The 288,358-nt window shown below is 43.6% G+C and overlaps 1 protein-coding gene across 1 annotated transcript; it reads left to right on the top strand.

The window, feature by feature from the left end:
• Nucleotides 1-143,118: 143,118 nt before the first annotated feature.
• Nucleotides 143,119-281,805, top strand: EFEMP1 (EGF containing fibulin extracellular matrix protein 1). The gene is made up of 11 exons (XM_044289232.1): nucleotides 143,119-143,309; nucleotides 172,991-173,069; nucleotides 191,619-191,667; nucleotides 194,918-195,205; nucleotides 243,412-243,534; nucleotides 249,494-249,613; nucleotides 253,993-254,112; nucleotides 266,263-266,382; nucleotides 267,716-267,842; nucleotides 274,325-274,520; nucleotides 276,972-281,805. Exons 2-11 carry the CDS (start codon nucleotides 172,992-172,994, stop codon nucleotides 277,131-277,133), a joined length of 1,383 nt encoding a protein of 460 aa, XP_044145167.1. The 5' UTR covers nucleotides 143,119-143,309; nucleotide 172,991; the 3' UTR covers nucleotides 277,134-281,805.
• Nucleotides 281,806-288,358: the final 6,553 nt, after the last annotated feature.

The raw sequence follows: 288,358 nt of genomic DNA, 5'->3' as shown, positions 1-288,358 counted from the left end.
CATTTTTTTTTTGCCCAAACATTTTTTTTTTTTAAAGACAGAACAATAAATTTAACGAAAAATTTATATATGGATGTCGTTTTTTTTTGCAAAATTTTACAACTGAAAGTGAAAAATGTCATTGTTTTGCAAAAAAATCGTTAAATTTCGATTAATAACAAAAAAAGGAAAAATGTCAGCAGCAATAAAATACCACCAAATGAAAGCTCTATTAGTGAGAAGAAAAGGAGGTAAAATTCATTTGGGTGGTAAGTTGTATGACCGAGCAATAAACGGTGAAAGTAGTGTAGTGCAGAAGTGTAAAAAGTGGCCTGGTCATTAAGGGGGTTTCAGCTAGCGGGGTTGAAGTGGTTAACCACTTCCTGATGCAGCTATTTTCCATATTTTTGTTTTCATCTTTTGATCAGGAGCTATTAATTTTAAATTTTTATGTTCACATAACCATATCTGGGCTTGTTTTTGTTTTTTTGTGGGACTTTTGGACTGTCTAATGCCATCATTCAATATTGCATACAATGTAGTGAGAAGATGGAAAAAAATTCTAAATGGTGCGGAATTGGCAAAAATTCTATTCCACCATCGTTTTATGGGTTTGATTTTTATAATGTTCCGTATATGGTAAAGCTGACATGTTAAAGGTGTTCTCCAGGCTTTTAATATTGATGACCTATCCTCTGGACCCGTGCTGATCAGCTGTATGAAGGGAAGGGGCGTGCAGTGCTGTCTCCCTTCTCTTTTACTGTTCGCTGATGCTATGCCTATGGTGAGCAGGAAGAGAGAAGGGAGGTGGCACGCACACACGCCATTCCTTCATACAGCTGATCGGTGGGGGGGCCAGGTGTTGGACTGCCACCAATCTGATATTGATGACCTATCCTTTTTAAGATCAGTAAGATTATGGCGATACCACTATGTATAGTTTTTCTTGCGTTTTAATACTGAAAAAAATATCTTTGAAAATGTTTTTTTTCTTTTCATCACCATATTCTAACCCCTATAACCTTTTTGTAGTTATGTGTACGGTACTATATGAGGGCTAATTTCTTATGGGTCAATCTGTACTTTTCAATGAGTCAATTTTGGGTTGTATAATGCCGGTTTAAAAGAGCAGACACCTGGCGGCCATTGTTAAATGTCCAGCCTCCACGTAAAATTACCTTGGCGTCCGGGAAAGGGATAATTAGCCAATTAAAGTTAGGCTACTTTCACATCCGCTTTTTTGTTGGATCCCTGACAGATCAGCAAAAATGCTTCTATTAGGATAATACAACTGGTTGCATCCATTATGAACGGATCTGGTTGTATTATCTCTAAAATAGCCAGGACAGATTCGGCACTAAAACCATTGTAATTCAATTGGTGCCGGATCCGTTTTCTTTTGTGTCCAGCTCAGCATGCCATGATACACTAAAAAACTGTGCTTGCAGCGTTTTTCTGTCTAGCATGAGAAAGCAGCCAAATGGAACAGAATGCATTCTGTCTCATTCCGCTCCGCTCCGTTCAGTTTTGTCCCCATTGACAATGAATGGGGACAAAACTGAAGCGTTTTCCTCCGGTATTGAGATCCTGGGTCGGATCTCAATACGGGAACGGAAAAACGCTGATGTGAAGAGAATATTGGTTTGTTGCCTCATTTTCAATGATAAAGAAGTGAAGTGAAAGTAACATAAAATGCCAAAAGAATGAATGTCAACAAGAGCTGGTAATGTACATTAATTATATTAGAAAAACCATGTAATTAATAAATAAACCTAAACCTAATTTTAACTATGTTAAATTTCAGTTAAAAAAAATCTGAAATTCTTAAAATGTAAACCATGTAAAACTGTGTATTCATTTCTAGCACAATAGTTTCATAAATCATTCATCTGACAAGAGCAGATATGGTTAACACTGTTATCTTTCTTGGACTAAAGCCTTGGATTTTGTTATAGAACATACAAAGTGCATGTGCTTAGTACCTAAGGGAAGTCACCATCTGCTGAAGATAAAAGAAAATGACATGTTTGGTCAATGATCTCTTCAAACCTCTATATATAAAGGTATGGAGAAATAGAAATGCCATAGAATAAAGATATTAACTTCATAATCATATTCCTATTACAATAATGTAAATAGTAAGTGTTAGCACATGCAATTTTTATGCCACTATATATTCGCTCTGGTAGACAGGATAAGCGGACGCAGTATAGAGGCATCAACCAGTTCTTAAATCAAACAGTTTAGTGTTTATTCACACTCTTGGCAAGTTTATAAACAAAAAGTCACATTCAACACAAAAAGTCACCTTTTGGTTTTGGTGTTAGTTTACACAAAGCTGGCATTTCTGCCTCAAAGAGTCCATGAACAGACTTTAGGAGGCCTGTTTCCCCTCACACTGGTCTCAGACCTCCAAGCCCAGCACAAGCCTCAGATCCCAATAGAGAGATCCTTTCTGCTGAACCCAGCTGTATTTTAAAGGCAGCTAGGTGTTGTCAAAACCCGGACGGGCACATGAGTTCAGTCCGGTGTTGGACCCCACCTGGCCGCTAATCAGTCCAGCAGCACACATTGGTAGGAAAATACCTGCTCCCCCCCCATACAACTCCCTTTACTGTGTAACTCCCCACCCGGGACAGGGCCTCCGCGTTTCCCTGCAACCGGCCTGCTCTGTGTTCTACTGAGAACTTAAAGTTCTGTAAGGATAAGAACCATCTGGTGACCCGAGCATTCCTCTCTTTGGCCTGGCTCATCCACTTGAGAGGGGAGTGGTTGGTCACCAGACTGAACTTTCTCCCCAACAGATAATAGCCGAGAGACCCAAGTGCCCATTTGATGGCCAGGCACTCTCTCTCCACTATACTGTACCTGGTCTCGGCTGGGGTGAGTTTGCTGCTCAGGAAAACATCGGGATGTTCCTCCCCATTGATTTCCTAAGAGAGTACAGCTCCGAGGCCTACTTCAGAGGCATCGATCTGTACCACAAACTCCCTCTTGAAGTCAGGCGTCACGAAAACCGGTGACCCGCACAGGACCGACTTCAACGCGGAAATAGCCTCTTCCGCCTGGTTATTCCAGCGGACCATCACGGACTTCCGTCCCTTTAAGAGCCCTGTCAATGGAGCTGCTAAAGTAGCAAAATGGGGAACGAACTTCATATAATACCCACCATTCCCAGGATTGACTTTACTTGCCTAGTGGTGACAGGTTGAGTGGTGACAGGTTGGGCCAGTTCTGTATCGTTGTTCAATTGGGGTTTGATGAGTCCGCAATTCACTGAGAATATTAAAGATACCTGCAGGGGTTTTATAAGAAATAGTATCACTGAACAAAAATCAATTCCTCTTTTAAAACATAACATTTAATTATTGTCTGTTACTAAAAATCCCACTTCAATAAATTTCGATAACGAAAAAGAATATATATGTAAATACTTATGCCTATAGTTAATTAAGGTACAATCAGATTATAGAAACCTAATCACATCAAATTATTTGCACTGCTGCTCGACAAGAGTATAATCTATATTGACAGAGATGAGTACATCAACTATAGATAGATCGCCACCATATGGTTACTCACGGTACTGTTGACCATTAGGCGTATATTTGTATCAACAGGAGTATAAATACCCTGGTATCAGGTGGTTCCTTCTTGATGATCAGTGGATGCCCAGTGCAAATCGTCTTGTCGGACTTTGTTATTCCTGATAATTTTTTATTCCATTCCAAGAAAATAGGACTAGTTTGATTTTAGTGTCCAGACTACAAGTCCACTCATAGGCATTTTGGGAGACTAAGCCTATCCAGTGGCGTTGCCAGGGGGTGCGGGGGGTGCGGGCCGCACCGGGTGACACCAGTCTGATGGGGTGTCACCCGTCCCCACTCACCCGCCCCCACCGGCCACCACACTGACTTACTGCAGTGCAATTTAAATATGATAAATCATTTAATTAATCACCTACGTAGGTCTGGCTGGCGGCTGCTACTGTCTTGCCTGGCCAGCCTACGTGTGCCGTGCGGTGCGTGCGGCGCTCAGGTTCAAGGAGGCGTGACTGAGTCCATCAGTGGGGCCGCGACGGACGGCAGCGCCTACGTAGCTGTCTGGAGGACTCTGCATGGAGGGAGGCGAGGAGGCGAAGCTGCTCTGCTGTGGCCTGTAAAGCTGCCTCTCCAGGCTGGCAGCAGAAGAACACAGAGAAGACTGAGTGAGGCACGACTCAGCCCAGAAGAGCTGCTGAGTTGATTGGAGAGGGGGGAGGGGACTGTATTGTAAAAGAGGGGAAGAGAAGAGATGGGGGACAAAATGTACAACATGTCTGTACCATGGAGCCTGGAGGGGAAGAAAAGAAATGTGCCACCCATGGGGGGGGGGGGGTGACATGATGAGGGGACCCGGGACAATGATGAATGGAGGGACAATGTTGGAGTCTGTGCCATGGGGAAGGGGGGGTGACATCATGTCACCCCCCTCCCCCCCATTTGGCATAGACTCCAAAATTGTCCCTCATCATGTCAGACCCCTGATGGTGCAGACTCCAACATTGTCCCCCATTAGGGAGCATAATGGACGGGGGTTGACAGCTGATATGAGGGGCATGATGGATGGGGGCTGACAGCTGACATGGGGGACTGACATGACGGTATGATGGCTGACATGAGGGGCATAATGGATGGGGGCTGACGGCTGATATAGGGGCTGATTTGAGGTATGATTAACATTGGAGGTCTGATTGGTGGTCTGACCTGAGGTATAATGGAAAATATTGTTTCTTATTATACTCCTCTAAAACCTATGTGCGTCTTATAGGGCGAAAAGTACAGTCCTCAAACCAGCGATTGAAGCAGAGCGAAGATACCAGGACCACACAGAGGAGAAGCCAGCTGCTGCAGACAGAACCAGGACAAGGTGAGCTGCGGGGGGGGGGGTCGCTGAGATGTAGCTTCGTTTGTGTAGCCACCTGCCCTGGTCACGTCCACGTGACAGCAGTGACTCACTCACACAGGTGGCCTGCCCAGTGTCTTCAGCTTGTCGTCCTCCTCCTCCAGTGGCCAAATCCCGCGCCTGTGCCGAGGATCTGGATGTTCGCGCCTGCGCAGGCCCATACAGTGACACTCCTGCAAGCGCCGCATCGGAGGGCTGTTGAAGCTGCCAGCCTGCCTACCTCCTGACTTTGGCAATAGCAATATTTTTACTGCACAGTACGTGTCCCCTATATTTATATGTAATAAATAAAGAGTCCCACAGTACATAATGTGGCCAAAATATACCTAATTACATAACATTCCCAATAAATAAACTTATTTTTATGTGAAAAAAGGCTATTTAGCATTTTTATTAGTGATACTCTTTGGTGCCAGGTGGTGTACCCTGGCATTTTTATTATGGTATACCACCTGGCACCAAAGTGTATCACTTTAAAAAGAAAAAAAAAATTGCCATTTTTCACATAAAAATAGGTTTATGTATTGGGAAAGTTATGTAATTAGGTATATTTTGCCCACATTAAGTACCACATTATATAACATATTTTTGGTTATCTGACTAAAAAATTATTGCTGGGGGGGGGGGGGGTGACACCATTTTCTACCGCACCGGGTGACACCAGCCCTAGCAACGCCACTGAGCCTATCCACTATGCTTACCCTGCCTACAAGCGGAGTAATCACTCCGAAAGGTGCGGCCCCACTTCTCGGTGGCTGTACCCTATTATGCTGTCCCTGCCTGCCAAATTCCCAGATGTTGGGGACTGCCAGGCGTAGATAATAATAGTTCCACAACTTGAATATAGGAAAACAAGGGAATAAGGTATCCAGGTAGGGACCTTCAAAGGTGGTGATATTGGTAATAGGCATACATTTTAAAACAAAGTTTAAATCCCTTTGGAATGAAGAGGTCCATCAGGGGATCGTAGTCATCATGCACGGTGGCGCTGATAAAGATAATCCTGCCATTAGATGAATGGCTAGCATTTTGTTAATTTGGGGTTTGATGAGTCCGCACCCAATGTCATATCCTAGGTATTTAGTCTCCTCTAACCCTATCGTACATTTTTTTGGGTTAGCGGTTAGTCCAGCCTTCCGAAAGGAGTCCACTACGGCCTGCACCTTGGGCAGGTGACTCTCCCACTCGGTACTATGAATGACAATATCGTCCAGGTAAGCTGAGGCATACCTACGATGGGGACGAAGTACAATGTCCATTAATCTTTGAAACGTGGCGGGGGCGCCATGAAGGCCAAAGGGTAACACCTTATACTGGTACAGCCCCTCAGGGGTGATGAAGGCAATTTTAAATTTGGCAGTACCGTTAAGGGCACTTACCCTTTGGTGAGGTCCAAGACTGAGAAATACCTTGCCTGTCCTAACGGCTCGATTAGCTCATCCACCCGGGGAATGGGATACGCATAAAATTTAGAAATCTCATTTAATTTACGAAAATCATTACAGAACCGTAATGTCCCGTCTGGCTTGGGTATTAGAACTATTGGGATGGCCCACTCACTTTTAGACTCCTCGATGACATCCAGCCTCAGCATTAGCTGCACTTCCTCTGAGATGGCTTTTTGCCGAGCCTCGGGCACCCAGTACAACTTTAATCGGAGTTTTGCCTGGGGCTCGTGACAATATCATGCTGGATTATGGAAGTGCATCCGTGTTCCAACTAGCGAACTCCCTGGCTTCCCCTAGACAAACCGACTGCGGTCTGTCCTCAGGGCAGGTCTCCCTATCCTTCCAGGGTTTTAGTAGATTAACATGGTAGACCTGCTCCGGCTTTTGCCGCCCTGGCTGGTGTACCTTGTAATTTACATCTCCAATTTTCTCTATTACCTCGTAGGGCCCCTGCCACCTAGCCAAGAACTTACTGTCCACTGTCGGTACCAGAACCGAGACCCGATTACCCAGGTTAAAGCTTTAGACTCGAGCCTGCCGGTTATAGATTCAACTTTGGGTTTGCTGAGCCGCCTCCATATGTTCCCGAACCAAAGGCAACATTGTCTCTATTTGTCCTTGCATCTGGGTGATGTATTCAATAGCACTTTTGGTGGATGAGGGGGTAACAACCACGTTGAATGTGATGGTTAGGGAGGTGGCGGACTTGCTGCCGGGCCCTGAATTGGCAGACTTGAATGATTCTGGTGATAATTTCGGTACAGCACAACACAGGGACCTGAGCCTGCGAGAATGTGTTAATGTGTGTTGTGCTGTACCGAAATTATCACCAGAATCATTTAAGTCTGCCAATTCAGGGCCCGGCAGCAAGTCCGCCACCTCCATAACCATCACATTCAACGTGGTTGTTACCCCCTCATCCACCAAAGTGGAAGTCATCCCTACCGCTGGCCCTTCGGCCTCGGGTTCCCAGGGTTCTGGCCTCCCACTTAAACAAGGCCAATCCCCTGGGGTTATCCCTGACTCTTGGGGACCGGTAAGTCTCATAGCTGGCCACAGTTCCTATGTTTAGTTCATAGTGTAGATTTGTGGCGACGGACACTTCATGAATACTCATGCCGGCAACCGTGGTTAAAGACACCAGAGCCGTGGGGTAGTCTTTTAAGTCAGCATGTATGCACATTACCTCGACTTTCCTGCCAGTAAACTCAGCGGGTCGCACCAGGGTACCCCTTACCAGGGTCACCAGACTCCCCGAGTCCAGCAGAGCCACCGCTGGAGTGTCTCTCACTTCTAATTGGCACAGGTGATTATTATCCCTGGTACCTGTTGCACACAGCTTCCTGGCATACAGCAACCGACGGTAGCCTTAGTTAGTGTCCATGGGCTCAACCCTATGGGGACAGTTGGCCCTTACATGACCAGGCTCCTGACACCACCAACAGATCACCGGAGCCAGGTCCGCAGTGGGTACCTCCCGGGCAGGCTTTTTTGGCTTCTGTCTCCGGGTCTGGGGTGGGGATTGTCGGGGTTTAATGCTGGTGTCATTGGAGAATGATTAATTAGAAAATCATGTAATTTCTTATCAATGATCCCTTGATCTATATAGCATTTCAACATATTCAGAGGTTTTGACTTTATTTGGAATATTATTGGTATCTGATAACTGTCATTCAATTTCCTGCATATATCTGGCTTTATCCATAATAACAATAGAGCCTCCGTTGTCGGCGGGCTTAACTATCAAGGTCTCGTTCCTCATCAAACCACTTATCACTTGTTTCTCTCAAACTGTAATGTTCTGCGTCATTCGCAATTCTCCTCTTTTTATAATATCCATTTCACGATGTACCTTTTGAGTTACCAAATGCACAAATGTCTCAACCGGATGATGAGTTTTTGGAGGGATAAAAGTACTCTTTAGCCTTAAACCCAGATTAGTCAATTTAATAATCTCACTCCCACCTCCATCATCTGTGTCAGCATCCAATACGGTCTGTACTGACTCTTTTGTAGAAAAATTAGCTTTTAGTCTCACTTTGCGGAAAAATTGCTGAAGATCCACATTCATTTGGAAAGTATCAAATTGACTAACAGGGTTGAATGAGAGACCCTTTTCAAGTATCTGTATTACCATATGATCTATAAACTTTGAAGATAAATTGATAACTAAAGAGAAATGCCTACCTGAGACACGTCAGTACAGTCTGTACGGGCTGCTGTATTTCCGGACCTCCACTCCTTTCGGCCTGACCCGGCGTTTCCTCGTGGTGGACGCCGTCCATAGTCCTACCTGGAAAAAGGATGTGTCTCCCAGGAGTCATTCATATCGCTCCCTGAACTTGAGGTGTAATAGTTTCCAGGTCTGGATCCTCCCCTGTAGCCAGGTTGTTGCCTTTGCGAGGTTTCCTGCCATCGGAATACCCTGTTTAATGCGTAACCTTCGCTATCTCTGAGGAATTTGGATCACTTTTTATCCTGCATCTCCTTGCGGTAGGTGGCAATGTGGTTCTCCACTGTCTCTTTCAACTTAGTAAACTTTTCAATGGTAAAGGAGTCTTGTAGTTGTTATTCAACGTTATCAACTTTATCTTTTATCTCGGTTATTGCTTTCTGCCATCTATCCACAGTTAACAGCAGGTCCAAACAGCATTTGTTAATGATTTTTTCAAAATCTGAACAATAAGTTTGATCATCTGAAAAGAAGGTTGTGCGCAAATGTACCCGCATGCCCCTCGGGATTCGATTCAATTTAAAATATTCAGCCAGAGTGGTGGCATGTAATTCATAGGAAGCAATTCTTCTTAAATCATGTTCCCAATTCCCAATGTCTTTTTTTGAATTCACTCGAAGGGATTACCAGAAAATCATTTGAAGATGTCACTTGGGATAAAATCCTCGTCGCATCATCCTCATTGAAGCTGAGGGTATTCGCTGTACTCGTCATTAGTAGGAGCGGTGCACGTATCAAACAGCCAAATAGTAACCAAATTCAACAGCTCACGATCCTCCTTCCACTGCACGGGAAGAGGCAGTCCCCACCACAGAGTCCAATTAGAAAATCCCAGCAGACGTACTTGAATAAGCATTGTATTCTTTATTTATTCATACAAAAATATCCAATAACAGGACGCGTTTTGGCTCATTCAGGGGCATGCGGGTACAAGTCCGCTCTCAATTCATTACCCAAACAAATGTAGTGATGTGGTGCAACCACGCTCACCATCGCCCCCGCTAACTGTCTGCTAAAAACCCTCCCCATGGGCATAATCCGGCACGCAAAATTTAGCTTTCCCAGAAGTGACTGAACCTCACGCAATTTTATCTTTTTTAACCGACTTGCCCTCGCTACTTTCCATTTTAAATCCACCAACTTATCCATAGGCAGTCTATATTTTATCCTAACCGTGTCAATCACTATTCCCAAATAACTCAATTCAGTGACCGGCCCCATTGTATTTTCCGCTGCCAATGAAACCCCAAATGCCCCAAACAACGTACCCAATCTGTGCAACAACAGTGCACACACGCTAGAATCCGCGGGCTCAATACACAGGAAATCGTCCAAGTAGTGAATGATGGATTCACAGCCTGACAAGTCCGCCACTGCCCATTCTAGAAACGAGCTAAACGCTTCAAAATACGTGCAGGACAGAGAACAGCCCATTGGCAAACACCAATGCACAAAAAATCCCCCGCCCCAAAAACACCCCAACAGATGCTAACAATCCGGATACACTGGCAATAACCAAAACGCCGCCTCTATATCAGTCTTGGCAAGCAACAAGCCTTTTCCAAACTTCTTAACCCATGCAACTGTCACGTCAAATGAGGTATAAACCCCCGAACACAAGGCCGGATCAATACCGTCATTGATCGACGATCCCCCAGGAAAAGACAGATGATGATGAAGTGTTTCTGCCACTACCTTCGGATGTTTCCTCGCCGATCTCAAATTCCTTTTTAACAACACTGCCTCCCCTGGAACGAACGGAATCTTAAAACTCCATAAAAAACCCTCCCGTAACAAAATTGCCGCCTCTTTATCCGGATATCTATCGAGCTACCGGCTCCATCCTTTCCAGACGGACCGGCATCTCCCCCTTTGCTATTGCTATCCCCCCCCAGTTTTGTCTATTTCCCCTGAAACATCGCACAGCCCCATGGGACCCTCCACATATGCTGCATTTGTGCTTAAATTTGCACTTTGCTCCGAATTTACTGCCCTCGTCTTTAAGTGAGAAACATAATCCCTTTGTGGATGCTGCCGTGACATTGTGTTGACCCCCCCCCCCTCCTGATTCCCCCTGAAAGGACTGACCCAGCCTAATAGGTGCAGTCACCTTCAACCACAAAGCTAAGTCTTTGTGATCCCACCTAATTTCTGGATGCATCGCCTTCCACTGCCTAAACTGTTCATCATAGCGCAACCATGCTTTCCCCCCGTACACCCTATACCCCTCGCCGATTGCACCCAAGTAACAAAACAGCACCGAACAGCACTCTGGCTTCTTCTCCCTTATCACGATCGCTAATATCGCGAACGCCTGCAACCAATTTGGGAAGGTTTGCGGTATTAAACGATATCTCCGCTTCTCATCATCCTCTTTCTTATTCTCTTCCCTCCGTACCCTATCCATATTAAACTTATCCAACGGGAGCAAAGAAAAAAATCTCGACATATTCCTCTTTCCAAATACGTTCCCTCACCTCCTGCTCTAAATGAGCCCCCAACAGGCCCTCAAAACATACATATACTACCCCTCTCGCTTTGTTATTTAACCGGACCGTTTCATCCTCCGCCACACCACCCGCCTGCATTTGCACCGACGCCACATTACTCCCTATTCCTAATCTGCCATCCCCTACCATGCCGGACCCGCCCGGGGCCCCCGTCACCCCCCAAGCCGGCAATGGGGACGTCCCCCCCATACCCCAACCTGTTAATAAGCCGTCTAACTTTCCCCAACAGCTGACCTAACCCCCTGCTTAAGTCTACGGGAAGCCCCCCGCCGCCTACATTACCCGCCTCTGTCACCTGGCTGGCTGGGTGCTGTGACCCCATCAGATGAAGATCCTGAGTACAGCTGTTCACTCCTCTGCGCTGACCTTCTTTCTTTAGATTAAGATGCCTCTCCATTCTGTCCCCTGGCAGGGCACATGCCAGGGACATTAGCGATGCTCCCTTCCAAGCATGAATCAGGGGGGGCGGAGCTTCCTCTCTGCTGCAGGCTTGGTGATGGGGGCCTGCTGCACGCTGCCAATGGCATCACAGCAGCCTCGTACCTCCCGACATGTTGATCGCGTAGGGGGGCACCTTCCTCTCCAGGACCTGGGAAAGTGCCCGCCATCCCTGGTCCTGCTCCCACGTCTCATCCTGGAAAAGACAGAGGTGACCGGTCCCGACTACCTGGTGGGCTCCGCCTACTCTGCGGATTTCTTCCACACCGGGGTGTGCGGGAGGAAGCTTTCCCCGCCACCCCCCGGCTTGAAGGGTCCTTGGAAGAGCTCCGTATATGGCGCTAACCCAAGGGGTGGGGGGATGACTGTGGGCTGAAGTGCATCAGTGGCCTAGCCCACCGCGGCCGAGTTGCAATAGGCTGAGGCATCAGCCGCCCCCCATAACATCTGCTGCACCTGCTCCTGTATCCAGTTGGTGCCCCGAACCTCCGCTGCCGCCCTCACCTGATGGTCTCCTAAAACTGTTCTATTGCAACGGTAAGACCTGCACTAAAGCTTAGCGTGGCTTAGCTCTTTTAGATCCACCTAAAATGGCCCCCTTCTTCTCTTTATTAGAAGAAGAAAAACCGCAGCACTCCAAATTCTCAATATATTTTGGTGTTTATTCCTCACCCAACATGCAACGTTTCGACTCCAGTGAGTCTTTGTCAAGCACAGTGCAATACAACAAATGACACAAATTTATACACATATCACCTGAAGCAGATTGGCTGGGTGGTTCACCCCTAGAGTCCCAACCCCTGCCCCCATTGCTGATTCGCTATCTTACGAAAAGGACAATAAGGGGGTAAAACACAATAAACAAATTCAATAATACTTATCAGTATAGTGATATAATCCTACACTTACATGTGACTGTAGGGGACCCTACAGAGACCTGCTTATATGTGGCTCATGGCTGCATCTTGTGTGTTGATCGGCGTTCGTGCTCCACGTGTCTCAGGATAGTTGCAATTTTCCGGCAACAGTGCCACCGATACTTCCAGTAACGGCGCTGAAAGGCTTCTGGTCACGTGGTACATGCTGTGTACCGTTGCCTAGCAATCCTATCCTTCTATGCCGGAATGTACTGGCTAACAGGAGGTGCGGCAAAAACAGGCCAGTTATCGACCTGTAGAAACTACATGCCATCAAAATGCTTGTCATATATGTCTATCATTAAGTAAGGGAGAAGCCTTTTGTTCACAAGAGATCCTATCACTGACGACTGGTCAATTGCTGCAGACAAAGAGTAAGAGTGGTATTCCATATGAAACGTTAAAAATAACGTAATTCCAAAAGAGGAAGTAGGGTTGGAGATTGCTGAGGGGTACCTATTAAGAAGTGGGATATCAAGGCCATTATGACAACCCTACCTTTCACACAGGGGAACCATATCTAAAAAACCATCACACCATGACTTCATTCCTGGATGTTAGGGCAATCAGTTCCTACATCATTCACTCAAGGGGGATGTGGGTAGGGAGAACCTTTATCCCCATCCCTGGAGAGAGGTCCATCCCCATTCTCATCCCTATTTTGGTGGATACATTTCCATAGCCTCAAAGGCTCCACCTAAAATGGCCCACTTCTTCTCTTTGCCTCAGCATTTTTCCCCTTAACCCACACCCCCACAATCAAATCAGCCAATGCCTATCCCCTAGGGTCTCCTCAAAACCACCTCCTCTATACTCCTGAAAGTACATAACACTTTAGATCCATCTGGTCACCCGATTGTGGCTTCTGTTAATTCCGTTTTGTCTCCTTTGGCGATTGTTCTTGAAAAAAATATTGGTGAGAAATACTGAGTAGTTTCTACTTGATACTACTTACTTTTTAAAGATCATACAGGAGTTGAAATTTATTCCTAAAGATTGTTGGTTGGTGACTATTGATGTAGTCAGTCTTTACATCTTGATAGAACATACTAAGGGTATAAGGGCCACATCAGTTTTGTTACAGTCAAGTCATTATTCAATAAGACAACAGGAATTTTGTTTGGATTTATTGCGATAAATTTTATATGAGAATTACTTTTTATTTGGAGACAATTTTTATTTGCAGCGACGGGGCACGGCGATGGACTCGAATGTGTCCCCTCCCTATGCAAAAGCATTTATGTAATCATTTGAGAAACAGAATGTATATCCGCCTGAGTCATTTCAAAAGTCTGCACTTACATGGAAAAGATTTATAGATGGCATATTTTGCGTGTGGGCGGTTTGTTTTCTTGATACGGTAGTGATGAAACATGAGGATGGATATCTGTATACAGATCTCTACAGGAAGACAACTGGCAGGAATAGTATTTTACATTATCAGAGTGCCCACCCACCGGCTCTGAAACAAGCTATACCAAAATCCAAGTTTATGAGGGTTAAGAAGATAGCGACAGACCCTGAGATGCAACAAAAAAGGATGGATGAAATGACATCTAGATTCCTGGATAGGGGTTACCATAGGAGGCTATTGGCGGAGGTCAGAGATGGGCCCTCAATCCACTCAAAGGAGCACGAGAGATTGTATAGCATTTATGCATAAGTACCACCCCTTTAATCATCGTTTTGATAATATCATTCGCAAACATTGGCATTTATTGAACAAATCATATCCAACAGTGGAAGAATTTAGTAATCAACCTCTTATCTGCAATAAACGTAACTCTAATCTGAAAGATCAATTAGTACGTGCAGATATAGGGAGTATGAGGGGCAATCAGATACAGAGAACCCTGACACAGCAGAAGACTGGAACTTTTCCTTGTCTTCACTGCATGCAGTGTTCAAATGTGTTAAAAGGTTTCTTCTTTTACCATCCGCACACTGAAAAAAACTTTCAAGATTAGAGGTTATTACACTTGTGACACTGCAAATGTGATATACGGTACTGTATCTTGTAAAATGCCCTTGTGGCTTGTTATACATAGGAGAGACTATGCAGACTGTCAAAGGTCGCATTTGCAAACATTTCCACGATACTTAAGAACCTTTTAATACCGATACCTTTTCATTTTCTTGACTGCACACATTCTATTTCACAGCTGAGGTATCAGGTGATCGAGCAGGTTCATTCTCTTCGAAGGGTAGGAGACATTAAAAAAATTGTTACTCAGGAGGGAGGGATTTTGGATTCATACGTTAGATACGTTACAACCTAGGGGTCTAAAAAGGGATTAAGAGATTAAGACTTTTTAAAGTTTTTGATGCTTAATATGAAATATGTTCTCTTACAGACAGCAACTCTACGTTAATGAATTGAAGTATTTTGTGTCTTCATGGAATAAGAATTTATGTGAGATGAAATATTCCTATTATGTGTTTTTTATCTAATTTCCTGTTTGCATAATTAATTAATTAATGATGTTACCTATAAAATGTTATCTAATGTCATTTATCATTATATGGTTAAGAAAGGCTGAATGAGCTGAAACGCGTCCTGTTATTGGATATTTTTGTAAGATTAAATAAAGAATACAACACTGATTCAAATTCGTCTGCTGGGATTTTCTAATTGGTCCGTCGACAATGTCTGCCTCTGCCTCCTCATCCTCTAATATGTCCTTAGCCTCCACTGCAGGGACAAGTTACAGTGCCCCTCCAGCATAACACATGGGCAGGGCACGGCGGTGTCACGCTGTTCTGCACCTCGTTTCCCTGGGCAAACGGAGTGTCACAGGGGAGGAACTGCTCCGTGTGATTCATCAAGAAATCGAATCCTGGCTTTCTCCACGACAACTGAAATTCGGAACCATGGTGACCGTAAACGGGAAGAATATAGCGTCGGTGCTGTGACAAGGAAGGCTGATCCATGCGCCCTGCATGGCACACGTGATCAAACTGGTTGTCAAATGATTCCTGAACCCATCTGCGAGATATACTAAAAATGGCCAGGAAACGTTGCATGCACTTCAGCCACTCGTACACTGCAAAGCACAGTCTACTTGAGCTGCAGCGTCAGAATGGCAACCCCCAACATAGGCTGATATGCGACGTTTCCACCCATTGGAATTCCACCCTCCATCTATTGGACAGACTATACAAACAGAGAAAGGCCATCAACGATTTATTGATGATGCAAACGGATAGGAGAACTCTCATGTGTAACTTCAATGTCAGTCAGTGGCAGCTCATGCGTGACACCTGCCGTTTGCTCAGGCCCTTTGAGGACGCCTCTTTGTTTGTCAGTCGCCAGAACTACAGGCGGAACGATGTCATTCCACTGCTTCATGTCCTGGAACAGATGCTGGTAACAATTGCTGGTCAGGGGTATGGAGATGTGGCACATGAGCACTGTGGGGGCTGAACTGAAAGAGGAGGAGGAGTGGGAGGAGGACATTGGAGCATAGGCAATGTGTAGCCAAATGGGTGGTTTTTCTACTCCGGTGACAGGAGAGGAGGAGTAGCCAGAGGAGCTCCAGGGCGATGAGGAAGACAAGACAGAGAACCCAGACACACCGTGGCAGTATGCAGTAGAGATGGAGGCAGGGAGTCCCTCCGAGTCACTTACGCAAATGGCCCGATGCATGCCCACTTGCTTGCGTAGTGACAGTCGAATTGTCACCATTCGGCAGAAGGATGACTTCTGAGTCTCCACCTTGTTGGACCCTCGCTACCAGTCCAGAATGGGGGCATTTTTTAGACCCCCCTGAGAGGGAGGACAAACTGAATTACTACAGAGACATCCTATGTAGTCAGTTGGCCGCTGCCTTTCTGCGCCATCTTCCATCCTCTCACTGGTCTGACTGGGGGGGGGCTCCATTCTGTGGTATTCTCCTGCTGCTGCTGCCATCTCCACAATATGTCATCTTGCCACTCTGTGGTATACTGCTGCTGCCAACTTCACAGTATGTCATCTTGCCACTCTGTGCTCTCCTCATGCTGCTGCTGCCATCTCCACACTATGTTGCCTTGCTACTCTGTGGTATACTCCTCCTGCTGCTGTCATCTCCACACTATGTCGCCTTGCCACTCTGTGGTATCCTCCTGATTCTGCTGCCTTATCCACTCTATGTCACCTTGCCACTCTGTGGTATCCTCCTGCTGCTGCCATCTCCACACTATGTTGCCTTGCCACTCTGTGGTATACTCCTGCTGCTGCTGTCATCTCCACAGTATGTCACCTTGCCACTCTGGGGTATCCTCCTGCTGTTCCCACCCTCCCCACTCCATGACTAGGCCACTATTTTGCCTTTCAGCCTGGCTGATATCATGATTTATTTGACCTTTCTTCTGATCAGAAGGAAAGAAAAATGAGACACACAACGGATCCTGTCTGTGTAGCAGCTTTAAGACCCAGAATTGGCTTATGATTTGGTAGCCAAAAGCAGAAGTGGGTACAAAACACAGAAGACATGCAAATATTCCACTCATGTGTCATCCCTGTTTTACATCCCCTCCTGTTTTTTTTTTTTTAGCATTAACAATACTGACGGATTACTGACCAAATGCTGACCGAGTGAAGGCGGATGCTCCACAGACAGGATCTGTTTTTTGTGGGTAATTTTTTTGACGGAACAGAGGAAGGGCAAATTAATCAGCGATGTCAACACAAACTTACTGCTGACACCCTCTCCACTCTGTCCGGGGGGCTCTACTTGTATGTGATTTTAATAGAACAGGTTCAGTAGGGGAGGTTACAGCCTGGGTAATAGGAACAATTCTATTACACCTTGCTGCACTGACTGGGGACCCAAATTGCCATTATAATTCCAGCAAACCGTTCTTGTTATTGGGGTGTTACAGCCATTAACAGGGTTTATTACAAGGAAATATTTCTACGTCTTATTTGCCCTTACATTTTTTGGCTTGTATTAGTGGGGAAAAAAGGGCTTATTAGCCGTTGTGTGCTGAAGTGCTAAAATTACAGCACTTTTTGCTGTGTATTAGTGGCAAAATAAAAATATATTTGCCATTCAGCGGTGCATATATGTTCTAAAGCCTTTTGTGGCATGTATTAGTGGCAAAAGTAAAATATATTTTCCGTTCAGCGGTTTTGTTGGATGTTATACAGCCCTTTTTGTCGTGTAATTGTGGCAAAATAAAAATATATTTACCATTCAACGGTGCGGTTATATGTTCTAAAGCCCTTTTTTCGTGTAATAGTGACAAAATAAATATATATTTGCCATTCAGCAGTGCAGTTATATGTTCTAAAGCCTTTTGTTGCGTGTATTAGTGGCAAAAGAAAAATATGTTTGCCATTCAGCGGTGCAGTTATATGTTCTAAAGCCTTCTGAGGGGTGTATAGGTGGAAAAAAAGTGCCTATTTGCCGTTCAGTGGTGCAGTTATATGTTCTAAAGCCCTTTTTTGTGTGTAATGTGTGTGGTGAAGTGAGAAAATTACAGACTCTTTTGGGGTGTTTTAATTTCCTTTTTATTTATTTATTTATTTGATCTAACAGTCTGTCAGACAGAGAAGTGCCAGACCCTGCACAGGGGAGTGACAGATGCTTAAATGTTTCTGGCACAGGCAGAGGTCGCAGCAGAGTAAGGGGTCTTGGCAGCAGGGGTCACTTTAAGAGGCCTGAGCTCCCGGTGTCATCTAGCGGTCGTGTCTTGACCAGCAACCCAGCCGTTCTGAAATGATTGACTCCTGTTTTTTTGGGCATTAGCAATACTGATGGATTACTGACCAAATGCTGACTGAGTGAAGGCGGATGCTCCACAGACAGGATCCTTTTTTGGGGGATTATTGTTCTGACGGATCAGAGGAAGGGGAAAAAATTCAGTGACGTCAACATAAACTTACTGATGACACCCTCTCCACTCTGTCGGGGGGCTCTACTTGTATAAGCATTTAATAGAACAGGTTCTGTAGACATCTATGTGCAATCAGCTGACGACGGTGTAAAAGGAGTGCGCTTCTTCTTGGCACTAACATCGACCTGTAAGGCTGAGTTCATACTTGAGTTATTTGGTCAGTTTTGGCCCTGCGACGTAAAGTGTGCAGTGATTCTAAGAGCGACGCCTGTCATCTGCATGTCATACTGACTCACAGTATTGTTTCACTACCACAGCAGACTCCCTATGCGTGTTACTGCAAGGCACAGTGTTCTACAGACAGGAAATAGACATTTTTTAACGCAATATGTCGCAAATAATTTCTGATCGAACCAAATAAAAATAAAAAATTCGCCGATCAGCCCGAATAATTTTTTTTTTAAATTTGCTCATCTCTATTTCTAGCCATGGCATTGTGCACCTGCTTATTGGGATGTGCTGACTGACCCCTTTTTTTCTAGTAGTTGTAACAAACTCTTGAATCAAGCACACTGCACACTGGTATTGACAACTTACTTTGGTAATAATACAAAATTTGCTGTAACACTGAATGGTATCTTTTAGTATTATACAATCCATTCAATTACACGGGTATAATAATTTAGTTTTTTGTAAAATGCACTGTAATAGCCAATTACAGGGTGATTTCCTCAGGTTTGTAGCAGAATGTATGCTGGCAAAAGTTTACAAGCTGTAGAAACTTTTTAACAAAAAAAAAAAAAAAAAAAAAAAAAGCTGACTGGTTGTTCTTATAAAAACAAATGAGTTTCCTGCAGGATTCTGTAATGTATAACTTGTCAGAAGGCTGTATTGAAACAACTGGAACAATGACCAGTCCCTGACTCTCTATGCTAAGCTTTTCCTGATAAAGCTCAAAAATCTACCCAAATATATTATATTCTCTCCCTATAGCACAACCTATAGTAGCTGATTTATTTCTGCAATTCTTTTTGGCAGACATTGCCTCAAGACATTGCCTCTCACAAGTCTATCTGGAATGGACTTGCTTGGCTGATCAGCCTCTGAGCCAAGCCCTCCCTCCCTGCCACTTCTCCCCAGTCTCATATGATCCTTTATCTTCTTCTTCCCTCCTGTTTTCCCCACCAATTTGCACAATAAAATGGAATTAGACGGCATTTTATGCAATTCATCCGAAACCAATAAAAAACTTCATTCTTCATTCTCTGCATTCCATAGTAGGGAACAACCATAACAGACCTTCAATTTGTAGCTGAACAAATGTATTAGTGGTGATATTATTACGGTAATTTCATAATTAGTTTCAAATCTGACCCATGCGTGGAGGGAAGGAGGAAATGAGAAAAAAAATCATTTTGGTATATTACTTACCAAATAATACTGTCAACAAAATAAATTGTACTGTGGTTATGGTTATAGTAATGAAGCTTATATAGGGCCATACTGTGCATAAATAAAAGTGCTATATGGAGTAGGTCCATAATAAACCACCAAGGAGGAAGATTTGTGAAGCTTCACAAGGCAAGGAACTGGTGTTGGTAAAGCACCTAAGTGGTGGAGACTTTAGGCTAATTTCAGAAATGAAGATCTTTGGAACCGAACCAGAGTTCGGTACAAATGAATTTATGAAGTTATTGCACAAAGTCTCACGAGACTTCGCAAAGCAATAACTTCAGCTCATCGGAGCCAATACATTCTAATACTGTACGGAGCTCCGAAGTTTTATGCAAATCGACTTTGGATGTTTCATCCGAAGTTGATTCGCTCATCCCTAGTCACAATCTACTCACAATGTAATACCCCTTTATTTATAAGTGAAAAAAATCTGGATAAGGATACACGTACATGTTGTAGACTTTAATCAACACAAGTACATGGACCTAAGAACTACTGGTAAAATTCTGCACATGTAACAGATAAAGTGAAATGTATTACAAAAGTCTAGATGGACTGGAGCTAGTCAGGCATAAAAAATGTAAAAGGTCATGTAAAATGTGACAATTCTTCAAGGGGCTATAATCAAATTCAGATATGAACGGTTAATTACACACGGACCACTTGGGGGGAGGGCAAAATCAATAATCAGATGTTGATAAAGAATTGTAGCCTCAGAGGGTAATGGGCGGGTCATTTGGAGGGTTGTTAATAACCAGCTTTCTAGTTTAGTATTCCTTCTTCATTTACAGCTTGGGTTTCTTCAGAAGGCATGTTTCGCACAGTTGATGCCTAGATTCTATATCAGACAGAGAACTTAGAGGAAACAGAAAGGGAAAGCAGGTGCGTATCAATAATTCTTCTATACGCTGAAATAATAATTGTGGTTTTGCATGCATCATGTGTTCTCCAGTAGTTATAAACTACTATTTATTAAGTGTTTGTATTTCTATGTCTAATGGACTTTAACTTTTTTTTTTTACATTTTAGATTGATGATTATTTTATTGGTTTTATTTCATCTTAATTCTTCTCAAGATCCATCAATGTTTGTAGTTTACAGTAATGTATTTTATTCTGTATATCAATCATCAATTTTATTAACCATTATTTTGAGATAAGGTTCATAATTTATATATTCCTGGTGGTTCAGGCAGTTCTAAATATTTTTGGGCATGGCATTGAGATTAAGATTATTTTTGTGGGGTTTTATAGTTTTTTGTGTCACTTAGCCTGCTGAAAACACAGTAGCCAGATGTGTATGATATCCAAAACAGAAGATGGAACATGGAATTAAAAATGTTCGCCCCAGTTGCAATTTTTCAAAAAGATAGCATGTGTGCCCTTTTCAGGGTATTTTTCACTCATAAAGGGTGGATATTTACTAATACTGTCTTAAACTTATAGAGCATGCAGCTAGACCAGGCAGGCAGACATGCCAAATTCATAACAGTGGCTCATAGTAAGGGATCATGCACACGTCCGTATGTATTTTGCGGTCCGCAAAACACAGATTCGCAAAAAAAAGGATGACATCCATGTGATGTTGGTGTTTTAACCAGGTTTTTTTGCGGATCGATTGTAACAATGCCGTGTCCACAAAACGGACAAGAATAGGATATGTTCTTTTTTTTCTGCGAAACGGACATACTGAAATGGAATGCACACGCACAGCAATTTCAGATTTTTTCAAGCCCCATTGAAATGAGGACCTATAAAAAAACTGAATAGAAACGGAAGAAAAATGCGTTCGTGTGCATGAGCCCTAAGGAAGAGATTTGCTGCATCTTACTAGATATTTTAGACACTTTTCTTCCTTTATACCATCTCTTAGATGGCTTACTTTACAGCGATATTTAGTATCGAAATTTTGATCATGTAAACCATGTATCTTTGTCTAAGTTATGCTCCCTTTCTAGAAATTCTTCAGAAAGCACTAAAATAGTCTAAAACACATGGGGGGGATCAAAACTGGCTTAGTTGTTCATAGCAACCAATCAGATTCCATCTTAAATTTTTCAGAGCTTCCTTGGAAAATGAAAGGTGGAATTTGATAGGTTGATATGAGCAACTAAGTCAGGTTTCCTTTATAGCAGTTTTGATTAATCTCCCCCATAATTTTTAAGTTTTACTCACCTCTCTGCAGCTCTGTTCTATTCAGTTTCTATGGGCAGGCAACAAGTAAGTACAACCTATCACTAACCCTACCTATGCATTGCTGAAGCTCTCATTTCCTTTCTTCTGACCCTGCATAAAAAATAAGTCCCTGACATACAGCCCCAGAAATTTCTCTCATAAATACATAGTAACATAGTATATAAGGCCGAAAAAAGACATGTGTCCATCCAGTTCGGCCTGTTATCCTGCAAGTTGATCCAGAGGAAGGCAAAAAAAATAACTTCCTGGATCAACGACCCCTCTCTACTAGTTATAACCTGTAATATTATTACACTCCAGAAATACATCCAGGCTCCTCTTGAATTATTTTATTGTACTCACCATCACCACCTCCTCAGGCAGAGAGTTCCATAGTCTCACTGCTCTTACCGTAAAGAATCCTCTTCTATGTTTGTGTACAAACCTTCTTTCCTGCAGATGCAGAGGATGTCCCCTCGTCACAGTCACAGTCCTGGGGATAAATAGATGATGGGATAGATCTCTGTACTGACCCCTGATATATTTATACATAGTAATTAGATCTCCGCTCAGTCGTCTTTTTTCTAAAATGAATAACCCTAATGTTGATAATCTTTAAGGGTACTGTAGTCCACCCATTCCAGTTATTACTTTAGTTTCCCTCTCCAGCTCTGCTATGTCTGCCTTGTTCACAGGAGCCCAGAACTGTACACAGTACTCCATGTGTGGTCTGACTAGTGATTTGTAAAGTGGTAGGACTATGTTCTCATCACGGGAATCTATGCCCCTTCTGATGCAACCCATTATCTTATTGGCCTTGTCAGCAGCTGCTTGACACTGGTTTTTGCAGCTTAGTTTATTAAAATTCCTAGATCCTTTTCCATGTCAGTGTTACCAAGTGTTTTACCATTTAGTATGTACGGGTGATTTGCATTATTCCTTCCCATGTGCATAACCTTACATTTGTCAGTGTTAAACCTATTCTGCCTCTTCTCTGCCCAAGTCTTTAATCTATACAGATCAATCTGTAGCTGTATATAGTCCTCTTAAGAGTTAATTACTTTACACAGTATAGTGTAATCTGCAAAAACTTATATTTTACTGTGCAAACCTTCTACAAGATCATTAATAAATATATTGAAGAGAATAGGGCCCAATACTGACCCCTGAGGTACTCCACTAGTGACAGTGACCCAATCTGAGTGTGTACCATTAATAACCACCCTCTGTTTTCTATCATTGAGCCAGTTACTTACCCACATACAGACGTTTTCTCCCAGTCCGAACAGTCTCATTTTATATACTAACCTTTTATGTGATACAGTGTCAAATGCTTTGGAGAAGTCCAGATATACAACATCCATTGATTCACCACTGTCAAGTCTAGAACTTACCTCCTCATAGAAACTGATTAAATTAGTTTGACATGAACGTTCCCTCATAAAGCCATGCTGATATAATATTATTTGCTTGTTTTCATTGAGATCCTCCAAGATAGCATCTCTTAGGAAACCTTTAAACAGTTTACCCACAACAGATGTTAAACTTACCGGCCTATAGTTTCCGGGCTCTGTTTTGCACGTTTTTTTTATATTGGTACCACATTTGCTATGCGCCAATCCTGTGTAACACTGTCAGTATAGAGTCTGTAAATACAGAAATAAGGGTCTGACTATGACATTACTTAATTTTCTTAGGATACAGGGGTGTATCCCATCTGGTCCTGGCGATTTGTCTATTTTAATCTTTTTAAGTCGCTGTTGTACTTGTGCCTGGGTCAGACAGCAGCATGTAATGCAACCCCCTGAACCCTCACAGTTTCTATTTCCACTGTCTACAGAGAGGCATAGCTACATATTTCTATGGATTTAAAAGTCAACTGGGTGGATTTTAAGAGACAACTGAGTGAAAGGTTTTATGAATTTTAAGAGGCAACTGAGTGAAAGGTTTTATGGATTTTAAGAGGCAACTGAGTGAAAGGTGTCTAGGCCACGTCACCTGCTTCACTATGAGATTGAGTCTCCTCCAGCCAAATGAACATTTCATAATTGTAATTGATCACGGCATATGAAGAGTTAAATGTCCGTGATCAGAGTTGTCCCAGACACTGCTGGCAGATGTCTGTTGTGTAAAACAGAAAGCACACTCTGGCTATGGAACATGCCTAAAAGGGTTTTTCCTCGATTTTACTACTGTTGACCTATCCTCAGCATAGGTCATCATTATCTGATTGGTGGGGGTCTGATACCCGGGATCCCTGCTGATCACCTGTTTGAGAAAGCTTTGGCGTTCCTATGAGCAACACGGCCTTTACACATCTATACCTAGGCCAGTGACATCACATACATCGCCTAGGCACAGCTCTGCCCCATTGAAGTGAACGGGGCTGAGCTGCGATAACAAACACAGCCACTATATAATGTATTAAGCTGTGCTTGGTGAGCTGCAAGTAGGCCGTGGCACTCACAGGAGCAATGGTGCCTTCTCAAACAGCTGATCAGTGGGGATCCGACACCCAGGACCCCCGCCGATACTGATGACCTAGCCTGAGGAGCCGTCTTGATCTCAGACAGTGGAGATGAGGCTTGGGATAGGTTTTAAATATAGGCATTTTACTCTGATAACATGTATTACAAATTTTCTCATATTTGTCTACTATTGGTTTATCCAAAGTTGTGTGAAACTATAGTGACCATCATAGCTATTGTAAGGCACATTCATACATTGAAAAGTTTAAAATTAGGCTTGTCAATAAGCATTTACTATTCCTGTTCATTCCAATGAAAGGGTTTGTGTTTTGACATAAAACTTACCAGCGTTGTGTCTATAAATGCATTCAAGGGCTTGCATATTTTGCCCAGTTAAATCCGTCTGGCTTGCGGCCGCTGTAAGCAACCCTTAAGCATTTAGTAATAGGAATTAAATTATAGGAATAGCACATAAATTAAATTATTGGGCCATTAAAATCCCTCAGGCAGCAGACTTATCAGCAAGTCTAGTCACTGACTGGTCAAAAGGTGCTGCTTTTTGGCAATGATTTGCTCTTCTTAATTGCCATAAAACTTTCATCAGGGGAATGTATCATCATCCAGTGCATATTTCACACCTTCCAAAGAAGATAGATAATAAAATGAGCAAAGTCAATCACACAAGAAAAAGAAAGATACAATAAAAGAACAATGGGATTCAATGAAATGTTTTATACAAAATCAAATGAATTAAAGTGACAGAAAAATGTATTATGACGATTTCATTAACGTGGCCATAGGCATTCAAGCTAATGTCTACGGTCTCTGCTCGACAGAGGTTCTTTTAGTTTATTAGAAATGTATTTTCCATCTGTGTCCTTCCACATTCTTTTGTGGATCGTGCGCCGACCCATTCATTTCTAGGGGGCTGCAAAAAATGCCGACAGCACTATGTTGTGTTAATGCCTTAGCCAGTGCAGAGAACCACTAAGGAAGCACTCTGTCTGACCATGAACTACGGTGCTCCTTTAAGATGCAATATTTTCAACATACAATGGTCTGTCCTGGCCTATCGTAAGTTGAAACTAGACACAACATACAATGTCTCAGACTCTGACCCAGCCAATAAACATGGCCACTGCTTATTTGGATGTCAGGTGAGGATGGCTCCATTTTATTTTTCTGGTAAACTGTGTGCTATACTGGACCCTGAAGAAGCTCCTGTCCGCTTCATAGAAAGTGATTTTCAGCTTCCAGCACCTATTCCTGACTGTTATATGTAAGGACTTGCATTATCTGTCCTTAGTTATCTGCTTATTTTTCTTAAATCTTAAATCTTCATTCTCTCTTATATTGGGATAGCATTATGGGGCTTTGGAACCAATTACCAGTTTATGGACTCAAGTTACAATGGTTTCAACGTACAATGGCTGCCCCAAAACCAATTAATATTGCAACTTAAGGGACCACTGGTACATGGTTGGCTATTCATTTGAATGGTCACCATATAGTACCATGTAATGTCCATTGCAGAGGAAGAGTATAGACACCTACAGCATCCCCGAACAACAGCTAATCACTCGGGAATGGATCTTGAGTCATCAGGTAGTTGTTAACCATGGTACTGGCTATAAAATAACATTATTATTGTTTTTATAAAAATAGTGTACTTTTTATTATGTGTGCTGAACACCCCCCGAGACACCCCCAAACCGCCCCCCCCCTCCCCCGCTGGCTGTGTCTTCTGTATATAATTGTTTTTTATCCACGACATCCATCCTCTTTGACTACAGACTGTGACTAGGCAGATTTACCACTCAGGAACCTAAAAACCTGAAAAAGTTAAGTGATAGCTTTTAAATGGCAGACATATCGGTTGCCTTTGGGATATAATTGACAGATGAAGACTAAAAGGACTTTATAGACTTGAGAGATTTCCGTGTATCTTAGGGGGAGATGGCGCTTTAATAAAAAAAAAGATCCGTGAAATAGGCTACACGTTGGCCAAGGAGCATTTCTGAGAGGTAGGTGTGTGAACATTTGTTCTCTCTAAAACATATTTTATCAGAATTACTTGCACAGAGCAGAATCTTTTCCTCTGATAAAAACATTTTGACATAAACATTAATTCTTATTAGGCTGCACTCAGGAATATTCATAAGCTTCAAGTGCTATTAACAGGATGGATCTATCAGAGAATTTAGGCTGCATAAACAAGGAACGGTAATTGTGCAGCAAAAAGTTATACTGATACATAAACTCCACATCAAAAAACAAATCTCAAAGGGACATTACCATCCCCAAAAAAATGTTATCACATATTAACAACCTAGGAATAGTCACTACTCTACGTCATTTTTTTGTTTTTGTAGATGGTTTTCTGGATATCATTTTTTTTAAGTCAGTCCGTGTATTCTACCTCCCTTCATGGCTGTTTAAATCACTTTTTCATGTTATTTTTAAAGGGGTATTCCCATCTTAGACAATGGGGGCATATCGCTAGGATATGCCCCCATTGTCTGAGAGGTGCGGGTCCCGCACCTATATTGAGAATGGTCTGTCCACCAAGCGCTAATCCCCGCCTCTCCTATAAAAATGAATGGTAGCGTGCTACGCATACGCGGCCCATGCTCCTATTAATTTCTATAGGGCAGATGGCAATAGTCGAGCCAGCGCTCCATAGAAATGAATAGAGGGTGGCTGCACATGCGCAGTGCACTCTCCTTCTCTTTCGGGGCTCCGTTCTCGATATAGGTGCGGGTCCTAGCGGTGGGACCTGCACCTATAAGACAATGGGGGCATATGCTACTGATATTCCCCCCATTGTCTGAGATGAGAAAACCCCTTTAATTTTCCATGTCACTTTTTACATTTAAACTAAAACAAAAAATCCTGCAGTTTTTGCACCGGCTGCTATGTCTAATAATTGCCGCCACCTCTTGGTCTGTACACTTTACTGCAGTTAACTCATTCTAATCCTACCTGTAATGATATCTCCTCTGTGTATAGATAACACAGGATCCGCCATTCACAGTAGGTGATTGTCAGGTCTTATCTATTCTTTACTTGCACTATGAGTTCTTCACCGGTCACACAGCTTGCCTATAAAACTCTCCCATAGAATGAGGTCTCCTCCTCACCCATGTGTCTATGGCCCATGGGGCTGCCGTAAAGCAATTTTCTTAATGCTTTCTAGTATTAAAGAGGACCTTTCACCGATCCTGACATTGTGAACTAAGTATACAGACATGGAGAGTGGCGCCCGGGGATATCACTGCACTTACTATTATCCCCGGGCGCCGCTCCGTTCTCCCGCTATGCCCTCCTGTATCTTCGGTCACTAAGTTATAGTAGGCGTCCTGAGGCATCCTCCCCTTAGGACGTGCATGTGGTGGCCCTAGGCAGAGAGCACGCGCCCTATGGCAAAGACCTGGGGGCCTTCACACTGGAGTCCAGGCTGCAGCCTGCTGGAGATACTTTGGACACCGGCAGCCACGACCATTAGGGTTGGGCAGGGAGGCTGTCTTGGTGAGTAGCAAGTCCAAAAAGAGAAGTGGGACAGTGGTGGGCATGGGACTAGTGTTCCCTCTAAGCTTTGGCAGTTGCTGAGCGGGGTCGGCTTAGAGATGGGCAATGCTTAGTCAAACTTGGGCGATAGGACAATCAAACAAGAGATCATCACCGACATATTGGCAAAACAATAAATCTAGCCTACTAAGTAAGACCAGATAAAACAGTTACTGGAGTGGATGGACAGTGTGACAGAACCGCACACAAAATGTCTCCTGCGGAGTGAAGAAAGACCTTGCTAAGTGCTAACCTGACACTGGCTAGGACGTCTAACTTATACATCTTCTTGTATATAGTGATATGGACCATGTTGGTATAACTCAAGTATCTCCTGTATATAATTATATAAGTACAGCTGGTATAAGTAATACATCTTCTTGTATATAGTGATATGGACCATATTGGTATAACTCGAGTATCTCCTGTATATAATTATATATGTACAGCTGGTATAAGTAATACATCTTCTTGTATACAGTGATATGGAACATGCTGGTATAACCTGGGCATCTCCTGTATATAATTATATATGCACAGCTGGTATAAGTAATACATCTTCTTGTATATAGTGATATGGAACATGCTGGTATAACCTGGGCATCTCCTGTATATAATTATATATGTACAGCTGGTATAAGTAATACATCTTCTTGTATACAGTGATATGGAGCATGCTGGTATAACCCAGGTCTCTCCTGTTGTATATAGTTATATATGTTACTTTTTCCCCCATTTTCCTTGGCTGAGACAAGCAACATTGCCAATGCAAAACCTGAAGGGAATGCAATGCTGTTCCAGAGAGACTCTAGACTCTCTAAGATGGCAGCGCCAACCAGCATTCCCTTGTTTTGCATTGGCTAGTCTGCTGTGATAAAACCTCCCATACAGTACATGCTGTTTTCATTGCTTTCTTAGGTAACACAGACACTGCTCCTGCTGCCCACATGAAGGACTTATCACTATCAGGCTAGGCCAGAGAGACTCATTCACTTCACTAACTCTAGCCTATAGGATTAAAAATAACTAATATTGTTTAGTGTTCTCCCCTACTACTGACATTCAACCGTCATTGATTGCTGAACTGGTCTCTCCTGGTATTTCTAGAGTGTTAACTTGTGACAAGAAGTGGAGAACAGCGGGGGACAATAGTGGCACTAGTAGACTACTAGTGCCACTATTGTCCCCCGCTGTTCTCCACTTATTGTCACAAGTTAAAACTCTAGAAATACCAGGAGAGACCAGTTCAGCAATCAATGACGGTTTCTAGGATTTTACTTATTGTAGGTAGCCCATAGGAGAAACTCAGTCTCACTCTAGCATGTGCCTCTGGCTTGGCTCTAAGATGGCGCCGCCGCCACTACCGCACCTTACTGCCTGCTGCTCAGTCCTCCTCTTCCTGCAAAAAGAAGTAGCGCGGCAATACGTGGTAGTTGGTAGGCAGCGCCCCGCTGTACGAGGAGGACGTCGGCGCCGTCACACAGATGAGTCTGACGACAAGTGCTGGCATTTTGCCAGCAGCGATAGCGAAACTTGCGGTGCGCTGTAGGCTGAGTGAGCGGGCATTATAAACTTGTGAGCGGGAGAAAATGGTTGGCACGGCAGAACATTACAAAAGCTTTATATGCAGATAGTCAAGTGCTCCAATATATTTGCGATTGCGCTAATCCGCAGTGATTATAATTTTTTTTCGCACTACGTGCAACTTTTTAGCGGGTCTGACTACAGATTACTGGTTGGTGCACTAAGTATTGTTGTGAACTTGACATTGCTTCCTTCTCATTGGCCCACAAGCAAGAAGCAGAGAGGAATCATGTGTTCAGATGTAACGATATAACGAATATAGAGCACTATATTCTAAATATTCGCAAATTCTCAAAGTGCCAATATTCACGATAAAAATTCGCAATTCGAATATTTGTGCTCAACACTATATTCCAACGCAGACTACTGTAAAACTGACATTAAATATTACTCTCATAATAAATTCCCCCCATGGTGTTTAATAGTTGAATTGACAGCATTGTATATCACCCCTTGCCCCGACTGCTGCATGCATTTTGCCTATATCCGGAAATGTAACTTTTTTTAAATTGAATTATACAAGCACTATAAAAAGACACTATAAAGGAACTATAAAAAGACACAGAATAACTTCTATCATTATGCAGAGAACAATGTTAGCAGCACTGTAAGTGTAAAGCATCCAAAACTCATAAAGACTGTAAAATATATATATTTTTAATTAAATGATCATTGGAGAGTAAATCAAACACAAATTTCATATTGTGCGTTCCTACCACTGCCGGAATATATCATGTCATGTAGGCTTGCCGTTTTCTGTTAATATCTGATTTGTAAAAGCCGCAGAAAACTGACAAGAGCTAAATCTCTGTTAAATTCAAGGACCACTGCTGTGAAAGTGAACATCTGCACATTACTTACAGCAACTGCCACGCTCTCAGCTTTTTTTTTTTTTTTATTCCATTACAAGGCAAATAGAGGCCTCCGGAGACCTCGGTGACAGCAGTGAGCAGCAGCCAATGACAGGTGGGGCGAGCAGGGAACAGGTGCTTCAGCCGGCCACTTCCAGTGGCACTCCTAGAAAGCTTTCCTAAGCTTTTGGCTGCTGTTCTGTTCATTAGGGCAACCAGAAAAAAGAATCCGTCATCCTGTAGAGAGCAAAACAACATAAGCACCGGCGAGGTTATCTGACCTGACAAAAAGTGTAAGCTAAACAGAGAATTTTATAACAAAAAAGTCAGGGACCTCAGTTTTCAGAAAATAATTTTTTTTGGCAACGTCAAGATTTTAGAACATTGGGACAGGTTTATCAAAGCAGTTTTCCACATGAACAACATATTCAGGCAGGTTTCACATCGCTGTTAGGGCTCATTCAAACAACCGTAAAATTGTGTCCACATCAATTCGACAATTTTGTGGGTCAGATGCAGACCCATTCATTTCAAAGGGGTCGCAAAAGATGCAGCACCGCGTACTGTCAGCATCCATCCCGCGGCCCTAAAAAAAGGATAGAACGTGTCCTATTCTTGTCTGTTTTTGCGAACAAGAATAGGCATTTATTTTTATAGGGCTGGTGGTTTCAGTCCGCGAAATGCGGTATCTGTGTTTTGCGGATTCACAATTTGAGGACCGCAAAATGGATACAGTCATCTGAATGAGCCCTTAGGTGCATCCAATGTAATGTCACAAACTGACTTCAAACAAGTCTACTTGACTGAAGACAACTGTAATTATACTGGTACCAATCATTTTTGCAGTCACTTTAAGAAGGTTCAACAATCTTAAAGAGGACCTGTCACCTCTCCTGATATCAACAGTGGCCAGACAAAAAGACAAGCGCTCAGATGAGGTGAGATGTGCTCACCCACTCATGCTGTGCTAACTTAGGCACAACACTAATTAAATGTGTATATACCGTATTGGTCAGTGCTGCCAATGTAGACTATAACCTGGAACATTGGGGTCAACCATTAGGTGGAGAGGAACATGAAGAAAGCAGGTTATGATGCATATTACATCCATTTGTGGTCAGACATCCCTTGGCGCAGTAACACGACCAGAAGTGAAGGATGGAAATAACTTATATAATGTAACCAGCAGGTTCCGGAGTCCCAGGATTTCTTTCTTGAGGGTATGACCACATGGTCAGGTTTCTGCATGCAGTTTTGAAGCCCTTATCACGAGTGGATCCTAAAAGGAGAGAGGGTATACAGGACAGATACTTATTTTCTTTTTCTTTTTTTTTTTGTTCACCTCTGGTTTTGGCTTCCAAAAATGTGCGCAGAAACCTGAAGGCATGGTTGTACCCCAAATCTAAAAGGTGGTATAACACAAATAAATATGCACACACAAACAATATTTTAAATACAGAATAAATACTATAAAATCGACATCAAAAGTTCTTCCCTGACCTGGACTGAACTTGTGAAGAGTTCATATAATTTTGGATATGACATGTGAATAAATATATGGTGTAGTAAAATCGAATGATATAATCAATTAATAAGATATAATGAATATAATAAATATGCACATCACTTAAAAATATTTATTCTGTATATTAAATATCAGTCGTGCGCTTGTATACATTATTCATTGGGCCAATAAGTTAAACTTTTTAAAAGACTCAGAGTATGTACCCATTTGAAAGAGGCCCCCTTGAGATGGTGCGTGCTCTTATGCATTTTGATACAAATGTATACTATTGGCCTCGTGTCCCCAGTTAGTGGATTATAGCGTTGCATGCTATTAGGGGCTCATGCACATGGCCATTGCCCAGCTGTGCCCGTATTTTTGCCCATAAACAGCGGGTCCACATTTGATGGGCACCAGCCACGTGCACTCCGCATCACAGATGCGGATACATTCCCTTGGATGGGTCCGCAATTCAGAAGATCCGGTGTGGAACGGAGGCACGGAACCCACGGAAACACTCCATAGTGCTTCCACGGGTTTTCTCTCTGTGTATAGAATATGTTCTATTTTTTTTGCAGTGTGGACGAATCACGGACCCATTCAAGTTGATCCGTCTGCAGAATCCGCATGGATGTTGCCCGTGCATTGGGGACCACAATGCCCAGAAAGGTCGACCAACGGCCGTGTGCATGAGCCCTAATTATGATTAAAAGCAACGTGAATTTGTGCTGAGGAGCGATAGATCAATGCATAGCATGTGGAGGTGCGATCCATGTTTATTCCTTTATTTTGAAGAGTACACAGTTCACCCGCCGTACACGCCGTTACAGCTGCAAGCTCTGGTGGAATGAGCATCAGCCATCTTTCCATTTATTTCATGCAACTGAGGGGATGATTTCTGAAAATGAATGCAAGGGGACGGGGGAACAGCTACCAACCAGAATCCAGCTTTTATATTGCACAGGTCCACTAGCAAATGAAAGCAGCCGTGTGATTGGTTGCTATGGGCAACTGCATTACTCTTTTCTTTTAAAAAAATATCTTAAAATTAATAAAATGATTAAGATATTCCTTCCATAATTTTAAAGAAGTTTTCTGGGGTTCTTCTCTCAAGACTGGAAGCAGCTCTGCAGTAACTAGACATGGCTACTACACGACAGACAGGGGTATGTGGTTTTGGTGTTGGTTCTAGTGCCAGCTGATCGGGGGAGGTCCTGGGAGTTGATTGAAATCTAACATTAATGACCTAGGACCCCCTTTAATGTCCATATTTTCTGTTTGTATAACCTGTTCAGTAAAAAGTCATGCCCTCTGTCTGCTAAACCACTGACCCCCTTGCAATGCAAGTTGGAAAAGGCCCTAAAACACTTGTCCAGATGTAGTGCAAAGCATGTGTGCCAATTTTTCATCTGCAAATTGCGCAAGAATTTTGCTGCATTTGGTTAGTAAATCGTCCCCGATGTTCTGGCTGGCTGCAGTCACCACTAGAGGGAGGTAAAGAGCTAGCTGCATACAATGTTTGCGGTGAGCACAACCTAGTGGTGGCTGGAGGCAGCTTTCAATACCAGAAAATTAAAGCAGATGACATAAGGAGATCTTTTGTCATCAGCTCAGTTGTACTCTGTTAAGCCGCTGACATGACACGCATTCACATCACAGTTATAAAACAATCAATATAAAACTGTATCTCTCTGATCAACTAATAAATTAGAAAGCATTGGTGTCTCTGTCTTTTTTACAGCTTGTAGTAAAGGTGTGGTTGCAAAAAGTCTAAAGCTCTGACAGATGGTACTCAGCGTTTGACTCCTGCTGTGCCCAGCAGGACCGCGGCTTAGAATGTTAGGACTGTCAAAAAGACTCTGTCTTCCAATTGAATAACAAAGTATAGCCCGGCAGTTGATTTCACAGACAAAACTTAAAAGATTCTGCCTTTCTTTCATTTCCAGATAGGTTTCATACGTGCTGCACTTATTATCACGTGCAGAGGAAATTCTAGACACATTCGTGAATAGTGACAGAAAATGGGAAAACAGCAACAAAAGGTATGGAAAGGCTTTAACTTGTAGCAACTGTTTTGTCAGGCTTGTCTAATGAAGGGATAATACCGTACATTGAGACCGTGAATACCAGCAAGTGTGCCGAAGAGAATGTGCTGACTGCAGGAATATGGACGCTTAATGGCCTTTTCTGTGTTTATAACCTGCCTTGTGTTTCCATGTGAAGATAGATAGATAGATAGATAGCTAGATAGATAGATAATAGATTAGATAGATAGATAGATAGATAGATAGATAGCTAGATAGCTAGATAGATAGATAATAGATTAGATAGATAGATAGATAGATAGATAGATAGATAGATAGATAGATAGATAGATAGATAGATAGATAGATAATAGATTAGATAGATAGATAGATAGATAGATAGATAGATAGATAGATAAGAAAAAAGGCAGCACTCCAAAATTGATGAAAAAAACTGCACGGTTTATTCACCCATCTAGTCGCTGCTAGATGGGTGAATAAACCGTCCAGTTTTTTTCATCAATTTTGGAGTGCTGCCTTTTTTCTTCTATATGTATTTGGGACCTTGGTCACAGGCCCCCAGGATGACTTGCACCCGCGTTTAATGTGTGCTGCTTTTTTTCTTTTCTTCGATAGATTAGATAGATAGATAGATAGATAGATAGATAGATAGATAGATAGATAGATAGATAGATAATAGATGAGATAGATAGATAGATAGATAGATAGATAGATAGATAGATAATAGATGAGATAAATAAATAGATAGATAGATAGATAGATAGATAGATAGATAGATAGATAGATAGATAGATATGAGATAGAGAGATAGATAGATCATAGATAAACTGATAGATTACTTTGAGATTTACCTATAACTGAATACATTTTGGCCTTTTAACATTACAGTATGTCCAATACACATAATATAACTTGTCAATTGTTTTGCATAGTTATCATTTTGTATATACATTCATGTTAGATTCTGCAAACTATTTCTTTTATTTAGATTACCTTTAAACACTGATGTTCTTTCAGATAAACCATTAAATTTTAAAAATGTATTGTTTATACAAATTATAAAAAATAGAAAGTATTCTCTAATCAGATACATTATTAATGAAAGGTGCATGAGAAAAAATCCTGTATTTATATAAAGTACTTTTTATAGCAAAATGCAAGTCATCTACAAGTGCACACAGTAGTATACTTGTTATCAAATATGTGAGTTATAAAATATATATGAAATGTGCCAGAAACTAGAAAACTTCAATTGATCTTATTAGAATTAAAATTTTACGATAGATAGATAGATAGATAATAGATAGATAGATAGATAGATAGATAATAGATAGATAGATAGATAGAGATAGATAGAGATAGATAGATAATAGATAGATAGATAGATAGATAATAGATAGATAGATAGTGATAGATAGATAGATAGATAGATAGATAGATAGATAGATAGATAGATAGATAGATACATAGATAGATAGATAGATAGATAGATAGATACATAGATAGATAGATAGATAGATAGATAGATAGTGATAGATAGATAGATAGATAGATAGATAGATAGATACATAGATAGATAGATAGATAGATAGATAGATAGATAGATAATAGATAGATAATAGATAGATAGATAGATAGATAGATAATAGATAGATACATAGATAGAGTGATTCAATCTGGATGTGATTTGTTGGAATCGGGTGTCTGATAAAATTCGGACCAAAACTGATTCTTCTCAAATTGAAAGTGGTTCAGTCTTCCTAGAAAGCTGTGAATGACATTTCGGTTCTCTCTCTCTCTCTCTCTCTCTCTCTCTCTCTCTCTCTCTTCTCTTCCTATTCTTCATCTCTCCCCACTATACATTTATATACACGTGTGATATGGTTTCGTTTTTCTGTACTATCAATAATGACCTCACCTCACCTACAGTAGAGGTTTTATAGGACAGGTCAGGTAGAAAACACCAGACCAAGATTTGGTCATTAATTAGGCCTCTTTCACACTGGCGTTGTCCGGATCCGGCGTGTACTGAAAGCATTTGAAGACGGATCCGTCTTCAAAATGCTTTCAGTGTTACTATGGCACCCAGGACGCTATTAAAGTCCTGGTTGCCATAGTAGGAGCGGGGGAGCAGTATACTTACCGTCCGTGCGGCTCCCCGGGCGCTCCAGAGTGACGTCAGAGCGCCCCATGCGCATGGATCATGTGATCCATGCGATCACGTCATCCACGTCACTCTGGAGCGCCCCGGGAGCCGCACGGATGGTAAGTATGCTGCTCCCCGCTCCCCACTACACTTTACCATGGCTGCCAGGACTTTAGCGTCCCGGCAGCCATGGTAACCATTGAGAAAAAGCTAAACGTCGCATCCGGCAATGCGCCGAAACGACGTTTAGCTTAAGGCCGGATCCGGATCAATGCCTTTCAATGGGCATTCATTCCGGATCCGGCCTTGCGGCAAGTGTTCCGGATTTTTGGCCGGAGCAAAAAGCGCAGCATGCTGCGCTATTTGCTGCGGCCAAAAAACTTTCCGTTCCGGAACGGAAGACATCCTGATGCATCCTGAAGGACGGACTGTCCATTCAGAATGCATTAGGATAATCCTGATCAGTATTCTTCCGGCATAGAGCCCCGACAACAGAACTCTATGCCGGAAGAAAAGAACGCAGGTGTGAAAGAGCCCTTAGTTAAGGCAAACTATGTATGCAGGTAACTAGATCAGAAAAGCTTTGGGAGAAATACAGACACTGGAATTTGTTTTATTTTTTTCACTTTCTATGTACATATACAAGAATTTTAAGTATTTGTCTCACTTCAGTAAGTGGCATTCATCATATAGACAAAGTTAATACAAGACACTTACTAATGTATTGTGATTGTCCATATTGCTTCCTTTGCTGTGTTGATTAATTTTTTCCGTCGCATTATACACTGCTGGTTTTCATGGGTTGGGTAATCGAGCAGCGGTGGCCGTGCTAGGAAAAAGCGCCAGTCTCTCTGGTGGCCGGAACTGTGGGAGCGTGCTTCTGAACTTATCTGCAGCAGCTCTAGTCTCAGCTGCCTCGTATCTGCTCTCCATTGGTGGCCGTAATTCCTGGTTACGAGCAGTGTATAATGTGTTTGAAAAATGAATCCAGCCAGTAAAGGAGGCAATATGGACAATCACAAAACATTAGTAAGTGCCTTGTATTAACTTTCCCTGCATGATAAATGCCATTTGTTGAAGTCAGACAACCCCTTTAAGTACATACCATACTTTTCGCCCTATAAAACACACCTGCCCATAAGAAGCAACTAGATTTTAGAGGAGGAAAATAAGAAAACAATATTTTTTCATCAGACCTTAGTTTAGAGCATGAATCAGACCCCCAGTGTTAGTCAGACCTCAGATCAGACCCTCAATGTTAATAAGACCCAATTCAGACACTCAGATCAGACCCCCAATGTTAGGACCCCCATTCAGACCTCAGATCAGACTGGAATGTTAATAAGACCCCTATTCAGACATTCAGATCAGACCCCCAATGTTAGGACCCCTATTCAGACCTCAGATCAGACTGGCATATTAATAAGACCGCTATTCAGACACTCAGATCAGACCCCCAATGTCAAAACCCCCATTCATATCTCACAATAGCAAATCAACTTACCTCTCCTGCTCCAGCCGCTGCTCCGGGGATCCAGCTACTTATCTTTTTCTTCTTCTTGCTGCGCGCTGTCCTGTGACCCGACGCCACACAGTGTGAGGTCACACCAAGCGCCAACATACTCTGTGAGCGGCTGAGGAACAGGAAGTGGTGAGTAGAGAGCCTGGGGAGTGCTGCATTAACTGCTTCCCAGTCCTCCAATACTAATGCGTGCTTCCATAACGAAAGCGCTCAATAGTATTCGCCCCATAAGACGCACTGACAAAGTGTGTCTTATAGGGCGAATAATATGGTATATATTTTGGCAGCCTCCCTCGTGAACGTGAATGTATATGGCTCTCTATACAGAGCCATAAAACAGCACCCATAGACTACTAGAAGATCATACTGTACCACTGTATGACTTAGATTTCACACACACACACACAAAGTTTTCTTGTAAGATTCTATACAAATCCGTCAGAAGAAAGTGGTTCCACACCCAGTAAGATGCTGTGTTATGGCGATATCCTCCTACAGGGATTGCTTTTAGAGCAATATTCATTCTCCAGAAATAATTTGTCCTAAATAGAGTTGAGCGAACACCTGGATGTTCGGGTTCGAGAAGTTCGGCCGAACATCCCGGAAATGTTCGGGTTCGGGATCCGAACCCGATCCGAACTTCGTCCCGAACCCGAACCCCATTGAAGTCAATGGGGACCCGAACTTTTCGGCACTAAAAAGGCTGTAAAACAGCCCAGGAAAGAGCTAGAGGGCTGCAAAAGGCAGCAACATGTAGGTAAATCCCCTGCAAACAAATGTGGATAGGGAAATGAATTAAAATAAAAATTAAATAAATAAAAATTAACCAAAATCAATTGGAGAGAGGTTCCATAGCAGAGAATCTGGCTTCCCGTCACCCACCACTGGAACAGTCCATTCTCAGATATTTAGGCCCCGGCACCCAGGCAGAGGAGAGAGGTCCCGTAACAGAGAATCTGTCTTTATGTCAGCAGAGAATTAGTCTGCATGTCATAGCAGAGAATGAGGCTTCACGTCAGCCACCACTGCAACAGTCCATTGGCATATATTTAGGCCCAGCACACACACAGGCAGAGGAGAGAGGTCCCGTAACAGAGAATCTGGCTTCATGTCAGCAGAGAATCAGTCTGCATGTCATAGCAGAGAATCAGGCTTCACGTCAGCCACCACTGCAACAGTCCATTGTCATAAATTTAGGCCCAGCACCCAGGCAGAGGAGAGAGGTCCCGTAACAGAGAATCTGGCTTCATGTCAGCAGAGAATCAGTCTTCATATCATAGCAGAGAATCAGGCTTCACGTCACCCACCACTGTAAGAGTCAATTTTCATAAATTTAGGCCCAGAACCCAGGCAGAGGAGAAAGGTCCCGTAACAGACAATCTGGCTTCATGTCAGCAGAGAATCAGTCTTCATATCATAGCAGAGAATCAGGCTTCACGTCACCCACCACTGTAAGAGTCAATTTTCATAAATTTAGGCCCAGAACCCAGGCAGAGGAGAAAGGTCCCGTAACAGACAATCTGGCTTCATGTCAGCAGAGAATCAGTCTTCATATCATAGCAGAGAATCAGGCTTCACGTCACCCACCACTGTAAGAGTCAATTTTCATAAATTTAGGCCCAGAACCCAGGCAGAGGAGAAAGGTCCCGTAACAGACAATCTGGCTTCATGTCAGCAGAGAATCAGTCTTCATATCATAGCAGAGAATCAGGCTTCACGTCACCCACCACTGTAAGAGTCAATTTTCATAAATTTAGGCCCAGAACCCAGGCAGAGGAGAAAGGTCCCGTAACAGACAATCTGGCTTCATGTCAGCAGAGAATCAGTCTTCATATCATAGCAGAGAATCAGGCTTCACGTCACCCACCACTGTAAGAGTCAATTTTCATAAATTTAGGCCCAGAACCCAGGTAGAGGAGAAAGGTCCCGTAACAGACAATCTGGCTTCATGACAGCAGAGAATCAGTCTGCATGTCATAGCAGAGAATCAGGCTTCACGTCAGCCACCACTGCAACAGTCCATTGTCATAAATTTAGGCCCAGCACCCAGGCAGAGGAGAGAGGTCCCGTAACAGAGGATCTGGCTTCATGTCAGCAGAGAATCAGTCTGCATGTCATAGCAGAGAATGAGGCTTCACGTCAGCCACCACTGCAACAGTCCATTGGCATATATTTAGGCCCAGCACACACACAGGCAGAGGAGAGAGGTCCCGTAACAGACAATCTGGCTTCATGTCAGCAGAGAATTAGTCTGCATGTCATAGCAGAGAATGAGGCTTCACGTCACCCACCACTGCAACAGTCCATTGGCATATATTCAGGCCCAGCACCCAGGCAGAGGAGAGAGGTCCCGTAACAGAGGATCTGGCTTCATGTCAGCAGAGAATCAGTCTGCATGTCATAGCAGAGAATCAGGCTTCACGTCAGCCACCACTGCAACAGTCCATTGTCATAAATTTAGGCCCAGCACCCAGGCAGAGGAGAGAGGTCCCGTAACAGAGGATCTGGCTTCATGTCAGCAGAGAATCAGTCTGCATGTCATAGCAGAGAATCAGGCTTCACGTCAGCCACCACTGCAACAGTCCATTGTCATAAATTTAGGCCCAGCACCCAGGCAGAGGAGAGAGGTCCCGTAACAGACAATCTGGCTTCATGTCAGCAGAGAATTAGTCTGCATGTCATAGCAGAGAATCAGGCTTCATGTCAGCCACCACTGCAACAGTCCATTGGCATATATTTAGGCCTAGCACACAGGCAGAGGAGAGGTTCATTCAACTTTGGGTAGCATCGCAATATAATGGTAAAATGAAAATAAAAATAGGATTGAATGAGGAAGTGCCCTGGAGTCCAATAATATATGGTTATGGGGAGGTAGTTAATGTCTAATCTGGACAAGGGACGGACAGGTCCTGTGGGATCCATGCCTGTTTCATTTTTATGAACGTCAGCTTGTCCACATTGGCTGTAGACAGGCGGCTGCGTTTGTCTGTAATGACGCCCCCTGCCGTGCTGAATACACGTTCAGACAAAACGCTGGCTGCCGGGCAGGCCAGCACCTCCAAGGCATAAAAGGCTAGCTCTGGCCACGTGGACAATTTAGAGACCCAGAAGTTGAATGGGGCCGAACCATCAGTCAGTACGTGGAGGGGTGTGCACACGTACTGTTCCACCATGTTAGTGAAATGTTGCCTCCTGCTAACACGTTGCGTATCAGGTGGTGGTGCAGTTAGCTGTGGCGTGTTGACAAAAGTTTTCCACATCTCTGCCATGCTAACCCTGCCCTCAGAGGAGCTGGCCGTGACACAGCTGCCTTGGCGACCTCTTGCTCCTCCTCTGCCTTGGCCTTGGGCTTCCACTTGTTCCCCTGTGACATTTGGGAATGCTCTCAGTAGCGCGTCTACCAACGTGCGCTTGTACTCGCGCATCTTCCTATCACGCTCCAGTGCAGGAAGTAAGGTGGGCACATTGTCTTTGTAGCGTGGATCCAGCAGGGTGGCAACCCAGTAGTCCGCACAGGTTAAAATGTGGGCAACTCTGCTGTCGTTGCGCAGGCACTGCAGCATGTAGTCGCTCATGTGTGCCAGGCTGCCCAGGGGTAAGGACAAGCTGTCCTCTGTGGGAGGCGTATCGTCATCGTCCTGCCTTTCCCCCCAGCCACGCACCAGTGATGGACCCGAGCTGCGTTGGGTGCCACCCCGCTGTGACCATGCTTCATCCTCATCCTCCTCCACCTCCTCCTCATCCTCGTCCTCCTCGTCCTCCAGTAGTGGGCCCTGGCTGGCCACATTTGTACCTGGCCTCTGCTGTTGCAAAAAACCTCCCTCTGAGTCACTTCGAAGAGACTGGCCTGAAAGTGCTAAAAATGACCCCTCTTCCTCATCCTCCTCCTCCTCCTCCTGGGCCACCTCCTGTTCCATCATCGCCCTAAGTGTTTTCTCAAGGAGACATAGAAGTGGTATTGTAACGCTGATAACGGTGTCATCGCCACTGGCCATGTTGGTGGAGTACTCGAAACAGCGCAACAGGGCACACAGGTCTCGCATGGAGGCCCAGTCATTGGTGGTGAAGTGGTGCTGTTCTGTAGTGCGACTGACCCGTGCGTGCTGCAGCTGAAACTCCACTATGGCCTGCTGCTGCTCGCACAGTCTGTCCAGCATGTGCAAGGTGGAGTTCCACCTGGTGGGCACGTCGCATATGAGGCGGTGAGCGGGAAGGCCGAAGTTACGCTGTAGCGCAGACAGGCGAGCAGCGGCAGGATGTGAACGCCGGAAGCGCGAACAGACGGCCCGCACTTTATGCAGCAGCTCTGACATGTCGGGGTAGTTGTGAATGAACTTCTGCACCACCAAATTCAGCACATGCGCCAAGCAAGGGATGTGCGTCAAATTGGCTAGTCCCAGAGCTGCAACGAGATTTCGCCCATTATCACACACCACCAGGCCGGGCTTGAGGCTCACCGGCAGCAACCACTCGTCGGTCTGTTGTTCAATACCCCGCCACAACTCCTGTGCGGTGTGGGGCCTGTCCCCCAAACATATGAGTTTCAGAATGGCCTGCTGACGTTTACCCCGGGCTGTGCTGAAGTTGGTGGTGAAGGTGTGTGGCTGACTGGATGAGCAGGTGGAAGAAGAGGAGGAGGAAGCCGAGAAGGAGGAGGTGGCAACAGGAGGCAAAGAATGTTGCCCTGCGATCCTTGGCGGCGGCAGGACGTGCGCCAAACAGCTCTCCGCCTGGGGCCCAGCTGCCACTACATTTACCCAGTGTGCAGTTAGGGAGATATAGCGTCCCTGGCCGTGCTTACTGGTCCACGTATCTGTGGTTAGGTGGACCTTGCTACAGATGGCGTTGCGCAGTGCACACTTGATTTTATCGGATACTTGGTTGTGCAGGGAAGGCACGGCTCTCTTGGAGAAGTAGTGCCGGCTGGGAACAACATACTGTGGGACAGCAAGCGACATGAGCTGTTTGAAGCTGTCTGTGTCCACCAGCCTAAATGACAGCATTTCATAGGCCAGTAGTTTAGAAATGCTGGCATTCAGGGCCAGGGATCGAGGGTGGCTAGGTGGGAATTTACGCTTTCTATCAAATGTTTGTGAGATGGAGAGCTGAACGCTGGCGTGTGACATGGTTGAGACGCTTGGTGACGGAGGTGGTGGTGGTGGTGTTGGTGGTACATCCCCTGTTTGCTGGGCGGCAGGTGCCAACGTTCCTCCAGAGGCGGAGGAAGAGGCCGAGGCGGCAGCAGCAGAATAGGCCGAGGCGGCAGCAGCAGAAGAGGTAGCAGGGGGAGCCTGAGTGACTTCCTTGGTTTTAAGGTGTTTACTCCACTGCAGTTCATGCTTTGCATGCAGGTGCCTGGTCATGCAGGTTGTGCTCAGGTTCAGAACGTTAATGCCTCGCTTCAGGCTCTGATGGCACAGCGTGCAAACCACTCGGGTCTTGTCGTCAGCACATTGTTTGAAGAAGTGCCATGCCAGGGAACTCCTTGAAGCTGCCTTTGGGGTGCTCGGTCCCAGATGGCGGCGGTCAGTAGCAGGCGGAGTCTCTTGGCGGCGGGTGTTCTGCTTTTGCCCACTGCTCCCTCTTTTGCTACGCTGTTGGCTCGGTCTCACCACTGCCTCTTCCTCCGAACTGTGAAAGTCAGTGGCACGACCTTCATTCCATGTGGGGTCTAGGACCTCATCGTCCCCTGCATCGTCTTCCACCCAGTCTTGATCCCTGACCTCCTGTTCAGTCTGCACACTGCAGAAAGACGCAGCAGTTGGCACCTGTGTTTCGTCATCATCAGAGACATGCTGAGGTGGTATTCCCATGTCCTCATCATCAGGAAACATAAGTGGTTGTGCGTCAGTGCATTCTATGTCTTTCACCGCTGGGGAAGGGCTAGGTGGATGCCCTTGGGAAACCCTGCCAGCGGAGTCTTCAAACAGCATAAGAGACTGCTGCATAACTTGAGGCTGAGACAGTTTCCCTGGTATGCATGGGGGTGATGTGACAGACTGATGGGGTTGGTTTTCAGGCGCCATCTGTGCGCTTTCTGCAGAAGACTGGGTGGGAGATAATGTGAACGTGCTGGATCCACTGTCGGCCACCCAATTGACTAATGCCTGTACCTGCTCAGGCCTTACCATCCTTAGAACGGCATTGGGCCCCACCATATATCGCTGTAAATTCTGGCGGCTACTGGGACCTGAGGTAGTTGGTACACTAGGACGTGTGGATGTGGCAGAACGGCCACGTCCTCTCCCAGCACCAGAGGGTCCACTAACACCACCACGACCATGTCCACGTCCGCGTCCCTTACTAGATGTTTTTCTCATTGTTATGGTTCACCACAACAACAAATATATTATTTGGCCCAATGTATTGTATTCAAATTCAGCGGGATATAAATTTGAGGCCTAGTATTTAGGCGCTGGGTGACCGGTATGGATTTAGTGACAGAATTAGACTTGGAAATGCACAGAAGCGTGTGTGTGAAGTTATTCTGAATGACCCAATGTGCACCTTGAATATTATATACCCTTTTTGGGATAGATTTCAAATAGCTCTGATATAGCAGGAACCACTAAATTATGAAATTGCTAAATTGGGAATTGTACTTCAACCCAGAACAAAAAATGTGCTTTGACGGGCACTAAATAACTTTCCCAGCTACAACAGGACAGCGGTAACGAGAGATTTAGAGGGATTTAAATTTGAGGCCTAGTATTTAGGCGCTGGGTGACAGGTATGGGTTTAGTGACAGAATTAGACTTGGAAATACACAGTAGCGGGTGTGTGTGAAGTTATTCTGAATGACCCAATGTGCACCTTCAATATTATATACCCTTTTTGGGATAGATTTCAAATAGCTCTGATATAGCAGGAACCACTAAATTATGAAATTGCTAAATTGGGAATTGTACTTCAACCCAGAACAAAAAATGTGCTTTGACGGACACTAAATAACTTTCCCAGCTACAACAGGACAGCGGTAACGAAAGATTTAGAGGGATTTAAATTTGAGGCCTAGTATTTAGGCGCTGGGTGACAGGTATGGGTTTAGTGACAGAATTAGACTTGGAAATGCACAGAAGCGTGTGTGTGAAGTTATTCTGAATGACCCTATGTGCACCTTCAATATTATATACCCTTTTAGGGATAGATTTCAAATAGCTCTGATATAGCAGAAACCACTAAATTATGAAATTGCTAAATTGGGAATTGTACTTCAACCCAGAACAAAAAATGTGCTTTGACGGACACTAAATATCTTGCCCAGCAACAACAGTACAGCGGTGGGTAACGAGAGATTTAGAGGGATTTAAATTTGAGGCCTAGTATTTAGGCGCTGGGTCACCGGTATGGATTTAGTGACAGAATTAGACTTGGAAATGCACAGAAGCGTGTGTGTGAAGTTATTCTGAATGACCCTATGTGCACCTTCAATATTATATACCCTTTTAGGGATAGATTTCAAATAGCTCTGATATAGCAGAAACCACTAAATTATGAAATTGCTAAATTGGGAATTGTACTTCAACCCAGAACAAAAAATGTGCTTTGACGGACACTAAATATCTTGCCCAGCAACAACAGTACAGCGGTGGGTAACGAGAGATTTAGAGGGATTTAAATTTGAGGCCTAGTATTTAGGCGCTGGGTCACCGGTATGGATTTAGTGACAGAATTAGACTTGGAAATGCACAGAAGCGTGTGTGTGAAGTTATTCTGAATGACCCTATGTGCACCTTCAATATTATATACCCTTTTAGGGATAGATTTCAAATAGCTCTGATATAGCAGAAACCACTAAATTATGAAATTGCTAAATTGGGAATTGTACTTCAACCCAGAACAAAAAATGTGCTTTGACGGACACTAAATATCTTGCCCAGCAACAACAGTACAGCGGTGGGTAACGAGAGATTTAGAGGGATTTAAATTTGAGGCCTAGTATTTAGGCGCTGGGTCACCGGTATGGATTTAGTGACAGAATTAGACTTGGAAATGCACAGAAGCGTGTGTGTGAAGTTATTCTGAATGACCCTATGTGCACCTTCAATATTATATACCCTTTTAGGGATAGATTTCAAATAGCTCTGATATAGCAGAAACCACTAAATTATGAAATTGCTAAATTGGGAATTGTACTTCAACCCAGAACAAAAAATGTGCTTTGACGGACACTAAATATCTTGCCCAGCAACAACAGTACAGCGGTGGGTAACGAGAGATTTAGAGGGATTTAAATTTGAGGCCTAGTATTTAGGCGCTGGGTCACCGGTATGGATTTAGTGACAGAATTAGACTTGGAAATGCACAGAAGCGTGTGTGTGAAGTTATTCTGAATGACCCTATGTGCACCTTCAATATTATATACCCTTTTAGGGATAGATTTCAAATAGCTCTGATATAGCAGAAACCACTAAATTATGAAATTGCTAAATTGGGAATTGTACTTCAACCCAGAACAAAAAATGTGCTTTGACGGACACTAAATAACTTTCCCAGCTACAACAGGACAGCGGTAACGAGAGATTTAGAGGGATTTAAATTTGAGGCCTAGTATTTAGGCGCTGGGTGACAGGTATGGGTTTAGTGACAGAATTAGACTTGGAAATGCACAGAAGCGTGTGTGTGAAGTTATTCTGAATGACCCTATGTGCACCTTCAATATTATATACCCTTTTAGGGATAGATTTCAAATAGCTCTGATATAGCAGAAACCACTAAATTATGAAATTGCTAAATTGGGAATTGTACTTCAACCCAGAACAAAAAATGTGCTTTGACGGACACTAAATATCTTGCCCAGCAACAACAGTACAGCGGTGGGTAACGAGAGATTTAGAGGGATTTAAATTTGAGGCCTAGTATTTAGGCGCTGGGTCACCGGTATGGATTTAGTGACAGAATTAGACTTGGAAATGCACAGAAGCGTGTGTGTGAAGTTATTCTGAATGACCCTATGTGCACCTTCAATATTATATACCCTTTTAGGGATAGATTTCAAATAGCTCTGATATAGCAGAAACCACTAAATTATGAAATTGCTAAATTGGGAATTGTACTTCAACCCAGAACAAAAAATGTGCTTTGACGGACACTAAATATCTTGCCCAGCAACAACAGTACAGCGGTGGGTAACGAGAGATTTAGAGGGATTTAAATTTGAGGCCTAGTATTTAGGCGCTGGGTCACCGGTATGGATTTAGTGACAGAATTAGACTTGGAAATGCACAGAAGCGTGTGTGTGAAGTTATTCTGAATGACCCTATGTGCACCTTCAATATTATATACCCTTTTAGGGATAGATTTCAAATAGCTCTGATATAGCAGAAACCACTAAATTATGAAATTGCTAAATTGGGAATTGTACTTCAACCCAGAACAAAAAATGTGCTTTGACGGACACTAAATATCTTGCCCAGCAACAACAGTACAGCGGTGGGTAACGAGAGATTTAGAGGGATTTAAATTTGAGGCCTAGTATTTAGGCGCTGGGTCACCGGTATGGATTTAGTGACAGAATTAGACTTGGAAATGCACAGAAGCGTGTGTGTGAAGTTATTCTGAATGACCCTATGTGCACCTTCAATATTATATACCCTTTTAGGGATAGATTTCAAATAGCTCTGATATAGCAGAAACCACTAAATTATGAAATTGCTAAATTGGGAATTGTACTTCAACCCAGAACAAAAAATGTGCTTTGACGGACACTAAATATCTTGCCCAGCAACAACAGTACAGCGGTGGGTAACGAGAGATTTAGAGGGATTTAAATTTGAGGCCTAGTATTTAGGCGCTGGGTCACCGGTATGGATTTAGTGACAGAATTAGACTTGGAAATGCACAGAAGCGTGTGTGTGAAGTTATTCTGAATGACCCTATGTGCACCTTCAATATTATATACCCTTTTAGGGATAGATTTCAAATAGCTCTGATATAGCAGAAACCACTAAATTATGAAATTGCTAAATTGGGAATTGTACTTCAACCCAGAACAAAAAATGTGCTTTGACGGACACTAAATATCTTGCCCAGCAACAACAGTACAGCGGTGGGTAACGAGAGATTTAGAGGGATTTAAATTTGAGGCCTAGTATTTAGGCGCTGGGTCACCGGTATGGATTTAGTGACAGAATTAGACTTGGAAATGCACAGAAGCGTGTGTGTGAAGTTATTCTGAATGACCCTATGTGCACCTTCAATATTATATACCCTTTTAGGGATAGATTTCAAATAGCTCTGATATAGCAGAAACCACTAAATTATGAAATTGCTAAATTGGGAATTGTACTTCAACCCAGAACAAAAAATGTGCTTTGACGGACACTAAATATCTTGCCCAGCAACAACAGTACAGCGGTAACGAGAGATTTAGAGGGATTTAAATTTGAGGCCTAGTATTTAGGCGCTGGGTGACAGGTATGGGTTTAGTGACAGAATTAGACTTGGAAATACACAGTAGCGGGTGTGTGTGAAGTTATTCTGAATGACCCAATGTGCACCTTCAATATTATATACCCTTTTAGGGATAGATTCCAAATAGCTCTGATATAGCAGGAACCACTAAATTATGAAATTGCTAAATTGGGAATTGTACTTCAACCCAGAACAAAAAATGTGCTTTGACGGACACTAAATATCTTGCCCAGCAACAACAGTACAGCGGTAACGAGAGATTTAGAGGGATTTAAATTTGAGGCCTAGTATTTAGGCGCTGGGTGACAGGTATGGGTTTAGTGACAGAATTAGACTTGGAAATACACAGTAGCGGGTGTGTGTGAAGTTATTCTGAATGACCCAATGTGCACCTTCAATATTATATACCCTTTTTGGGATAGATTTCAAATAGCTCTGATATAGCAGGAACCACTAAATTATGAAATTGCTAAATTGGGAATTGTATTTCAACCCAGAACAAGAAATGTGCTTGAACGGACACTAAATAACTCGCCCAGCTACAGCACTAGGGACAGATTTAGCTGGATATAAATTTGAGGCCTAGTATTTAGGCGCTGGGTGACCGGTATGGATTTAGTGACAGAATTAGACTGGGATATGGCCAAAAAATAAACAGACTATTGCTGGTTAAATGCACTTGGTGTGACAGCTTCACCCTGATGTAGGCTTTAGCCAAAAAACAACCACACCATTGAGGGTTAAATGCACTTGGTGACAGGCGCAGCTTGCCCCTGATTTTGTATATGGCCAAAAAATGAACAGACTATTGCTGGTTAAATGCACTTGGTGTGACAGCTTCACCCTGATGTAGGCTTTAGCCAAAAAACAACCACACCATTGAGGGTTAAATGCACTTGGTGACAGGCGCAGCTTGCCCCTGATTTTGTATATGGCCAAAAAATGAACAGACTATTGCTGGTTAAATGCACTTGGTGTGACAGCTTCACCCTGATGTAGGCTTTAGCCAAAAAACAACCACACCATTGAGGGTTAAATGCACTTGGTGACAGGCGCAGCTTGCCCCTGATTTTGTATATGGCCAAAAAATGAACAGACTATTGCTGGTTAAATGCACTTGGTGTGACAGCTTCACCCTGATGTAGGCTTTAGCCAAAAAACAACCACACCATTGAGGGTTAAATGCACTTGGTGACAGGCGCAGCTTGCCCCTGATTTTGTATATGGCCAAAAAATGAACAGACTATTGCTGGTTAAATGCACTTGGTGTGACAGCTTCACCCTGATGTAGGCTTTAGCCAAAAAACAACCACACCATTGAGGGTTAAATGCACTTGGTCGCAGCTTGTGCTGGCGCACCACAAGACACAAAATGGCCGCCGATCACCCCAGAAAAATGAGACTGACAAACGGTCTGTGCAGCCTAAAAACAGTGAGCAATTGAGGATCAGCAGCTCAATGATCCACAGCTGCAGATCGATCAGTTAATCAAGTCCTTTGGAGGAGTTAATCTGCCTAATCTCGCCCTACTGTCGCAGCCGCAACCTCTCCCTACGCTAATCAGAGCAGAGTGACGGGCGGCGCTATGTGACTCCAGCTTAAATAGAGGCTGGGTCACATGGTGCTCTGGCCAATCACAGCCATGCCAATAGTAGGCATGGCTGTGATGGCCTCTTGGGGCAAGTAGTATGACGCTTGTTGATTGGCTGCTTTGCAGCCTTTCAAAAAGCGCCAAGAAAGCGTCACAAAAGCGCCAAGAAAGCGACGAACACCGAACCCGAACCCGGACTTTTACGAAAATGTCCGGGTTCGGGTCCGTGTCACGGACACCCCAAAATTCGGTACGAACCCGAACTATACAGTTCGAGTTCGCTCATCCCTAGTCCTAAACTAAGACTTAAAAATGCATTCACCAGTTGAGTTGGCGAATTTAAATTGGAAGAAATGTTATTAACATAAAGCTCTATTATTAGGAGGCATCAATTGTTAGATCCAATTAACTGGACAGCAATCCTATTCCTCTGTACTAAAGCCAAGTGGTAGAGACAACCTGGATGTGGCCAGTTGGACTGGAGTAAGCTTCTGTAGAGTGAGTATCAGTGAGTCATGGACGTGTGCTGTTCATGTACTCAATGGACAACACCCGTATTCATCAATGGCAGACACAGACAGGAAAGGATAGAACAGTATGGGGGCCCCTTGATGTCCAGTAGCTTATCACAGAACGTCCCCTTATGTTTGTCTAACAATTGACTAGTAAGCCTGTCCATCCCTGGTATCCATTGATTTTGGTGTGTCGAGTCAAACATTCTTGTTTTCCCCTGACTGTGGGTCAGTGGAAAAACAGTGGTAGCATGCAAAACTTTAGTCTGTGTTTAGGACCAAACACGCCAATTTAAAGGGAACCTGTCACCTCCAAATACCATCCCAAGCCGCCAGCAGTACCTGACAGTAGACAGCAGCGTGTTTCCGATGATAACTTTCTTCCTGAAGGCCGATGCGGCTAAAGCTCAGAAAACGTTATTTTATCTCCTGCCCGGTGCACTTCTCTAGTCATGCTTGAAGTCCAGGGGGCAGCGGCCTCCTTGCTTCAAGTCAAGATAACCACGCCCCCTTCCCTGCCCCTTCGCTGTGACTGACAGCGCTTATGCAGAGAGTTCAGCAAAGTAAGCCGAACTGCCGGCTGTCAGTCACAGCGAAGGGGCAGGGAAGGGGGCGTGGTTATCTTGACTTGAAGCAAGGAGGCCGCTGCCCCTTTGACTTCAAGCATGACTAGAGAAGCGCACCGGCAGGGGATAAAGGTACGTTTTCTGAGCTTTACCAGCACCAGCAATGATTCCTGGAAACACGCTGCTGGCTACTGCCAGGTACTACTGGCGGCTTGGGATCATTTTTGGAGGTGACAGGTTCCCTTTAAGTATGTAGATCCATGAAAACAACAGAACAGAACATAGATGTCATCTGTCAGTGGTTTAAATTGACCATTGGTAGGAGATGTTCTGGAAATCCTGAGAAGTTTTATCATTGTAAGGTATAAAGTATATTTTCTTTAATTCATGGCAAGTGCAGAACTTATTCCTGATTAAGGGTTCGGCTACACAGCGATCTTGGTCGAGCGACAGCTGACCCCCACTGATCTGATATTAATTATCTATCCTGAGGATACATCAACATCCTAGACTCAGAAAACCCCTTTAATCTCTGTGGACACGCGTCTGTGAAACTCCTTGTCATGTTTAAAGGGATCTGTCTGGGTTAATATTCAGATAAAGAATACAACTATATTTATTATATTTCTTACAATATAGCCATTGCATTCAGACAACTTCTAGTTTTCATTAGCCAGTGAATTATTTTTCACTTTGAAACAGGAGAGGGAGCTATCATTGCAAAAAAATGCATTTTAGTTTGTTGAATTCTAATATGTGAGATCAGGGGAAATACTAAGTTTTCTGCTGAGTTCTGGAAAATAGGATAAATATCACCAGCAAATTACACAGTCCACAATTTAAATAATTAGGAAGAAAACTATAGGCTGGATTACTGCAAGCAGCAATTTTTATACCAATTATGCTAGAATACAATTTCTACAGACAATGGATTTTCTGCAATGTATATGGCTATAGGCTGCACAAAGGAAGTTATGCTCTGGCTCACTGGTATTCACTCTTGAACCCCCAATACAGTTATCTGGTCTTTAATGCAGTAAACGTACCAGTTCGCTACCTCTTGGTGTAGTTTCTTTGTGGTTGGCTACTGACCTAGGGGGTAAAAGACACCAGTGCTGGACACTGAGCGAAAAGGCAAACCTACAGTCATTAACAGGCTGAGTTCAGGGTAGGGAGAGTTTGTGCAAATCTGTGAAACAATCTAAAGTTCAGAGCTGGTGGAACAGGGTCAGAATCCGGGAATCAGGCAGGAGTCGGTACACAGGCAGACAAACGGATTAAAGCTCCTTTGCATGATCTAGCAAGCTGGAAATACCTATTGCTTAGGTACCTCTCCAAAGGGAGAGGTACCTTAAATGCCTATAGAACTCCTGCCTTTAGCTGGAGCAGATTGTGTACAGGTGTGCTGGCCTTTTAAGGGCTGTGGAGCGCACATGCTCTGTGAGACATGGGCAGAGTCCTAGCAGCCAAGCTGCAGCCAGCAGCATGAGAGGCAGGAGTCTGGCAGCCAGCCGTGCTGCTGGAGGGCAGAGGAGGGCCAACGGGCTTGGCCGCCAGGCAGAAGCTTGGTGAGTGATGTGGTGCCGGTGGTCACCCTAGCCAAATTGGTTACTGAAACTTTTGCACATTATAGGGATAGCCCAATCACCAATACTGACTACTACTAGTGCAGATGACTGTAATGATGCCTTTCACTTGGCTATCTGTTGCTTCATTCTGGAGAAAAGGTACTTTTAATCCATATGCAGATGAGCAGTTAAGTGCATAGAGGGTGGATCCAAGTTATGCTATTACCCCTTGCTTCTCCTGCTTCTTCTGCTTGACACTCCTTCTCTTTATTTAACAGGGCCAGGTTCCTACATATTCACCTTGCCTTACCTGATCAATCAATAGAGGGGCTGGCAGAGAAAGCCGGAGGAGCAAGAGTGCACATGCCCGCCCTCGGTGCACTTAACTGCTTATTTGCATGTGGATTAAATGTACTCTTTTCCAGAATAGAGCTAGGGATCGCTAAGTGAAAGGTATCATTAAATTCAGCTGAGCTAACCCTACAAGACATATCAAAACTAGTGTAAAGGTAAACTGGCGCCTTTCATTTTTTAAAGGAGCGCTAAAAAATTAAAGGTGGAATCTGATAGGTTGCTTTTTTCCTTTAGACCAGTTTTAATAATTCTCCCCCATTGTTCCGGGTTTGAGGGGCAAATGTTAATTCCTGGTGACAGATACCTGCCAACAGTATCTTACGAGGGTGTTGACTGGTTGATTTGCTGGGTTCCCCCGATATTTAGCTGGTATCAGAGAAACGGTGTCCCAATTCTATTGCTTTGCTCACTTTAATGCTTAGGATAGTGAAAATTCCCCGATCAGTAAGATAATAACGAGAGCCTACTCAATGGGCTGTTTGGCGGTCTGTTTTACTAGAATGTTCTTGTTTGATGAAGAAAATGGTTTCAGCATTGCATACAGCCATCCTACAGAAATTTGTGGCAAATGAATAGTAGTTAAAGTTTTTTTACCATACTAAAGTAAAAAAATCAAATCAGACATCATATAGTACATGGCAATCTCTAACAAAGCTAGGATCATTCATTGTTCTGCCAGATTTATATCAAGCTGACAGCTCAAGGTGAGTGTCTTCTCTGCTGCAGCTAAGGGGGCGTGTCTATGCTCTCCCTATCACAACTAAGTAGGCAGTTGAAGGATGAAACTGAGCGTGTGCGACCATCTCAGTGATCCAAACAGAGATAAAAACAAACAGCAGGTGGCGCTATACAGATACATTTTTATTAATAGCTCAGTGGCTATGCAATTTTTTTTACTTACATGCAATTAAATAAGTATTCAGATCCAGGTGCTATTTTGAAAACTGTATATAATTTTTTTGTGGGAAATTCCTTTAATACCAAAAAATATATTAAGTCGTAATAGATAATTACAATAAATCTGTTCCACCTAAAATTAACAGATGATGACATTGGTGGAGGTCCATGAGTTTGAACTACTATTCATTCTCAAAACAAAGAGTCATTGATATACTTAATATAATGGTGTAGATATTTTTAATCTTTCTCTTCATTTTTTTTAGCCTATTATCAAATCAGTATTCATGCATTGCTTATTACACTGTGTGTCTATGAGATAGTGTTTGGCATATGGCAGCTGGTTTATATTGTCCATTAACCAGCGTGGGCAGGGTTAATAATTGTTCTCAATTATATCCTAATATTTTCCCTGATGCACGTCCAGCAAGCGCCGATGACATTATAAAACCACACTGTCCATTTACGAGAAGACATTTCAGATGGGGTCAGAAGCATAATAATGGATGTTATTTATGATCGGAAGGCAATGTGCTTCTTGGGAATCATCAGTCAAATTTTGATTTAAGAGGAATAATTCACTAAAATGTGTCAATGGGAGTTTCTGTAGTTTCAAGCCAAATCAACACAAATACATTGCTGAATGACAAACCACTAGAAATAATGTGGGTGTTCTTATACAAGCCATATGTGAAGGACAGCTGGTTTGATGTCATAGGCATGGCCTGCTGTTCCTTCAGTTCTATTTGTTTTTTGGGTTATTTGTATGTGAACCATAGTGAACAATACTGGTTACATGGTGCCAAAATGTGCTCATGAGTAAATAGGTTTAAAACAGGATAAAGGATATGGAAAGGATATATACATGATAGAGAAGTGCCCCTCCATCAGTCAGAACAGAAAACCAAATTATAAGGCTTCCATACTTCCAGACTGGAGCTATCTATGCATTACGTAGAGGGGTATTCGCATCTGGGATATTGATTGCATATATATTGCTAGGATATGCCATCAATTTCAGATAGGTGCGGGGCCCACCTCTGGTCCCACCCACTCTTATCTCCAGAATAAGGCCTCCCAAAGTAAAGGGAGAGCAGCTTCGAATGTGCGGCTACCCTCTGTTCACTTTTATGGGAGTTCTGAAAATAGTCAGAGTGCTCATTCAGCTATTTCTGGCAGTTTTATATAGGTGAATTAAGAGGTTACGATGCGAAGTCCCATAGCAGTGAATGGAGAGCACCCTGTGCATGCTTCTTCACTTCAGTGGCTTCAGTCCGAAAATAGGAGTGGGTCCCAGAGACAGCACCCACACCTATCTAATATTGATTTTGTATTCTAGTGATATGCCACCAGTGTCTCAGATAGAGGGGAGTATAAGGGGAAAAAAAGGAATTGGTAGATAGGGTACTTTACAAAGCTTTGGTGCAGCCTCATCTAGAATATGCAGTTCAGTTCTGGGCACCAGTCCTTAGAAAGGATGCCCTGGAGCTGGAAAAACGTCAAAGAAGTGTGACTAACCTGATAAGGGGCATGGAGGGTCTTAGTTAGGGGTGAATACACCATATGTGCAACCTATGCGGCTGCAGGAGGTAGGGGGCCCACTGTCACCTTAAAAGTTGCTATCTGCTGCCTGTTAGACTGTAAGTAATGGACTGAGCTAAGGAATGTCATTCCCACGCATCTGTGGACGGCTAGAGAGGAGCCCCTTTGCTGGTCTTGCACAGGGGGCCTCTCCTGCCTGTGTCCCTCCTTGGTCTAAGTTATGAGGAAACAAAAGAACCAGATTTTTTGAGTCTTAAGAACATTATTAACCTATATCAATATATAACTGGCCCACCCAAAAATATGGTATTCCATGTAAAATCCCTTCCCATCCCTTGGTTGAATGTGATGGACATTTTTTTAACTGTACTAACCGCTATGTAACTTCACACATAAAATGCTATATTGGTTCCAAATAACACAATGCACAATGAGATGTGACAACACAAGCCAAAGTGCATATACTGTATATTAATATACCAGTCATAGTTCCTGCCCTGTATAATATTATAATATAGTAAATATAGTGTGCACATAATGCCAGCTACATACTGTGATAACATAGCTTCTAGTACATGTAGCAAACCCAACAGGAAAACGTCCTGTGTTTAGTCGCTGACCACCGCTCTATGTAAGAGTGTGAAAAATAAGACTTTCTTTACACTCCCTGTGGTACAGTTCCACATTAGGAAATCATCCGGTGGCATGCCTTCTTGAAAGAAAACAGACCATGCTATGATAATCCTCTCCTGTATTGCAATCAGCAGAAATCCTGATCTGTAACTTTTTTTAATTTAATATTGGAACAAAAGTTCAGTTAGCTACAGATATATTCATTGTATCAGTTCTAAGAAGTCCTTATCCACATTTCCAGGCTAATTGACATCCCTAATCCTTGGCCTTTAGAGTTCGTCACAATCTGTTTTTTGCTGAGCTTATTCGAGTAAAAAATTTCTGTGTAGCTTCATAAATGACCTAGTGTCAATTCATTGCAAAGTTCAGCAATGTATCCTAACTCTCTTACACTATGCTATATTTAAAGGAGAACTCCGAGAGCAGTATATGGTTATACTGGACAGTAAGTTTGCCAAACACATTTATTCATTGCCTTGTTAGTGCACAAGTCCAATGCATGCACCTCCGCTGCTTCAAAGTCCCTATAACTGTATCCCATGGTCGCACTGGCCTCATAGGAGCTCATTGCAGGCTACATTCACATCTTCGTTATTGAACTCCAGTACTCTGTTCCAGCAGAGGAAAAGACAACCGGAGTTACCGTATCTGCCATAGTCAGACACGGCCGCGCACCAATGGATCTTCAATGCCTATAATGGGAACCAACAGGGATCTGGCAGCTTTCTGGGATAAATGCCAGCCTTTGGCTGGACAAAAAGTAGTTTTCATCCTTCCAAAAGTTGGCATTTATGCCAGAAAACTGCTGGTTCCACATTGGATCACTGGGGGATCTGTCGGTGTGCGGCCCGGCTGTGTCTGACTATGGCGGATATGGTAACTTCTGGAACAGATTACTGGAGTTCAATAATGGAGATGTCATCATAGCCTTAAACTGAAGTCCCTACTGCCAGAAGACCAACAGTCTTGTAGAAACCAGATAGAAGGAATCCGCTCAAGACTTTATGCTAATCAAACTGTGAATATTTATGTAATTATTATTTCATAAAATTTAGTAACAATGTGTTGAACAAATTTAGTAATGATATTTTGAACAGAGTCCTTCTTCAGGCTTGTGTGGAAGAGTAGACATGCTTGAGTATCCTAAGTAAGCTTTTAACATATGCAACACCTGCCTGAAGAAGGACTATGTCCAGAACATTGCTACTGACCTTTGTGAAACCCTACTTACGCAATCATTTTTGACCATTTTATTTGTATAAAGTCTTGGGATTCTACAATCGTTGATCGTTGGTCTTGGTGTTCCCTCATATAGCAGTTCTATCATTTCATAGGGGCATAGAACTGAAATCATTATCCTCATCGAGGTTTAGATCGATATGGTTTGGATACACACAGTGAAGCAAATTCCTCAATGCAGTTAGGTCAGTTTCTGAGTGCCCTAGTGATGAGCGGCATAGGCAGTAATCGTTTTCACGATATTTCGTGAATTTTTCGCATAATATTCGCAATTCATTCTAGTATTCATGATCTCGTCATTATTTTCATGATTGCGCAAATCGGCACTAATGATGCGCATATATTTTGCGCAATACATGCAAGTTCACATTTTATCAGGTCTGAGTAGATATTACTGATTGGTGCACTAGGTATTGTTGAGACATCACAGCACTAGGTCTGTAGCATGTATGTATGGACAGCAGCGAAACAGTAATTCCTATCACACTACCTAACACCCTGCACTGGAACCTACCAGCTACACTACGGTATATCACTATCTAACCTACACTAACTATCTCCCACTAACTATCTGTAATATATATATGAGATAACTATCTACTGTAATTGGATAAGGTATAGGATCCAGATGAAAGCACAGAGCACAGCAATGACACTGCTGTCTCTCTCACAACTGCAAAAAAAACTGCAGAAAATGGCTGCTGGGGAGGTTCTTATATAGTAAGGGGTAGGCAACTTTCCCATTGGTTGCTAGGGATGTTGCTAAACTCTGACAAAGATATTGCAGCCTTCTTATTGGCCCACAAGCAAGAAGGGAGGTTACTGATTTTAAAAAATGTAGAATATTCGCGATTACGAATTCTCAAAGTGCTGATATTCGGGATAGAATATTCACGATCAACACTACTTACAGTATAAAGTTCTTTTCCTATGTCAGAAAATAGTGTGAAATGCTTGCAAATCCGTTACCAAGTATTTCAGACACTTTTCCGTAAAGAGAATTTGCAGTGAGCTGCTCCAGCCTTATCTCACCATCGGCACCGGGTATTTACACAAAAACTGCGCATTCTGCTCTGTAATTTGATACTTTAAAGCTGATTTGTCTCCATAATATTCTGCCGTATTAAGAGCGGAATTATATTGCAATGACAGTTTTTTGGGCCTTTTTTTAATTATAATTGCCAATAAAAACGATAAAACCACTGTATTAATAAAAAATGACCCTGCTTCTTCTAGCCCCTATCTGACTACATACACAGTAGTGGCCAGTTCAAGTGAGGAAGGCAAAAGGAGAAAGAGAGGTAATCTATTGAATACGGAAGACCCATAACTGAGAGTCTTCTGTATTCTATCCTAACGTCCACAAAGCAAATGGCACAGTGGGTCATCCAGGATTTTACAAGTGATGGCCTATCCTCGGTCCAACACCCCAAACACAGGGGCGAACTGGCCATAGATCCTACAGGGAAATTTCCGGGTGGGCTGATGCCCAGAGGGTCACCCAAGCCCTCCTGTTGGCCGCCAGCCAGGTACATAAAGATCTTATTCTCTCAACCTATCTGCTAGGACAGTAGTTTGTTCTGCACTATGGTATTTCTGGTCCCACCTCCTGTTAATTTGGACCCGCCTACAACATGGGACCACTTTTTTTTTTCCAAGGCCACTTTAAGTTCGCAGTCTGCCCCTGCCCAAACCCCTGCTGATCAGTTCTTCTGCAGTAGCTCTGTCGCCATAAGTCGGCCCTGGAACTACACAGATCTGTGTAGTTGACGGACTGGTTGCTGCATTGCTGCCCCTATTCATTACAATGGGAGCAGCGCTGCAGTAGCCACCTCCGTCCACTACATAAACCACAGGGCAACATTCTTCCCTATGCAAATTAAACTTAAAAACTTAAATATTATATTTTATTATGTGTTTTTTCTCGGATTTACCTTCAAATGCTATTGCCTATACACTACTACAACTGCATAAATTAAAATAATTGTAAATAAAAAAGAATGACTACCCATTCCCTCTAGTTTTCAGCGACCCCTAGAAGAGGCACAATACCCCTATGAATGCTTGGCTTGCACTTTGTTTCTGTTGTTTTTTTCTTCTCTGTAAATAGTTGCGAAATATATCTCCTTTTTCGGTCCCCCAAAGTGTTTGCTGACCCAGAGTACAGTTATGAGCAGAGCACGCCCTCGATGACTAACTCCGAAAATCTGACTTGCACAAAGGATGCTGGCAGGGGGTGGATCAAGATGTTACGTTCTGCACTCGCTGAAATTGAGAAAGCGTGTTGGCTCACGGTCAATGCTTTATAAAGACAAAAGAACACAATTTTAAACCGGCCCTAATGAAGAGGCAAATAAACACTATAAACAGCTTCATAGATGACTACAGGCAAATATGTTGCTGGAAATTCAGAATGCCATTTATATTTTCAGTGTATCCAGCTTAAAAAGCTTTCGGCTTTTTGGATGATGTAGTAGTGTAAAAATTAAATCTAGTATTTTATGCTTCCTTTAGATTGTTAGGATAATGCTGGCAAACAAGCTCAGATTAAAACCCTACTATATAGTTTTTCCCTTCAGCTTAAGCCCCCATGCATAAGCCCCCATGGCCAAAGTCACCTAGATTCCGCTGACAGTGTAATGTGTAAAGGGAGAGATCCCAGTCCTTAGGATAGGTCATCAATATTCGATTGGCAGGGGTCCCCCACTGATCAGCTGATTGAGGAGGTTGTGGTGCACCCGTGCAGGGCCGGTGCAAGGATTTTTGACACACATTTCTCCCCCTCCTTTTTACATTTTTCCCCCTCTGTCACATCACCCCCATGTCACATTTCTCCCCCATGTCACATTTCTCCCCCTCATTGTCACATTTCACCCCCTCAATGTCAAATTTCTCCCCCTCCAAACCATGTCACATCACCCCCTTCGTGTCACATCATGATCACATCATTACCCCCTATTGTGTCACATTTAAGTCTCCCCCATGGCACATCATTCCCCCCCCCCCCCCCCCCCGGCCGGACCTAGCTTCATCCCCATGTCACAGACTACAGACATTGTTCCCCCTCCCATCATGTCACAGTTACCATCCCCCCTCTCCATTTATGTTGGTTGTGTAATATTTTTTTTAGAACACATTTATGCTGTGCACTCTGGCGCTAGTGCGCTCATCACCTACCCACCTGTCCTGCTGCTACGGCAATCTTGCTGTGTGTGAGTCAGACTCACAGACACAGTCAGCTCCAGTCCATGCTGCCGCCCGCCACTCGCCAGTCACACCACCCTGGCCTGACCCCGTGACCGTGTTGCCGTGCTGCTGGGCCCATGCCGCTCTTAAGTGAGGACCGGGACCGCACGGCGCACGCAGGCTGGGGCAGGCGGCCAGTGGCGCAACTCAGAAGTAAGTGATAAAAAAAAAGAAAGGAGGTTCATTTTTCCACCCACCCCCAGGGTGAGCCCTAAGGCAGCCGCTTGGTCTGCCTTATGGTAGCGCCAGCCCTGCACCCGTGAGTGCTGAGTGTCACGAACCAGCGGGTGTGAACCCACTGTGTCACGTGTCCTATCTCCTCTAAGGGCGTTGTCTAAGTGAACCCTTCATTCTTCACATTACCTCTGATGGTGGGGATAGACTTTCCCGAGGGGAACACCAGGTCACTACCTCTTGAGGAGGATTGGCACACAAGGCAGCTGGTCCAGATGGACCAAGAGGTACCTGAGCAAGGTACCAGAGGTACAGGAGTTGTCAGCAGGCCGAGTCGTAGCCAGGAGCAACAGTACAGGTCATGGGGATAGGTCATCAATATCAAACTCTTGGAAAACACCCTTAACATAGATTGGCTCTCGCTCTGGTGGACCATACCAACCCATCAAAGTATTTCATTTAATGCAATATTTCCCCTGAGGTAGTGGAAATGTATGGTCAGCCAGAGCTAATATCCCTAGTGGTTCTGAAAGCTGACCCCCGGCAATCACATGAACGCTGAGCCAAATTAATCTAAAAAGGGTTGCCTTTATTTGTACACCATTCTCTCTATGATGTACTTGAAGTAATTTCTATATCTCTTAAAGAGGACCTGTCACCTCTGTTTTGTCTTTCTGTTTTAGTAACTACTTGCATTCCCCGTGTAATAACAATTCTAGAGTATCTTTTCATATAACTCCACGGTGTGCCATTCCTCTATTATTCCTGCCAGAGGTTTGGTACAGCGGGGTGTTACCAGTTGGGGGAGGGGGGTGTCCTCCTGATTGGAAAGTGTCAGACTGTGCATGGACACACCCCCAACTGGTAACACCCAGTTGGACTTTTTTTAATGAACAAAAATGAACAAAAAAAGAAAAGTCAGTAGAGGTCCTTGACCTGTAACTGATAAAAAAAAAAAAAACACATTAAAATAGAATGCAAAAAAATAATACAAAGATGCCCAGACTAAATATTATGTGGTTAACCCTTAATTTACCATTTAATAAAAAATAGGGAGAAAAATAAATAAATAAATCTCACATTATTATTCAAGACATTCCAAAATTATTCGTAGAGATTTTTGTCTTGTTCCTTAAGAACTAGCAAGTTACAAACCCGAACGTGAACCATAGAAGTCCATCTGCATTTCTGTCATTCTGTTTTCCAACTCCCCAAGAACATGCAGAAGTTAAAACCTCTGACCTCTCCTCTGAAGCACCATGACTCACACCTGCGGAGGCGGAGGGGGTAGCATTGTTGGAATAATGAAGCGTGTTCTGCTTAACTGTTGCTACAGAAACTGTAGCCAAGCAATGGGTGGTCTTCGCCCTGGCCGGGGAGCACAAAAGACACGTGCCAGATGTTATTTAACAGCCATTGTGGACAGCCACTCAAGGAAAAGTGACAGTTCACTTTGTCGCAATACGAATACAATGCCATGTCCCTAATGGCATCGGCAACTCAGATTAGAAGAGGATAGTAATTGTATTGCATGTGGTGGGAACAGAACAACAGCCTATGGTCATAAGTAGAGATTAGAGAAGTTCTCAAAACTGTTATTCTGCTGCTTTGCCGAATTTCACAAATAAATTCGCTTCATGACGAATTATTTCCTCACAAAGTGTATTTCTTTTTAAATAACGGGCACAATGACGGCGATGGTGCTGCCCCCCCCCCCTGTCATTGAACCACTTAGATGCTGCGTTCATTGCTGATCTCAGCATCTGAGATGACCATTGAGAGCTGTCAGGGGTTAACCTGTTAAAAAAAAAATATATGAAAATATTCACCTCACTCACGAATCACGCTGGCTGGCATGATGACGTCATACCTCACCGTGCACAAGATTTCATGCGGGATCTTCAACCAAGATGGCCGCGGCAGACTCTTCACGAGCAAATGGATGAGGTGAGTATGATTTCCCCCCCCCACCATTTTAGGGAAAATTGAATCGTTACCACAAAGCACAAGTAAATTCGGCTTCGCGGCGAATAAGATTTTCTCAGAAGTTCAGATCGAAGTCGATTCTCTCCACATTAGTCATAAGGTTAGAACTGGGCTGCGAGTGATGATCTAGAGAACCCTGCAGCTGTATGACTGATCCTTAAAGAATATGCTTTTAGGTGCCTATAGGTCCGTGAAACAGACGCCATTTACACTAGCCCTAAGGAACATACAACTGAGGGGACAAATATTAACTAAATCTGAATGTTTGTATTGTGTGTGATATTCATTTGCATTCAGAAACAGCATTTATAGTTTACATTTAGATATACACCACTTAAAAAGTTGGGCAAATTGTACAGATCGTGAGCTAAAGGGGTATTCCGGCTCCATCAAGTTATCCCCTATCCACAGGATAGGGCATAACCATTAGATCGGTGGGGGTCCTACTGCTAGGACCCCACTAATCATGAGGATGGGGACCACGCGCCCCTGAAAGCCTCCTGAAATGATCAAGTGGCCGGTCAGGATTGTATGCAGACGCTACATTCATTTCTATGGGAATTCCGGAGATAGCCGAGCGCTGTACTCAGCTATCTCCGTAGCTCCCATTGAAATGAATGGAGCGGCCACATGCAAGTGCAACCAGCCGTTCTGTCCTTGTCAGAGGGGCTGCAGGAGGTACGGGGCCCCTGTTCTTGTGATCTGTGGAGGTCTCAGTGGAAGGGATTTGCTCATCCCTAGTTTATTTTGGATATAAAAGGACAACAAGTTATAGATAGGTCTCATTTGCACACCAGTATATAAAATTTGAGTTATTTTCTGTTTCTGCTATTAGATCTTAGCAGAGGTAAGATAGAAAAACGTTCTCTGATTAGCCTGTTAAAGGGGTATTCCTATCTCAAACATTGATGGCATATTGCTAGGATATGCCATAAAAGTCAGTTAGGTGTGGGAACCAATCCTAGATCCAGAATGCCCCCCAAAGTGAAAGGAGAGCAGATGTGCATGTACGGTCACCCTCCATTCACTGCTATGGGAGCCCCCAAAATAGCAAAGCAATGGCTGAGCTACTTCCAGTAGTAGATCCGGAAGTAAATGGAGAGGTGGCGGTGCATGTACGGTGCACTCTCCATTCACCACTTTGGGATCTCTCATAGAAGTGAATGGAGAGCATGCATGGAGCATGTGCTCTCCTTCCCTTCGGTGGCTCTAGAGAAGAGACCCGCACCTATCCAAAATTGATGGCATATCGAAGCAGTATGGCATCAATTTGTGAGATGGGAATGCCCCTTTAACTTGGCCATACACATTAGATGTCACCCAAACCTGCCTATTTTGGTGGGATCAACCAGCCATCTGTTGTACATGGAGACTTCCCAACTCTCCCCGACAGAAGATGTCAGGGAAGAGAAAGGTTGCACATGTTGGATTTCAACCTGCCCAATCCTTTTGTTCTCAATGAGATAAGCTGCTGCCCGGGTGGTCTGGCAGTTGCTTTCACCCATTCACAACACATGGGCTGCTGGCTGATGCATGTTAATGGCTGATCGGGAAACACAGCTGTTGGCCAACATATCTGGAGTGTATGGGCGGCATTAATCAGTTAGCGGAATATAGGCCATTGTATCGTCTATAGTATAGCAGCATGGGCTGTCATACGCGGTAATTGGTTTTATTGACTTTGTTGCTCGAGTGCTGGATAAATACGTCTCATAAAGAGATCTATATATCATGAAATAATATAGAAAAGCATGGAGTGCAACTGTAATAAATGGAACCTTTCTACACGTTAACCTCCAGTTTAAATGGATACTTTTCAATATTTTACGTTAACGATCGACAACAAGCACACGTGTTATCACTCACCAGCTCATTAGCCATATTGATTGCATGTGAAAGCTATAAACTGCGCTAGGTTTTATCTGCTGTTTATAACAAATTTTACTATTAAGCTAAATATGCTTGTGTGGCCTCGGTTTTGATTGCAGTTAAGGCCACGATTATCCATATTTTTTTGACTCTGGGCACTTTGCCCAGCAGAAGAACCTAATAATATGAAATAAGAAAAAGTAGCAAATTCAATTTGGCATAAAGCCCAAGTCATTATCATACCAGAGAACAACTGTCTGTGCCGGAGCAGGGTAGGATTAAATCACATATATGTTCTACACCTCATATAGATATTAAACACTCCACCGAGTATTTATGTTGTCATTAGGTATACTGCATGTTATAGTATGTGGCATATGTATATTGTACACAAAGATAACAAAGATGCATTGATTAATTTTATGCCATTTCTAATTTCTTTTGTATTTTCTCCGGCCAAAAAACGTTCTGTTCCGGAACTGAAGACATCCTGATGCATCCTGAACGGATTTATCTCCATTCAGAATGCATTAGGATAAAACTGATCAGGATTCTTCCGGCATAGAGCCCCGACGACGGAACTCTATGCCGGAAGAAAAGAACGCAAGTGTGAAAGAGCCCTAAGTCACCCTCGATGACTATAATAAACAACCATTAGATTGCTTCTACAATACATTGCATAAATTGCTTATGCATTTTTTTAAATTATATTTAGATATTTAAAAGATCCCAAAAAGGTTCAGTGTGATGAATATGTAAAAATGAAGACTCTTAAAAGACTAGATTGATTTATTCGAATGCAACGGAACATTTTTCTACAGATTATAATCTACTGATCCATGGCGAAAACCAATCTTCTGTTTAAGACCCAGAAAGTACTAACTGTAGATTAAAAGATGCCAGGTATGTATCTGAAATCCGACCGTAAAATTCAGCATTTAGGGCCCATTCACACGTCCGCACAATGGGTCCGCATCCGTCACGCCACTTTGCAGAACGGGAGCGGACCCGTTTAATTTCAATGGGGCGGCAAAAGATGCGGACAGCACACCGTGTGTCCGCATCCGTACTTCCGTTCCGTGGCCCCACAAAAAAATTGAATATGTCCTTTTTTAGTCCGTATTAACTGACAAGAAAAGGCGTTTCTTTTATAGTGCCGGCCATGTGAGGTCCGCAAAATGCGGAACGGATGTGGCCGGTGTCAATGTTTTGCGGACCCGCAATTTGCGGACCACAAAACAGTTGCGGACGTGTGAATGGACCCTTAGGGCTCTTTTACACGAGCAGATCCCGTGAGTGGAATCCGCTGCGTTAAAGACAGCCAAGCCCTGTTCCGGACAGCATAGACACGGAGCAGTAACATTATTGATAATACTCTGTGCCGCTCTGTGATCTTTTTACTAAGAAATCACAGTGAGATAAAGTTGTCACCGTGATTTTGTAGTAAAAAGGTCACAGAGCGGCACAGAGTATTATCAATAATGTTATTGCTCCGTGTCTCTGCTGTCCGGAACAGGGCTTGGCTGTCTTTCACGCAAGCAGATTACACGCACGGGATCCGCTCGTGTGAAAGAGCCCTTAGTCTGCCTTTCATTAAGGCCTCATGCACACGACCGTAGGTTATGGTCCGCATCCGAGCCACAGTTTTTGCGGCTCGGATGCGCACCCATTCACTTCAATGGGGCCACAAAAGATACGGACAGCACATGGGCAGCTTCCGTTTTTTGCGGATCCGCGGTCTGCGGACCGCAAAAAACGGCACGGTCGTGTACATGAGGCCTAAAGATCGTATATGGTACAAACCTTAACCAATTTCAGCTTTTCCATTGTCAGAACCTGCATACAGAAAAGAGAAGAGCTGTGGAAGTAACATTTCGTATACAAGTACGGATCTACCTATGGAGTATATTCTACAGGTGGGTGTATATGCTGATGTGTTCATACATTTACATTACATTTTTACTATGGCAAAAAGAACACTTTTAGGGCAAAAAAACAGCTGATTTTTTAAACCGACTGCACATGGATGATATCAAACTGCCATCCATTTTTATCATGCACCCACTCACTTAAATGGGCAGGCCTTGCTCAAAAATTGGTTCCAGATCTCTGCACATACCGACAATGAATTGGTCAACTGACTAAAATGGGTCAGCGTTTAGTCCATGTGCTGTCTGTTCTACACTTGGACAGTACATAGATGAGAGCAGTGGTCATTTGAATGAGCCCTTAGACTCTGTGTTTGAGTCTTCCATTGGAGGTCCACATCAACCATGGGCCAAATGTTAAAAATAAAAAAGTATACCTCGTGGCATACATTTGACCTACCGTAAAAATTGCACTTTCTTGTACAGTAGAGGAGAAGGTATACTGATGTATACCAGCCTGACCGAGGTCAAAATGGTAAATGTACAGTAGCCCTATGTACATGTTTGATGTATATGCTGGAAGCTACTCCAAACATAGGCTCATATGATCATGAAGCAGGGCTCATTTACCAAACTTGTACACCAGAATTCTTGCACAAACAGCAGGTTTTTTTTTTAAAAGCTGCTCCCTCCCGACACATATACAATAATTTACACCAAAAAACCATAAACTAAAACCGAAACCTACACCAGCTCCTAGCTGACATAGATTTCTGGAGCACAGACAGCAACGATGCAAAAATTTATTTTGCGCTTCTAATTAAATTGGTCGCGTCTCACTCCTGTGACCTTTGTACTAAGACTGTCGTATAGTAGAAGATGAGCCCCAGTGTGTAGAGAGCCTGAGGCCTGTTTCACATTTGCGGCAGCAGTTTCCAGCAGAGAACAACCTGTTGGAGTACTCTGCATGTTACCAGAATGCCCACCAGTCCCATTGACTTTAAGGGGGAGCGGCAGAGATCCGGACGGTATTTGTCAGGCCGAAACCCAGCATATTTGCCAGCTAGCAGCCAGATCTCCAGCGGGCCCCTCTATAGTCAATGCGACAGGTGGGCATTTCAATAACGTCCAGCAATGACGAATCGAGAGACCTCCGTCAGGTTGTTCTGTCCCACAAAAGTAAAACAGGCATTAATTGGGTTTTCTGTTCTGAAGATAGGGCATATGGTTGTTATATGATAGCCTGCTCGGGATCTCCCTCTGGTCACTTAGAAAGACCACTACTCCACCATATCTTTTATAGTCACCCTTTCATTTCAACAGCAGCACCATATAATCCTGCAATTCACCCGGAGAACAGCTGATTGCGAGTTTTGCAAGAGACAACTCCTTTAAAAGTTGTAAAATCAAGTAGTAAATTTTGCACAGTTTGGACATGCCCACTTGGTTTCGAACTAGGGGCTGAAAATCCATTCTGACCTTGTCTACTAAACACAGGTGAGACCCAGCAGCAGGATGAGGTTTTGGGGTGTTGGGTTTGTCAGTTTCAAGTATGCCAACCCTTTTTTTCCTTTTTGTCCCTGGTCTAATTTCCTTCCCTTATATTTCAGTCTAGTTTGAGTTTTGTGTTTATTACTGGCACAGAAACAAGACGGTTATTAAATCCTTGGCATTTCTTACATACTTGTTCATCACAGCAAATACTTTGCTTATCTTCTCCCAAGCACAATTAAGCTTGGTATGTGATGGGAATATCTGCAGTCCGTTTAACTGGTACACCAGCAGAGTGGAGTGAAATACTTCCATACCGTATAGCCTAACACCTCAAAGATCTGGTATAAGGCATACATAGCATATTGCAGACTGCTTGACTTGGCTTCTAGCTTAATCTGACGTGTGGATATCTGCCCATAAGGAATGATGCCAAAAATGTGGCATCTCCCTACATTCCTAAGCCTTAATCCATTTTCATTTCAGAGAATCGTCAAACCAGATACATGTAAAGGGTTGAATAACAGCTATGCTCTCTGCATCTTCTTAAATGTTTAATAGGTATTTTTGTGCACATTTTTCCATCTTATGACATGTCAGAGTCTTGTAAAAGGTACTAACTATTTTTTAAGTTCTCATGCCTGGCTCTGAGATTTGGTATTCTCCAGACTATTAACAAAGCGGGTGCATGATTATAAAATTCCCACTGGTTCTTCTTTCTTTTTTAGAAACATGTGGACAAAGGTAAGTCTGTCATCATATGGTCCTTCTAAAATGCGGAATGTCTTCCTAGCGCTGTCAGTTTAGTAAAACAGCTTATCTCTTTTCCTAAGTCCTGGAGAGGGCTTGCAGGTGACCCTTGTTTGTCTTTTGAACTTAAGGGTCTATTTTCTTTTTTTTTTTAGGTTTATTTCTTGTACTTTATTTAAAAGGGTTATCCAGGTATACATTTTCCCTTGCTTCTCCTGCCAAGCCCTGTAACTTACTAATGCACTTGGGCTACTTTTCTGTCTCGCTCCAGAGAACGGGAGCGTGGTCCCGGGACTGTGCCCTCTGTGGAGACTGTATTTCCTCAATATCATGAGCAGGACTCCCATGATGCCCTCCATCAGAGTCCCCAAGCAGATGTTCGTGATATCAGATCCATATGATCTTGATCTACAAGCAGGGTAGAAATCCACTGCTAGTTATATCGAGGCTGTGTGGGAGGAAAGAGGAGAAGGCAACAAAGGGATGATGAGAGCTGTAATGGGTCTATGACCAGGCCTCCCATGATGCCCTCCATCAGAGTCCCCAAGCAGATGTTCATGATGTCAGATCCATATGATCTTGATCTACAAGCAGGGTAGGAATCCACTACTAGTTATATCGAGGCTATGTGGGAGGAAAGAGGAGGAGGCAACAAAGGGATGATGAGAGCTGTAGTGGGTCTATGGCTAGGCCTCCCATGATGCCCTCCAACAGAGTCCCCAAGCAGATGTTCGTGATGTCAGATCCATATGATCTTGATCTACAAGCAGGGTAGGAATTCACTGCTAGTTATATCGAGGCTGTGTGGGAGGAAAGAGGATGAGGCAACAAAGGGATGATGAGAGCTGTAGTGGGTCTATTTTTAAGCCCAAGGAAGGGTGTAGTAGGCAATTATGTATTTGCCTAATGAGAAGTGTTGTGACTGCCGCTCCTATACACCCACAACCTGGAAGTTCAAGTTGTAAACAACAAAGCGCAGTGGGAACATAGAGATTGAAGAGAAGCCTCAAGAAAAGTTGACAGGTATACTATTATGCTTTGTAGGAGACTAGAGGAGGTTTACACAATTCAATTTTTTTTTTAAGGTTAAAAACTACACTCCCTTAATGGAGTTTTCCCTCAAAATATGTATTAAATGTCTGATCACTGTAGACCCCACCATTGGAACTGATCACTAGAACAGGGGTACTAAACACCCAGTTTCTCCTCGCTGCATCAGCACAGTGAGGAGCAATTTGAGTGAACTGGTGGTTGTGGCTGGTGGAGCACTGATGGTACGGTCTCCATCAGTCCAATAGACTACGAATGGAGTGGCACTGCACATGCTTAACCACCACTCCATTCAAACTACACCTCACTTTGGCCATGAAGTGAAGTTGAATGGTAGGCTTTTGACCTCTATTCTAGTGATCAGTGAGGGTCCCAATGATCGGTCATTATTCACATATTCCAATAATAGGTGATACATGTTCATTTTGGGGAAAACCTCTTTTTCCACTGCACATTAATGGTCTATACCACATTTTTGCTGACCTTCAGTAATCTATTATGTAGACAGTGCAGTGTATTTTTCAAGCGATATTAGTAAGGCAGAAAACAGCAGGAGCCCAATGTCAACTGATGCCCCAGTCATATTTGCTAGAATTTCAATGTTTGCATTTATCAATGTTCAGCATGCTCTTCACAGAGATCAACAAAGCCTAAGAATATGGATAGCTTATATAGAACTGTATAAAAGATCCACATTTACATACAGGACAGGATACATACACATTCATATGAATGGCCTTAGGCTGGTGAGTTCAGTCATAATTTGTTCTTCTAGCGCCATTGCATTGTGCTTTAATTTGCTTTCTTTATCACAGTATTTTGAGCTTGTTGCAGCAAGCCTTAAAAATGTCATAATTTTCTAAAGAATTTTAAGTATGACCTTGACAATTTAATCCTTAACAAAAGTCCTTGAAGATAATTCATAAAAAAAAAGTCATATATTCTTTGAGTGCTGTTAAAAAAAAGTTACTTCTTCTGCACTGAAAAGTACATTTTTTTAGTACGCTATGTCTACAGATCTAGGGCTTGTTACATATAAAGTAAAATGTATCTAAAGGGGATTTCCAGTTCTTTATAATTGATGGCCTATCCTTAGAGGACACTATCAATATTACAATAATGGAGGTCCACCTGTCAGCGCATCGTCCCCCCCCCCTCCAGCCACTACAAAAACGACAGAGTCAGACCTGTACCTGGTAACCAGTGAAGGCTAGACAAAGAACCGGGCTGGAGAATGGAGTGAGTATAAGATGATTTTTCTGATTTTAAGCAACTGTAGGTCTTTTTTGAGATTTGAATTACCTTGGACAACCCTTTTAAGGCTCATGCACATGGTAGAGCCAGTGGAGACTGTACACAATTAAAAAGGCTGTACTGTAGAATTGAGCTACAAGGCCTCTATTTTCTGTCATATACACTCCTAGAACCACAACTAGGAGAGAATACCTCTGTACATACAGAGTCCAATGGAGCATGCCACCATTTTTCATATGGTATCTATCAGAAAACACTTCCACTTCCTCTGTTTAAAATCTGAGTCAAATCGAGGTATAGGTCCTATGTGCCTATAGGGCATCCATATTGAACTAAAATGAATATGTGCATGAGTATTAATTTGTATGAACCACCCAGTTATTTGCAGACAGGGACGGCCTTATGTAAGATGCCACCCTGTGCATGATGTTCTCTAATCCCCACCAGCCTGTTATAACATAGAAAAATTAAAAATTAAAAATTTCAACTGAAGATTACAAACAACAAAAGCAAATACAAATGATTATTGCAATTAAAAAGTGCTAAAAAGAAAAATTGCATTTAGCAAATAGAATATATTATGTTTGATCTTTCTATTATATATGATTTTCAGAATATAGCCCTTCTTGTTATAATCCAGATTGGACAGCTCTGCTTCATGTTCAAGGTTCCATAGACCTCCTTAAAGGTCTACTTTCTAGGCACTTGAACCCACCTGGACGGCTCCAAGGTAAAACTTTATTATTTAAAATGGGAGAGCGCAGTGAAGCATCAGAGTGGATATGGGTGCTGAGTTGACATGCACCATCTACTCTCTGGAGTTTCATGAAAGCTGCAGAGCAGGGCATTTAGATGGATGGGTTTTAGTGCACCTCCCCTGTAGTCTGCTGTCAGGATCTCTCTGGTGCATTGTGCTTGCATTGCAGTGAGAGAGACGCATGCTGTGGGGTCACTCAGGAAACATACCTCAAAAGGCTATCCTTCTCTGGAATTATTGATGTAGTTGAATATAATTTTAGTGTTTAGTCTTTATTCACACTATATTCTTGGTTAAATTATTAATTATAATGGTTAAAACAAGACATCTGTCCATCAGTTGGGAGGGGTGTAAATTAAGTGAAGAGGGGTGGGAAAAAATAACTCTACCCATTTTCATAAGCAGCAATGATGTTTAAACCACCCACTGTTCCTACCATGACCCACTCCTGAGGTAGAATTCTCCATAGATTTGCAGTTCTTAAGGTGAAATCGTCTTGCCAACAAACTTTTTCTTCTCCAGCCAGAGGCAGTGTCTTTGGATGGGGATTTTACATAGAACAGCTTTTCACTCTATTTTTTAGCTATTTATATAAATTAATCATGTCCTTTCTTAGATGCTTGTTCTCAAAAGTAAATACATTGTTTTAATATTTGCTTATAAATAACTTCATCCATGCCTCTTATCAGTTGTGTTGCTCTTCTTTGTATTTTTTTTCCAGTTCCAGAGCATCCTTTCTATGGACTGATGCCCAGAACTGAACTGCACTTTCTAGGCCGCACCAAAGCTTTGTAAAGTGGTAATATTACATCCCTGTCCCCCAAGTCCATGCCTCGTTTAATACATAACCATATCCTTCTGACCTTTGAAGAAGCTAATTGACATTGTACGCTGTTATTGTATGATCTACAAGTACACCCAAATCCTTTTCTACAAGTGACTCTCCCAGTGTTATTCCCTCTAGGACATTAGAAAACAGTGATATTCTCTATATCATTAATGAATAAGTAAATAATAGAGGACCCAGCCTGAAGCTTGGGGTACACCACTTATATCCGGGGACCATTTGGAATAGAACTCATTGATCACAACTCTCTGGACATGGTCCTTCAGCCATTTTTTCATCCAATTACAAACTTAACTATAGACCTTATTTTACCTATTAAATGCCTATGTGGGATAGTATCAATCCAACACTATATCCACAGCTGCCCCTCTGTCTAGGCTTCTACTCACCTCCTCATAAAAACAAATCAGGTTGGTTATCACTAATGATATTATAAACAGTGACATAGTCCTGTATACAGAGAACAGAACACCAATAGAAGTATATGCGGTTCAATAATAAATAACAAGCTAATCACACATCCATAATGGTTATAGTATTACCGTACATTTTTATTAAACATATATTGCAGACATGATTGGCATACACAAATAAATTAAAAAGGTTAAAAACACCAACACAGTGGTGGTGGTGACCACACAGCAGGATAAATACCATAAAGTGCAAAAAGTATTTTTAGGTAGGTACAGATTCAAGAGTACAAAAATAAGCATTATACACACAGCCTAATGGTATGTCTATAAATAGTACAGATCAAATACCATGCAAAAAATAAGCGATGCAGTATAATACAAAGTATATAGGCAGATAGCTATATAGTACCTACCAAATAATTGTGTCCAGCCTCAGGTCAGACCACCACCACTCGTGTGCCAGTCCCTAGAAAATCTCTAAAAATTATGAAGAGGGGCACAGCAATAACTGAGCTGACGTCTTTAAGAACTCTTGGGTGTAAGCCATCTGGACCTGGAGCTTTGTTCACATTTGCATTATTTAGCTCAGTTTGGACGATATCTGTATTGAGTCAATTTGGATGTATTAACAGCGCTGGTAAGTTCTTGTGTTGAAGCTGTAAATGCACATTATTTTTCACATTAGCGGCCTACAATTATATATTTTTTCCTGACATTTTCCTAAATGAAACACATAAATAACAAAGTCTTAAAAGGTTTGCATATCATCGCCAGGTGTTCTCATGTATGGAATGGAGCCATCCCCAGTAAAGGAGGAATTTAGAAGAAGAACGCTTCTGACAAGAACACACTTGCAGGGATAACCTAAGTGGCTGTGAATTGGCTTAATCTCAGCTGGCAACTGTGAGCAGTTAATAAATTATCTCACAGTGGTCTCTGGGATTATTCTAAACACTGCATTTCCCGGGCGTTTATGGATCAATAGGTCTGAAGCGTCACTTCAATCAAAGGTTGCGGAGCCGTAAAAGGCTAAATGGTATGCAGATTAATGACTGCCTGTAGTAATTGGTCAGGTTTATTCATCTGCTGGCTTGTTTAGAAATGTTAACAGATTCGTGCTTGTTTTATGCTCGTGTTTTCGTGTAAGATATGCAGCTTTATGTAATGATATTTCTTCCTACAAAAAATTGAGCATGATGTGGTTGAAAACAACAAGACTATAACCTTCAAAAAAGTACAAATCTTCACTGTCCGTGATCTTAAGAGGATTGCTCAAGGTAATATTCAGGCATGTCCTCGTGTGATGGCGGAGAGGAAAGTCCTAGGGCCAGGGCCAGCACCAATCCCGGAGAAAAAATATCCCAAACATCCTGTAAGATTAGCACATTTTTTTCATGCACATGTGACATAAAACAAATGTTCTATTGGATGTGGTATTACAGAAACAATTTCTTCTGGAAGCATTACATCAATGTGAAAGTATCTTTGACATGCGGCATCACACAGAACACCTTATGGCAGCACATGGAGATGTCGGTGAACCTGTCTTCCAGCATTCATCCCAAGAGCTTTCAATTCTCTGTTCCACTTTCTAGTTCCCCTATACTCCCCCATAGTGTGTGTGTGCGCGCTAGAGAAGAACAACACCTTACAGGACTTGAATGATCCCCACTCCCCCCCCCCCCCGATTTGTCTAAGAACCCCAAGGCAGATGCTGTAGTTAATAGTCAAGACTATTTCTACAAGTAAGGCCATTATCAGGATAGTACAGGGGATAGGCAAAAAAAAAGTGGCTTAACCAATCTGGGCTGCTTCCTGCCTAGTACCCACCAGTTGCTTAATGGCAGCTCTGAAGTTTCACCTATAAAACACAAGGGCTTTGCTTTAAAGGACATCTGTTAGCAGATTTGTACCTATGAAACTGACTTACCTGTTGCATGTGTGCTTGACAGATGAGGGCATCTGTGTTGGTCCCATGTTTGCATGTGTCCGCATTGCTGAGAAAAATGAAGTTTTGATATATGCAAATGAGTCTCTAGAAGCAACGGGGGCGTTGACGTTACACCTAGAGACTCTGCCCTCTCTGCAACTGCCGCACCCTCTGCACTTTGATTGACAGGGCCAGACAGTATAAACATGATCACACCTGTATGGTCCTGTCAATGAAAGTGCAGAGAGAGCTGAGCCTTTAGGTGTAATGGCAATGCCCCTGTTGCTCCTATTGGTTCATTTGCATATAATAAAACATGCAATGCAGGCACATATGAACATGAGGGGCCAACACAAATGCCTTCAGCTGCCATGTAACAGGTGAACATGTAACAGGTCAAGCAGTTTCATAGGTACAAATCTGCTTCCAGATGCCATATAAAAAGGCTCTACTATTCAAATTTGGTTCTCAAAAATGGTGCTTTACAATACTGGTAAAGTGTCAAGTACCTTTCCCCATGGAACTACTAAATATATAGTATGGGCCTGAGAGAAATATGGGTGTCCCACCATATTTAAACAATGGGGTGTAAGATGCAGGCTGATGGACATAATAGGGAGCTCACTGGGCCCTGACTATTTGTATGTATAAGGCTCATATAGAGGCCCCATTTTGAAAAGGTAATATAGACCCATAGACACTCAGGCATAGATTTCCTAATATGTCTGTGCCTAATCTGTCTAAAAAAGTGGTGCAAATTGGCATAATTTGGGGCAACTAGGGTTTCTCCAAATTTTTAACTTGCTAGAAAGGACGAGCATAGCAAGAAAGGTATGGCTTTGTGGAAAAAGCCTAAAATACGTGTGGCGTAAGATACCGTCTGAAAGTAAGCCGACCCTGATGAGAAGAGTCTTGAATAATAAGTAATGTAAAACCTATACCATCACATTACTATTACATTATATTGGCAATGTATGTTTGTCACCATTTTACTATGTAAAAAAATGAAAAATCCCTTTTTTCTTATTTTGATGTTGTAGATACTGCATCAGGAACTGATTGGATGATTATCAATTACCATCAGTTCCTAATGCATTGCCTTCAGTATCTAATCATACAACACGCTGTCCATTATTCTGTTTTATGAATTTTGAGAACATATGAACATGTATTTTTGTGAGAATTAATAAAAATTTAATTGTTATAGACTGCATAATACTCAGAATAAAATACTACATGAATGAAAATTAGAAAGCAAATCATGTGTAATCTTCTATAGGAGAATTCAATGGATTGTAATGATTGTGATAAGAGGAAATTTCAATATAAAATACATGTTCTTTGTATGAACAGACGTGGTTTTCCAGGTTTGGACACCTAAATACTTAAATGATTCTCCCATAAAAAAATATTCTACAGTTTTCAAACCAACACCTGGACCTAAATATTTTTACAATTGCATGTAATGAAAAAAATCAATACAGCCCCTAATTCAATAAAATACACATTCAATGAAATCTATCTGTATAGCACCACCTACTGTTTGCTTTTTTCTGATTTCTCTGTCCACCTCACTGAGGTGGACATACCTGCTCAGTTCCATGGTTCAACTACCACCAGCTACAGCAGAACGGTCATGCCACTGAGAAAGAGCATGCTCTAGCAGAGGATTTGGAGGTATGAATGTGGAGATCTCTGGGTCCATGTGAGGTACAAGGCTGGTTCTAGCTTTGTTAGAAAGAGATTGTCATATACTATATGATATCTGATTTTCATTTCTATATTAATCATGGGATAACCCCTTTAACAGAAAACACACAGAAAAATGCTTAAAATGTGTAAAAGTGCACCCACAGTTATAACTGCAAATTGCTAGGAGTGACAGACTGTGATAAGCTAGCAAATGTATTTAAGAAAAATCTAAATACAGAACAACATTACATAGTGGAGGAGACTGAGTTTTGTTAGAATTCTGGCTTACATACCTAACAACACATTTATTTTCGGGTTTTAGACACTTTTTCTACTGTGCCAAACAATGGCATCTGCTTATCAGGGAGTGAGTGTTGCCTAGCAGGAAGGAGGTGAGGCTTACTATGCGACACCATGCACTAAAACTGCAGGGGCAAAATTTTGGGGCAAATAAAAAGGGCCATCTGATTTATCACCCAGTATCAGCCACTATGATAAATCTGGCACATTTTTAGACTTAGTCAAGTTTACATTGTCCAAATCTTAGAGAGTATTAACAAATCTGTCCCAGCATGAATTTTGTGTGAAATATAATATCAGTAAAGATGAGCGAATCGAAGTTGACAAAGTGGAATTCGATTAGAATTTCAGGAAAAATTTGATTCGCACCAAATCCGAATTTCCTCACGCTTCGTGGTAACGAATCAAATTTTTTCCTAAAATGGCTGCTGCACGAGTTAGGACATGGAGCAAGGAACTCTGGGAACGAGGAATCACCCACAATGCCATACATGCAGGCAATCAGCAGCCAGCCAGTGGGAGCTGGAGTTGCGTGCGGTCAGGCTCCTGACCCAGAGACCGTTGAGAAGGACATCAGTGACATGCAGACAGTACTCGATGATGATGATGTAGCTGATCACACTTGGGAGCCGGGTGAATTAGGGGCTTCATCATCATCGGGAGAAGAGGGTGGCAGCTTTCACATCAGGCAGCGGCGGAGCCAGCAAGTCGCTAGCGTGGCCGGGAGTCAACACTCAGCAGGATGGCAGCAGTGGGAGGTCGGGAGCCAAACGTGCCCGGGTAGACCACCCGCTTCGTAGGAACCTATCTGCCCAAAAATTAGTGGTGCAGGTTTCACGGAAGCAGCGGCGGTAGTAGTCACTCAGTGCGGAGTGTTGGGGGTAAAATCACCTACTCAGCGGTGTGGCAGTGTTTTTTAAGCCACCAGAGGAGGTGAACATTGCCATTTGTAGAATCTGTGGGCAGAAGGTGAAGCGTGGCCAGAGTGCAAATGTTGGCACCACGGCCCTGCATCAACATATGCAGCGTCACCATAAAGTGGCCTGGGAAAACCGTGGCTCCAATGTGGTGGTCCAGCCTTCTGCAGCAACAGCTACATCAGCCCAAGGCCGTCTTTAATATTGATTGGACCCTGGGCAAAAATTTACTTGGGCCCCCTTCCCACACCTTAGCAGGCAATCACGGCCTCCACCACAACACACACACATCTGGTAGAGTACAGTGAATGACTGTAAATACTTCCAGTTCTGAAGACTCCAGCGGCTCAGGATCAGTGTTCTGGGCAGCTGGGCTCAGGCTGGAAGTGGGCACCGCTCTGCAGGAAGGAGACCAGGGCTTGGCTCACCCTAGTGTTACAGTGCACCCCAGCACCCCACAGTATGCAGTATAGCACCCTATAGTATACAGCACCACACAGTATGCAGTATAGCACCCTCACACTATACAGTACCCCACAGTATATAGTAGAGCAGTATAGCAGCCCACAGTATACAGCACCCCACAGTATACAACATCTCACAGTATACAACACCTCACTGTATACAGCACCCCAAACTATACACGATACAGCCCCCCACACTATACAGTACAGCAGTATAGCACTCCACACTATACCGCACCCACAGTATATAGACCCCCACAGTATACAGTACAGTAGTATAGCACTCCACAATATACAGCCCCCACACTATACAGGCCCCCACACTATACAGGCCCCCCTACACTATACAGGCCCCCCCTACAGTATACAGCCCCCCAACACTATATAGGCCCCCCCCACAGTATACAGGCCCCCACAGTATGCAGCCCCCCACACAGTATACAGGCCCCCACACAGTATACAGGCCCCCACACAGTATACAGCCCCCCACAGTATACAGGCCCCCACACAGTATACAGCTCCCCACACAGTATACAGCCCCCCACACAGTATACAGCCCACCACACAGTATACAGCCCACCACACAGTATAAGGCCCCCCACAGTATACAGGCCCCCACACAGTATACAGCCCACCACACGGTATACAGCCCACCACACAGTATAAGGCCCCCCCACAGTATACAGGCCCCCACACAGTATACAGCCCACCACACAGTATACAGCCCCCACAGTATACAGGCCCCCCACAGTATACAGCCCCACACAGTATACAGCCCACCACACAGTATACAGTCTCTCACAATATACAGCCCCCCACAGTATACAGGCCTTCACACAATATACAGCACCCCACTATACAGTAGTTTACAGTATATTAACATAACAGCCCCTGTCACCTTTTTCTGATGTAATCTTCACACAATAAAGCTCCACAGTTAACTTCTGCAGCACTCCTGCTAGGACCTGTGATGACCTCATAGCCATGTGACCAGTAATTGCTAGGTTACTGGTCACATGGTGATGATGTCATCTAAGGTCCTAGATCACAACTTTAACACAGACAGCTTTACACCCGGGGCAGTAGCTAGCAGGGCTCAAGAGGCAGCTGCCTTGGGCCCCCCAGGAGCAACTGGGCCCGGGGAAGCAGCCCCTTTTGCCCCTTGGTAAAGACGGCCCTGCATCAGCCAGTGACAAAGTTAAGTAAAAGTTAAGTCTTAAACAATCCAGATCACTATTCAATACCTTTCCCTTCACAAAGCACAAGCAATGTGCAGCAAAATGGGTGGTTTTTCTACACAGGTGACAGGAGAGGAGGAGCAGCCAGAGGAGCTACAGGGTGATGAGGCAGAGGACCCAGACACACCGTGGCAGTATGCAGTGCAGGTGGAGGCAGGGAGTCCCTCCGAGTCACTTGCGCAAATGGCCCGCTGCATGCTCACTTGCTTAGACAGTGGCAGCCGAATTGTCACCATTTGGCAGAGGGATGATTTCTGGTTCTCCACCTTGTTGCACCCTCGCTACCGGTCCAAAATGGGGGCCTTTTTTACACCCACTGAGATGGAGGACAAACTGAACTACTATAGAGACATCCTATGTAGTCAATTAACCTATCAGCGCCATCATTCTTCCTTTCGGAGGTCTGACCGGTTGGGCCCTTGGCACCGACATTCCACTGCCATGGCTGCTGGGGAGGGGGTAGGGTGGCAGGAGCAGTACCAGCTCCATCAGCAGCAGCCTGAGTCTAGAGTCGCTGATGAGCAGCTTTCTTCACCTGCATAGTGAAGAAACTACTCACCAGCAGCTAGACATAGAGCAGGTGGTGGCATACTTGGACAGTACCCTGTCACCCCACATTGAAGATCCGCTGGACTACTGGGCAGCCAAACTGGATTTGTGGCCACAACTGGCAGAGTTTGCCCTGGAAAAGCTATCCTGCCCGGACAGTAGTGTGGCATCAGAGCCGGTGTTTAGTGCGGCAGGGGCCATAGTTACCCCAAGAAGAACTTATCTGTCCACCCAAAATGTGGAGAGACTAACCTTTGTCAAGATGAATCAGGCGTGGATCAGCCAGGATTTTCACCCACCAATGCCTGATGCATCAGACTAAATCATCCATGGTGCCACACCAACACTTTGACAAAAGATACCGGTTTCTTGGCTACCTGCCTCAGCTAGTATTCTGATGCTGCCACCCACCTGATGCCACACATCTGATGCCAAATGCTCGATTGCCACCCACCTCCACATTATGTCACCTTGCCACTCTGTTGGCTCCTGATGCTGCTGCCATCTCCACACTGTGTCACCTTGCCACTCTGTGGTCTCCTCATGCTGCTGCTACCTCCACACTATGTCACCTTGCCACTCTGTGGCCTCCTCATGTTACTGCCATCTCCACACTGTGTCACCTTGCCACTCTGTGGTCTCCTCATGCTGTTGCTGCCACCTCCACACTATGTCACCTTGCCACTCTGTGGTTTTCTGATGCTGCCGCCACCTCCACACTATGTCACCTTGCTACTCGGTGGTCTCCTCATGCTGCTGCCACCTCCACACTTTGTCACCTTGCTACTATGTGGTCTCCTCATGCTGCTGCCACCTTAACACTATGTCACCTTTTCACTCTGTGGCCTCCTGATGCTGCTGCTACCTCCACACTCTGTCATCTTGCCACTCTGTGGCCTCCTGATGCTGCGGCCACCTTCACACTATGTCACCTTGCCACTCTGTAGCCTCCTGATGCTGCCGCCAACCTCCACACTGTCATTTTGCCACTCTTTGGCCTCCTCACGCTGCTTGCACCTCACCACTGTCATAGGGCCACTGTGGACCTCTCATGCTGTCCCCACCCTCCCTGTGGTTTTCTGATGCTGCCGCCACCTCCACACTATGTCATATTGCCACTCTGCGGGCTCCTGATGCTGCTGCCACCTCCACACTATGTCACCTTGTCACTATGTAGTCTACTTTTGCTGCTTTCACCTCTACACTATGTCACCTTGCCACTCTGTGGCCTTCTCATGCTGCTGCCATCTCCACACTGTGTCACCTTGCCACTCTATGGCTTCCTCATGCTGCTTCCACCTCCAAACTTTGTCACTGGGTCACTCTGTGGTCTCCTCATGCTGCTGCCACCTCCACACTATGTCATCTTGACACTCTGTGGTCTCCTCATGCTGCTGCCTCCTCCACACTATGTCACCTTGCAACTCTGTGGGCTCCTGATGCTGCTGCCACCTCCACATTGTCATTTTGCCACTCTGTGACCTCTTCATGCTGCTTGCACCTCACCACTATGTCATAGGGCCGCTGTGGACTTCTCATGCTGTTCCCACCCTCCCTACTTCATGACTGGGCCACTATTTCGGCCTGGCTGACATCATCATTTATTTGACCCTTTTTCTGATCTGTCAGAAGGAAGGAAAAATGAGACTCACAACTGATCCTGTCTGTGTGGCAGCTGTAAGGCCTGCATGGTCTTATCAGAATTGGCTTGTGATTTTTGGAGGGTTATTGTTCTGATGGATCAGAAGAATGGCAAAATAATCAGTGTCATCAACACAAACTTACTGCTGACACCCTCTCCACTCTGTCGGGGGGCTCTACATGTATAAGCGTTGATTTAAACAGGTTCTGTAGACATCTATGTGGAATCAGCTGACAACAGGTGTGCAAAAGGTGCGCGCTTTTTTTTGGCGCTAACATCGACCTGTAAGGCTGAGTTCATACTTGGTTAGTTTTGGCCATGTGACTGCCCAAATAAGTGAAGTGTGCAGTGATTCTAAGAGAAACGCCTGTCATCTGCATGTCATACTGACTCACAGTATTATTTACTACACTACCAGAGCAGACTCCCTATGCGTGTTACTGCAAGGCACAGTGTTCTACACTAGAGTTGAGCGAACACCTAGATGTTCGGGTTCGGGGTGTTTGGCCATTTTTTTTTTTAAAGTTCGGGTTCAGGACCCGAACTTGATCCGAACTTTTACCCGAACCCAAGCCCCATTGAAGTCAATGGGGACCTGAACTTCACTTTATTATTTTCCGTTATAACATGGGTATAACGGAAAATAATAGTATTAGCTTTTTCAGATCTGAGTTTTCCCGATCATAAAAACTCAGATCCAACAGTATATTCTAATACAGAGGCATTCCCATGGTGATGGGGACGCTTTAAGTTAGAATATACTAAGAACTGTGTACATAGCTGCCCCCTGCTGCCTGGCAGCACCCGATCTCTTACAGGGGGCTGTGATCTGCACAATTAACCCCTCAGGTGTCGCACCTGAGGGGATAATTGTTTGGATCTCAGCCCCCTGTAAGAGATCGGGTGCTGCCAGGCAGCAGGGGCTAGACTCCCCTTCCTCCCCAATATAAAAATCATTGGTGGCAAGTGCAGCCCCCCCCACCCCCCTATTAAAATCATTGGTGGTTAGTGCGGCCCCACCCCTAATTAAAATCATTGGTGGCAGTGGCCACAGGTTTACAGGAGCGGGGTTGTTAACCAATAATTTTAATTAGGGAGGGGGGGCCGCACTGGCCACCAATGATTTTAATACTGGGAAGGGAGGGGGACGCACTGGCCACCAATGATTTTTATACTGAGGAGGGAGGGGGGACTGGCCCCTGCTGCCTGGCAGCACCTGATCTCTTACAGGGGTCTGTGATCCGCACAATTAACCCCTCAGGTGTTAGAATATACTGTCGGATCTGAGTTTTCACGATCTAACTCAAATCCGATGGTATATTCTAACATAGAGGTGTTCCCATGGTGAGGGGACGCTTCAAGTTTAAATATACAATCAGATTGGAGAAAACTCCGATCCGATGGTATATTAATATTACCCGAACACCGAACCCGAACTTTTACTGAAATGTTCGGGTTCGGGTGCCGAACACCCTATTCTACACCACTATAAAGGCTCTCTACAGCCAGGAAATAACAGTTTTTTAACGAAATTTGCCGCAAATAAATTCGGATTGAGCCAAATTTGTTTAAAAAATTTGTCGATCCCGCCAAATTGAATTTAAAAAAAATTCGCTCATGTCTAGTCACTAGGAATATCACTATTAAGTAGGTACAATGGCCCAGATTTAATTATGTATCCACCAAATTTATATTTGAAAAAAGAAGCTCAAAATCTCACAAATTGGCACAATTTGGCACATCCAGGGTTTCTACACTTTTCCGACGGGCTTAACAAGGGGCTTAGTGGAAAGTGGAAAAAGCTTCACAGGAAAGGGGTGGAGTCTATTATGCAAAATTTTTCACCAGAATTTCAGCTAATTTCTGGCTTCAAAATCAAAAAGTCTGAAAGTAGGCCAACCAATAGCTAGTATAGAGTGAGAGAAAAGTGTCTATGTCTATCCATGCATCACATTTATCATCCAGCCTTAGCCCCTGTGCTTAATCTGGTGCAGGTCTAGATAACCTGTCTAAGTTTACCCTATCTTTAGGGTTAGTAAATCTGCGCCAATGCCTTGTACGGCTAGCTGAGCTGAATGTAATGAAACCGTTCACATAGCATTGCTTCATTGTGGGAAAAAGAACAGTTCACTGCATCCTTGCTCCTCCTTCTCCCTCTGCCAGCCCCTCCCCTTTCTTCTTATTGATTCACAGGATCAGGAGAGAAGACTATGAAAGAACCTGGCCTGTTAATCAGGTAGGAGAGGGAGGATCTGGCTAGGGAAGGCAGAGAAACAAGGATGCACAAAGTGGTTTGGGGCACCCTTGGTACACCTACATTCTCATTTGCATATGGATTTAAAGCAGATTTTTCTCCAACATATAGAAAAAGATCACTAAGTAAAAAGTATAATTACATTCAGCTAAGCTAGCTCTACAATGCATTGTGCCTGGTTTAACAGTGAATTTCATGATGATAGGCATTCTTTCGTCTTAGTCTAGCAGGAGGGAGAGCACAGTTTAATGCTTACATTCTTAGTGAATGCTTTATACACAGCATTTTGTCCAAGGGCCAGGAAATATTTAGTTTGTCCTTTTAAACTTCCTTGTCATATTTTCCACACTCTATTATCTCTTTATCCTTCCTAATGTTCATTAGCCTTCTTGGTATGCCTTGACCTTCTTAAATCATTGTGTCTATGTCATTTACAAGCTCCTTGTGATTAATAACACTTCAGTGGGTAATTGTAAGGGCTGGTTTGGATAATCTCTTGCCTTCATGTTCCCCATCTTCTAGTTATCAACATTTTTATTGTGATACGTCAGAATAAAAAAAAACTTGCACAGTTTATGTTAATAACCAAACAGAGTAATTAGTTCTATGGTCATAATAGAAACGGATAGTACAGCACTAAAAAAATAGCATAGAAATGCCACAAATGATTAACCAACACCAATCAACCAATAATTATTTTTTGTTTAAGGGTAAGTTCTTTGTGCACTTAAGGGGCACAGTCATGGGGTCAAAGGTGGCCCCAGTTTATGCCAACTTTTTATGGTGGAGTTTGAACATGACTATGTATACTTGTCCAGCCTTTTCCAATTTGTAACAGACTGGATTGGATACATTGATGATATTTTTTTATTTGGGTAGGGTCTAAGACACAACTACTTGAGTTCCTGGAGTTTATGTGTGTTTGAAGACCTACATACAAACTTGTATATTCACATGAGTCATTGACGTTTATAAGAGAAGGATGGGCATTTATATACTGACCTCCATTTTAAATCAACTGAGAGAAACAACATTCTACATTCTGATAGTGGATACCTCCATTATATGATCAATTCCCTTCCCTTCAGTCTATTATTTAGGGTGAATGCATAGTACAGGATGATGCATTGATAGATAAGAGGTTAGGTGAAATGTGCAATTAATTTTTTGCACAAGACTAGAAATTGGTGTTTGGTAATGAATAAAGGGTTAAGACAACAGATAGATGGGATTTACTTATGGTGAAGGATAAAAAGGGGCGGGAGTCAGCATATTCTCATATGGGTAATGAGGATTTTGAGACAGGATTGGTCGATTCTCCATCAATCTTTTTCTGTTATCAGCGAATTTAGTGTACCACCTTTATTGTCCTATAGGAGGATGTGAAATCTTAAGGATTGGTCCATGTCAATGTCTTACTGGAAAAAAAAACTGCAAATATATCACCCAAGGGAAGCTTCCCATGTCTGAAATGTAATAAGTGTAAGAGCATGTTAAAAGGTATTGTTTTTTTCACATCCAAGGAAAACTATTTGTGAATCAGATTATATAATTCGCATCCTACAGTGTCCATCTGGATTAGTATACTATGCAAGATTAGACTATACAAGAACATAGGGAACGGTTGAACCAACACAAACAGAGGGGGAACAAGAAATGACTGGTCCCACAGAAAATTTTTCAGTGGGATCCCCCACCAGCAAGTTCTTTGCACCTTCCTACTCCCGTGCCACTCCCACTCCTGTGGATAGTCCAGATTGCTCTCTTAGACCAGGCCCGGCAGCCCCTCCGTCTGTTTCCTACAAGTATATACTGTTACTGTATATAATGTCATTGTACAATACTGTTGAGTGGGCCCTGATAATAAAATATTTTAGTCCTCATCCTGGGTGGGCCCTTTCTGAGGTCAGTCCCCAAAGCAGTCACTTTCCCTGCTACCCATATAGCTGCGCTGTGGCGCTGAACTCAAGTACTCTATATGGCTAAACATGAACACAATGTATTGCAGTTAAAATTCTGAATCATTGATGGAGTCTGAAAATCAAGTAGAGGTGGGAAGCTCAGCAGTTCGAATTACGATGGATCTATGAGTTGGAGACATTTGATTGAATGTGTTATGTATAATATGTGTAATGAGAATATTTGATTCTTTGTCTGTATTGAATGCTATTGGGCTGTACTGATGTCATTACATGTATATACAGGTCCTTCTAAAAAAATTAGCATATTGTGATAAAGTTCATTATTTTCTGTAATGTACTGATAAACATTAGACTTTCATATATTTTAGATTCATTACACACAACTGAAGTAGTTCAAGCCTTTTATTGTTTTAATATTGATAATTTTGGCATACAGCTCATGAAAACCCAAATTTCCTATCTCAAAAAATTAGCATATTTCATCCGACCAATAAAAGAAAAGTGTTTTTAATACAAAAAAAGTCAACCTTCAAATAATTATGTTCAGTTATGCACTCAATACTTGGTCGGGAATCCTTTTGCAGAAATGACTGCTTCAATGCGGCGTGGCATGGAGGCAATCAGCCTGTGGCACTGCTGAGGTGTTATGGAGGCCCAGGATGCTTCGATAGCGGCCTTAAGCTCATCCAGAGTGTTGGGTCTTGCGTCTCTCAACTTTCTCTTCCCAATATCCCACAGATTCTCTATGGGGTTCAGGTCAGGAGAGTTGGCAGGCCAATTGAGCACAGTAATACCATGGTCAGTAAACCATTTACCAGTGGTTTTGGCACTGTGAGCAGGTGCCAGGTCGTGCTGAAAAATGAAATCTTCATCTCCATAAAGCTTTTCAGCAGATGGAAGCATGAAATGCTCCAAAATCTCCTGATAGCTAGCTGCATTGACCCTGCACTTGATAAAACACAGTGGACCAACACCAGCAGCTGACATGGCACCCCAGACCATCACTGACTGTGGGTACTTGACACTGGACTTCAGGCATTTTGGCATTTCCCTCTCCCCAGTCTTCCTCCAGACTCTGGCACCTTGATTTCCGAATGACATGCAAAATTTGCTTTCATCCGAAAAAAGTACTTTGGACCACTGAGCAACAGTCCAGTGCTGCTTCTCTGTAGCCCAGGTCAGGCGCTTCTGCCGCTGTTTCTGGGGAATGCGGCACCTGTAGCCCATTTCCTGCACACGCCTGTACACGGTGGCTCTGGATGTTTCTACTCCAGACTCAGTCCACTGCTTCCGCAGGTCCCCCAAGGTCTGGAATCGGTCCTTCTCCACAATCTTCCTCAGGGTCCGGTCACCTCTTCTCGTTGTGCAGCGTTTTCTGCCACACTTTTTCCTTCCCACAGACTTCCCACTGAGGTGCCTTGATACAGCACTCTGGGAACAGCCTATTCGTTCAGAAATTTCTTTCTGTGTCTTACCCTCTTGCTTGAGGGTGTCAATGATGGCCTTCTGGACAGCAGTCAGGTCGGCAGTCTTACCCATGATTGCAGTTTTGAGTAATGAACCAGGCTGGGAGTTTTTAAAAGCCTCAGGAATCTTTTGCAGGTGTTTAGAGTTAATTAGTTGATTCAGATGATTAGGTTAATAGCTCGTTTAGAGAACCTTTTCATGATATGCTAATTTTTTGAGATAGGAATTTGGGGTTTTCATGAGCTATATGCCAAAATCATCAATATTAAAACAATAAAAGGCTTGAACTACTTCAGTTGGTGTGTAATGAATCTAAAATATATGAAAGTCTAATGTTTATCAGTACATTACAGAAAATAATGAACTTTATCACAATATGCTAATTTTTTGAGAAGGACCTGTATATAAATATATATATATATATATATATATATATATATATATATACATACAGTACAGACCAAAAGTTTGGACACACCTTCTCATTCAAAGAGTTTTCTTTATTTTCATGACTATAAAAATTGTAGATTCACACTGAAGGCATCAAAACTATGAATTAACACTTGTGGAATTATATACATAACAAAAAAGTGTGAAAAAAACAACTGAAAATATGTCATATTCTAGGTTCTTCAAAGTAGCCACCTTTTGCTTTGATTACTGCTTTGCACACTCTTGGCATTCTCTTGATGAGCTTCAAGAGGTAGTCACCTGAAATGGTTTTCACTTCACAGGTGTGCCCTGTCAGGTTTAATAAGTGGGATTTCTTGCCTTATAAATGGGGTTGGGACCATCAGTTGCGTTGTGGAGAAGTCAGGTGGATACACAGCTGATAGTCCTACTGAATAGACTGTTAGAATTTGTATTATGGCAAGAAAAAAGCAGCTAAGTAAAGAAAAACGAGTGGCCATTATTACTTTAAGAAATGAAGGTCAGTCAGTCCGAAAAATTGGGAAAACGTTGAAAGTGTCCCCAAGTGCAGTCACAAAAACCATCAAGCGCTACAAAGAAACTGGCTCACATGCGGACCACCCCAGGAAAGGAAGACCAAGAGTAACCTCTGCTGCGGAGGATAAGTTCATCCGAGTCACCAGCCTCAGAAATCGCAGGTTAACAGCAGCTCAGATTAGAGACCAGGTCAATGCCACACAGATTTCTAGCAGCAGACACATCTCTAGAACAACTGTTAAGAGGAGACTGTGTGAATCAGGCCTTCATGGTAGAAAATCTGCTAGGAAACCACTGCTAAGGACAGGCAACAAGCAGAAGAGACTTGTTTGGGCTAAAGAACACAAGGACTGGACATTAGACCAGTGGAAATCTGTGCTTTGGTCTGATGAGTCCAAATTTGAGATCTTTGGTTCCAACTACCGCGTCTTTGTGCGACGCAGAAAAGGTGAACAGATGGACTCTACATGCCTGGTTTCCAACCTGAAGCATGGAGGAGGAGGTGTGATGGTGTGGGGGTGCTTTGCTGGTGACACTGTTGGGGATTTATTCAAAATTGAAGGCATACTGAACCAGCATGGCTACCACAGCATCTTGCAGCGGCATGCTATTCCATCCGGATTGCGTTTAGTTGGACCATAATTTATTTTTCAACAGGAAAATTACCCCAAACACACCTCCAGGCTGTGTAAGGGCTATTTGACCATGAAGGAGAGTGATGGCGTGCTGTGCCAGATGACCTGGCCTCCACAGTCACCGGACCTGAACCCAATCGAGATGGTTTGGGGTGAGCTGGACCGCAGAGTGAAGGCAAAAGGGCCAACAAGTGCTAAGCATCTCTGGGAACTCCTTCAAGACTGTTGGAAGACCATTTCAGGTGACTACCTCTTGAAGCTCATCAGGAGAATGCCAAGAGTATGCAAAGCAGTAATCAAAGCAAAAGGTGGCTACTTTGAGGAACCTAGAATATGACATATTTTCAGTTGTTTCACACTTTTTTGTTATGTATATAATTCCACATGTGTTAATTCATAGTTTTGATGCCTTCAGTGTAAATCTACAATTTTCATAGTCATGAAAATAAAGAAAACTCAAATGAGAAGGTGTGTCCAAACTTTTGGTCTGTACTTGATTCCTGGTTAGAAATTGCTGAAAACAAGAACTATATATTATTTCCATATATTGAACTAGCTACTGCACTTTAAAGGACTGTTGTCCATATGTCAGAGGGGACCCGCTTCTATAAACTGGAATGGAAAGTCACTCTATACAAGCAACTCCCATTCTGGCATGCTTGAGCTGTCTTTGTATTACCATCTAATATTGCATAAGTCATGGCTGGCTGATGTTTGTCTGGGTGTCAGGGATAACATTTTGAAAGGGGTTGAGTCTGATGAGATAAACCTTTTGGTGGAAACACAAATGGTAATTAGCAATGCAATAAATAGTTCAAAAACATGTTTTAAAGCAGTTTTTTTTTTTACACAACTAGATAATATAATAATTTGTAACACATTAGACATCTGAGAAAGTAGTTAAGCTAGTTAATGCTAGTTAAAAGTGAAATTAGTCCTTAAACTGAAAGGTTATAAAAGCAGCTTATAATCATATGCTTATAAGGTAAAAAATAACTGTAAGGGTTTTAGTGTAGAAGAGTACAGCTTGGCTCGATTCCCAGTCTGTTATCAGCAGGCATGCATAACAGAGCATACTAGTAGAATGATATAAATCTTCAAAAAATCCAAATATAACATCTCTTTTTTGCTACATATAATGGTCTTTTCTTTCTCTGTTTGCTATTGGTGAAAATAAGAGTTGAGCGAATTTCTCAAACCTTCAATTTGGCTGCTTCACCAAATTTCACAAAGAAATTGCTTTGTGGCGAATTACTTCGTCACAAAGCAAATTTGTTTGTGAGTAGCAGGTGCAATAACGGGGAACCCCTCAGATGCCCTGTTCATCGCTGATTGCAGCATCTGATATGACCGTTGATGGCTTTCAGTCATAGTAACATATCAAAGGTGGCCAAAATGCTGAAGAAGTATTCTGCAGAAGACATGATGCAGGTATTGGCTATCACACTCGCTTCCCAGACCATACCCCACCCCCACAATGTCCCAAAACAACGACATGAACACCAGGTTGGATTTGAATCGGCCACAGCAGCCATTTTATAATTTCATATTTAAATGTCCCAATAAACAACTGTACAACCAAAACCATATGCAATGGCATATAACACCCCCCCCCCCCCAACATATGTATAACATATATTAACAACTAAGGAGGTCCTCGAAGCCCCAACTGTTTTGTTAAACCCTCCTCCACGGCGGTACTCCATCTTGCCCCCAGCCGATAAGAGTCAGCTCAGAGGCACCACTGATGGACCTACTCCTGCCCCTAAAATACAACCATGGGAGTCCAGCCCCAACCATGGAGCCATCCCAACCTCCAGAACCTGTTATTCCACCAACTCCGAGGACCTTCCGCCGCCTAGAACGCATAGGCTTGAACAATACGCCTGTGCGTCCCTCCAAATACCAAAAGCCGTCTCAATGCCCCCTTGCAGGCTGAGACGCCAGATATTGATTCCAATCGCATTGAGGTGCACCCCATCACTACACCAAATAGCCCCTGAACCTTGTTGGAAATCTGTTTCTCTTACTGCAACAGCCCCATTTTGTGACATAAACCTTCCCAACCCCCAATTCAACTTTATCCGAGCTTTGTTTAAACTGTCTGCTGACCGTGCCCCCCGCCACACATGCCTGTAGACCACATCGGACCAAATGGTTACTGCTCCAGGGCATAAAGCCCCGATCCACAACAAATCGAATTTTAAATCTCTAATCTACTCGCGAAAAGGTCGTGCCCCCAAATAGTTTCCACCTACATGTAAAACCAGCACATCGGGGGTCTATCCAAACGCATGAACCTGTGTATCTCCGGCAAAACACCACTCCACACCATACCTCTCTTTCCTAGCCAACGGATCACTGCAACGTCCCTTGAAAAATCAAGCTGTTGCCTGTCCTGCCTCACCGCCGCTTACAAAGCACCCAAAAAAATGTACAAATGGCCCATTATCTAGAATAAAGCCTGCCGCAGATCTGCAAAAAGAAGGAAAAGAAATTAAGGGCACCCCCAATTAGCCTAATTTAGAAAGATAACTGCCCATTAATGTTAACAAAAACACAACATGACCTCCTCCCGCTTAAAGGCGAGCTGGGCGTACATAAGACCTAAAACGGAGTGATTCCAACCGATCAATCTGCTTAGCAACCTCATCCCCTGCGCTGCGCCTTGCGGCCTCAGTGGCCACCCCTATGCAGAAGGAATGACCAGTATAAACTGCCTCATCCAAACCCAGGGGAGCCAAACACCAACGGAAAACTGCAAGAAACTGGAAACGAGACAGGAAAAAAACATCATCATGAATCAAAAGAGGAGCAACCCTCCCCTTCCAAGCCACCCAGTATCCCACCAAACATCGCACTGGGCACATTGCGCAACTTGGAACTACATAAAGAACCACTCTATAACCCCTCCCACTCACGTCTGTCTTTGACCGCCTAATTCTAAACTCCACCTTATCGGGATAGAGGTCGACATCCTCCTGCAATAAATCCCCTGCTCTTCGAACACTACCACTAACTAATTCCCCCAAACGCAAGGCCCCGAAAAAGGCCAACGAAAAGGCCAGCTTAAACAAATAACACTTAAACGCAGACCTGCACACAGACTCCACCTGCCTGCCTAAATCCAACAGCAGGACGACAGATACCGGATGGCTCTCATCCTCAGCTCCCCTTTGGTGTCTCTAACCCTTCAAAGCTTCACCCACTAAAAAACAATTAGTAACGTCAGGCAGACCACGTAAGCGAAACCCAAAAGCTAACCCTGCCACCACTCTGTTCAATTTTCTACCGACCAGCCCTTACAATGCCCAAGAAAAAGCAGCATAGGGGTCTCCAAATCACCACCCACGCCGTCGACATCAACCCCTAACGTGCTACACCAATTTTTCAAACCAATCCAAGCACTAGCATATGCGTCCCACATTTTTGGGGCCAACGACGACCAGTTCAGCCCTGCTACTATTCCTCCAACAAATCCCATAGAAAAGTTGGATAAGCCATGGGGACCTCCTCAGCCACCGGTGCCAGCATTCAAAATTCGCTCCCACTGGAAACAAGAAAGCGCGTCGGCTATACAATTTTGAACCCCTGGAACATGAACTGCTACCACCCACGCATTAAGCGTCAAACACTCTAAGACCAACCATTATAATAACTGCACAACTTGTGGTGATGAAGCCGACAATGTATTGATCACCTGAACCACACCCAGATTATCGCAGTGAAAGTGTACTTTCCGGTTCCGAAATCTCAACCCCAACAGAAAAACTGACACTAGGATCGAAAAAAAGCTCGAGCAAAGCTAGATTGCGTGTCCAATCCCGTGCCAACCACCCCTCCAGCCATTCCTGTGCCCCCGACCACTGCCCCCCGCTATAGACCCTAAGCCTCGTCCCACCTGCCGCATTTGAGAATAGTTAGAAATCAAGACAATTAACCGCCTCACTTAAAAAACAGCGACCGCTCAAATCAAGTCACCCCGCAATAAGTGATGGACAAACAATGGCCGGGACGATTTGCGAACGCGCGTTCGCGATCAAATGTTCGCATCGCGCCCATTAACTTTAATAGCAGGCGAACCTGAAAAACCTTCAAGTCATATTTGCAGCCACCAAGTACAAACTATGAGTGCACAAATAGTCCTACAACAGTAACAGTGACATACCAGAGGGGGTTATTGGCAAAAATTCAGGGGCCACTTTTATACGACTTTTATACGTCTTAAAGGGAAACTCTCAAAAATGTGCCCTGCTGGAGCCTAGAAAAATGTTATTTCCTATCGGTTTGATGTATATAAATGTGCAGAACTCGTTTTTGTATCCTGCAGAGTTCATTAAAAACTGCATACGCTAACGTTAATGTTTTTTCTACCATGGAACTGTATGGTGAACGGACGCCAATGTACAGCATCAGTCTGAGGCATCTGTTAACGCATACATTTTTGGTATGCATTAAATGGATGGCAAAAATGTGATGTGAACTCAGCCCTAGTGTAAGCACCAGTACACAGTGGAGCAGCGTGGCGGAGAGGGGAGGCCTCTATGTACTGACAGAGCGCTACCTGGTCCTAGTGGTCAGGGATGAGGACTGTTTTTCCCAAGGACTATTTTCTACTGGGAAATACAGGGCACAGTATATAAAACTATATCTATAGAATCTATATAATATAAAGATATTATCCCTACCCCTGAATAATAATACAATTAGGTGGTCATCTATTATATAGAAATACGTCTATATTAGGCGTATTTCTGACACAGATTGTGGTGCAAAGGTTCTTAGCAGTGCAATCTGCATATTTTTCCCGCCCATGCCAGGTCAAAAAAAGGATGGCGTGGGCAGGGAAAGGGATACAGTTATGGACATCCAGTTATTGGATACCACCGCCATACATTGACCGGAAAACACCTCTGTACAGTGACCGGATAACACCGCCATACCGTGACTGGATAAAAGGGTATAAGAGGGCACAGTACAGGAAATGACTAGGGGCACTGCACAGGGTGTGTTAAGAGGGCACAATGCAGGGTATAAGGGGAACAGTATGAGGTGAGGGGCACAGTGTGGGGTGGGGGGCACAGTCACATGACCTTGTGACATTAGAAGGTCCTTATGGTGAATGCGGTTTATATGTGTCACCGCCAGTTCTGTGAGAAGGTCTGGCAGACGTTCTTCTCTACCTCTTGTATGATGTTTTTTGTTTTGGTTTCACTTTCTCTTATCCTTTCCTACTGCCAGGTGTCACTTATTTTGACTAATCGTCTTCCTTTATATTCCCTCCCATACTGCCTCACTTTGCGGTTTATACTACTTCCTGGATGAAGTGTTCATTGCTTGAGGCTGCTTCTGCTGTTTGTTCAGATAAGTCTTTTACTTTATTGTGTTTCCTTGCTGGATTGATTCTAGGTGACCCTGACTCCGTCCGTATTAAGTGCAGGGAGCCAGTGGTCATGTCCCCTCACTATTATAGGGTTTTCAGGTGTCACACAGTCTTAGGTACGTGGGCATGCAATCGTCTACCATACAGACCCCTGCATGTGCATAGCAGTCAGGGAGAGCTCTGAGGGTTTTATAGGGCTCACCTATAAGCTCCTTAGTTTGGGATCAAACCAGTCGCTCATTTATTTATATGTTCCAGCTATCTGCTAACTTCATCTGTGACAATATGCCACCATAGTGAGAGGCAGAGGAGTGAGACAGTGGTGTGATTATGTGGCTAGAGATATAATTTTTTTTTTTACTGTCGGCCAGTACAGGCCCCAAAAATTAGCCAATAGGCATTCATCTGACAGCAAAGAACTTTGAATTCTATGGCTGAAGGTACATTAGGCGGTCACAGGATAAATATGTAACTGTTGGCAAGTATAGGCCCAAAAAATTAGGCATTCACCTGACATAAAAGGCCATTTATTCCGCTTTATATACATAAGGCAAGGACCATTCTTTGTTCTGGGTGGTGGCGGATATGTGTGGACTGGCATGAGGAAATTCAATTACATGTGGTCATCACAGGTGTTGATTTCCTCCGAGATCCATGCCTCGTTCATTTTAAAGAATGTGAGGTAGTCCACACTGTCGTGAGCTAGGCGAGTGCGCTTATCGGTGACGATTTCCCCTGTTGCGCTGAGCGTCCTTTCAGACAGGACACTGGACGAGGGGCAAGCCAAGAGTTCCATTGAAAATTGTGCCAGCTTTGGCCACAGGTCAAACCAGCACACAAAGTAGTCAAGGGGTTCCTTGCTTCTCAGAGCGCCCACATCGGCCATTAATCTGATGTAGTCATAAACCTGTCGGTCTAGGTGTTCCCTGAGGCTGGATCCGGAGGACGGCTGTCGATGTGTTGGATGCAAGAATGATCTCATATCCAAAGTGACCAACACATCTTTAAACCGCCCTCTTTTTGCAGGTGCGGTAGGATTGGTACCCGCACCTGTTTCGCTGTGGGTGGAAATTCCATCTGCCAGTGCGTGCAACAGCAGAATGCTGCATGTCTCGCTGCAAGGCCTGGAAATGCTGCATTCTGACAGCCCTCAGTGATGCTGGTAACATGTCCGCCATTTTGTGTTTGTACCGGGGGTCTAAGTACGTTGCCACCCAGTACAGGTCCTTGACCTTTATGCCTTCTATACGGGGGTCCCTCTTCAAACACTGAAGAATGAAGGCCCCATTTGCACTAAATTGAAAGTGGTGGAGTGCCCTAGCTCCTGCTCATCGCCCAGGAGAATTTCGTCCTCGGTCTCCTCCCCCCAGCCACGGACAACACCAGGGATCCCCAAAAAGTTTGAAAGCCTGCTCTTCTTGCTCCTCCTCCCCCTCGCCACCATCCTCCTCTGACTCCTCTTCAGACTCCTGCTGACTTGTCTCAGATGGAGTAGCCCCCCTGGGAATTCATTCAGCATTGCAGCTTCCTCATCTTTCAGCTACTGCTCCTCGACGGCTTGATCAATGACACGATGAAATGCACACTACAGAAAGAAGGCTTAAGATGGCGCCCTGGCTGTGACTGACCAGTTTAGCTCCCAGAACCTGTACTGCCGCAGAGTTCGTACAAGTAGTAGTTAATGGCAAGCCTCTGAAGGAGCCTATTAAGCATATACAAGGTGGAAGTTCCAGCGCTTCGGGCAGTCATGAATAAGATGTCTGACAGGCAAGTGGTGTTGCCGCAGCAAGGCGAGCCATGGCAGTGTAAGATCTTCTAAAATGGGTAGAGATTTTCCTGGCCTGCCGCAAGACGTCCTGGACCCCAGGGTATTTGGAAACAAATCGCTGCACGACTAAGTTCATGACGTGTGCCATGCATGGCACATGTGTCATTTCGCCCTGTTTTAGCACGCTCAGCAGATTGTCACCGTTGTCGCACACCACTTTACCAACTGTTGAGCAGGGTTAGCCACTGATCGGCCTGTGACCGCAGAGCTGAAAGCAGTGCAGGACCGGTGTGGCTCTTGGCTTCCAGGCACAACAGCCGCAGCACAGCATGGGGACGTCTCACCTGGCACGTCAAATACATTCTGGGGAGCTTGGGGGGTGCAGCGGAAGAGGCGGTAACAGTGGAAAAGGAGTAGTCAGCTGAGGAGGAGACGGAGGATGGAGTAGGAGGAGGAGGAGGAGGAGAAGAAGAGGCAGGCCTGCATGCAATCCATGGTGGAGAGGGGAGGCCGCCAAGGGTGCCACGGGTTACATGCTTGACGGCGATCAGAAGGTTCACCCAGTGGGCAGTAAAAGGTATGTACCTTCCGTGCCCGTGTTTGCTAGACCACGTATCTTTGGTCAGATGTATCTTGGCACCAACACTGTGTGCCAGACATATATTAAGTTGCTGCTGAACGTGGCCATATAGTTCAGGGATGCCGTTCTGGGGGAAATATTTCCTTCCGGTGACCATTCATTGCGGTGTGCCAATGACCACAAATTTTCTAAAGGCCTCTCAGTCCACCAATTTATATGGCAGTAGTTGGCAGGCTAAAAGTTCCGACAAGCCAGCAGTCAGCCGTTGAGCAAGAGGATTATCCGGCGTCATCATTTTTTTTTTATGCTCGAACATTTGGGCCACGGAATCCTGCCTTGTGCCAGATGAACGCGACCACGGTGGAAGGTGGAGTGGAGGACAAATGGAAGGAGAGAGGAGAAGGAGAAGGACAAATGGAAGGAGAGAGGAGAAGGAGAAGAGGCAGGGTGTGGAGCGTCGGAAGTGTGGCTTTGTGGGTTCTGACAGCGTTGCTCCCACTGGGCTCGATGATGGGAGGCCAGGTGCCTTCTTAAGGCGGTCGTCCCTAGGTGACTGTTGGACTTACCGCGACTTATACGTTGACAGCACAGGCTGCAAATGGCAACACTATTATCAGCAGCTGACACGTTAAAAAAAGCCCACACTGCGGAGCCATTGGCCGGTGTCCTGGGAGCGCAAGATGTGACCTTGCATTTTCAGTTTGCTTTTTGCCTCCTGTGCACTGCGAGTTCTGCCTGCTTCTCCTCCTTCACCTTATCTGCTGCTCCGTCTCTTCCTCTGAACTCTCTTGTGGGCACCCACGTGACGTCCATCGACATGTCATCATCGTCACCTTCACCATCACTGACATTAGAAATCTTGGAGTAGACAGCAACAGCGGGGTGGCACATCGGTAAGGTTTGGGAATGGATGGGAAAATAATTCTCGAGTGGAGGGGCCATGGAGGGGCCATGGTGGTGGTGGTGGTGGTGTCTTTGGGGGTGCACACAGCAGAGAGTGAGGAGGGTGCAGATACAGAGGTTGAAGAGGGTGCAGAAGTGAGCCACTTAACCAACTCTGGTGCACCCTTTGAAGTTATTGCACACGCTTTCTCCAACTTCCCACTTAGGCTCCGGCCTGGTGCACCTGCCCAACCCCTACCATCCTCATGGAACGGTCTGCCTCTTCCTCTGCCTGTCATTTTCCTAAGTCCGTAGAGAAGAGCAGTATTTGAGGAAGAAGGAATATCTCAGCCCTCAATCAGTATTTCACGGAAACAGGTATATAGCACCACTCAATCAGTATTTAGCGGAAACAGGTATATGGCACCACTCAATCAGTATTTGTCGAGAACAGGTATATAGCACCCCTCAATCAGTATTTGGCAGAAACAGGTATATAGCACCCCTCAATCAGTATTTGACAGAAACAGGTATATGGCACCCCTCAATCAGTATTTTGTGGAAGCAAGTGTATTGCAGCCCTCAATCAGTATTTGGTGGAAGAAGGTATATAGTACCCCTCAATCAGTATTTGGCAAAAACAGGTATATAGCACCCCTCAATCAGTATTTGGCGGAAACAGGTATATGGCACCCCTCAATCAGTATTTTGTGGAAGCAGGTGTATCGCAGCCCTCAATCAGTATTTGGTAGAAGAAGGTATATAGCACTCCTCAATCAGTATTTTGCAGAAACAGATATATAGCACCCCTCAATCAGTATTTGGCGGAAACAGGTATAAAGCACCTCTCAATCAGGATTTTGTGGAAGAAGGTATATCACAGCCCTCAAGCAGATTTTTTGGGGGCAACAGGTATATTACACCCGTTGCAATTAGTTATTTGAATAGCGTTTGTCCCTCTTTCTAGCTGCAGTATCTCAGCAGAACGGCACAACTGCTGTACGATACAAATACACTATAATATAATTTCTATGTTAGAAAGTATATTATAAGTATATCACACCCCTCTATATCACACCTATCGATAGCACACCTATACCAGTCCTTAAAAGGACTTTTGTGGCCCTATTAGCTAGCGTTTGGTGTCCCTAACTGTCCCTGCTCCAAAATGCAACCTCTCCCTACACTGGCAAAACACATAATGTAAAATGGCTGCCAGATTGGGTTCTGTTATGGGGTTCGGGGTGTGTCCATGTGCTGAAACATCTCAATGGGCTGTCCTGTCCCACCTGATACATGTGTCATGGTTCACAGTTTGGCGCTATGCAAAAAAATATGGCGCCTGCAAGTAACACCATATGTTTGTATTTTTGGCGAAGCGACCGCCTGGCGAACCGCAAGGCCATCTCTACCCGCAATTCCTTTCCCAAACGAATATAGTGATTAGGCGCCAACACTTTTGCAGTCACCATAGACAAACGCCGTGAGAAAACCCTGCCCATCTGCATTATCCGACAAGCAAAGTTTACCTAAAAGCGACTTCAAATCGCGTAATTGTATCTTGTTCTAATGTAGCGCCCCCTGCACCATATTCTTTAAATCCTCAATTTTATCTGATGGCAATCAACATTCCATCCTTTCGGTATCAATAATGATACCCCGAAAGCATAGCTCCGTCGCTGGGCCCACCGTTTTCTCTGGTGCCAACGGTACTCCAAAAACCGTAAACACAGTTTTTAGCGTATTTAACAATAAAGAGCAAACTGTCGAGTCTGGCAAACCTATGCCAAAGAACTAAAAGTTTCAAAATGCGCACAGGACAGCGAGCACCCCATAGGGAGACATCGATCCACGAAAAAAATTCCCCTCCCAAAAACATCCCAACCAATATAAACTGTCAGGGTGTACTGGCAGTAACCGAAAAGCCACTTCAATATCTGTTTTCGCTAACAATGTCCCTTTCCCAAATTTCCTAACCCACCCGACTGCCGCATCAAGAGATGTATACACCACCGAACACAGTTTAAAATCTATCCTATCATTGACCGACGAACCCTTAGGATACGACAAATAATGAATGAGCCGAAATGTATTCGTCTCCTTCTTGGGCACCTCCCGAAGCGGGGACAAACGCAAATCCCACACCGGAGGTTCCGAAAACCGCCTGGCCGTCCACCCCAGCCACACTTCCCGAAAACACCTTTTCCGTGATTACCTCCCTGTGCTCATTCGCCGAACGCAAATTCTTTTTTACTAAAGCCACCTCCCCTGGAACAAAGGGGATATAAAACCTGAACTGGAACCCATCCCTTAACAAACACACCACCTCCACATCAGGATACCTACTGAGGTACAACTGTGAGGTAGAAGCCAATTTTCCCCACTTTAAGGGAATAATAAATCCCTTCCCGACTCCAATCAGGCAATCAGAATAACTCCCTGGATCAACGACCCCTCTCTAGTAGCTATAGCCTGTAATATTATTACGCTCCAGAAATACATCCAGGCCCCTCTTGAATTCCTTTATTGTACTCAGTCACCATCACCACCTCCTCAGGCAGAGAGTTCCATAGTCTCACTGCTCTTACCGTAAAGAATCCTCTTATATGTTTGTGTACAAACCTTCTTTCCTCCAGCCGCAGAGGATGTCCCCTCGTCACAGTCCTGGGGATAAATAGATGATGGGATAGATCTCTGTACTGACCCCTGATATATTTATACATATTCATTAGATTTTCCCTCAGTTGTCTTTTTTCTAAAGTGAATAACCCTAATTTTGATAATCTTTCAGGGTACTGTAGTTTTACCCTCTCCAGCTCTGCTATGTCTGCCTTGTTTACAGGAGCCCAGAACTGTACACAGTACTCCATGTGTGGTCTGACTAGCGATTTGTAAAGTGGTAGGACTATGTTCTTATCACGGGCATCTATGCCCCTTTTGATGCAACCCATTATCTTATTGACCTTGGCAGCAGCTGCCTGACACTGGTTTTTGCAGCTTAGTCTGCTGTTTATAAAAATTCCTAGATCCTTTTCCATGTCAGTGTTACCGAGTGTTTTACCATTTAGTATGTACGGGTGACTTGCATTATTCCTTCCCATGTGCATAACTTTACATTTGTCAGTGTTAAACCTCATCTGCCACTTATCTGCCCAAGCCTCCAATCTATCCAGATCCCTCTGTAGTACTATACTATCCTCTTCAGTGTTAATTACTTTACACAGTTTAGTGTCATCTGCAAAAATTGATACTTTACTATGCAAGCCTTCTACAAGATCATTAATAAATATATTGAAGAGAATAGGGCTCAATGCGGACCCCAGAGGTATCCCACTAGTGACAGTGACCCAATCTGAGTGTGTACCGTTAATAACCACCCTCTGTTTTCTATCACTGAGCCAGTTACTTACCCACATACAGACGTCTTCTCCCAGTCCGAGCATTCTCATTTTATATACTAACCTTTTATGTGGTACAGTGTCAAATGCTTTGGAGAAGTCCAGATATAGGACATCCATCGATTCGCCGCTGTTAAGTCTAGAACTCACCTCCTCATAGAAACTGATTAAATTAGTTTGGCATGACCGATCCCTCATGAAGCCTTGCTGATATGGCGTTATTTGCTTTTTTCCGTTGACATGCTCTAAGATAGCAATCTCTTAGAAAACCTTCAAATAATTTACCCACAACAGATGTTAAACTTACTGGCCTATAGTTTCCAGGCTCTGTTTTTGAACCCTTTTTAAATATTGGCACCACATTTGCCATGCGCCAATCCTGTGGAACACTCCCTGTCAGTATAGAGTCCGCAAATGTCAGAAATAAGGGTCTGGCTATGACATTACTTAATTCCCTTAGGATACGGGGGTGTATGCCATCCGGTCCTGGCGATTTGTCTATTTTAATCTTTTTAAGTCGCTGATGTACTTCTTCCTGGGTCAGACAGGACACTTTTAATGGGAAATTTATTTTTACATTCTGCATGTCATCTGACAATTTATTTTCCTCAGTGATACATTGGAGAAAAAAATATTTAACAGCTTTGCTTTCTCCTCATCGCTCTCTGCAACCCCCCCCTTATTACTCTTTAAAGGGCCAACATCTTCAGATTTATACTTTTTAACATTTATATCATTGAAGAACATTTTAGTGTTAGTTTTACTCTCTTTGGCATTAATCTCTCGGTCTCTAGTTTGGCCGCTTTTATTTGTTTTTTACATGTTCTATTTTTTTCCTTATAGTTTTTCAGTGCTTCCGTGCTACCCTCCTGTTTTAGTGATTTATATGCTTTCTTTTTGTCATTTATTGCTTTCTTTACAGTTCTATTTATCCACATTGGTTTCCTTTTGTTCCTTAACCTTTTATTCCCATACGGTATGTACCTCTCACAATGAGATTTTAGGATGCTTTTAAAGATATCCCATTTTGTGGCTTTATATTTATTTTTGAGGACTTTGTCCCAGTTAGTTAGGCCTATGGCCTCTTTTAGTCGGCTAAATTTAGCATTTTTAAAGTTTGTCTGTCGCATTCACTTCTAAAATGGCCCCTTCTTCATCCCCTGCCATCCTATGTAAAACCTCCCTTTTCCCCGCCTCTATCTTTGAACCCATCTATTCCCCTTTAACCGACGCCTCCCCTTGTAATGTTAGCCTCCCCCCAGGTTGCACCCTCTTGTTCTGGCCACACTTGATCACAAGCAGGTGTGAATGAGGCAAAGCCAGCATTGAGACTGTGAGTAACTACCTAGATAATAGATATTAGTAATAAGGGTGTAACACCTTGAGGACTAGCTAGGGCTCCAATGTCACAAAGGAATTGAGGTTGGAGCTGATGGGTAGCAAAAGGTCACCTAGCCAAGGCCTGTATAGGACACACCAAAAAGCCAAGGACAGAAAGCCTGCAGACACTGTATGCAATACTGTGTGTAGTGAACAAGGGCATGCTGTGACTGAAAAAAATATGCAGAGCACAGTGGTTGTGAGAAAGAAAATACCTAAACCTGGAACCAAATGTTGGAAATTGTGCAGATTGTATAGTACTGCATCATGTGGAGGGAAATTCATAGTGATAACTGCAGATATAACCTACATTCTGCTATTCTGAGGAGACAAAATCCAGATTTTCAATGTCCAGGTAGTTGGTTGCAAAGGATGCCAATGGTCGAGTGAGTTGTTACCACTAGGGATGAGCGAACTCGAACTGTATAGTTCGGGTTCGTACCGAATTTTGGGGTGTCCGTGACACGGACCCGAACCCGGACATTTTCGTAAAAGTCCGGGTTCGGGTTCGGTGTTCGTCGCTTTCTTCGCGCTTTTGTGACGCTTTCTTGGCGCTTTTTGAAAGGCTGCAAAGCAGCCAATCAACAAGCGTCATACTACTTGCCCCAAGAGGCCATCACAGCCATGCCTACTATTGGCATGGCTGTGATTGGCCAGAGCACCATGTGACCCAGCCTCTATTTAAGCTGGAGTCACATAGCGCCGCCCGTCACTCTGCTCTGATTAGCGTAGGGAGAGGTTGCGGCTGCGACAGTAGGGCGAGATTAGGCAGATTAACTCCTCCAAAGGACTTGATTAACTGATCGATCTGCAGCTGTGGATCATTGAGCTGCTGATCCTCAATTGCTCACTGTTTTTAGGCTGCCCAGACCGTTTGTCAGTCACATTTTTCTGGGGTGATCGGCGGCCATTTTGTGTCTTGTGGTGCGCCAGCACAAGCTGCGACCAAGTGCATTTAACCCTCAATGGTGTGGTTGTTTTTTGGCTAAAGCCTACATCAGGGTGAAGCTGTCACACCAAGTGCATTTAACCAGCAATAGTCTGTTCATTTTTTGGCCATATACAAAATCAGGGGCAAGCTGCGCCTGTCACCAAGTGCATTTAACCCTCAATGGTGTGGTTGTTTTTTGGCTAAAGCCTACATCAGGGTGAAGCTGTCACACCAAGTGCATTTAACCAGCAATAGTCTGTTCATTTTTTGGCCATATACTAAATCAGGGGCAAGCTGCGCCTGTCACCAAGTGCATTTAACCCTCAATGGTGTGGTTGTTTTTTGGCTAAAGCCTACATCAGGGTGAAGCTGTCACACCAAGTGCATTTAACCAGCAATAGTCTGTTTATTTTTTGGCCATATCCCAGTCTAATTCTGTCACTAAATCCATACCGGTCACCCAGCGCCTAAATACTAGGCCTCAAATTTATATCCCGCTAAATCTGTCCTTAGTGCTGTAGCTGGGCGAGTTATTTAGTGTCCGTTCAAGCACATTTCTTGTTCTGGGTTGAAATACAATTCCCAATTTAGCAATTTCATAATTTAGTGGTTTCTGCTATATCAGAGCTATTTGAAATCTATCCCTAAAAGGGTATATAATATTCAAGGTGCACATTGGGTCATTCAGAATAACTTCACACACACCCGCTACTGTGTATTTCCAAGTCTAATTCTGGCACTAAACCCATACCTGTCACCCAGCGCCTAAATACTAGGCCTCAAATTTATATCCCGCTAAATCTGTCCTTAGTGCTGTAGCTGGGCGAGTTATTTAGTGTCCGTTCAAGCACATTTCTTGTTCTGGGTTGAAATACAATTCCCAATTTAGCAATTTCATAATTTAGTGGTTTCTGCTATATCAGAGCTATTTGAAATCTATCCCTAAAAGGGTATATAATATTCAAGGTGCACATAGGGTCATTCAGAATAACTTCACACACCCGCTACTGTGCATTTCCAAATCTAATTCTGTCACTAAACCCATACCTGTCACCCAGCGCCTAAATACTAGGCCTCAAATTTATATCCCGCTAAATCTGTCCCTAGTGCTGTAGCTGGGCGAGTTATTTAGTGTCCGTTCAAGCACATTTCTTGTTCTGGGTTGAAATACAATTCCCAATTTAGCAATTTCATAATTTAGTGGTTTCTGCTATATCAGAGCTATTTGAAATCTATCCCTAAAAGGGTATATAATATTCAAGGTGCACATAGGGTCATTCAGAATAACTTCACACACCCGCTACTGTGCATTTCCAAATCTAATTCTGTCACTAAACCCATACCTGTCACCCAGCGCCTAAATACTAGGCCTCAAATTTATATCCCGCTAAATCTCTCGTTACCGCTGTCCTGTTGTGGCTGGGAAAGTTATTTAGTGTCCGTCAAAGCACATTTTTTGTTCTGGGTTGAAATACAATTCCCAATTTAGCAATTTCATAATTTAGTCGTTTCTGCTATATCAGAGCTATTTGAAATCTATCCCTAAAAGGGTAGATCATATTGAAGGTGCACATAGGGTCATTCAGAATAACTTCACACACACGCTTCTGTGCATTTCCAAGTCTAATTCTGTCACTAAATCCATACCGGTCACCCAGCGCCTAAATACTAGGCCTCAAATTTATATCCCGCTGAATTTGAATACAATACATTGGGCCAAATAATATATTTGTTGTTGTGGTGAACCATAACAATGAGAAAAACATCTAGTAAGGGACGCGGACGTGGACATGGTCGTGGTGGTGTTAGTGGACCCTCTGGTGCTGGGAGAGGACGTGGCCGTTCTGCCACATCCACACGTCCTAGTGTACCAACTACCTCAGGTCCCAGTAGCCGCCAGAATTTACAGCGATATATGGTGGGGCCCAATGCCGTTCTAAGGATGGTAAGGCCTGAGCAGGTACAGGCATTAGTCAATTGGGTGGCCGACAGTGGATCCAGCACGTTCACATTATCTCCCACCCAGTCTTCTGCAGAAAGCGCACAGATGGCGCCTGAAAACCAACCCCATCAGTCTGTCACATCACCCCCATGCATACCAGGGAAACTGTCTCAGCCTCAAGTTATGCAGCAGTCTCTTATGCTGTTTGAAGACTCCGCTGGCAGGGTTTCCCAAGGGCATCCACCTAGCCCTTCCCCAGCGGTGAAAGACATAGAATGCACTGACGCACAACCACTTATGTTTCCTGATGATGAGGACATGGGAATACCACCTCAGCATGTCTCTGATGATGACGAAACACAGGTGCCAACTGCTGCGTCTTTCTGCAGTGTGCAGACTGAACAGGAGGTCAGGGATCAAGACTGGGTGGAAGACGATGCAGGGGACGATGAGGTCCTAGACCCCACATGGAATGAAGGTCGTGCCACTGACTTTCACAGTTCGGAGGAAGAGGCAGTGGTGAGACCGAGCCAACAGCGTAGCAAAAGAGGGAGCAGTGGGCAAAAGCAGAACACCCGCCGCCAAGAGACTCCGCCTGCTACTGACCGCCGCCATCTGGGACCGAGCACCCCAAAGGCAGCTTCAAGGAGTTCCCTGGCATGGCACTTCTTCAAACAATGTGCTGACGACAAGACCCGAGTGGTTTGCACGCTGTGCCATCAGAGCCTGAAGCGAGGCATTAACGTTCTGAACCTGAGCACAACCTGCATGACCAGGCACCTGCATGCAAAGCATGAACTGCAGTGGAGTAAACACCTTAAAACCAAGGAAGTCACTCAGGCTCCCCCTGCTACCTCTTCTGCTGCTGCCGCCTCGGCCTATTCTGCTGCTGCCGCCTCGGCCTCTTCCTCCGCCTCTGGAGGAACGTTGGCACCTGCCGCCCAGCAAACAGGGGATGTACCACCAACACCACCACCACCACCTCCGTCACCAAGCGTCTCAACCATGTCACACGCCAGCGTTCAGCTCTCCATCTCACAAACATTTGATAGAAAGCGTAAATTCCCACCTAGCCACCCTCGATCCCTGGCCCTGAATGCCAGCATTTCTAAACTACTGGCCTATGAAATGCTGTCATTTAGGCTGGTGGACACAGACAGCTTCAAACAGCTCATGTCGCTTGCTGTCCCACAGTATGTTGTTCCCAGCCGGCACTACTTCTCCAAGAGAGCCGTGCCTTCCCTGCACAACCAAGTATCCGATAAAATCAAGTGTGCACTGCGCAACGCCATCTGTGGCAAGGTCCACCTAACCACAGATACGTGGACCAGTAAGCACGGCCAGGGACGCTATATCTCCCTAACTGCACACTGGGTAAATGTAGTGGCAGCTGGGCCCCAGGCGGAGAGCTGTTTGGCGCACGTCCTTCCGCCGCCAAGGATCGCAGGGCAACATTCTTTGCCTCCTGTTGCCACCTCCTCCTTCTCGGCTTCCTCCTCCTCTTCTTCCACCTGCTCATCCAGTCAGCCACACACCTTCACCACCAACTTCAGCACAGCCCGGGGTAAACGTCAGCAGGCCATTCTGAAACTCATATGTTTGGGGGACAGGCCCCACACCGCACAGGAGTTGTGGCGGGGTATAGAACAACAGACCGACGAGTGGTTGCTGCCGGTGAGCCTCAAGCCCGGCCTGGTGGTGTGTGATAATGGGCGAAATCTCGTTGCAGCTCTGGGACTAGCCAATTTGACGCACATCCCTTGCTTGGCGCATGTGCTGAATTTGGTGGTGCAGAAGTTCATTCACAACTACCCCGACATGTCAGAGCTGCTGCATAAAGTGCGGGCCGTCTGTTCGCGCTTCCGGCGTTCACATCCTGCTGCTGCTCGCCTGTCTGCGCTACAGCGTAACTTCGGCCTTCCCGCTCACCGCCTCATATGCGACGTGCCCACCAGGTGGAACTCCACCTTGCACATGCTGGACAGACTGTGCGAGCAGCAGCAGGCCATAGTGGAGTTTCAGCTGCAGCACGCACGGGTCAGTCGCACTACAGAACAGCACCACTTCACCACCAATGACTGGGCCTCCATGCGAGACCTGTGTGCCCTGTTGCGCTGTTTCGAGTACTCCACCAACATGGCCAGTGGCGATGACACCGTTATCAGCGTTACAATACCACTTCTATGTCTCCTTGAGAAAACACTTAGGGCGATGATGGAAGAGGAGGTGGCCCAGGAGGAGGAGGAGGAGGAGGAAGAGGGGTCATTTTTAGCACTTTCAGGCCAGTCTCTTCGAAGTGACTCAGAGGGAGGTTTTTGGCAACAGCAGAGGCCAGGTACAAATGTGGCCAGCCAGGGCCCACTACTGGAGGACGAGGAGGACGAGGATGAGGAGGAGGTGGAGGAGGATGAGGATGAAGCATGGTCACAGCGGGGTGGCACCCAACGCAGCTCGGGTCCATCACTGGTGCGTGGCTGGGGGGAAAGGCAGGACGATGACGATACGCCTCCCACAGAGGACAGCTTGTCCTTACCCCTGGGCAGCCTGGCACACATGAGCGACTACATGCTGCAGTGCCTGCGCAACGACAGCAGAGTTGCCCACATTTTAACCTGTGCGGACTACTGGGTTGCCACCCTGCTGGATCCACGCTACAAAGACAATGTGCCCACCTTACTTCCTGCACTGGAGCGTGATAGGAAGATGCGCGAGTACAAGCGCACGTTGGTAGACGCGCTACTGAGAGCATTCCCAAATGTCACAGGGGAACAAGTGGAAGCCCAAGGCCAAGGCAGAGGAGGAGCAAGAGGTCGCCAAGGCAGCTGTGTCACGGCCAGCTCCTCTGAGGGCAGGGTTAGCATGGCAGAGATGTGGAAAACTTTTGTCAACACGCCACAGCTAACTGCACCACCACCTGATACGCAACGTGTTAGCAGGAGGCAACATTTCACTAACATGGTGGAACAGTACGTGTGCACACCCCTCCACGTACTGACTGATGGTTCGGCCCCATTCAACTTCTGGGTCTCTAAATTGTCCACGTGGCCAGAGCTAGCCTTTTATGCCTTGGAGGTGCTGGCCTGCCCGGCAGCCAGCGTTTTGTCTGAACGTGTATTCAGCACGGCAGGGGGCGTCATTACAGACAAACGCAGCCGCCTGTCTACAGCCAATGTGGACAAGCTGACGTTCATAAAAATGAACCAGGCATGGATCCCACAGGACCTGTCCGTCCCTTGTCCAGATTAGACATTAACTACCTCCCCATAACCATATATTATTGGACTCCAGGGCACTTCCTCATTCAATCCTATTTTTATTTTCATTTTACCATTATATTGCGAGGCTACCCAAAGTTGAATGAACCTCTCCTCTGCCTGTGTGCTAGGCCTAAATATATGCCAATGGACTGTTGCAGTGGTGGCTGACGTGAAGCCTCATTCTCTGCTATGACATGCAGACTGATTCTCTGCTGACATGAAGACAGATTCTCTGTTACGGGACCTCCCTCCTCTGCCTGGGTGCTGGGCCTAAATATATGCCAATGGACTGTTGCAGTGGTGGCTGACGTGAAGCCTGATTCTCTGCTATGACATGCAGACTAATTCTCTGCTGACATGAAGCCAGATTGTCTGTTACGGGACCTCTCTCCTCTGCCTGGGTGCTGGGCCTAAATTATGACAATGGACTGTTGCAGTGGTGGCTGACGTGAAGCCTGATTCTCTGCTATGACATGCAGACTGATTCTCTGCTGACATGAAGCCAGATTGTCTGTTACGGGACCTCTCTGCTCTGCCTGTGTGCTAGGCCTAAATATATGCCAATGGACTGTTGCAGTGGTGGCTGACGTGAAGCCTCATTCTCTGCTATGACATGCAGACTGATTCTCTGCTGACATGAAGCCAGATTGTCTGTTACGGGACCTCTCTGCTCTGCCTGTGTGCTAGGCCTAAATATATGCCAATGGACTGTTGCAGTGGTGGGTGACGTGAAGCCTCATTCTCTGCTATGACATGCAGACTGATTCTCTGCTGACATGAAGACAGATTCTCTGTTACGGGACCTCTCTCCTCTGCCTGGTGTGCTGGGCCTAAATATATGCCAATGGACTGTTGCAGTGGTGGCTGACGTGAAGCCTCATTCTCTGCTATGACATGCAGACTAATTCTCTGCTGACATGAAGCCAGATTGTCTGTTACGGGACCTCTCTCCTCTGCCTGGGTGCTGGGCCTAAATATATGCCAAGGGACTGTTGCAGGGGTGGCTGACGTGAAGCCTGCATTCTCTGCTATGACATGCAGACTGATTCTCTGCTGACATGAAGCCAGATTGTCTGTTACGGGACCTCTCTGCTCTGCCTGTGTGCTAGGCCTAAATATATGCCAATGGACTGTTGCAGTGGTGGCTGACGTGAAGCCTCATTCTCTGCTATGACATGCAGACTGATTCTCTGCTGACATGAAGCCAGATTGTCTGTTACGGGACCTCTCTGCCTCTGCCTGTGTGCTAGGCCTAAATATATGCCAATGGACTGTTGCAGTGGTGGGTGACGTGAAGCCTCATTCTCTGCTATGACATGCAGACTGATTCTCTGCTGACATGAAGCCAGATTCTCTGTTACGGGACCTCTCTCCTCTGCCTGTGTGTGTGCTGGGCCTAAATATATGCCAATGGACTGTTGCAGTGGTGGCTGACGTGAAGCCTGATTCTCTGCTATGACATGCAGACTGATTCTCTGCTGACATGAAGCCAGATTGTCTGTTACGGGACCTCTCTCCTCTGCCTGTGTGTGTGCTGGGCCTAAATATATGCCAATGGACTGTTGCAGTGGTGGCTGACGTGAAGCCTCATTCTCTGCTATGACATGCAGACTAATTCTCTGCTGACATGAAGACAGATTCTCTGTTACGGGACCTCTCTCCTCTGCCTGGGTGCCGGGGCCTAAATATCTGAGAATGGACTGTTCCAGTGGTGGGTGACGGGAAGCCAGATTCTCTGCTATGGAACCTCTCTCCAATTGATTTTGGTTAATTTTTATTTATTTAATTTTTATTTTAATTCATTTCCCTATCCACATTTGTTTGCAGGGGATTTACCTACATGTTGCTGCCTTTTGCAGCCCTCTAGCTCTTTCCTGGGCTGTTTTACAGCCTTTTTAGTGCCGAAAAGTTCGGGTCCCCATTGACTTCAATGGGGTTCGGGTTCGGGACGAAGTTCGGATCGGGTTCGGATCCAGAACCCGAACATTTCCGGGATGTTCGGCCGAACTTCTCGAACCCGAACATCCAGGTGTTCGCTCAACTCTAGTTACCACTTAATTAACCAGATGCTTCTCACTAAGTTCTCGTGCACATGGCACTGCCACCAAAAACTTTGTGGAAAATATACTAGGAGAAACCGTATCTGTAAAGCACAAGGAGATATGTATAAATAGACATTCTAGAGATAAGCAAATCAAGTCTATTGATTAGGAATTCATTCAGGGTTTTCCACAAAATTTGGATTTTAACTTGAGATGACCAAACTTTTAGAAATTTGTTATGGGCTCAATTTGTCAAACTTTTTTAAAAGTTCAATTCAGATCAAATCAATTATCGACTAATCAAATATGCGTTAATTAGCCTAAAATTAGTATATAACCCATTCTAGACTCCTAATACTTAAAGTTTTCCTTAGGAAATAAACACAAGTCTAGAAATAAAAAAACTCCCCCACTCATAATATTTAACTGAAAATAACATGCAAAACCCAAATCACCATTCAAAACAAAAAGAAATGTAAAACATCCCACCCAAGATTATATCCCTCCTTCTAGAAAGACATAAGAACCAGACCATCACAAGATAAAATTATCTTATGTAGCTGACTGGCCTTGGGGAGTACTCTTTGTGGTGCTCTTTATCATCAGGGAGATAAAAAAAAATATCCTTGATGGGTTGTCACGAGGGTGTCAAGAGCCACGCCTGACTCCGTTGTACCCGGGGTCAGGAGGTCGCAGCGGTTGGCTGCACGCTCTATGTCAGATAGGGAAGTTTCCTTATTGTAGCTTTCTGGGTTTGCTTTACAAACCCTTTTGGCTCACTCAGGGATCCGTAGCTCCTTCTCTCAGCTGTTCCTTGTCCAGCACTCCCAATCCTCCTTATATTCCCCTCTCACACTTCTCTGGTTGCCAGATATAGAGCTTCCTGCCTGGACATCTATTCTGACCCACTGGAGCTGTGTTGCTGCGTTCTCTGAGTGTTGCCTTAGAACGCTACCCTCCGGATCCCTGTTGGACCTTTGTGGACAATTGTTGCCGTCCACCTGGGTGTTTGTGTTTGTCTGTATTGTCTGTCCTCTCCCTGGTGTTTCCCTCTTAGTGCAGTGGTGAGGACTAGCGATCCCACCGGCCCGTTCATTATCTAGGGCTCATTTCAGGGAAAGCCAGGGTTTAGGCACGTGATCGCCGCACGGGTGAGGAACCCGTCTAGGGACGACAGGGCAGGCAGGTACCAGCTGCAAGGTGAGTTAGGGGTCACCACCTTTCCCTCTCCCTTGTGCAGGGCTTTCCCTGTTTTCCTCCCTGTGTGTGTTGCCGGTCATTACATTATATCTGGCCCTTATTTTTGTGTAGGTAAAAAAAAAAAAAAAAAAAAATAATAATAATTTTTTTACCTACTTAGAATCCAGTATGGATCCAATTGCTGCTCTGTCCGAACAATTTCATGGCCTGTCTTTGGAGGTGGCAGGATTGAAGGCGTCGGACCTCCAGCAACAGCAGCAATTACAACTGACCGCAAGCCCAGCGGTTGCTACTGGTAACCAGGTTGTTGCGGAACCCAAGGTCCCTCTCCCTGACAGATTTTCTGGGGGAAGGGACAAGTTTTTGACGTTCCGTGAGGCCTGTAAACTATACTTTAAACTGCGTCCTTACTCCTCTGGTAATGAAGAACAGCGGGTGGGGGTTGTTATTTCCCTGCTGCAGGGGGACCCGCAGTCCTGGGCGTTCTCTTTACCTACTGATTCCCAGGCTCTTCGGTCAGTGGATGAGTTTTTCGGGGCCTTGGGTCTCATATATGACGACCCTGACCGAGTCGCACTGGCTGAATCAAAATTACGGAGACTCCTACAAGGAGAGCGGCCGGTAGAGGAGTATTGCTCTGACTTCCGTAGGTGGGCTACGGATACCCAATGGAACGACCCGGCTCTCAGGAGTCAGTTCTGCTCTGGGTTATCCGAAAGGGTTAAGGATGCGCTTGCATTGTATGAGACCCCCTTTTCCCTTGATGCAGTTATGTCCCTTTCTATCCGTATAGATAGACGCCTTAGGGACAGGTTGAAAAAACCGGAGCCATTGATAACCCCTCCCAAGCAGCAGTTAGTCTGTACGGACATAGACGAGCCTATGCAGCTAGGACGAACTACTCGTCAGGTCCGTCCTCCTGAGGTTCGCCGTAGGCGTGGGGGTTGTTTTTTTTGTGGGGAGAGGGGTCATTTCATTAACGTCTGTCCTTCTTTCCTCAGAAACAAAAAAACCGTCGGAAAACTACTAACCCCAGGCTGTGTGGAGGATGTCAGCCGGGGGGTATACGTTTCCTCCATACGTACATCGCAATTTGTGTTGCCAGCGGTTATTGTTTTTGGTGATAAGACAGAGACTGTTTCTTTCTTTCTAGACAGTGGAGCAGGGGTAAATTTGATAGATGCCCATTTTGCCCGCACTATGGGTTTGTCTCTCTGTACGTTACAGAGACCTATTCCCATATTTGCTATAGATTCTGCTCCTCTGTCTCAGAGAAACCTCACCCACATCGTTCATAATTTACACCTTCGGGTAGGGGACCACCATAACGAGATGCTTTCATGTTATGTTCTGGAGGGGCTTCCCACTCCGGTGGTGCTGGGCCTACCCTGGTTGGTAGCGCACAATCCAGTGGTGGATTGGCAGGCCAGGGAGATATTGGAGTGGAGTGAGCCGTGCAGAGAAAATTGCTTAAATAGCAATTGCTTAGTCGCCTCCATAACTACCCTACCTACATTTGTTTCGGACTTTGAGGACGTTTTTTCTGAAAAGGGTTGTCAGAAGTTACCACCTCATCGTCCTTATGATTGCCCGGTTAACCTCATTCCCGGCGCAAAATTACCCAAGACCAGGTTATATAATCTTTCAGGTCCAGAGAGACAAGCCATGAAGGATTATATCTCCGAGAGTTTGGCTAAGGGACACATCAGACCCTCTTCTTCACCCGTGGCTGCAGGGTTTTTCTTTGTTAAAAAGAAAGATGGGGGCCTGCGTCCTTGCCTAGATTTTCGTGAATTAAATCGGATAACCATCCGAGACCCATACCCTCTTCCTCTCATTCCTGACCTGTTTAACCAGATTGCGGGTGCTAGGTGGTTCTCCAAACTCGATCTTAGGGGGGCCTACAATCTGATTCGTATCAAGGAGGGGGATGAGTGGAAGACAGCTTTTAACACCCCTGAGGGGCATTATGAAAATCTAGTTATGCCTTTCGGCCTGACCAATGCTCCTGCCGTCTTTCAACATTTCGTTAATGACATTTTTAGTCATCTAATCGGCAGGTTTGTGGTAATATACCTAGATGATATCTTAATTTATTCGTCTGATCTGAAAACACATGAGGAGCATGTCAGACAAGTACTACAGGTCCTACGGACGAATGAATTATATGCTAAAATTGAAAAATGTGTTTTTGCCGTTCAGGAGATACAATTCCTAGGTTATTATTTATCTGCGTCAGGTTTCCGTATGGATCCTAGGAAGGTCCAGGCAATTTTGGATTGGGATCTTCCTGAGAACCTCAAAGCACTACAACGGTTCTTGGGCTTTGCGAATTTCTATAGGAAATTCATTAAAAATTATTCGGTGATCGTAAAACCCCTTACTGACATGACTAGGAAGGGGACTGATTTTTCTAAATGGTCTGACGCCGCTAAAGTTGCTTTTTCCTCTCTAAAAGAGAGGTTTACCTCAGCACCTGTACTAGTCCAACCTGATGTCTCTCAGCCTTTTATTGTTGAAGTCGATGCATCAGAGGTGGGAGTGGGGGCTGTGCTGTCTCAGGGTCCGTCTCCTGGCAAATGGCGTCCTTGTGCTTTCTTTTCTAAAAAACTATCTGCAGCGGAACAGAACTACGATATTGGCAATAGGGAACTGTTAGCTATTAAACTTGCGTTTGAGGAGTGGCGTCACTTTTTAGAGGGGGCAGTCCACCCCGTCACTGTGTTTACGGACCACAAAAATCTGCTGTACCTCGAATCAGCTAAGCGTCTCACCCCTAGACAGGCTAGGTGGTCGCTATTTTTTACCAGGTTTAACTTTGTGATTACCTATCGTCCTGGGGTAAAGAATACCAAGGCTGATGCACTATCTCGTTGTTTCCCTGGAGGGGGTAATGTGAGTGATCCGGTACCCATTCTACAAAGAGGAGTGGTTGTCTCGGCTGTACACTCTGCCTTGGAGGGGAAGGTGTTAGAGGCCCAGGGGGACGCCCCGGTCTCTTGCCCTTCAGAGAAGTTGTTTGTACCGTTGAACCTACGTCTCGAATTATTAAAGGAACATCATAATTCGGCACTTGCTGGGCACCCGGGTAGTAAAGCAACCTTAGAGCTATTGTCTCGTCGTTTTTGGTGGCCAAGGTTGCGTCAGGATGTATTGGATTTTGTGTCTTCTTGTTCTACCTGTGCGCGCGCAAAAGTTTCACATACACGTCCTGCAGGGTCTCTATTACCACTCGTCATTCCCAATAGACCATGGACACATCTGTCTATGGATTTTATCACTGACTTACCTTTGTCTGCGGGTAAAACAGTGATTTTGGTAGTAGTGGACAGGTTTAGCAAAATGGCACACTTTATTGCGTTACCCGCACTACCTAATGCTAAAACTCTTGCTCAGGTATTCGTCAGTGAGATCGTGAAGCTTCACGGGGTCCCCTCCGATGTTGTTTCGGACCGGGGAACCCAGTTTATTTCTAAATTTTGGAAAGCTTTTTGTTCCCGTTTAGGGGTTCACTTGTCCTTTTCCTCAGCTTTCCATCCTCAGTCGAATGGACAGACTGAGCGTACCAACCAAAACCTGGAGACATATCTAAGATGTTTTGTGTCTGAAAACCAAGAGTTGTGGTCGTCATATTTACCGTTAGCTGAGTTTGCCATAAATAATCGCCGTCAGGAATCCACTGGCAAGTCACCTTTTCTTGGTGCATATGGTTTTCATCCCCAATTCTGTACTTTCAAAGAGGGGGGGTCTTCTGGGGTTCCCGAAGAGGAACGGTTTTCGTCATCTCTTTCATCAGTATGGCAGAAGGTGCAAGCTAACTTGAAAAATATGGGAGGTAAATACAAATGCATGGCTGATAAGAGACGGTCGCCAGGTCCGGACCTAGGAGTGAATGACTATGTGTGGCTGTCTACAAGGAATATCAAGTTGAAGGTTCCCTCTTGGAAACTGGGTCCTAGGTTTATTGGTCCTTACAAGATTGTAGCCATCATCAACCCCGTGGCTTTTCGCCTGGAGTTACCTCAGACTTTTAAAATCCATAATGTCTTTCATAAGTCGTTACTCAAAAAATATGTTCCACCTCTAGAACCGTCACCGCTGCCACCCCCTCCTGTTGTCGTGGATGGTAGTTTGGAATTTCAGATATCCAAAATTGTTAATTCTCGTCGGGTCCGCCGCTCTCTCCAATATCTGGTGCACTGGAGAGGTTACGGTCCCGAGGAAAGAATGTGGGTTCCTGCGTCTGAGGTAAACGCCGACAGGCTAGTCCGGATTTTTCATGCCTCTCATCCTGAGAGACCTGGTCCTGAGTGTCCGGAGGCCCCTCGTAGAGAGGGGGGTACTGTCACGAGGGTGTCAAGAGCCACGCCTGACTCCGTTGTACCCGGGGTCAGGAGGTCGCAGCGGTTGGCTGCACGCTCTATGTCAGATAGGGAAGTTTCCTTATTGTAGCTTTCTGGGTTTGCTTTACAAACCCTTTTGGCTCACTCAGGGATCCGTAGCTCCTTCTCTCAGCTGTTCCTTGTCCAGCACTCCCAATCCTCCTTATATTCCCCTCTCACACTTCTCTGGTTGCCAGATATAGAGCTTCCTGCCTGGACATCTATTCTGACCCACTGGAGCTGTGTTGCTGCGTTCTCTGAGTGTTGCCTTAGAACGCTACCCTCCGGATCCCTGTTGGACCTTTGTGGACAATTGTTGCCGTCCACCTGGGTGTTTGTGTTTGTCTGTATTGTCTGTCCTCTCCCTGGTGTTTCCCTCTTAGTGCAGTGGTGAGGACTAGCGATCCCACCGGCCCGTTCATTATCTAGGGCTCATTTCAGGGAAAGCCAGGGTTTAGGCACGTGATCGCCGCACGGTGAGGAACCCGTCTAGGGACGACAGGGCAGGCAGGTACCAGCTGCAAGGTGAGTTAGGGGTCACCACCTTTCCCTCTCCCTTGTGCAGGGCTTTCCCTGTTTTCCTCCCTGTGTGTGTTGCCGGTCATTACATGGGTATTGTCTGCCAGGCAACACTGCTCTTGCTTCCTGGGAAGAATACATACAAATTGGCATATCAATTCTATTGGCATTAGACAGGATATCCCATCCTATCTGTTTTTCAGACAAGCTAATTTGAATCCCTTTGGATTTTCTAAAAAGAACTCTAATCTTATCTGATGCCAGATGAGTTAAGATATGCAAATTTGCATACATTCTTCCTAGAAACCAAGAGTAGAGTAGCCTGGTATGCAATCCTCATCATGCATATTTGTAGATCTCCCTAATGACAAAGAACACCTTGAAGAGTATCGCCTCCCCAAGGCCAGATAGTTAAGAAAGGCAATTTTCTATTGAGTTATTCTAGTTCTCTTATCCTTCAAAGAGAGCCAGTTTGCATGTTATGAGTCTGCGTTCATATCACTGTTTAGCCTTCTGTTCTTGTGATCAGTTAGAAAAACAGGAAAAAAAATGGATCCTGTATTTTAAGCATCAGTTATACTCAGTTAGCATTAGTTTACACTTAAAATAATTGATCTTTCTTTTTTTGAGCCTCAGTTTGTGTCACTTCCGTGAGAAATCTGATATTTTTGAATGGAGAAAAAGCCCTGAATTCAGTAAGTTTTCTCAGTTCAAAAATAATGGATCTCTGATGGAAATGACACAACTATAATAGCATACTAGGCGCTTTCGCTCTTGCTCTCTCTTGAGTGTGCTCTCAGAAGTTTGGCAGAAACAAATTACAAAAAATCTGGTTCACTAGATTTTTTTGTACAAATTCCAAACAGGTAGAATTTATTTATTCATCCTTTAAATAAGTATTTTCCTGAATAGCAGTTGGAATACTGCAGAGGTCTTCTTCCACAATACTCATACATTTGCACATATTTACTGAACCTTTTTCCTTTATTAGCCTTCAAGGTCCTACTTTAGAAAGGAATAGTCACAGTATGATATTGGCACCAATAAGCAGAATGATGAAGATAGTATTTATTTGGTGTTGTGTGCCAAAAATATCATTTTCATAGCCAAAACCTTGATTCAGTCTCATCAGACCACAGAACATTTTCCACTTGCAATATCTCCTATCTGCCTGCTGGTAAACTGCAGCCAAAAAGTTATAGTAATTTTTGGCTACTCTTCAATAAAGCTTAAAAAAATGAAGACCCATGAAAGCATTATATTACACACAGCTTCTCTCATCTGCAACATGCTAGCTTGGATCTCCTTGCAGACCAATTGAATGAGATTTGTAGATATTTCATTTTACTTTCACCTGAAAAATCTTGTTTTGTCAGTCAGTTTCTAAAAAGCCTAAAGTTGGCAAAATCATCCAAACCTGGTGCATTCCCTGGGGCCTCCACCACTGAGGAAGGATAATCATACACCACAATTCATCTGTAGGTTCAGGCTGATTCTTGGGTCAAACCTGAAGACATCAGTACCTAAATAAGGCTGAGTTCACATCCTGTAAAAAAAAAAATTATCCAGAGCATTAGTTGCGCACATTTGGCATTTAGCCTTTTCCGTCAGAGATCCGTTATTTTACTCTGAAAAATGTCCTGAATGCAGAATTATTTCAAGTAGTGTCTCCATAAGCATTTACAGTAGACTGTTGACTACGCAGTGGTGGTGTTTACACTAGATTGTGAACTGAGCAGTAGCAGTGTTGCAGCATTTACACTATACCATGGATTGATTGGGGCAGACTTAATACTTGCCTGGACTGTTCAGTGATGTAATATTACCACTTTACAAAGCGCTGGTGCGGCCTTATCTGGAATACGCAGTCCAGTTCTGGGCACCAGTACATAGAAAGGATGCACTGCAGCTGGAAAAAGTACAGAGGAGAGCGACTAAAATGATAAGGGCATGGAGGGTCTTAGTTATGAAGAAAGATTAAAAGAATGTAATTTATTTAGTCTTGAGAAGAGACGTCTAAGGGGGGACATGATTAACCTGTACAAGTATATAAATGGGCCATACAAAAAATACGGCGAAAAGCTGTTCCATGTAAAAATTTGCTCAAAAGACAAGGGGGCACTAACTCCGACTGGAGAAGAAAAAGTTCAGTGCCCAGAAGCGTCAAAGCTTCTTTAGTGTAAGAACTGTGAATCTGTGGAATAGACTTCCTCAGGATGTGGTAATAGCAGGAACAGTTTCAAAAAGGGTTTAGACGAATTCTTAAAAACAAAAAACATAAATGCTTATGAAAGCATGTAGAAATCTGAGTCTCACTTCCTTCTGGGATTCGCGTCCCCACCTTTCCCTTGGTTGAACTTGATGGACGTTTGTCTTTTTTCAACCGTATTAACTATGTAACTATGTAATATTTACAGTAGAATGATCTGCTGCAACATGTAGACTAGACTGTTAACTGACCAGCACTGGTTTTTACACTAGACGGTGGACCAAGTTTACATTAGACTATGGACTGTCTAGTGGTAGTGTTTACACTAGACTATGGACTAACTAGTAGCAGTGTTTACAATACACTGTGTATCACCAAGTTTAAGTGGGTATTCACATCTTAAACATTTATGGTATATCAACAAGATTGATTGATGCAGTTCCCACCCCTTGAACCTGCTACTAGCTGCAGAATGGAGGTCCCCAACTCCTACCCTTCCTCACTCATCTGGAGAATAAATAGGGAGGTGGCTACTCATGAAGTGGACGGAGAGAGCTATGCTTATGTGTGACCACTAATCCATTATTTCTTCATCTGGATGTGGGGTGCCAGTAACTGTTTTTCCAGGTTGGATGTGGAACAAGTGACCCACAATTCAGGATATAGGTAGAAGGTTTATATGGTCTGCATGAGCTGAATATTGTTTTTTAGGTCCTGTGGTTTATAGCCTTTCCTACTCCTCTTCAACAAATACAGTATTTAGATCACTTTAAAAGCACAGCTGAAAATAGAATGATTATGTTGTTCTACATTATAAATAAACTGTTAAAAGGGTTTTCCAACACTTATATACTGATGACCTAACCATTGGGTAGGTCATCGGTATCTGATTGGTGGGGGTCCAACACCTGTGACTCCCGCAGATCAGCAGTTTGGGAAGGCACCGGCACTCCTGTGAGCGCAGCCGCGTTCTCTGTGCTTACCAAGTGCCATACATTGTATAGCGGCTATGCTTGGTATCGCGTTGAGCCCCATTCACTTCTATGAGGCTGAGCTGCACCAGTGATGACATATTCATAGGTCACGTGGCCTATGAAAAGCTGAGAGAAGGCCACTGTGCTACTGCAAGCGCCGGTGTCATCTCAAACAGCTGATCGGCAGGGTTCCCGGGTGTTGGGCTCCCACCAATCAGATACTGATGACCTATGGAGAGGATAGAATCACAAGGTTGATTCAGACAAATCGGTCTCAAAAAGAATTTGAAGAAATTCCCTTATCTCTAGTACAGATGAGAGGCGTGCCATGGTTAGCCATATCTGTACTACCACTAGATGTTGTATTCTAAATGTAATGAAAAGTATATGTAATACACAGGGTTAATATCTAGATCTGTTTACAATGGGAAAATGTGTTCTGTTCTGTGTATTGTCCATCTTTTGCATCAAGAGCCTTCAAGGGACAAGCTTAGATACAGCCCCAGCAACAATTGCCATTTATGTGCTCTAAAAATCAGTTACTCACCACATGGACATATCTCTATATTTTAAATCATACAATTAGTGACTAACCTACATTGAGGCCAATTCACACTCTAAGCCAAAAATAACCCTGTTTTAGGACTTGAAAAATGTGCTGTTGAAAGATCAAAACTTTATGGTGGGTTTAATAGTGCCAACAAAATAACGCTCATATTCACAGAGAAGCGTGTAGGTGGTAGATGACATGTTAGTGTTTCCTATCAAATTAACAGCAGAGACGGAAGGCTTACCCATCATATGTGGACAATGGTGTTAACCACCTCCGGACCGCCTAACGCACGGATGCGTCCGGAAGGTGGTTGATTCATTCCTCCTGGACGCATCCGTGCGTCATCTCGAGATAGCCGAGATTTCCTGTGAACGCGCGCACACAGACGCGCGCGTTCACAGGAACGGAAGGTAAGCGAGTGGATCTCCAGCCTGCCAGCGGCGATCGTTCGCTGGCAGGCTAGAGATGTGATTTTTTTAACCCCTAACAGGTATATTAGATGCTGTTTTGATAACAGCGTCTAATATACCTGCTACCTGGTCCTCTGGTGGTCCCTTTTGTTTGGATCGACCACCAGAGGACACAGGCAGCTCAGTAAAGTAGCACCAAACACCACTACACTACACTATACCCCCCCCCCCCGTCACTTATTAACCCCTTATGAACCCCTGATCACTCCATTCAGAGGTCCGTATGATTTTTATGGCAGATCCACGGATACATGGATCGGATCCGCAAAACGCATACGGACGTCTGAATGGAGCCTTACAGGGGGGTGATCAATGACAGAGGGGTGATCACCCATATAGACTCCCTGATCACCCCCGTCATTGATCACCCCCCTGTAAGGCTCCATTCAGACGTCTGTATGATTTTTACGGATCCACGGATACATGGATCGGATTCGCAAAACGCATACGGACATCTTAATGGAGCCTTACAGGGGGGTGATCACCCATATAGACACCCTGATCACCCCCCTGTCATTGATCACCCCCCTGTAAGGCTCCATTCAGACGTCCGTATGATTTTTACGGATCCACGGATACATGGATCGGATCTGCAAAACACATACGGACGTCTGAATGGAGCCTTACAGGGGGGTGATCAATGACAGGGGGGTGATCACCTCATATACACTCCCTGATCACCCCCTGTCATTGATCACCCCCCTGTCATTGATCACCCCCCTGTAAGGCTCCATTCAGACGTCCGTATGTGTTTTGCGGATCCGATCCATGTATCCGTAGATCCGTAAAAATCATACGGACGTCTGAATGGAGCCTTACAGGGGGGTGATCAATGACGGGGGTGATCAGGGAGTCTATATGGGTGATCACCCCTCTCTCATTGATCACCCCCCTGTAAGGCTCCATTCAGACGGCCATATGTGTTTTGCGGATCCGATCCATGTATCCGTGGATCCGTAAAAATCATACGGACGTCTGAATGGAGCCTTACAGGGGGGTGATCAATGACAGGGGGGTGATCAGGGAGTCTATATGGGTGATCACCCCCCTTTCATTGATCACCCCCCCAGTAAGGCTCCATTCAGACATTTTTTTGGCCCAAGTTAGCGGAAATTTTTATTTTTTTATTTTTTTCATGCAAAGTCTCATATTCCACTAACTTGTGTCAAAAAATAAAATCTCACATGAACTCACCATACCCCTCACGGAATCCAAATGCGTAATTTTTTTTGACATTTATATTCCAGACTTCTTCTCACACTTTAGGGCCCCTAAAATGCCAGGGCAGTATAAATACGCCACATGTGACCCCATTTCGGAAAGAAGACACCCCAAGGTATTCCGTGAGGGGCATATTGAGTCCATGAAAGATTAACATTTTTGTCCCAAGTTAGCGGAAAATACAAAACCAAGATAAATTTTTGTCCCAAGTTTGTGAGAAAATACAAAAAAAACAATTTCCGCTAACTTGTGCCAAAAAAAAAAAAAAATTCTGTGAACTCACCATGCCCCTCATTGAATACCTTGGGGTGTCTTCTTTCCAAAATGGGGTCACATGTGGGGTATTTATACTGCCCTGGCATTTTAGGGGCCCGAAAGCGTGAGAAGAAGTCTGGGATCCAAATGTCTAAAAATGCCCTCCTAAAAGGAATTTGGGCCACTTTGCGCATCTAGGCTGCAAAAAAGTGTCACACATGTGGTATCGCCGTACTCAGGAGAAGTTGGGGAATGTGTTTTTGGGTGTCATTTTACATATACCCATGCTGGGTGAGATAAATATCTTGGTCAAATGCCAACTTTGTATAAAAAAATGGGAAAAGTTGTCTTTTGCCAAGATATTTCTCTCACCCAGCATGGGTATATGTGAAATGACACCCCAAAACACATTCCCCAACTTCTTCTGAGTACGGCGATACCACATGTGTGACACTTTTTTGCCGCCACACATTCCAAAGAGCACTTTTAGGATTTTACAGGTCATTTTTTACACATTTTGATTTCAAACTACTTACCACACATTAGGGCCCCTAGAATGCCAGGGCAGTAGAACTACCCCACAAGTGACCCCATTTTGGAAAGAAGACACCCCAAGGTTTTTCATGAGGGGCATGGCGAGTTCCTAGAATTTTTTATTTTTTGTCACAAGTTAGCGGAAAATGATGAATTTATTCTTTTTTTTTCTTTTTCTTACAAAGTCTCATATTCCACTAACTTGTGACAAAAAATAAAAAATTCTAGGAAAACGCCATGCCCCTCACAGAACACCCTGGGGTGTCTTCTTTCCAAAATGGGGTCACTTGTGGGGTAGTTATACTGCCCTGGCATTCTAGGGGCCCATATGCGTGAGAAGTAGTTTGCAAACAATATGTGTAAAAAATGACCGGTGAAATCCGAAAGGTGCTCTTTGGAATGTGGGCCCCTTTGCCCACCTAGGCTGCAAAAAAGTGTCACACATCTAGTATCGCCGTACTCGGGAGAAGTTGGGGAATGTGTTTTGGGGTGTCATTTTACATTTACCCATGCTGGGTGAGAGAAATATCTTAGTATAAGACAACATTTCCCATTTTTTTATACAAAGTTGGCATTTGACCAAGATATTTATCTCACCCAGCAAAGTGCCATCGGCTCCTACACCATTTTTGATATTTTTAGAATTTTATTACACTGATATTGTGTTTATGATCTATGATTGTATTAATACTGTATTTTATTGAGATTGCACATGTGACAGGCTGATTTCTATTTTTATTTTTACTCCAATAAACCATGTTTCTATTCCATATATGAGTGCCAGTCCTATATACAATACAAATCAGACTCAGCTTTGAGGGATGTCTCAATTTTGGACTAGAGCACCTACCCTGAGGCGACAGTGGTGACCGTATCCCTCCTTTTTTCCATTCTTTATAACAAATAAAGGCTTGAAATATCTCGCTTTGCATGTAATGAATCTATCTCATATGTTAGTTTCACCTTTTAAAGGGGCTGTCCGGGTTCAGAGCTGACTTGAGCATCGGAGCAGATCATGCTCGGATCCTCTCCTTTGCCCTGGGCTACATTTTTTGGAGATCCGGTGACGTACCGGGGCTCTCCATGGAGCTGCCAGGAAGCCCGGTGACATCACCAGCACTGATGGGCGGGATTTAGCGCTGCCCTAGCCAGTAAAACGGCTAGGGCAGTGCTAAAGCCCCCCCATCAGAGCCGGTGACGTCACCGAACACACTGCTGGGCGGAAGTTTCCGCCCGGCAGTGTGTTATTGAAAACAAAAGAGACCTTGCCCTGCGCGATTTAGCGCAGGGCAAGGGAGCACATCGGAGCATGAGATTCTCCGATGCTAGCCTCAGGGGGGCTGCCTGGGTGAAAATAAGGGTATGTCCGGGTTCAGACCCCTTTAAGTTGCATTACTGAAATAAATGAACTTCGCACGATATTCAAATTTTTCGAGTTTCACCTGTATATCCTTTTTAGTTAGGTCATGAACAATCAATTAATTTTTATTCACCTACCAGCAGGGTAGCAGTACTGGTGCAGCCGAGCTGAATACCTAGTGCAACAAAACTGGACAGCAAATGCTGCAGAGCTGAAAGACTAGTGCACTAGATAACTTGGTGTAGCGGATGCAGTAGAGCTGGAGAACAACTGAGCAGATGCAGCTCAGTTACTGGCAGGTGGTGTAGAAGAAGTAATGTAGCAGAGATGTCAAAGACTGATGTAATACAGTTGATGTTACAATGTACTGGAAACCAGTGTTGCAGTGCTGTGGCAGCAGAGGTGAATATGCAATGAAGTTGTAGAATTGTATAGCAGAACTGATGATGCAGTAGAGTTGAAAATGCAGCAGGGTTGAAGACATATGTAACAAGACTGAAATGTGACAACCGGAATGTGACAGAGCTTAGCCGGAATGGGAAACAAGCACAGCTTTGTATCTTGGACAGGTAAATAACAGTATGGAATGTGTATAATGTTTCAAAATGGAGCTGAGCTGCACCTAGGCCATGTGTCCGATGAACGTGATGTCACCTGGCCTAGGAAAAACTGGAGAAGGGCGCAGTGCTTCTGTGATCGCAACTGTCTCAAACAGCTGATTGGACGGGGTTTCCAGGTGTTGGACCACCAAAAATCAGATACCGGTGACCTATCCGAAAACCCCTTTAATACTGACTGTGGTTAGGGTATTCTTAAACTATTGTAGAAAAATAATGCACTTTCTTGGCAGCTTTTTGTTTTGGCAAAAAGAAAAAGAAATTCGGAAGCCAGAATTTTATATAGTGTGACTAAATAATGCCACCCCAAAAAAAGCTTGTAAAAACATCAGAATATCAAGGCATTTGGTTACAAGCTTAAAAAACATCAAGAAGATATAGTACGGCTGCAGCCTCAGGGCGGCATGAAGCTAGTGACTGTTTCACTTTAAGATCGACTCAACAAATTATAGGAATTAAATCAACTGCATGTGAGTCAGATGATTTAATAACATGAGAATTATTTCCATCATATAAATGATGATTAAGCTGGAAATATTTAGATTTGCTTCAAAATATTTCATAAACAAAAATGAACGTATTCAAAGAGACAGAATATGATAGCATACAATGACTGCTGAGCCAGTTTTGTAATAACTTTTTACTTTTAGCCAGAGGCGTAGCGAGGAGTTTATCAATTGGAAAGGGGGTGGCAAAAACATGTCTTACGTCTGAGTGAACCCCACCAAGACCACTACCAATACTACTGAATGATGACTGAATATTAACACCATACTATCACTAAACAAAACACTATACAAAGTGTTATAGGTGATATCTCTATTTATAATTAGTTACTCTTCTCCATGTGTCCAGGACCACCATGACGACTTCCATCCAAAAATGGTGTATGCAGAGATTTCCAGCATCCAACCCACCCAAACTATACAAACTTCCTATCCTGCTTATACCCTCCAATATTGTGCCTGCTGCTACCCTATCCACCCATATTACTGAACTTCAGATATAATTGTGTCATAACTATAATTTACCCCCCAAAATAGTGCTATATATACTATCAATCACTGATGGAAATCACAAACCAAACACTGATGTGTGAATTAAGCCTAACTCTCTAACAAGCACAATGAGTCATCTTTGAGCACAGCAGTGCAATCTAGTGGCATCATTGCACCTCCTGTGCCAGGATGCTCGAGTCCTGTAGGCTGCAGTCCTAAAGCGGCCTGTGGGTTACAAGACAGGATAATAGGCTAGAGAACCTGTAGGTGCTGATATGGTTGATAGTGGTGCTCACCAGGACAACCAGTTGTAATCCTGATGGACCGCTACCATGCCAGTGGGCACTAAGCCCCCACCTACCATGTTCAATTTGTAACGCAGGCAGGCTTTGGCATAAATTCTGGCAGGCAAACGCACTTGGTTCTGCTATATCTGTCACTTTCTATCTCTGCTATACTATCAGGATTAAATATAAACTTTTCCTTTGCTGTATGAGCTTAGTTCTCTGTAGTCTGACTCTGTCTTTCTCTTTATCTGTATCTTTCTCTTTATCTTCATCCAGGGAACTTTTCTCCTGGCTTCTGAGGCTCTTTGCTCTTTTCTCTTGATCCAGCAGAGCAGACATGACTCTGCTGGCTGGCACACAGCCTTCCTCTTACAGGGGGTACTCTAGAATCACTTCTGCAGGGCTCGTCCAGCAGAGACAAGGGCATTCTGCCTTCCCCATAGAGGGAATCCTCTAGACTGACTTTCACTAACTAAAACTTCTCCCTCTCTAGAGAGAACTAAAATGGACAGAAGGGTTCCATTCTAGGTAAACTAGCTCTGCCAAGTTTGCTGCCACCTGCTGGTGAACCAGGCACATTACATGTTAACATGGCATTACAGGGAAAAGAATATGCACATTTTGCATGCCCTGGGAATTAGTGCAAAGAATGATACGGAATTAAACCTGGAAGATAGTGGGGAGGTGTAAAAGGTGGTAATGCATCTCTGGGGCGTTAAAGATATACGCCAAATGTGTTCACAAAACTAAATGTAAATAGAGTCTTACAATAGCAAATGTTATTTTTTATATATACAGTATATTTATAAGGGACTCTTGCAGAATTGTATAATTATAATTGTATGCATTTTCTTCCTGTACCTGTAAGTTACCTAATTAGAATTTTACTCTATTTTACTCTATTCGTTTTTTCCCTTCACATTTTTTTTTTATTTCAACCAAAATATTTGAGAATTTTCCATATACAAGAATAACCAACATTATATCCTGTCTATGTTCATTCTTTAGCATTTAGTCAAAAGAAAATCATTTTTGACTATTCACAATGCAGACTGTCATGTGGCGGACGTGGATCTGTTGTGTCTGATGAGCAGATATGACTTGTGGCTACTTCTAAGGGCATTATCTAAGTGGCCCTCTGGTCTTTACCCTTTAACCTTTATACATTGATCTGGACTCCAATACAGGGGAACTACAAGGCTGCTACCTCTTGAAGTAGTCTCTGTTCAGTAGACTACTGATCTATGGAAATCAAGACCCACTGGTGTGGGACACTGAGAGATTAGGCAATGCTATAGTCAGGGACAGGCCAAGATAAGGGCAGGCAGAGTATGTACAAAAAAAAGTTATTCCAAGGGTCAGGGTAGACAGCTCAGGGTCAGTACTGAGATCAGATGGAAGTTAGGTCAGGCAGCAAAGGGTCAAATCCAGGGTCAGGCCTAAATTAGTATAGTGCAGCGGCACTCTCAGGTCTCAGCGACGCCTACTAGTGTCATTTTGTGAGACCCGAGATCTCGCGTGAATGCGTGCGCGTTCACAGCGACGCGCAGCTGAGAAGTTAAACTACAGCCTGCCAGTGATGATCATTCGCTGGCAGGCTGTAGATGTTAAATAAATCGCATCAGAAAGGTATATTAGACGCTGTTTTGTTAACAGCCTCTGATATACCTGCTACCTGGTCCTCTGGTGGTCCCTTTTGCTTGGATCGACCACCAGAGGACACAGGCAGCTCTGTAAGTAGCACCAAGCACCACACTACACTACACACACACACCCCTGTCCCTTATTAACCCCTTATTAACCCCTGATCACTCCATATAGACTCCCTGATCACCCCCCTGTCACCCTGTCATTGATCACCCCCCTATAAGGCTCCATTCAGACGTCCGTATGTGTTTTGTGGATCCGCGGATCCGCAAAACACGGACACCGGCAATGTGCTTTCTGCATTTTGCGGATCCGCACATTGCGAGAACTATATAGAAAATGCCTTTTCTTGTCCGCAATTGCGGACAAGAATAGGACATGTTCTATATTTTTGTGGAACCGAAGTGCGGACCCGGAAGTGCAGATCCGCAATTCCGGATCCAAGCGGGACAAAGTCTGTCCCCATAGAAATGAATGGGTCCGCAATTCCGTTCCGCAAAATGCGGAACAGAATTGCGGACGTGTGAATGGGGCCTAAGGGTCCCTTATCACCGCCAGTTAGCTACTTTTTGCCACAAGTTAGCGTAAATTGTTTTTTTTGTTTGTTTTTTGTTTTTTTCTTACATAGTCTCATATTCCACTAACTTGTGCCAAAAAATAAAATCTTACATGAACTCACTATACCCCTCACGGAATCCAAATGCGTAAAAAAGCCCTGTGAAATCCTAAAGGTACTCATTGGAATTTGTGCCCCTTTGCGCATCTTGGCTGCAAAAAAGTGTCACACATGTGGTATTGCCGTACTCAGAAGAAGTATGGCAATGTGTTTTGGGGTGTATTTTTACATATACCCATGCTGGGTGAGAGAAATATCTGTAAACTGACAACTTTTGATAAAAAAATTGAAAAAATTGTCACATGTGTGACACTTTTTTGCAGCTTAGGTGCGCAAAGGGGCCCAAATTCCAATGAGTACCTTTTAGGAGGGCATTTTTAGACATTTGGATTCCAGACTTCTTCTCAGACTTTAGGGCCCCTAAAATGCCAGGGCAGTATAAATACCCCACATGTGACCCCATTTTGCAAAGAAGACACCCCTAGGTATTCAGTGAGGGGCATGGTGAGTTCATGTAAAAAAAAAAATTTGCCACAAGTTCATGGAATATGAGACTTTGTAAGAAAAAAATAAAATTAAATAATATCAATTTCCGCTAACTTGTGCAAAAAAAAAAAAAAAACTTCTATGAACTCGCCATGCCCCTCACGGAATACCTTGGGGTGTCTTCTTTGCAAAATGGGGTCACTTGTGGGGTATTTATACTGCCCTGGCATTTTAGGGGCCCTAAAGCGTGAGAAGTAGTTTGGAATCCAAATGCGTAAAAAAATGCCCTGTGAAATCCTAAAGGTACTCATTGGAATTTGGGCCCCTTTGCGCACCTAGGCTGCAAAAAAGTGTCACACATGTGGTATCGCCGTACTCAGGAGAAGTAGGGCAATGTGTTTTTGGGTGTATTTTTACATATACCCATACTGTGTGTGAGAAATATCTCTGTAAATGACAACTTGAAAAAAAAATGTATACAAAGTTGTCCTTTTACAGAGATATTTCTCACAACCAGCATGGGTATATGTAAAAATACACCCCAAAACACATTGCCCTACTTCTTTTGAGTACGGCGATACCACATGTGTGACACTTTTTTGCAGCCTAGGTGCGCAAAGGGGCCAAAAGTCCAACGAGTACCTTTACCCTGGGTTCACACCTGAGCGTTCCTCAAACGCGCATTTTACGCGCGTTTTTGTCGCGCGTTTTTATGCGCGTTTTTTGTAATAGTAAACGCGCGTTTGACGCGCGTTTGTGTCATTGACTGCAGTGTCCTATGGCCACAAACGCGCGTCAAAACGCCCCAAAGAAGCTCAAGTACTTGTTTGAGCGTCGGGCGTTTTACAGCGCGTTCGTACGCGCTGTAAAACGCCCAGGTGTGAACCATTCCCATAGGGAAGCATTGGTTTTCATGTCTTAAGCGTTTTACAGCGCGTTTGAACGCGCTGTAAAACGCTCAGGTGTGAACCCAGGGTTAGGCTGAGTTCACACGAGCGTGACAGATTTGGTCCGGATGCGTTCAGGGTGCGTTCAGTTAAACTCGCACCATTTTGCAAGCAAGTTCAGTCAGTTTTGGCTGCAATTGCGTTTAGTTGTTCAGTTTTTTCCGCGCGGGTGCAATGCGTTTTGATGCATTTTTCACGCGCGTGATAAAAAACTGAAGGTTTACAAACAACATCTCCTAGCAACCATCAGTGAAAAACGCATTGCATCCGCACTTGCTTGCAGATGCAATGCGTTATTAACGCAGCCCCATTCACTTCTACGGAGCCAGGGCTGCGTGAAAAACGCAGAATATAGAACATGCTGCGATTTTAAAGCATTGCAGAAGTGATGCAGGAAAAAAAAAATGCTCATGTGCACAGCCCCATTGAAATGAATGGGTCAGGATTCAGTGCAGGTGCAATGCGTTCACCTACTGCATTGCACCCGCGCGGAAATCTCGCCCGTGTGAACGCAGCCTTAGGCTTTACAGGGTTGCTCACAATTTAGCCCCGCCCAAAATGCCAGAACAGTAAACACACCACACAAATGACCCCATTTCGGAAAGTAGACACCCCAAGGTATTCACTGAGGGGCATAGTGAGTCCGTGGGAGATTTTTAATTTTTTTTGCCAGAAGTTAGAAATGGAAACTTTATTATTATTTGTTTTTCCTCAGAAAGTGTCATTTTCCGCTAACTTGTGAAAAAAAATTTAATCATACATAAACTCACCATGCCACTCCGCGAATACTTTGGGGTGTCTTCTTTCTAAAATGGGGTCATTTGGGGGGTATTTATACTATCCTGGCATTCTAGCACCTCAAGAAACATGACAGTTGCTCAGAAAGTCAGAGCTGCTTCAAAATGCAGAAATTCACATTTTTGTACCATAGTTTGTAAACGCTATAACTTTTGCGCAAACCAATAAATATACACTTATTGGATTTTTTTTATCAAAGACATGTAGCACAATAAATTCTGACACAAACTTGTATAGAAATGTAATTATATTTGAACAATTTTACCAGAAAAAGTTAAAAATACACGTTTTAAAAAAAAAATTTGGTCGATTTTGATTAATAGCAGAAAAACGAAAAATCTCAGCAGCAATCAAATACCACCAAAAGAAAGTTGTATTTGTGAGAAGAAAAGGAGGTAAAATTAATTTGGGTGCCAAGTTGCATGACCGAGCAATAAACCGTTAAAGTTGTGAAGTGCCGATTTGCAAAAAAGGGCCTGGTCACTAGGGGGGTATAAACCTGTGGTCCTTAAGTGGTTAAGAGGCAGAGGAAGCACCCAAACTCTACCGGCATGGAACAGAGCACAGACAGGAAGCAGGATTCAGCCTGGCTGGAGTGGATGACAGCTGGGCACCGATGGGCAGGGCGAAAGGGACGTAAAAGTGTCCAAACAGCTAGATACCTGGAGCAGAGGAACAGGTAAGCACATCGGCAGTCAAGCCCACCAAGTAAAATGGAGGGGCAGTGGTTACAAACATAACACTGATGAAATAAAGAATATGATGATTACGTAAAGAAGTCTGTAAGACTGAAGTTTAAAAGATATGGACTCCTTTGCACTGATTTTGTTATTGTTAATATACTAAAGGCTAAGGCCTCTTTCACACTTGCGTTGTCCGGATCCGGCGCGTACTCCACTTGCCGGAATTACATGCCGGATCCGGAAAAGCGCAAATGAACTGAAAGCATTTGAAGACGGATCTGTCTTCAAAATGCGTTCAGTGTTACTATGGCAGCCAGGACACTATTAAAGTCCTGGTTGCCATAGTAGTAGTGCCATAGTAGTAGTGGGGAGCGGGGGAGCGGTATACTTACAGTCCGCGCGGCTCCCGGGGCCCTCCAGAGTGACGTCAGAGCGCCCCATGCGCATGGATGACGTGCCATGCGATCACGTCATCCATGCGCGTGGGGCGCCCCGACGTCACTCTGATACGCCCCGGGAGCCGCACGGACGGTAAGTATACTGCTCCAATGGAGAGGTACACACAGCACATATTATTTTGGGGTCGTTATATTGACGATATTCTAATTTTTTGGGACGCCACAGAAGCACAATTTTATGAGTTTGTATGCCACTTAAATGACAACCAAGTAGGCATGAAGTTTACAGCCGAAATACACAGGAGCACATTGAATTTCTTGGATCTGAGAATAAACCTGCAACCTGACGGCAGAATCCAAACAGAAATACATCGTAAATTAACATCAACAAACAATCTGCTACATTGGCAGAGCTTCCATCCTGACCCCCTTAAGAAAGGAATCCCGGTGGGACAGTATCTCAGGGCCAGGCGGAACTGTTCCACCGAGGAAGCATTCCAAAAAGAGAGTAACATTCTATACTCACGTTTTTATGAGAGAGGCTATTCCAAAAAATGTCTACATCGGGCCTACAACAGGGCCAGGAAGACAAAGAGGCTTGACCTATTGACAGATAAAAAAACAAAAGAGGGAGCGAAAATTATACGATGTATAGGAACATACGACACTGAACATAGAGCTATACAACAGATTCTAAAAAGACACTGGCACATACTGCAAACAGATGTAGATTTACAACGAGTGATACCAAAATACCCTGCCATAACATACAGAAGAGGACAGAACTTGAAAGAAAAACTAGTCCACAGCCATTACCAACCCCAAGGGGCTGGTAAAAAAACCACTTGGCTGACCCACAATGGATCATATCCATGTGGGGACTGTGTCTTTTGCAGTAAGATGGAAGTTACCAAAACATTCAAAAACCCAGTAGATGGAAAAAGTTATGAAGTCAGGGACTACATCAATTGTAAGACAAAGGGAGTAGTGTATATCATCAGATGCGAGTGTCCGAAATTATATGTTGGAAAAACCATCCAGGAATTGAGACGGCGAATATCAAAACACATAAGCAGTATCAGTACAGGAGAGGATACCAGCCTAGCGAGACACATGAGAGAGAAGCATAAAGGTTGCAATACAATTAAATTTTGGGGAGTAATGAAGATGAAAACAGGCCCACGGAAAGGGGATATAGACAGAAAACTCCAACAAGAGGAAACGAAATGGATCTACCTACTGAATAGTCTCTCCCCAAATGGCCTAAATGAGGGATTTACGTACTCGTCCTTCCTATAAATATCAACCGTATCTGTGAACAGAAGAAATAAAAATAAAACAAGAAAATATCACTGATACAAATAGATTAAGTAATAATTAATGATGAAAGAACAGCCAGACAGTGGCAATTTCTCCTGCGAACAGAAAAAATAAAAATAAAAATAAAACAAGAAAATACTATCATACAAATAGATCAAGCAATAATTAATGATGAAAGAGCAGCTAGACAGTGGCAAGACCAAAAAATAACAGCATCTTTAAAGGAAAGATAGTGAAAAAGGAAAATTGAGTAGGGACAATTTCATGGAAGTAGTGGAAATTGAGCAAGATACAATTAAACTATTAAAGGAAAAGTTTTCCGTACTAAAAAGATGGCAAATATAGAAAACTGATAAAAAATTATAGGGAAAATCAAAGGAGTTAGTTTTTAATGAACTAGTGATAGTGAAGAAGATATATATATAGTATGGCCCTATTTTATATATCTCAAGAAAAACTTGGAATTAAGTTCAATCATATTTCCAGAAATGAATCCCTAGAAAAGTATGTAAATACAGTGTATATGTAGAAGACATACACTATATTGGAAAAGAGGTCATCCAACTATCAATCCTGGAGAGGAGATGTGAGGTGAGGGTGAAAATATATAATGAACTTGGGGGAAACCTGCTGGGAAATAGCCATCATCACTGCTGAATGAAGATTCTGTGGGTAGAAAATAAAGGTAACTAAGGGAATTGGTATGGGTATAAACTACCTGAAGAACTGATGTGCAGCGAAGCTGCAGAAGCCGAAGTCCGTAGGCATGCGCAATGGAGAATCCGGATCGCGAACAAAGTGCCAAAACATGCGCAGTAGCGTGAGAGCGGCGAGAGCTCTTACATCATCAACAAGCGCGACACCGGATGATGACTCGCACCAATAGGATCGGCGATAACTATACACAAGAAGTGTCAGGGAACGAGGCGAGTACGTCACAGAGTCGAGCCCCTAAACTCATCCAATCAGCAGCCCAGCAGAGTTATCCAACACGCCCCCATGAAGACGCACAGAATTACGTCACAAACAAAGGTCATATAAGCCACAAGGAAAGCGGACACGCTCATACACTGCCCTAACCCCTGAGGACGCCGTGATACGGCGAAACATGTCGGGGGGCAGCGTGTAGCTCCAATTTTAGATCAGCAATCACTTTGGCCCTAGCACATATTGATAATTTCTGGGACATACAGCCGTCAGGAAAACAGGCAAGCGCGCAGCCTGTGAAGGCAATGTGTGTCCCAAGTTATTAACAGGCATATGAAGCCAGCCAATTGTACTGGCAGCATGCCTCAAGCGGTATTATAAGGCCAGTGATACTGGGAATTTTAAATCACAAATCGTTGATGTGGCACTATTAAAAAACTATTATTTCAAAGTATTAAAAGTTACGTTTTAGGAATTGGTAGGTGCAGGATTAAAAGGTACAAATGAGTCCTAAAGGACATTAGTAGTAGATAGCTGTTGTAAAAAACACACCTCATCCTTGCACCTAAAGGGAAAGTAGTAGTTGAAATATACTGCTCCCCTGCTCCCCACTACACTTTTACATGGCTGCCAGGACTTTAGCGTCCCGGCAGCCATGGTAACCATTCAGAAAAAGCTAAACGTCGGATCCAGCAATGCGCCAAAACGACGTTTAGCTTAAGGCCGGATCCGGATCAATGTCTTTCAATGGGCATTAATTCCGGATCCGGCCTTGCGGCAAGTGTTCAGGATTTTTGGCCGGAGCAAAAAGCGCAGCATGCTGCGGTATTTTCTCCGGCCAAAAAACGTTCCGGTCCGGAACTGAAGACATCCTGATGCATCCTGAACTGATTTCACTCCATTCAGAATGCATTAGGATAAAACTGATCAGGATTCTTCCGGCATAGAGCCCCGACGACGGAACTCTATGCCGGAACAGAAGAACGCAGGTGTGAAAGAACCTTAATTTAAGCAGCTTTACTTAACCTCTTCAGCACCCTAGAATTTTCATTTTTGCATTTTTGTTTTTTACTCGCGCCCTTTTGAGAGCCATAACTTTTTTTTTTTTTTCTGTTTACATAGCCGTATGAGGGCTTGTTTTTTTGTGGAACATGTTGTACTTTCTAATGGCATCATTCAATATTAAATGAATATAATTAGGACCCGACCTGGGTAAGGTAATTTTACTAGTTTATTTACAAATGCCTATCCAGGCAATAGAACCTGTCTTGACCCAGGTATAAATTAATACTTCACTTTTATTTGAATACAAGTAAAACCTAAATGCTAAGTGTGTGCGAGGTGCACCAAAAAATTTATAAATTAAGGGGTGTTAAAAAACACAGTACACCACTTCACTGATAGGTGTATTGCTTTGACAATTAGGCGGGGTGAAGAGATGAGCACTATCTCTCACCCTTACCACTGTAAGGGCAGAACACTACCGTACCACCGTCCGCGGTGACTCTGCCAGCTGAGAATGGTTGTGATAACAACCATATAGAGTGGTGGGAGAAATGGAAATATCAACCCACTATGTGAATGGCGCATAAAGCGTCTCAGATGATCTCAGACTGGGATTAGTGGCAACTAACACCGCAACACGGACTCAGTGCACAGTAGCCAAAACCACAACTAACTTGATTGCTAAACCAAACCAAGCAACGTCGGCCAGCCTGACCGCTAGTTGCTGGTTAACAGTGGAGTGGTGCACAGCGATTACAAAGTGCAGTTTTGGCTCTAATCTGACTGAAATGGCCGCTGCTGGTCTTAGTCTCTCTCTCTGCCTGCTCTGCTTCTTTTTTCACGGGTGCCCAGCACAAAGTGTGTTTGACCCTCAAAATTGTGTATTATATTAATCCCACATCAGTCAGCGCCGACCAGCACCCCCATAAGCCCCGATCACCTCTAATCCCTGCTCCAGAACCCCCCCCACCCCACCCGGTCCTTGGTAAAATTGTCTTGCATGAAACTGGTCCTCTGTGCAAAAAAGGTTGGGGACCACTGTTGTAGACAGTTATACTACATAAAAAGTCGGGTAACTTTGTATGTATTGTATTGCACTTGTGTCTCTACTTTGGTACATGTGGTGAAATGTGGTGCAAAAAGCCGCATCTAGTGTTTTAGACAGTTTTTTGCTGCACTCAATAAGAGGTGTGGCTTATTTAGAAAAGGGTGCGGTTTAGTAGGGTTTAGTGGGAAATTAAGCATGGCCTAAAAGTGACTGTTCTGGCATAAAAAAAATTCTGGCATAAAAACCTGAAATAAACAAAGTTAGGCTACTTTCACACTAGCGTTCGATCGGATCCGTTCTGAACGGATCCGATCGTAATAATGCAGACGGAGGCTCCGTTCAGAACGGATCCGTCTGCATTATATTAGCTAAAAAAAGCTAAGTGTGAAAATAGCCTCGGACGGATCCGTCCAGACTTTCAATGTAAAGTCAATGGGGGACGGATCCGCTTGAAGATTGAGCCATATTGTGGCATCTTCAAACGGATCCGTCCCCATTGACTTACATTGTAAGTCTGGACGGATCCACACGCCTCCGCACGGCCAGGCGGAGTTCAGCTGTCCGCCTGTCCGTGCGGAGGCGAGCGGAGCGGAGGCTGAACGCCGCCAGACTGATGCAGTCTGAGCGGATCCGCTCCATTCAGACTGCATCAGTGCTGGACGGCTGCGTTCGGGTCCGCTCGTGAGCTCCTTCAAACGGAGCTCACGAGCGGACCAGCGAACGCTAGTGTGAAAGGAGCCTTACCTAAAACTTTTAGCCGGGCAGTATTTACTGTAGATTCACTACATCGATCATACAGACTAAGGCACTGTGATAAATCTGGTGTATTTAAAGACTGAATTAATAGGAAAGGGGTTTGGCTTTACATGAAAGGGTCTGAGATTCAACATTTTGTACCAAAATTAAATTCTGACTTCTCAAAAGCAACCTATAGTTTATATAGAGTGAGAGAAAAGTGTCTATACCTGCACTACATTTATCATCCAGCCTGAGCCAATGTGATAAATCTGGTACAGGTCTAGACAGCTTATCTAATCTTCATGGGCGAACTAACCATAGACCCTACAGATAAACTTCCTGGTGGGGTGATGCCCAGGGTGGTGCCTGACCCTTCCTCATCACCACCAGCCATGGTGAGTAATGATCTGACACTCCCCTCCTAACTCATGAATTCAACTGTATTGCCATCCTAAGGCAAATGGAGTAGAAGGATGCTGGGGCAGTATTTTGTGATACACTGTGGTATTTGGCTCTGCGGGGGTAGTATAATGTGCCACAATAGGATATTGCTGGCCCTGTCTACTTGTGTTGACCCTACTTTCTGTCAATATTTCCCCCACTACGAAATAGGGCCACTTTTAGTTTTTACCAGGGCAACTTTAGGTTCCTATTCTGCCCCTGCTAATCTTACGCTATGTAAAGGGTAAGTAAATCTGTCCCATTTAATCCTTAAGCATTATATTCATTATGACTTACAGTGGTTATGCCATGACTAATGTAAAAAATGAAACCCTGATATCATATAGTACATGACAATCTCTTTCTAACGAAGCTAGAACCAGCCCTGCACCTCACATGAGTCCAGAGATCTTCACATTCATTGCTCTGCTAGATTTATATCAAGCTGACAGCTCAAGGGGCGTGTCTTTTCTTCTGCAGCTAAGGGGTGTGTCTATCCTCTCCCTATCACAGCTCAGGAGCCAGTTGAAAGATGAAACTGAGCATGTGCAGCCATCTCGATGAGCCGGACAAAGAAATAAGAAAAAAACTAACAGCAGGCGGCGCTATACAGTTACATTTTATTGAATAACTCAGTGGCTATGCAAAATTTTTAATTACATGCTATTACAAAAGTATTCAGATGCAGGTGCTGGTTTGAAAATGATATAATAACCCTTTAAAGCAAACACTGAATTTGGTGTGACTTGTGTTTGTTTAGTGTTAGCATGTAGTATGTAGTTTAGAGTTAGTATGTAGTGTGTCTGTGGATTTATGTATATATGTGTGGATGTATGTATCAGTGCATGTACAAATCTGGGCTTTAAAGGGGTTCTCTGGGGTTTTCATACTGATGGCCCATCCTCGGGATAGGCCATCAACATAAACTCGGTGGAAGTCAAGTGAATGGGGCTGAGCTGCAATACCAAGCACTGCAGCTATACAATGTACAACGCTCTGCTTGGTAAGCTGTGAGGAGGCCACAGTGCTCACCAGATTGTCGCAGCCTCCTTAAACATATGACCTCTGGGCGTCCTACTCATCATGGCTGATCCAATATTGATAACCTATCCTGAGAAGAGGTTATGAGTATCAAACACTGGGTGATCTCTTTTAAAACAGCCTGTAACAGAGGAACAATAGAATATAACCAACATAATATGACTCCACTTTTTATGTAGTATAACCCTATTTAGAAATTATGGTTAAGGATGACCTTTTGTTTCATTCCTGACCAATTCAAACCAAGATATAGTATAGATATATAATAATATATGTAAATATATTATGGCTAAAAACATATATATATATATGTTTAAATTAAATTTAGCCTCTAGTTCTGGAAAGTTTCTGCTGGGATTTGAACTCACAACCTTTATATTGAGCCAAGAACCTTAACCACTATATTATACAGCTACATGTTAACCTGCAGTGAAATATGAAATGATACTACTACTGTATAGAAATATTACTACATTACGGACTACTGTGAGGTTTTTCTGACACAGTTTATCATTCAGCTTTATAGCTGAGTGGTTAAAGTCCTTGCCTCTAATGTAGAAGTTTGTGAGTTCAAATCCCAGCAGAAACTTTTCAGAAATAGAGGCTAACTTGGATTTAAATACACTGGCTTGAGCACACAAGGTATTCGGCCGAGCATGCTTGCTCAACACTAGTGGAATCTGATTGGTTTCTATGGGCAACTAAGCCAGTTGTACTTTACACCGATTTGATAAATCTCCCCCTATCTATAAGCAGTAAAATTATGTAAGAACATAGCTATACCCTGTAAGATCATTTCATTTTTAATACTGAATTAAATGAAAAGAGTTCCTCAACCCTGTTACATTGCCATCAATACATAAAAGCACGTCCTGGAACTTGGAAGATGTAAACTAATGCACATATAATCCATTTTGGCGGACATAACTACTGTCATATTGTATTAAACTTTTTGCAAAAGATAAATGTAATAGGAATGATTATAGGCTCAGTACATCGGTGAAACATTTTCATTTTTATTGAAATTCTGTAGCAGGCAATTTATATCTTAAATGTATCAATGTTATTATTGTATTTCCTGTCATTGTTATAGCTCCGGTACATTATGTAGCGCAATATAGCAACTTTCATCAGACCCTATCCTTAGTGAGGTTCACAGTCTAATTTATCAATCTAAGTGCTCATGTGTATGAATGTGTGTGCCCCGTGCCCGTGTTGTAGACCGTAAATTGGCCATTTGCGGATGCATACCTATTCACTTGAATGGATGCGTGGTCCGCACCGCAAAAATATTTTTGGGGAGTGTGGAGGCACAGACCAAAATCCCATGGAAGTGCTTCATAGTGCCTCTGCACTATGCCTCCACTCCACACTGCGCTGTTTCTTGCAGATTGCGGACACATTCAAGTCAATGGGTCTGCATCCATGATACAGGGATGGAGTGCACAGGGCTTGTGCCCGTATATTGCGGACCTGCTGTTTGCGGGCCTCAAACAGGCACAGGGCGCACACTCTCTTAGGCCTTATGCACACTAACATTTTTGTTTTGCGGCCCGTATGCAGATCCATAAGCTTCAATGGGTCCACATAAAAAATGGAATATACTCCATGTGCATTCCGCTTCCATATCTTCGCATGGCAGTTACGAAAAAAAAATAATAACTTGTCTGTATTACGGACAAGGATAGGACTGTTCTATTATGGGACAGACATTCCATTCTCCAAAATCCAGAATGCTTATGGCTGATATCCATGTTTTTCGGATCCATTATTTGCGCACCACAAAACAGGCAATGGTCGTGTGTGCATAATACACACACCTTAGAGGCAGCAGAATAGGTGACACAGCATTTAAGGGTAACTGATGCTAGGAATGCATTTTACTGTTCCTCTATGTAAACTCTACTAATCCTATATAAAGCATATGGCATATATATAGCTTCCTACACTGACCGAAAATATAAACGCAACACTTTTGGTTTTGCTCCCATTTTGCATGAGCTGAACTCAAAGAGCTGAAACATTTTCTACATACACAAAAGATCCATTACTCTCAAATATTGTTCACAAATCTGTCTAAATCTGTGTTAGTGAGCACTTCTCCTTTGCCGAGATAATCCATCCCACCTCACAGGTGTGGCATATCAAGCTGCTGATTAGACAGCATGAATATTGCACCAGTGTGCCTTAGACTGCCCACAATAAAAGGACACTCTGAAATGTGCACAGTTTTACCTTACTGGGGGAAGGGGGGGTCATAAAACCAGTCAGTATCTGGTGTGGCCACCATTTGCCTCACGCAGTGCAACACATCTCCGTCGCATAGAGTTGATCAGGTTGTTGATTGTGGCCTGTGGAATGTTGGTCCACTCCTCTTCAATAGCTGTGCGAAGTTGCAGAATATTGGCAGGAACTGGAACACTCTGTCGTATACGCCGATCCAGAGCATCCCAAACATGCTCAATGGGTGACATATCCGGAGAGTATGCTGGCCATGCAAGAACTGGGATGTTTTCAGCTTCCAGGAATTGTATACAGATCCTTGCAATATGGGGCCGCACATTATCATGCTGCAACATGAGGTGAAGGTCGTGGATGAATAGCACAACAATGGGCCTCGGGATCTCCTCACAGTATCTTTGTGCATTCAAAATGCCATCAATAAAATGCATCTATGTTCGTTGTCCATAACATATGCCTGCCCATACCATAACCCCACCGCCACCATGGGCCACTCGATCCACAGCGTTGACGTCAGCAAACTGCTCACCCACACAATGCCACACACGCTGTCTGCCATCTTCCCTGAACAGTGAAAACCTGGACTCCTTCATGAACAGAACGCCTCTCTAACGTGCCAGACGCCATCGAATAAGAGCATTTGCCCACTCAAGTCAGTTACGACGACGAACTGCTGTCAGGTCCAGACCCCGATGAGGATGACGAGCATGCAGATGAGCTTCCCTGAAACGGTTTACAACAGTTTGTGCAGAAATTCTTTGGTTATGCAAACCAATTGTTGCTGCAGCTGTCCAGGTGGCAGGTCTCAGACGATCATGGAGGTGAACATGCTAGATGTTGAGGTCCTGGGCTGGTGTGGCTACACGTGGTCTGCGGTTGTGAGAACGGTTGGATGTACTGCCAAATTCTCTGAAACGTCTTTGGAGACGGCTTATGGTAGAGAAATGAACATTAATTGCACGGGCAACAGCTCTGGTAGACATTCCTGCAGTCAGCATGCCAATTGCACGCTCCCTCAAATGTTGCGACATCTGTGGCATTGAGCTGTGTGACCAAACTGCACATTTCAGAGTGGCCTTTTATTGTGGGAAGTCTAAAGCACATCTGTGCAATATTCATGCTGTCTAATCAGCACCTTGATATGCCACACCTGTGAGGTGGGATGGATTATCTCGGCAAAGGAGAAGTGCTCACTAACACAGATTTAGACAGATTTGTGAACAATATTTGAGAGTAATGGGTCTTTTGTGTATGTAGAAATTGTTTCAGATCTTTGAGTTCAGCTCATGCAAAATGGGAGCAAAACCAAAAGTGTTGCATTTATATGTAAGTCCTTCCTAGAGTCGTCGCACAGATTTACCTGGTGCAGTTCCATGTGGCTTCCATTTTATCCTAATTGTCCATCATCAGTCTATAGGGAATGATTCCTTGCATTCTCTTTCTGCCAGTAAAACTGGAATCAGCTAAATCTGTTATATCCCCCAGAGGATTTCATATGAGGAGGATGCTGAATCATTTTACTGCTGAAATCACTTGTGTAATCCAGAATTGACTGCTTATGAATCAATTCAACATACTGTGGATGGAGGCTCTCTTATGACCAATTCATTTAAAGGGGACACGTATGTTTTCCAAATCTAACCAGGGCAGCAAGCAAAATATGTTAAAGCTTGCACATTGCGAACTATGGGGGTCACTTATCAAATCTGCTATGCTGAAAAAGTCGCAAGTGATGCCCGCTTGTGACATTTGGTGCATATTTTTGTGACATTTGGTCAAATTTTGCAACATTTGGTTAGCCTCGCCAGTTTTAGAAGTGGAATGAAATGTAGGTCAGGTTTTCACTCGAATGGGACTGAGCTGCGCCCAGGCCATGTGACCAATGGTTGTGACATCACTGGCCTAAGTTATCAGCATCTTCTCGGCGGGGGTCCGATACGTGGGAGCCGTTTGAGAAGGCAATGGTGCTCGCAGTAGCGCTGCTGCCTTCTTATTGCTGCCTGCAAGACAGTGACGATACGACTATGTCACATGGCCGGAACGCAGCTTAGCCCCATTGTAATGAATGTGGCTCAGCTGCGATACCAAGCACAGCGCTATCAAATGGACGGCATTGTGCTTGGTGAGCTGAGAGAAGACCTCAATGCCGCTGCATTCTCAAACCACTGATCAGCAGGGGTTCTGGGTATTAGACCCCCACCAATCAGATACTAATGGCCGATCCATAGGATAGGTCATCAGTAGAAGAGTCTCAGAAAACTCTTTTAAGCATATTTGCAAATCTCCATGAATGCTCAGGAGGCTCCTGGAAAAAGCAGATACCTCCTAGATTCCTGGAACAGTTGGCAAATCTTCCAGGTGCCGTAAAATCCTCCCGGGCACCTCCCTGAGAATAGTGTCTAATTGTGTGCGGTACCAAAGCTACAGAGGTATGGGGTGGTGGGTCTAAAAGAAAGGGTGTGGACTGGTGAAAAGGGCCTGGGTAGCATTTTCGGTGGTGCACTACATGTGCAGCTCACCCTAGTCTCATGGAAACCAAAGAAAGTTGTCGAGTATGATATTATAATACCGCAAATGATATACAATAGCTATAGGCAAACCCCTTGTCTTGACTATACCCTCATTACTTGATAGTCATGCTTTGACAACAATTGGTGTGTCTACTAAGAATTATAGAACATAGGCCTCAGGGGTGAATTTGTCATCTTAACACATACTTAGGCACTAATAGGCTATTAATCATAATTAGTAACCATACTCTAACGTCTGCATGTTCATTAGCCAAAATTGTGGCCAGAGGGGTTGAGTATTATGGAACATAAGAGGCTTCATAGGCAACTTATGACTAAGAGCCATAAAAAAAAAAAATGCTACATTCATGTGGCATATGAAATGTCAAATAGTAAGACCTCATAAATGCGGGTTGTAATGTTTTCCTTGGAAGTTGCATGTGAGTTAGCAGGGTCGCTTAACACATCGCATATGCCTAAATAATGGGAGGATATGTGTGTGTGAGAGAGAAGAAAGAGGAGTGTCTTTGGAGCCAGGCTGAAATGAATACCTCCTTTCAACACTGTATCCACATGCCTGGAGCAGCAGAGCATTGATGTGCTCCCTTGCTTCTCAACTCCCCGAGATTGACTAAATAGTTGCATGCTTTAATCTCATTCCTGCTTTCATCCTCTCACCTGCAAAGGGAACCTTGCTTTATGATTTCCAACCGGATCAAACACTGACCTGTTTTAAAAGTAAGAAAATCACCCGCTTATTTTTTTTTACCCAGACTTTATATTTAATGTTGCAGTTTCTACAGAAAATGTATGCAGCGTTCCAGATGAGCTCTGAATCCTCGCTGATTCGGAGCTATTTGATAAGGCTCGGCTTTTGGCAGTGTACTCTGCTCAGTTGTTCATTAGAACGTTGCATACTTTCATGTTTTATTCATGATATCAAAAGGCAATGACATTTGGAAAACCGAGTTTTATGAGTCAGATTGTTTCTACATTTTCACAACTGGATATCCCAAGGTTTTATTGCTAAAGTCATATTATATCCGAGTAGCAGCCAGCCTAGAAGATAAGATAGATGCAAACTTTGTCTAGTACGTAGGAGACTTGTGGTGTAAGTTGAAACGTGTTGGTCATTCATACAGTGTTAACAGGTATTTTCCAATTATGTATTATGTTTAATATTCGCACACAATGAATATGTTGTTACATTCCATTTTTAATCATGATCTAAAATTCTAAAATCCTAGTTTGTCTTTGCTGCTTCAACACACATGGCTAAGGTGAACTACTGGTCATGTTAGGATATGTCCTATACAGGTATGTATGTACGGTAGGAAGAAAGGGTAATATGTATAGAGCATACATTGTGCTATAACCCCACATGCATATAGCCATTGAATTGGCCATATAGATGGAGGTGGTCCAAGGTGAAAAAATCCTTCAAATATTGCATTGCTTATTATTTCCTCCCAAAGGTAACTTGTTTACAATGTCTATATGTTCAAGAATAAAAGAGCCATGTAATTGATGTATTACGCTAAATACTAAATAGATAGATAGATAGACAGATAGACATACAGAGAGGTAGACAGATGATAGATAGACAGATAGATATACAGAGATAGATAGACAGATGATATATAGTAGGGCTGCACCATATGGGAATTTTGTGCGATTGCGATTAGGGCCCTCAAAATTGCAATAACGATATGCGATGCAATATTTTAAGGGAATTGTGCTAGAGGTCTATTTGCTTGGATTTTCCCATATGAGCTGCTGACGCGGCTGGTTATGACATAGTTATGGGGGATCTGTGGATGACGCGCTTTTATGGGGGATCTGTGGATGACGCGCCGTTATGGGGGATCTGTGAATGACGCACTGTTATAGGGGATCTGTGGATGACGCACTGTTATGGGGATCTGTGGATGACGCGCTGTTATGGGGGATCTGTGGATGACGCGCTGTTATGGGGGATCTGTGGAGGACGCGCTGTTATGGGGTGGATCTGTGGAGGACACTGTTATGGGGTGGATCTGTGGAGGACACTGTTATGGGGTGGATCTGTGGAGGACGCTGTAATGGGGTGGATCTGTGGAGGGCGCTGTTATGGGGTGGATCTGTGGAGGGCGCTGTTATGGGGTGGATCTGTGGGGGGCGCTGTTATGGGGTGGAGCTGTGGAGGGCGTTGTTATGGGGTGGATCTGTGGAGGACGCTGTTATGGGGTGGATCTGTGGAGGGCGCTGTTATGGGGGATCTGTGGATGACGCGCTGTTATGGGGGATCTGTGGATGACGCGCTGTTATGGGGGATCTGTGGAGGACGCGCTGTAATGGGGTGGATCTGTGGAGGACACTGTTATGGGGTGGATCTGTGGAGGACACTGTTATGGGGTGGATCTGTGGAGGACGCTGTAATGGGGTGGATCTGTGGAGGGCGCTGTTATGGGGTGGATCTGTGGAGGGCGCTGTTATGGGGTGGATCTGTGGGGGGCGCTGTTATGGGGTGGAGCTGTGGAGGGCGCTGTTATGGGGTGGATCTGTGGAGGACGCTGTTATGGGGTGGATCTGTGGAGGACGCTGTTATGGGGTGGATCTATGGAGGACGCTGTTATGGGGTGGATCTGTGCAGGACGCTGTTATGGGGTGGATCTGTGGAGGACGCTGTTATGGGGTGGATCTGTGGAGGGCGCTGTTATAGGGTGGATCTGTGGAGGACGCTGTTATGGGGTAGATCTGTGGAGGACGCTGTTATGGGGTGGATCTGTGGAGGACGCTGTTATGGGGTGGATCTGTGGAGGACGCTGTTATGGGGTGGATCTGTGGAGGACGCTGTTATGGGGTGGATCTGTGGAGGACGCTGTTATGGGGTGGATCTGTGGAGGACGCTGTTATGGGGTGGATCTGTGGAGGACGCTGTTATGGGGTGGATCTGTGGAGGACGCTGTTATGGGGTGGATCTGTGGAGGACGCTGTTATGGGGTGGATCTGTGGAGGACGCTGTTATGGGGGATCTGTGGAGGACGCTGTTATGGGGTGGATCTGTGGAGGACGCTGTTATGGGGGATCTGTGGAGGACGCTATTATAGAGGATGTGTGCTATGACAGGTAGGGCCATGAGGGGGGCCAGCATAAGACATATAGCATCTTATGCTGGTCCGCCTCATGGCCCTATGTGTCCTAAACTGCGCAAATAACTGGTTTTGTGTGTAAAGTATTTTACTAGTGTGTGAAACAATCTCTCTCCTATTGATAACAGGTCCGGCCTCTGTACTCACTGTCACTATGAATGCACTGCAGCGAGCTGGCCGGGGCGTGACTGACGTCACTTAGTAACGCTCCTCCCACTTCAGGAAGCAGGAGCGTTACTAAGTGACGTCAGTCACGCGCCGGCCGGCCAGCTCGCTGCAGTGCATTCATCGTGACAGTGAGTACAGAGGCCGGACCTGTTATCAATAGGAGAGAGATTGTTTCACACACTAGTAAAATACATATATAATTGCGGTTTTTTCGGGTCGGCCAAATCACCATATAGCATTTGCCGATTATCGCGATTCGATTAATTTTGCGATATATCGTGCAGCCCTAATAGATAGATATGAAATAGATAGATAGATAGATAGATAGACATATATATATAGTAGGTGGATTGATAGATAGATATGAAATAGATAGACATATATATAGTAGGTGGATAGATAGATAGATATGAAATAGATAGCTATATAGATAGATAGATGATAGACAGATATAAAATAGATAGACTGATATCAAGCACAATACAAATGTCACATGATAAAAGCCTCACATGTATTTCAAATGCTCTCTGCATAACCAGCATATGAAGTATTGTATTCACTAAAGTGTTCAGTGCCTTAAAGGGGTTGTCCCACGCTAAATATTCTACAGTTTTCAAACCAGCACCTCGATCTGAATACTGTAATTAAAAATTTAGCATAGCCACTGAGTTATTTAATAAAATATATCTGTATAGCGCCACCTGCTGTTTGTTTTTTTCTTATCTCTTTGTCCTGCTCACTGAGGTGGCCGCACATGCTCAGTTTCACCATTCAACTGCCTCCTGAGTTATGATAGGGAGAGAAATGACACGCCCCCTGAGTTACAGCAGAAAAGACACTCCCCTTGAGCTGCCAGCTTGATATAATCTAGCAGATTAATGAATGTGGAGAACTCTGGATCCATGTGAGGTACAGGGCTGGTTCTAGCTTTGTTAGAAAGAGATTGTCATGTCCTATATGATGCCTGGTTTTCATTTTTTACATTAGTCATGGGATAACCCCTTTAACCATTTGTCCAAAGTCACGTTTCCTAGAATAACATAACACATGGAAAACATTTTCTCTAACTTCAATAAAATCTCTTACTTCTGGCTACTAACACAATCTCTCCCTGATGGAGAGTTAGCTTACAATATCAGCCAGCAATCATTAGGTGCAGTGCAATCCTCTTGATAGTAGTACTTTGCTGTGGATAATATGATTTATCACAGGTTGCTGAAGGGATCACTTATTTAGTCTATTACTAAGAACCTGGCCAAGATTTCAGTGGTTTCTCCTCAACCTTCTAGTAGCATTTTCTCTATTTCCAGAAAACCTTACATGAGGATTGTTTTGCTTTGTCTGGTAGGGGGCTGTGTTTTTACCTAACTCATTCCTAAACAAGAATGTCCCCTACTGTTAGATAATGGTGGTTCACTACCATCAGCATCCAGGTTCCTATAAGCGGAAGGAGGAGGCTACTTCAACTACATGGTATTCTTTAGACAACCTATAGCTGGATTATTATGCCTACACGTCATCTTTGCAGAGCAGATACACTCTCTTAGTAATATGTGGTTGACAAATCAACTCAATAGTCTTTGTGTACACAATTCTTATACTCAAGTTGTTAGGTTTGTGTTGGCAAATCTGGGCACGCTAAAGCAGGCCATGCACAAAACAAAAGTCAGAAGAATCCATTGATTGAAAATAAGAATTGGGCATGTTGGAGTTCACCATGTACAGTCCTTTGTTCCCATGGAAAATAATGCACTGTTTTTCTTGGCCATGTTTATGGTGGAGTCAGGAGAAGTAGCTCTCAGCCAAGTGTATGACCAGCCTAAAGTGTCATAAACTACTTTTCAGTCTAAAGTTTATTTTCCTCAATTACTCTAGCTCCCATTCCTCTTTGGACTGTTTGTTTGTTTTTTAATTTACCTCATTTGCAGTTTTCTCTTATCCACTATGCTTGAATCCCACTTCCTGGTTTGTTATGTGTCTGCTGTCCCATCAGGCCTTAGGGCAGTGAGATGTGTCCTGTTATCAGAAGGACATGTGACACTAACCATGCCCCTTGTTCTTATCAATGATGCTTCCTATGTCCTACATAAGGCTCCAATGCAGAACGTAACCTACAGCAACTGAATATCAAAACAGATTTGTCACAGGGCACAATGGTGGGCTAATATTAGAATAAGGCAGTTTTTATAAGTGGTAGTATTGGGGAACATGATATCTGTTGTGTAGGATACATTTATAATATTGGCACAAATGCTTTAAGACAATCTTTTATGAACTTCTTTCAACTATCTAGTAGGTAACAACGAGTTGTATGGTCTGCAGAACATGCTTGAAAGAACTCTTTATCATACACAGAGATGCATGTCTGCCGCTTTGTCTGATGAAGGGGATTTGGAAGACCCTGAAATGCATTATATGTTGACACAATAAAATGCTTCATTACTACAGTTGTGTCTATACCAGTAGAGTTAAGAGGGGGGGATGGGGGACACAAACAACACTATTAAAGCAAAACCAGAGACATTAATCCTAAAAAAAAGGTAGCTAGTCTTCTTCCTGGAGTCATTTTCTCTTCTTTTAAGGCCTAAAAAAACTCTAGTTCCAGGTCAACAAATATCCAAGTAAAATATGCTATAAATGTTTAATAAAATATATCAGCCCACCTGTTTCACACCTAATAGATGGATGCATTATTAGGAGACTTGGATTCTACTTGTAGGAAATCCAGACAGTAATTTAGCCATCTGCTAACCTGAATTAGGTGTTTTCAGGAGATGGCAAAAGCACAAAAAGACAAGATGAGCCCGTTAAAAACTAATTTTTATATACAACTATTAGGAAAGACTGAGTTAGTGAAGTGGGTAATTATGATCCCCATTCGTTGCCTACAGTGGAGAACAGTTATAAAAAGTATCTCTCACACTGGAGGACATATTCTGCCCTGTATTACACAGATAACTCAATTTTTTGAGGAGACACTTCCTAATGCTTAACTTCTCTAATCGAATTTGTCTTGAATTTCCCAAAAATTCGGATGAATATCTCAAAATGGTGGCCACAATTTTACAGGTCAGAAGACAGATCTTAGAGGCTATTTTTTTTACCACTGGCTACCATGCATTTACCCATAGCCATACTCTATACTGTGCAAAAGTTTTAGACAGGCATGAAAAAGATGCTGCAAAGTAAGAATGTTTACAAAAATAGAAGCATTACTAGTTTATTTTTATTAATTAAAGGGGTTCTGCAGGCTTTTAATATTGATGACCTATCCTCAGGATAGGTCATCAATATCAGATTGGCGGGGGTCTGACATCAGGCACCCCCGCCAATCAGCTGAATGAAGGGAAGGCGCGCACAGTGCGTGTGTGCTGTCTCCGTTCTCTCTTCCTGCTTGCTGCTGCTTTATCTATGGTGAGCAGGAAGAGAGAAGGGAGACAGCATGCATGCACTGTGCACGCCTTCCCTTCATACAGCTAATTGATGGGAGTGCTGGGTGTCGGACCCTCACTAATTTGATATTGATTACCTACCCTCAGGATAGTTTATCAATGTTAAAAGCCCTGAGAACCCCTTCTTGTTTCTGGCACTTATACATGCTTTGTACTTGTGCTTGAACTTGAATTTCACATTGACCCTGACTTTGGCCTTGTTTCTGGATCTTCCTACTGTCTTATTTCTTGGTTTGATTACTTGATACCTGTTGTTCTACTAGGACTAGAGCTTAAGTCTTGGTATCTTAGCACTTCTGAAAAGTCAAGGATCAAGCATATAACGTTTTTTACTTGCTTGTAAGAAATGGTTGAAGCTGCAAGTGACATAAGGAAATAAAATCTATAAAATCACATGGCCTTATTGTCATCTAATCCCCATATGACCTTCAGTGACTTGTGAGGGAATATAGGCACTTTTCTTCATGTCATCACCTTGCAGCAAGCCCTGGAGGAGCCAGTGTAGAGGGTGGGAGTGGTAGTTGCCTGCTTCTTAAAGTATTTTCTTGTTCTGGCACTTGCACATGCTTTACACTTGTGCTTGAACTTGAATTTGACATTGACCCTGACTTTGGCCTTGTTTCTGGATTTTGCTACTGTCTTACTTCTTGCATTGAACACTTGGTAACTGTTGTTCTACTCCTGGTACTAAACTATGGCTGTCTACTAACTACAGTCCTCTAACATTATCTGGCCTCCTGTATCTTGATTGTTTCCTTGGTGATGAGCCTTGGCCATGTTCATGTCTGCACTACTGCTTCTTCAGTGCACCTGCCACCAGCCAGTGACAATTCCAGTGCACATCTTATTGTAGGGAAAAAAAGTGAATTACATGGAGATTCCTTTGGTTCAGTACTACAGTGTAGCCAGGATCCACATTTCTGGTTTCAGAAGGTATCTAAATCACCTCATCAAGATATAAGCTCTATAATATGATAAAACCCACTCTTTTCAGCAATGCCAACTTTAACTTAATACTTATATGTATGACGAGTCTGTTTGGACAGAGAGTGACTTACTTCTCAGAATATTATCTTTTATTTAGGTTACAATGTCAAAGTCATATATATTTTTCCAGAAAAATGCAAGAAAAGTTAAATTAATGGGACACGTTGGAACATACTCCTATCTAGGTCCTGCTTTTATTGGCAATTGTATGTTCTTTTAGATTATTGTTCCTAACTTTCATATTAGTGTCCACTAATGTAATGTTTTTTGTTTTCAACGCAACAGTTTCTATTCAGTCTCCATTTAAAATGCAACCAGTCACCTCAGATATGGCTGCTGGAATTTCCAGAATCTGATGGAGAAGATGCTAGTGGCCGGACTTAGCTGCAGGATAAAAGTAGTATTATGAGGGGGGGGTTCAGCCCGCACAACCCTATGCAGGTGCACATTGCTATGGCGAAATACAGATACAAACGCAAAAACACAAATGCAATCGCACTCTGCAAACCAGCACTCTGACCTGCCTTTATGCTGGATGTTGAATAAGGCATTGGTGTATATTTTGGCCAAAGCGTAATAAGCCACTCACCACGTCAAGGTCGCCTTCATGAGTGGTCCCTAACACTAGTTCCTACCTGTTATGGGTCACGACAGCCACACAAAGTCCAGGGAGTGCAGGTACAGCACACACGCCAAGCACACTCTGCATTTAACCCCGTCCGGTGCCATTACAGCTTTCATCGGATCCAGGGATGTAAGTACCAACATGCATGCTGAGCCCACTATATACTTCTCCTGGAGCCAAATGGCTACTGGTAGGTGCTATATAAGCAGACTCAGTTTTATACTGACTTTAAAACCAGCCTCCAGGGCAGATTAACTGGTCAGGTGTGCATGACTGCTTGGAGATCGCCACGCCTCCAATATATACTACAAAGAAAGAATTATGGGGGGGTTCAGCCCGCACAACCCTATGCAGGTGCACATTGCTATGGCGAAATACAGATACAAACGCAAAAACACAAATGCAATCGCACTCTGCAAACCAGCACTCTGCCCTGCCTTTATGCTGGATGAAAAGTAGTATTACATTGAACTAATTCAAATAAATGGATAACCATGCACTTCCGTACCATGTTGCTCTTTCAAAGGGGCAATATCTCTTTATAAATGAGGGTCTCAAATTGTGTGATGATGACCATATGCTCTAATTGTGTTAAAGGGTTTGTGCCACTAATATAAATGTATCCCGTACAACAAATATTGCTGTAACATCACTTTCCCCTGATATCACCACTGATCTTAGCAGACACATGAAAAAACGGGAAATAGCATTCAAGCATTGAGCATAAGAGAAAACTGCAAATGAAGTAAATTTAATAAAAAAAATTATCAAGGAGGAATGTGAGCTAGAGTAATCAATAAAAAAAAATCTTTACAGTGAAAAGTATTTTATGGTACAACCTCTTTAATTGGAGAACCTCACCATAAACCTCATAATGCAGCTGAAACGCGTTATCCTCAAAATCTACAACTGATGAGATATGTATGGTTCAAACAAAGAAAAGAATCCAGATCTAACATAAAATGTGAGATAATAATTCACTCCTGACATCTGTTATCTAAAAATAAACTGTGAATGGTCCTGTTACTTTGAAATCTATTTGCTGGAATCATATTACCGTCCTACATAGTAGACAAACAAAGGTACAGATGTGAAGCAGATTCACTCCTCTCCAGTCATGTATCATCATGGCATGAACAAGCACACAAGAAGCTCAATCTCTGTTTTATAATTAGGATAAAAAGTTCAGGATGATTTCAATATTAAGCTATTATTTTTATTCTTTAGCCATAGATTATTTTTTTTCCCACCCAAGAGAAGATGGGTGGGGACTGTGTTTGTGGGGGGTAAGTTTATAATATATTTTTTTGTATTTATCTTAAACCAGTTTTTGTACATATTTTGAGTGATTGCATATTTAACCCTTTCAGTATCGGGCCACTTTTCACCTTAAATCCCAGGCCGGTTTTTGCAAATCTGACATGTGTCACTTTATGTGGTAATAACTTTGGAATACTTTTACTTATCCAACCCATTCTGAGAGTGTTTTGTCGTGAGGCATTGTACTTTATGACAGTGGTAAATGTGAGTTGTTATTTTTCACCTTTATTTATAAAATAATCCAAAATGTACCAAAAATTTGGAAAAATTCACAATTTTCTAAATTTCTATTTCTCTACTTTTAAGACAGATAGTAATACCTCATACAATGGTTATCAATCAACATTTCCTATATGTCTGCTTTATGTTGGCATAATTTTGTAAATGTTATTTTATTTTTTTAGGACGTTTGAAGGCTTAGAAATTTAGAAGCTATTTTTCTAATTTTCAACAAAATTTCCAAAACCATTTTTTTAGGCACCAATTCAGTTGTTATAAAGTAATTTTGAGGGGCTTACATAATGTAAACCACCCATAAATGACCCCATTTTAGAAATTACACCCCTCAAATTATTCAAAACTGATGTTACTAACTTTTTTCTTGCAACACAGCAAGGTTAACAGCAAAATAAACCTCAATATATATTACTCTGATTCTGCCATTTACAAAAATACCCCATATGCGGTAAACTGCTCTATGGGCACATGGCAGTAGTCAGAAGGAGAGGAGCGCCGTATGGATTTTGGAGGCAGATTTCGCTGTAATGGTTTTTAGGCACCATTTTGTATTTGAAGAGACCCTGACGTACCCCTACAGTGGAAACCCTCAAAAAGTGACCCCATTTTGGAAACTACTCTGCTTAAAGAATATATTAAGGGGGGTACTGAGTACTTTTACCCTTTAAGCGTTTTACAGAATTTGGAAACACTAGGCTGTAAAAATGAAAATTTTAATCCAATAAAATGTTGCTTTAGCCCCAAATTCTTCATGTTTACAAGGGTAACAGGAGAAAAACCACCCCATAATTTGTTATCTATTTTCTCCTGAATACCGCAACACCCTATATGTGGTGGTGAACTGCTGTGGGGGCACATGGCAGGACTCAGAAAGGAAGCTATATGGCTTTTGCAGCACAGATTTTGATGGATAGGTTTATGGGTGCCATTGGTTTTTATTTTTTGGGCAATTGTCTTAGGTAGGGGCTCATATTTTGCGGGATGAGATGACTGTTTGATTCGTACCATTTTGGGGTACATAAGACTTTTTGATCACTTGGTTTTTTACATTTTTTGTTTTTTTAACTTTTTTTTAACTTTATTTTTTGTCCCATTCTAGGACTTCAACTTTTGGGGTTCTGATTCCCTGTAATGCGTTGGCTGTAAGTGTATTACACAGTGTAATACACTTACAGTCTTCCTGCCTGTGAGATCCAGGGGGCTGGATCTCACAGGCTCTCACGAAAGGCAGCCACGATGCCTAAGGAAGGCATTGGGCTGCCTGCCCTGCTATCGGGTCCCCGTCACAGCAGCACGGGGACCTGACGAACACCCCACACCCGGCAGGATACGGCACGTGCCGCGATCAGCACTGACCGCAGCAGCGCAAGGGTTCGCATCAGTGTTTTCACCGATGCTGACATATACCGTAGGGGTCCGGCTATCAGTGACTGCCGGAGCCTTGCAGCTGATCATGTGGGACCAGTTCCTACGCCCGCCCGATCAGAGCGCCGTAACTGTGCGGCGCTGGGATTTCTGTCCCAGTTTCCAGCTCCATACATGAATGGCGCTGGTATCCTACGGGTTAATATAAAAAAAGACATAGACACAAAAAGGAATAGAGCTTAGATCTTGGTATCACATAAAAGTCCAGAATATAAGCCTAGCACTTGAGTGTAGTCAAGGATCATCATATTAAGATTTAGTATTTGGTTCCACGTGCTTGTAAAAAAGAGGTGGGGACGTTGAAGCTGCAAGTGACATCCGGAAATAAAATCAATAAAATGACTTCCCTTTATTGTCATCTAGCCCCCATACTGCCTCCTGTGACTAGTGAGGGAATACAGGCACTTTTCTTCTTGTCATTTTACAATTAAAAAGTATAGGTGTGCTCTGACATTCTCTTTTATTTCCACTATAGAAAAGATCAGGATGTTTGTCAACTCTGACATTTACTAGTATCTGGATCACAGAACATTTTGGTATAATTAAAACGGAGGAATATGTTAAGATATATGCAGGTACAATATACATAGATATAAGTGGCACGTATGAACTTTGCACATTCAAAAACAACAGGTTTTGTGTGTATCTGGCTACTCTAAGTCCAGACTTTTAGCCACAAAGATGAATTTTTATAAAAAAAAATTTTTTAAACAGTACACCTTGATGCAAAATTGCATGAAGATAACTTAGATTTTAATATGCAGGGTGATATTTTTCACAATGTGCCAGGTGACTACTTGGAGAAAATATATAGGTATGGTGGTATAATATGATTCTTTTCTTTTTACTTTAGAATTCTGAGTTTGATGTAACCATTGTCGCGCATTGAAAGGTTTAAAGGGGTTTTGCCATAAAAGACAACCATTGTGATATAAGAGAATCTCTAGGTTAGGCTCTCGAGATTCCTGGCAACCAGCTAATTTTGCCATTAAAAAATCACTATTGGCTACTCATTTTGCCCTATAGCAGCCACTACAGGGGAAACATGGCATTTTATATGACCATTCATACAGTCTTGGACTGGGGTGCCTACTGCCCACCAGTAAAATACATTCTGGGGGCCTGCTGCACAGCCACTGTACATGCAAATACTACCTGCTCACATAGCAGTAGACAGCCATAAAAGGCTCAAGACGATGGATTATGGGGGTCCCTGCAACGTCTTCGAGCAGACGGGTCACTAGAAAAAAGGATACCAGCTGGCCTGCCTCTATATATACAGTACGTATAACCCATCTCATCTACCTGATGAATCTAATGGGTAGTTTGTTAAATAATCTACCCAGTTTTTATATGGATATAGGCTGTCTGAGATGTTGTAATGGGGGCCCACCTGTATCAGTCAGTCAGGAGTCACCTTTTCCCCTGTGGGCTGAGCCAGTTGAAATAATACAAGAACACACTGCATCCCCCAGAGTTATAGCCACTGCTAGTTATTGAGTCTCCATTATGCCCCCCCCCCCCCTTCTGTTAGGTCTATGTAACCTAATCAAGTGTTTAGAAAGGGGTTGTTAGATCCGACAGCCCCTTTAAGAAGCAAGAAGCAAGTTTAGGTAACCACTGTGATGCTGGAATAGTACAATATGCCATAGAGTCACCCTATTTTAAATGCTATCTCACTGGTTTACTAATGACTAGATGCCATGTGACCGTATCAACTAGTATTAGTAACCATGTCACCAGAAACCAAGGAGAAAACATACTTTTAGTTTTCATTTCCTTCCAAATATGTCATCCAACAATAATATACCAAAAAATACATTGGCTGACCAGAGGCTGGGCAGCACTCCTTTAATAAGACCATAATGTCCTGGAATTAGAACTTGTCACAAAGGCCTTGCACAGTATTTAGTACCAAACCTGTCAAATTATGACCAGGTCACCAGAGGTGCGGGACATCCCTCTGAATCACCAAGAGCATAGCCTGTACAAATATGTGACTTGTTACAATAAGTACATGCATTGTGCTTTGTCAGGTTTTCTAGCAAAACATATTGAGATAATTATCAAATTGTAGTTTGGTTTGGCCGCTGTGGATTTGCCATAACAGCCAGATGTGCGGTTAGCAATTGGCAATCCATCCTGTAGGATCCATAGTACCACCACTATTCTTATAATAAAAAAGATATCTGTGAATACTTAGCCAAAAGTCCTGATGGGATTCTCATGAGCAATTCAACCGAAAAATGCTCAGCTAGAACACATCAGATAGAATTTCCAAGCTCTTTTTAGAGCTGCTTTACATCTGCAGCTTTCTTTATTGAGTTGTAGCATTCCACGAGCGGTGAATGGGAAACACCTGTCTTTGATTTTCTGCGCTTTCGCAAAACCCTAAAATGGGAAAAATGAATGCTTTATATAGGAATCTAGACTCTCTAGTTAAGAGACGTGTTGTGTGACAGAAATAATACTCTTCATACCACTTTTCATCATGCTTTAAACTCTACTTTTCCTAGGCCATCAAACGGCAGAAGGCAAAGCCATATGTTTCACATGACTAGCATACACACTTGCTCAAGAGGGATGAGAGAGATTTTCTTATTTTAGTTCCTATAGATTTTATCTGTTGCAGAGTGGCCTGACATTGTGCTATATGAAAAGATTTTTCTTTAGAGTATGCATATGGGACTTTGTTTTACCCCATTCACCGGCCTTGCATTTTACATTGTGTAAGGGATCGCTTCTTTCAGGGGGTCACAGATTTCCTTCACTGACACCAGGATTCAGGTCCCAACTTGTGCTTTATTGTGGCACATCACAAATAAAATGAATACAAAATAAACGCCTGCCCGTCTAGGCACTACCTAATACACATCGGTTTTCCCTGAATCACCTATAAGCACCGCTTATGTACAGGTTCTCAGGCTCCAAGCCTTATCAGGTCCACTCATCAAACACAGTCCACACCTAACTAGATCAGGCTTCACTAAGTCACACGGACTCAGCCCACCTGGCTGTGACCATACAAGTCTCCCAGGCTTCCCTCTCTGTAGGATCACTTCCTCTCCCCAGACTGACACACTGGGAGGTGCTTTATGCTAGCCTGACCATCGCAGACCTCACCTGCGATCCTCTCTGGACCAAGGGAACACACGTCCTGGAAGGATGTGGATTGGCAGATCCCACTTCCAGTCCTATCTGCCAATCCAACTAAAATCCAGACCAGAATATACCAAAAACAACCTTGCCTGAACAACCTACATGCTGCTGAGACTATTGCATCCAGTATTTTAGCTATTCCACCCATCTGAGGTATAGATGGCCTTGCGGTTCACCCGGCGGTTATTTTGTGGCAAACTTTGCGCGTTTGCGATTCGCCAAACGTGCGAACATATGGTGATGTCCACTGGTGTCAAATTTTTCTGCATTGCGCCAAACCTTGACCCATGACACATCCATCAGGTGGGAGAGGACAGCCAATTGAGATGTTTCAGCACATGGACACACCCCCACCCTATAAAATAACCCAATCTGGCAGCCATTTTACATTCTGTGTTTTGCCAGTGTAGGGAGAGGTTGCTTTGTGGAGCAGGGACAGGCTGTTAGGGACACCAAATGCTAGCTAATAGGGCCACAAAAGTCCTTTTAAGGACTGGTACAGGAGTGCTATCGATAGGTGTGATTATGTGATATACTGAGGGGTGTGATATACTTATACTTTCTAACATATCGATTCCAGCTGGAGGAACTTGACATAATACTCCAATATCGCTAGAACACTAAAGTGGAACACTAGATACAAGCTGCTGTCCCTTATTTTAGATAACAGCTGAAGAGACGCACTGTTTCTTTGTATCAGTGTATGCTGGAAGGACTCTGTAGATGACAGGGGGTGTGTGAAACGTATTCTTAACAGGAAAAGTGCTTACTATGTACTGCACTTAACATCTAATAGCCCATGACGTCCCCCACACTATAGATACCGCTCTACGCGCTCTACGTGTTTCTATGTCACTACCAACTGGGTGACATGTCATCAGGAGCATAGGATGTTTGATATGAAAGTGGAATGCCCCATTAGCTCGGCATATTTCCACTATAGAGGATCACAGGGAAGACGCTGCATGCCGATATTGGCGCGTGTGCAGCAAGATAGATCAAAGCCTACGGCTCTAGTACGGCTGTAGCGCAGCCGCTGAGAGTCGCTCTTAAATAGAATAGACCATGCCCCCTAGGCGGAGCTAGGGGCAGCGGAGATACAGCAGTGAGGAGTGGTAAGCCCTCAATCTCATTGCTGCCTAATCTAAGGTCGCTTAAGGCACCAGAGGGATATTGACTTTATTTATTGGCATATATAGGCCCGATACATAGGGATAATCCATGAAATATATGCCACTGTATACAGGCAACCTCCAGAAGTAATAACTGACAAAACAGGCCACTACTGATGATATAAATATTTGGTAGCTACTGCTTTAAATATCCGCGCCCAGCGTTACCAATAGCAACTGAAGTCACAAATACAAAACAAAACCAGGTACAATACACAGGGTCCATTGTTTGTATTCTACAATATAATCCACATCCGTATCTTTTAGGTACCAACTGATTCAGGGTACAAATTTAATACTGTGAATATAAATACAAAGGGGACATATGATATAATGATCCCTATATTACATGGGTGAAATAATGAAGAAGAATAACAAAAATTATATCTGAACAACCACATATACTGGGAGACGTCCGTCCCCTGCTTGAATATGTGTTTAGATGAAACATGTATATGAAATGTAGTCATTCAGACCAAACAGTTTAACGGTCTGTAGAGTGAAGGTCCATTGGGTCTCCTTCCGCAGTGGAGGTTATCAATATCACCTCCTCGTGGCGTTCCCTGCAAATGTTCCATCCCTTGAAAGGTCAAACACTGCTTTACTCCTGGATGAAACTCCATGACGTGTCTAGAGATTGGAGTATTATCCTCATTATTGATACTCAGCAAATGCTCTCCAATATGCCTCCTAAACTCTCTTTTAGTCTTTCCCACGTATTGCTTCTGGAAAATACATGTGGCCACATAAACCACCACTACTATTTTGCAATTAATAAAAGACCTAATGTTGTAATTGTCGTCCAGTGGTTGTACATTCCACCGTGTCGCCTTTTTTCATAACTTTACATACAACACAGTTCCCACATTTAAACGTACCAGGTGGTCTATTGGTTAGCCATGTGGATTGCATCGGAGAGAGCTATACATGCTGTGCACTAATTGGCCACGCAGGCTACTGCTTCTCCTGTTTGTGATCAGGGCCTGACTTTAGGATACCCCAGTACTCTTTCAGTATATCCCTAACCTCTCTGTTGGCCTTGTCATATGTCCAAATGACTTGAACCAATTTGTTATCTGGTTCTCTCTAGGGACAAGAAGGTTATCTCTGTTGCTCACTGAGGCATGTTGATACGCCTCAGTGAGACAAGATCTGGGATACCCCCGCTGGAGGGACCTATTTTGTAGGTCAGACACTGCCTGTTTAAAGAAGAAGAAACGCTCTGAAGTACTGTCCCTTTGGTATGCCATACTTGAGCTTTTTGTATGCGCGCTTTCCCATCTGAGTAGGGTATTAGTGGCAGTTTGTTTGCGGAACATCTTGGTAGTAATCTTTCTGGATCCATCAATACTTATGGATAGGTCCAGAAATGTCAGATGAGTACTCTGGATTTCCACTCATAAAGAAAAGACCCAGATTGTTTTTATTGAGCTGTGACACAAATTCATTAAAGGCTGTGCACGTACCATTCCATAGAATGAACACATCATCTATAAATCTTAGCCACAGCATTATAGACGATGTCCATTGTTCCATTGCCTCGCAGAATACATGTTCCCTTTCCTACCAGTCCAGGTAGAGATTAGCAAATGTCGGGGCACATAGGCTCCCCATGGCCACTCCCCTGAGCTGGTGGTAAAATTTGCGATTCAATGCGAACACGTTGTGACTTAGCATAAACTCATTGTGCGCAGACAGATGTGATCCTCTCTCTGCTAAGAATGTTTTTACTGCTTGTCAACCTTTCTCATGAGGTCTCAGGACATACATACAGTCCCTCACGTATGATGGGAGATTTGTGACAAATGGTCTTAGTATTTCGTCCACATACATACTTATTTTCTCTGTGAGGCTATTGACCCCTAACACTATGGGCCTTCCCTTTAGGGGGTTCAGCCCCTTATGGATTTTGGGCAAGCTATAGAACACTGCTGTCACTGGATGTTCAGGTAGTAAAAAGACAAACTCTGTTTTGTCTATTAGGTGCTGACGCATGGCCCTATTTAAAGGGAACCTGTCACCAGGATTTTGTGTATAGAGCTGAGGACATGGGTTGCTAGATGGCCGCTAGCACATCCGCAATACCCGGTCCCCATAGCTCTGTGTGCTTTTATTGTGTCAAAAAAACAATTTGATACATATGCAAATTAACCTCAGAGGAGTCCTGTCCCTGACTCATCTCACGTACAGGACTCATCTCAGGTTAATTTGCATATGTATATATTTTTTATACACAATAAAAGCACACAGAGGTATGGGGACGGGGTATTGCAGATGTGCTAGCGGCCATCTAGCAACCCATGGCCTCAGCTCTATACACAAAATCCCGGTGACAGGTTCCCTTTAAAATGTCACTGAGTTTACTTTTTAAAATCCCCATGGGATTTTCCTCAAGTCGCTTGTAGCACAACCTATCATCCAATATTCGCATGCACATCTCAAGATATTTGTCGTCTTCAAGGATAACCACATTACCTCCCTTATCCAAGGGCTTTATTACTATGGTTGAGTCCTTTTTCAACATATCCAATGCCACTCTTTCCTCATCAGTGATGTTGGATATGTGAGATCCATGTACCTGAAGTGATATAAATTTTTCTGTTGTTACAGTCAGAAATGCATCTAGAGGAGAGTAATCATTAACCAGTAGATTCTTTCTCGATAGCAGTCGAAGATTAGTAAAAGGGCCCGCTCCAAATTGCCTATCACCCCCTTCTAGGAGACCAGCCAGTAATCTCACGTCCTATAATTCCTCACATTCAATACCATGTTTTTGGCACTGTTCTTTATCATTGATGAGGAAGAATTTGTGCCATTTTAACTGTCATTATAAATAAATTTAGGTCCTTGACCCAGTTAAAGGGGTTGAAGTGACAATCAGGTACTCCCATGGCCTAAATTTTTTTCTAGTTACAGCAGGGCACGTTTTTGAGAGTTTCCCTTTAAGACGCATATGTTCATGTTTTGGGACTATATGTGTACTTCTAGTAAGTATTTGTTGGCTGCAAAAATGACCCAAAGTTTTTACAGGTTCGCCTGCCATTAAAGTTAATGGGGACCGCCGAACATTTGCGAACTGTCCAAGCCGATGTTCGGCCATCACTACAGTCCACCTTATCGCATATCCACCCCTTCTGTTCACATCTGTGGGGGGTGAACACTTGTAATACCCGGATGCTCGTGAGAGGGCATCCGCCGCACAGCTTTCCCTTTATTTTTCCACACCCATGTAAGCAGAGCTTGGTTTATCACCAAAACTGATGTTCTGCCTAACAGATAGTGTTTAAAGGACTCCAGTGTCCATGTAACGGGCCGACCCTCTCTTTCTACTCTTTGACTCGCTCTCCCTTTGTTTTGCATAGCTGCTTCAGCAGAGCATGCTTCTCACAGCTTGTCCCTTTTCCATGCATCTGGACCACTTTTTCCTTCTTTTCAGCAGGGGCTTCCTCGGGTTTGGGGGCAGATTCCGAGTATTTTGCGTCTTCAGTGGCTTTTCCCACTTAAGCAGCCGCTCCTTTCATCTTAACTTTGGTCTCTGCAGCACCTGGGGACTTCATGTCCTCCAACTCACCAGCCTTAGCTTCTTCAGCCCTTGTCTTTTTTGAGTTTCCATTCTTTTCGTTGGCCTTCTCATTCTTCTTGGGCACGGCAGCATATACTTGCCCTCTTAACTCCTACTCCTCTTTTTCACCGCAGTAGGAGGCATCGGGAACTTCACCAGACTCGTATTATTCTGGTAATTTCTCCATAATCTCACCCAGGATATTTTTCTCCTTTCGGGCAGGATTCAAGAGAGCCAGCCCATCGTACTAGACCGGAACTGCATACTGGTCGCCCACCTCCTCGTATTTCTTCCCCAGCAAGCTGCTGGCTACTTGGAAAGGCTTTTAGGAGGAGGGGACATCTTTCAGGCCCGGACTACACTCTACCACAAGTCTTTTGGCTTCCGCAGCACTATCAGCCTCATCAACTTGATCAGCAGAGACCTCTTCCATCTTTTCTGTTTTGGCTGGCACAGCAATGTCACTGTTTCCAGACCTATTCTTAACAGGTCCTGGTTTGTACTTTTCTAACTTGTGGACGTTCTTCACTTTGTCATTCTTTGAGCTTATAATTTCTTCCAATTCTGCTCTAAGTAGTGTTGATCGAGCGCCAAAGTGCTCGGGTGTTTGGGTGCTCGAGAACCCAAGCACAATGGAAGTCAACGGGAGAACCCGAGCATTAAACCAGGCACCCCCTGCTCTGAAAAGGGGAGGGTGTCTGGTTTATAGGAAAAGGTCATAAATTGATGGAAACACCACCGAAATGGTTCGAAAGTAGCATGGGGAGATTATCTGGATGAATCTTGGACTCCCAGGTCGCTTCTTGGAACGATGTTGTCCGAGTAGTACGCCACTTTTACAGACTGACAATAATAAGCACAAAACCGAAGATAAAATCGATTTCAGAGGAAAAATTGTTAGAAAACATTCTTTCCTGTATATTTACTTGTATATAAAGTGCAAGTGCTGCCAAAAATTACAAGGAAGAAGCACTCCGATACAACCTGTATATCACATAATGGAGGGCCTCATTGACATTGTGGTACAATTGTTCAGGTAGTGGAATTACTACACTCATAAAGCGTATGCACTAAGTGAAAGGGCTTCCAAAAATTAAGAAAGCGGCACTCCAATACACTCTTTATTACACATAAAGGAGGGTATCATACACCCTGGAAAAATTATGATTGATGGCCTGCTGGTGAACCTAAAAAAATTTAGGAGCAAGGGCCTGCTGGTGATCCTCTAAAATATTACGGGCGAGGGCCTGCTGCTGAGCTGACCATCTAAAACATTAGGGGGGAGGGTCTGCTGCAGAGCTGACTCTCTCAAACATTAGGGGCGAGTGCCTGCTGCTGATCTAAGCATCGAAAAAATTGTGGGCGAGTGCCTGCTGCTGAGGTGATCTTTGAAAAAATTATGGGCAAGGGCCTGCTGGTGAGCTGACCCTGTAAAACATTATGGGTGAGGGCCTGCTGGTGAGCTGACCCTCAAAAACATTATATGCGAGTGCCTGCTGGTGAGCGGACCCTCTAAAAGATTTTAGGTGAGGGCCTGCTGGTGAGATCACCCTCTAAAACATTAAATGCAAGGGTCTGCAGGTGAGTTGACCCTCTAAAAGATTGTAGGTGAGGGCCTGCTGGTGAGATAACCCTCTAAAACATATGTGAGGGCCTGCAAATGAACTGACCCTCTAAAAGATTGTAGGTGAGGGCCTGCTGGTGAGCTGACCCTCTAAAACATTATATGCGAGGGCCTGCAGGTGAGCTGACCCTCTAAAGGATTGTAGGTAAGGGCCTGCTGGTGAGCTGACCCTCTAAAACATTATTTGCGAGGGCCTGCAGGTGAGCTGACCCTCTAAAAATTGTAGATAAGGGCCTGCTGGTGAGCTTACCCTCTAAAACATTACATGTGAGGGCCTGCAGGTGAGCTGGCCCTCTAAAAGATTGTAGGTAAGGGCCTGCTGGTGAGCTGACCCTCTAAAACATTATATGCGAGTGCCTGCAGGTGAGCTGACCCTCTACAATATTTGGAGCGAGGGCAGACTAATAAGCAGGTTGATATGATGGAAGAGGAGGATGAGAGAAGGAAGATTTACCTACATACGCTTTTTTGTGGTGGAAGGGGTGCATGGGAATACAGTGTATTCAGTACATTATAAAAAACACATTTAAAGTGCCTTTATGTTCAGCCGCTTTCCTCTGGTGGAGTAGAGAAGTCAGGGGCAATCCAGGCCTTTTTTATTTTTATAAGAGTCAACCTGTCATGATTTTCATCTGACAGGCAGATGCACTTATCAGTTATTATGCCCCCAGCAGCACTAAATACCCGCTCTGACAAAATGCTGGCGGCAGGGCAGGCCAGCACCTCCAAGGTGTAAAGCGCCAGTTCGTGCCACGTGTCCAGCTTGGACACCCAGTAGTTGTAAGGCACAGAGGGATAATTGAGGACGCTGACACTGTCTGCTACGTACTCCTTCACCATCTTCCCAAATTTTTCCCTCCTTGTGACACTAGACCGCGCATAAGGGGTGGCGGGGTGTCATGAAACTGTCCCAGGCTTTGGAGAGTGTTTCCCTGCCTCTGTTGGAACTGCTGTGTGTTCCCCTTATCTCCCCTCCTTGGTTGCCTAAGGAACTACGTACTCTGCCGCATTATCAGCTAGAAATTTTTGGAGCAATTTTTCCACAAGGACCTTCTGGTATTGCACCATTTTGCTCATCCTCTCCACCACAGGGATGAGAGATAAGAAATTCTCTTTGCAGCGGGGGTCGAGAAGGGTGAACAACCAGTAATCGGTGTTGTCCAAAATGTGTAAAACGCATGGGTCACAGGAAAGGCAGCCTAACACAAAGTCAGCCATGTGTGCCAGAGTCCCAACAGGCAAGACTTCGTAGTCGTCATCAGGAGGATGACTCTCAATCTCCCCATCCTCTTCCTCCTCTTCTGCCCATCCACGCTGAACAGATGGAATTAAACTTCCATGGGTACTACCCTCTGTAGCAGAGACAACCGTCTCCTGCTCCTCCTCCTCATAATCATCATCCAATTTGTGCTGAGAAGACGAACTGAGGGTGGTCTGGCTATCACCATGTGTAATGTCTTCCCACATTTCCACCTCTTCCACATGCAAAGCGTGTCCTTAATTGTGAGCAGCGAGCGTTTGAGTAGACACAGAAGAGGGATGGTGACACTGATAATAGCGTTATCGCCGCTCACCATTTGTGTTGATTCCTCAAAGTTTCTTAAAACCTCACAGAGGTCAGACATCCATTGCCACTCCTCGCTTGTGAAGAGTAGAAGCTGACTGAAAAGGTGTTGCAGCTGGTATTCCACTACTGCCCTCTGCTGCTCACAAAGCCTGGCCAACATGTGGAATGTCGAGTTCCAGCACATGCACATGTCACACAACAGTCGGTGGGCTGGCAATTGTAAGTGCTGCTGAAGCGTTGACAGACCGGCGGAAGCTGTCGATGACTTGCGGAAATGGGCACACAGTAGCGTAGGATTTGTAAGTGTATGCACAAAAAAATTAAAAAAGGTATTTGGGATGTGGAAACGTCACACAGGAGATATACCGCAGATAATGTTGCTTATGTCAGCAGCGGCTAATAAAAAATGACATGGAATGTCACAGGTATTTGGGATGTGGAAATGTTACACAGGAGAAATACCGCAGATAATGTCACTGATGTCCGCAGCGGCTAATATAAAATTACAGGGAATGTCATAGGTATTTGGGATGTGGAAACGTTACACAAGAGAAATACCGCAGATAATGTCACTGATGTCAGCAGCGGCTAATATAAAATTACAGGGAATGTCACAGATATTTGGTATCTGGAGACGTTACACAGGAGATGTACCCCAGGTAATGTCACTGTCCGCAGCGGACAACGTCTACGGAAAAAGTACACTAGATGTCACTGATATTCTTTGGATGTGCACACGTTACACAGGAGATGTAGCGCAGCTAATGTCACTGTCCGCAGCTAATGTCACTGTCCGTCTATGGAAAAAGTACACTGGATGTCACTGATATTTTTGGGATGCTCACATGTTACACAGGAGATGTGGCGCAGATAATGTCGCTGTCTGTAGCGGCCTAACTATTGCACGCTATTTAGCGCAGGATGCGCTAAAAATAGATGTTGCTGCCACACACAACAGTCCTTAAAGGACTTTAGGGTCTGTAACGTTTTTGCAATTTAGCTCAAGTTGCGATAAAAATACATATTGCTGCTGCCACACATAACAATAGTCCTTAAAAGGACTTTTAGGTCTGTAAAGTTTTAGCAATTTAGCGCAGGCTGCGCTAAAAATATATATTGCTGCTGCCTCACACAACAATATTCCTTAAAGGAATTGTCCGGGATTGATGACTTTGTCACATTAGTACAAGACAGACATACATATAACATACATCCATGTCCTACCTTTACCACGTGTTTCTGAATCCCCGTTTTCTTATAGGAAATTATTCACCAGAAGTGAACTTTTCTTAGACCCAGTGACGTACTAGGTCCCTTGCAGGAGCACTGAAGCCTCTTCTTCCGGCTGCTCAGGGAGCCCGGTGACGTCACCGGCACTGATGGGCAGGCTTTAGGCTACTTTCACACTTGCGTTCAGAGCGGATCCGTCTGAGACAGATCCGCTCATATAATGCAGACGGTGGCTCCGTTCAGAACGGATCCATCTGCATTATATTGTTAAAAAATTTCTAAGTGTGAAAGTAGCCTGAACGGATCCGTCCAGACTTCACATTGAAAGTCAATGGGGGACGGATCCGTTTGAAGATTGAGCCATATTGTGTCATCTTCAAACGGATCCGTCCCCATTGACTTACATTGTAAGTCTGGACGGATTCGCTTGCCTCCGCACGGCCTGGCGGACACCCGAACGCTGCAAGCAGCGTTCAGGTGTCCGCCTGCTGAGCGGAGCAGAGGCTGAACGCTGCCAGACTGATGCATTCTGAGCGGATCCCCGTCCACTCAGAATGCATTAAGGCTGGACGGATGCGTTCGGGGCCGCTTGTGAGCCCCTTCAAACGGAGCTCACAAGCGGACACCCGAACGCTAGTGTGAAAGTAGCCTTAGCGCTGCTCTAGGCAGTAAAACGGCTAGGGCAGCGCTAAAGCCCGCCTATCAGAGCCGGTGACGTCACCGAACACACTGCCCGGCGGAAACCTCCACGGGGCAGTGTGTTATTGTAAACAAAGGAGCCTTTGCCCTTCGCGATTTGCCCTGCACCTGTTGCCATTTTACTTGCTCTTGGTGCCACTTCACATGCCTTAGGTTAGCCTCCTCCCTGAGCTTTTCATGCTCCAGATTGGCCTGCATCAGCTGCTCGGTAAGATCCTCCATCCACCCCATAGCAACAGACTTTTCACAACAAGTCGACTTTAATTAGAGACAACAGTCTCCAGGTGTCTCTATTTCACTGGGCCCTTTAAAGGGTTTCTACCACTTAGGTGTCACATATTTAGCTGTCAGACACTAGCGATCCGCTAGTGTCTGCTCTGGCCAACCATCCTAATATAATTGCTTTTGGGGCGGTGGTTTGGCTAAAAAAACTACTTTTATTAATATGCTAATGAGCCTCTAGGTGCTATGGGGGCGTCATTAGCACCTAGAGGCTCCGTCTACCTTCAGAAACTGCCGCCGCCCAGCGCGTCCCTCCAGCCCGCCCATCTCCTGCTGAATGCGATCCTCCTTGTGAGCGCCTGTATTCGGCGCATGCGCAGTAAATGTCTGACAGCTTCCCTGCTCAGACATCTCCACTGCGCCTGTTCCTCGGAGCACTATGGCATCATCGCGCAGGCGCAGTGGAGATGTCTGAGCAAGGAAGCGGTCAGACATTCACTGCGCATGCGCAGAATATATACGCTCACAAGGAGGATCGCATTCAGGAGGAGATGGGCGGGCTGGAGGGACGCGCTCGGCGGCGGCAGTTTCTGAAGGTAGACGGAGCCTCTAGGTGCTAATGACGCCCCCATAGCACCTAGAGGCTCATTAGCATATTAATAAAAGTTGTTTTTTTAGCTAAACCACCGCCCCAAAAGCAATTATATTAGGATGGTTGGCCAGAGCAGACACTAGCGGATCGCTAGTGTCTGACAGCTAAATATGTGACACCTAAGTGGTAGAAACCCTTTAAATCTCAGCAACTTGAAACACAGCAGAAATGTCCAGAACAGCAGCTTTTACCGGACAAACAGGCTTCTGGCCATTTAAGCTCCACACAGCAACTCCTTGCAAACACAGTAGAAGTGTCCAGATTAGCAGTATTTGGCAGCACCTGCTCTTTCTGCCATGTCGTTGCCCCTAGTCTTTTTAGCAACCTGCTGTTGTTGATTTTGCAGGCATCCTCCACCAATTGTAAGGGATTGCTTCTTTCAGGGGGTCACAATCATAGATTTCCTTCACAGACACCAGGATTCAGGTCCAAACTTGTACTTTATTGTGGCACATCACAAACAAAAATAATACAAAATAAACGCCTGCCCCCTGTCTAGGCACTACCTAATACACATTGTTTTTTCCTGACTCACCTATAAGCACCACTTATGTACAGGTTCTCAGGTTCCAAGCCTTATCAGGTCTGCTCATCAAACACAGTCTACACAGGAAGAGATCAGGCTTCACTAAGCCACATGGTCTCAGCCCACCTGGCTGTGACCATACAAGCCTCCCAGGCTTCACTCTCTGTAGGATCACTTCCTCTCCCCAGACTGACACACTGGGGGGTGCTTTATGCCAGCCTGATCATCGGAGACCTCACCTGCGATCCTCACTGGAGCAAGGGAACACCTGTCCTGGAAGGGTGTGGATTGTCAGATCCCACTTCCAGTCCTATCTGCCAATCCAACTAAAATCCAGCCCAGAATATACCAAAAACAACCTTGCCTCAACAACCTACATGCTGCTGAGACTATTGCATCCCGGATTTTAGCCATCCCACCCAGCTGAGATATAGATGTCCTTGCGGTTCACCCGGCGGTCGTTTTGAAGCAAACTTTGCGCGTTTCACCGAACATGCGAACATATGGCAATGTCCGCCGGCACCATATTCTTTTTCATTGCACCAAACTTTGACCTATGACACATCCATCAGGTGGGACAAGAAAGCCAATTGAGATATTTCAGCACATGGACACCCCCCCACCCGATAAAATAACCCGATCTGGCAGTTATTTCTACATTCTGTGTTTTGCCAGTGTAGGGAGAGGTTGCTTTGTGGAGCAGGGACAGGCTGTTAGGGACACCAAACTCTAGCTAATAGGGCCCTACATGCTACCGAGACTACAGCTATTCCACCCACCTGAGGTATCTGAGTGGGATATACACACCTTCCCGCACTGTCCACCTTATCACAATTGGTTGATAGTTTTCATATAGGACATTCTCCAAAATGGAAAATCAGCAACATGTCTTTAAATCTGCAGATGTTTTCCACTGCATTGTGTTCTTAATCCCAATTATTTTACATTATACTGTACTTTAGTGACAGATTTCATAGAAAATCATGAAAATGCATGAAATGGGTGAAATGATTGACTGAGCAAGCAGTGTAAGAGTATACTTATACGTGCCAGTGCGTACTATTAGTACACTGCACAGTTATCTATTAGGCCGGGTTCACATCAGCATTATTGAATTCCATTATAGGTTCCGTTATAACAGAGTTATAATGGAATATAACTGAATTCTAGGACAGAGTGCAAAACAACGACAGGACTATTTTTTCTAGTAAAAGAAAAGACCGGCACTCACTTGTCTTCAAAGGTTTTTTCTCTTTATTCGCCACACATAGAAATGTTCAGTGACCCGCGTTTCGGCTCTGTTGCGAGCCTTTCTCAAACCAATGGCATATAACAAAGTCATACAATACAGGTGATTTAAATAGACCGCCAAAGCGGAAATGACATCATGTAGTCATGGTAATTTAGACAAACAAAATGGAATAAAAGGTAAAAAAGGAAAAAGAGAAAGCAAAGGGGAGGGAACAAAAGAAAAGGGAAAACACAAAGTAACAATTTAAATAATCAGATACACGTGAGAAACAGCCCAATCGCAACAGCATCAATGAGAATGGTAGCAATCATAAATTATTTTGAAGTTCTCTAGATATTCGTACTAGCTTGCAATTCAGATGATGCGGTTGGGGGGTTCCTCACGTTTTCATGTAAACCACAACTTGTCGCGCCTTGAGAAGCAGGCTATCGATAACTTATTGGGGGAACGATAGCCTGATTTTCAAGCCTGCTGACAAGGGGGGTGCTCTTGTCCTTATGGACAAGGAGTATTACGTCAGTGAGATCTTGGGCCAGTTGGCCAATACGGATGTATATCGTCCTTTGGATGGCGATCCGGTATACATTATAAAAAAGAAATTGTGTACTTTGGTTGATACATTCATTTCACAGCAGATTATTGACCCCAAATTGGGGGAATATCTGATTAATCATCATCCTGTAACACCAGTGTTCTATACACTGCCCAAAGTGCACAAATCTTTGTCTCAACCACCGGGTCGGCCCATTGTGGCCTTGACTGACTCTATTTTGTCTCCACCAGCTATTTTACTTGAAAAGGTTATGACACCCCTAACCAAAAACATGCCGTCTTTCCTGCTTGATACGAATCAATTTTTGCGTGAGGTTGGGACCCTGGTGTTACAGGATGATGATTTATTAGTTACCTTTGATGTTTGTTCTCTGTACACTTCTATTGTTCACTGGAAGGGCATACGGGCTGTAGAGTGGCTTCTATCCTTCTCCTCTCACAGTGAAGGTGCCAAAGAATTTTTCCTGAAACTTCTTGAAATCATTTTAACTGAAAATTATTTTTTATTTCAGGACACCTACTACCAGCAGTGCTGTGGGACCGCGATGGGCTCGAATGCCGCACCGCCATATGCAAATTCATACATGTCATGGTTTGAAGACAAGTATATTTACACCAATGATCTGTTTAAAATTCATTGTATTTTTTGGCGAAGATTCGTCGATGACGTGTTTTGTGTATGGCGGGGCGGCATTCGATCCCTTCGTGCCTTTTCAGAATTTTTTAATTCAATTTGGCCCGAGCTGCAGTTTACTTTACATTATAGTGATCATGAGATTAATTTTTTAGATACCCTGGTCATTAAGGGTGCAGGTGGGTCAATTGTGACTGATTTGTATATCAAAAGTACCGACAAAAATTCTCTTCTCCATTTCTCAAGCTATCATCCTCCTACAGTAAAAAAAGCATTACCCCACTCCCAATTTCAAAGGGTACGTAGGATTGTCTCTAATACTGAAGTGAAAGAAAAACGCCTTGATGAAATGTCTATGAGATTTGAGAATAGAGGATATCCCACAGCACTGCTGGATAGTGAGAGAAGTAGGGTTACCTCCTTGACCCCTAAACAGGAGTCCAGGGGGTCACGTATACCGTTCGTTACTAAGTTCCACCCATGGGTCAATAGGTGTCGATTTATTTTTTCTAAGCATTGGAATATATTGTCAAGGGCTTATCCCTCTATTGAGGAGTTTAAAAATCCTCCATTATTGTGTTATAAACGTAACAAAAATATCCGCGATATGGTGGTGAGGGCGGATGTGGGCAGTGCTCAAACTGAGAAGCGACAGAAGACTCTATCAACTCCTAGAAAGGGCACATTCCCTTGCCTAGGGTGTATACACTGTTCAAGTGTAATTAAAGGGGAATATTTTACGCATCCCCATACAGGCAAGCGCTTTCCAGTTCGAGGCTTTTTTACATGCAATAGTAGTTTCATCATATATTTACTCAAGTGCCCTTGTGGACTGTTATATATAGGTGAAACATCCATGCGCATGAAGGACCGCTTCTCCAAGCATAAGTCCACTATTAGAAAAAATAATTTACTCCTACCCGTCCCTCATCACTTTGACCGCTGTAAGCACAATATTGCGCAACTGCGCTTTCAAATTATTGAGCAGGTACAACAACCTCGCAGAGGCGGTAATCGTTTAAAAATGCTAAAGAAGCGTGAATCCTATTGGATTCATACACTTCAGACACTGGAACCCATGGGGTTAAACCGGGAGTATGATCTCCATAGCTTTCTGTAGATGTCTGTTTCTTTTATATGTATGTTAAATTTATACTTTGTTTTCTTGTATTTTACAGAAAACGTGAGGAACCCCCCAACCGCATCATCTGAATTGCAAGCTAGTACGAATATCTAGAGAACTTCAAAAGAATTTATGATTGCTACCATTCTCATTGATGCTGTTGCGATTGGGCTGTTTCTCACGTGTATCTGATTATTTAAATTGTTACTTTGTGTTTTCCCTTTTCTTTTGTTCCCTCCCCTTTGCTTTCTCTTTTTCCTTTTTTACCTTTTATTCCATTTTGTTTGTCTAAATTACCATGACTACATGATGTCATTTCCGCTTTGGCGGTCTATTTAAATCACCTGTATTGTATGACTTTGTTATATGCCATTGGTTTGAGAAAGGCTCGCAACAGAGCCGAAACGCGCGTCACTGAACATTTCTATGTGTGGCGAATAAAGAGAAAAAACCTTTGAAGACAAGTGAGTGCCGGTCTTTTCTTTTACTTGTACTTGGACTTCGGCCCTGGACACGTGCACCACGCCTACAAACGGAGTGCCGGCTGACCCTCGTTGAAGGACTATTTTTTCTGTCATCTATAACGGAAACAAACAGAACCGTTATGTGCCCCCATAGACATGTACTAGGACGGAGCAAAACGGAATGCCTCTTAAAGGCTTCCGTTTTGCATTCCATCCTAGAATTCCATTATATTCCATTATAACTCTGTTATAACGGAACATATAATGGAATTCAATAATGCTGATGTGAACCCGGCCTTAATGGTTACTATAACAGCCACAATTTTGAGGGTATGTCCCCGTGCTGTGGAATTGCCACAACAGATTTTTCAGATCTGCTGTGGATTTTTTTCCGACATGGAAACATACGCTAAAGAAGCAATCCTTTTTAAAAAAAATAAAAAATTGATTGATTGTTATAGTATCACTGTTGAACATAGTTCAGTCCTGAAAAATGTGTAGACTCAACCAAGTATATCCTCTACTTTATATAGAGACCAATAATGGGTGAAATTTCATCAACAGGTGCATTTCTTCTTCTCTGCTTCAATAGTAAGATGACTCTTTGATGTTGCCTCTATGTTTCTTACATTTCAGCATGTTGGGCATTCTGTTTTTTGCAACATTGATTCCATCAATATCAACACAAGAGGCTGATGAGACCATAACATATACGGTAAGACATACGGTCAACAAATCATTACCCCATTACATATGGGATTTGTTAAATCTAGTCCTGTAAGGGCTACCATGTAAATAAGTGCTTTGTTGGGGAGATGTAACATGTTGAGAACATACAAGCTCCATGCAGGTATTGTCCTAGGACCCCAGTACTGCAAGTGCCACACACTAAGCTAATGAGCTTCTCCATTTTCATTTCATATTTAAAATTAAACAGATTTTACAAGACCCCAAAAAGTTAGCTAGAGACATTAAATGTCGAATCGACTTTGGATGACCGAATCGACTTTGGATGAAACATGGTGGCCATTATGGCACATAACAGGTAGGTTCCCGTCTTATAGAGATTGCCTTCACGTTTGGCAGACGGGCCCAAATAATTTTGTAGAAAGTGTATTTTCCAAGGATCTCACATTTGCTAAAAAAGCGTGGCATTAGCACCAGAATGTTTTCTACAATTATGGCATTATTGTACTTTATTTGTGTGTGCAGAGTGCTGTTGCATTGTCTTTTTTTCTGTATATTGCTATAGCTACAATTATCCCTAAAGCCATATATAACCTTCATTCATGCATACAAAGTTAACTTCCAAAAGTACGACATCTGCTTACAAGTCTTTGATGAGTTATTTTGATGAGATTACAAAATAAAGGTCCTGGAAATGTATAATGGATATAAAAGGTCTACAGACCCCTGTTAAAATGTCAGGTTTCTGTGCTGTAAAAAAGTGAGACAAAGATAAATCATTTCAGAACTTTTTCCACCTTTAATGTGGCCTATAAACTGTACTACTCAATTAAAAATCAAACTGAAATCTTTTAGGTGGAGGGAAGAAAACAAAAAAATAATGTGGCTGCATAAGTGTGCACACCCTCTTATAACTGGGGATGTAGCTGTGTGCAGAATTAAGCAATCACATTCAAAATCATGTTAAATAGGAGTCAGCATACACCTGCCATGATTTAAAGTGCCTCTGATTAACCCCAAATAAAGTTCAGCTGCTCTAGTTGGTCTTTCCTGAAATTTTCTTAGTCGCATCCCACAGCAAAAGCCATGGTCCACAGATAGCTTCCAAAGCATCAGAGAAATCACATTTTTAAAAGGTATCAGTCAAGAGAAGGGTACAAAAGAATTTCCAAGGCATTAGATAAACCATGGAACACAGTGAAGACATCATCAAGTGGAGAAAATATGGCACAACAGTGACATTACCAAGAACTGGACGTCCCCCCAAAATTGATAGAAGACGAGAAGAAAACTGGTCTGGGAGGCCTACAGCAACATTAAAGGAGTTGCAGGAGTATCTGGCAAGTACTGGCTGTGTGGTACATGTGACAACAATCTCCCGTATTCTTCATATGTCTGGGCTATGGGGTAGAGTGGCAAGACGAAAGCCTTTTCTTATGAAGAAAAACATCCAAGCCAGGCTACATTTTGCAAAAACACATCTAAAGTCTCCCAAAAGCATGTGGGAAAAGGTGTTATGGTCTGATGAAACCAAGGTTGAACTTTTTGGCCATAAAACCAAAAGATATGTTTGGCCCAAAAACAACACCGCACAACACCAAAAGAACACCATACCCACAGTGAAGCATGGTAGTGGCAGCATCATGCTTTGGGGCTGTTTTTCTTCAGCTAGAACTGGGGCCTTAGTTAAGCTAGAGGGAATTATGAACAGTTCCAAATACCAGTCAACATTGGCACAAAACCTCATATGAACTTGACCCAATAAGGCATCACCCAAGATTGGCACCATTCACCTACCTCTTTACTTTTTACCTATCCGGTACACATACCCGGTGTCCGGAAGCTTCACCACCATCACCCATTTTTCACTCTACGTCATCCCCCTGTCCAAAAGACACTCGATCCTACATTAGATTTTAATTGATTTTAGCTATTTAAAATAAAATTATTTTATTTAAAATAAAACCACTTTATTTAATCCCAAATACGAGTGTGCCTGCTACCTTCTGTACTATTTCCTATTTCCTTGACTGGGTGAGTCAAACCAGCAGATAAGCACCTCTACCATTCAATTGAACAGTTGAGCCGTCCTTTTATATATATTTAATATGAAGAGGAACTTCATCTTTCAGCATGACAACGACCCAAAGCATACATCCAAATCAACAAAGGAATGGCTTCGCCAGAAGAAGATTAAAGTTTTGGAATGGCCCAGCCAAAGCCCAGACCTGAATCCGATTGAAAATCTATGGGGTGATCTGAAGAGGGCTGTGCACAGGAGATGCCCTCGCAATCTGACAGATTTGAAGTATTTTTGCAAAGAAGAGTGGGCAAATCTTGCCAAGTCAAATTGTGCCATGCTGAAAGACTCATACCCAAAAAGACTGAGTGCTGTAATAAAATCAAGAGGTGCTTCAACAAAGTATTAGTTTAAGGGTGTGCACTCTTATGCAACCATATTATTTTATGTTTATATTTTTTCTTCCCTCTACCTAAAAGATTTCAGTTTGTTTTTCAATTGAGTTGTACAGTTTATAGGTCACATTAAAGGTGGAAAAAGTTCTGAAATGATTTATCTTTGTCTCATTTTTTTTTTTTACATCACAGAAACCTGACATTTTAACAGGGGTGTGTAGACTTTTTATATACACTGTATATAGTGTTAACATGCAGGAGTATTGTCCATTTCTAATGTTTTAATCACATTCTTTTAGATTACATAGTGGTTTAGAAAAAGTGAAGAAAAGCTGAACAATGTGATAATGATAATAAAAAACAACCAAAAGCTCCCTCACTCCACCAATATTCTATAAAATATATTTCAATTTAGTTTGGCAAAGCCATGATAGCATTCAGCTACAGTTGCCAATGCAATACAATCCTTTGCTTTTCCCAGGGGGCTAATTGCTATAAATTAATTGAGTGATTATTATTCTGTGGCTTTCGTCCTGTGCTATCACAAAGTAAAGACACAGCAAGTTTGCAGATGAAGGTGAAATAAAGGAAACTGAAAAGAGAATCTACAATTCCATTTAAAATTCGACTTCATTTTCTAGATGGAGCAAGTTAGATAGAAAAAATAATCAAGCTCTGTAAAAAAGAAACTATTGAAGTGTTAAAAAGCTAAAGGTTATGGATACTCCCCCCTCTGCGATATTCAGTTTGCAACTTGCTTCTAATTGCAAACTTTTCTTATGTGGGTTCTTCCCCCCCTAATACAGGCTCTATATGTTGTAGCGCCTACTGGCCATCTGTTTGAAGAGACTGCATCCCACTAATGATATAAAGATATAGGAAGTGCACCCCTTAGGCCGGATTAGAGAGATTGTGCAGCCTGATTGGAGAGAGATTCAAAAAGGACTAGTTTACCTGTATAGTGCCTACCATTCCCTACACACAGTCTTTAGAGAAAAATTGTCTAAGCCACCTGTAAAGACTGTGCTTATGTTTAAGAGTGCCCGTGTGAACCATTTATCCAACTGCTTCAGTAAAGTACAGTGAAATGTTTGTACTAACAAAGGCTTTATCATTGTCTGCCCCAACGCCTGCACCAATACAGTATAAGGGTCCATTCACACATCCGTGTGTGTTTTGCGGATCCACAGATCCGCAGATCCACAAAACACGGAAACCAGCAATGTGCATTCCGCATTTTACAGACCGCACATTGCCGGCACTTATTAGAAAATGCCTATTGCTGACAAGAATAGGACATGTTCTATTTTTTTCGGGATCGGATTTGCGGACCTGGAAGTGCGGGTCCGCATTTCCGGAGCCGGGCCGCACATCGTGCAGCCCCATAGAAATGAATGGGTCCGCGGAACAAAATTGCGGACCCTTATTATTATTATTCATTTAAAAACGCCATTCATTCCATGGTTCTGTACATCAAGAGGGGATTACACAGATCTTAGTATAAAAAAACAAATATGATAAGCATGAAACTATTAACAGACTGGTACAGGAGGAGAGAGGACCCTGCCCGCTGGAGCTTACAATCTACAAGGGAAAAGGGAAAGACATACAGTCCTGATCAAAAGTTTAAGACCACTTGAAAAATTGCAAAAAATCATATTTTGCATTGTTGGATCTTAACAAGGTTCCAAGTAGAGCTTCAACATGCAACAAGAAGAAATGAGAGCGAGACAAAACATTTTTTGAGCATTCAATTAATCGAAAATAACGATTAAACTGAAACAGGCTGTTTTTCAGCTGATCCAAATTTTAGGACCACATGCCTTTAAAAAGGCCAAATCTGTGCAAAGATGTGGATTCATTGTCATTTTCTGTCAGGTAGTCACACGTTGTGATGGCAAAGGCAAAAAAAACTCTCCCTTTTTGAACGTGGTCGGGTTCAGGGTCTCTCACAGCGCACCATCGCTGTTGAGGTGGGACGCTTTTTTAAATGATCCTGAGGGTTATGGAACAAAAAAGTCAAGCGGAAGACCCAAATAAATGTCATCAGCACTGAGCCGGAGGATCCAATTGGCTGCCCTTCAAGACACTGGACGATCCTCGACCCAAAATAAGGCCCTTACTGGTGCCGTCATCAGACAGGCATCTGAGACTGAAGGGCTTCAAAAACAAAACCTTCTTCAAAGACCTCGTCTCCTTGAACGCCACAGAACTGCTCGTTTGGACTTTGCAAGAGAGCACCAAACATGTGACATTCAAAGGTGGAAGAAAGTTTTATTCTCTGATGAGCAAAAATTTTACCTTGATGGTCCTGATGGTTTCCAACGTTACTGGCATGACAAGCAGATCCCACCTGAGATGTTTTCTATCCGCCACAGTGGAGGGGGCGCCATAATGGTCTGGGGTGCTTTTTCCTTTAGTGGAACAATGGAGCTTCAGGAAGTGCAGGGGCGTCAAACGGCTGCTGGCTATGTCCAGATGTTACAGAGAGCATTCCTCATGACTGAGGGCCCTCGTCTGTGTGGTAACAACTGGGTTTTTCAACAGGACAACGCTACAGTACACAATGCCTGCAGGACAAGGGACTTCTTCCAGGCGAATAACATCATTCTTTTGGCCCATCCTGCGTGTTCCCCTGATCTAAATCCAATTGAGAACCTTTGGGGATGAATGGCAAGGGAAGTTTACAAAAATTGACAACAGTTCCAGACAGTAGATGGCCTTGGTGCGCCAGTCTTCACCACTTGGAGAAATGTTCCCACTCACCTCATGGCAACGCTTGCATCAAGCATGCCGAAACTAATTTTATAAGTGATAAACAATAACGGCGGAGCTACTTATTACTGAGTTCATGTTTGGAAGTTGGATTTCTGTTTTGGGGGGGGTTAGTTTTTTTTTTGAGGTGTGGTCCTAAACTTTTGATCAGCTGAAAAACAGCCTGTTTCAGTTTATTCATTGTTTTCATTAAATTTAATGCTCAAAAAATGTTTTGTCTCACTCCCATTTCTTCTTGTTGCATGTTGAATCTCTACTTGGAACCTCGTTAAGATCCAGCCATGCTAAATATGATTTTTTGCAATTTTGGTCTTAAACGTTTGATCAGGACTGTAGTAGGTGAGGGTAAAAGCTGCTCATCTGGCTGTGTGGTGGCAACTTGCTTATTCAGGTGGTAGGTTTCCCGAAGAGGTGAGATTTCAGGTTATTTTTGAAGGTTTAGAATGGATGTTGGGAGAGAGTCTCATGTGCTAGGTATTTCTACAGTATGGGGACATGTGAGAAATTGTAGAAGATTGTGTGAAGAACAGACAAAAGGAGAGCCAAGAAGGAGGTCCTAAGGATCAGAGATTGCATGTCAGGACATATCTGGAAAGCAGGTCACAGATGTAAGGAGGGGACAGGTTGTGGACGGCCTTATATGTAGTTGTTAGAATCTTGAACTGAATCCACTGTGCAATGGGGAGCCAGTGAAGGGATTGACAGAGGGGGGAGGCAGAGGAGAAACAAGGGGACAACCAGGCAGCAGAGTTAAGAATAGATTGGAGGGGTGCAAGAGTGCTAGATGGAAGGCCACAGAGGAGGATGTTGCAGTAGTCTAGGCAGGAGATTGCGAGGACGTGCACTAGCAATATTAGTAGGATTTTGTGGTATCCCACTGTAAGAGAGCCCTGCTTTGCACCTACAAGACCTCATTTCCAACCACCACCAGATAGAAGCCCCAAAGTCAGTGAGTGCTTCGAAGGGAAGAAAACGTGCGCCCTTCCTATCACTGCACAGCCCAGGGATCACCAAAGTAAGGACTGCCACTGTGAGTACAACTACCACTATCATTGTCACTACCACCAATGCTGTTCTCAACCCTACTCCCTTCCCAAGCTTGTTGCACATCCTTCATTCAAATGTCCCCTATGATGCTGTGTCTGATACTAAGAAGAGAGAGCCATGGATTGAAGTCAAATTCAGAAGCTAGGTGAAGGACCTGCAGCACCAAAATTACAGTAACATTTTGTAATGAAAAATATTTGGAAACTTGCTTAATGTTGAATTTAGGAAGCAAATGAAATGAACAATTAAAAAAATCAGTACAAAGCTTCACATAGGCTAAGGCCTCGTTCATATGTCCTTTAGGAGATCTGTCAGGCTGTTCTGGCACAGAGCAGCCAGCCAGATCTCACAGGATCTGACAATGCCGGATCCTCTACTTCATCGCTAGATCCCCGTTGACTGCAATGAGGTCCAGCAGTGATCTGGCATGCAACGTCTTTTTGTCTGGCTGACAGCTGGCATTTGCACCAGATTTCATTATGGAGATGTGAACGTAGCTTAATCTGACTACAGCATGTCTTAACTGGTGCCTTCATCTAAATAAACTGGCATCTGCAAATACAGAAGGTTTAAAACCCAATAAGAAACTGTGTAATCAAGCTTCATCCAAAAGTGTTATAACATTTAAAAAGATTATTCTCCCATATCAATGAAATATAATATCACAGTAAAGCCAGAGGCAATGGTAATAATTAAGTCGAAAATCAAGGCTGAATCGAGTTACTTTGCCCACATTTCTGTTATGTAGCCTTACAAAATCTCTCTTAATCCCTCATCAGACCTCACCCTGCCATCCCAAAGGAGAGATGAGTAATGAAATGCTGAGAGATCATCTCTAAATTTTGGAGAATTCCCAAACGATAGCAAATAGGCTGATTCAGCTGCTTTGCTGCTTATTGCTTTTTCTGTGAACAAGAATTAGTAGGAAAAACGCAGTAAACAAAATAAGCGCATTTCATGATTTGTAAGCACAAGAGTACCGAAGCCACTAGCAAGCCTCTAGCAAGTATAACAGAAATACTAGATAGACCAAATGTCTTCATCTACTGTCAGAATTCTAAGCGTGTACGCGGCATGCTAAGTACTTGGCTATATTTCAGTATATCTGGTTTGTTTTTTTGCTGTATAATTTAATGCATTATGAAACCTAAGCTTCAGTTGTAAGTTAAAGGGGTTCTCCAGGTTCGGGGCTGAACCCGGGTATAACCTCTTCTTCATTCTTCTACTACATATGAAAGGAACTTCAGAGACTTTCTATGCTCCGATGCTCCCTCTTGTTGCGCTGCATCGCGCAGCTCAAGCCACTGTTTGTTGTGAGCCAGTGACGTCACCAGCACACATGGGTGGTCTGTAGCTCTGCCATAGGCTGTTTTGCAAAATAGCATGGTACCCGCCTCTTAAACAACCTATGGAAATACTATAGACCACCCATTTGTGCCAATGACGTCACCGGCTCACTGCTAGGCGGAAGTCTCCACATAGCCTAGTGTTGTGAAGCTTGGTACGTCCCCGACTCACAATAGTGGATCGCCCTGCGCAATGAAGAGCGACAAAAGGGAACATCGAAGCGAGGAAATGGTCCAATGTTCCTCTCATATGTAGTAAAAGAATAAAGAAGAGGCTATATTAGCAGATTTGTACCTACAGTATGAAACTGGCTGACCTGTTGCATGTGAGCTTGGCAGCTGAAGGCATGTGTTGGTACCATGTATGTGCCCGCATTGCTGGGAAAAATTATGTTTTCATATTTGCAAATGAACATCTAGGAGCAAGGGGGGTGTTGTCATTACACCTAGAGGCTCTGCTCTCTCTGCAACTGCTGTGCCCTCTGCCCTTTGATTGACAGGACCAGGTGTGATGATGTTTTGCTGCCTATAGAGAGAGCAGAGACTCTAGGTGGAACGTCAATATGAAAACTTTTTTTGCAGTAATGCAGGCACATATGAACATATGAAGATGCCTTCAGCCGCCAAGCGCAAATGTAACAGGTCAGCCAGTTTCTTAGGTACAAATCTGCTAAAAGATGTCCTTTAAATCAATATAAAAAACAAGTAAGTGAATGGATGGAGCTGCAGTACCGAGCTTACAGACCGGTGTGGATTGTGCCTGTGTAAACAATGAAGGGGGTCTGTGCTGCTCGTGAGGGCCCCACAGGTAAGATCCCCATCTATCAAACATTGATGGTGTATTTTAAGGATAGAGGTCCCAAATAGCCCCATTAAATATTGTATACTAGAAAGTTATCACATTTTCTTATATATACTGTATGCATCACTTCCTCAAAATGTTAGGCTCTCTGCTTAGAGTTATTACATTAGACCCTGCATTATACACTTCACAGGATAGAAATTTGTCCTGGCCTCTCCTACAGATAGATATGCTATTATATGCAAACTGCAGTCTTCTTACCACAGATGGGCACAATGGTGCAACTAGCACAGAAGTACTATACAGCCTGGATCCAGCTGCAACATCTGGGATCAGAGTCATTGGCCATTTAACCTACAGATGCTGTGGTCAATAGTGACTGCAGCAACTTTTGAGTTTGCCTCTCATTTTTACACTATAGGAAATAATGCTTTGACATAGTATGGGGGTCATTTACTATCAGAAATATGCCTATATTATGCGTATTTCTGGCTCAGATTGTGGCGCAAAGGTTATTTGCATCACAATCTCTGACTTTCCCCGCTCACGCCAGGCCCAAAAAATTGGAGTAGCGTGGGCTGGGAAGGGGACGGTCCACCAGGCCCATCTCATTCATCATTTTCTACGCCTGTTTTAGGCATACAAAATGGTCTAAATTTAAGCCAGCAAGGAAACTGTCTTACAATTAGACCAGTGGTGGATACACCGAAGTTATGTAGAGGCCGGCGCCTCTACATACCTTTGGTGGATCCACCACCAGCTAAAGAGCTCTAAAACGCTGGTATTAAAGGGGTTGTCTCATCATAGACAATGGGGGCATATCGCTAGGCTATGCCCCCATTGTTTTATAGGTGCGGGTCCCACCACTGGATCCAGGCTGTATAGTACTTCTGTGCTAGTTGCACCATTGTGCCCATCTGTGGTAAGAAGACTGCAGTTTGCATATAATAGCATATCTATCTGTAGGAGAGGCCAGGACAAATTTCTATCCTGTGAAGTGTATAATGCAGGGTCTAATGTAATAACTCTAAGCAGAGAGCTTAACATTTTGAGGAAGTGATGCATACAGTATATATAAGAAAATGTAATAACTTTCTAGTATACAATATTTAATGGGGCTATTTGGGACCTCTATCCTTAAAATACACCATCAATGTTTGATAGATGGGGATCTTACCTGTGGGGCCCTCACGAGCAGCACAGACCCCCTTCATTGTTTACACAGGCACAATCCACACCGGTCTGTAAGCTCGGTACTGCAACTCCATCCATTCACTTACTTGTTTTTTATATGCGCTCCCATTCACTTCTATGGGGATACAGCTTGGTGTTAGCCAGACCGGAGTCCTCCAGCCTTGCGGGGCTCCGTTCCCGATATAGGTGTGAATCCCTGCGGTGGGACCCGCACCTATAAGACCCACACCTAGCGATATGCCCCCCTTGTCTATGATGAGACAGCCCCTTTATTAAATGACCCCCTATGCATTTTAAAACATTATGTAAGTGATCACAGCTTCTTGTCCTCCAAGGGGGCAAAATCATTTTTATTAAATTATAAATACAAAATGTCCTTCCCCCAAAAATTAGTTTTGTCAGAAAGTTAATAAAATAGATATACCGGTAATTCTGCCACAATTGTATTGACCCTTACAAAAAAGATAACACAATGAATAAGCAATGGCAAAACTGCTCTTTTGTCCTATTCTCCCTAAAAAATAATAATAAGTCAGTAAGTAAGTTATATGTAGTCCAAAATATTGGCAATATAATACAACTTGTCTCGTAATTAACAAGCTGAAATATGCCTAAATATTAATGGAAAAATAAATTTTTATCCTTCTCAGAATGTGGTGACACCAATTAATGTTGTTATTGTAATATCACAATAAAAAAGAAACCCCTATAATAAAACTTAACATTTATTATCTATTCTTTTTTTCTATTTTAGTTAAAATAAAAGGTCCCCCGATAATGATAATCCGAGGAAGAATCATCAAGATAAAAACAGATTGTGTTATAGACCCACTAACCAACAATAACCGATGTTCAGATTCTGACAGAAAACAGCTGTAAGGGATCACATGACCAGTGATGGCCAGTTCGCAGTGTTCGCCCGCGAACACATGCGGGCTGCCATCTTGACTCACAAGTCCGGCGATGCACAGGTAAGCCCTTACCTGTGCCTGTGCCGCTAGCCATTCTTAAATAAATGCGGTCACCGGGAGCAGGCAGTTCCAAGAACAGCCGCCGGAGGCCTTCATCGGGCTGTTCTCGGAACTGCCTGCTCCCGGTGACCGCATTTGATTTCAGACCGGCTCGCAGCACAGGTAAGGGCTTACCTGTGCATCGCCAGACTTGTGAGTTAAAATGGCAGCCCGCATGTGTTCGCGGGCGAACACTGCAAACTGGCCATCACTGCACATGACGCAGCTATAATGGCAACCAGTGTAAAGACGCTGTCTTACAGTTTGATGACCACCATAGTACACCACAGTAACGCAGTGGACTGCAATTAGGGTTACACAGACACACCGATAAGTGGGGTTTTTCGTAATGCTTACTTAGGGGCATTATAAGGAAAGAACATCTGGTCCCTGACCTAAATACTCAGAACTATGGTGTTCATCAAACTGTGAGTAAGACAGCATCTTTGCACTGGTTGGCATTGAAGCTGCTTCAGATAATCCCCTACAGCTGTTACCTGTCTACAAGACTATTTAATAAAGCTGACATGTTATTTATACCACCCGTTCTATGGTGTACAAAAATAGTGGAATTGCAGTTTTTCTTAATCTCACCCCTCCAAAAAATAAATAAAAGCTCATGAATTAATTCAATTCACCCTAAAATAACGGCAAAAAAGCTATAATTCATTCCTCAAAAAACAATCCCTCATACAGCTTAAACAATGTAAAAATAAAAAAATATATAGCACTGGAATATTTCAGTTTCTTTAAAAAAAGAAGCACTTAGTCCTAAAACCTCAAAATAGGCTAATCCTTACTGTAAATAATCAGAAAATTACCTATTGTTTAAATAATGCTTTTATGTTTACCATATTTTTAGGTGATGTTATTTTGAATTTTCCATGTCAATATCTACATTAAACAAAAAACAAAAATTCCTGCAGTTTTCGCATCGGCCACTAAGCCTAATAATAGACGCCACTTCTTGGTCTGTACAGATCACTTTACTGCAGTTATCTGTATATACACTGAAGTGATGTCATTACAGGCAGGATTAGAATAACAGATAAGATAGGATCCACCATTCGCAATAGATATCTGTAAAGAATAAATTAAGGCAACTGGACGAACTGTAGATTTCTTGAAAACGTTTCACTCGTTCTTCCAACGAGCTTTCTCAATTCTGAGTGACTGTACAAGAATTCTGTTACCAGATGTTAATTACCAGATGTTAATTCAGTTACATATTTACCAGATGTTAATTACCAGATGTTAATTCAGTTACATATTTATTCCCAGAATTTTTGTACAGTCACTCAGAATTGAGAAAGCTTGTTGGAAGAACGAGTGAAACGTTTTCAAGAAAACTACAGTTCGTCCAGTTGCCTTCATTTATTCTTTACAGATATACCATGACCTGGATAAATGAGAACCTTCACAGACATATTCACAATAGATGATTGTCTAATCTCATCTATTCTTTTCTTGTACAATGACCTCTGCACAGGTCACAGAGCATGCCCATAATGCCCAAGTCAATGAGGTCCCCTCCAGATCATTGTGTCTATGGCCAGGTTCTTAATGCTTTGTAAATGCTGTTAAGAACAGCTCAGGTAAGATGTCCGCCTCCGTATTTATGTTCAGAAAAAAGAATTTAAAAAATCTGCAATCAGAAAAAAAACAATATATGTTACTATAAGGCCCCTTTCACACAAGCGAGTCTTCCGCGCGGGTGCAATGCATGACGTGACTGCATAGCGCCCACACTGAATCGTGACCCATTCATTTCAATGGGTCTGTGTACATTTTTTTCACGCATCAGTTCTACGTTATAATAATGGAAAATAATAGTATTCTTTAATACAGAATGCAAAGTGAAATGTCTCATGAGGGTTAAAAAATAAAAATAAATTACTCATCTCATTCACTTGATCGCGCAGATCCTTCTATCTCATGTCAGAACAGGTCCTTTTGCAGGTCCTGCAAGAATAAAAAAGAAGATGATAACGGCTGCGCAATCAAGTGGATGAGGTGAGTAATGTTTTTATTATTTTTTAACTCTCAAGGGACATTATACTTAGCATTCTGTATTAAAGAATGCTATTATTTTCCATTATAACCATATTATAATCGAAAATAATAAAATCTACAGAACACCGAAGAAGTCCAGGTTTCGGTCTGGGTACCACATTCAGTTTTTTATCACGCGCATGCAAAACACATTAAAATGCTTTGCACTCGCGCAGAACAAAACTGAACAACGCAACGCAATCACAGACAAAACTGACTAAATTGCATGTGCACTCGTGAGTGTTTCACGCAATGCACCCACAACGCATCCGGACAAAATCTGTGACGTCCGTGTGAAAGAAGCCTAAGGGTTTAACTGGCAGAAAAAAATAATTGTGGGAGTTAAAATTAAAGTGCAGTTATCCTAGCTCTGTGCTCTAACAAACCAACCATCATGTGATTGGGGCAGATACATAAGAAATGTTCCCATTCAATCACTATAAGTAGGGAACTTGAAAACCAGGATTGATACAGATGAAAATCGTCCAGTCTTTCTGAAACAACAATTAAATGGATTGTCCAAAACCCTTCCCAAGTGAGGGTCTATTCTCAGGACACGTCATCACTATCTGATATGGAAGCAGTGCTGCAGTAACCAGCTCCATCCACAACACAATGCATAGAGATGTGTAATTATAGCACTGACTTCCAGCACCAGAGGTACCGCAGAACAGCCAATCGGGGGGCCTGCGAGGTATCGAACCCTTGTCTGTCAGATAGTAATGGCCGATCCTGAGAGTTAAAGGTGGCCAAATACATATTATATACAAATACACCAATTTATAATAATTTCAATATTCCTAGTAACATAGTTTATAAGGCTGAAAAAGACATCTGTCCATCCAGTTCGGCCTGTTATCCTGCAAGTTGATCCAGAGGAAGGCAAAAAACCACTGTGAGGTAGAAGCCAATTTTCCTCACTTTAGGGGAAAAAAAACCTTCCCAACTTCAATCAGGCAATCAGAATAACTCCCTGGATCAATGACTCCTCTCTAGTAGCTACAACCTGTAATATTATTAGACTCCAGAAATACATCCAGGCCCCTCTTGAACTCTTTTAGTGAAGTCACCATCACCACCTCCTCAGGCAGAGAGTTCCATAGTCTCACTGCTCTTACCGTAAAGAACACTCTTCTATGTTTGTGTACAAACCTTCTTTTCTCCAGACGCAGAGGATGTCCCCTCGTCACAGTCACAGTCCTGGGGATAAATAGGTGATGGGAGAGATCTCTGTACTGACCCCTGATATATTTATACATAGTTATTAGATCTCCCCTCAGTCGTCTTTTTTCTAAAGTGAATAACCCTAATTTTGATAATCTTTCAGAGTACAGTAGTCCACCCATTCCAGTTATTACATTAGTTGTCCTCCTCTTAACTCTCTCCAGCTCTGCTATGTCTGCCTTGTTTACAGGAGCACAGAACTGTACACAGTACTCCATGTGTGGTCTGACTAGTGATATGTAAAGTGGCAGGACTATGTTCTCATCATGGGCTTCTATACCCCTTTGATGCAACCCATTATCTTATTGGCATTGGCAGCAGCTGCCTGACAATGGTTTCTACAGCTTAGTTTCTGGTTCACCAAAATGCCTAGGTCCTTTATATGTCAGTGTTACCAACTGTTTTACCATTTAGTATGTACTGATGACTTGCATTATTCCTTCCCATGTGCATAACCTTGCATTTGTCAGTGTTAAACCTCATCTTCCACTTCTCGGCCCAAGCCTACAATATATCCAGATCCATCTGGAGACGCATACTGTCCTCTTCCGTGTTAACTACTTTACACAGTTTAGTGTCATCTGCAAAAAAAAATATTTTACTGTGCAAACCTTCTACAAGATCATTATTAAATATATTGAGGAGAATAGGGCCCAATACTGACCCCTGAGGTACTCCACTAGTGACAGTGACCTAATCTGAATGTGTACCGTTAATAACCACCCTCTGTTTTCTATCACTGAGCTAGTTACTTACCCACATACAGACATTTCCCCCCAGTCCAAGTATTCTCATTTTATATACTAACCTTTTATGTGGCACAGTGTCAAATGCATTGGAGAAGTCCAGATATATAACATCCATTGATTCGCCGTGGTCAAGTCTATAACTTACCTCCTCATAGAAACTGATTAAATTAGTTTGGCATGACCGATCCCTCATGAAGCCATGCTGATATGGCGTTATTTCTGTTGAGATGCTCTAAGATAGCATCTCTTAGAAAACCTTCAAACAGTTTACCCACGACAGATGTTAAACTTACCGGCCTATAGTTTCCAGGCTCTGTCTTTGGCCCATTTTTGAATATTGGCACCACATTTGCTATGCGGCAATCCTGTGGAACACTCCCTGTCAGTATAGAGTTCTTAAATATCAGAAATAAGGGTCTGGCTATAACATTACTTATTTATTTTAGGTTACGTGGATGTATGCCATCTGGTCCTGGCGATTAGTCTATTTTAATCTTTTTAGACGTTGCTGTACTTCTTCCTGGGTCAGACAGGAAACTTTTAATGGGGATTTACTTTTACATTCTGCATTTTATCTGACAGTTTATTTTCTTCAGTGAATACAGTGGGGGGAAAAAATTAAATAGCTTTGCTTTCTCCTCATCACTCTCTGCAACTCCCCCATTATTACTCTGTAAAGGGCTGACACTTTCAGATTTATACTTTTTACCATTTCCATTTATATAACTGAAGAACATTTTAGGGTTAGTTTTGCTCTCTTTGGTAATTAATCTCTCGGTCTCTAATGTGGTTGCTTTTATTTGTCTTTTACAAGTTTTTCAGTGCTTCCTCGCCACCCTCCTGTTTTAGTGATTTAAATGCTTTCTTTTTGTCATTTATTGCTTTCTTTACAATTCAATTTATCCACTTTTTTTTTGTTGTTCCTTAACCTTTTATTCCCATAAGGTATGTACTTCTCACAATTAGATTTTAGGATGGTTTTAAAAATATTCAATTTTGTGGCTGTATTTTAATTTTTTAGGACTTTGTCCCAGTTAGTTAGGCCTATGGCCTCTCTTAGTTGGCCAAATTTTGCTTTTTTGCAGTTTGTTATTTTTGTTCCTCCCTGAAGAAACACTATTTCCCAGGTGTCCCCCACCTGTACATCTGTTGTTCTGTCAGGTCTATTGGTTAATATTAAGTCCAGTATGGCTGTCCCTCTAGTCGGGTCCTGAACCAGTTGGGAAAGGTAATTGTCTTTGGTTATTGCCAAGAACCTGTTTCCTTTATGAGATGTACAGGTTTCAGTTTCCCGGTCTATATTTGGGTAGTTGAAGTCCCCCATAATGACGACCTCATTATGATTTCCCGCCTCATCTCTTTCGTTTAGAAGTAGATTTTCTGTGGACTCTGGTATGTTAAGTGGCTTATAATAAACTCCTATTAGTATTTTATTATTGTTTTTTCCTCCATGCATTTCTACCCACTGTGACTCCACATGTTGATGTTCCTCACTTACAGTATATCTTCCCGGAGTGTGGACTTTAGACAGGACTTTACATAAAGGCAGACTCCCTCCCCCTCTCCGGTTTTGACAATCCTTTCTAAACAGATTGTAACCCTCTACATTAACTGCCCAGTCATAGCTATCATTCAGCCATGTCTCAGTTATTCCCACTATGTCATAGTCCTCCTCACACATCACTAATTCCAATTCACCAGTTTTATTAGTCAGGCTTCTGGCATTAGTATACATACAATTAAGAAGTTTATGTATATTTTTTACCCTACACATTTCCTTCTGAACTGTTCTAGTCCCTCCTTCCATTTTTCCCCCAGTCCCATTACCTTGCCCCCGGTCTATATCTGCAATATCTTTCCCTCCTATAATGTAATTACCCTCCCGCCTAGTCCCTAGTTTAAACACTCCTTCAACCTTCTAGCCATATTCTCCCCCAAAACAGCTGCCCCTTCCCCCTTGAGGGGCAGCCTATCCCTACGATAGAGACTGTAGCCAAAAGAGAAGTCGGCCCAGTTCTCCAGGCACCAAAACCCCTCCTTCCTACACCAGTTCTTGAGCCACTTGTTAACCTCCCTTATCTCCCGCTGCCTTTCTTGTGTGGCTCGTGGTATAGATAGTATTTCGGAAAACACTACCTTTGAGGTCCTTGCCCTAAGCTTGTGACTTAAATCCCTAAAATCATTTTTAAGGACGCTCCACCTACCTCTAACTTTGTCATTGGTTCCGATATGGACCATGACCGCTGGATCTTCTCCAGCCCCTGCCAGTAATCTGTCAAACCGATCCGCAATGTGTCAAACTCGAGTGCCAGGAAGACACCACACCATTCGAAGATCCCGGGCTTTGTGACAGATCGCCCTATCTGTACCCCTAATAATTGAGTCTCCCACTACCAGCACCTGTCTGGCCTGCCCACCCCTCCTGGTCCCCTGCTTACTGGATCTGACATTCCCCTGACTGGCAAAGCAAGTGTCCGGCTGCAGCAGTGCTCTCGCTGAACTGACATTCCCCTCATCTGCCAACCTTACAAACTTGTTGGTGTGTGTCAGATCAGGGCTAGCCTCCCTGGCACTCTTCCCTCAACTCCGCTTTCTAACTGTTACCCAGCTAGCTACCTCACTTTCCTGATCCTCCTTGCTACCACCCTCCCCCTCATCTACCCCATAGAGTGCTTGCTTAGTAAGCAGCAAACTTTGTTCCAAATTACCAACGCTTCTTCGCCCGGTTAGATACACAATGTGCGATTCCAAACTGGTAATTTGCTCACATTTTGAACAAATATATGCACCCTCAAACGGCTGTTCCTGGACTGCATACATTAGACAAGATGTGCACTAGACTGCGCTTTCAATAATGGAAGAAAAGAGAAAAAATACAATATAGTGCAGTGATAAGAAACAGATTTACTCGAGTCCCCTCCTAAAGTCCCTGAATCTGAAGTTACATAATCTAAAGTCACACCCTTTACAAAATTATGTAAAATATAAGAATGTGAGACGCTGGACTAGCTTAGTCCATATTATTATAGATAATTCATTAATAATTACATATAATTATGTAAGAACTGCACATCTGATGCCCCTGATTATACCAACATGACCCATATGTTATGAGCCAAGCCAAAATAATAGGCATCTTTACTCTGATTCCCCTGGGTGATAATCATTTGTTGAGCTAGCCTTCTGACTAATCTAGTTGTAGTCAAATAACTTATCAAACAAAATTGATAGATAGATAGATAATAGATAGATAGATACACAGATAGACAGATAGATATGAGATAGATAGATAATAGATAAATAGATACACAGATTGACAGATAGATTAGATAGATAGATAGATAGATAAATAGATAGATTGATAGACAGATAGATAATTAGATAGATCAACATTGGATAGATGGATAGATAGATAGATAGATAGATAGATAGATAGATAGATAGATAGATAGATAATTAGATTAATAAATGATAGATAGATAGATGATAGATTTCTTTTTAGGAAAAAATATAATGCAAACTACCAAATCTGGAGAACATACAAATGAACATGCAGCAATAAAACAGCTGATCTAGTGAACTTACTTTTACTCCCTTAAGTGCAATGAACCTACTGAGCAGTGACCAACATCTGTGTGCCAGATTCAGTGGATATTACTTTTCAACAAGAAAACACTGTAACAGCAGAAGTTTTTAACTTGAACTCTAAAAATGTGCATCTAGTTTCAGAGCACTTGGAAAACAGCTTTATAAATCGAGCTGTGGATAAATAAATCATTTCACAGAGCAAAAAAACATCATAATCTCGTAACCGAGGGTGTAGAATAATGAATTATAAAATTGGTTTGATCCAAAAGATTTATACCATGAGATCTTTCCTTGACAGTCAATTTTTAACGCCTGAAATTGATGATTGTGATCCCAGAAAAATATTAACTATATGAATGTTCTGTTCCCATACAGCAATGCACTGATGGTTATGAGTGGGACCCGATAAGGCAGCAATGTAAAGGTAACAGATTTCAGACTTTGTATTCTTGTGCATTATTGCTTTTTATTGTTTATTATTGCTACAATGTACATAGGCACATATAGGATTATATTTATAAATGAACATATATATATATATATATATATATATTTTTATATATATATATATATATATATATATATATATATCAACATTTGCATAACTAATAAACAATTTATTATTGTTATTATTATTATTATTATTAATACATTCTTACAATTGTATGCTTATGAATGCAATTATAAAGGCTCTCCAGTAGTTGCTTTGCAAATATAGAGCAGCATAGGCTATTAATCAAGAATAATTTACAGACTCGGGTGTATGCCTTGTGTATAGCTTGTTCATGGGTTGTCTCCCATCTTGAATACTTCTAGCCCCTGATATGGTGCCCCTAATGCAGCCTACATTTCCCACTGTGCTTCTGACTTTTGACACTGCACTTGATCTGCTCCTATCTAAAAGCATCACGTGAAGATCAGTTACATAGAAGCCATGTAAGAGGCATTTCACTAGCTATATGATGGCTAATGGAACAGAGAAAAGTCAGTAGAGCAGGGGAAGCCATGAATTTATGTTATGTTCGGTGCTTTGGAAATGGAGCATGACCAGTATACCTGGATGATGGACAGCCCTCTATATTGGGCCAATTTAACACAGTTAAGCTGGATTGACACGGGTCGACTGAGTGGCCGATTGTCAGGAAGGAAGCGTTCCTTCCCGAGAGTCGGCTGCTCGTTCAGTGAAGGAGACCGCACATTTACATGCAGCAATCTCCTATACTGTATGAGGACGAGAGATGGCTATTGCTATACCATGTCCTCATACAGAGACATGGTTTCTGAGAAGCAGATCACTGTTTATACAGCACGATTTACTGCCCAGAAGCCATGATTGGTGTTACCTGCATGAACGACAGGATCACTCGATCAACTAGCATTTTGCTCGTTGAACAGGTGATCAGCGGTACATTTACATTGCCAGATTGTCGGCAACGAACGGTCGTTCCTGATAATCTGGCCAATTCTTGAGTAAATGTACCTTTAATGGTGCCAGTTTAACACAGTTAATCTTTGGAAGACAAGGCTCTCCAACATTTGTTTACTTGAACAAGAGAAGAACAATGTAAAATCGAACCAGTTCTCCACACCCTTATTAGCTAATGTTGCAGTGCTTGAGGAGAGACAAGCGACAGTGCTTGAAAAAGTACCATGAGGATGAGATCAAGCTGAGATTAGATGGGCAGCTACAGGAGTTATCACTATGCACAGCTGTAATAGTATACAGTATATGAGCCAATAAAGTGATATTAAACCGGGAAGCCACTTACCTACGAATATGATATGTTCTCTTATTATAATAGCAAGGTAAAAAACAAAGTACGCCCTCTTTGAATTCTATGGTTTTACGTGATAGGGTATAACAAATAAAAAAAAAACTGGTCCTTAGAAGGTCTTAGAATTAGGTAAATGTAACCTCAGATTCTGCTGAATAGGAATACTCACTACATCAGAAACTACTATGAGGTTTTTCTGACACAGTTTAGCGTTCAGCTTTTTAGCTGAGTGGATAAGGTCCTTGCCTCTAATGTACAAGGGAGTTCAAATCCTGGCAGAAACTTTTCAGAAATAGATGCTAAATTACATTTAAATACACTGACTCGAGCAGCGCGCTCGAGCACATGTGGTGTTCGATCAACACTAGTGACCACCATTATAAAAGCAGAAGTTGTGGCAGTTTGCTGGTCTGCAGCATTCAGGCGCATGTTGACAATGCCAAGGAGGAAAAACATCAGCTATTATCTAGAGAAACAATTGTTGCTGGCCATCAATCTGGGGAGGCCATTTCCAAATAATTTGAAGTCCATCAATCTACAGTGAGAAAGATTCTGACAAGTGGTAAATATTCCTGACAGTTAACAATCTTTCCAGTAGTGGACATTCCAGGAAAGTCAGCCCAAGATCAGGCGGTGCAATGCTCAGAGAAACTGAAAAAAAAACAAGAGCTACATCTAAGACTCTACAAGTCTCAGTTACCATGTTAAATGCTCAACTTCACAACAACAGAATAAAAAAATGACTAAATAACTATGGTTTATTTGGAAGGGTTGCCAGGGGAAAACCTATTTTTTTCCTAAAAAGAACTCGGTAGCACAGCTTAAGTTTGTAAAGTTGCATCTGAACAAACCACAAGACTCCTAGAACAATGTTCTTTGGACAAATGAGACCAAACACAGCAGGAGTGCAACGACTGCAGTCACAGTGGATGGAACCGAAACCAGGGGGAGTGGAGTCTGAGGCACATAACAGCTGTGCATTGTCTTCACTCTCCACAGGCCCTCCTCACCCTTTGGTCGTCTCACTGAGGCAGTATTACCTGGAGGGCCCATGAAGAATAAAGACAGTTCACATATGTCTGCCCCCTCCTTTGGGCACCTCACTCAGACAGTGCTCAAGTTGAGCGATGCCTGAGTAAAGCAGCCAGAATGGGGCCAGAGGAGCATTAAAACTGCTCACTGTCTTCACTTTCTACAGGCCCTATAGGCAGTGCTACCTGAGTGAGAGAGGAGCCCCAGTTTCAAATTTGCACTGGGGCCCATGAAAGTCTACTTTTGCCACTCAAACACAGCATATTAATACAAACAGCTCATATCGACCATCCAGCTGGGTGCAGAAGGGTTGATTGTTTTGCAGCCACAGGATCAGTGAGTCGACCATGAACTCCTCTGTATACCAAAGTATTCTAGAGTCAAATGTGAGGTCATCTGTCCAACACCTAAAGCTAAATGACAGTTAAAGGACAATAATCCCAAGCAAATGAGCAAATCTAAAACAGAATGGCTGAAAATAAAAAGAATCAAGGTGTTTCAATGGCTCAATCAAAGTCCAGACTTTAAACTGAAACAATGTTATAAAGAAGAGATTACCCTGAGTTAATACTGCTAAAGGTGGTTCTACAAGGTATCAGATTAATAGGGGGTACTTCGTTTTTCATATATGGCTTTTTAATTTTAAGACTTTCTAAGGACGTTTTTTGTTGTTGTCATGATACATAAAACCCTAGAATTTAAAGAGGGTTTGCTTTGTATTCATGCCTGTTTATCCCAGGTAACAAAATGGCAACCTGTAATGGCAACCTGTTTTTGGACATAAAAAATTCTGGATTTTGATATCTAAATGGCTTCCTTCTTATACTTTGGACCATTGCAAATCACTTCTTTGCTATCTTCTTACAGATATTGATGAGTGTGGGATAATGCAAGAGCCTTGCAAGGGAGGAATGAAATGTGTTAACCATTATGGAGGATACCTTTGCCTACCAAGAACTGCACAGATTTTGTTAAATAATGGCCAAGAAGACACAGTCATCACAGAGACTTCTGGATCTCAGCAAAGCACTGGACAAAATGTGCCTGTAGAAAGACCCAGTATCCCTCAAGATCCAGCTCGCAATTTGCCCAGCACAGTTCAGTTAATGCAGTGTGCGTCTGGCTATGAACTAAATGCACAAAACATGTGTCAAGGTAAGAACAGACTTCTTTCTCCATATGTATATCATAGTATTACAGCTACATTCATAGATTAATATGGATCATCCAGAATCTAGAAGAACAAGGTAAATATACATTTAGGTGCAAATCAAACATGTGCTGCCTCAGTCAATTTTCATATTTACTCCTCTAATGTATATGCAAGTTTAGCCAAGCTCTCCTAATAGAGCAATGCATCAATGGGAAACACCATGTCTTAACCGGGGATTCAATCTGAAGCCTCATGACAATTTGAACATGAAAAATACTAATTGTCAGTAGGACATGATTAATAAATGTCCCATTTTATCTCCAGGTTATATGAAAATGCTGAAATACAGTTCATGGAATCTGATTATCTGAGTATTATTGTACAGATGTGAGATTATTTCAACCTCTCTTTTTGATAGATGATGTGATAAGCATGCCAATGATCATGAAGTAAAGGCATGCCCTAGAGTTAGGCCGCTTTCACATGTCAGTGAATCACAGACGTGTGTCGTCCATGGTCTCCCAACTGTAAACCCGAGGATGACCACAGCACTCGCCCAGAAGGCTTTCAGTGGGTTCCCCTCCATCCGGATCTCCGGATTCAACTGTATACTTATTGAGGAGACAGTACACCGGGAAGTTAGAATAATGCTTCTTTAATTCATTAATATTCAGACACCAGTGGAAATTATTCCAACATTAGTGTAACGTTTCGGGCATTTCCATTTTAGTGCACTTTTTCAAGCTGGTACATGGATAGGCCGCACATCTGGTGTGCATGCACTAAAATGGAAATGCCCGAAACGTTGCACTAATGTTAGAATAATTACCACTGGTGTCTGAATATTAATGAATTAAAAAGCATTAAACTAATTTCCTGGTGTGCTGTCTCCTCAATAAGTATACACATGGTCTCCACGGACATCACATCTACACATTATCTTTTTTTATTTTTTATAATTGCATTTTTATTGAGGAGCTTTCACATAATACGGAACGTATAAACATTCAAAATCCAAGGTAGGAGTCCCCAACAATGGACTAACATCTATTAAGTAAAGTCAAAGACATCTAGAGATAATCTATTGATCTTTACCAGCAATGAGAAATGAGAAAACTGTTGCATATACTATAAATGGCTAACTACCATGCAACAGTGAAGCGTATAAAAGATACCTTCTATAGTAAAAGAGCTAGGGAATAGACAGGACAACACAATGGACATGACAGAAACAATAAGGACAGGACCTAGAGAAGGAAGGAATGGTTGATTTATTTCACCTAACTTTAAGTTCATACTTGTCGAGTGAGCCAATAAGAATCCCATGTCTCCCAAACCAAGTGAAAGAGGTCTACTTTATCCAGTAACAGTGCCGTCATGTATTTCATAGTGCAAACCTCTACTACTCTGACTTACAAATCTGAGAACCCAGGGGAACAGGTCGCTTCCAGAACCAGACAATAAGGCAACAGGCCGCAGTCAAAATTTGCAACACCAATTTAAGCGAGTGCTTCCTAATCGGTGTAGGTAATACATTCAATAGATATGATAGGGGATCAAGTGGAATATCATATGCCAAAAGATCACACAGAAGGGCCTTGACACTACTTCAAAAGGGACGAATGGGTGAACAATCGCAAAAGATATGCTGGAGTGTGCCTCGAGTGATACCACACCTCCAGCAAATTCCCAAGATGACTGGATTCATCCTATGGAGAAGGTCGGGAGTATGATACCAGTACATAAGTATCTTTAGATAAAAGAGACCATGAGGACTTTGGTCTAGAAGTATGGCATAAATATCGTAAATGAGCCCCTTGGTGGACGTTCCCCTCCTACATATGCGTTTGAACGTTGTCGAGTTGATTGAGCAAAATGGCCCAAATCATTGATTTTAATGTATTTATTCACACATCAGTAGTTTTCCACGGTCCATGATTATGGATCCCTCATGCGTGTTGTAGTCTATGGGTCCGTGAAAACCATGGACATAGCACGGATGCTATCAGTGTCTGGTCCATTGTTTTGATGGGTCATTGCTAGAAGATGCTCTGGAGACTAGCTTCAATCGAGCACCAAAGTGCTCGTGTGCTCGAGTCAAACACTTTGCGATGCTCGGGTGTTCTACTGAGCACTCAAGCACAATGGAAGTCAATGGGAGAATCCCAAGCACCCCCTGCTCTGAAGAGGGGAGGGTGTCGGGACTCTAGTTCGGCTTAGGAGTCCCTGCTCTGACTCCATATATAGCTATGTCCATATATGGAGTCAGTGCTTGGGGACACCCCAGTGTATTTAAATCTAATTTAGTCTGTATTTCAGAAATGTTTCTGCCAGGATTAAAACTCACAACCTTCTGTATTAGAGTCAAGGCACTTAACCGCTCAGCTATAATAGCTCCACAGCCTGTTATTGGCTGTGCAGCTATATAGTGTAGGGGTTAAAGTTATGGGCTGTGATGCAGAAGCTGTGAGTTCAAATCCTGTCAGAAACAGAGGTTAAACATTATATATACATATATAGAGAGAGAGAGATGAAAGAAGGCCAGCAGCACACCAAGGACTGTTGTTATCTTCCAAGCTTAGATATATATATATATATATATCGTTTTTATCCATAATATATTTACACATATTATTATATATATATATAATATATAATATATTATAATATATGTGAATATATTATGGCTAAAACATCAGTAGTAGTTTCCCACTTATTATATAAATCTTATTTAACCTCGATTTCTGAAAAAGCTTGTCACATGATTTGAAATCTATAGCTGCATAGCTGAGCACTTAAAAAAAAAATGAAACTTCTACTGTATAGGTCTCAGTAGAAGTACAGTACAGTAGAAGTCAATATTTTTTTTATTTTATTTTTAAGTAACTGGCTATGCAGCTATTATAGTTGAGTGGTTAAGTGCCTTGCCTTTAATATAAAAGGTTGTGAGTTCAAATCTCAGCAGAAACTTTTGTTAAATAGAGGTTAAATTATATTTAAATACACTGGGATGTCCCCAAGCACTGACTCCATGTATGGACATAGCTATATATGGAGTCAGGGACTCCTAAGCTGCGGACTCACACTGAAGGATTCCCTCACTGCACAGCGATCTTCTGAATAGAAATAGAGGGTAAATTAGATTTAAATACACTGACTCGAGCATCATGCTTGAGCACACGCGGTGCTCGGCCGAACTCCGCGATGTGCAGAGCATAGCGGTGTTCGGCCGAGCATGCTCACTTAACACTACTGGAGACCAATTTTCAGCTTAGCAGTATCTGTGGAATCTAAGGGACACACAGAGGGCAAGAAGACACACGGACCAAACACAGATTCTTCATGGATGAACAACTGACCATCTTGTGATGGTTGTCATCACCAACATTGAAGTGTAAAAGAGGACATATACTGTCCCTTTAAATGATGGGAATGAGAACTTAAATGGGTTGTGCAAGAATGGTGGGGTTTTTGTTAAACCCCTTCACTTGGCTGGTCCTGTAAAGGAAAGCTTTTTTTACCTGCTTTCGGGGGTGGCTCCCTGCTCCTTCTCTTGCAAGCCTGGGCTGCTCCACTGGGCTTCCTCACTGTAAGCATCCATAGTTTGATATTGCCAAAGCCAATAAATGGAGACCGGATCTCCATGCGTCATGTGACCACTGGTCATGACATAAGGGGAGCCGGTCACCAATGATTGGTTATAAGCGATGTGAAACCGAATGTTTACAGCGCGGGAGCCCAGTGAAGCATCATAGGCCGGGAAGGGAAAGAGCAGGGAGCCTGCGCCCGGAAGCTGGTAAGTAAGTTTTCATTTACAGGTCCAGCCAAGTGGGGGAGTTTACCAACCCCCACCCCTCGATTCTTGCAAAACCCTTTTAAACTTCCCTTTTCTGTAACAGTAACTGGAAGACTGGCCGGAATCTTATAATACACAAATTATTCTTGGCTCCCATTGGAAGGCTGACATTTTTTCATTTTACTTGCTAAAAGTGTAATTCATGTGGGGAATAAACAGCACACATACATGCATCCAGCATCAAGAGTCACACTTAAGGTTGATATTATTGTAGAGTTAATCAAAACATGATGTGCACCCTCGTGTAATTACCCGCAGATGTATGACCTTTTTCTTCCACTCCAACAGCACTAAATTATATTTTACGAGCAACGTGATGTTGTGGGACCCATTTTAAAAATAATAGTTGAGTCAAGGGAGCTGTGATACTCTTACTGACATCATGCTGAACACTGAAGGACCTTCTGTTTAGATACAGTCGTCCACTCCCTTCTGAGCACTGCACGGATTAAATCTTGATAATGTAAGCAGAACGTTTTTCTTCCGAATTCTGGCTTCAAATAAATGGATCCTCATGACTCATGACTCACACATAAAATGACTTTGAACTTTCTATTTACGCTTTTATTTGGAATATAATATGTTAGTATTTTTATTGGAGTATGAAAAAAGCGTGCGCTTGTTTAATGGTGTCCATCGAGAATCAGAAGGAAAACAGTTGTTAACTAGATGCCAAATGTAAGAATATCATTCTATATGTGGAAAGCAACTGGCATTTAAATTTGCGTGTTTATTAATGACATCTGTGTGTATATGTCTATACTATGTATGTGTGTGACTGTCTGTTCGCTAGCATCGATGTGTGTGCATTTTCGTGTGTATATGTGTGTGCAGAGACTCCATATAAAAATGTTGTATGGGCCTTCCTGCCTCACTCAGGTTCCCAGTACATGTGTGTCAAACACTTCAAGGCAATGTAGAATGCAAAGCGCAAAGTCCCAGGTTTCTGACCAACAGTAGTGACCCTGGGCGGGTCCTTTCTCTGCCCCCCCCCCCCCCCAATACTTACAAAAAATAAATTACCCCTCACAGTAGTATTGCCCTCATTGTACAACCTTCACAGTAGTTTTGTACAGATGTGTGCCCCCTCACAGTAGTTATGCCCACATTGTGCCCTCTCACAGTACTTATTTCCTCTTTGTGCCCCCTTCACAGTAATAATCCCCATTGTGCCCCCTTCACAGTAATAATCCCTATTGTGTCCCCTTCTTAGTAATAATCCCAATTGTGCCCCCTTTATAATAATAATGCCCACTGTGCCCCCTTCATAGTAATAATGCCTATTGTGCCCCGTAATAGTAGTGATGCCCACTATGCTAATAATACCCTCTGTAACCCCTCCATAGTAGAGATCCCCCATTGTGCCCCCTTCACAGTAACAATGCCCACTGTGCCCACTTCATTGTAGTAATGCCCTCTTGCTCTGTGCCCCCTCCATAGTACAGGGAGTGCAGAATTATTAGGCAAGTTGTATTTTTGAGGATTAATTTTATTATTGAATAACAACCATGTTCTCAATGAACCCAAAAAACTCATTAATATCAAAGCTGAATATTTTTGGAAGTAGTTTTTAGTTTGTTTTTAGTTTTAGCTATTTTAGGGGGATATCTGTGTGTGCAGGTGACTATTACTGTGCATAATTATTAGGCAACTTAACAAAAAACAAATATATACCCATTTCAATTATTTATTTTTACCAGTGAAACCAATATAACATCTCAACATTCACAAATATACATTTCTGACATTCAAAAACAAAACAAAAACAAATCAGTGACCAATATAGCCACCTTTCTTTGCAAGGACACTCAAAAGCCTGCCATCCATGGATTCTGTCAGTGTTTTGATCTGTTCACCATCAACATTGTGCAGCAGCAACCACAGCCACCCAGACACTGTTCAGAGAGGTGTACTGTTTTCCCCACTTGTAAATCTCACATTTGATGATGGACCACAGGTTCTCAATGGGGTTCAGATCAGGTGAACAAGGAGGCCATGTCATTAGATTTTCTTTTTTTATACCCTTTCTTGCCAGCCACGCTGTGGAGTACTTGGACGTGTGTGATGGAGCATTGTCCTGCACGAAAATCATGTTTTTCTTGAAGGATGCAGACTTCTTCCTGTACCACTGCTTGAAGAAGGTGTCTTCCAGAAACTGGCAGTAGGACTGGGAGTTGAGCTTGACTCCATCCTCAACCTGGAAAGGCCCCACAAGCTCATCTTTGATGATACCAGCCCAAACCAGTACTCCACCTCCACCTTGCTGGCGTCTGAGTCGGACTGGAGCTCTCTGCCCTTTACCAATCCAGCCACGGGCCCATCCATCTGGCCCATCAAGACTCACTCTCATTTCATCAGTCCATAAAACCTTAGAAAAATCAGTCTTAAGATATTTCTTGGCCCAGTCTTGACGTTTCAGCTTGTGTGTCTTGTTCAGTGGTGGTCGTCTTTCAGCCTTTCTTACCTTGGCCATGTCTCTGAGTATTGCACACCTTGTGCTTTTGGGCACTCCAGTGATGTTGCAGCTCTGAAATATGGCCAAACTGGTGGCAAGTGGCATCTTGGCAGCTGCACGCTTGACTTTTCTCAGTTCATGGGCAGTTATTTTGCGCCTTGGTTTTTCCACACGCTTCTTGCGACCCTGTTGACTATTTTGAATGAAACGCTTGATTGTTCGATGATCACGCTTCAGAAGCTTTGCAATTTTAAGAGTGCTGCATCCCTCTGCAAGATATCTCACTATTTTTGACTTTTCTGAACCTGTCAAGTCCTTCTTTTGACCCATTCTGCCAAAGGAAAGGAAGTTGCCTAATAATTATGCACACCTGATATAGGGTGTTGATGTCATTAGACCACACCCCTTCTCATTACAGAGATGCACATCACCTAATATGCTTGATTGGTAGTAGGCTTTCGAGCCTATACAGCTTGGAGTAAGACAACATGCATAAAGAGGATGATGTGGTCAAAATACTCATTTGCCTAATAATTCTGCACTCCCTGTAGAAATGCTCATTGTGCCCCATAACATTAGTAATGCCCTCTGTGTCCCCTCCATAGTAGTAATGCCCTCTGTGCCCCCAGCTGTTTGAAGAGAGGGCAGCACTCATATGAGAGCTGCTTTCTCTGTTCTGTTCACCTGCTCGCCGTAGCATTTGCAGTGATGAGCAGGTAAACAGAGCAGAGAAGGCAGCGCTCATAAAAAAAAAAAAACGGACATCCCCTTTAAAGACATACTTGGAAAACATTACATACAGCGCTACAGAACATACAGGGTCATACAGTGCCACATACCTCTTACATCCAGTGACTTCTCTTCTCTCATGTAGATATTCTCTTTCCTTAGACAAGACCAGCATGGTGATTTCTTTCAGCGGCACATTGTCTCTGCAGAATTGAACAAACAGACATCTTACTTTCCTACTTTTCCATTATCCTCCCACCTTCTCAACACCCCATCCTGCCACCAGGGCAGGTTCTAGGTGAAATGGGGCCCTGTGGCGGAAAACAATAAGGGCCCCCCCCCCCCCACCCCACATGACACTTGCTGACTTTAACGTCACCTGGCAGCAGCACATCTCCCCCCCCCCCCCCAAAAAAAAAGCACATTTCTCCAGTCCAAACAGAACCAGGGCGGGCTAGTACACTGCTGGCACTGGGATGGATGAGATGGTGCCTGGGATGGATCCGATCCAGTTTAATCAACCAACCTATTAGTAACTGCCCCCCCCCCCAAATGCACATTTCTCCAGTCCAACTGACTCAAAACAGAACCAGGGCGGGCTAGTACACTGGCACAGGTGAGATGGTGCCTGGGATGGATCTGATCCAGTTTAATAAAGCAACCTACCAGACTGGGATGGATCCCGATCCAGTTTAATCAACCAACCAGTTAGTGGTAGGTTGGTTGATTAAACTGGATCGGATCTATCCCAGGCACCATCTAACCCGTCCCAGTGCCAGTATACTAGCCCGCCCTGGTTCTGTTTGGACAGTTGGACTGGAGAAATGTGTATTTGGGGGGGAAAGGGGGCCAATTACTGGTAGGTTGGTTGATTAAACTGGATCGGATCCATCCCAGGCACCATCTCACCCGTCCCAGTGCCAGTATACTAGCCCGCCCTGGTTCTGTTTAGACAGTTGGACTGGAGAAATGTGCATTTGGGTGGGGGGGAGGGGGCCAGTTACTGCCTTACTGGTAGTACCAGTAACTGCCCCCCCCCCCCCAAATGCACATTTCTCCAGTCCAACTGACTCCAAACACAAACAGAACCAGGGCCGCAGGCCGGGCTAGTAGTACACTGGGACGGCCCGGACGGGTGAGATGGTGCCTGGGACTAAGTAAGTGAGTGGGAAACTGGGAATTGATGGATCATGGATCCGATCCAGTTTAATTAACAACAATATAACCAACCTACCAGACAGTAACTGTAATTGGTCTGTGATGATTGACTTCTTGTCATGGTCTTACCTTCTTGCTGTTCTCCTTCGTTTGACATGTGCTGGCGGCCATCTTGGTTTTTGGGTTTCCTGTAGCCTCCCACCCGGCGGCTTCTCCTTCCCACTGGGAGGAGCTGGATGCCTAGCTCATATATATAGGAGGTCTGTGGCTTCAGTTCCTTGCTTGGTCCTCCTGTGTTCACATGCTTCTAAGACTGCTGCTGCTTCTGGTTCCTGATCCTGGCTTCGTCTGACTACCCTGCTGGTTCCTGATCCAGGCTTCGTCTGACTACCCTGCTGGTTCCTGATCCAGGCTTCGTCTGACTACCCTTCTGGTTCCTGACCTCTGGCTTCGCAAGACCCTGCTTCGGTTTAGCCATCCGTTTGGACTTTTGCCTTACAGCTTGATTGTCAATAAAGCCTTCTTATTTCCACTTATCTCTTGTTGTACGTCTGGTTCATGGTTCCATGACATTAGGACCAAGCCATGAATTCTGACGGTACAGGGCCATCCTCGCTACCTACGCTGGTTGCCAGACTTGATCAGCAGGATCACCTGTTGGGTCGGTTCGCTGTGGCGTTGCAAACCCTGCTTGAAAGCACGGCTCATTTAGCTTCCGTTGCCGATGGGTCGGTTGTCGCTCCTGGGTCCGCTCCTACTGCCGCTCCGGTTGTTGCGCCAGAGTCTACCCCAACACCTGTTGCTGCGCCTGCGGTGTTTCGGGGTATGACCGGTTCTGCCCCCCTTCCACAGCGCTTTGGGGGAGAGCCAACTCAGTGCCGAGGTTTCCTTAACCAGGTGGGCATTTATTTCGAGTTGCTGCCACATGACTTTCCTACTGAGAGATCAAAGGTGGGCTTCTTGATCTCGCTGCTCTCGGACAAGGCCTTGGCCTGGGCCAGCCCTTTATGGGAGAACAACAATCCGGTGGTTGCCGAGTTTTCCGGTTTTGTTGCTTCTCTTCGGAAGGTATTCGATGTGCCGGCTCGTGCTGCCTCTGCTGCGAAGCTCCTTATGTCCATCAGACAGGGTTCACGATCCGTAGCTGAATACGCCATTGAGTTTCGTACCCTGGCAGCAGAGGTGGGCTGGAATAATGAGGCTCTGGTCGCTGCTTTCTCTCATGGTCTCTCGGATGCCTTGAAGGATGAGGTTGCAGCTAAGGACCTACCAGTGGAGCTCGAGTCTCTTATTTCTTTCCTGATTTTGATTGACACCAGACTCAGGGAGAGACCTTCCTTTAAGGAGAGCCTGCGGAGGTCTTCTAACAGATTGGCGCCTACGTTTGCTGTCCCACCCGTGCCTCCCTCTCCTCCCACGCCTCCTGGGGATGACTTGTCTGGGGGTGAACCCATGCAGCTGGGGTTTGCTCGCCTGTCCGAGGGGGAGAGGGTACTCCGGAGACGCGAGGGCCGATGCATGTACTGTGGTCTCGGTGGGCATTTTCGGTTGGCATGCCCGAACCGTCCGGGAAACGCTTGCACCTGAGATCCTGTCGGGGGCAGATCTTGGGTGGAGTCTCCTCGTCCCCGGTTTCCCGTGTTGACAAACCACTGATTACTGTTGTCCTCTCCTGGGTCGGGGGCTCGGTGACGACCCAGGCGTTGGTGGACTCTGGTGCTGGTGGTTTGTTCATTGATAGTGTGTTCGCTGCCGCCAATTCCATTCCTCTGCAGCCTCAAGGTTCCCCACTGGCTCTTGAGGCGATAGACGGCAGACCCCTTCTGCCGCCACACGTGACTCATGAGACCCCTCCAGTGGGGATGGCCATTGGTGCCGTTCACAGAGAGTCGGTCTGTCTCCAGGTTATTTCGTCTCCACACTACTCGGTGGTCTTGGGGTACCCCTGGCTCCAGAAGCATAATCCGACTTTCGATTGGAGATCGGCCGAGATCCTCTCGTGGTCACCGCAGTGTGGGGCTAGTTGCATCCATGGGCCTGTCAAGTTGCTGTGTACTTCCTCGGACTCTCTGTTGCCTCCTGAATACGAGGAGTACCGGGATGTATTCGATAAGGTGCGTGCGGTTGCCCTACCTCCGCACCGCCCATACGATTGTGCCATAGAGTTACAATCTGGTGCCGTTCCTCCTCGTGGCAAAGTCTATCCACTGTCGGTAGCGGAGAATGAGGCCATGGAGGAGTACGTGAGGGAGGCACTTTCACGCGGACACATTCGCAAATCCTCGTCCCCGGCAGGGGCTGGATTTTTCTTTGTGAAAAAGAAGGGCGGTGAGTTGAGGCCTTGCATCGATTACAGGGGTCTCAATCGCATCACGATCAAGAACGCTTACCCGATACCCTTGATTTCCGAGCTGTTCGATCGCCTCAAAGGGGCCACGGTCTTTACCAAACTCAACCTGAGGGCGGCATATAACCTGGTAAGGATCAAGGCGGGCGATGAGTGGAAGACCGCGTTTAACACCAGGACCGGTCATTATGAATCCTTGGTTATGCCCTTTGGGTTGTGCAATGCGCCCGCAGTCTTCCAGGAATTCATCAACGATGTTTTCCGTGACCTGTTGCAGCAGTGTGTGGTGGTCTATTTGGATGACATCTTGGTATATTCTGAATCCATGGAGGCCCACATTATGGATGTCAGACGAGTGTTGCAACGGTTACGAGAGAACAAGCTGTTCGGTAAGCTTGAGAAATGCGAATTTCACCGATCCCAGGTAACCTTCTTAGGTTACATCATTTCCGCTGAGGGGTTCTCCATGGATCCTGAGAAGGTTTCGGCTGTCTTACAGTGGCCCCAGCCCAGTGGTCTTCGTGCCCTGCAGCGCTTTTTGGGCTTCGCCAATTATTATCGGAAGTTCATCAGGGACTTTTCCATGTTAGCCAAGCCTCTCACGGATCTGACCAGGAGGGGCAGTAATCCCCAGGCCTGGCCGCTCGAGGCCATCCGAGCTTTTGAGGCTCTAAAGTCCGCCTTTGTGTCGGCTCCGATTCTGTCGCATCCCAACTCTGGGTTGCCTTTTGTCCTCGAGGTGGACGCGTCTGAGACGGGAGTAGGCGCCCTTCTGTCTCAGCGTAGAACACCAGAGGGTCCTCTGCTTCCTTGTGGGTTTTACTCCCGGAAACTGTCTTCCGCGGAGTGCAACTATCAGATTGGTGACAGGGAGTTATTGGCCATCGTGCAGGCCCTTAAAGAATGGAGGCACTTGCTCGAGGGCTCGGTGGTTCCGGTTCTCATCCTGACGGACCACAAGAATCTGACCTACCTCTCTGAGGCCAAGAGATTGACACCACGTCAGGCCAGATGGGCTCTGTTCTTGTCACGTTTTAATTACGTGGTCTCCTACCTACCCGGTTCCAAGAACATCAGAGCGGATGCCTTATCACGGCAGTACTCCGAGCTGTCCGGGGAGGAGTCGATTCCGACTTCGGTCATACCTCCGAACCAGATCCTGGCCGCCATTCGCACCAGCCTGACCTCTCCCCTGGGTGAGCAGATTTTGGCGGCTCAATCTGGTGCTCCCTCTGGGAGACCCAACGGCAGATGTTTTGTGCCTGAGGAGTTGCGCACTCGGTTGTTGCGAACCTACCATAACTCCAAGGCCGCGGGGCATCCTGGAAAGAATCAGCTGTCCTGGGCTGTTTCACGTCTGTTCTGGTGGCCTTCTCTACGTTCCGACATCGCCGCATATGTAGCGGCATGCTCCGTTTGTGCCCAGAGTAAGTCCCCTCGGCACCTTCCGTTGGGCCTTTTGCAACCCATAGCCACCGGGGAGCGTCCATGGTCACACCTGGGGATGGATTTCATTGTGGACCTCCCTGCATCCCGAGGCCATACGGTCATTCTCATGATTGTGGATCGGTTTTCCAAAATGTGCCACTGTGTTCCTCTCAAGAAGTTACCCTCTGCACAAGAGTTGGCCACGATTTTTGCCAGGGAGGTCTTCCGGTTGCACGGGTTGCCCAAGGAGATTGTGTCGGATCGGGGGAGTCAGTTTGTGTCCAGGTTCTGGCGCGCCTTTTGCTCCCAGTTGGGGATTCATCTCTCTTTCTCCTCGGCCTACCACCCTCAGTCCAATGGGGCCGCAGAACGATCCAATCAGGCCTTGGAGCAATTCCTTCGTTGCTATGTCTCCGATCACCAAGACAATTGGGTTGACCTCCTGCCTTGGGCTGAGTTTGCCAGGAACACGGCGGTGAACTCTTCCTCTGGGACGTCTCCCTTCATGGCCAATTATGGGTTCCAACCTGCCGTGTTACCGGAGGTATTCTCTCCCCAGGATATTCCGGCTGTGGAGGATCACCTTTCCGTCCTACGTGCTTCTTGGGTACAGATCCAGAGGTCCCTTGAGGTCTCTGCGCAGCGCCAGAGACTCCAGGCTGATCGCAGACGAGCGCCCGCTCCTTCCTACCAGGTCGGAGACCGCGTATGGTTGTCCACCCGCAACCTCAACCTTCGAGTGCCCACTCCCAAGCTGGCGCCTCGCTTTGTTGGTCCCTTCCGAGTGCTTCGCAGGGTAAACCCGGTAGCCTATGCCCTTGCGCTTCCTCCTGGCATGCGGATCTCCAACGTGTTTCATGTCTCCCTGTTGAAGCCACTGGTGTGTAATCGTTTCACTTCCTCGGTTCCTCGGCCTCGTCCGGTCCAAGTGGGCAATCGTGAGGAGTATGAGGTGAGCAATATCCTGGACTCACGCCTGGTCCGCGGTCGGGTGCAGTTTTTGGTCCATTGGCGTGGTTATGGTCCAGAGGAGCGTTCCTGGGTTCCCTCCGCAGATGTCCATGCTCCTGCCTTGCTCCGAGCCTTCCACGCACGCTTCCCTCAGAAACCGTTCTTTACTCCGCGGAGGAGGGGCCCTTGAGGGGGAGGTACTGTCATGGTCTTACCTTCTTGCTGTTCTCCTTCGTTTGACATGTGCTGGCGGCCATCTTGGTTTTTGGGTTTCTTGTAGCCTCCCACCCTGCGGCTTCTCCTTCCCACTGGGAGGAGCTGGATGCCTAGCTCATATATATAGGAGGTCTGTGGCTTCAGTTCCTTGCTTGGTCCTCCTGTGTTCACATGCTTCTAAGACTGCTGCTGCTTCTGGTTCCTGATCCTGGCTTCGTCTGACTACCCTGCTGGTTCCTGATCCAGGCTTCGTCTGACTACCCTGCTGGTTCCTGATCCAGGCTTCGTCTGACTACCCTTCTGGTTCCTGACCTCTGGCTTCGCAAGACCCTGCTTCGGTTTAGCCATCCGTTTGGACTTTTGCCTTACAGCTTGATTGTCAATAAAGCCTTCTTATTTCCACTTATCTCTTGTTGTACGTCTGGTTCATGGTTCCATGACACTTCTGTAGACTGGACTTGGATTCTTGGAAGTTGGAACTTCAGTGGAAGTTTGGAACTTGGCTGAGGGCTGGCTGCCTTTTGACTGTGGGCGGCGGGCGGCGGGCTACGGGCCTTCCCTGGGGCTGGTAGAGTCAGACTGGGCTGTGGCTGGCTGGCTGCCGATGGCGCTTGCTTTGCTTGCTCCTTCTTCAATCCAAGTTCTCTGCTCTGGGTGGGGGGGCGGAGCCTGTGGCAATGTCAGCCAGACATTAGACGTGCCTGCCTGTGCCGTGCATGCCGCTGCTCCAGTCTCAAATCTCTTAAAGAGACAAGCAGCGCAGCGCAGGCACAGTGGGGGGCCCCTCCACTCCAGTCTTAATGACATTACGGCGGCGCAGCGCTGTCTCCAGACCGGACCGTCGGGGCCACCCGGCGCCACAGGCACACAATAGAATTATAGATATAGTAGTAGTTGCGGCCAGGCCGGCGCTGGGGGCCCCTTGCCCCCCTTGCCTCTATGATAGCGCCGGCCCTGCCTGCCACCCCCAATACTGTGTCCACTGTGCTACCCAATACTTTCCTGCAGAAACAGACCCCCTGAAAATACTGGTACCATACAGATAGTGCGTCAGTACAAAAACACCCCTTTATATTGTGTGCTAGTAATTAAAAAAAAAACACCTTCCTTTCAGATCAGACCCCCATATAAAACCCTAAATGAGATCTCCCAATCTCAGACCAAACCCCCTTCAGACCTCTATGTCAGACCCTATATAAGACCCCAGTTTTAAACCTCAGAACAGACCGCCATTAGACCTCCATGAAAGACCCCGACCCAATATCAGATCCCAGATAAGACCCCCATTAGACCTCCAGACCCACAAATAAGACCAGACCCCCATATCAGACCTCCAGACCCCCATTAGACCTTCAGACTCCCATTAGACCTCCAGACCCCATTAGACCTCCAGGCCCCATATCTGACCCCCATTAGACCTCCAGACCCCCAATTCAGACCTCCAGACACCCAATTAGACCCCCATTAGACCTCTATACCCCAAGACAGACCTTCAGACCCCTAATCAGACCCCCATTAGACCTCTAGACCCCCCAGTCAGACCTCCAGTCCCCACAGTCAGACGTCCAGACCCCCAGTCAGACCTCCAGACCCCCAAGTCAGACCTCCAGACCCCCATTTGACCACTCCAGACTCCCAGTCAGACCTCCAGACCCCCATTAGACCTCCAGACCCCCAGTCAGACCTTCAGACCCCCCATTAGACCACTCCTGACCCCCCAATTCAGACCTCCAGACCACTCCAGACGCCCCCATAGACCTATCCAGACCCCCCATTAGACCTCCATATCAGACCTCAGATCAGACTGCAAAATAATAAAGTCACTTATCTCTCCTGTCGCCACACTCCATGTCCTGGCTGTCTTCTCTACTCAGGAACGGCGCTGCAGTCACCTGACCTCCTGCAGTGTCAGGTCAGAGTGCGCTCTGTATGTCCTGAAGCTGAAGGCAGCCAGGACTAGAGACAGCCTTGCGGTTGGCCCGGGGGTCATTTCACTGGCACTTTGCGCGTTCACGATTCGCTAAACATGCAAACATATGGCATGTCCGCCGGCGCCATATTATTTTGTATTGTGCTGAACTTTGACCACATCAGGTGGGACAGGACAGCCAATTGAGATGTTTCAGCACATGAACACACCCCCACCCTATAACAGAACCCGATCTGGCAGCCATTTTACATTCTGTGTTTTGCCAGTGTAGGGAGAGGTTGTTTTGTGTAGCAGGGACAGACTGTTAGGGACACCAAATGCTAGCTAAATAGGGCCACAAAAGTCCTTTTAAGGACTGGCATAGGTGTGCTATCGATAGGTGTGATATACTGAGGGGTGTGATATACTTATAATATGCTTTCTAGCATAGAAAGTATATTATAGTGCATTTGCATTGTGCAGCAGTTGTGTGCGGTTCTGCTGCTATACCGCAGCTATACAGAGGGACAAACGCTATGGAACAACTAATTGCAACTGGTGTGCTATACCAGTTGCCCCCAGAAAAATCTGATTGAGGTGGGGTGTGAGATACCTATAATATAATTTCTATATAGTGCATTTGTATTGTGCAGCATTTGTGTGCGGTTCTGCTGAGATACCGCAGCTATACAGAGGGACAAACGTCATTGGAGCAACTATTTGCAACTGGTGTGATATACCAGTTGCCCCCCAAAAAAACTGATTAGGGGTTCTATATACCTGCTTCCACTAACACTGCTCTTCTATAGGGACTTTGTCACAGGGTCATTTTGAAAATGACAGGCAGAGGAAGAGGCAGGCCATTCCGCAGGTAGGAGTCGGGCAGGTGCACCAGGCCGGAGCCTAAGTGGGAAGTTGGAAAAGGTACATGTGATTATGTCAAAGGACGCACCAGAGTTGGTTGAGTGGCTCACTCAGCCTTCCGCTTCTGCACCCTACTCATCCTCTGTATCTGCACCCTCCTCACTCTCTGCTGTGTGCACCTCCAAAGACTCCACCACCACCACCATAGCCCCTCCACTCGACTCTCCATTATTTTCCCATCAATTCCCAGACTCTTCCTTAGTGCAGCCATTCTTGGCATCGGATAAGGAAGAGGAGGTAGCAACGGTCGCCACCCAGCGGTCTGACGACAGTACCCAGATCCGCCCAAGGATGGTGATCCCCGCTGTTGGTGCCTACTCAGAGATCTCTAATGTCAGTGTTGGTGAAGGTGACGATGATGACGTGTTGATGGATGTCATGTGGGTGCCTACAAGAGAGGAAGAGGAGGGGAGTTCAGAGGGAGAGACGGAGCAACAGATAGAGAGGAGAGGGAAGAGAAGCAGGCAGAACTCGCAGTGCACAGTAGGCAAAAGCAGACTGCAAATGTATCTGGAGCAAGCCATCCACCATGCACGGTCACATCTTGCACTCCCAGGACGCCGGCAAATGGCTCCGCAGTGTGGGCTTTTTTTAACGTGTCAGCTGCTGCCATCTGCAGCCTTCGCTGTGAACACATAAGTCGCAGTAAGCCCAACACTCACCTAGGGACGACCTCCTTAAGGTACCTGCCCAGTGGAAGAAACGCCGTCAGAACCCACAAAGCCACACTCCTGGTGCTCCACGTCCTTCCTCTTGTCCTTTTCCTTCTCCTCTCTCCTCCCATTTGTCCTCCACTTCACCTTACACCGTTCCGTCGTCTCGTTCCTCTGGCACAAGGCAGACTTCCATGTCTCAAATGTTAGAGCGTAAAATGCCCAATGGCTGATCGCTGGCTTGTAGGAACTGCTAGCCCACCAACTACTGCCATAAAAATCGGAGGCCTTTAGAAAATTTGTAGCCATTGGCACACCGCAAGGGAAGGTCCCCGAAAGGAAATATTTCTCCCAGAAGGGCATCCCAGAGGCAAGTGAATATATTTCTGGCACACAATGTCAGTGCCAAGATACATCTGACCACAGACACGTGATCTAGCAAACATGGGCAGGGAACATGGGCAGGGAAGGTACATAACTATTACTGCCCACTGGGTGAACCCTCTGATGGCCGTCAAGCATGTAACCCTTGGCACCCGTGTGGATTTGGTGTTACCGCCACAGATTTCATGCAGGCCTGCCTCTTCTCCTCCTCGTACTCCATCCTCCATCTCCTCCTCGGCTGACTCCTCCTTTTCCACTGCTACCGCAATGCTAAATGAATAACCAGGGGGGGCTACTCCATCTGAGAATAGTCAGCAGGAGTCTGAAGAGGAGTGTGGCTGGTGGGAGGAGGAGGAGGAAAAGGAGCAAGAAGAGCAGGGTTTTAAGGGGACTTTAAACTTTTCGGAGATTCCTGGTGTTGTCCGTGGCTGGGGGGAGGAGACCGAGGACGACATTCTCTTGTCGGCGCTCCACCGCTTCCATTTTAGTGCAAATGGAGCCCTTTATGCTCATGCTCCGGTGTTTGAAGAGGGACCCCCGTATAAAAAGCATAAAGGGCAAGGACCAGTACTGGGTGGCAATGTACTTAGACCCCCAGTACAAACACAAAATGGCAGACATGTTACCAGCATCACAGAGGTCTGGCAGAATGCAGCATTTCCAGTTCTTGCTGCGAGAGATGCTGCATTCTGCTGTTGCGGGTGTTGGCAGAGGAATTTCCACCCACAGGGAAACAGGTGTGGGTAACAATCCTACCGCACCTGCAAGAAGAGGGCAGTTTGAAGATGTGTTGGTCACTTCGGATATGAGATCATTCTTGCAACCAACCCATCGACAGCCGCCCTCCGGATCCAGCCTCAGGGAACGCCTAAACCAAAAGGTATCCGACTACATCGGGTTAACGGCCAATGTGGACGCTCTGAAAAGCGAGAAACCCCTAGACTACTGGGTGTGCAGGATTGACCTGTGGCCAGAGCTGGCACAATTTGCCATGGAACTCTTGGCTTGCCCCTCGTCCAGTGTCCTGTCCGAAAGGACGTTCAGCGCAGCAGGGGGTATCGTGACCGATAAGCGCAGTCGCCTAGCTCATGACAGTGTGGACTACCTCACATTTCTAAAAATTAATGAGGCATTGATCTCGAAGGAATTCAACACCTCTGACTACCACGTGTAATTGAATTTCCTCATGCCAACCCACACATATCCGCCACCACCCAGAACAAAGAATGGTCCTTGTCTTATGTATATACAGCGGCATAAAAGGCCTTTTCAGTCAGGTTAATGCCTAATGTTTGGGGTCTGTACTGGCCTACAGTAAAATTTGTATTTAGTGACCGCCTAATGTACCTCCCGCCACATAATCACAAGTTATTTTCTATCAGGTGAATGCCTCATTTTTGGGGCCCGTACTCCCATGGCCTAAAATAACATCTTTCTAGGCTCCAGCAGGGCACCTTTTTGAGAGTTTCCCTGATTAAAATACTTATTATTATTACAAATATTTTTTATTGGAATTGTTACCATTGATCCCACTCTGGCATGTCACTGTCCATGTTGTTGGACTATTTGTGCACTTCTAGTAAGTATTTGGTGGCTGCAAATATGACCTGAAGGTTTTTCAGATTTGCCTGTCATTAAACTAAATAGAGCCCGCTGCGAACGCGTGGTTCGCGAACATTTGATCACGAACGCGAGTTTGCGAAAAGTCCCGACCGATGTTCATCCATCACTAGCCAGGACACAGCAGCTAGTGAGAAGAGCGAGCAGGAGGAGGGGTAAGTACTGCACAGCGATCACATCGTTTCTCTCCACCTTCTCCTGCAGACTAGTGAGCGCTGCACTGCATCTTATAAAGGAAAAAGCAATAAGCGCTTCCATCTGTATTGATGGAAGCGCTTATTTCTTCTGTTCTTGCACCCCCCTTAGAGCTGGCACCTAGGGCGGACCGCCCCCCACCTCTCTCCCGGACACGTCACTGCTGACGAATTTAAATTTTTTGCTTCTTTTTTTCATTGAGCAGAATTGGCCATAGCTGCTGAGTTTCTACTGTTTCAAACAGCAGAGGCCCGGGGCTAATGTCTGTGATTGGCCATAAGGCTGATCGCAGACTTAACCCCTCAGATGCAGTGGTCAAATGTGAAATCTCTTCTTTCCCTAAAATAAAAATAAACAGAAATAATCATAGGCATCAACGAGTCCAAAAACTCCTGTACCAGTAAAATGTAAAAAAATGTTATCCTTTACAGCAAACTGCATAATGGAAAAAAATCTAAATGCCCAATTTGCAATTTTTTTATCACTTTATCTACCCCCCAAAAAATTATAAAAAGTGAGCAAAAAGGCTTACATACCTCAAAATGGTATCAAGGAAAACTACAACTAAAGTTTTCAAATTTTTATTTTTTTTTTAAAACAAACTACACATGTGGTATTGTTTTATTCGTACTGACCTGGAGAATAAAGGTCACAGGTCAGTTTTACCATATAGGAAACGCTGTAAAAACAAAACCCATAAAACTGTGTCTGAATTGCGTTTTCTTTCCAATTATACCCCATTTGGCATCTTTTTTCCCACTACATTGTATGCAATATTAAATGGTGCCATTAGAAAATACAACTTGCCCCACACAAAAAAAAAAAACTTTATAAGGCTTTGTGAACAGAAAGATAAAAAAAAAAAAATGGCTCTGTGAAGCCGGGGAGAAAAAAAACGAAAATGCAAAAATGGAAATTTGCCTGGTCCTCTAAGGCTTAACTTAAAAAAAATTGTAACAAAAAGAAATGGCCCTTGGCCTCATCCACGTTGTCCAACTTTTACATCACAAAAAGTGGAGCAGGTGCTTCAAAAATATGGTGCTCATTCTGAACACTATATTTTTCTCAATGTATTTACTGCCATAAACACACTGAAAAATCACCACTATACAGCTCTGAATCCCTTCAAAAAATATATTACCCCTGCTACTGCTAAGGGGAGCTCAGTGCATAGAAATTGCAGTGGCAGCATCATGAAAATGCAGTGCTTTCATGTTGGAAGAGAGAAAGTTCAGTGCTGGGCCCCTCCACTTTTTTCCTGCCTCCTTTGAAGGTGTGCCAGTGTTAAAGTATTTATAATTTTTTAAATGTCTATGATTTGTGTGTATGTCTGTATGTGTGTAAATGTACAGTATGTCTATCTGTGTGTTTGTACATATGCATGTGTCTGCATATGTCCATATGAGTGTTTATACAGTGTTTCCCCGAAAATGAGACATCCCCGAAAATAAGACCTACTTCTAGTTTTGCCTCTCACTGTAATATAAGGCACCCCCCCCCCCCCCCCCCCGAAAATAAGACCTCCCCGATAATAAGACATCCCCCGAAAATAAGGCCTCCCCAATAATAAAGCCACCCCAGAATATAAGGCCCCCAAAGCTACGGTCCCGTAAGCCGTCTGACTCCTCTGGACCCTACAAGCGCCGCCACGCAGCTCACTGATTGGCCGCAGCGCAAGCGGTGCAAGGTCTCTTTAAATAAGAGAGCCATCGCCGCCGCCAGGACAAGCTGCCGCCTTCTTCCGCCCGCTGCTCGCTCTGCCCTGGCACGGACACACAGGGGTGACCATTAGGAGGGGGAAAATATCTGATGGAAGGTGGGGGATTTCTGGCGAAGGCTGTCCACTGGCACAGGGGAGGGGGATCATTTAAAATGACAGAGGGGGATCAGGGTGGGGAGGGGGATCATTTAAAATGACAGAGGGGGATCAGAGAGGGGAATCAAAATGACACAAGAGGGTCAGAAGAGGGTAGTAAAGAGGGTAGTAAAAAGGGTAGTAAAATGGTACGGTAATCCCCCCCCCCCCCCCCCTCTGATTCTCCTGTGCCATTTTGATTCCCCTTCTGATCCCCCTGTGTCATTTTAAGTGATCCCCCTCCCCACCCTGATACCCCTGTGCCATTTTAAGTGATCCCCCTCCCCACCCTGATACCCCTGTGCCATTTTAAGTGATCCCCCTCCCCAGCCTGATACCCCTGTGCCATTTTAAGTGATCCCACTCCCCACCCTGATACCCCTGTGCCATTCTTCTTCATGGAAAAATAAGAGATCCCTGAAAATAAGACCTAGCGAATCTTTGGGAGCAAAAATTAATAAAAAGGCACTGTCTTATTTTCGGGGAAACAGGGTAACTATGTAAGTATGTTTGTGTGTGGACATGTGTATGAAGTTTTTATTTTGTGCTATAAAAAAGTTTGTCTGTTTTTCATTATTGTTTTGAAGTCTTTATGCCACATGATTTCCTGCTCATTCATTCTACTTTATATAAAAAAAAATTTGTAGCAAACGCTCCGTTTGTCTCCTATCGGTCTTTGAGTGATGACATGATGTACTGCCAATCACTGGCTTCATCAATCATGTGCTTTGTATACTGGCGTCATCGCTGAGGCAGAGGACTAGAGATGAGCGAATTTCGACGGTTCACCAAATTTTTCGAAAGAATTTGGTTCAATCAGAATTTATTTGTGGTGAATCGCATAAAAAAAATGCTATTTCCCGGCTGCAGAGAGCGTTTATAGTGGAGTAGAACACTGTGCCTTGCACTAACACGCATAGGGAGTCTGCTGTGTTAGTGAAACAATACTGTGAGTCAGTATGACCTGCAGATGACAGGCGTTGCTCTTAGAATCACTGCACACTTCACTTGGACAGTTACGGAGCCAAAACTGACCAAATAACTCAAGTGTGAACTAGAGTTGAGCGAACACCTGGATGTTCGGGTTCGAGAAGTTCGGCCGAACATCCCGGAAATGTTCGGGTTCGGGATCCGAACCCGATCCGAACTTCGTCCCGAACCCGAACCCCATTGAAGTCAATGGGGACCCGAACTTTTCGGCACTAAAAAGGCTGTAAAACAGCCCAGGAAAGAGCTAGAGGGCTGCAAAAGGCAGCAACATGTAGGTAAATCCCCTGCAAACAAATGTGGATAGGGAAATGAATTAAATTAAAAATTAAATAAATAAAAATTAACCAAAATCAATTGGAGAGAGGTTCCATAGCAGAGAATCTGGCTTCCCGTCACCCACCACTGGAACAGTCCATTCTCAGATATTTAGGCCCCGGCACCCAGGCAGAGGAGAGAGGTCCCGTAACAGAGAATCTGTCTTCATGTCAGCAGAGAATTAGTCTGCATGTCATAGCAGAGAATGAGGCTTCACGTCAGCCACCACTGCAACAGTCCATTGGCATATATTTAGGCCCAGCACCCAGGCAGAGGAGGGAGGTCCCGTAACAGAGAATCTGTCTTCATGTCAGCAGAGAATTAGTCTGCATGTCATAGCAGAGAATGAGGCTTCACGTCAGCCACCACTGCAACAGTCCATTGGCATATATTTAGGCCCAGCACACACACAGGCAGAGGAGAGAGGTCCCGTAACAGAGAATCTGGCTTCATGTCAGCAGAGAATCAGTCTGCATGTCATAGCAGAGAATGAGGCTTCACGTCAGCCACCACTGCAACAGTCCATTGGCATATATTTAGGCCCAGCACACACACAGGCAGAGGAGAGAGGTCCCGTAACAGAGGATCTGGCTTCATGTCAGCAGAGAATCAGTCTGCATGTCATAGCAGAGAATCAGGCTTCACGTCAGCCACCACTGCAACAGTCCATTGTCATAAATTTAGGCCCAGCACCCAGGCAGAGGAGAGAGGTCCCGTAACAGACAATCTGGCTTCATGTCAGCAGAGAATTAGTCTGCATGTCATAGCAGAGAATGAGGCTTCACGTCAGCCACCACTGCAACAGTCCATTGGCATATATTTAGGCCTAGCACACAGGCAGAGGAGAGAGGTCCCGTAACAGACAATCTGGCTTCATGTCAGCAGAGAATCAGTCTGCATGTCATAGCAGAGAATGAGGCTTCACGTCACCCACCACTGCAACAGTCCATTGGCATATATTTAGGCCTAGCACACAGGCAGAGCAGAGAGGTCCCGTAACAGACAATCTGGCTTCATGACAGCAGAGAATCAGTCTGCATGTCATAGCAGAGAATGAGGCTTCACGTCACCCACCACTGCAACAGTCCATTGGCATATATTTAGGCCTAGCACACAGGCAGAGCAGAGAGGTCCCGTAACAGACAATCTGGCTTCATGACAGCAGAGAATCAGTCTGCATGTCATAGCAGAGAATGAGGCTTCACGTCACCCACCACTGCAACAGTCCATTGGCATATATTTAGGCCTAGCACACAGGCAGAGCAGAGAGGTCCCGTAACAGACGATCTGGCTTCATGTCAGCAGAGAATCAGTCTGCATGTCATAGCAGAGAATGAGGCTTCACGTCAGCCACCACTGCAACAGTCCATTGGCATATATTTAGGCCCAGCACCCAGGCAGAGGAGGGAGGTCCCGTAACAGAGAATCTGTCTTCATGTCAGCAGAGAATTAGTCTGCATGTCATAGCAGAGAATGAGGCTTCACGTCAGCCACCACTGCAACAGTCCATTGGCATATATTTAGGCCCAGCACACACACAGGCAGAGGAGAGAGGTCCCGTAACAGAGAATCTGTCTTCATGTCAGCAGAGAATTAGTCTGCATGTCATAGCAGAGAATCAGGCTTCACGTCACCCACCACTGCAACAGTCCATTGGCATATATTTAGGCCCAGCACCCAGGCAGAGGAGGGAGGTCCCGTAACAGAGAATCTGTCTTCATGTCAGCAGAGAATTAGTCTGCATGTCATAGCAGAGAATGAGGCTTCACGTCAGCCACCACTGCAACAGTCCATTGGCATATATTTAGGCCCAGCACACACACAGGCAGAGGAGAGAGGTCCCGTAACAGAGAATCTGTCTTCATGTCAGCAGAGAATTAGTCTGCATGTCATAGCAGAGAATGAGGCTTCACGTCAGCCACCACTGCAACAGTCCATTGGCATATATTTAGGCCCAGCACACACACAGGCAGAGGAGAGAGGTCCCGTAACAGACAATCTGGCTTCATGTCAGCAGAGAATTAGTCTGCATGTCATAGCAGAGAATGAGGCTTCACGTCACCCACCACTGCAACAGTCCATTGGCATATATTTAGGCCCAGCACCCAGGCAGAGGAGGGAGGTCCCGTAACAGAGAATCTGTCTTCATGTCAGCAGAGAATTAGTCTGCATGTCATAGCAGAGAATGAGGCTTCACGTCAGCCACCACTGCAACAGTCCATTGGCATATATTTAGGCCCAGCACACACACAGGCAGAGGAGAGAGGTCCCGTAACAGAGGATCTGGCTTCATGTCAGCAGAGAATCAGTCTGCATGTCATAGCAGAGAATCAGGCTTCACGTCAGCCACCACTGCAACAGTCCATTGGCATATATTTAGGCCTAGCACACAGGCAGAGGAGAGAGGTCCCGTAACAGACAATCTGGCTTCATGTCAGCAGAGAATCAGTCTGCATGTCATAGCAGAGAATGAGGCTTCACGTCAGCCACCACTGCAACAGTCCATTGTCATAAATTTAGGCCCAGCACCCAGGCAGAGGAGGGAGGTCCCGTAACAGACAATCTGGCTTCATGTCAGCAGAGAATTAGTCTGCATGTCATAGCAGAGAATCAGGCTTCATGTCAGCCACCACTGCAACAGTCCATTGGCATATATTTAGGCCTAGCACACAGGCAGAGGAGAGGTTCATTCAACTTTGGGTAGCATCGCAATATAATGGTAAAATGAAAATAAAAATAGGATTGAATGAGGAAGTGCCCTGGAGTCCAATAATATATGGTTATGGGGAGGTAGTTAATGTCTAATCTGGACAAGGGACGGACAGGTCCTGTGGGATCCATGCCTGGTTCATTTTTATGAACGTCAGCTTGTCCACATTGGCTGTAGACAGGCGGCTGCGTTTGTCTGTAATGACGCCCCCTGCCGTGCTGAATACACGTTCAGACAAAACGCTGGCTGCCGGGCAGGCCAGCACCTCCAAGGCATAAAAGGCTAGCTCTGGCCACGTGGACAATTTAGAGACCCAGAAGTTGAATGGGGCCGAACCATCAGTCAGTACGTGGAGGGGTGTGCACACGTACTGTTCCACCATGTTAGTGAAATGTTGCCTCCTGCTAACACGTTGCGTATCAGGTGGTGGTGCAGTTAGCTGTGGCGTGTTGACAAAAGTTTTCCACATCTCTGCCATGCTAACCCTGCCCTCAGAGGAGCTGGCCGTGACACAGCTGCCTTGGCGACCTCTTGCTCCTCCTCTGCCTTGGCCTTGGGCTTCCACTTGTTCCCCTGTGACATTTGGGAATGCTCTCAGTAGCGCGTCTACCAACGTGCGCTTGTACTCGCGCATCTTCCTATCACGCTCCAGTGCAGGAAGTAAGGTGGGCACATTGTCTTTGTAGCGTGGATCCAGCAGGGTGGCAACCCAGTAGTCCGCACAGGTTAAAATGTGGGCAACTCTGCTGTCGTTGCGCAGGCACTGCAGCATGTAGTCGCTCATGTGTGCCAGGCTGCCCAGGGATAAGGACAAGCTGTCCTCTGTGGGAGGCGTATCGTCATCGTCCTGCCTTTCCCCCCAGCCACGCACCAGTGATGGACCCGAGCTGCGTTGGGTGCCACCCCGCTGTGACCATGCTTCATCCTCATCCTCCTCCACCTCCTCCTCATCCTCGTCCTCCTCGTCCTCCAGTAGTGGGCCCTGGCTGGCCACATTTGTACCTGGCCTCTGCTGTTGCCAAAAACCTCCCTCTGAGTCACTTCGAAGAGACTGGCCTGAAAGTGCTAAAAATGACCCCTCTTCCTCCTCCTCCTCCTCCTCCTCCTGGGCCACCTCCTCTTCCATCATCGCCCTAAGTGTTTTCTCAAGGAGACATAGAAGTGGTATTGTAACGCTGATAACGGTGTCATCGCCACTGGCCATGTTGGTGGAGTACTCGAAACAGCGCAACAGGGCACACAGGTCTCGCATGGAGGCCCAGTCATTGGTGGTGAAGTGGTGCTGTTCTGTAGTGCGACTGACCCGTGCGTGCTGCAGCTGAAACTCCACTATGGCCTGCTGCTGCTCGCACAGTCTGTCCAGCATGTGCAAGGTGGAGTTCCACCTGGTGGGCACGTCGCATATGAGGCGGTGAGCGGGAAGGCCGAAGTTACGCTGTAGCGCAGACAGGCGAGCAGCAGCAGGATGTGAACGCCGGAAGCGCGAACAGACGGCCCGCACTTTATGCAGCAGCTCTGACATGTCGGGGTAGTTGTGAATGAACTTCTGCACCACCAAATTCAGCACATGCGCCAAGCAAGGGATGTGCGTCAAATTGGCTAGTCCCAGAGCTGCAACGAGATTTCGCCCATTATCACACACCACCAGGCCGGGCTTGAGGCTCACCGGCAGCAACCACTCGTCGGTCTGTTGTTCTATACCCCGCCACAACTCCTGTGCGGTGTGGGGCCTGTCCCCCAAACATATGAGTTTCAGAATGGCCTGCTGACGTTTACCCCGGGCTGTGCTGAAGTTGGTGGTGAAGGTGTGTGGCTGACTGGATGAGCAGGTGGAAGAAGAGGAGGAGGAAGCCGAGAAGGAGGAGGTGGCAACAGGAGGCAAAGAATGTTGCCCTGCGATCCTTGGCGGCGGAAGGACGTGCGCCAAACAGCTCTCCGCCTGGGGCCCAGCTGCCACTACATTTACCCAGTGTGCAGTTAGGGAGATATAGCGTCCCTGGCCGTGCTTACTGGTCCACGTATCTGTGGTTAGGTGGACCTTGCCACAGATGGCGTTGCGCAGTGCACACTTGATTTTATCGGATACTTGGTTGTGCAGGGAAGGCACGGCTCTCTTGGAGAAGTAGTGCCGGCTGGGAACAACATACTGTGGGACAGCAAGCGACATGAGCTGTTTGAAGCTGTCTGTGTCCACCAGCCTAAATGACAGCATTTCATAGGCCAGTAGTTTAGAAATGCTGGCATTCAGGGCCAGGGATCGAGGGTGGCTAGGTGGGAATTTACGCTTTCTATCAAATGTTTGTGAGATGGAGAGCTGAACGCTGGCGTGTGACATGGTTGAGACGCTTGGTGACGGAGGTGGTGGTGGTGGTGTTGGTGGTACATCCCCTGTTTGCTGGGCGGCAGGTGCCAACGTTCCTCCAGAGGCGGAGGAAGAGGCCGAGGCGGCAGCAGCAGAATAGGCCGAGGCGGCAGCAGCAGAAGAGGTAGCAGGGGGAGCCTGAGTGACTTCCTTGGTTTTAAGGTGTTTACTCCACTGCAGTTCATGCTTTGCATGCAGGTGCCTGGTCATGCAGGTTGTGCTCAGGTTCAGAACGTTAATGCCTCGCTTCAGGCTCTGATGGCACAGCGTGCAAACCACTCGGGTCTTGTCGTCAGCACATTGTTTGAAGAAGTGCCATGCCAGGGAACTCCTTGAAGCTGCCTTTGGGGTGCTCGGTCCCAGATGGCGGCGGTCAGTAGCAGGCGGAGTCTCTTGGCGGCGGGTGTTCTGCTTTTGCCCACTGCTCCCTCTTTTGCTACGCTGTTGGCTCGGTCTCACCACTGCCTCTTCCTCCGAACTGTGAAAGTCAGTGGCACGACCTTCATTCCATGTGGGGTCTAGGACCTCATCGTCCCCTGCATCGTCTTCCACCCAGTCTTGATCCCTGACCTCCTGTTCAGTCTGCACACTGCAGAAAGACGCAGCAGTTGGCACCTGTGTTTCGTCATCATCAGAGACATGCTGAGGTGGTATTCCCATGTCCTCATCATCAGGAAACATAAGTGGTTGTGCGTCAGTGCATTCTATGTCTTTCACCGCTGGGGAAGGGCTAGGTGGATGCCCTTGGGAAACCCTGCCAGCGGAGTCTTCAAACAGCATAAGAGACTGCTGCATAACTTGAGGCTGAGACAGTTTCCCTGGTATGCATGGGGGTGATGTGACAGACTGATGGGGTTGGTTTTCAGGCGCCATCTGTGCGCTTTCTGCAGAAGACTGGGTGGGAGATAATGTGAACGTGCTGGATCCACTGTCGGCCACCCAATTGACTAATGCCTGTACCTGCTCAGGCCTTACCATCCTTAGAACGGCATTGGGCCCCACCATATATCGCTGTAAATTCTGGCGGCTACTGGGACCTGAGGTAGTTGGTACACTAGGACGTGTGGATGTGGCAGAACGGCCACGTCCTCTCCCAGCACCAGAGGGTCCACTAACACCACCACGACCATGTCCACGTCCGCGTCCCTTACTAGATGTTTTTCTCATTGTTATGGTTCACCACAACAACAAATATATTATTTGGCCCAATGTATTGTATTCAAATTCAGCGGGATATAAATTTGAGGCCTAGTATTTAGGCGCTGGGTGACCGGTATGGATTTAGTGACAGAATTAGACTTGGAAATGCACAGAAGCGTGTGTGTGAAGTTATTCTGAATGACCCTATGTGCACCTTCAATATGATCTACCCTTTTAGGGATAGATTTCAAATAGCTCTGATATAGCAGAAACGACTAAATTATGAAATTGCTAAATTGGGAATTGTATTTCAACCCAGAACAAAAAATGTGCTTTGACGGACACTAAATAACTTTCCCAGCCACAACAGGACAGCGGTAACGAGAGATTTAGCGGGATATAAATTTGAGGCCTAGTATTTAGGCGCTGGGTGACAGGTATGGGTTTAGTGACAGAATTAGATTTGGAAATGCACAGTAGCGGGTGTGTGAAGTTATTCTGAATGACCCTATGTGCACCTTGAATATTATATACCCTTTTAGGGATAGATTTCAAATAGCTCTGATATAGCAGAAACCACTAAATTATGAAATTGCTAAATTGGGAATTGTATTTCAACCCAGAACAAGAAATGTGCTTGAACGGACACTAAATAACTCGCCCAGCTACAGCACTAAGGACAGATTTAGCGGGATATAAATTTGAGGCCTAGTATTTAGGCGCTGGGTGACAGGTATGGGTTTAGTGCCAGAATTAGACTTGGAAATACACAGTAGCGGGTGTGTGTGAAGTTATTCTGAATGACCCAATGTGCACCTTGAATATTATATACCCTTTTAGGGATAGATTTCAAATAGCTCTGATATAGCAGAAACCACTAAATTATGAAATTGCTAAATTGGGAATTGTATTTCAACCCAGAACAAGAAATGTGCTTGAACGGACACTAAATAACTCGCCCAGCTACAGCACTAAGGACAGATTTAGCGGGATATAAATTTGAGGCCTAGTATTTAGGCGCTGGGTGACAGGTATGGGTTTAGTGCCAGAATTAGACTTGGAAATACACAGTAGCGGGTGTGTGTGAAGTTATTCTGAATGACCCAATGTGCACCTTGAATATTATATACCCTTTTAGGGATAGATTTCAAATAGCTCTGATATAGCAGAAACCACTAAATTATGAAATTGCTAAATTGGGAATTGTATTTCAACCCAGAACAAGAAATGTGCTTGAACGGACACTAAATAACTCGCCCAGCTACAGCACTAAGGACAGATTTAGCGGGATATAAATTTGAGGCCTAGTATTTAGGCGCTGGGTGACAGGTATGGGTTTAGTGCCAGAATTAGACTTGGAAATACACAGTAGCGGGTGTGTGTGAAGTTATTCTGAATGACCCAATGTGCACCTTGAATATTATATACCCTTTTAGGGATAGATTTCAAATAGCTCTGATATAGCAGAAACCACTAAATTATGAAATTGCTAAATTGGGAATTGTATTTCAACCCAGAACAAGAAATGTGCTTGAACGGACACTAAATAACTCGCCCAGCTACAGCACTAAGGACAGATTTAGCGGGATATAAATTTGAGGCCTAGTATTTAGGCGCTGGGTGACAGGTATGGGTTTAGTGCCAGAATTAGACTTGGAAATACACAGTAGCGGGTGTGTGTGAAGTTATTCTGAATGACCCAATGTGCACCTTGAATATTATATACCCTTTTAGGGATAGATTTCAAATAGCTCTGATATAGCAGAAACCACTAAATTATGAAATTGCTAAATTGGGAATTGTATTTCAACCCAGAACAAGAAATGTGCTTGAACGGACACTAAATAACTCGCCCAGCTACAGCACTAAGGACAGATTTAGCGGGATATAAATTTGAGGCCTAGTATTTAGGCGCTGGGTGACAGGTATGGGTTTAGTGCCAGAATTAGACTTGGAAATACACAGTAGCGGGTGTGTGTGAAGTTATTCTGAATGACCCAATGTGCACCTTGAATATTATATACCCTTTTAGGGATAGATTTCAAATAGCTCTGATATAGCAGAAACCACTAAATTATGAAATTGCTAAATTGGGAATTGTATTTCAACCCAGAACAAGAAATGTGCTTGAACGGACACTAAATAACTCGCCCAGCTACAGCACTAAGGACAGATTTAGCGGGATATAAATTTGAGGCCTAGTATTTAGGCGCTGGGTGACAGGTATGGGTTTAGTGCCAGAATTAGACTTGGAAATACACAGTAGCGGGTGTGTGTGAAGTTATTCTGAATGACCCAATGTGCACCTTGAATATTATATACCCTTTTAGGGATAGATTTCAAATAGCTCTGATATAGCAGAAACCACTAAATTATGAAATTGCTAAATTGGGAATTGTATTTCAACCCAGAACAAGAAATGTGCTTGAACGGACACTAAATAACTCGCCCAGCTACAGCACTAAGGACAGATTTAGCGGGATATAAATTTGAGGCCTAGTATTTAGGCGCTGGGTGACAGGTATGGGTTTAGTGCCAGAATTAGACTTGGAAATACACAGTAGCGGGTGTGTGTGAAGTTATTCTGAATGACCCAATGTGCACCTTGAATATTATATACCCTTTTAGGGATAGATTTCAAATAGCTCTGATATAGCAGAAACCACTAAATTATGAAATTGCTAAATTGGGAATTGTATTTCAACCCAGAACAAGAAATGTGCTTGAACGGACACTAAATAACTCGCCCAGCTACAGCACTAAGGACAGATTTAGCGGGATATAAATTTGAGGCCTAGTATTTAGGCGCTGGGTGACAGGTATGGGTTTAGTGCCAGAATTAGACTTGGAAATACACAGTAGCGGGTGTGTGTGAAGTTATTCTGAATGACCCAATGTGCACCTTGAATATTATATACCCTTTTAGGGATAGATTTCAAATAGCTCTGATATAGCAGAAACCACTAAATTATGAAATTGCTAAATTGGGAATTGTATTTCAACCCAGAACAAGAAATGTGCTTGAACGGACACTAAATAACTCGCCCAGCTACAGCACTAAGGACAGATTTAGCGGGATATAAATTTGAGGCCTAGTATTTAGGCGCTGGGTGACAGGTATGGGTTTAGTGCCAGAATTAGACTTGGAAATACACAGTAGCGGGTGTGTGTGAAGTTATTCTGAATGACCCAATGTGCACCTTGAATATTATATACCCTTTTAGGGATAGATTTCAAATAGCTCTGATATAGCAGAAACCACTAAATTATGAAATTGCTAAATTGGGAATTGTATTTCAACCCAGAACAAGAAATGTGCTTGAACGGACACTAAATAACTCGCCCAGCTACAGCACTAAGGACAGATTTAGCGGGATATAAATTTGAGGCCTAGTATTTAGGCGCTGGGTGACAGGTATGGGTTTAGTGCCAGAATTAGACTTGGAAATACACAGTAGCGGGTGTGTGTGAAGTTATTCTGAATGACCCAATGTGCACCTTGAATATTATATACCCTTTTAGGGATAGATTTCAAATAGCTCTGATATAGCAGAAACCACTAAATTATGAAATTGCTAAATTGGGAATTGTATTTCAACCCAGAACAAGAAATGTGCTTGAACGGACACTAAATAACTCGCCCAGCTACAGCACTAAGGACAGATTTAGCGGGATATAAATTTGAGGCCTAGTATTTAGGCGCTGGGTGACAGGTATGGGTTTAGTGCCAGAATTAGACTTGGAAATACACAGTAGCGGGTGTGTGTGAAGTTATTCTGAATGACCCAATGTGCACCTTGAATATTATATACCCTTTTAGGGATAGATTTCAAATAGCTCTGATATAGCAGAAACCACTAAATTATGAAATTGCTAAATTGGGAATTGTATTTCAACCCAGAACAAGAAATGTGCTTGAACGGACACTAAATAACTCGCCCAGCTACAGCACTAAGGACAGATTTAGCGGGATATAAATTTGAGGCCTAGTATTTAGGCGCTGGGTGACAGGTATGGGTTTAGTGCCAGAATTAGACTTGGAAATACACAGTAGCGGGTGTGTGTGAAGTTATTCTGAATGACCCAATGTGCACCTTGAATATTATATACCCTTTTAGGGATAGATTTCAAATAGCTCTGATATAGCAGAAACCACTAAATTATGAAATTGCTAAATTGGGAATTGTATTTCAACCCAGAACAAGAAATGTGCTTGAACGGACACTAAATAACTCGCCCAGCTACAGCACTAAGGACAGATTTAGCGGGATATAAATTTGAGGCCTAGTATTTAGGCGCTGGGTGACAGGTATGGGTTTAGTGCCAGAATTAGACTTGGAAATACACAGTAGCGGGTGTGTGTGAAGTTATTCTGAATGACCCAATGTGCACCTTGAATATTATATACCCTTTTAGGGATAGATTTCAAATAGCTCTGATATAGCAGAAACCACTAAATTATGAAATTGCTAAATTGGGAATTGTATTTCAACCCAGAACAAGAAATGTGCTTGAACGGACACTAAATAACTCGCCCAGCTACAGCACTAAGGACAGATTTAGCGGGATATAAATTTGAGGCCTAGTATTTAGGCGCTGGGTGACAGGTATGGGTTTAGTGCCAGAATTAGACTTGGAAATACACAGTAGCGGGTGTGTGTGAAGTTATTCTGAATGACCCAATGTGCACCTTGAATATTATATACCCTTTTAGGGATAGATTTCAAATAGCTCTGATATAGCAGAAACCACTAAATTATGAAATTGCTAAATTGGGAATTGTATTTCAACCCAGAACAAGAAATGTGCTTGAACGGACACTAAATAACTCGCCCAGCTACAGCACTAAGGACAGATTTAGCGGGATATAAATTTGAGGCCTAGTATTTAGGCGCTGGGTGACAGGTATGGGTTTAGTGCCAGAATTAGACTTGGAAATACACAGTAGCGGGTGTGTGTGAAGTTATTCTGAATGACCCAATGTGCACCTTGAATATTATATACCCTTTTAGGGATAGATTTCAAATAGCTCTGATATAGCAGAAACCACTAAATTATGAAATTGCTAAATTGGGAATTGTATTTCAACCCAGAACAAGAAATGTGCTTGAACGGACACTAAATAACTCGCCCAGCTACAGCACTAGGGACAGATTTAGCTGGATATAAATTTGAGGCCTAGTATTTAGGCGCTGCGTGACAGGTATGGGTTTAGTGACAGAATTAGACTTGGAAATACACAGTAGCGGGTGTGTGTGAAGTTATTCTGAATGACCCAATGTGCACCTTGAATATTATATACCCTTTTAGGGATAGATTTCAAATAGCTCTGATATAGCAGAAACCACTAAATTATGAAATTGCTAAATTGGGAATTGTATTTCAACCCAGAACAAGAAATGTGCTTGAACGGACACTAAATAACTCGCCCAGCTACAGCACTAGGGACAGATTTAGCGGGATATAAATTTGAGGCCTAGTATTTAGGCGCTGGGTGACCGGTATGGATTTAGTGACAGAATTAGACTGGGATATGGCCAAAAAATAAACAGACTATTGCTGGTTAAATGCACTTGGTGTGACAGCTTCACCCTGATGTAGGCTTTAGCCAAAAAACAACCACACCATTGAGGGTTAAATGCACTTGGTGACAGGCGCAGCTTGCCCCTGATTTAGTATATGGCCAAAAAATGAACAGACTATTGCTGGTTAAATGCACTTGGTGTGACAGCTTCACCCTGATGTAGGCTTTAGCCAAAAAACAACCACACCATTGAGGGTTAAATGCACTTGGTGACAGGCGCAGCTTGCCCCTGATTTTGTATATGGCCAAAAAATGAACAGACTATTGCTGGTTAAATGCACTTGGTGTGACAGCTTCACCCTGATGTAGGCTTTAGCCAAAAAACAACCACACCATTGAGGGTTAAATGCACTTGGTGACAGGCGCAGCTTGCCCCTGATTTTGTATATGGCCAAAAAATGAACAGACTATTGCTGGTTAAATGCACTTGGTGTGACAGCTTCACCCTGATGTAGGCTTTAGCCAAAAAACAACCACACCATTGAGGGTTAAATGCACTTGGTCGCAGCTTGTGCTGGCGCACCACAAGACACAAAATGGCCGCCGATCACCCCAGAAAAATGTGACTGACAAACGGTCTGTGCAGCCTAAAAACAGTGAGCAATTGAGGATCAGCAGCTCAATGATCCACAGCTGCAGATCGATCAGTTAATCAAGTCCTTTGGAGGAGTTAATCTGCCTAATCTCGCCCTACTGTCGCAGCCGCAACCTCTCCCTACGCTAATCAGAGCAGAGTGACGGGCGGCGCTATGTGACTCCAGCTTAAATAGAGGCTGGGTCACATGGTGCTCTGGCCAATCACAGCCATGCCAATAGTAGGCATGGCTGTGATGGCCTCTTGGGGCAAGTAGTATGACGCTTGTTGATTGGCTGCTTTGCAGCCTTTCAAAAAGCGCCAAGAAAGCGTCACAAAAGCGCGAAGAAAGCGACGAACACCGAACCCGAACCCGGACTTTTACGAAAATGTCCGGGTTCGGGTCCGTGTCACGGACACCCCAAAATTCGGTACGAACCCGAACTATACAGTTCGAGTTCGCTCATCCCTAGTGTGAACCTTACAGGTCAATGTTAGCGTCAAGAAGAAGCGCACTCCTTTTACACCGTCGGCAGCTGATTCCACATAGATATTTACAGAACCTGTTCTATTAAACGCTTATACAAGTAGAGCCCCCCCCCCTCGACAGAGTGGAGTGGGTGTCAGTAGTAAGTTTGTGTTAACATCAATGATTATTTTGCCCTTCCTCTGATCCGTCAGAACAATAACCCACAAAAAACGGATCCTGTCAGCATTTGGTCAGTAATCCATCAGTATAGCTAAAGCCAAAAAAAAGCAGGAGTGGATCCAAAACAGAGATGACATGTGAATGGAATATTTGCATGTCTTCTGTGTTTTTTACCCACTCCTGCTTTAGGCTACCAAATCATCAGCCAATTCTGATGCAAAATAGGGACCATGTCATGCAGGCCTTACAGGTGTTACATAGACAGGATCCATTGATAGTCTCATTTTTCCTTCCTTCTGAGAGATCAGAAGAAGGGTCAAATAAATGATGATGTCAGCCAGGCCGAAAGGCAAAATAGTGGCCCAGTCATGAAGTGGCACAATGACAGAGTGTGGAGGTGGCAGCAGCATCAGGAGGAGGCCACATGGTGGCACAATGACAGTGTGGAGATGGCAGCAGCAGCATCAGGAGGCCACAGCGTGGCAAGGTGACATAGTGTTAAGGAAGCAGCAGCATGAGGAGGCCACAGAGTAGCAAGTTGACATAGTGTGGAGGTGGCAGTAGCATTAGGAGACCACAGAGTAGCAAGGAGACATAGTGTGGAGATGGCAGCAGCATGAGGAGACCACAGAATGGCAAGGTGACATAGTGTGGAGGTGGCAGCAGCATGAGGAGACAACAGAGTGGCAAGGTGACACAGTGTGAAGATGGCAGCAGCATGAGGAGGCCACAGAGTAGCAAGTTGACATAGTGTGGAGGTGGCAGTAGCATTAGGAGACCACAGAGTGGCAAGTTGACAAAGTGTGGAGATGGCAGCAGCATGATGAGACCACAGAGTGGCAAGGTGACACAGTGTGGAGATGGCAGCAGCATGAGGAGACCACACAGTGGCAAGGTGACATAGTGTAGAGGTGACAGCAGCAGCATCAGGAGGCCACAGAATGGCAAGGTGACATAGTGTGGAGGTGGCAGCAGCATGAGGAGACAACAGAGTGGCAAGGTGACACAGTGTGAAGATGGCAGCAGCATGAGGAGGCCACAGAGTAGCAAGTTGACAAAGTGTGGAGATGGCAGCAGCATGATAAGACCACAGAGTGGCAAGGTGACACAGTGTGGAGATGGCAGCAGCATGAGGAGACCACACAGTGGCAAGGTGACATAGTGTGGAGGTGGCAGCAGCATGAAGAGACCATGGAGTGGCAAGGTGACACAGTGTGGAGGTGGCAGCAGCATGAGGAGACCACAGAGTGGCAAGGTGACACAGTGTGGAAATTGCAGCAGCACGAGGAGACCACACAGTAGCAAGGTGACACAGTGTGGAGGTGGCAGCAGCATGAGGAGACTACAGAGTGGCAAGGTGAAACAGTGTGGAGATGGCAGCAGCATGAGGAGACCACAGAGTAGCAAGGAGACATAGTGTGGAGAGGGCAGCAGCATGAGGAGACCACACAGTAGCAAGGTGACATAGTGTGGAGGTGGCAGAAGCATGGGGAGACTACAGAGTGGCAAAGTGACATAGTGTGGAGGTGGCAGCAGCATGAGGAGACCACAGAGTGGCAAGGTGACACAGTGTGGAGATGGCAGCAGCATGAGGAGACCTCACAGTGGCAAGGTGACACAGTATGGAGATGGCAGCAGCATGAGGAGACCACAGAGTGGCAAAGTGACATAGTGTGGAGGTGGCAGCAGTATGAGGAGACCACAGAGTAGTAAGGTGACACAGTGTGGAGATGGCAGCAGCATGAGGAGACCTCACAGTGGCAAGGTGACATAGTGTGGAGGTGGCAGCAGCATGAAGAGACCACAGAGTGGCAAGGTGACACAGTATGGAGATGGCAGCAGCATGAGGAGACCATAGAGTGGCAAGGTGACACAGTGTGGAGATGGCAGCAGTATGAGGGGACCACAGAGTGGCAAGGTGACATAGTGTGGAGGTGGCAGCAGCATGAGGAGACCACAGAGTGGCAAGGTGACAGTGTGGAGGTGGGTGGCAATACGAGTACCAGCTGAAGATGGTGGGTGAAAGAAGGAGCACTTGGCATCAGATGTGTTGCATCAGGCGGGTGGCAGCATCAGAATAATAGCTGAGGCAGGTAGCCAGAAGAAACCGGTCGCTTTTGTCAAAGGGTTGGTGTGGCACCATGGATGATCTAGTCTGATGCATCAGGCATTGGTGGGTGGAAATCCTGGTTGATCCACCCCTGATTCATCTTGACAAAGGTCAGTCTCTCCCCATTTTGGACAAGTAAGTTCTTTGTGGGGTAACTATGGCCCGTGCCGCACTAAACACCCACTGTGATGCCACACTACTGGCAGGACAGGACAGCTTTTCCAGGGCAAACTCTGCCAGTTGCGGACACAAATCCAGTTTGGCTGCTTAGTAGTCCAGCGGATCTTTAATAAGTGGTGGCAGGGTGATGTCCAAGTATGCCACCACCTGCTGGTTCAGGTCCTGCTCCAGGTCTAGCTGCTGCTAATGATGAGTAGTTTCTTCACTAGGCTGTTGAAGAAAGCTGCTCATCAGCGACTCTAGACTTAGGTTGCTGCTAATGGAGCTGGTACCGCTCCTACCCCCCTGCCACAGCAGCAATGGCAGAGGAACGTGAGTGCAGAGGGCCCCCCGGTCAGAGCTGCAAGATGATGGACGATGGTGCAGATAGGCAACGGCCAACTGACTACATAGGATGTCTCAATAGTAGTTCAGCCTGTCCTCCCTCCCAGCGGGTGTAAAAAAGGCCCCCTTTATGGACCGATAGCGAGGGTCCGACAAGGGGGAGAGCCAAAAGTCATCCCTCTGCCGAATGAGGACAATTCGGCTGTCACTACGCAAGCGAGCATGCATCGGGCCATTTGTGCAAGTGACTCTGAGGGACTTCCTGCCTCCATCTCCACTGCATACTGCCATGGTGTGTCTGGGTCCTCTGCCTCATCTTCCTCATCGCCCTATAGCTCCTCTGACTGCTCATGCTCCTCCTCTCCTGTCACCTGTGTAAAAAAAACATCCATTTAGCTATATATTGCTTGTGCTCCAATGTCATCCTCCTCCTCCAGTTCAGCCTCCACAGGCTCATGTGGCCATGAGATCTAGGCGCCACGTCTCCAATCCCCTGACCATCTAGATTTACCAGCATCTGTTCCAGGACATGAAGCAGTTGAATGACGTTTTTCATCCCGTAGTCCTGGCAACTCACAAATAACATGGCCTGAGCAAACGACAGGTGTCACGCATGAGCTCAAAGTTACACAAGGGAGTACTCCTGTCCGCTTGGATTATCAATAAATTTATGGCCTTTCTCTGTTCGTATAGTCGATCCAACATATGGAGGGTGGAATTCCAACGGGTGGAAACGTTGCATATTAGCCTATGATGGGGGATGCCATTTTGCCGATGCAGCTCAAGGAGGGTGTGCTTTGTACGAGTGGCTGAAGTGCATGCAAAATCTTCTAGCCATTTTTAGGATGTCTTTCAGATGGGTGGAAGACTTCAGGGTCCGCTTGACAACCAGATTGAACACGTGTGCCATGCAGGGCGCATGGCTCAGCCCTCTTTGACGCAGTGCTGACACCATGTTCTTCCCGTTGTCGGTCACCATGGTTACGATTTTGAGTTGTCGTGGAGAAAGCCAGGATTCGATGAAGGACACGGAGCAGTTCCTGCCCTGTGTGACTCAGTTCGCCCAGGCAAACAAGGTGCAGAACAGCGTGACACCGCCGTGCCCTGTGAGGGGCGCTGTGAATTGTCCTTGCAGTAGAGGCTGAGGACACAGTGGAGGATGAGGAGTAATGAGGAGGCAGAGGAGAACATTGTCACAGGACCAACGGCATGAGAACGTGGAGGCAGAAGCGGTATCACCTGGTCAAGTTGCTGGTGTGGATGTCCAGAAACAACATTCACCCAGTGGGCCGTAAAGGACATGTATTGTACCTCACCGTAGTTACAGATCCACATGTCGGCGCTGATATGTACTTTGGCAGACACCGAAAGGCTCAAGGACTGGCCCACCTTCTGTTATACATATGTGTGCAGGGCTGGTACTGCCTTTTTGGCAAATAAATAATGGCTTGGGACTCTCCACCTCAGCTCGGCACAAGCCATCAGTTCTCTGAAAGGTGCAGAGTCCACAACTTGGAAAGAGAGGGACTGCAGCACCAGCAACTTGGCCAGGAGCACATTCAGCTTCTGCGCCGTTGGATGACTGCATGCATACTGTTGTCTCTTGGCAATAGCTTCAGTGATTGATAGCTGACGGAATGACTGACGAGGAGAAGGAGGAGGAGAAGCATCAGGACCATCAGATGATGGGAAGGACAGACAGCTCCCTTCGTCTGAGGTGGTGGAGCCTTGACTGTCTGAAATCGGGTGAGTGCCACTGTGTAATTCAGCGGTTGCTGCGACAGGCTCGACCACCACATCGGAGCCTCCCAGGCCACTTTATGGTAACGCGGCATATGTTGACACAGGGCCATGGTGCCAACATTGGCACCCTGGCCACGCTTAACCTTCTGCCCACAGATTCGACAAATGGCCATGTTCACCTCCTCCGGCTGCTTAAGAAAAAACTGCCACACCGCCGAGTAGGTGATCTTACCCCCAACACTCCGCACTGACTGCTACCGCTGCTGCTTCCGTGAACCATTACTTTTTGGGCAGGTAGGCGCCAGAGAAACGGGCAGAATACCCTGGGCACGTTTGGCTCTCAACCTCCCACTGCTGCCACCCTGCTGACTCCCAGCCATGCTAGTGACTTACTGGCTCCGCCGCTGCCTCACAGGTAAGCTGCCACCCTCTTCTCCCGATGATGATAAAGCTCCTTCATCACCCGGTTCCCAAGTGCGATCAGCTACATCATCATCATCGAGTACTGTCTGCACATCACTGATGTCCTCCTTAACGGTCTCTGGGTCAGGAGCCTGACTGCTTGCACGCCACTCTCCTCATCACTACTTGCCCGCCTACTGGAGGAAGCAGCGGATGTCTCCTCCACATCTTGGCTGGCCAGTAGCTGCTGACTGTCCTCTAGTAGCTCGTCTTCGCTGTATAGTGGAGCTGAGCCCACATCATATAATACTTCTCTGGCTGAGGGAACAGCAAAGGACAGAGGAAGGTTGAGGACAGGTGAGGGCACAGGGCCTTTTCCCGGGCCATGCCAACTAAGGGTTGTGTCTGACGAACCCACCGACTCTTGGCTGGGGGTGTCTGATGTTACTTGGGACGAAGTGAATGACCTAGTCAACCATTCAAGAACTGCTGGGTTGCTGGTCAAGACACGACTGCTAGATGACACCGGGAGCTCAGGTCTCTCACTATGACTCTGTCTGCCACGCCCCCTTACTCTGCTGCGACGTGTGCCTGCGCCAGAAACATTTAGGCCTCTGCCACTCCCCTGTGCAGGGTCTGGCACTTCTTTGTCTGACATATGTTAGATCAAATAAATAAATAACAAATTAAAACACCAGAAAAAAGGCTGTAATTTTCTCATTTCACCACACAACGACTAATGAGCCCTTTTTTTCCACTAATACATGCCAAAGAAGGCTTTAGAACATACAACTGCAAATATATATTGTTTTGCCACTAATACACACCAAAAAGGGATGTAATTTTCTCACTTCACCACACAACGGCAAATCCTTTTTTTTGTGCCACTAATACACGCCAAAAAGGGCTTTAGAACATTTAACTGCAACGCTTAACGGCAAATAATATATATTTTTTTGCCACTAATACACTTCACACCACAAAAGGCTTTAGAACATATAACTGCACCGCTGAATGGCAAATATATATATTTTTGCCACTAATATACGAAAAAAAAGGGCTTTAGAACATATAACTGCCCTGCTGAATGGCAAATAGGCCCTTACTTTTTTCCAGTTGTACACGCCACAAAAGGCTTTAGAATAACTACAATGCTGAACGGCTAATAATATATATTTTTGTGCCACTAATACACGCCAAAAAGGGCTTTAGAACATATAACTGTACCGCTGAACGGCAAATAATATATATTTTTGGGCCACTAATACACACCAAAAAGGGCTGTAATTTTCTAACTTCACCACACAACGGCTAATAAGCCCTTTTTTCCCACTAATACAAGCCAAGAAATGCTTTAGAACATATAACTGCACAGCACAAGGGCAAATAAGACAGAAATATTTCCTTGTAATAAACTCTGTTAATGACTGTATCAAACAGCACTTGCACCCAAAAACCAAGAACGGTTTGCTGGAATTTCAGAGCTGTATAATGGCAATTTGGATCCCCAGTCAGTGCAGCAAGGTGTAATAGGATTGTTCCTATTACCCAGACTGTAAATTCCCCTACTGAACCCTGTTCTGCTTCAATACTGTGGGACGATTCCTCCCTATCCTTTCCCTCAACTTCTATACAGCAAACCTCCTCCTCATCTGGTGCCAGAGAATCTGTACTTTGTATGTGATATTGCTGGATGTGCCACAAGTTTTATTTCACACTGAGTAAAAAGAGACTTTTATAAGTTTACTTCTGGCCAGATTTTTTCATATACCTTTTCACTGCACCAAACCCCAGGGAGCGACGTCCTGAGAGGGAGTGCACCATGACATAACACCTCATCAGGGCCACTACCACTTCTATTCTCTGCACCGGCTCCTCGAGTGCTTGCTGCAGATTTATCAAGACTGGTGCAAAGGAAAACTGACTTAGTTGCCCATAGCAATCTGATTGGTTGCTAGGGGCAACTAAGTCAAATTTAATTTGCTGTAGTTTTGGTAAATATCGCCCATGTCTATGGCCAGCCTTTGTCAGAGTGTACCTCATCTACTGGTGTTCTTTTCATCTTTATACATAACCTAGGCAGTCTTATACAACACCCGCCGAGCCTGGGAGTGTGGTTCTTTTATCCTGCTAGTGTGTACATGGAGATGAGCCTGTTTATTTATACAGATTCATTCTAGTACATTTTCAGTAGAGGGAAGTTTATATTTTCCCTGCAGATGGCCAACTCGTAATAACTGCATTCCTTTTTTAAATATAAAAAAAAACAGAAGAGTAAAAGTAATCTCATGCTCAGTCTTGTGAATGTGGAATGTAAATACATGGGGTTATGCAATTCTGCAAAACTAGCCTGGGAAATAAAACCTCAAGGAGGAAAAGGTTTGACTGCCTTCATACTGTATAATACACCAGATGAAGTCTTGTAAAATAGTTTTTTGATGGCCAATCACACCTGCTATTTATAAATTAGGTTTAGATGTATGTAAATATATGCAAATATATGCAACATAGCTCCTCCTCCTTTTGTCTGAATCTGAACCACCAATCAGGTGTCAGACCAAACACCTGTTCTTCCTGTCTCCTCGGACTGTTGACGTCTAAACAGTGCCACAGCCAAAGAAGGGTCCTTCACCTTGTTCTCGAAGATGTCCACACGTGCCCATGTACATACCAGAGGCTGCCCTGGACAATAGTATCCATATCCTATAACCTGCTATACCAAGTGACTGCTATCTCTCCCTTTTCTCGCCACTGGCTATGAAGAAATTATCAACATGTCAGCATTGCATCATTTACTTTCTTAAAGGCCCACCCTTTCACCCTTCCTCCAAGAAAGTAACTGTCAATAGTATTTTGCATACAATAATGGCAATAAATGCATCAATATTCATTAACTAAATGGGTTGTCTCTAAGTTTTGGAATCTGTGTAGCTTGTTCTGCTGGACTATTTGTATAGCTCCCATTCACTTCAATGGATATTACGGTAACAGCAGGGCCCATGACCACTTGGTTATTTCTGTAAGCCTGGCTACCTAGGGTTAGAGCTTAGTCCCAACTCATCATGGAAGTGGCGAGATGGGACAACCTCTTTCAGTACAATAACTGCAGAGTTTTCTTCTGATAGATAAACCTTTTACATCTACACACTTCATAATATCTGACCAATGACCCCCACTGGCCGAGTGACTAGAATATTTTTAGGATTTACTGAAGCCCATAAGACAGGATTCACTCTTGTGTACGATGGCTTTATGGAGTGGCCATAAATTTACAGTTAAAAGTCAAGATTCAACTTTGTCCTGTAAGATCAGCAAAGGTAAAAGCTTCCCTGTCCTAGAATGGTAGCAGGACCGGTTGCCTCCACTTGCAGAGCAGCCTAGGGGAGTGAGGCCTCAATATCCACTACACTCTTCCACTTGCATATACAACATATTGGTGCGTTTTCCTGTCAGGCTGCTCAGCCATGATGGCTTATCGTAGGCAGGATTGCTTCATTACCATCTATTGTAAAGCAATTTTTATGATAATAATAATAATATTTATTTATATAGCACCAGCATATTCCGCAGCGCTTTACAGTTCAGGGGTTCATGTACAAACAGTCATAAAGAACATAGCAACAGTCAATAGTGATGAGCGGCATATGCAATATTCGTTTTCGTATTATTTTACACATTTTTTGCATAATATTCGCCAAAAATTTGCGAATTCTAGAATTCGTGATCTCCAGTCAATATTTTTGCGATTGCGCAAATTGGCACTAATGATGCACATATTTTTTGCGCAATATATGCAACTTAATTTTTTATCAGATCTGAGCAGATATTACTGATTGGTGCAGTAAGTATTGTTCTGACATCACAGCACTATGTCTGTAGCATGTATGTATGGACAGCAGAGAAACAGTAATTCCTATCACACTACCTAACACCCTGCACTGGAACCGATCAGCTACACGATATCACTATCTAACCTACACTCACTATCTCCCACTAACTATCTGTATTATAGAGTATATATGAGCTAACTAACTATCTAATGTAATTGCTGCTGGGAAGTTTCTTATATAGTAAGGGGTAGGCAACTTTCCTATTAGTTGCTAGGGATGTCGCTAAGCTCTGACAAAGACATTGCAGCCTTCTCATTGGCCCACAAGAAAGAAGGGAGGTTACTGATGGAAAAAAAATCTATAATATTCGCAATTACGAATATATAGCACTATATTCTACATCTTCACGAAATCTCGAAGTGCCGATATTCCCGATAAAAGTGCAGATAAAAATTAGTGATTAGAATATTCGCAATCAACACTAATGAGGGCATGCTAGGAGTTGTAGTTTTGCAACAGTTGGATGGCCACAGGCTACAGACCACTGCTATAGATAAAATATAGGTTGAGACAGGTAAAAAGTCAGATTCCCACTTTCCCTTGACCAGAGACACTAAGGGACTGCCTGACGATCCAATGTGTGCAATAACAAACATTTCCATTAGTGACTAGCGTTTATCTATCATCCCTGTTAAAGGCTGGAAATGAGCTGTTTGTCACTTCAAGGGGTTATCCAGTTTAGAAAATCTATATTCATATTCCCTAAACGAATAGAGGAGGTTATCTGTTCAGGACCCTCCTCTCTTGGCAGTGGCGTAACTATAATGGTTGCAGCAGTCATAGTTGCAGGCAGGTCCACAAGCTAAGGAGGCGCTCAGGTCCCCCCTTACCATAGTAAGGCTTATTGTACTTCTTTGATAATAAGTCTTTTGATGCACTGACATGCTGAAGGTGAGGAGATAGGGGTACTAGATTTAAGAATTAGAGATCCCAATTGTCAGAAACGTGATAATTAACCTTTTAATGGCAAAAGTATATTCATATAGTAATGGAAGAGAGACCATGGAGAAGAATGCAGATGTTTGGCTGCAATGGTTACAGTGTTTTCATAGCACCTAGATGTTTAGGAGAGACTGCTGAGCTGTGGAAATGATTATACTGTACCTGCACCACTGCTCACAGTAGTATAAGGGTATCTATTTACTATTGTGAGGTCCATATGCTGCAAGCCCAGGAGGAGCAGGAGCGGAGGATGGTAGAGGTAGTGACTCTGGCTGCAATAAACCTTTACAGTGGCAATCCTCATACTGATGCTCCCTAGGGCCAGGGCAGTGATAGGAGGGAACACCCTTTCTTTCCTAAGGGCACACCCTAATGTGGGGGCTCCTGCCTATTGGTAGTTGGAGTGCTCTTTGAGTTAACAGTTTGAATGGGCGCAGGGAGGGTGTGTAGGTGCAGTGGCCAGCATATGATACTGGAGTGAGTAACCAGGCTGATTGTAGAAAATAAACAAGTCTGTACTAAAGTGCAGAGTTGGAGTATTAGTACATCCCCCGATATCAAGACACATTTCCAAGGCAAGTCACGATACAGTCTCTTCCCAATAGTTGTATATAAACAGGCGTGGATTGGACATTTCCTGGTGGGATAATGCCCAGGGGACTAACTGGGGCTTCCCCACGACCGGCAGTATTTGATGATGGACTGTGGTATTGGGCTCTGTTGGGGAAGTATAATGTGCCACAATATGGTATTGCTGGCTTTGCCTTCCATCAATTTGGACGCAACTACAAAATGGGGCCACTTTTAGTATTTTTTCCAGGGCCACTTTAAGTTCCCAGTCTGCCTCTGTATAGAAGCAAACAGAAACAATGATGATAATAGGAGTAGTAGTTCCTGAGTTCTTTCTAAGCACTTAGCAACCTTTCCAAGATGACCACAGGCATGCAAAACTCTCAAAAATGTGGAAGGTGTCCCAGACTATAAAACATGCACATGCAAAAAGTCAGCTCTGCAATCCCAGGACAGAGGGATGCAGATAGTCAAACGGTCAGCCAAACTATTATAGAAGTGTGAAAGGTGATGTTAACTGTAAATCCTTACACAAGCAGCAAAGTCTTTATCGGCCATAAACAAAGAATACCTTGGTAGCATGCATAGACTGTCTATGAATGTCTTCTACAGCTTTCCCTCCTAGATTGTTCTGTTAACAAGAATGATGTTTCTCCTGGAGCTGAACTAGCATCTGCTCTGAATGACAGGCATAGCTGAACTTGAAGGGGAAAGTTAATTCCCTCTGCTGAGTCAGGACATGATTAACTAAACAGTTGCACCTGCAGACAGCTTTTGGGAATACATACAAAGTATAATGCAAAGTATAATACAAAGCATATTAAATAACATCAAATCAAAAACAATTTGTAAGTACCCACATATCAGGACCTACATACCTATAGTGTGAAATGTCCATTCCTCTGATTGGTCAAACAGTTTAGATCTGAGGAAGGGGTGATAAAGGACCCCGAAACGCGTTTGGTGTAAAGAAAAACCCCGCTATGGACATTGAACTTGCCAGCTGAAGGACCACGTACACCCCAAGTTAACCCTGTCAAGATCGGAGATCCAAGGCGCATCCGACATAGATTCACTAGAGGGACGTATGACGCTCGTCCAGCGCTGAAAAAGGAGCCGATGAATGCAACAAGCGCCGAAACTCACATCTATAGAGCGGCGTGTTAAAAGACAGCGTGGGGAAAGGACCGAAGGAAATACCGATCCTATCTACAACTCCTAAAGGCTTTGGCATAGCAGCAGAATCTGGTGTAACATCGTAACAGTGAGTAACAGCGGGACGCCGCACATAACAATCACTGCTATTCACCAGCTACTTTTCTGTCTTCTACTTGAAGGACAATAACACTGTGGATTTCATTTTTCTTGCAAAGACTGTACAGAATTTTACCATCAAAGTGGAATGGACATTTACTTTTAGCATTATCATCCCCACAGATTTGGGACATATCATTATCCAGGGCTCTTGATATTTTTATTAACTTATTCAGTTTTCTACACTTTTTATATATATGTTTTACTAATCATTCTAATCATGTGTGTTATATGAATTGCTTGCTTAATATTATCAATAAACTGTGAGGTACATATATTTGGAGAGTGCCCAGTATTTTATTTATATATTATTCACTTTTAAAAGGAAGGGTGATTCCTTTTTTACTGAGAGCACCTCCTCCATTGTTTGCACCATTCCTGTGCGTCACTCTCTGCACGTTTTTAGTTTAGATCTTGTGATCACTATTGGGAAGCATAAAATTCCAATCAGAGAACATGTAACTGCATTGTAATAATTGGCTGCTTGTGCTGCAATATTGAGTCACTTAAGAGACTAAGCCATGCTGCTCAAGAGGTACGAACAGGCTGTAGCTAGGCTAGCGTAACAAGAAATTGCATGGATGGACCCAAGCCCATGGCCAATGAGTCTTTAGTTAACCCTGTCTCATGGCCAGAGTGGAGTATGGCTAAAGAGGTATCGTATTTCTCAGGTCGGAGGGCCTGTCTTGTTCTGGATTACATAAATAACCCATTGATTTGAATGAGCGTTGTAAAGCTTGATTTTCCTTGTGGTGGCGCTGTAGCAAAATTAAACACTTACTGCCAGGTTTCTCTACAGATTACATCTGATCAAATTATTTTTAAGGGTTCTTTCTAACAAGCAGAGATTGTCCAAAGTGTGACTTCCCCTTTAATTGTCTTACTAAACTTACTTGGTCATTTTTAAGCTGGACATTCAAATAACATACAGTAGCTGTCAGATGAACAAGGCTTATTTCACAGCAGGAAAATAGGATAGTTATTTGGAAAGTCAATTTCTAGTTTTTCAATCAGGATGCAACCATATAAGTGAGATTATTGGTGTATCCCACCAAATCGGTAAGCTCTTCGTGAAGATATCACATCCACCCTTTATGCCATAACTCTCCATTAATTATCCAAATGGCAGCACTATACATGTGTACCTATAGTGGAAGCGAGGGAAATGACCACTACAGGGACTCAGAAGGGGCAGCCCGGGAGAAGGACTGAAAGATTTAATTGTCGGGGCCCCCTCAACAGTATTACACAATGAAATTATATACCGTGACAGAATATACAGTGACATGACATACAGTATATACGTGTAGGAAATGGTTGGAGCTGCTGCCTGGCCTGGATTGAGAGAGCTATCTTGGCTAGAGGAATGAGGGTTGCACAGGAGGAGGGGATTGCTGGGGGAGGGGGTCACAATTCAAAAATGTTCTCCGGGGCCCTGTCAGTTCTAGTTACACCACTGGCACTATCAGTTGTATATTAGCTTAAAACTAGTGTCAATCCTGACAACGGCATTCCTAGGTAATATGTGAAATAAATACTTTTCATTGAGTTGATACTTTAAAACCTCTTAGACTGAGATTAGCCAAATTATTTCTAGATTTTTATGGACCTCACTATTCTTGTTGTCTAGTTATAATTCCAAGAACAGTTCTTTAAGGGCAAAATAAAAAAAATGATCACTTTACCTAGAAATATCCTAATAGCAAATATTTTTTGTTTCTTCTGATAGACATAGATGAATGTCTAACTGGAACCCACAACTGCAGATCAGATCAAGTGTGCACTAATATCAGAGGATCATTCACTTGCCTGTGTCCCAGAGGATACCAAAAACGAGGAGAGCAATGTATTGGTGGGTAAACTTGCTTTAATGATTTCTAATATGCTGAGTCATAGCACTGAAAAATGAGGTATACATAGCTTACACATGTGAACAGTGCCATGAAAGGCCTACAGCTTCAAGTTGTATGCAGAAAATGTCACCCATAGACATGCATGGGCTGTACTGTATTATTGCACATAACAAACGCAAAGGGTTCAGCTCTCCACCTGGACCTCAAGATCAGCCACTGGATAGCGGGTGCAGGGAAGAGTATTCTGATTAAGAAACAGGCACCATAGTCAAACTTCAAATACAAATATGCTCTAGAACTCCATAAAATCCTGTTCATTATTTCATCTTCTAAAGAACATCTAAAGCATGGTAATAAAAAAAAGACCCTTACGAGTTTTGAACTATGTATGACAAGTTCTCACTCATAGCTAAGAGTAAGAACTTGTCAAACAGCGCAGAACACATAGCATCTTTTTTTTACCATGCTTGAAATGTTTTTTAGAAGAAGAAATAAAGAGGAGGATTTTATGGAGCTCTGCAGCATATTTTTATTTGAAGTTGAACTGTATCATGCCTTTGATTTCATAAATGTTACAAAGGTTTGAAATTAAATATGACATAAAAAAATGTTTGCTCTGCTGGATGGAATGCCATATTATGGAGGTATTGTCTACTATACGCATTGCTTCTAGTGGAGAATATTCCAGTAATACAGTGCATTACCAAAGGCAGCTCATAAAGTGCACCTAGGGGTGTGCAGTCACAGATGCTCCATTCACTCTTCTCTGCCATGTGTGCATGGTCTAAGACTTCCTCTGCTCTCCTCCAACTTGCATTTTATGACTTCAAGAACACCTTTTTGTCTATCTTCCAGCTTACTCTGTGTGCTCTGTTATCTCTGTTTTCCTCCTTTTCCCTTAAATTATAAGTCATACTCCCCCATGCATCTTAAAGGGGTTCTCTGGGAATTAAGAAAATAAAGTTACTGAGAATAAATAAATATTAGGGGTACTTTCACACATGCGGCAGAGGATTCCGGCAGGCAATCTGGATGCAAACGTTCATTCCCAATAAGCTGCCCGAATATTCAGCCATGTAAATTCACCTTTTCACTTTTTCAACATTTAGATATGTTGCAACCTTGTGACAAAAAAAAGCTAATTCAAGTTTATCCCCATCATTCTGAGCCTAATACTCTATAATGAGAAAGTGAAAACAGATTGTTTGAAATGTTCGTTAATTTATTCAAAAGGAAAAACTAAAATCTTGCATTGACATAAGTATTCAGAGCTTTACTCAGTACTTATTTTAGGAAACCTTTGCCATCAATAACAGCCTCCAGTCTTCTTGGGTATGATGCTACAAGGTTTGCACACCTGGATTTGGAGAGGTTCTGCCATTCTTCTCTGGGGATCACCAGTGGACAGACATTTTCAGGTCTTTCCAGTCTTTCAAGTCAGGGCTCTAGCTATGCCACTGAAGGGCATTCACAGAATTGTCCCTAAGCCACTCCTGTGTTGTCTTGGTTGTGTGCTTAGGGTCATTGTCTTGTAGGAAGGTAACTTTCTACCCGGTCTTTTTTGCTTCATTCAGCTTTTCCTCAACTCTGACCTGTCTCCCTGTCCAGCTGATGAAAAATACTCCCTCAACATTATGCTGCCATCACCATGAAAGCTTAGAAATGAGGCCAAAAAGTTTAATCTTGGTCTTCATTAGTCCAGAGAATATTGTTTCTCGCATTCTAAGAATCCTTAATGTGCTTTTTTGCAAACTCCAGATTTGTTTTTATGTGTCTTTTTCTAAGGAGATGCTTCTTTCTGGCAACTGACATAAAGCCCATATTGGTAGAGTGCTGCAGTGGTTGTAAACCTTCTAGATGTTTCTCCCATGCACACACAGGATCTTTGGAACTCAGCCAGTTTGATCATTGGGTGCTTGGTCACCCTTACTAAGGCCCTTCTCTACTGATCACTTAGTTTGCTGGGGCGACCAGCTCTAGGAAGAGTTGTTATTGTCCCAAACTTTCTCCATTTAAGAATTATGGAGGCCACTGTGCTTTTGTGAACGTTCAGTGCTGCAGACATTTTTGTATCCTTCCCGAGATCTGTGCCTCCGCACAATCCTGTCTCTACAGACAGTTCTTTCCTCCTCATGGCTTTGGTTTTGCTCTGACAATCATTGTTAGCTCTGAGACATGATAAAGACAGGGCTGAATTTATCACAAGTGGACTCCAATCAAGGTGTAAAAACATCTCAAAGATAACCAAGGGAAATTGGTGGCCTCCAGACCTAAATTTCAAGCGCCATAGCAAAGGGTCTGAATTCTTATGTCCATGTAAAATTTTAGTTTTTCCTTGCATCTAAATACATTTCTAAAATGTTGTTTTCAGATTGATAAGTGCAGATTGATGGTGGCAATTTGAATTTATTTATTATAGCCCAAAGCTGCAATACAACAAAATAGGAAAAACCTCTACAAAGGTCACATAGCATGCCTAGAACACTTGATCGTAGAAGTCAACAGTCTACAGGTTCCCATGATCCATGCAGCTGCAGTAATGCATGCTGCATCTCTGAACTGCTGCTAACAGCAGCTCAGGCAAGATGGAGTTCCCCATAATCATTTACAAAAATTGAAAAAAAAATCTACAATCAGACTTTAAAAATAATATGCATTATTATCTAGTTTTTAATTATTAAAACAAATTATAGTTGATACATTCCCTTAACTCCTGCATCTCCTAACTTGTCCTTCCAATGTCTTTCTATGTTCTTTGTATGTTCCTTTACAAACTGTCATCCAGTACCCTATGTGTGTTCTCTGTGCATTGTCTTGCTAGAAAAATAATTTTGCCATGCTAATTTTAGAAACTGCTGTAATTCTTTTTAGCAATTTATGTTATCAAATCTGTTCTATCTTTCCATGAAACAGCTTAGGCTGGGTTCACATTACGTTTTTGTCTTACATTATATATATACATTTGGGAAAGGAAAGGATGCAAAACCATAGTGCACTACGCGTTTTTATCCTGCAAAAAAACACATAAACGTTATTCACAATGGAACTCTATGGTGACGGATGCCGCCATAATGCATTCTTTGGAGGCATCCTTTTAACATATACAGTACAGACCAAAAGTTTGGACACACCTTCTCATTCAAAGAGTTTTCTTTATTTTCATGACTATGAACATTGTAGATTCACACTGAAGGCATCAAAACTATGAATTAACACATGTGGAATTATATACATAACAAAAAAGTGTGAAACAACTGAAAATATGTCATATTCTAGGTTCTTCAAGTTAGCCACCTTTTGCTTTGTTTACTGCTTTGCACACTCTTGGCATTCTCTTGATGAGCTTCAAGAGGTAGTCACCTGAAATGGTCTTCCAACAGTCTTGAAGGAGTTCACAGAGATGCTTAGCACTTGTTGGCCCTTTTGCCTTCACTCTGCGGTCCAGCTCACCCCAAACCCTCTCGATTGGGTTCAGGTCCGGTGACTGTGGAGGCCAGGTCATCTGGCGCAGCACCCCATCACTCTCCTTCATGGTCAAATAGCCCTTACACAGACTGGAGGTGTCTTTGGGGTCATTGTCCTGTTGAAAAATAAATGATGGTCCAACTAATAGCAAACCGGATGGAATAGCATGCCACTGCAAGATGCTGTGGTAGCCATGCTGGTTCAGTATGCCTTCAATTTTGAATAAATCCCCAACAGTGTCACCAGCAAAGCACCCCCACACCATCACACCTCCTCCTCCATGCTTCACGGTGGGAACCAGGCATGTAGAGTCCATCCGTTCACCTTTTCTGCATCTCACAATGACGCAGTGGTTGGAACCAAAGATCTCAAATTTGGACTCATCAGACCAAAACACAGATTTCCACTGGTCTAATGTCCATTCCTTGTGTTCTTTAGCCCAAACAAGTCTCTTCTGCTTGTTGCCTGTCCTCAGCAGTGGTTTCCTAGCAGATATTCTACCATGAAGGCCTGATTCACACAGTCTCCTCTTAACAGTTGTTCTAGAGATGTGTCTGCTGCTAGAACTCTGTGTGGCATTGACCTGGTCTCTAAGCTGAGCTGCTGTTAACCTGCGATTTCTGAGGCTGGTGACTCGGATGAACTTATACTCCGCAGCAGAGGTGACTCTTGGTCTTCCTTTCCTGGGGTGGTCCGCATGTGAGCCAGTTTCTTTGTAGCGCTTGATGGTTTTTGTGACTGCACTTGGGGACACTTTCAAACTTTTCCCAATTTTTCGGACTGACCTACCTTCATTTCTTAAAGTAATGATGGCCACTCGTTTTTCTTTACTTAGCTTGCCATAATACAAATTCTAACAGTCTATTCAGTAGGACTATCAGCTGTGTATCCACCTGACTTTTCCACACCTGTGATGTGAAAACCATTTCAGGTGACTACCTCTTGAAGCTCATCAAGAGAATGCCAAGAGTGTGCAAAGCAGTAATCAAAGCAAAAGAATATTTTCAGTTGTTTCACACTTTTTTGATAAGTATATAATTCCACATGTGTTAATTCATAGTTTTGATGCCTTCAGTGTGAATCTACAATTTTCATAGTCATGAAAATAAAGAAAACTCTTTGAATAAGAAGGTGTGTCCAAACTTTTGGTCTGTACTATATATATATATATATATATATATATAATTTTTTTTATATATATATATATATGTTAAATGTAAGACAAAAACGTGATGTGAACCCAGCCTTAGGGTCCATTCACATGTCCGTAGAATGGGTCCACATTCTTTCAACAATTCTGCGGAATGGTTGCGAACCCATTTATTCTCAATGGGGACGGAAAATATGCTGACAGCACACATTGTGCTGTCCGCATCCGCATTTCCAGTCCGCGGCTCCGTACTTCCGGTCCTCGGCTCCCCCCAAAAAATAGAACAAGTCCTATTTTTGTCTGCAATACACTACGGATGTGTGAATGGACTTTTAACTGTACTTTGTGTGCAGGGAGTGTATGGAGCGGGTACACAAGCTGACACCAGCTGTTACACAACTGATACTTATCTGCAGCTGTGATAACTCAGGTCCCAGCTGTTTATCCACTCAGATGCTACAGCATATGAATAGTTAGGGTTTATGCACATGGCTATTGCCCTGCAGTGCCCTTATTGCGGCCCGCAAACAGTCCAGAAGGAACATGTTAATTTTTTTTCAAGTTGAATGGTTCTGGATCTGTCTGTGGCAACCGCACAGAAGGTTTTTTTTTGCCCATGCTTTTAGGACTGCAAATTGTGGTCCCAATGCAACGAACGGCAGGCACCCATTTGTGTACATGAGCCCTTAGATGGAGGGAGCTGGCCGTCCCCACACCGTAATTGCATGGTGCCAAGCTGCTGTCATGGAGGCCAAGGCCTTGTGAATGTCCCAAGGCCTGCCATTCTAAAACCCCTGTTACACCCTTCCTAAGGGTCCATTCACACGTCCGTTGTTTCTTTCCTGATCTGTTCCGTTTTTTGCGGAACAGATCTGGACCAGATCTGTACCCATTCATTTTCAATGGGTCCCAATAAAAAATCAGACATTGTGCTGTCCGATTTTTTTCAGGACCCGTTGAAAATGAATGGGTCCAGATCTGGTCCAGATCTGTTCCCCAAAAACGGAACAGATCAGGAAAGAAACAACGGACGTGTGAATGGACCCTTAGGCAGTGTGTAATAGAATGCCTATAAAATCACAATACACCGCAATAAAAAAGTATTGTGGTGTATGGTACAAACAATTGAGCGATTGCATGTTCACATGTTAAAAAAATCTTACTTTTAACAATCACAACATTGATTGTTTGTATTTTTTCAGATTCTACCTATTTTATAGCCAGTTTCACACAACCATAAAACAGCCTCATCTTATTGTTTATTCTACCAGTTTTCTAATTGCATTAAATAATACTATAATACAGAACATATATACATTTTTTTTGTCTATATCGCAATGCAGATATCGACGAATGTTCATTGTCTTCATTTTGTCACCACCACTGTGTGAACACACTTGGTTCATATTATTGCCAGTGTAACCAAGGCTTTCAGCTGGCTCCTAATAATTACAGCTGTGTAGGTAAGTTCAGTGCTTTTTTTTATCTTTGTATTTTAAAATTAACCTTTTCTAAAAGGGGATGACTCTTTTTTGCAATAAATTAATACCATTCGTACTCTGGTATTCAGGCCTACAAAATAACGCTGAACGTTCTGTCGCCTACGTGCACCTGAGGAAGGTGTTTCATTTGGCGTGTAGCTGGCACAGATCGACCACGTCCTCTCCTTGCAACAGGAGCTCCACCAACCCCAGCAGCACCACAACCAGGGCCACGTTCCTTATTTGATGCTCTCCTCATTATTTAAGGTCACCCACCGAACTAATAAACGGATTAACTATATTATTTTCCCTGTAACGTATGCAGTGCAGGTGTACTTCATGCAATAAATGGAGTCATTATATCAGACGGATTAATTATATAAATTTCCCTGTCACGTATGCAGTGCAGGTGTACTTCACGCAATAAATGGCTATATGATGTGCACCTAAATAACAGACGGATTAGCTATATTATTTGTTTGTCAGGGGTACAAAGTACAATGTTGCATGTGGGTTATTGTTCTGACGGATCAAAGGAAGGGCAAATTAATCCATGACATCAACACCCTCATCACTCTGTCGGGAGGCTCTATTTGTATAAGCGTGTAATAGAACAGGTTCTTTAGACATCTATGTGGAATCAGCTGACGACGGTGTAAAAGGAGTGCGCTTCTTCTTGGTGCTAACATCAACCTGTAACGGTCCATTCACACATCTGTAGTGCATTGCGGATCCGCAATACACCTGGCCGACACCCCCATAGAAATGCCTATTCTTGTCCGCAATTGCGGACAAGAATAGGACATGTTCTATATTTTTCCGGAACTGAGGACCGGAAGATCAGCGGCGCGCCCTGGAAATGCGGATGCGGAGAGCACATAGTGTGCTCCCCACATCCATTCCATCCCCATAGAGAATGAATGGGTCCGCACCCGTTCCGCAATTTGCGGAACGGATGGGGACCCATTATTATGGACGTGTGAATGGAGCCTAAGGCTGAGTTAATACTTTAGTTATTTGGTCAGTTTTGGCCCTGTGACTGCCCAAATAAGTGAAGTGTGCAGTGATTCTAAGAGCGACGCCTGTCATCTCCATGTCATACTGACTCACAGTATTGTTTCACTACCACAGCAGACTCCCTATGCGTGTTACTGCAAGGCACAGTGTTCTACACCACTATACAGGCTCTCTGCAGCCAGGAAATAGATGTTTTTTATCGCAATTCACCACAAATATATTCGGATTGAATAAAAAAAATCGGAAAAATGAATTTTTGAGAATTTCGCTCATCTCTATTCACCATCTAAGAGCTTGATGACTAATTCTAGTTTTGGTGGTAGAAATACGTAGGACACTTCTACCAGGTGTAAAGGTTTGTGGAGGAGCAATAATGGTCTGGGCCATTTTTTTTAAACAGATTTAGTGACTACAGAAGACAATCCAATGTCTCCAATGGTCTCCAGGTCCATGTTCCCAGAGACAGAATAGAGCAGGTCCTCACTTTCTGTACATGGAACCTCTACCCCTATGGCGAACGCCGTAAAAAAAAAAATGAATTTCTCATTTATTCTTAGTTGCCACCAAAAAAACATAATAACAAGCGATCAACAAGTGCCATTTACTCCAAAATTGTGGCAATAAAAAATACAAGTCTTTCCGCAAAAATCAAGCCCTCACACAACTCCATAGAAAGAAAAAGAAAGAAGTTATGGGTCTTGGGAAGCGGCGATGCAAGAAAATGTTTTTCTTTTTAAAAAAAAGGGGTTTTATTGCAAAAAAGTTGTAAAATGTAATAAAAAACTATATGCATTTGGTATCACTGTAATCTTACTGACTTACTGATATTATGTTATTTACACCGAAAAATGAACGCTGTAAAATTTATAATGTAAAAACGCAGTGGCAGTTGCTGTTTTTCCCATCTCCCTCCCAGAAAAAGTTAATAAAAGTTAGGCTACTTTCACACTTGCGCTTGATCGGATCCGTTCTGAACGGATCCGATCATATTAATGCAGACGGAGGCTCCGTTCAGTACGGATCCGTCTGCATTAATAACTTAGAAACATTTCTAAGTGTGAAAGTAGCCTGAGCGGATCCGTTCAGACTTTCAATGTAAAGTCAATGGGGGACGGATCCGCTTGAAGATTGAGCCATATGGTGTCATCTTCAAGCGGATCCGTTCCCATTGACTTACATTGTAAGTCTGGACGGATCCGCACGCCTCCGCACGGCCAGGCGGACAGCTGAACGCTGCAAGCAGCGTTCAGCTGTCCGCCTGGCCGTGCGGAGGCGAGCGGAGCGGAGGCTGAACGCCGCCAGACTGATGCAGTCTGAGCGGATCCGCATCCATTCAGACTGCATCAGGGCTGGACGGAAGCGTTCTGCTCCGCTCGTGAGCTCCTTCAAACGGAGCTCACGAGCGGACAGCAGGACGCTAGGTTGAAAGTAGCCTTAATCAGAAAGTTATGTGTACCCCAAAATGGTGTCATTAAAAACTACAACTTGTCCTGCAAAAAAACAAGCCCTCATAAAGCTATATAGATGGAAAAATAAAAAAGTTATAGCTCTTGGAACGCAATGATGAAAAAAGGAAGAAAAATGCTTGGTAAGTAAGGCCCAAAACAGGCTGGTCACTAAGGGGTTAAAGTTTTGGCTGAATGTTTCTATGATATTATATACACTGAGCAAAAATATGAATGCAACACTTTCGGGTTTTGCTCCCATTTTGCATGAGCTGAACTCAAAGATCTGAAACATTTTCTACATACACAAAAGACCCATAACTCTCAAATATTGTTCACAAATCTGTCTAAATCTGTGTTAGTGACTGAGCACTTCTCCTTTGCCAAAATAATCCATCCTACTTCACAGGTGTGGCTTATCAAGGTGCTGATTAGACAGCATGAATATTGCACAGACGTGCCTTAGACTGCCCACAATAAAAGGACATTCTGGAATGTGCACAGTTTTGCCTTACTGGGGGGGATCATAAAACCAGTCAGTATCTGGTGTGGCCGCCATTTGCCTCTCGCAGTGCAACACATCTCCGTCGCGTAGAGTTGATCAGGTTGTTGATTTTGGTCTGTGGAATGTTGGTCCACTCTTCTTTAATAGCTGTGCGAAGTTGCAGAATATTGGCAGGAACTGGAACACGCTGTCGTTTACGCTGATCCAGAGCATCCCAAACATGCTCAATAGGTGACATGTCCGGTGAGTATGCTAGCCATGCAAGAACTAGGATGTTTTCAGCTTCCAGGAATTGTGTACAGATCCTTGCAATATGGGGCCGTGCATTATCATGCTGCAACATGAGGTGATGGTCGTGGATGAATGGCACAACAATGGGCCTCAGAATCTCATCACGGTATCTCTGTGCATTCAAAATGCCATCAATAAAATGTACCTACGTTCGTTGTCCATAACATACTCCTGTCCATACCATAACCCCGCAGCCACCATGGGCCACTCGATCCACAACGTTGACGTCAGCAAACCGCTCACCCACGCAACCCACACACGCTGTCTGCCATCTGCCCTGAACAGTGAAAACCGGGACTCATCTGTGAACAGAACTCCTCTCCAACGTGCCATACACCATTGAATGTGAGTATTTTCCCACTTAAGTCGCTTAGGACCATGAACTGCAGTCAGTTCCAGACCCCGATGAGGACGACGAGCATGCAGATGAGCTTCCCTGAGATGGTTTCTGACAGTTTGTGCAGAAATTCTTTGGCTATGCAAACCGATTGTTGCTGCAGCTGTCCAGGTGGCTGGTCTCAGACGATCATGGAGGTGAACATGCTGGATGTCGAGGTCCTGGGCTGGTGTGGTTACACGTGGTCTGCGGTTGTGAGACCGGTTGGATGTACTGCCAAATTCTTTAAAACTCCTTTGGAGACAGCTTATGGTAGAGAAATGAACATTAATTGCACGGGCAACAGCTCTGGTAGACATTCCTGCAATCAGCATGCCAATTGCACGCTCCCTCAAACGTTGCGACATCTGTCGCATTGTGCTGTTTGATTAAACTGCACATTTCAGAGTGGCCTTTTATTGTGGGCAGTCTAAGGCACACCTGTGCAATATTCATGCTGTCTAATCAGCACCTTGATATGCCACACCTGTGAGGTGGGATGGATTATCTCGGCAAAGGAGAAGTGCTCACTAACACAGATTTAGACAGATTTGTGAACAATATTTGAGAGTAATGGGTCTTTTGTATATGTAGAAATTGTTTCAGATCTTTGAGTTCAGCTCATGCAAAATGGGAGCAAAACCGAATGTGTTTATATTTTTGCTCAGTGTATAATATATGAAATGACATAATAAATAAACATGAAAATGTGTTTCTAAATCTTCAGATGTTAATGAATGTAGCACCAGTAGCCCCTGCGCACAGGAATGCTATAATATGATTGGCTCATACGTTTGTCAATGTAATCCAGGCTATGAACTGAGCAGAGACAGAGTCAATTGTGAAGGTAAATATCCTCCATTTTAGATATTTCTTAACGTATATATTTGGTGTTTTTTTTTTTTTTTTAATACTTTATAGTCCTGTTTAAATTGTATATGTATATATGATTAAAGAGAGTTGTCACATAACAGGCAGACCCTTCAATCTGGGAGCTGATGTAGCAAGTGGCTGATAACTGTTGGCCAGTGACAGATACCTTTCCATCAAAACAGACGTGGAAAAAAATAAATTCAGGGGGAAATGATTCATTACATAGCACGTGGATGACCTGAGACCAGCAGGGTGAAAGCCATTGCTTGACAGCTCATAGTTAGATCACCAAGCAAGGAATGTTCATATTCTCCGAACGGACAGTGGTTGTCCTTGAACTCCGAGGTGACTTCTACTATTCTTAATAATTTTTGGTAGGGGCACACTCCTTCAACTACACAACCTAGAATAAGCAGAGCTTCCTATTCAACACTGTTTGATTGAGATACAAGAAACAGATCATTTCTTTTATTTTTTTTATCGCCCAGTTTGGAGCAACTGGGACGTGTATTATGTTGTTCCGCAAGAGCTGGGGTACAGCACATACAATGCACACTGCAGCTGCTGATAAACTTATTTTTAAAGAGAGGGGAAGCACTAAATATAAGTCAATCAATAGTGGACATAGGAGTATAAATTTAAGACCGACACATGGCATCTAAATGTAGTGATAAGAAGATAGATGTCATTTACAGGCTTGTCTATGGATAATGTACATTAACATGTATTATACTAGGACAGGAATGGCCAACCTGAGTTTCTCCAGCTGGTGCAAAACTAAAACTCCCAGCATGCCTGGCCTACTGCCTACAGCTATTAGCCTACAGCAGGGCATGGTGGGAGTTGTAGTTTTACAAGCCGCTTTAAGCAATGCCCTACTATATTTTACTTGTAGGTTCAGAACGCACATACACTTCAATGTGCAGCTCATTAGCTCCTGACGGAATACTCTCACTGTCATGTAGCAAACTGCAAAACAAAAATTGGCAGGTTGAAAATGATTTTCCTAATGAGTAAATATTTCCACATTTTAACCAAATTGTGTTGAATCGTGTTGAACTGCCGAGGCGTTTCCATTAATGTTGCATCTGTGTAGCAAATAAACAGAAATGATTAAGCAATAAACACACTTAAGTTCCCAGTTTATCTCATCTCAACAGATAACACATGTGACATTTAAAGGCATGTGTGTCGATGGGGCCAACACAACAAAAATCTCTGGCACAAAAGTCAGGCTTTGGAAATGATTTCGCTTTTTACTATTTAACATATCGTTCTCATTAAAGGGGTTGTTCATGATTTTATACTACTGTTGGCCTACAGGATAGGCTACTAGTATCTGTTTGGCAAGGGACCTCTGCCAACCAGCTGTTTTAGGGTACAAGAAGTCAGAAGCAGAATTACACAGCTTCTCTCCAATGGGAGCAGTAACCAGCTGTGTCTATTACACGACTGACGGAGCAATGGAGTTTCAGGCTGGAGCTGCTGCAGAACAACTGATCGGCAGTGGTGCAGAGGGTCAAGCAGATATTGATGGCCTTTCCTGAGGATAGACCATCAAGAGTAAAATCCTTTAAACCCTTTAAGGGTAACATTTAATAAAAAATTTAGGGTACAGTGAACTTTATTAAGCCAACTCCTTGTATTAGAAAAAGTTGTCCCAACAATCAGCTGATCACCATCTGACCACACAATTCTCCAACAGCAGCTGCATGTAGTATTACATGGTGCTCTGGCCGACTGTTCTGACGTGAACTCATGAGACAGTATGACTATGTTGCCTGTATTAAGCAATTTCACCTGATATCTACAAAACAGTGCTCAAATCCACTCCACTGCCAGCACACACAGGACTTATGGAGGAGCTGATTATATCAGAACCTGGCTACAAGGAGATTGCAGGGACAAACCTCACAAGGGGATACATACATAGCCTTAAAGGCTATGTACACCTTCAAAGGCAAACATTTTTTATCATTTTATTTTATTCATTTTGGGCTATAAAAAAAATTTTCAATTGGTCTTTATTAAAAATATTGAGCAGTTCTGTCACAAAGGGTTACTGTTTCTCCTGCTGTGTGGCTGGTACTTTTTACCTTTCACTTTCTGGGGTCATCTAATCACAGTTATCTCTAATTTACTAAGAAGTCATAAACACTTATTTAAGCCACATTCTTATCAGGAAGATAAGAACTGAGCTATAATGAGTGTTTATAATGTCAGAGAGCAGAGATAAGGAGTCGGTCAGATTAGCTGGCTGACAAGCAGAGAGAAAATTCAGATCCCTCTATTAGAACAGCTCTGTACTGAGAAAAAGGTTCCATATTTGCAATAAAGACCAATTTAATCCCTTAGGGACCGGGCTTATTTTCACCTTAAGGACCAGGCCATTTTTTGCAAATCTGACCAGTGTCACTTTATGTGGTGATAACTTTAAAATGCTTTGACTTATCCAGGCCATTCTGAGATTGTTTTTTCATCACATATTGTATTTCATGACACTGGTAAAACATTTTCATTTATAAAAAAATACCAAATTTACCAAAAACTTTATTTGATAAAATTAGCAAAATTTCAAAGTTTCAATTTATCTACTTCTATAATACATAGTAATACCTACAAAAATAGTTATTACTTTACATTCCACATATGTCTACTTCATGTTTGGATCATTTTGGGAATGACATTACATTTTTTGGGGATGTTACAAGGCTTAGAAGTTTAGAAGCAAATCTTGACATTTTTCAGACATTTTCAAAAAACCACCTTTTAAGGACCGGTTCAGGTCTGAAGTCACTTTGTGAGGCTTACATAATAGAAACCACCCAAAAATGACCCTATTCTATAAACTACACCCCTCAAGGTATTCAAAACTGATTTTACAAACTTTGTTAACACTTTAGGTGTTCCACAAGAGTTAATGGAAAATAGAGAATACAGAAACCCCCCAGATGTGGTCGTAAACTGCTGTACAGGCACAGAAGGAAAGAAATGCTATACGGTTTTTGGAAGGCAGATTTTGCTGGACTGGTTTTTTGACACCATGTCCCAATTGAAGCCCCCCTGATGCACCCCTAGATTAGAAACTCAAAAAAAGTGACCCCATCTAAGAAACTACATCCCTCAAAGTATTCAACACTGATTTTACAAACTTTATTAACCCTTTAGGTGTTCCACAAGAATTAATGGAAAATAGAGATAACATTTCAAAATTTAACTTTTTGGGCAGATTTTCCATTTTAATATTTTGTTTCCAGTTACAAAGCAAGGGTTAACAGGCAAACAAACTCAATATTTATGGCCCTGATTCTGTAGTTTACAGAAACACGCCATATGTGGTCGTAAACTGCTGTATGGGCACATGGCAGGGTGCAAAAGGAAAGGAATGCCATACGGTTTTTGGAAGGCAGATTTTGCTGGACTGGTTTTTTGACACCATGTCCCATTTGAAGCCCCCCTGATGCACCCCTAGAGTAGAAACTCCAAGAAAGTGACCCCATTTTAGAAACTACGGGATAGGGTGGCAGTTTTGTTGGTACTATTTTAGGGTACATATTATTTTTGGTTGCTCTATATTACACTTTTTGTGAGGCAAGGTAACAAGAAATAGCTGTTTTGGCACCTTTTTTTAATTTTATTTACAATATTCATTTGACAGGTTAGATCATGTGGTATTTTTATATAGCAGGTTGTCACAGATGCGACAATACCAAATATGACTACTTTTTTGGGTAGTTTGTTTCATTTTACATAAAAAAGCATATATTTTTTTTCTAAATGATTCTTTAGTGTCTCCACATTCTAAAAGCCATAGTTTTATTTATTTTTTGGGCGACTGTCTTGTGTAGGGGCTAATTGTTTTCGGGATGAGATGACGGTTTGATTGGCACTATTTTGGGGTGCGTATGACTTTTTGATCGCTTGCTATTAAACTTTTTGTGATGTAAGGTGACAAAAAATTGCTTTTTTACACCGTTTTTATTTTTATTTTTTTACGGAATTCACCTGAGGGGTTAGGTCATGTAATATTTTTACAGAGCAGGTTATTACGGATGTGGCGATACCTAATATCTATACTTTTTATTTATTTATGTAAGTTTTACATAATCATATCATAATTTCAGTTTTTGGCCGATTATCTTAGGTAGGGTCTCATTTTTTGCAGGATGAGATGACGGTTTGATTATCACTATTTTGGGGTGCATATGAGTTTTTGATTGCTTGCTATTACACTTTTTGTGATGTAAGGTGACAAAAAATGGCTTTTTTTACACCGTTTTTATTTTATTTTTTTAGTGTTCACCTAAGGGGTTAGAGCATGTGATATTTTTATAGAGCATGTTTTTACGGACGCGGCAATACCTAATATGTATATTTTTCTTATTTACTTGTTTTACACAATAACAGCTTTTTTTTAAACAAAAAAATGATGTTTTAGTGTCTCCATATTCTGAGCCATAGTTTTTTATTTTTTGGGCGATTGTCTTAGGTAGGGGCTCATTTTTTGAGGGATAAGGTTACGGTTAGATTGGTATTATTTTGGTGGGCATACACTTTTTTGATCGCTTGCTGGTGTACTTTTAGTGATGTAAGGTGACAACAAAATTGTTTATTTAGCTTTTTCTTTGTTGCCACGCCGTTGGTTCTGCGACAATGTCTGCCTCTGCCCCCTCATTCTCCTCCGTGTCCTCAGCCTCCACTGCAGGAACAATTCACAGTGCCCCTCCAGCATACCACATGTGCAGGGCACAGCGGTGTCATGCTGTTTTGCACCTCGTTTGCCTGGGCTAATGGAGTCACACAGGGGAGGAGTTTTTCCTTGTCCTTCAGCAAGACATCAAATCCTGTCTTTCTTTGTGACAACTCAAAATCGGAATCATGGTGACTGACAACAGGAAAAACATTGTGTTGGTGATGCGTCAAGGAGGGATGAGCCATGCGCCCTGCATGACACACATGTTCAATCTGGTTGTCAAGCAGTTCCTGAAGTCTTCCACCTATCTGCAAGACATCATAAAAATGGCCAGGAAACTTTGCATGCATTTAAGCCACTCATAGACCGCGAAGCACACCCTTCTTGAGCTGCAGCAGCAGAACGGCATCCCCCAACATAGGCCGATCTGCTACGTTTCCACACGTTGGAATTCCACCCTCCATATGTTGGACTGACTGTATGAACAGAGAAAGGCCATAAACGATTTCCTGATGATCCGAGAGGGCAGGAATACTCCTGTAATGACCGGCAACACGCACAGGGAGGAAAACAGGGAAAGCCCTGCCCAAGGGAGAGGGAAAGGTGGTGACCCCTAACTCACCTTGCAGCTGGCACCTGCCTGCCCTGACGTCCCTAGACGGGTTCCTCACCCGTGCGGCGATCACGTGCCTAAACCCTGGCTTTCCCTGAAATGAGCCCTAGATAAGGAACGGGCCGGTGGGATCGCTAGTCCTCACCACTGCACTAAGAGGGAAACACCAGGGAGAGGACAGACAAACACAAACACCCAGGTGGACGGCAACAATTGTCCACAAAGGTCCAACAGGGATCCGGAGGGTAGCGTTCTAAGGCAACACTCAGAGAACGCAGCAACACAGCTCCAGTGGGTCAGAATAGATGTCCAGGCAGGAAGCTCTATATCTGGCAACCAGAGAAGTGTGAGAGGGGAATATAAGGAGGATTGGGAGTGCTGGACAAGGAACAGCTGAGAGAAGGAGCTACGGATCCCTGAGTGAGCCAAAAGGGTTTGTAAAGCAAACCCAGAAAGCTACAATAAGGAAACTTCCCTATCTGACATAGAGCGTGCAGCCAACCGCTGCGACCTCCTGACCCCGGGTACAACGGAGTCAGGCGAGGCTCTTGACACCCTCGTGACAGTACCCCCCTCTCTACGAGGGGCCTCCGGACACTCAGGACCAGGTCTCTCAGGATGAGAGGCATGAAAAATCCGGACTAGCCTGTCGGCGTTTACCTCAGACGCAGGAACCCACATTCTTTCCTCGGGACTGTAACCTCTCCAGTGCACCAGATATTGGAGAGAGCGGCGGACCCGATGAGAATTAACAATTTTGGATATCTGAAATTCCAAACTACCATCCACGACAACAGGAGGGGGTGGCAGCGGTGACGGTTCTAGAGGTGGAACATATTTTTTGAGTAACGACTTATGAAAGACATTATGGATTTTAAAAGTCTGAGGTAACTTCAGGCGAAAAGCCACGGGGTTGATGATGGCTACAATCTTGTAAGGACCAATAAACCTAGGACCCAGTTTCCAAGAGGGAACCTTCAACTTGATATTCCTAGTAGACAACCACACATAGTCATTCACTCCTAGGTCCGGACCTGGCGACCGTCTCTTATCAGCCATGCATTTGTATTTACCTCCCATATTTTTCAAGTTAGCTTGCACCTTCTGCCATACTGATGAAAGAGATGACGAAAACCGTTCCTCTTCGGGAACCCCAGAAGACCCCCCCTCTTTGAAAGTACAGAATTGGGGATGAAAACCATATGCACCAAGAAAAGGTGACTTGCCAGTGGATTCCTGACGGCGATTATTTATGGCAAACTCAGCTAACGGTAAATATGACGACCACAACTCTTGGTTTTCAGACACAAAACATCTTAGATATGTCTCCAGGTTTTGGTTGGTACGCTCAGTCTGTCCATTCGACTGAGGATGGAAAGCTGAGGAAAAGGACAAGTGAACCCCCAAACGGGAACAAAAAGCTTTCCAAAATTTAGAAATAAACTGGGTTCCCCGATCCGAAACAACATCGGAGGGGACCCCGTGAAGCTTCACGATCTCACTGACGAATACCTGAGCAAGAGTTTTAGCATTAGGTAGTGCGGGTAACGCAATAAAGTGTGCCATTTTGCTAAACCTGTCCACTACTACCAAAATAACTGTTTTACCCGCAGACAAAGGTAAGTCAGTGATAAAATCCATAGACAGATGTGTCCATGGTCTATTGGGAATGACGAGTGGTAATAGAGACCCTGCAGGACGTGTATGTGAAACTTTTGCGCGCGCACAGGTAGAACAAGAAGACACAAAATCCAATACATCCTGACGCAACCTTGGCCACCAAAAACGACGAGACAATAGCTCTAAGGTTGCTTTACTACCCGGGTGCCCAGCAAGTGCCGAATTATGATGTTCCTTTAATAATTCGAGACGTAGGTTCAACGGTACAAACAATTTCTCTGAGGGGCAGGAGACCGGGGCGTCCCCCTGGGCCTCTAACACCTTCCCCTCCAAAGCAGAGTGTACCGCAGAGACAACCACTCCTCTTTGTAGAATGGGTACCGGATCACTCACATTACCCCCTCCAGGGAAACAACGAGATAGTGCATCAGCCTTGGTATTCTTTACCCCAGGACGATAGGTAATCACAAAGTTAAACCTGGTAAAAAATAGCGACCACCTAGCCTGTCTAGGGGTGAGACGCTTAGCTGATTCGAGGTACAGCAGATTTTTGTGGTCCGTAAACACAGTGACGGGGTGGACTGCCCCCTCTAAAAAGTGACGCCACTCCTCAAACGCAAGTTTAATAGCTAACAGTTCCCTATTGCCAATATCGTAGTTCTGTTCTGCTGCAGATAGTTTTTTAGAAAAGAAAGCACAAGGACGCCATTTGCCAGGAGACGGACCCTGAGACAGTACAGCCCCCACTCCCACCTCTGATGCATCGACTTCAACAATAAAAGGCTGAGAGACATCAGGTTGGACTAGTACAGGTGCTGAGGTAAACCTCTCTTTTAGAGAGGAAAAAGCAACTTTAGCGGCGTCAGACCATTTAGAAAAATCAGTCCCCTTCCTAGTCATGTCAGTAAGGGGTTTTACGATCACCGAATAATTTTTAATGAATTTCCTATAGAAATTCGCGAAGCCCAAGAACCGTTGTAGTGCTTTGAGGTTCTCAGGAAGATCCCAATCCAAAATTGCCTGGACCTTCCTAGGATCCATACGGAAACCTGACGCAGATAAATAATAACCTAGAAATTGTATCTCCTGAACAGCAAAAACACATTTTTCAATTTTAGCATATAATTCATTCGTCCGTAGGACCTGTAGTACTTGTCTGACATGCTCCTCATGTGTTTTCAGATCAGACGAATAAATTAAGATATCATCTAGGTATATTACCACAAACCTGCCGATTAGATGACTAAAAATGTCATTAACGAAATGTTGAAAGACGGCAGGAGCATTGGTCAGGCCAAAAGGCATAACTAGATTTTCATAATGCCCCTCAGGGGTGTTAAACGCTGTCTTCCACTCATCCCCCTCCTTAATACGAATCAGATTGTAGGCCCCCCTAAGATCGAGTTTGGAGAACCACCTAGCACCCGCAATCTGGTTAAACAGGTCAGGAATGAGAGGAAGAGGGTATGGGTCTCGGATGGTTATCCGATTTAATTCACGAAAATCTAGGCAAGGACGCAGGCCCCCATCTTTCTTTTTAACAAAGAAAAACCCTGCAGCCACGGGTGAAGAAGAGGGTCTGATGTGTCCCTTAGCCAAACTCTCGGAGATATAATCCTTCATGGCTTGTCTCTCTGGACCTGAAAGATTATATAACCTGGTCTTGGGTAATTTTGCGCCGGGAATAAGGTTAACCGGGCAATCATAAGGACGATGAGGTGGTAACTTCTGACAACCCTTTTCAGAAAAAACGTCCTCAAAGTCAGAAACAAATGTAGGTAGGGTAGTTATGGAGGCGACTAAGCAATTGCTATTTAAGCAATTTTCTCTGCACGGCTCACTCCACTCCAATATCTCCCTGGCCTGCCAATCCACCACTGGATTGTGCGCTACCAACCAGGGAAGGCCCAGCACCACCGGAGTGGGGAGCCCCTCCAGAACATAACATGAGAGCATCTCGTTATAGTGGTCCCCTACCCGAAGGTGTAAATTATGAACAATGTGGGTGAGGTTTCTCTGAGACAGAGGAGCAGAATCTATAGCAAATATGGGAATAGGTCTCTGTAACGTACAGAGAGACAAACCCATAGTGCGGGCAAAATGGGCATCTATCAAATTTACCCCTGCTCCACTGTCTAGAAAGAAAGAAACAGTCTCTGTCTTATCACCAAAAACAATAACCGCTGGCAACACAAATTGCGATGTACGTATGGAGGAAACGTATACCCCCCGGCTGACATCCTCCACACATCCTGGGGTTAGTAGTTTTCCGATGTTTTTTTTGTTTCTGAGGAAAGAAGGACAGACGTTAATGAAATGACCCCTCTCCCCACAAAAAAAAACAACCCCCACGCCTACGGCGAACCTCAGAAGGACGGACCTGACGAGTAGTTCCTCCTAGCTGCATAGGCTCGTCTAAGTCCGTACAGACTAACTGCTGCTTGGGAGGGGTTACCAATGGCTCCGGTTTTTTCAACCTGTCCCTAAGGCGTCTATCTATACGGATAGAAAGGGACATAACTGCATCAAGGGAAAAGGGGGTCTCATACAATGCAAGCGCATCCTTAACCCTTTCGGATAACCCAGAGCAGAACTGACTCCTGAGAGCCGGGTCGTTCCATTGGGTATCCGTAGCCCACCTACGGAAGTCAGAGCAATACTCCTCTACCGGCCGCTCTCCTTGTAGGAGTCTCTGTAATTTTGATTCAGCCAGTGCGACTCGGTCAGGGTCGTCATATATGAGACCCAAGGCCCCGAAAAACTCATCCACTGACCGAAGAGCCTGGGAATCAGTAGGTAAAGAGAACGCCCAGGACTGCGGGTCCCCCTGCAGCAGGGAAATAACAACACCCAACCGCTGTTCTTCATTACCAGAGGAGTAAGGACGCAGTTTAAAGTATAGTTTACAGGCCTCACGGAACGTCAAAAACTTGTCCCTTCCCCCAGAAAATCTGTCAGGGAGAGGGACCTTGGGTTCCGCAACAACCTGGTTACCAGTAGCAACCGCTGGGCTTGCGGTCTGTTGTAATTGCTGCTGTTGCTGGAGGACCGACGCCTTCAATCCTACCACCTCCAAAGACAGGCCATGAAATTGTTCGGACAGAGCAGCAATTGGATCCATACTGGATTCTAAGTAGTTAAAAAAAAAATGTTTTTTTTTTTTTTTTTTTTTTTTTTTACCTACACAAAAATAAGGGCCAGATATAATGTAATGACCGGCAACACGCACAGGGAGGAAAACAGGGAAAGCCCTGCCCAAGGGAGAGGGAAAGGTGGTGACCCCTAACTCACCTTGCAGCTGGCACCTGCCTGCCCTGACGTCCCTAGACGGGTTCCTCACCCGTGCGGCGATCACGTGCCTAAACCCTGGCTTTCCCTGAAATGAGCCCTAGATAAGGAACGGGCCGGTGGGATCGCTCGTCCTCACCACTGCACTAAGAGGGAAACACCAGGGAGAGGACAGACAAACACAAACACCCAGGTGGACGGCAACAATTGTCCACAAAGGTCCAACAGGGATCCGGAGGGTAGCGTTCTAAGGCAACACTCAGAGAACGCAGCAACACAGCTCCAGTGGGTCAGAATAGATGTCCAGGCAGGAAGCTCTATATCTGGCAACCAGAGAAGTGTGAGAGGGGAATATAAGGAGGATTGGGAGTGCTGGACAAGGAACAGCTGAGAGAAGGAGCTACGGATCCCTGAGTGAGCCAAAAGGGTTTGTAAAGCAAACCCAGAAAGCTACAATAAGGAAACTTCCCTATCTGACATAGAGCGTGCAGCCAACCGCTGCGACCTCCTGACCCCGGGTACAACGGAGTCAGGCGAGGCTCTTGACACCCTCGTGACAACTCCCCTGTGTAACTTCGACATCAGCCAGTGGCAGCTCATGCGTGACACCTGCCGTTTGCTCAGGCACTTTGAGGATGCCACGTTATTTGTCAGTCACCAGGACTACGGGATGAACGCCACACATCTGATGCCAAGTGCTCTTTCTTTCACCCACCATCATTATGGGGTTCTGGTATTGCCACTTACCTCCACACTATGTCAATCTTGCCACTCTGTAGTCTCCTAATGCTGCCACCACCTCCACAAGTTGTCATTGTGCCACTCTGTGGCCCCTGATACTGTGTCCACCTCCAGGCTCTGTCATTGGGCCACTTTGTGGTCTCCTCCTGCTGCCGCCACCTCCAGACTCTGTCATTATGCCACTTTGTGGCCTCATCATGCTGCTGCCGCCTCCAGACTCTGTCATTGTGCCACTCTGTGGTCTCCTCATGCTGCTTCCACCTCACCACTATGTCATAGGGCCACTCTGTGGACTTCTCCTGCTGATCCCTGTATGTATTATGGGGGGAAAAAAACATTAGTGTAATAGGATTTTGTTTCCTTTTTTGTTGTGCTGTTTCGTTTTTGCAGTCTGCATGTATTCCATTACATAGCACGCTGCACAGTGACCTCCACAGGCAAATCGATTAGACTGTCTGACTGCTCAATCTCCAGCTCCTCTCTATATTCTCTTGAATGATATTTAAAGAAGTTGTCCATGACCTAAGACTCCTTTTTTAGATTTTCCCCACAGCGCTGTGGTTTTCTTCTCTTATTGCTTGTGTAACGCGCACTCTTCCGCTTCTGCCGCTGTCTGGAAGCTTTACAATGCAATCCGCTATGACAATGGCTGGTAAATGCCTCTTGTTCTACCTATAGCAATGAAAGACCATCTGCCTCCAATCTTAAAAAGGAAGTTGTGCAGGTGTCAATGAGGGAAAAAGCAGCACATGCACACTTTAGGGAATGGAGAGCTTGCAAGTGCTGATTGGTCAGGTGGTTTGATGGCTTCCACATTCTCTGGCACTTAGAGGTAATGTCTATGTGAAGTCAGCGAATGTTGTGAAATTCAGGCTGACCCAAAGATCTCGAGAATGGCACAGATTTTGAAAAGGAAGTAGATTATGAAATTACTTGGGATGCAGTATTAGCTCAAAAGCTGGTTGTAGGTCTCAGGCAACCCCTTTAAGACACATTTATGATTTAACCAAGGTTGAGCGTAAAAGTGAAAAGTCATGTAAACACATTGATTACTGTGGGCCATTATTTTTCCTCAACACAGTCATTTATTTCGAATTACTTGCCGAAAGACAAATACACATGAACACATTTATCGTCAGTGTTCCAATCATAACTTTCTTGTTTAACAGATATCGATGAATGCAGAACATCTACCTATTTGTGCCAATATCAATGTGTTAATGAGCCTGGAAGATTCTCCTGTGTATGCCCAGAAGGATATCAACTTGTTGGAACTCGATCATGTCAAGGTTTGTATATTTTTTTAAAGGGTGCAATATGTATAATTAGGTTTCTATTACACATTTTTTACCATTTCTATGTGAGTATCCCTAAAAAAAATTATCTAAAAACCTTTCAGTTTTTTAGACTGGTCGCTAGAGCACAGCTTTCACAGATTTGCAGCTCACTTGACTACTTTGCTGTGTAGAAAAACAGAATGAGCAGAGTCGTCATATTATTACTAGAAGGGGTGGGATATACTGACAGTTCTATGGTACTGCTGGAGACCTAGGCAGTAACACTATACATACAGACAAGGCTATGTAGGGGTGTATCCTTCCCCGTGCCACTTTCTGATATCTTGTAGAGAGGCTTGTACTTCCTGAAGATCAATTAACTTGCATTCATTTCAGCTGCCATAAAGCACATACATCCTAATGCAATTTTTATATAGATAATACAGGAAGGAAGTGTGTATCTCCAATATGGCCATCCCCAGAGAATTTTCCTAAAACCAATAAAATACATTTCATTATCAAAAATGAACAATCACATTATTTGTCTTCTACAGTCTTAACTCTAATTCATAGAAGTCAACTTAAATATATGATACATGCCCTTTAAGTAATTTAACTTTCAAATTGTAGGTTCAGAAGAAAACATCATGAAACAATATAGTAAATACTCTTTTGTTGGGACGGATAATTATGATGGATTTATCAACCATTTCTTTACACATTAACATAAAGGTTTAGGTAGATAGCAGTATGTAAAAAATACACAAAGATTCCATAGTCATACAAAAATTCCTTCCTTTACTTCCTTTCTGAGAAAATAATTTGCATATTGTTTGGAAATGGATTGGAAATGCACAAAGAATGTAAAAATAAAAACAAGCATCTCCAATCCTCCATCATCCCTATTTTGCTCCACGTCAGTCCCTACTTTCTTGTGGCTCTTGATACACAGAAAATGACCCTTCAGCAAGTCACTGGCTTAGGTAGATCACCACTCTGGCCAGTGATTGACTGAGCAGTCATTTTTTGTTGGTAATGTTTTTTTACAGCATTATCAGCTATTTCTACATAATTTTTATCGACCAGACAGTCCCTTAAGAAATCCACAATTTACTTTTCAAATATAATTCAAACTGTATATTTATGAAGCAATATTATTTGCAAAGCTGTAGTGAAGTGTGTGCACTCAATATTATATTCAAGGACACTATTGAAAACTACCTCTTGAGAAAAGTTGGCATCCTTCTGCTTGTCCACTGTCCGTAGTAAAGATATTGAATGTGTGGAGGTAAATTTTTGTTTCAATTATTCAAAAAATGTGTTTCCCTATTTAATATATTTCTAGACATAAATGAATGTGAAAGCAACACACATGATTGTAGGGAAGATGCCATGTGTTGGAATTATTATGGCGGATTCCGATGTTACCCAGCAAACCCCTGTCAAGACCCTTATGCCCGCATGTCAGATAAGTAAGTACAGTAAATATACTTTGGGACATTTATCAAAACCCTGGTGTAAAGGAAAATTGGCTTTGTTGCATAGTCAGGTTCCACCTTTCATTTTCCAAAGGAGCTCTGAAAAATGAAAGGTGGAATCTGATTGGTTGCTAAGGGCAACTAAGACAGTTTTCCTTTACACCAGTTCTGACAAACCTGTGCTCTGTTTCTTGTGTCTTAACCTGGTGATAGACAAAAGCTAATAAACTCATATGTATGAGAATACGTGTTTTAACCCCTTAAAGACTTAGGATGCCATGTTTGCCGAGTCCTTAAGGACCCATGACATACCTTTAAAACTACATTGCGGCGCGGCAGGGGTTAATCGGAACAGGATGTCCGCTGAAATCATTCAGCGGGTATCCTGTCACAACGCCGGGGGGGTCATGTGACCTCCCCGCATCGGCGATCGCAGCAAACCGCAGGTCAATTCAGACCTACTGTTTGCGGCTTTACCTGAGGGTTGCGGCGGCGATCAGCGGTGCCATCGGGTCCCCATGCAGCTGTAGGGGGGACCTGATGGCATGGAAGGCAGCGCGATGCCTTCCTTAGGTATCAGCGCTGCCTTCCGGTGATGAGCCTGTGAGATCCAGCCCCCTGGATCTCACAGGCCGGAAGCTGTATGAGTAATACACACTGTATTACTCATACAGCCAATGCATTCCAATAAAGAAGTATTGGAATGCATTGTAAAGGATATTAGACCCCCAAAAGTTCAAGTCCCAAAGTTGGACAAAAAATAAAGTGAAAAAAAAGTTGAAAAATAAAGTTTTCCCCCCAAAAATTTTTAAGTTTCAAGTACAAATAAACAAAAACTTTATTTTCCCCAAATAAAGAAAAAAAATAGGGGGGGGAAAAGTATACATATTAGGTATCGCCGTGTCCGTATCGACTGGCTCTATAAACATATCACATGACCTAACCCCTCAGATGAACACCATAAAAAATAAAAACTGTGCTAAATAAACCATTTTTTTGTCATCTTACATCATAAAAAGTACAACAGCAAGCGATCAAAAGGGCATTTGCCCACCAAAATAGTACCAATCTAACCGTCACCTAATCCCGCAAAAAATAAGCCCCTACCTGAGACAATCGACCCAAAAAATAAAAAAACTATGGCTCAGAATATAGACACTAAAACATCATTTTTTTTGTTTTAAAAAAGCTATTATTGTGTAAAACTTACATAAATAAAAAAGAAAGTATACATATTAGGTATCACCGCGTCCATATCGACTGGCTCTATAAAAATATCACATTACATAACCCCTGAGATGAACACCGTAAAAAATAAAAACTGTGCTAAATAAAACATTTTTTGTCACCTTACATCACAAAAAGTGTAATAGCAAGCAATAAAAAAGTAATATGCACTCCAAAATAGTGCCAATCAAACCATGATCTCATCCCGCAAAAAATGAGACCCTACCTAAGATAATCGCCCAAAAACTGAAAAAACTATGGCTCTCAGAATATGGAGACACTAAAACATGATTTTTTTTCAAAAATGATATTATTGTGTAAAACTTACATAAATAAAGAAAAGTATACATATTAGGTATCGCCGGGTCTGTATCGACCGGCTCTATAAAAATATCACATGACCGAACCCCTCAGATGAACACCGTAAAAAATAAAAACTGTGCTAAATAAACCATTTTTTGTCACCTTACATCTCAAAAAGTGTAATAGCAAGCGATCAAAAAGTCACACGCACCCCAAAATAGTGCCTATAAAACCGTCATCTCATCCCGCAAAAATCATACCCTACCCAAGGTAATCGCCCAAAAACTGAAAAAATTATGGCTCTCAGATTATGGAAACACTAAAACATCATTTTTTTTGCTTCAAACATGAAATCATTGTGTAAAACTTACCTAAATAAAAAGAAAGTATACATATTAGGTATCGCAGCATCCGTAATAACTTGCTGTATAAAAATATCACATGACCTTACCCCTCAGGTAAATACCATAATTTTTTAAAAATAAAAACGGTGTAAAAAGCCATTTCTTGTCACCTTACATCACAAAAAGTGTAATAGCAAGCGTCCAAAAAGTCACACGCACCCCAAAATAGTGCCAATAAAACCGTCATCTCATCCCGCAAAAATCATACCCTACCCAAGGTAATCACCCAAAAACTGAAAAAATTATGGCTCTTAGACTATAGAAACACTAAAACATGATTTTTTTGCTTTAAAAATGAAATCATTGTGTAGACTTACAGAAATAAAAAAAAGTATACATATTAGGTATCGCAGCATCCGTGACAACCTGGTCTATAAAAATATCACATGATCTAACCTGTCAGACGAATGTTGTAAATAACAAAAAATAAAAACGATGCCAAAACAGCTATTTCTTGTTACCTTGCCTCACAAAAAGTGTAATATAGAGCAACCAAAAATCATATGTACCCTAAACTAGTACCAACAATACTGCCACCCTATCCCGTAGTTTCTAAAATGGGGTCACTTTTTTGGAGTTTCTACTCTAGGGGTGCATCAGGGGGCTTCAAATGGGACATGGTGTAAAAAAAAAAAACAGTCCAGCAAAACCTGCCTTCCAAAAACCGTATGGCATTCCTTTCCTTCTGCGCCCTGCCGTGTGCCCGTACAGCGGTTAACGACCACATATGGGGTGTTTCTGTAAACTACAGAATCAAGTCCATAAATATTGAGTTTGGTTTGGCTGTTAACCCTTGTTTTGTAACTGGAAAAGAATTATTAAAATGGAAAATCTGCCCAAAAAGTTAAATTTCGAAATTGTATCTCTATTTTCCATTAATACTTGTGGAACACCTAAAGGGTTAATAACGTTTGTAAAATCAGTTTTGAATACCTTGAGGGGTGTAGTTTCTTAGATGGGGTCACTTTTATGGAGTTTCTACTCTAGCGGTGCATCAGGGGGGCTTCAAATGCGACATGGTGTAAAAAAAAACAGTCCAGCAAAACCTGCCTTCCAAAAACCGTATGGCATTCCTTTCCTTCTGCGCCCTGCCGTGTGCCCGTACAGCGGTTTACGAGCACATATGGGGTGTTTCTGTAATATACAGAATAAGGGCCATAAATATTGAGTTTGGTTTGGCTGTTAACCCTTGCTTTGTAACTGGAAACAAAATTATTAAAATGGAAAATCTGCCAAAAATTAGAAATTTTGAAATTGTATCTCTATTTTCCATTAATTCTTGTAGAACACCTAAAGGGTTAACAAAGTTAGCAAAATCAGTTTTGAATACCTTGAGGGGTGTAGTTTTTAGAATGGGGTCATTTTTGGTTGGTTTCTATTAGGTAAGCCTCACCTGAACTGATCCCTAAATATTGGGTTTTTGAAAATTTCTGAAAAATTTCAAGATTTGCTTCTAAACTTCTAAGCCTTGTAACATCCCCAAAAAATAAAATATCATTCCCAAAATGATCCAAACATGAAGTAGACATATGGTGAATGTAAAGTAATAACTATTTTTGGAGGTATTACTATGTATTATAGAAGTAGAGAAATTGAAACTTGGAAATTTGCAATTTTTTTACAAATGTTGGGTAAATTTTGTATTTTGTTATAAATAAAAATACATTTTTTTTTACTTAATTTTACCAGTGTCATGAAGTACAATATGTGACGAAAAAACTATCTCAGAATGGCCTAGATAAGTCAAAGCGTTTTAAAGTTATCAGCACTTAAAGTGACACTGGTCAGATTTGCAAAAAATGGCCAAGTCCATAAGGTGAAATAGGGCTGAGTCCTTAAGGGGTTAAGTAGACAATGTTTCAATCCAATAAAAGTGCTGAAAAGGGATCATTAATATGACTTTCTTCTGTTAAACAGTCCAAAGATACCATCTAGATGTAAAACAATCTCTCAGATCCATATCATCAAGGCACTAACTTTTGGACTGAGCTGTACAAAAGTTATATAACTGACAAACGTGATATCATAGGCCTAAGTCTAGGAGTTGGGCCAACAGCAAAAAGACATTGATGACCTATTTTGAGGATAGGTTATTAATATGTAAATTCCAGAAAATTCCTTTAAGTATTCCCATCAAACAGTATGGTGCTAAAAAAAAATCTGCATTAGGTCCGTTAAATTAAAGACTGTGGACAACTTTGTGGACAATTTTTTACAATCGCATTCTACTCATTTTACGCAAAAAAAAAAAAAAGCAGCTCTGAAGGCTCAGTTCATAGCCCTTATTTCTGAACTTCAGTCCTGACAACTCATACACACTCATTTTAAGATAAATTCTTATCAAAGTAATACAAATTTAGCTACAATTAATGTATATGAGCTGTTAGGAAACTATAAATTGCTCACTGACGGATTCATTGTGAAGCATTGTGCTGAAAATGAAAACTTTTGAAAATTTTTAACAAACACCAATGTAAAAAAAAATTCTATCCAAAATGAGTAGAATGCAATTATAAAAAAACGTCTTCAAAGGTGTCCATAACCTTTAAGCATGGGCTTGGCATTGTCTGCAATGCTAGTGTTAGTGTCTCAAGATTGCTACTGTCTTGCTTTCCTCGCATGCTTACTGGCTCTTAAAGGGTCAGTACAGGTCCTAATTCTTCCACAGCCTATGACTGGTGTCATAGTGCGGTTCATTGCGACCTTCTCCGGGTAGGCTGGTTGCAGGCGCCCTCGCGTACTGGCTGCAGACCGAAATCCTGTGTAGGCCGGTTGCTAGGGACTGCATGCTGGCTGCGGGGTCTGTTGTGAACTGCCTGTATATGGTTACTCTCTCCGTCTCTGCGGTGTCACGGGAGGGTTGTTTCCCTGTGATGCCATTGCCGGTTGCCAGGGGCCCGGTTTAGTATCCTGCTGTTCTGAGTTCCGGCTCTGATGGGGTTAACTCCCCTGTCTTTCTAGGTGCCTCGTTACCCAGCTATATAGTCCTGTGAGCTGAGGTTCTGGGAAGATGGTCTTGGTCAGTCTGTATGCAGTGTGGCCAGTTCTGTTAATTCAGGCTGTCCTGTTCCTGTGTGCAGTCTGGGGGTCAGTACTGTTCACTCAGGCTGTCCTGTACTATGCCATGCCCTGTTCCGGTCCTGTTCCATGCCATGCCTTGTCCATGCTTTGCTGCTAGGTTAGCACCTCACTTCTGTTCCTGGGGTGACCCTTCTGTGTGGTGTTGCCTGGTTTTGCATCAAGTGTATGTGCTCCGGTTCCATGTCCTGTATAGTGTTTATGTCATGTTTTGATCTTTGCCTTGCCTTGTCCATGTCTTGTTCTATGCCTTGCCATGTCCATGTCTTGTACTATGCCATGCCTTGTTTCTGTCTTGACTTTGGAAGACGGTTCCTGTGCTCCCTGGAGGGGGAATGCCCCTATTCTGTCTCTATATCTTGTCCATGTCTTGTTTCATGCCATGCCTCATCCATGTCCTGTATTTCGCTATGCCTTGACCATGCTTTTTACCTTGCCTTGTGTCATGTCTAGTTCCTATCTTATATATTATGCTTCCTGCTGGAACCTATTCCAGGTACATTCTGGTCTGTCTGGACCAGCTGCCACTGACTCAGTTTACGCTCTGAAGTAGCCCCTGGCAACTACCTTCGGCCCAAGCCTATCCTCGCCATCTGAGGCTCTAGTGAATACCAGATGTTGCCAGTCAGTGGCGCATTGGGTCCACATACACTGTCCCTTGTACTGCGCCTGTTCGTACGTCTGACACCATGTTCTGTTTTACCTGTAAACTGGTTCCCTGATGTCCCGGAGGTCTGCCTTGGACCCCAGGCACATTACAACTGGCAACTTAGCCTGAGCTCAAGGTTTCTCTACCTTGATAGTTTCCTAGTGAAGGTGTGAAATTCCTGTCTGCTCCTGTACCGACCTATACCTGTCTACCAATTCTGACCCTCCACTGCCTGACCCAACCTCTTTCTGTGTACTGTACTGGCTGACCCTCTGCTGCCTGCTTGTTGGATTAGTTTCACAGATTCTCACAAACTCTGCCTGCCCTAAGCTCTAGCTGTTTCCTGAATATGTGTATTGCTTAATAGCTTGGTACTTCGCAACGGTATCTCTGACCCCGGTGGATCAACAGCCAACCACACCAGGACTATTCCAAGAGGTAGCGACCTGGTGGCTCCTCTGCAGTGAAGGCCAGATCCCTGTATAGGGGGCTAAAAGATGAAAAACAGTAGACTTCCAGGATAACGTGATTATCCGATGAACAAGATAACCAATGTCTTGAAGTCATCAATGGCTAGAATAGGTGAAAATTCAAGTACAATAAAGATTTTAAGGCTTTCATCCCTGGCAAGTTATAATTTAAAATGGCGGACATCAACTCAATTGTTGTAAATATACAGACTACTACACCCTGAACTGCTTTGTCAGAATTGGTATTTATATGACATCTCATTTGGTCATATGGCACTAGTCTATTAACATTCATAATTCATGTTTTATTGATTAAAAAATAATATACATATCTTGATGTTTCAGCCGCTGTGTCTGTCATGCTACAAATCCTCTTTGTCGAGATCAACCATACAGTATTGTCTATAAATACATGAGCATCAGATCCAACCAAGCCGTACCTTCTGACATCTTCCAAGTTCAGGCTACATTAATTTATTCTAATACAATCAACACTTTCAGGATTAAATCTGGAAATGAAAATGGAGACTTCTTCTTACGGGTGAGTTTATTTAATCAAAAAGTGCATTTAAAAAAAATATTTAAGTCAAGATTTCTCTTTCGGTTCTAAAGGTTGCACTGTTGGGAATTGATATTATTCAGTAGGGAGTCCTTCAGATTTCCTAATTAATTAAAGGTGTTCTCCAGGAATTAAGAAAATGAAAATACTTAAATATTACTTTATTATAAATATATTCTCAAATACCTTTAATTATTTATAATGGCTTGTTTTGTCTGAGGAGCAATCATCAGGGGAAACAAAATGGCCACTGTCCCATTAGTTCACGCAAAACCTGTCCTAATTACACAGGAGGACAAGTTACTTTGCAACACTGATGTAAAGAGCTGCCACATGCTCCTCTCTACTTGTCAGGGATTATGATCCTGAATACAGATAAGGACTTTAGGTGAATCTCTGGGAAATGTAGTTCATGAGAAGACATGAAGTACAGAGAGGACAGACAGGACAGGCTGTGGTAATGTGTTTCTATAGTAATGGGAGCTGCATACAACTGCTGCTGCTCATTAGTCATATCCCCCACCTCCTCTCACGTCTGCTCATCTTATCCATTCCCACAGAGATTCACCTGTATTCAGGATCATGATTCCTGACAAGCAGAGAGGAGGATGAGACAGCACTATGGCTCATTGAAGTAACTTGTCCTCCTGTGTGATTAGGACAGGTTTTGTTTGTACTTATAGGACAGCTGCCATTTTATTTCTCCTAATGATTGTTCCCTAGACAAAACAAGCCATTATAACTAATGAAAGGTATTTGTGAATATATTTATTATAAAATAATGTTCAAGTATTTTCATTTTTTTAATTCCTAGAGAGCCCCTTTAACTCTGCCAATGATAAGATAGTTTGAGCAGATGCCCAGAAGCAGACTCTGCCAACAGAGAAGACCAGCACAGTCGTGTTGTAATCTAAAAACAGAACTGTTAGTAGCACATAGTCCTACACAACATTGATAAATGATAGCAACAAATACTGGGAGCTCTTTTGTACTCTGAGCGTCTTCTTACAGTCGGTTGTACTGTGGTGGTCACTGCTTCAGACACTGCCATTGTACAGCTGATATCGGCATAGGAATTCATAGCTGATTATATCTACAGTTGCAGGTCAAAACTAGTGTTACCTAAAAAAAACATCCAAATGTATGAGTTAGCCAGGTCTGACACAGAGATCAGCATTTTGTTAAGCTATGTTCACATTTGTGTCTCACTATGATGTCCATGTGTCCTAATAGGGCATATGGATAGCTGTTCTCTTTACTGAGTGAACCTCTTAATGTACATTATGCGAATAATATTATCTGGTTGTACCTATAGTAGGGATGTAAGGGTGAGCACAGTAAAGACAATATATTAAATGATTATGACTCCATCCCATTTATTGAGTTTTGTGTAACTGTGCTTCAAATGGGCTGTCTCATCATACATTTTCTGATTGGAACTAGCCTGGAGGGGTCAACTGATTGCTGTAGGGTCAAGCTCCAGAAAACCAAAGGGTTCATTGATCATAAGGGTCTGACTCCCAGCACTCCGCTGATCAGCTGTTTGAAGAGTACTACAGGGTCTTCACAGCATACCCAGCATAGCAACATGCATTCTATAGCGACTGTGATTAGTATTGCAGCTCAATCACATTCACTTCAATGGGACTGAGCTGCACAAAAAAATATGCGACTAATGGACGTGAAGACCTAGGAAAAGGCCTTGGTGCTCTGGTCAGCTTCAGCTGATCCGCAGGGGTGCTCGAGGTCAGATCCCACTAATCGGATATTGATGGCTGGTGATGAGTGAAGTTTTGGAAAATTCTATTCGGCTGCTTTGCCAAATTTCACAAAGAAATTTGCTTCATGATGAATTACTTCACAGGGAACTGTGATCGTGCCTCCCCATCATTGAACCCTTGATATGCCGTGTTCATCGCTGATCGTGGCATCTGAGGATACCATTTAGGCCTTTAAGCGGTAAATCAGGGTAAAAAAATAAATACTCACCTCCATTTGATCACATAGAGGCCGTCACCGCCAACTGGATTGGAGACACTGCATGAAATCTCGCACGGTGACTTGACGTTATCAAAGTGTCCGGTGTGGTCATACATCACCACACGCGAGATTTCACACGGTATTTTCAATCAATATGGCTGTGACGGCCGCTTCACGTGCAAATGGATGAGCTGAGTATGTTTTTTTTACCACTATTTCAGGGAAAATTGATTCGTTACCATGAAGCGTGAGAAAATTTGGATTTGTAGCTAATCTAATCTTTCCTGAAGTCAATTTGTTTAACTTCGATTCTCTCAACACTATTGATGACCTATCCTGAAGATAGTTCATCAATATTGAAATCCCAGAAAACCCCTTTAAAATGTACAAAATGTTAATGACCATAAGTATTAAAATGCATTATCTTGACTTCACCAATGATTTTCATTCCAGCATACCAGTGGAGTGAGTGCAATGCTTGTCCTGATCAGGCCACTAACTGGACCAAGAGAATACATTGTTGACCTGGAAATGGTGACTGTAAACAGTTTGATGAACTACCGGTCAAGCTCAATTTTACGACTTACTATAATAGTTGGCCCATACCCATTCTAGTGACTTCACAATGACACTGGGAGCAAAAACATATTCCACATTACCTTTTATTTATAGAAGTGTCTTCTTTTAATCACGTTGTACACATAGACCACTCACATTTTTTTGTAATTACATTTCAAATGCAGTGTTCTTTTTTTGTCAAATTGTAGTCATGGTATACAGTGGTGGAGCAAGCCATTTTATGGTCTGAACCAAAAGGTATCACCAACTCCAGGTGAATCAAAGAAGACCTGTGAGCTCTCCTGACATGTGACATGTCTGTTTTATTAAAGGGGTTGTCCTAAGACAAATAGTCTACATTTTTCAAACCAGCACCAGATATGAATACTTTTATAATCATGTGTCATTAAAAATTTAGTATAGCCAGCGAGTTAATCAATTAAAAATGTAGATGTAAGGCTCCACCTGCTGTTTGTTCTTTTCTTCTTTTTCTCTGTCGACCTCAGTAATAACTCTGAGGTGGTCGCACATGCTCACTTCATCCTTCAGCTGTCACTAGCTGCATCTAATGTCAGAAACTGTGAAAGTTACAAGGGGACAGCTGCAGCAGAACTGACACACCACCTAAAAAAGATGCGCTGCCTGCCTAAAATTAATCTCACAGAGCAATTGGAGCAATAAATTGGAGATCGTCCATGTGAGTTACATGGCTGGTTCTAGCTTTGTTAGAAAGAGACTGTCATGTCATATACTGTATGATGTCTGTTCTGATGTTGCATTAATTATGGGATAACCTCTTTAAATATCTGGAATATATTTCCTATTCTATGTCAAAACTGAGGCATCTTGTCTTTTATAAATCTATATATTGTGCCATTCCACTGTTATTCCTCCTGAAAATATATAAATAAATTGACAACTGGGTGCAAACATTCCTTTGTCAACAGGGTGTGTCTCTGTAGTTAAGCCAGTACTCTCTGCTCTGCACTGATGAGGGGCAATCACCCCAAAACAGCTGTCTGCAGATGAGATGCTGGCTTATTTAATATCTGAGTCATGTATCAAGGCCTATTTAAAGGGTGGACCATTGACTTATAGGATAGGTGTCTTACATCTGGTGGCATTAGAGGCAGAGCTTGTTAAGATTTTATTTGTATACCAGAGGAGCATGTATGGCCATTAATCTACTCATGCCGACTAAGGTGCTCTCTCCCCAAGGAGAGACAGTACCCACCAAATGCTGACTTGGCCCTCACCCAGTTAAGCCAGTACCTTATGCTCTGCGCTGATGAGGGGCAATGTCTCAAGGTGTATTTAAAGGGTTGAACATTGACTTATAGGATAGCTGCCTTATATCTGGTGGCATTAGAGGCAGAGCTTGTTAAGAGCTTTCCGAGCATCCCTTTCTTCCCAGAATTCCAGAGGAGCATGTATGGCCTTCTCTTCCCAAGGAGAGATAGTACCCCTAAAATCTACAGAGTCTGTCATGTCCACAGTGCTATAGATATACACCTCAATGACAGGTTTAGGGCCATGTTCACATATTCAGGGTTATGTGGTTTAATAAAAAGTGACATGTCATGCCTTGGCATGAAATCCTAGTAGAAACCACAGCCACATGCAGATCTGTGGTAAGCTGCCAATTCTAAAAACAGATTTCTACTGCGTATCCCACTGCAAATATACATCACATTTTTCCAATGTGTGTTTAAATCATGTGATCATACCCTAAGGAGTGAGGGCACAGAATCCACGCCTAAATCCGGAAAGTCCACTGACATTCCACTGGTATTCTTTATCTCTTTCCTGTGCTCCCCGTGCAATATTAAATGCATTATGGACTTAAAAATTCACAGTGTGTTCGTTATCGCCACCAATTCTTCATGAAAAAGCCACAGATTAGCTCAATTGAATTAAAAGGCCACTAATCCATGAGTAAATGCAGTGAAAATCCACTGCACAAGTAAGTGTGAGCTTCAGATTTCTGCCATTGATTTTCTGAAAGGTTCACTGAGGACCTGCAACTCCATGCCATGTAAATGGTCTAATGGTAACATCCAGTTGTCAGTATAGTCATACATATCCAGGAGGACTAAAAGAGGAAAAACACAACACATAGATTTAATAAAAGGAGCTCCAGAAAGGGTAATGCAAATATTTACTACAATAGTCATTTCTAGAGATCTAAGAGCCTCTAATAAACTGGTTTCTTAGAGTTCAGTTTACTCCAATAAAATGGTTACTCCACAGTGAGTGATGATACCTTCTATAATCCACATACGTAAGGATTTTTAAGTACTTAAACAATTATATTTTGTTCATACCATGTAAAAATATTTCTAGTAAATGTATGTTAAATTTATTTTTATTTTCGAATTGTGTTAAAGTCTGCATAGCCTTCAACCACACAGTCGAGTCACATTATTATGACCACTTTCTACTTTCAACATCAACAGCTGTAGCTCATGAAGGAAGTCAAGTGTGGTGAGCTGGCTTAGTGGGTCTATAAGATGCGTGATAGGCTGTCTACACACATATCCCTCGTTGTTGTCCTGGGTAAAAGGAACAATTTATCAGAGTTCCAAAAAGGGTTGATTATTGGTTTCCGGCCAAGGGTGGCTGCACAGTTTGTTATCTGTTCATGTGCTGCTATCATGAAAGTGTATTGTGAATGAACAAATGGCACCATTATGAATAAGCAACGTGGGGAGCACCACGTGCCCTTGATGTGAAAGGTGAATGTCGGCTAAGAAGGTGCGCGAGGGTGGACCTACACACTATAGTGGGGCAGCTCACCGCCAAAATGAACCAGGGGGCTACCAGACGTGTGTCTAAAAAAAATAGTTTAAAGAACCTTACTGAGTATGAGGTTCCAAAGCAGACGGATGGTCTCTGCTAACGGAGTTGCATCAGCAGAAAAGGCTTCAATTTTCACTGCAGTATCGGAATCCGACCTCCTTCTCATTCTCTCCGAAGAATGACATTTTCTGTTTCATGGAATGGGTAGACGTTGGCATGTCAGACAAGAAGCATCAGAGATAAAAAAACATCCATATGGAAATCACACTCAAACTATCTGGGTATGAATCCATCCTTGCAGATCATGTACACTCTTCCCTGAGGCGGATGGGATCTTCCAGCAATACAATGCCACATGTCAAATGGCTAGAAATCTCCAACATTGGTTGGGAAAGCATGACCAAGACTTCCAAGTACAACCCTGGCCCCCTAATTCCCCAGGCTTCAACCCAATTAAGGATCTGTGTGAACACCTTGATCGTTGTGTTTGCTCTATGGACCTTTACGTCTTCCAGCAGCTGTGGGATATACTGCAGTCAGCATGGCTCCAGATACCTGTGACAATCTACCAGGACCTTATTGAGTCAGTCTCAGCCCATCTAGCTGCGGTCTGTGCTGCACATGGAGGTTACTCTTGATATTAGCTGGTGGTTATAAAAATGTGACTCAAATGTGTATAATAACTTTCTGTATATTGTTACCCCCACTATAGAAAAGTTTTGAGTAGTAACATGCCTTTTCTTACTGTAGACTATAGAATTATATTAAATTTACCTTTAAATGTGTTAGATCATGAAGAAGCAAGATTTTTTGTATTGTTATTATCTCATTTTATTTCAACCTAAAATGAATTTAAAATACAGTATTAGGAAGCTATTAATAAACATTCCCATGCTAATTTTTTCTCAAAAATGTATCCAACCCTGGGAGCCTCAATGTTCATCAGAACCAAGTGGTAGAATTGTATCCATGAATATGGCTGTGCCTGGAACTACAGGTTAGCCCCATTCAAGTAAATGGAGCCGAGTTCAGGCTTATCTATTGTACTAGACACAGGTTCATGTATATAAGCACTGCGACCCTTCTGTCCCAACAAACAGAACCTCACCCACCACATACACAGTAGATGGCTTATCAAAATTATGTCATCAATGTAAACGTCTTTAATGTTTCATTTAGACAAAAAAAATTCTAACTTTTTCAACTTGGTGGTGGTGAATCTTTCATTAAAGAGGACCTGTAACCTCTCCTGACATGTCCGTTTTAGCAACTAATTGCATCCTCTTGTACTAACAATTCTGGAGCATCGAGTCACCAAAAACACAGGACTGGACGAGTTATTCAGCCCTGTCACTCAATGGGTACAGAGAGCACAGTGTTAGTTTTGTGGCCAAATACCTCATTTTCATAAATATGAGAGTTAATATATTAACCCTTATTAAACCTAGAGTGAAAATATGTACGGCATGTACAACTGCAAATCTGCAACAGAGCCTTGGCTTTTTGCCAAGAATTCTTCCCCAAGTTTTTGGATGTAAAAATTCTCCACTGTGCACATACCCTAATAGACTTTATATTAACATAGTGGGTAGGGTTAATAATAATTATATCCATAAGTATAGCTGCAAACACACCATAAACATACACTCTATAAATATGGTGGAAAAGAGATTTATACAATGGTACAGCACAGCCTAGTACTACAAAATCTATTGCAAAACTTTTTTAATGCCAAATATTGAATGTTTTATTCATCTGTCCAATACACGTGAATAAAAGTACTTGTATTATATCACTTGGGATTTTTATGATTTCATATTATTTCATTATCTTGTAGCTATGTATTAACAGGGCATCCATACTTCTTTAGTTCTTTTGCTTCATGTACAATGTTTTAAATTAAAATAAATGTTAACTAAAAAGATCCTTATTTTATTGGTTGTCTTCCATTTTTTATTTTTGAATATGTGTATGGGCTGTCAAAACAATGTACTAAAAGGTGATGTAAATGCATTAGGCTTTCACATTAGCGTTTTTTGCGGATCCGTCATGGATCTGCATACACGCTTCCGTTACCATAATACAACCGCATGCATCCGTCATGAACAGATCCGGTTGTATTATGTTTTCTATAGCCATGACGGATCTGTCATAAACACCATTGAAAGTCAATGGGGGATGGATTCGTTTTCTGTTGTGTCAGAGAAAACGGATACCTCCCTATTGACTTAAATTGTGTGTCAGGACGGATCTGTCTTTCTCTGCACCACATCGCGGACAGAAAAAACGCTGCCTGCAGTGTTATTCTGTCCGCAATGGGAGCGCAATCAAATAGAACGGAATGCATTTGGGTGCATTCCGTTTCGTTCAGTTCCGTTTTGTCCCCATTGACAATGAATGGGGACAAAACTGAAGCATTTTCTTCCGCTATTGAGATCCTATGATGGATCTCAATAACGGAATTCAAAACGCTAATGTAAAAGTAGCCTTACATGTACATGCCAGTGGGTCAGTCGGTTAACTTTGTCATTGTGCTCTTCCTCAGAGAATCATAGTACAATGGGATGAAAATAATTCATAATAAGTCCTACTGGTACACGCTACAGGGCTATTTGTTGGAAAACCATTTTTACATTGTCACCAAAGGTATGGCCTAAATGTCTGCAACTGTATGCTGATAGTATTGCAGACATCTGCAAATGGCTCCCATTGTAAAAAAAAATTGTATTCTGCACCTGTTTTTGTGGGAACCCTTGTATAGGAAAGTGAAATATGGAAAAAAAAAAGATATACTGACAATTGCAAGTATACCAAAAGGTCACTTTTATGGACCATAGAACCAGGGCTGTGAAGTCAGTAATCCAAAGTTCTGATTCCGACTCCTGTATTTTATAACACTTCGACTCCAGCTCTGAATCCTTCATAAATGGTCAATAATTTAGTAATAAATTTAGTGTAGTAAAATGGTAACATCTGGCTTTTTCTTACAATAATGTAAGTAATCGGGCTAATTAGATAGAACATAAACCATATTTATTGGAATACAATTTTTGATATTCCTAAAATTTTCTAAATTACTGTAAGTTAAATATGTATTGGACATCACAAAAAGAATCCAAAGAATGTGGTACTCACTATAAAAAACTTCTTTACTTCTCTATTAAATTACAAGCAGTATAGGATGGGAAGCTTGAAGAAGCACAGATCTGTGCAAAACGTCTGTTGCCTGCATCCTATACCGCTTGTATTTAATGGAAAAATTAAGAGAAGTTTTTATGGTGAGTGGGGCATTTTTGCGATTCTTTTTGAGATGTGCCTTGGACTCCTTAGATATGTTGTGCACCACCAAATTAATAACTAGATCTCCTGTGTGCCTTGGACTCCTAGTGACGGATATACAGGTCCTTCTCAAAAAATTAGCATATTGCAATAAAGTTCATTATTTTCTGTGATCTACTGATAAACATTAGACTTTCATATATTTTAGATTCATTACACACCAACTAAAGTAGTTCAAGCCTTTTATTGTTTTAATATTGATGATTTTGGCATACAGCTCATGAAAAACCAAAATTCCTATCTCAAAAAATTAGCATATCATGAAAAGGTTCTTTAAACAAGCTATTAACCTAATCATCTGAATCAACTAATTAACTTTAAACACCTGCAAAAGATTCCTGAGGCTTTTAAAAACTCCCAGCCTGGTTCATTACTCAAAACCGCAATCATGGGTAAGACTGCCGACCTGACTGCTGTCCAGAAGGCCATCATTGACACCCTCAAGCAAGAGGGTAAGACACAGAAAGAAATTTCTGAACGAATAGGCTGTTCCCAGAGTGCTGTATCAAGGCACCTCAGTGGAAAGTCTGTGGGAAGGAAAAAGTGTGGCAGAAAACGCTGCACAACGAGAAGAGGTGACCGGACCCTGAGGAAGATTGTGGAGAAGGACCGATTCCAGACCTTGGGGGACCTGCGGAAGCAGTGGACTGAGTCTGGAGTAGAAACATCCAGAGCCACCGTGTACAGGCGTGTGCAGGAAATGGGCTACAGGTGCCGCATTCCCCAGGTCAAGCCACTTTTGAACCAGAAACAGCGGCAGAAACGCCTGACCTGGGCTACAGAGAAGCAGCACTGGACTGTTGCATGTCATTCGGAAATCAAGGTGCCAGAGTCTGGAGGAAGACTGGGGAGAGGGAAATGCCAAAATGCCTGAAGTCCAGTGTCAAATACCCACAGTCAGTGATAGTCTGGGGTGCCAAGTCAGCTGCTGGTGTTGGTCCACTGTGTTTTATCAAGGGCAGGGTCAATGCAGCCAGCTATCAGGAGATTTTGGAGCACTTCATGCTTCCATCTGCTGAAAAGCTTTATGGAGATGAAGATTTCATTTTTCAGCATGACCTGGCACCTGCTCACAGTGCCAAAACCACTGGTAAATGGTTTACTGACCATGGTATTACTGTGCTCAATTGGCCTGCCAACTCTCCTGACCTGAACCCCATAGAGAATCTGTGGGATATTGGGAAGAGAAAGTTGAAAGACGCAAGACCCAACACTCTGGATAAGCTTAAGGCCGCTATCAAAGCATCCTGGGCCTCCATAACACCTCAGCAGTGCCACAGGCTGATTGCCTCCATGCCACGCCGCATTGAAGCAGTCATTTCTGCAAAAGGATTCCCGACCAAGTATTGAGTGCATAACTGAACAGAATTATTTGAAGGTTGACTTTTTTTGTATTAAAAACACTTTTCTTTTATTGGTCGGATGAAATATGCTAATTTGAGATAGGAAATTTGGGTTTTCATGAGCTGTATGCCAAAATCATCAATATTAAAACAATAAAAGGCTTGAACTACTTCAGTTGGTGTGTAATGAATCTAAAATATATGAAAGTCTAATGTTTATCAGTACATTACAGAAAATAATGAACTTTATCACAATATGCTAATTTTTTGAGAAGGACCTGTATTAACTCAGCTGTGCCAGTCAGTTACATATTTTTTTTAATATGTAATGCACTATGCATTTATTAACTGGAAAGCACGGTTATACTCTTCAAAATTGTAAGAAATCTATGAATTTGTCCTGAAAAAAAAACTTTGAAAAAGCTGCATATGTGTGCCCTGGTTATGCAGAGGAATTGTGCAGGTCTAAATGGGAATTTAAAAAAACTTAAAAAGTGTAGCTGCTATATTCAGTGCTGCCATGAAAAGGTTACATGGGAAAAAATAACTTTTCATAGGTGCCCGCAGCTTGCGCCTGCTATAGAAAGATTCATACTGTACCAGGCATGGGCATGATCCTCTGCTCCGCTGCAGACAATGACTGGTGTCTGAAAGAGACACATCACCCCTGAAGTCAGTGACTGGCTGCAGCAGAGCAGGTGACCATGCCCATGCCGGGGACAAATTAAATAAGCCTTGGAATGGAATATGTACACACGGGAGCCAGCACGCAGGACCGGAGTGGTAGTGAGTAAGTAAGTATTAATTTTTCCATAAAAGAGACAGGCTGCAGACTCCTGTGAAAAGTTACTTAATCCGAGGCAACCCCTTTAATGCTGTCATACTGTTCTGTCCAGCAGTTCTGAGATGACTGCGAGCATGCCCAGTAGTGAGCTTCCTACTCTGGTATTCACTACTGAGCATGTGTAGCACAGTTTCAGGCATTGTAACTAATGGCGTTGGAGCACCATGAAGATACCTAATGTTAGGAGAGCAGAGAACACAGGAGAGGTGAGAACTGATTTTCTATCATCAATATAACACCCTGCTTATCACTGTTTATAGTTTAATGACAGGAGAGAACACACAACAGGTGAGAACTGGTTTTCTGTCAGCACTAGAACAACCTGCTGATCACTGATTATAGTATAATGACAGGAAAGAACACAGGGGAGGTGAGAACTGATTATCTATCACCACTAGAACTCCCTGCTTATCACTGTTTATAGTATAATGACAGGAGAGAACACAGGGCAGGTGAGAACTGATTATCTATCACTACTAGAACACCCTGTGTATCACTGTTTATAGTATAAGGACAGGAGAGAACACAGGGGAGGTGAGAGCTGATTATCTATCACCACTAGAACACCCTGCTTATCACTGATTATAGTATAAGGACAGGGGAGCACACAGGTGAGAACTCATATCTATCGCCACTAGAACACCCTTCTTATAACTGTTTATAGTATAATGACAGGAAGGAACACAGGGGAGGTGAGAACTGATTATCTATCACCACTAGAACACCCTGCTTATCACTGATTATAGTATAATGACAGAAAGGAACACAGGGGAGGTAGGACTGATTATCTATCACCACTAGAACACCCTGCTTATCACTGATTATAGTATAATGACAGGAGAGAACACAGGGGAGGTGAGAACTGATTATCTATCACCCTAGAACAGTCTGCGTATCACTGTTTAATGTATAAGGGACAGGAGGGAACAAAGGAGAGGTGAGAAATGATTTTCCTCACTAAACACTGCACTGCTCTACAGTAGATGGTAATGATGTGATCCTGCATAAGTTATGCCATCATAGCTAAACAGCCTGACAGGAAAACTCACCAATATATGGTATATGCAAGTTCCAGAGTGCAGTGTGTAGTCAGGCCCCATGCCCTCACCCCCTAGGCAGCTCTGCAAATAGAGGCAACCAGTCATGTTCACATTCTAGGACAGGTAGGTGGCGGCCATTGCATTCTGATTCGGTACATTTCTACCGACTCCAACTCGACCCAAAATTAGCTTCAACTCCAACTCCATGACTCTGACTCCACAGTCCTGCATAGAACAATCTGGGCACATTATACTTGTCAGAAACATTCTTTTTCTCCTAATATCTGCAGTGAAAATATATTCAGGACCCCTTCATATTTTGCCAGTCACATTTAAATGGGTGGGTTTCAAATAATGTGTATAGGGCGGCACCTTTAGCAGAGCTGATTTGGTTATTTGTTTCTTCGACACACATGCAGTCCTATCCAAAACCATGTATAACAAAGTGTGAGGTCACTAGGAGTTGTCTGAGATCTGCCCAATAACTCATTTTTGAACTGCACTTCTGCATACCTCTGATTTTAGACACTGTCTTATGAAGCTATTCTCGTCTAGATGCAATGCAATCTCCCAATAATCCAGCGCCATAAAGACCATTAATTTACAAAGTGCTCACAGGTACAGAGGCCCACATATACTAATGCTAACGCACCTAGATTTTTGCGTAATTTGGGCCAAAATGTGGCACATCTAGATTCAGAGAAATCATCTATGTGTAGCCCAATAAAGAGTGTGTCTTAGAAAAGGGTGTGATTTCATGGGAAAGAGGTATGGCTTAATTTGCAACATTTAGTGTCAAAATTGCACCCCAATTTTGGGATAGTAATCTGTCTCAAACTAAGCCAAATAATAGTTAGTATGAGCCACTGTGATAAATCTGGTGCAGGTTTAGACAGCCTAAGTTTACACCAACTTTAGGAATAGTAAATCTGCCCCACTGTGTGCCTTCATACAGCTGAGGTCTTACCCTGTCAGTTGAATAAGTATATGTACCTGGTATATACACTGTAAATACAAAACTCCTGTATACACCTTTAGCTTTTAGTCCTCATGGCAGAATAGCATCTTTTTGCCTTTGCTACCATAGCGCCTTGGATCAAGGTTATTTTGAAGTCTGGAGATTTGTGGGCACTTGTCCATATTGTTGCTGTGCAAAGGCCTTAACCCCCTACTTTATTGGACTTTGAAGGGTTAACTTGCACTATGATTTATCCCATTGTTTACACTAATGCTATTTTATATTGTTGAATTGCAATATATCTGCACTGTGGATAGGGTTAATGCACAGCCAGACTAATACTGAGAGACTTTGGGACTTTCCAGCCTGTGCATTCAAAATCTAGTTATTTTCCATGATTTCTTTAAGGGACTCTGCAGAGATAAGTTTTGGAAGGAAAAAAAAAACTGAGTGAACTTTTTGATGTCTATGGCAAACGTGAACCACAACATTGTTTCTTTTAGACTGTGCTTCTCTAGCTTCACCCCTTTTACTAGAAGGTTCTGGATCAACTGGGGATGTATAAAAGTAGAGCTTCCTAAGTATCTGCAGATAAGTATTCTGGATCAACTGGGGATGTATAAAAGTAGAGCTTCCTAAGTATTTGCATGGTCACTCATGCCAAATTGCATGAGTGACCATGAGAAGATACTGAGACAAGATACTCTGCCTGCTGACTGAGCCATAGACCCTTGGCCATTAGCCCTTTGGCCAGGGTACAGCCTACTGAGAGAGAGGGACAACTAGCTCAGGCATTTCCTCAGCATGGAACTTTCTTCTGCCAGGGAGGAGACTGGAGACACCAGCTCAGCACCTTACCTGTATTATTTGGCACTTGAGTTCCTCTAGTAAAGAAGCACACAAGTTTACTACAAACCCTGACTCTCTGGACATATTTCCAATTGTGGTGCACCACACCT

The sequence above is a fragment of the Bufo gargarizans genome, chromosome 4 (genome assembly GCF_014858855.1).
Source record: "Bufo gargarizans isolate SCDJY-AF-19 chromosome 4, ASM1485885v1, whole genome shotgun sequence".
Classification (NCBI taxonomy): Eukaryota; Metazoa; Chordata; class Amphibia; order Anura; family Bufonidae; genus Bufo; species Bufo gargarizans.
The sequence above is the reverse complement of the archived record's forward strand: the minus strand, read 5'-3'. Positions and strand labels throughout refer to the sequence as shown.

Bases quoted from the DNA above. Each gene is read 5' to 3' on its own strand.
- EFEMP1 (XM_044289232.1), top strand. From the start codon at position 172,992: ATGTTGGGCATTCTGTTTTTTGCAACATTGATTCCATCAATATCAACA. The intron at 243,535-249,493 runs GTGGGTAAACTT...ATCGCAATGCAG, and splicing joins ACGAGGAGAGCAATGTATTG to ATATCGACGAATGTTCATTG. The intron at 267,843-274,324 runs GTAAGTACAGTA...TTGATGTTTCAG, and splicing joins TATGCCCGCATGTCAGATAA to CCGCTGTGTCTGTCATGCTA.